This window comes from Pinus tabuliformis, chromosome J (assembly GCF_031772625.1).
Source record: "Pinus tabuliformis cultivar Carrire ecotype Pingquan chromosome J, CPIR1, whole genome shotgun sequence".
Classification (NCBI taxonomy): domain Eukaryota; kingdom Viridiplantae; phylum Streptophyta; class Pinopsida; order Pinales; family Pinaceae; genus Pinus; species Pinus tabuliformis.
Window position 1 is genome coordinate 632,311,920 of NC_142295.1, and position 288,358 is coordinate 632,600,277.

Consider the following 288,358-nt stretch of genomic DNA (forward strand, 5'->3'; position numbering starts at 1 on the left):
GGAACCTGATTCATTGGAGAAGGCATTCAGGTTAGCGAGAAAAGTGGAAAGCAAAATTATGGCAACAAGGAAGTCTACCACTCACAATTATAAATACGGAAGTGTTGCTGCTCCTAGCCTTCTATAACCTACAAGGTTAACACCACAACAGTTGGAGGAAAAAATAGCAAAAGGACTTTGTTACAATTGTGATAGAAAATACACTAAAGGTCATAAGTGTGTTGAGAATAAATTATTTTACATAGATTGTGAAGAGGAGGAAGAAAAGGATCAAGAAATGTCAAAAGAAGAGGATATGCACCAAGAACCAACCCCAGATAAATAAGAAATGAATCCGATCATATCTTGTAACACATTGACAAGAATTACCACTCCTCAAACTCTCAAGATAGAAGGACATATCAAGAAGAAAAAGGTAATAGTGTTGATTTATTCGGGTAGTGCCCATACTTTTATTCATTGTAAGATAGCCAAGGAATTGAATTGCTTCCTATATCCAACACTAGAGTGACAAGTGATAGCGGAAAATGGAGGAACCATAAATTTCTCTAGAAAGTGCCATAATATCAAGCTATCCATGGGAGAATATGTATTGAATAGTCCAATGCTTTCCATTCCAATGAGTGGTGCTGATTTTGTACTAGGAGTCTAATGGTTACAATATTTGGGTATGATAACTTTTAATTTTCAAGAACTTTTCTTGATTTTTTTTTAAGAAGGAAAGGAAGTTGAATTAAGGGGTATCGCAAGGAAACCAGGAAAGATAATCACCCCTAATGGCATGAAAATGCTTCTAAAGAAAGAACAACAAGGTGTAATTTCACAATTATGTTCACTAGAGGCTCAAACAATGAAATCATCTATTTCTACAGATCTCCAAAAAGTCTTGGACAATCATTCTAAGGTTCAAGTAGTGGAATATCACATCTAGCATCAACAACAAGTTCTCCAACTCTTAAAGGATAACCTCACTTTGGCATAGAATCGAATGAAATAACAGGCATATCAACATCGCAACGAAAGAAGTTTTGATGTATGCGACTGGGTATTTTTACAACTACAACCATACAAACAAATGTCCCTCAAGCAAGTTAAGAAGGATAACAAATTATCACCAAAGTATTATGGTCCTTACAAGGTGTTGCAAAATATTGGTACTATGGCATACAAATTGGAGCTTCCTGCATCTTCTCAAGTGCACTCAATTCTCCATGTTTCATGCTTAAAGAAGGTTATAGGTGACAAGCTCCTAGTTCAAACAATAGTGTCAAAACATGATGAGGAGGAAAAATCATATTGGGCCTTGAAGCAGTCATGGAAACGAGAATCTGACAACTACGAAATCGATCAATTTTAGAGTATCTCATCAAGTGGAAGAAATTACCCATTGAAGATTGCACATGGGAGGATGAGGATTTTATATAGAATCATCCAGAACTACTCAAGCGTTGAGGACAACACTTTTTTGAAGGATAGGGTCATGTTAGGTCCCTATACTAATAGTGTAGCCCCTTACTGTTATTAGTGCAACCCCCTTATTGTATTGTTGTGCCATGTAGTCCCCATATTGTTATTATTGTGCCCCATAGAAGCCCACTATTGTTATTGTTGTGCCCTTACAATATTATTGTTATGCAGGCTCTGATTATATTGTGACCGCTTAGACTCATATATATAGAAAGGAGGTTTTGTCATTTGTATCATGGAATAATTGTTCATTTATGTAATGTAAAGGAGGTTTCCCCCTCGAAGAAGCTAATTTTGAAGTCGTTGATCTATTTTTTCTTCTATTCTGTGAGCTGGTTGCATAACATGTTTCTTCTTTGCAAATTGATGTAGATGAATGACAAATAATTTCTTTTCGAAAATAAAAACCAGATAAATGGCTTGATAATATTAAAGAGGTTGAAATATTCGAGAATATAACTTCAACATTATTCAATGGTACATACAAAGGTAAAAATGTTGTTATGAGAAAGTTGAGAGGATGTGAGAAAGGTACTTTCATAGATATTTCATTCAAGTGCCCAAAAGCTGAAAAATGAAATATTTGAGACCATACTGGTTTGATATTTCTAAATGAACTTTGTATTAGACATGGTTTTTGAGAAAGTTAGTTCTACATTAATGAATTAATGTGAATTTTACTTCAAATAAACACCGCCATAAGACATTTTATGCAAGAAACCTGGCCACATTTTACTTTTGATTTTGAGATAACAAGTCTCAAGGGACAAATGGATGTACAAAGTCAGTAATACAATCATGGATTAGTTCAAGATGGAAGGACATGGACACAATTCTTGGCTTCTCTTCTTCCGAATCACCAATTATTTTTGTGTCCTCGATTATAAACAAATATGGAAGATAGATGCCTAAAGGGATGGGTTTGATACAACTCTATAGGTATGGTGTATGGTTTCATGAAAGTAAATGCACAATAATCATTTAAAACAAAAATTATAGTCACACTTTAAACAAATAAAAAAATTATCAACATGATGTCATGATTGACCAGGTTAGTAAAAGCCCAAAAATACAATATATATTACAAAACAAAGCAAAAATAGGGGATGGCAGAGGAAATCGAAAAGAAGCACTTCTTAAAGGAATTCAAGAAAAGCCTATTTACCAAAAGCAACTTCTTTTTTTTCTCTTTTCTGAAGGTGCAATTCAAGATCACCGAAAGCAGAATTTTTTTTGCTCTTTTCTAAAAGTGTAATTTGAGATCCAAAATATGGTAAAAATAATGAAGGAGAAAAAAATAACACATGTATAGGATATTCAAAAGGATAATTTAGTTTTAATGCTAAGAAGAATAGTACCAGAGGTTAATATACCATAGTCAAATGATGATAACAATGTTTGATATATCCTCGATAATTTCAATTAAGATTTTTCTATCAACATTAGTTAGAACAAATGATAGTAACCTACTTACAATAGGTATGTCCTAGTTTCCAGTTAGCAAGACCTTGGTCTATATATATATATATATATATATATATATATATATATGCTTATTTTAAGCAATGACTTAACAAATCGTAGTCCAAAAACCAAAATCTATGGATTTGTTCCTAATTTATTTCAACCTAAAGCATAAATTAATCTACAAGTGCAAAACGGCCTTTAATAACTAAGATTGCATTCTAACTCTTATAAAAATCTCAACATAAAGACGACATTTGGAAACGTAGTATAAAAGAGAAATCCAAAGAATGATGAGAATGATACACAAAATTACCACGCAAAATTGTTTTCTACTTTTTTGATCATTAATGGAAATTTTGTTGTAGTTTTGAATGACTTCCCTTTTTTATGAGCTTGCGTGCTCGAATACTCAAAGTTTTAAGCGAAGATAACAACATATCATTGCAAATATATTGAGAAAATTAGCCATTGTTTTAATGGTGGGGTTCCTTGCATGGGCATACAAGTCCATCCAGCTGCCCCCTTATACTATTTGTTGATCTCCTAATGGCCCTCTAGTTACTTCTCCTCGTATTCACCTTCAAGATGGAAGATATTTGGTCTACAAGTAAAGTGGAGTACCCAGAGATTGAGAAAACTATAAGATCATTATGACACATGGATTTACATTGTCCATAAATGATACCTATAAAGCCTCTAAGGTAAGTGCAGAATGACATTCTTTCACCATGCCAATTAAATGGTTGATGGTTGTAATCTTGTGATAATGGCATTTTTTAAGCCATTAAGAATTTTGCAAGAAATTGTGAAAGAGCTAGGAGTCTACATTGTAACCTTTAACAAGCCTAGGTATGGAGAATGTGATCCTCATCCTAAGAAATTTGTATGAAGTGTGGCTTTAGATATGGTAGAGCTTGTAGACCAATTTGATCTTGGTCTCAAATTTTATGTGATGGGATTGTCCCTTGCAGGACACACGATATGGGGATACTCACAGATATACCAAACAAGTTCTTACCATTTTTTGTCCCAACTTTGCATCTATTGGCTATGATATTATTTGATATAATACTAAATATGGTGCATAGAGAACCTTGCAGTTTCTACGGCTATAGTTAAGAAACACAACAATTGTGTTAGATACTTTTCTAAGTAATGTAGGAATTTATAGGGTAAGTTACTCAGACAGAACACCAAAGGACACCGCTCACAAACAGATCACAGATCAATACACCATTATTCTTGACGCGGTTAAAACCATCAAAGACGGAAACAATCCATGGCCTGAGCCAACGCGGCCACTTCAGGCAATTTATTAATAAAAGAATGAAAATTTACATAAGCTTCTCTCATGAATGGTCACACCACAAATGACCCTCCATGCTATTTAAAAGAGATCATGGACCAATCGGGTGTTAAGCCATGGATCAAGTATCAGTAATACTGAGGAGATAATGAACCATTGGATCACTTAATGTCTAGAACATATCATGACCATCGGATTGTAAGTTACAGAAGTACATAGTAAAGAAACACACTTTACCTAACTCTACACTAGACCAAGTTATACTTAACTATTTCCTATGTGTCGAAATATCCTAACATCCCCCCTTAAGAACAACTTGGGATAGGATTGAAGGATGTACAAATATGACACAATAGGAGAAGGAAGGAGGCATTAGAGCCTATCCCCCCTTAGTGACAACTTCCTGAACTCCAACCATAAATTGAAGTTTAGTAAACTTTGCCTATGTGAGAGCCTTTGTAAAGATGTCTGCAACTTGATCATCAGTTGAAAAACATTGCACTTCAAGAACATGGTCATGAATGATCTTTCTGATGAAGTGCATGTGTAGTTCAATGTGTTTGTTGCGCTAATGTTGGACTGGATCTTTGCATAGTTGAATGGCACTTTGATTATCACACCAAAGTGTAGTCGGATGCTGCTGATGAAAGCCAAACTCTAATAGGATCTGACGAAGCCAAAGGGCTTCCTTACTAGCTTCTACGGCACCACGATACTCTGCTTCTACTGAAGAAATAGAAATGGCACTTTGTTTCTTGCAAGCCCATGTAATAGCTCAAGAACCAAGAGTGAAGACATAACCGATAGTAGACTTCTGATCATCAGGGTCACCAGCCCAATCAGAATCAGTGAAACCAACCAATATAGGATATGCTTCTGCACTGTAATGAATCCCAAACTAAACTGTACCTCAAACATAATGAAGTATTCTTTTAGCTGCTTTCCAATGACTTTCGTGTGGGTTTTGCATAAACCGAGCAATAAGGCCAACAACAAAGGAAAGGTCAAGACAAGTATGGGTCAGATATAAAAAATTTCCTACAAGCTGACGGTATAAGGTAGCATGAACTTCAGGGGAAGTACAAGTGACTGAAAGTTTGGCTCCGGAGTGAAAGGGAGAAGGGGCTGGAGTACAGTCTTCCATGTGAAAGTGGCATAGAAGATCACATGCATACTTGGACTGGGAAAGGGAAATACCTTCCTTGGATTGCAAGACTTGAAGACCAAGAAAACAATGCAAGTGTCCTAAGTCTGTCATTTCAATTTTCTTTTTAAGGTTGGACTTCACATGGTTTATAAGGTTGGGATCACTACAAATAAGGATAATATCATCAACTTAAAGAACAAGAATGATAAGAGACTTACCCACTTTCTTGGTGTAGACAGTATTGTCAGAACGACACCTAGAAAAGCCAATATCTAAAAGAAAGCTATCCATTTTGGCATACCAAGGCCGAGGGACTTGCTTGAGACCATAAACGGATTTCTTAAGCCGACATATAAGGCTGGAGTCTATTTGTACAAAGCCAGGAGGTTGTTCCATATAAATTTCTTCATGCAAGTCCCCATGCAAAAAGGTAGATTTAACATCCATCTAATGGACTTCCCATTTGAAAGAGGCATCAAGGGAAAGAACGAGGCAAATAGAGTTCGGGAGAAGGTTTCAATATAGTCAATTCCTTCAACTTGTGAAAAACCTTTAGCAACAAGATGAGCTTTATGTTTATCAACGTTTCCATCTGGTCCAAACTTGATTCTGTAAACCCATTTGCATCTAACAAGTTTTCGTCCCTTTGGAAGATGAACAAGATCCCATGTATCATTTGCCAATAATGAACGATATTCTTCATTCATACATGTGTCCCAATCTGGATGGCCTGAAGCTTCTGCAAAGGTGTCAGGATCATAATTTGCTGAAGCTTGAGCCAGTAAAGAAGAGACTCTATCAAACTGAGAACGTGTACGTCGCTGATTTGGAGGATCACCTGCAAGAGAACCTGCTGCATCCCGAGTAGCACAGACCCATTTTGGAAGTTGAGGAGCTGAAGGAGGATCCTGAAAAGGTGGTGGAGGATTGTCATCCTTGCTATCATCATCTGAAGAAGAAATATTTTCAGAAGTAGAAGGGATAGAGAAAGGTGGCACATCTGCCGAACTAGGCTCATAGGCCGATATATTTTCATCAAACTTTACATCTCTTCTAATGATAACATTTTTGGACTTAAGTGGAATAAGTCTATATCCTTTGACATATTCAAAATATCCAACAAAAATACATTTTTCACTCTTAGGTTCTAAAGCTTTATGTTTCTCATATGGAATATGGGCCCATGCTTCACTTCCAAAAACACGAAAGTGACTTACATCTGGTTTAATTGAGCTCCATGCTTCTTCTGGAGTGATATTCTTTAACCTTAGTAGGAATGCGATTTAATATGTAATTTGCACAGTTAATTGCTTTTGCCCAAAAATTAAGACTAAGTCCTTTAGATTGAAGCATACAATTAGCCATTTCCTTTAAGGTGTGATTCTTCCTTTCAACTACACCATTTTGTTATGGAGTATATGGAACAATATGTTGCATTTGAATTCCATGCTCAGTGCAAAAGTTGATAATTTGTTGTTAACATATTCTCCGCCATTATGAGATCTTAGCTTAAGAATTTGATGTCTAGATTGTTTCTCAACAAAGGCCTTAAAGGCCAAGAACATGTTAAATACTTCACTCTTGAGTTTTAAGAAGTATACCCAAGTGCGTTTGGAGAAATCATCAATGAAAGTTAAGAAATACTTGTAGCCAGAAAATGAAATAACTGGAAGTGGACCACATAAATCACTATGCACAAGCTGTAAAGGGGTTAAGGCATGCCAAGAGGCACGTTTTTCAAAACTATCCCGGTGATGTTTATCGAGTACACATCCGGAACAAACACCATCTCTGCAAGACACCATAGGAAAACCTGTCACCATATTTTCTTTACATAGATTTTGAAGGGAGCGATAGTTTAAGTGACTAAATCGCTCATGCCAAAGTTTGATCACTTCATCATTATGAGAACAAATACCGAGGGAAGTGTTGATGACCCAAAGTTGTTAAACTTATACAACCTTGTAGAATCATCAGCAATTCCAGTAGCTAAAATCTGTCTAGGATCTCTTAGGTCCTTAATTACAACATCGTGAGGTGAAAATTCAACGATTTTACCTTCACATGAATGAGTTATCTGATATACAGATAGAAGGTTGCGGGATAAGGTTGGAACACATAGTACATCATTAAATTGACTATTGTCTAGATGAATAGTTCCAGTCCCTACAACACTGAGAGATCTATCATCACCAACATATATACATTTTTGGTGTTACAATCATTTAAACAAGAAAACATGGCTTTGTTTTTTTCCATGTGATAAGAAGCTCCATAATCAATGAGCCACTCATGAGAATGAGAAGAAGAAGATACATTTAATGCATAACCAGACCGAGATGCTTGAAAAACAATGCATAAAGTGTTATTATTGAAGATGAAGTTGAAGTTGAAGAGTGCTCCAAATGGATGTTATGCTTCTTCATTGATACTTCCAAGGCTTCCATCTTCTTAAAGCATTTGGATTCGAAGTGGCCATCTCGATTACAAAAGTTGCAATGTCTATCAGTCTTCTTCCCTTTGCTTTTATTTGCCTTATCATTTTGTTGAATTGATTTTTCATTTTGAGACTGAAATTGCTTAGGACCCTTGTTTGGTTTATGACCATTCTTTTTAGGATACTGTTTCTTGGGATTCTTTGAATTTGGTTGATGCTAGGCGGCTAAGGCTTTCTTAGAAGAGTTTCCAAGATTAAGAAGACCAAGATGTAAGAGTTTTTCTTGTTCTCTTATTAAAGAATCACAAAAGGCATCAAAAGAGGGGGACTTGTAGTCTTGTCCTTGAGAAATAAAGGCTTCTCTAGTAGAATGGAAGGTGGAAACAAACACAGAGTAGGCTGGTCCCAATTTAGTAAGAATGGAATAGATAAGGTTACCATCTTCTTTCTTAACCTTAGCACCTTCCAAGAGAAGTCTAAGGGTCTTGAACTTGGACAAAAACACTTCAATGGAAGAAAAATTATTTAGGTCCAATGTAAGCGACTCATTTTCGAGTTGATGGCCTCTAATTTAATTTTTAATTCCAAAAACTTTAGTGAGTTGTTTCATTGCTCCATTAGGGGTATCAAGTTCTGCGATATGGAATCTAAGTTTTGGAGAAATAGACATCCTTATCAACCCACGTGCTTGATCTTGCTTATTTTCCTATTCTGCCTTATCTTCATCTTTAGGTTTAGTTTCTTAGCCTGAGGCTATTCTGTAAAGACCTTTACTTCTAAGTAAATCCACAATGTAGGACCACCATTGGAAGTAGTTGGTGTTGTCAAGAATAACTTGACATGGACTTTCCATCTTAATAAAAACTAAAGCAGTAGATGTTGAAACTAAGTGTTCCAATGGAAAGATCTCGAAAAATTAAGTTGATTAAAAAAAAGGCTCTGAAAACGGCTTCCGGATGAAAAAGTTATGGCTTTTTGAAAAAAAATTGTTGAAGATGCCGACAAAGTGCGTGAATGTGCAGAAGTGAATGATAATGATATACTTAAAAAAAATCTCCCCCTTTCCAAACTTAATATAATTAGCTCACTTTAAAAAAGATTTTATGTGACCCACTTTTATAAATAAGTGAAAGTCACTTTTATAATGGTACTTTATGAGCTATTAACAAAATTGTAACTTAAATAAAGGATAAAGAGACTTTAGAGTTATAAGTGACTCACTCTTTATAATGGGCGAGAACACTTTTACATAAGTTACATGTGGTTTTTGAAAAAGTAACTCAAAGAAAAGAAAGAATTCAACCCAAGACCTCTATTCTTATAAAGTAACTTTGACCAAGTGAGCTAGTTTAAAAAGTTAGTAATTTTTGGAAAAGATGAAGGGTTTTTTTTTTAATCACCGAAGCTTTGGGGTGCGTGCTTACTTGAAAAAACTATTTTTGCCTACAAAACGAAAACCACACAACACAACACGGACATGCAAAAAAAAACAGAGAGCTAAGTAAACCGAAATAAACAGAGAGATGAATAACTAAAACTACAAATAAAACTGTATACCTCCATATCTTAAAAATGACGTAGCTAGGGCTACCAAAAGCCTTTTCGCGTGAAACGAAAGGGGTTCCTCACTGGAACAGATGCTCCTAACACAATAGAGCAGTCCTCTCGGCTCAAAAGCAGTAAAAAATAGTAGATCTAGGAAACGATAGTCGGATGCAGTTGTATCGGCTTCAGATTTGGATCACCAACAGATGCAGCCCTCAAATAGCTCTAATACCATGTAGGAATTTACAGGGTAAGTTCCTCAAACAAAACACCAAAAAACACTGCTCACAAATAGATCACAGATCAATATACCAGTATTCTTGACGTGGTTAAAACCCTCAAAGAGTGAAACTGTCCACAACCTGAGCCAACGCGGCCACTTCAGGCAATTTATTAATAAAAGAATGAAAATTTACATAAGCTTCTCTCATGAACGGTCACACCACAAATGACCCTCCATGCTCTTTAAATAGAGATCATGGACCAATCGGGTGTTAAGCCACAAATCAAGTGTCGGTAATACCAAGGAGAGAATGAACCGTCAGATCACTTAATGTCTAGAACATATCGTGACCGTCAGATTGTAAGTTACAAAAGTACATAGTAAAGAAACACACTTTACCTAACTCTACACTAGACCAAGTTATACTTAACTATTTCATATGTGTCGGAATATCCTAACATTTTGGAATTCTTCCCTTCTAATAACATTGAAATATGAATGATGGTAACACAGGTTAGTAGGTGTTGCACTCTTAGCACCTATAATAAACTACAGGTGACTTGGTTTCCTAGCTAATTTATCTAAAGAAGCTTATTATCAACAATCTCAACAGGATCAATGGGCACTTCATGTTGTTCATTATACCCCTTGGCTGACTTATTGGTGGAATACTAAAAAATGGTTTCCTTCTTCGAGTGTTATTCAAGGGATATGGAAACCTCTGAATTGGCATGATCGGGAGCTAATGTGCACCCTAAACAACTATTCACCACATGACCATAAGCAAAATAACTTCACACACATGAACTTGTAGGCAATTGACATATGTACGAACATGTTTACAATGTTTTCAATAAATTCATATATGAGGATAAATTCAATTTTTTATCAGCATTGAGAACATCCTTGCATTCCATTCATTACAGAATTTAGTTAGATTGACATAAATTCAAAATCCAACTTTAAATAAGCAGGGGCTTCGTGTATGAAAAATTGATCTAAGCCTCTCACAATACACAATTGTGTTTATCGAATAGGCTTACCCAATGAATCAAACAAGGAACTGAGAAAAACCCTCAGTGAACTGATTACCCAATAAATCAAACAGGGAACTGAGAAAAAACATAGCAAGGAAATGAGAAAAAATAAATACAAGCACGAAACTGAGAAAAAACATAGCAGGGAATTGAGAAAAAACTAATACAAGCAAGGAATTGAGAAAAAACAAATACAAGCAAGGAACTAAGAAAAAAACAAATACAAGCAGGGAAAATACACAGGTTCACTCCTAACCCAACACATTAGGAAAGGTGTCGACCACCCGACGCGTAAGGAAATAGTTGATTGTGCATCATGGAATTCGTAGCGTGTTGGTTGTGCACCATGAAATTCACAAAGTGTTGGTTGTGTACCATGAAATTCACAGAGTGTTGGTTGTGCACCATGAAATTCATAGAGTTAAATTCGCACCATGATTTTGCCGCTATATTCACCTGCGAAATGGAGCCTTCACATTCAAACTAGGGTTGCTTACGGGAAAATTTGTGGAGGCCCCAATGGAGGAAGGCTTACAACCCGAGACCACAGGGACACATGTCAACCCAAATACAAAAACGCAGACGAATGTGGACCTGAGCAGTTTCAAAAGGGAATGCCTATCGACGTAATTATGTTGTTTGGTTCATTTTACTATGAATACATCTCATCTCTAAAACTCAGTTCTTGGTATTAAAAGCATTATTCTATTTTGTGCATAATACAATTTATGAATAAATTAGCTACTCGACAAAGCATAATTAGATTAAAGTAAAAAAGTATAAATATATTTATTCATTTAAATTTAAGTTAATATTTTTTTCTTCTTCAAGGAAAAAGTCATAATTTTATTTATAAAACAAAATTACATTTCGCATACGCTCAAGAGCATTCAATCATACCAGTGCAAAAACTCGTGCCCATACAACCAAATATTAGAAATAAAAACGATACAAAATTACAACTTGAAACTAAGTGTAAAGTCACTTAACTACCATTTTTTTCCTTATTTCTTTTCTACTTTCCGCTAACCTCCTTGATTTGTTACGGTTGTTAATTAATTCTCTTTTGCATTCATCGGGGTATCCTTGTTTGAGTATGATCTCTCAGATACATGGAATTGTTTAAAACCTCCCACCTCCTTTCCAGGGGGTCTTCTCGTTGAACTGCATTGGGACTGAAATTTCTGTGGTTTCAAGAGCTCTCGAATTTTGTACCATTGTTCCTCCTTATTGACCATCTCCGTCTACTAATATGTCTTGTACACTTTGATTTGTTGCATCAATGGGAGTACTTGTTTCCTCTTCACCTTCTTATTCTGAAAGTGACTGCTCTAGAAATTGCCACCCCTTAGACTTTTTGATTTTTTTCCCTTTTCATATCTCTCTTTGCTTGAGGACACGTATGTTGTAAGTGTTCGATTTTAAAACATATACGACATTTAAAAGCCATATTTTCAAAATCTAAGAACTGGGTCCAACACAAACAATTATGAATCAGGTGAATTAATTTAATTATTTTTATTAATATATATGAGAATAATTTTTTATTATTATTTTATAATTATTAATATTTATTTATTAAAATTTTAAATTAATTAAATTTATTTTTTCTCGGTAAAAGCTAATTCTATTAAGAAAGTGAAAATTATGTACAGAGAGGTTACATTTCGAGAGGAGGTCTCAGCCACTCCTCAGCTAGAAAATCATGGATTTTACAATATAGCCCTTCAGTCAGAATCACATTGAGGTCCTGCAGACGAGATGTAGCATACTTATGGATTTCTAGACCTACATTGACAACCAGTACCAAAAAATCTCCAATATTGACAAAATCAAATGACAGAGTATACCAGTCATTAACTTTTAACTTCCTTCCCAAGACCTTAAGAGCAAAAAAACAAAAGATAAGAGCAGGATGGCCACCCAGCTAGAAATTACTGTGCTGAACCGGCATGATTCGGGGACGGTGGCGCTTCCTCCCTTTCCGGACTGGGTGATGCTATCCAGGTAACATAGCCATCTTCATCCAGCACTGGCTCGCCATTGGGATGAGTTACCAGGTGCAGGACTCCAGAGTATCTGTGAGAGGGACCGCAAGGTGGAACATCTACCTGAGCTGGGGTTGAATTCGGAATCTGATCCTGAGCCAGGGCACTTTCCTGAGCTAGATTCTAGGCTGAGTTTGTTCAGGAGCCGGAAGGTCTTCTTGCTGACGGTCCGCACGATAAACACCCCCGGACAGATCCCCAAGCAGGATACTGTCATCTTAAGAAGGTTCATTATCAGAGGGAACAGAGCTGGAGGGATTAACTTCCTCTTTTGCAACAGAAACAGTGAAATTGATAGTAATAAAAGGCCTGTTGACCTCACTCTGGAAAGAAAAACTGGAAGTTTGAAACGAGCTATTCGGACGAGCCCTCTCAGGTGCCAACGATAGAGGAGATGGCGGAATTGAAGAAATAGGATTAACAATCGGGGGTGAAGGATGAGCTCGACCTCCCCTATTACCATAATTGCTGCCCCGCCGAGGAATGCCACGCCTACGCATTTTGATAGCGGGCGCAAAGAGCTGATGAAGGCAAATGGAGTGCCAATGACCCAGAACAGAGAGAACTCTGTAAACCTCCTGAAATATCCCACGCCAAACACACATAATAATGCTCCAAGAAGGGAGCGACTTGGTTTTAAATAGCACTGAAACATTAATGCCATGACCCGGTTGCAGTACCCAGAACCCAAGCGCCGTCATGGTTGCCATGCTTGAGATGAAATCAAACCAGCTTCGAGACAGCTCCAAAGTAAATGCTACCACCTTGAGCCTATAAATCCCATCTACCTCCAGTACCATACAGTACGCCCCGATGCCAGCAATGAAGCCAGCTGTCGGATCAGTGTGGCTTGACATTGTTACCTGGAGGGAGCACCCGCATCCGGGTGGGTTCTCTTGATCTGAGCTTTGTCACTAATGACAATCTCCTGAATTTTGACTAACTGATCCTCTGAATCAAGATTAGAGATAGGACCTTCAAAGTGACCATTTTTGGCTTCCACTCCAAGGTTGGCAAGAAGGTCAGCAAGCTTATTGCCTTCCCTCCTGATGTGTTTGCAAGAAATTGCTTGATGCTGAACCAGCCAATTGTAGATTAGCTCTAACCTTTGAGCCATTCGCCAACTTTTGCTTACTTTGTGAGCGGGAGAACCGTGCAGCATTTTAATGAGCATTCTGATTATGATTTGTGAATCCCCTTCAACAATGAGAGGAAAGAAACCATTTCTTTGAGCTAGTTTAAGACCTCTCCATAAACCCTCCAATTCTGCGGAGTTGTTTGTGTCCCATCCGATCGATCCCATGAAGATGCATTGAGGATTGCCATTGTGATCCCTGAAGACTCCTCCATATCCTGCCTTTCCTGGATTTCCTTTAGAGGCTCCATCAAAGTTGAGCTGGAACATATTGATGGGAGGCGGAATCCAGGTATTTAGCTCTGGTCCCTGCATTATGTGGTTCTTTGTCCCTGCGACCATTTGATTTATCTGAATCCCCCAGTTGTCCCATATTGTTTTTTCCTGAGGTGTAGTGGGGAAGTCTTCTGCGTGCCATTCTCTAGTTGAAAGAGTTTCCACTAGATTCTGATGAAGTTTGGTCCATATTTGCTCTAGAGACAAAGAGTGATTTTTGAAGATTCTTCTGTTACGCTCTTTCCATATATTCCACATTAATAGTCCTGGTATTAGATGCCAGAGAGCATTAAGGAAGTTGCTTTGAAAAGGCGGTTGATCCCATTTACACATAGTCGCTTTAATGTCTCCCTGTACTCTGCCCTCTTTTTGACAACGAAAAACTGCCTTCTCCCAGAGTTTTCTACCGATGTGGCAGGTCTGCATCAAATGTATGGCAGTTTCCTCCTCCTCCATACACATTAGGCATATAGATGGTCCTGAGAAGCCTCGTCTTCTAAGATTATCCCAGGTCAGGATTCGATTATGACAAAGAAGCCATAAGAATGTAGAGACTTTCGGCCAGTTAGATGAGCGCCAAATTACCTCCCAAAGTTTATCTTTGTTGAGCCGATCTTGGATGATGATTTTATATGCTTCCTTTGTGGTGAAGATTCCTTTCTCTTCATATCCCCACCTGAGGATATCCATACCTTCTGAGGTAGTGACTTGCCTTTTTTGAAGTTCTGTATTAAGGTAATGCTTCGTTTGCTCAGAGCAATTAGATAAAAATTGAGTTGCATCTTGCCATTGCCTATGCTCTTGAGTGGTACCTGTTTTCCAGAACTGTCTGACTGTGTCATGTTGATTCATTTCTCGTTCTGGAATATGATGATCTTGCAAAATGTCTCTTAGCCTTGGTAATTGTTGCCATGAATCCTCCCAGAATCTCGCAGTGGATCCGTTTTTGATTTCCCAAAAACTGTGTTCTTGTATGAGGCTCCTTTGTTGCATGGCTGAATTCCACAATACCGAACCCGTGCTTAGCTCAGTCATTCTTATTCTTTCTTCCATAGGACAGTTGCTTGTGTATTTGGCTGTCCAAAGAGAGGCCCATGGAGTGCTGGGATAAGCAAGCCATCTCCACCAGATCTTTGCTCCCATTGCTCTGTTGCTGTGCTCAGGGTCCCTTAACCCAATACCTCCTGCTATTTTGGGAAGACAAACTTTATCCCATTTCACTAAAGCCCATTTTCTGTTTTGCCCCGAACTTCCCCATAGAAAATTGCGCTGCAAAGTCTTGATTTCTTTAAGAACCCATTTTGGGGCGGCTAGGATGGAGAAAAGATAGAGGGGCATGGATTGAAGGACCGCTTTAATAAGGACAATTCTGCTGGCCATATTCAGAGCTCGATTAGTCCAAAGGGTAAGCCGAGCCTCAAGTTTTTCCAAGAGTTGCTTCCAGGAGGAGTGCTTAAGGGCAGAGGCCATTAAAGGGGCACCTAGATATTTGGAGGGCAGAGAGGCAGTAGTGAATCCCAAGATTCGTTCAATAGATCTCTGTGTGGGCACAGGGGTATTAAAGAAAAAGATTTGGGATTTAACTCGATTTATGAGGGCTCCTGAAGCATCAGAAAAGGTTGTCAGGATAGATTTGAGGATACGAGCTTCTTGCACTGAAGGATGTCCATAAAGCATATTATCATCTACAAATTGCTGATGGGAATAGACAGGGGAGTTATTGAAAGAAAGACCTCTTAATTGCTGGGTAAGTCTAGCTGAGGTGATGTATCTACCTAAACCCTCTGCCATGATGACAAAAATGAAAGGAGATAAGGGGTCACCTTGTCTTATGCCTCTGGAGGGCCGGTAAGTAGCTGAAGGAATGCCATTAATTAAGACAGAGAAGAATACTGAAGATAGAAGGTTGAAAATCCATCTTACCCATGAGTGTGCAAAACCAAAAGCTAAAAGGATTTTTTGAATATAAGCCCAACTAAGACTATCGAATGCTTTGGATAAGTCTAGTTTGAGCAACATACCTGGTTTCTTGGTTTGCTTTAAGGAGTGAATTATCTCATGCGTTAGAATAATTCCATCTGTTATTTGACGACCTTCAACATAACCCGATTGCTCGGGCGATATAATCAGAGGGAGCAGCGGCTTTAATCTTGTCGCTATGACTTTAGAAATTATTTTGTATATGATATTACACAGCGCAATCGGTCTATATTTGTCTGGGGTGTTGGAATCTTCTCCTTTTGGAATTAAGGCTATGAAGGTAGCATTTAATCCAGGATACATCCATCTGAGTGCTCTAGATTCCTCTACTACCTGCCAGACTTCCTCCTTAATCAAGTCCCAGAACTTGTGAAAAAAATTTGATGTAAAACCATCCGGTCCTGGCGCTTTGCCTTCCTTCAGATTCCGCATAGCTTCTTCAACTTCTTCTAAATTAATGGGTTTGAGGAGAAGACTGTTGTGTTCCTCTGTTATTATCCTTGGTATATTCTTGATTATCTTATTGATGGCCGGCATTCTATTAAAATCGGGTTCCTGATGCGCCTTCTTAAAGTAATTCAGGAATTCCGCTTCAATGCCTTCATGCGTTTCAACTTTATTCCCCTGTTCATTTTTGATATGAGAGATGTGATTGATCATTCTGCGTTGAACCGTAGTTTTATGAAAGAATTTAGTGTTCTTTTCTCCATTTTTTAGCCATCTGATCCTTGATTTCTGTCTCCATAATATTTCCTCCTGTTTAGCCCTTTCTATGATTTTGGTTTCTAAAACTTGCTCCTGCTTGGTTAATTCCTCCGTGCGCCCGTCAGAGATGATGATTTGCTGGATTTTCTTCATTTCTGTATTGAGAGAAGCTTGTTCTGTGAAGATGTTGCCAAATGTATTGTGATTCCATCTTTTAATTACCCCTTTAAGGTGTTTAAGCTTTTGTTGAAATCTCGCCATCCTGGTGCCTTCAGATGGATTGAAGTGGACCCAAGTGGATCTTACTAGCCTCTCAAAGTCCGGGTGAGTAAACCAGAATTCTTCAAAACGAAAGGGACGTTTGATGTTGTTACCTGGCCTATTCCATTGCAGTTCGATGGGCCAATGATCTGATCCTGAGACAGGAAGTATGGATGCTGTGAATTCCCCTCCAAGGTGAACTGCATTATCTGAGATGAGGAACCGGTCAAGGCGCGATGCAATCTGCTGCTCTCCCTCTCTTTTATTACTCCATGTGAAAAGACCATTGCCTGTAGGGACATCCACTAGCCAGTTATTTTGAATGAAGGATTTTAGTAGATTACCCTCATTATTTGCTTTGTTTCTGCCTCCACGTTTTTCTTCTATGCTCGCTATCATGTTGTAGTCACCTCCCGCAATCCAAAGTGGATGAGGTCTGTCTGAGCTGAGATTTGATAGTGTGTTCAGGATCTGAGCTTTTTTAGCTGTATCATGAGGAAAATAAACATTTGTTATTAGCCCATGGGTATTAGAGCCTAAGAGGTGAAAGTTTGCCTGAATGAAGCTTTTGTTAGCTTTAATATTATTTAGCTGTATGACTCGCGCATCCCAGAGGATTGCAAGTCCTCCCGAAGCTCCCTGAGCATCAACAGCTATTACATGTCCTCCTGGCCATGCTTTCACTGCTATTTTTTCCAAAAAATTTGAGCCACATTTCGTTTCCTGTAAGAAAAGAATGCTTGGTTTTTCTTGCATCAACATATTTTTTAATAATCTTCCTTTCCTGGGGCTATTGAGCCCTCTGATATTCCATGATATTAACTTCATTGAGAAATTTGGGGGTGAGGATTAAAATACCTGGTCAGTTTGGCATACCTCCCTGACTCCACTAAAATCTCTCCAATCTTGATAGTTCTTTCCAAAGTGGATTTCCTACCTCTTTTCTTATTGTCCTTTGTGATAAATTTTCCATCCCATGGACTTCCTATTTGGACACCTAGCGAATATTTCTTCTGTGCTTTGTGCAACACTTCAACTAGGTTATCCACTTGCGTTTCTGATATCTTTTCAAAGTTCCTTGTCTTGCATGCCTGTTCCAAGCCCAGAATATCCAGCTCCCCTATGTCTAAGGGTTCCGGATCTTCTTCCATAATTTGAGGTGCTTGTGAGAGATCCTCTCGCTCCTGTGAAGATTTCTCATGTGGCTGCGAGTATTCCACGTCCATACCTTGAGTGTGCCATGGCAGGGTTTTTGCTGGGGTAATCAAGTTGTCTTGCTTTTGGATTTTCTTTCCTCCTTGTCTCGATGTCTCGCCTGGCTGTTCTTGATGGATCTCTTTGTCTTTCGCCTTTTCCTTCTCCTGTTCTTGCTCGTCCTCCTTATCCAGTACTTCGAATCTGTTGCTAGTTGTGGGTTTGGCTTTGTTGACTGGATTTGCTTTGGTGTTGCCTGTTGCTTTCTTGTTTCCTCTTCTGCGATTTGTAACCTTGGTGTATCCATCTGTAGTTTGATTATCAGAGCTGTCCCGGGGAAGAGGTGCCTTGTTTTGAGGACAATCTCTATAAAGATGCCCTATCTCATGGCATTTCCTGCATCTGAAGGGCACATATTCATAATCTATAACTTGTGTCCATTCAGAGTCCTCATGAAAGAAGCTTACCGTGTCTGGCAGTGGTTGCTTGAGATCCATATAGACACAGATCCGAGCGTAGGATGTGTAACTACATCGCTTTGTTTCTTCTGCGATCTTGACAAACTCGCCAATAGCATTCCCTATTTCTTGCAGAGACTTTTCCTCCCAGTATTCCCACGGTAGTGAATAAAGCCTTATCCACACTGGCGCATAGGTCAGATCCTCCTTGTCTGGGTTAAATCTTTCAACCCAGCCTTTCAGGTATAATCCCGCTGAATTAAAGAAATACGGACCCTGATCCAGAATCCTGTTGCGGTCCTCCAGGCAGTTGAAAACTACAGTGAAGAAACCCTTAGCTCCTAGATGGAGCGAGAGGTGCCCTTTAGGATGCCATTTGGTGTTGATCCAGCTTCTCAGCGCTCTCTCCGTTGGCCAGATTCCAATGAATTTGCCGATTAGCGCATGATCTCTCATGTACTGTATTCTGGCGTTGATGCGTTCACTTGGAAAGTCCACTCTTGGTTTATGGACTGCCACAGGTTTGCAGGTTGATGAACTTGCCTTGCTTCTTGCATCTGCTTCTATATCCTTGCCATTCTTCTGTCCGTTGTCGGTGGCATTGCCTCTGCTGCCCTGTTCCTTCTCTCTGTCGGCCGTAGACCGTTCTCTGTTTTCCGTATCGGGGGGAGGCCCCTGGCCCTCCCCCTGCGAGGCTTCCATTCTCCTTGTACCTTATGAACGTTTCTATATGCTCGTCGGCGCTGCAGTCTCTGCCCTCTGTACGCAGAATGACAGTCCTGCCGAGATCAGGTTTGCAGGAACCCTAGGTCAGGTTGCAGCATCGCCCGATCCGCTCCCCCTTGCCCATTTCCGTTCTGCTAATATAATTAAATTATTTTTATTAATAAATAATAATTTTTTATTTCAAATTTATGTGATTTATTTTGTTTTCGAAAATTTTCATCCGAATTAATCATTTTAGTTTTCTACTAATAATTAATTCGGAAAAAATATATTTTAAAATAACCTAATTATTTATAAAATATTAATATTTTATAATTTGGTTAGCATCTAAATTATTTATAAAAATTGAAAAAAAGATGGATTTAAAATTACAATTTTGAAATTTTTTTTTTTAAATAACCTAATTATATTTATAAAATATTAATATTTTATAATTTGGTTAGCATCTAAACTATTTATAAAAATTAAAAAAAATATTGATTTAAAATTACAATTTTGATAAGTATTGGCGATAAAAAACAAAACATAAAAAGATCAAATATATGATATATTTTATCTTTCTAATTAATTTATTTCTCAAGTAATAAAAATACATAACAAATTATTTAATTTCAACTTTGTCAATCATATTTTGTTTTGTTTTACATTTTTATGTTTAATTAGTAGTTTTTAATAATGTCTATATGTATTTTTTTTAATAATGTTTATATCTTTTAATTAAATTCTATATTAATTCAAGTTTTCTCTAAATTTTAAATTCATTTTTTTTCTTCTATTTTCCCGTTTATTAATTTTTTTATAATAATATTAATTAATTAATTAATTTTTATTTTAGATATTTTATTGGAATTTTGTGTTAAACATTTTTTAAGTCAGTGTTAATTGTTGTAGTTCAATTGTTCTAGGTTTTTGGACGGTTTCTAGCATATTTTTTTGTCAAATTTATCGAATATCAAGCAAGAGATTTCTTGGAACCACAAGTTTGAGTTGTAAACTCTCTATGATTTGAGTGTTAGAGGGGTCTTTTAGGGTGCAAATCCATATATGCACTCAAAAACCCATTTTAAACAACAAAAATTAAGATCTGAGCAAAGAAAATTTTGCTCAATTTTGGATAAACACTCCAAAATATAGCATGTTTAGACAACATTGTTTTAATTTCTATATGTAATTCACATTCGCAATTCCTTCCTATACGATTTGAATCAATAATGTAATGAAAACTAAATTCCGCACAAGCCACACCATAAATTTCCTCATCCTAATAATACTTTTTCTACTTGAGAGTCTTATAATTTTTTTTTTAAATGTTAATTAACTTCATTATTCATTAAATTCATGTGTGTGTGTGTTAAGTTTTGGGAAACATGAGATGACTTCATGCTTAGCCTTTGGCTTGAGAAACCATGACCTAGGGGCATCTAAGCCATCAAAATCACCCTGGGATCGCACCCAACATGGTCCACACCGACCCTTAACATGACTGGATTTTGCCTATGATTTTGACCCAGTGACCTTCATATCATAGAGTACCTTGACAATAAACCCCATCAACATCTATTCTACACCCGGTGGGTTAATTCCTAATGATAATATTATTTTCCCCTTATTTTAATATTCCTTTCTGCTAATGAAAGTTAATTATAAAATTCCTTTTCGTCTATGGAAGTTAATTATACTATCTCTATATATATATATATATATATATAACTTTTTTTTTTTAAATACAAGTTTAATGTAATGTAATATTATTTTTGTAAAACATCTGGATCTGTTTGTCCCATCAATGAATGAGCCCAATTCAATTTGCATCAAACATCACCAATGATTGCCATGACACCCACATCCATTTGGCATCTCGACATCATTGCTTAATGCCACATGCACTGTCCTTAGGTCTTTATAATCTATCCTCCTCAATTATTTCTCACCTACATGATGAATTCTCTCCTCTCAACCACCATGTCACAGTTAATGCTCTTCATCATGTCGCTTATTTGTCGCGTCCTTCCCTCCTTTCTCTCCATTCTTCACCCTACTCAATATTGTAATCAACTTGTCCTAGCTCCCATAAACAACGTTTTCCTTGCTCCCTCGACAAGCTTCTCTGATCTTTGATCAAGCTCCATGGCTAGAGAAAGAGGATGCAGTCAACGTGGTAGCAGAGGGTGAGGGTGAGGGCGAGTGTGTCCACCTAGTAATCCTGGGCTGGGAGATCATCTAGAACTTTACGACCATGTAACCCCATAACACATCAAACACACAATTGCAACCATGGAAAGAGTGGAATGTTATAGGATTGGAGACGAGCTTTAGGCAGTCATAAATTTACTAGCCCTCCATCTCTAGAATCAAGAATGTGGGAGAAATGGGGCCGTGAGGAAAATTGCAGAGTCGAATGCCTACATCTATCATATGCGCACTTCGCTTTGCCACCTTTCTAGGAATCTTGGTATAAACTTCCCTTTGGAGCTTGCTTCATCCAATTCCTCCAACGCATCCAAAACCCAAACTGACTAGCGACCCTCTCGCTATTTAGGCTCCTCGTCTCCCTCTATCATCCTAGCTAGAGACAAACATGACCCTCCAATTCATGGGTCCTTTGGTTCCCCCATTCAAGAGTCCATTGTTAGGGATAGCAACTAGCTGCCACTTCACTCCACCGTTGCATAGTCCGTTGGTAAGTTGCCCACTCCTGAGTGCCCTACCCCCTTTCGATGCTACAATGAGGAGGAAATTCTAGAAGTGAGCCCCTCCGACACTAGGAACAATGATGAAGCAGGGCCTAGCACCGAGAAGACAGTTCCTTCAAGCTCATGAAATAAAAGTCTTGCATGAAAAGGTTCCTTTCTTTGTTTCACTTGCCTCTATCTTCTTTTGTACCACTTGCATGGACGAACAAAAATGCAGTCACCTATACAAAAGAATTTTGCAGCATTTCTATGTTTTGTTCCTCCTGGACAATGAACAGTTCTCAAACTTTTACATTATCAAAAAACCATCTTGTTTCCCCTTTATGGGGCAGATGGTCTCCTCTAAGCTCTTCTCAGTGGGGCCTCTGTGCCAAGACTTTGGATGCATTTTTGCTTGTATCCTATGTACAATATTTTTGTTAATATAAGTAGTTCCTTTGCCCACAAAAAATATTAAAAAAAAAAGTTGTATTTTTTTTTTCAATGATTTTTTTATTACCATAATTTAGTTGTCAAATTAACAATGCCGATATTTTTTTTTATACAACGATTTTTTTATTATCATAATTTAGCTGTCAAATTAACAATGCGGACAATCATCATTGACTATTATTTAGGAATGCAAGCTCACTCATCATTGTTATTCAAAAAAAACTACACCACTTAGAATTATAAGAAGACTTACATTTACTCCTATTAAATACTTCTAGATCTTACGTGTTAACCTATTTTCCCATATCCGATGAAAACAAACTCTTAACAAAAAAACAAAATTAAAACATAATCTCAAACCAATAATTTTTTATAATAAAAACATACAGTACAAGCTTTATAAATCGCTCCAATAACCAAAATATTTTTTCCCATTCAAAAATTTTATCATATCAAAAAAATTGCGGTTCTTGGCCCACTTTACATTTGTATGTCATGTTACTTATCCAATATGACAAATCTAAATGTTCCCACTTTGGCACATTGTGCATATGGGAGGTACGGAAGTCCGTTGCACAAATTCCAGCGGTTAACAAAGGTGATGCCCGTGGTAATTGTAATAAAACAAACATGGTCTTTGTTTCGATGTTTCAGTAATTAGTTGAGCGCCAGTCAATCATGTGAGAAAATGCACCGTAAAAATGGAAAATCTATAGAGATCGGGTAAACATATCACTGCAAATCCACGGCGTAAACCGGGAGCCCAAGCCATCGAAGGAAAGGAAGGCTGCAGGTAGGGAGCGCACATTTAAATTACAATGGCGAACCTGGCTTGTTTATCCTCGTGTCCTTGCAATCTCACAGCTCTGTCGGCACCTCTTTCTGCCAAATTCAAATTTGGCGGGTTTGGGTGCGCGGGTGATTTGAAGATTTGTTGGGATTTAAAAAATCAACAGGCTAGGCCTTTGAGAAAATTTCATCTGGCAAGGAGCTCTGCTAATGGAGGCAGCAATATCTTTGACGTAGGTTCCAGGTGTGAATTTTATCATTACTTGCTTTAGTATCAGTCATTGAATTTGTAGAAATGGCAATCGAAATCGCTAGTTTATGTAGCAGCCTCGCAATTTTCGGATTTGTAGATGGTACATGTCAGTAAGTTACCACTTCTATCCTTTTTGTGTGGACCGCTACTTTACTTTGGTTGCTTAAACCCTGACTGACAATACGTTAGGGTATGTAGTTGTGAGAATATTAAGATAAGACCATGACTGGAATGAATAGTTAAGTTCCGTTGAAGGTTACGCCGTGTTGTGGTGTTCCCGGAGATGGGGCTATGAATGATATAGGTGGGTATTACTCCGAGGAAATATTGTGCGATTTCGCAAGGTTCTGATCTGATGTGCTGTGCCCGCCCATATGGAAGTGAACTTGCGGTGTGCTACCCATATGTATACTTGCTCAATAAGGGGTTCAAAAGGGAAGGTGATAGGAATACTTTCGAGTAGGCTATTTGGACTATTTGATCCGTCCAAGCTGATGGAACACTTTCGAGTGACGAGGGTAGGCTGTTGGGACTTGAAATGTTACAAAGTCTTTTAACAAAGTGCAAGCACCCCTAGGGGAACTTTAGGAAGATTGCCCAATCTCACCACATTAATTCTTCATCTTGCTTTAGTACGGTTCTTTTTCTGCACAAAGGGGAAAACATTAAAAAAAAGGTACTTTTCGATATTTCTTTGAGATAAACTGGGTGAAAGATTAGACCAATGTGCATCATTGATGAAGAGGCTTGAACAAGATGAAAGGTGGAATTTGATGAAGAGGGCTTGAAAAAGATGAAAGAAGGTGGAATTTTGTGTTAATCACATGCTTTAACCAACCACATAAATTAAAAAGAGGGTCCTGCTAAAGGCACACCTTTCAACAATTATAAACCGGCAGTGGATAACATGCAACCATGAACAAGATAAGATAGCAACAACCCTTCAACCTTCATAAATGACAGCAGCAATATCTATTTATTAAAAATGATAATAACAAGAAACAAAGAGTATTACACCTTAACCTTATCTCTTCTTATTGGAGTATAATTTCCCTTCTTTATTACAACAATTTTGCAAGAGTAACTTCAGCCATTAAATTCATTCAGGGGAATACCAAAAGAAGATAATAAACCTCAACCTGAAATACCTCTGACTTCTTCGTTTCAGCTAGATATTCAGCTAAACCCTTTAGCCATAGTAATCGGATTTTGCCTTAGGGCACCTTGCATCCACATCCGAATCCTTGGAATCTCGAAGTCACAAATTTGTATTGGATTCTTGCTATTTTTGTTTTTTGGATTGGACCTGTTTCCAATATAAGTGGATCCATATTCTAGTGACAGAATCATGGTGGACAGATCTACCCCTAGCTGCATGTTTGAACATTTTTTACCATCATCATCTCCAGGAATAGTGGGCTCACAATTTACATAATATTTATTTGCCCACTTCGTCAAGATTTGTTTCCAAGTGCCTTGGTTGAGCACTATAAACTTATAAAGTTAGCATTAAATTAGTTTTGATCATCGTGTTTATATCAATATTGTATTTTAGTGGTTTTGTACAATGAGTTTTATTCAATGTAGTCTATATTCTAGAGAATTGTTGCTCCTATTTGAAAGGTTAAGTTTGGGTCTTGTTGCCACCTAATCCACACTCGGGCTAACATGGAGAAACTCTTTAATCCACTTGGTGTGGCCTCGGGGCAAGTCTCGAGTTGAGTAGCTATCACTTAAATTCTCAACTCCTCTGTCTAGGCTAACTCCTAGCGAAGCCAAGGGGGTAATCCTTATGAAAAAAGAAAACTAAGACTCAATTAAACTAAACTCCTAGCGAAGCCAAGGGGGTAATCCTTATGAAAAAAGAAAACTAAGGCTCAATTAAACTAAGTTAAACGAGAAGTATTTCTAGGAGTTAATTGAGCTACTGAAAGTACATTCAACCATCAAAATTACAACATATCACTTTAAAGCATGTAAATAAAATTCACAAGTAAATGAAATAATCATAAACGTGTAAATAACCATCCACAAGCAAGAGATATGACAATATGAATGAAATGCTTGTAAGCAAATTATGGAGCATATAAAGACCAATGCTAAGTAAAGAGAACTTGGGAAAGTAAATACCTATACTTGGAAATGAAATGCCCAAAGAGATTGCTTGTTTGTCAAAAGTAAATATAGCAAATGAAATATCAATCCATTGTTAAAATTGTGATGTTCTATGTTGTAACAATTATTTATTCCAAAACTTTTTTTTTTGCTGCAATATTAGTTAAGCAATTGTAGATAGAACATAAACCAAATGCACAATTGAAGACAACCAAGAACAAGATAAGACACAATAAATTTAGGTCCAATGACCAGGGCAAAAGCCACAAGGGGAAAACCCAACCAAATTCTTCTTCTATTAGATATTAATTGTTCATCAAAGATACAAAGTACAAGGAGAGATCAAGAGAATGAGTAAGTTCACCCAAATCTGAACAAGCTGTAGCATGAAGATCATTGGTAGCAACAACTAATGCAAACACTAAATCAAACTTCAAAATCTGCTCTTACTCTTCAAGTCTTTCTCACGCACAATCTTTTTCAAGTCTCTCCAACTCTTTCTCTCAAGTTTGAATCCTTCTTTCACAATGCACAAGTAGTGATAATGAGATGATATGAGATACATATATATTTGGAACAACAAATTTTGGTCATAAAGAAGGAGCAATACGCATGCCTTGAGGAGTTACATATGCCATTTAGGGAGGTGCACATGCCTTTGTAACTCATGCCATTAAGGAGGTACACATGCCTTTGTAACTCATGCCATTAAGGAGGTGTAAGAGGAATCTTTATGACATGCTTTTATTGTAATAAGAATATGCCATGTTTTAATGAATGCACAAGAGAGAGAGACTAACATTTGCATTAATGAAAGCGTAAGAGAATCTTTTATGATAAGACTTTAATGAGAGTGAAACGTATCCATTAAGAGAGAGAGAGAGTTACGATGTGCTATGTGAGACATAGAGGTACGAAGTGATTAAGTGATGAAGATAAGGTGACTTGAAGTTCCTTTTAATAATAATAATGTCATAGTATCATAAGGATAATATTAAAGGTAATGATAATATTGATGATTATGTCAAAAATTGAACTATTAAGATATATTAATGATAAGTTGAGTGATTTTCCAACATCTATACTTGATTACCAATTGATGCAAGGTGATTTACTATTTTTGGAAACTCATGCTTGAGATGTTAGACACAAATTTCTAATTTTAGAAAGTCACTTTAGAATTGTCAGAAATGAAATTTTATTTAAGGAAATTCATCTATGAGCTGCCAATTTTCAACACTCCCTCTCAGTTAGGGAGGAATTTCTTTCTGAAACAAAGATCTTTGCTTTCTCTGCTTATCTTTGATCATCTTTGCTCTGGAACAATGATGTCACAATCTAATGAAGAAGAATCATCACAGGGGAGATTCATCTATCACCCTATATCCACTGATCTTTCCATCTTGACACAGGCTTGGGGGGATTACCACTTGTCAACACATGACAAGAATTGCGCACAACCAAGTCTCACCTCTGCTTGGGGGGATTACCACTTGTCAACACAGGACAAGGATTGCGCACAACCAAGTCTCACCTCTGCTTGCGGGGATTACTACTTGTCAATTGTTAATTTATGGTATGTTCTATGCTTAGAGCAGTTTACTTCAATTCTTCTTATTAGCCATTGTTTAGCAATCACATAAACATAAAGTAAAGTGCAGATAGAACATTAATAGATCGACAGAAAACAAGCCAAGACAAGAGATACTAGATGTGGCAGCTAGCCAGGGACAAACCCCAATGTGGTGAAACCCTTTGATCAATTCATCTTTAATCTTCAATAGTTCAACATAGAGAAATAGTACAAATTCATAAATCTGTAACTTTATGACAGCAACAGTAAACCCTAACCAACAAAGTCAAATCTGGTCAAACAAGGTGAAATTGACCTTCAATATGTTTGGTCAATTTCCGGTCATCTAGCCCTCCAACAGCAAGAAGCAGCAGCCCTCAAACAACCCCAAAACACAGTGAAACAACAGTCAACTGTAATTAGTCTGCTGCCCTAAACTAAGGCAGTCAACCTTGGTTAAACCAGAGGTAGAATGCCTCGGTTTTTGTGCCAGAATTTGCGGCCTGCCTAGGAGAGGCAGCCACACCAAAACTGCAGCCCTGAATTGCCCACGCTAGTTAAAGAGATGACTTGCAGCTTCTGCATCCTCCAAACTGCGTCTTTCTACGTCCTCCTTCTTTGCCTTTTAGCGTCCTCCTTCTTCCCACGTGTGAGCTTCTCTTCCTTGTGTAAACCCAATGCTAAGGAGAGAGAAGAATGACTGAGATGAGATGATGAATAATGATTCAACCTCACTTGTATTTTTATGATATGCTGGGCATGTGTGCCGCACATTTAGCCGTTGGCCGACCTTGACAATTTGTCAAGTAAATACAAATAAATTCATATCTCCATAAATACATGTCGGAATTGGTTGATCGTCAGATCAATCCTACACCTATCGATGAGAGGAACCAAGGAAAAATATCAGCTACCATAAATAAGATGACCCACATGGAGTTTGGCCCTAGTTGCCAATTTTAACACTCCCTCTCAACTAGGGAGAACTCCATCTGCTAATCCGTCTGACCGTTGGTACTATCTCAACCATCAAATGCACTGCCCTGCACTGCTCGGCTCTGCTGAACTATGAAGAAGAAGAAATGATTGAGGATGTATCATACCATCCTCCACTGACCCGAAGTCAGTCTCAGAGAGTGTGTCATACCACTCTCACTGATCCTAGATCAGTATCATTGATCCCAGATCAATGGAGGTCATCCTAGCATAGGGAGTACGGTAGATACAACAATGCGTCCATCGATAGTACTACTAATGGTCCCTAACCCCATTTCCCTACTCATTGATCAGATGAGAGGTACTTCCCATGAGTCCCAGACTGCATGGGTAGGATGCCTCGACAGGAGAACTAATCATCTTGTCCCAAAGTCACCACGGGGTATCACAAGGGAAGGTTGAACCTTTCACCCTGTACATAGCGCACCACTAGGGGAGGGTGAGTCGCTCTGTGGTCGCATGTCGCTCCAAGAAGTACCCCAAGCCCCCTGGAGCTCCCAGGGTTCAATTTATGCATCTTACACGACCCTCATAAGATGGTCTCTCAACGACACCAAGTTGTTCTTGGAAAGTGAAGAATTTGACCTTTCCCAAGGGCTTCGTCAAAATGTCGGCGACTTGCTCATCTGTACCGATATGTTGGAGCCTTATTGCTTCCCTCTACACCATATCCCGGATATAGTGGTGCCTGATATCGATATGCTTGGAGTGAATCATGAAATATGGGATTCTCTGATAAACGAATATTGCTCTAGTTGTCACAGAGGATCACGGTAGTATCCAATGTAAATCCAAATAGCTCACTGAAGAGCTTCCGCAACCAGATCACCTCACAAGAGGCCATACTCGCAACAATGTACTCTGCCTCAGCGGTGCTCAAAGCCACCGACTTCTGCTTCCTGCTCATCCAGGATATCGAGGCAGATCCTAAAGAGAAACAACACCTAGAAGTGCTCTTTCGGTCCACCACACTGCTTGCCTAATCAACATCGGTATATCCATGTAGTCTCACATCTCCAACAGTGTATCTCAAACCATGAGTGATTGTGCCATGAAGGTATCTCAACAGATTCTTGGCACCAATCCAATGTGTGTGGTGAGGCTCAACCATATGTTGACTCAATGTGTTGACTGCAAAACATATATTCGGACGAGTTCACCAAGAACATCAATGCTCCGATGAGTTGACGATACTCGGTAGCATTTTGTAGAACAGGTCTGGCAGCACTACCGCTTAACTTCTTGAAGTCAAGCTCCATCAAGGTAGTCACGGGCTTGCAGTCCACCATACCAAATCTCTCCAATATCTTCACCACATATTTTCCTTGAGAAAGGATAATCGCCCCTGTCTTCTGCCAGACTTCTAGTCCTAGGAAATAGTGCATCAGTTCTAGGTCCTTCATCTCAAACTCAAAAGCCAACTCCCTCTTACATTTGTGAATGAGAGGGTCTGCACCTGTGTTGGAGCGCCGAAAATCGGGTCTCTAACAAGGGGGATACCCACCCGGTTCGGACCTTGAAAGCAGCTTCTTTTCCGTTTGGGATAGTGGGTCCGACTGGGGATAATGGGACCAGTTTCCCAATTTGTTTGTGATGATGCTAAGGGATGATGTTTTCCTTTCTAAAAAAGTTTCTAAATAAAATGCTTTTAATCTAAATCTAATCTAACACATGCAATTTTATTCTAATAAACGGAAACATCTAATTCTAAAAACTATCCCGGGATTAACTCTTCACTTATGCGATCTAAAATAGTTTCCAACAACAATTGGTAATAAAGATTATTCAATTGCTACGAGAAAAGAATCCATTAAAAGTAAATTGTTTCGTATAAGAAATTAGCCGAAACAATTATGATAAACATATCGCATAATAAGTTATTCATACACTCAGCATAAAAAGAATAGTTACCACCGTACAAAAGTGCCAAATGATAACTTAAACATTCAAGCTTTCATATATAAACAACTGAAAATAACATATCACTTGACGCATAAGCAGAAATCATTAAGAGATAAAAGTACCATTGATAATAAGTCCTACTTATGAGCTTCAGCAATATAGATTTATCTTCTCATAATTCAATATCTGCTAAGGGTACAAAAGTGCATTTCAGTAGCAGACATTAAACGCAAATATAAATAAATCTCGTTCCATTCATTTATCAAAACCTCCTCGGAGGGTGCAGAAGTGCATGTTCTGAAGAACTGTTTTTGACAAATTTCTGGACCTCTTTCTAAATGCATGAGAGGGGTTTAAATACTACTAAGGACTAAAAATAGTTATTACAAAAATATAGGAGGAGGTTTAAATGCCCATCCTCATCTAAAGCAAAAATAAAATGAACTTAAAATTGAACCTGTATCTAAAAATTAACTATGCATCTGTTCTCTTAAGTCGCAAGCATCTAGCATCGGCTTCGGGAGTGTCGGTTGGCCGACCTTTGATTTTAATTGTCCTGCGAAGACGGAATTAGCGAGCGCTGGTGCTATCTTCTTGGCGGAATTTGTAAGGCACTTTAGAGTCATACACTGACTGTGCGGTTTCACCAAATATTGCCAGTAAGTGTCCCAATTTAACTTAGTTAACTTTTTGATTGACTCTGCCTTTTCTTCAGCTTTCTGTCTCCAACTCGTTTGTAGTTGCTGCGTTTTTGGGAGAAATCCTAGAGTGGTTTCCAATATCAGGTTGGCTCTATGCAGATTTTCATTGACACAGTCAATGACATTGCTTGCTGCTTCTTCCATTGCCTGTTCTGCTTTCTTGATCTGTGCATCCCATTTATTAAACAACATTTCTTGCATCCCATTTATTAAACAACATTTCTTTGTGGGATTCATTGATCTTGGGCAACCTTGCTTTCTTGCCTTCCTCTGATTCCTGCCAATTCAAATAGTCAGAAACTTTCTTATCAATTAAATCATAATCAAGTCGCAAATCTACGACTTGACTTGTGATTTTGTCACTCATTTCGCAGTGAGAGTTCCATTGCGATATTCTTTGGCAAAGCGTTTCCTGCTGTTGCAAGAGTTGATCATTTAAGGCAAGGGCTTCTGTGACAAATTCTGCGACTTTAGGATCATCTTTGTGCATTTCTAACGTGGCCTGTAATTGCTGTTCTTTTTCGGCCAGACTGCTTTGATAACCCAGCTGCATTTGCTGGAAGTCCTACTGTAACTTCACCAATTTTTCTTCTGCTTCCCTGCTAACACTGGCCTGTTGTAATTGTTGCTGCAATTTTTTTTTTTTATCCTCTTTATCTTTAAGCAATAGCTGAACTTCGGATGCTTTGTCAATAGTAGCAGAAGCATAAGCTCCTGCGATTTGGGATAATTTAGTCAGGTTCTCTGTCGGATCAGTGGTAGGGTCTCGCCAAAGGACATCTAGCTGCTCTGCTTTAGGTGAGAGCATGCTGTCTAGTTTTCGTTTCTTTCTCTGTCTCCTGACCACAACTTTGTGCTGCGGGTTGTAAAACACATCTAGAGGAGGGATTTCCTCTATCTTTAGCATGATTTCAGATGATGGAGCTATGGGAATGTGCTCAGTTTCTGGAGCATTGACAACTATTTCAATCACCATTTCTGTGATTGTCTGTGCTAGATTCCTTGGTGTCTCCACGTTTTGCTCCTCGGTGTTGATCAATTCATTAAAGGTTTCCCACTCTTTTTCCAGCTCTGTTCTTAATGGCTTTGTTGGTTGGATGAAGGGAACGGGAATTTCCACCTGTGTTGGTGACAACACTTGCTGCTCAAGATTCTCCTTGGATTGGGTAGTTTCTCTGACTGATCCTTCACTCTTGTTGTGATCGCTCTCTGACCGTCTAGACCTTTTTGGCTATCCTCTTTTAGACTTGTCTTGCCCCGAGCTTCCACTTATACTGATGCTGGGAGTGGGTTCTCTTGTTGGTTCTATGTGTAATTTGTCCAACGGGAGATTTGCCAATCTTTGTTCTCTGTAGAGTTTAAACTCTTGGAATTCCGCTGCGCCAAACTAGATTTGGGTCAGGTGTAAGATGTCTCTGAGTGTGCTCTTCTGCTGGAAAACGTCGTCGAAGAGATCATCTTCCTTAGTGAATATCTTTATTTTAACAGCCGTGGTAAATTTTTTTGTCACATCAAAGGGATCAAATTGTCTCCGTAGGAATTTAAACAATCGTAGACTCAACATGTTGTCTACTTCCTTGAAAGTGTGACCTAGATCAAATAATGCAAAAGCCCCACAGGCCACAGGGAATTGCGGCCAGATTGCCTTTTTCTTGTCCTTAAGTTCTCTGCTCATTCCTCCAACCCCGCAGGTTTGGTAGGCTATTTCCCGGGCCATCAACTTGTCAGGAACATACAAGGGAAGTACATGAGGAGAGACAATGCTTCCAAATACTCTGATATAAGTGAAAAATTCTTCTTCGAACCATCTTCCGACAGGGAGAATATCAATTTCGGCTTTAGGAGAAAATCTTGGGGCATCTTTATTATACAACATCTTGTGAATGGGTAACATAAATCCATGGCAGATTTTATAAAAATATGCGGTGAACTTAGAATCCCACAGTTCCTTATGATAGACTTGAATGGGTAAGGGATTCTGTACCGTCCATTTCCAACTCATGAGAGGACATTTAGAAACAAAACAGATAGCATCCATGACATAGGCATCTAGAAAGAAAGGAGGATAAATCCTCTGAGAAGGAGTCCTTTTAGACCGATAATTCCAAATAGCAGAGGCTAAGTTATCAGACAATATTTGGGCCTAGTTCATTATATTGGCGTTGGCGGCCACATCCAGTAGGGGTAGCCACTCGGATGAAAACTTATTGATATCAGGTTTTCCGAATAGCCTACATAACATTGCAGCAGCGAAACAATATGGAGAAGAGAGGGAACCAGTGCTGTACATACCATATTTGTCCTTTTTTAACGGCTCTTCCTTCGCTGACCAGCTTTTGGTGCGAATTTCTCCACAAACTGCTTGTTATAGCTAGCCTGCAGCTCTGGTAAATGATACATGCGTCTTAAATTCTATGGGGTAAATGACCCAATAACCTCCTGGTTTCGTGTCCTGAATTGCCTGTCCGTTATATCAGCATCGTCTATCACCCATTTGACCATATCTGTATAGGGAAGTATTTTTGGCCTTGCTGCGATACGGTGCAAGAATGAGCATGCAAGCTCTGTAAGTGATGCTTCGGATGACCTGCGTGCATCTGTCGTAGCTGTAACTTCCATGACTCTCGGGTTTTCTTCCTCCAGTAGACTATACATGCCTTCCCAAGTAGATATGCCTGCTTCTCTAGTACAGGTGGTGTCCGTGAATAATGGAGTCATCTCTGTTTTTTCAGATACCAGAGCTTTTCCTTTCTTTCCCATCACGTTCTGCGCACTGCTCTGTGTATTGTTCTGCGTACCGCTCCTGTAAGTTCACAAGTAGAGAACTAAGACACAATGAGAAAGATAACGAATGATGGTAAGTAATAAGGTGACGAGAAAGCTCTTAATTTCAAAATCACATCAAATATATCACCTTATGTGAAATAACCTTTCGCTCAGATCTAAATCATTTCTCATAAATAACCATCAATAAACCACTAAGTTGACATTAATGCCCATAACTCGGTATCGGATGACGAGAAATATTTCATCGAACGGTGAGCCCTTTTGATCTGTGATAAAGCGATTTTGCGATTTGCTTCGCAATATCGCAGATCGCAATATCGCTAATCCTTTTCATTAACAATCATTTGCTTCATTATGCGACTGCGAGATGCGATTTGCGAGATGCTTTATCGCATTTCACAATATCGGGACGTTTTGTTTTATTTGAGGTGGCGCTGCGATATATGGGATCTGCGATATGCGATGAATCTGTGTGGCTCGCGATCTCGCATCATCTCATTTTCGCAATTCTGACAATTTCTTTATATATGATACCCTCCATTACTTTTTGCGATGCGATGTTCATCATTAAGAGAATGATTTTATTTGAGACTTTTCATAATACTTAAGATTTTGCGTTTGCAGATGTTTTTCCTAAGTTTATGATAGTGTGTTTTATTAAAAGGGAATTCTAAGTGCTAGTTTTTTATTTTTTAGAAGGGTCCCCATTTATTTAGTGTTATTACTAATACTAAATAAAAAGGGGGGTTGTTGCTGGCCACAACAACCTGTCAGAAAGAGGTCGTCAACGTACAACACTAGTATGAGAGGTTTGTCATCTTCAACCTTAAAGTAAAGGTTAGGGTCGGCTTCACTCCTAGTGAATCCCAGCTTCATCAAGTAGCTATCGATCCTCTCATACCACGCTCGGGGTGCTTGCTTCAGTCCATGGAGGGCTTTCTTTAACCTGCACACGTGAGATTCCCGATCATGAATCTCAAATCCTTCGGGTTGTTCCACATAGACTTCCTCTTTGATTGAACCATGCAAGAACGCGGTCTTGACATCCATTTGATGTAGGTTCCATCCTTGCGAAGCAGCAAGGGCTATGATCGAGCGGATGGTGGTATATCGGGCAACAGGTGCAAATATCTCATCATAGTCTATACCTTCCTTCTAAGAGAAGCCACGAGCGACAAAACGAGCCTTATGCTTTTCAACACTTCCATAAGCTCCATGCTTTATCTTGTAAAGCCATTTTGAAGTGACAACTGCTTTGTCCCAGGGTCTGGGGACCACATCCTAGACATCGTTTTTCATGATGGACTCATATTCCTCAGTCATAGCATCCTTTCATACTTGATGCTTGACAACTTTTGCAAATGATGAATGCTCATTTTGGATGATCGTGCTCATGATGGTCAAGTATCCCTGATACCTGGCCAGCTTCTTACTTTCTCGGAAAGTCCCTCTGGGTGCAATGTGTCCTTCGGCATCATCGAGTGTCCCCCTAAGCCATGAAGGCTTTTTCCTGGAAGAGGAAGGCTCTTGCGGAGGGGGATCAATAGGATCCATAGGTTCGTCCACATCGGGCATCGTCTCATCTTCCTTTTCCTCCGATTTCTGGGTGTCAACTTCTTTAGATTCCCTTAGAGTAGGAAGATTGTCAACTTTGCTAAGAGCCATATCTTCTTCAAAGGTGACATCATGGCTAATCTCGACTTCCCTTTGACCAGCCACATGGATTCTATAGCCCTTAGTATTTTTGTTATAACCCACGAAGATTCCTTTCTTTCCAGATGCACCCAATTTATTCCTTTTCTCTTTCGGCACATGAAAATATACAGGACTTCTAAAAATTCTAAAATGAGATACGTCAGGGTTCTTACCAGTGAACATCTCTTTGGGAGTCTTGGAACCCAATGCTTGATGAGGGCATCGGTTTTGAACATATACGGCGGTATTCGCAACTTCGGCCCATAGAAACTTCGGAAGCCTTTGATCATGGAGCATAGCACAAATAACTTCCACAATTGTACGATTCTTCCTTTCCGCCACACCATTTTGCTCAGGAGTATCTGGTGTCGTAGTCTCCCTCTTAATGCCAACCTCTTTGCAAAAGTCATGGAACTCATTGGATTCATACTCAGTCCCATTATCAGTCCTTAATATTATGATCTTCTTTTCGGTTTGGTTCTCGATCAAGGCTTTGAAGTGACGAAACCAGGAGAACACTTCATCCTTCTTTTTCAAGAAGTATATCCAAGTCTTGCGAGAATAATCATTAGTAAAAGTAAGGTAATATAAATATCCTCGCAAAGAGTTCATAGGCATCATACTAGATATGTCTGAGTGAACCAACTGCAATATATCAGAGGTCTTGCTATGGCTTGAGGGGAATGGTTCCCTTTTGAGCTTTCCTTCGGCACATCCCGGACATACACCTTCTTGTTCTACTTTGAACTTGGGCATCCCTGTCACCATTTGTCTCACATCGGGTAGAGCTTTATAATGAAGGTGAGCAAACCTCCGATGTCATAGTTCGGACTAAAGAGATGTGTCACAAGGCATGACACCCAACGAACTTCCTTCGACCTGATATAATGAATCAACTCGAAACCCAAGAGTGAAAGCATCTTTAAAATTCTTTTTCTATACATGTACCTTGCCATCGATGAAGGCCACCTTGTAGCCTTTGTCTTCCATTGCCGAAATGGACACTGGGTTCTTTTTGAGATCAGGTACATATAGGAATTCTTGCAAATGAATTGTATTACCCTGATTCAATTGAAGAGTGACATTCCCTATGCCTTTCACGGGATATTTTGAGTTGTCCCCAAGAACAATTTCCAGGTTGGTCTCCTTCTCTATCAAATTAGAGAGAGCTTCTTTGTAACCAGTGAAGTGCCTTGAGGCACCACTATCAATAAGCCAATTTCCCAGCGAGTCCGGGGGAGCAGTAGTAGAGAGGGCCACTGGTAGATAATATTCATCTTGCTTATTGTTAACAACGTTAGATTCATACCTAGAGTTTCTTGCTTTCTTGGAGGGTTGACCACTTCCTTGATTTCCGACATTCCTCTTTCCTTTGCCATTGAACCTGCCATTCCTTTGATTGCCTCGGGAGTGATTTTGATCATCGTCATGATGTGAGTCCTTTTTATCAGGGCACTCCCTTGCATAGTGGTCCATTTTGTTGCAATTGTAACATCTTCCTTTTCTTCCAACCTTCGGTCCGACCTTTCCTTTATTCCTGAATTGTTTCTCCTTTTAGCATGAAAGGAGAAAGCAGAGGGATTGCCTCGTGCAGGCATTTCCTGCTCTTACATCCTTGTCTCTTCTTGAATGCATCTTGCCATCAATTCCTCAAATCCAGGAATTACATTATTGTTGAGAAGAGTGGTTTAGAATATATACCGTTCAGATGGGAGCCCTCCGAGAGTTGTGATGGTCAGTTCCCTGTCAGGAATGGCTTCCCCAATTGATAGGAGATCATTCTTGATCTCAGTGATCCTTAAGAAGTATGCTTGCATACTCTCATCTTTGCCCTTCTTAATTTCCTTCAGCTTATTCTTAAGGAACAAAACTTGATTTACATCATTAACTTTAAATAAACTTACCAGTCTATCGTAGATTTCCTTGGAGGTGGTTAGCTCGGAAACATAGGCCTCCAAGCGCTTGTCGATAGAGTCTTGGATGATCTTCTTTGCTTTGAGTTCTCCCTTGGTCCATTTGTTCCTAGCAGCAGTGGATGCATTTGATGGAGGCTCAACGATTTTGCCTCTCACATGGTCCAACACTTCTTGCTCTTCTAATGTCAGATCGAGAGACATCTTCCATCCGTGATAGTCAGACTTCTCACGAAGCTTGTCTTCAGCGGGGAAGTGTGATGAGGACCCCATGAAGTCTTTGAGATTGCTTCAATAGCCTTCGGTGATTGCTCTTGCTTGGGCTTTGTCTTCACCTCAGCTCTGATACCATGTTAATTTATGGTATGTTCTATGCTTAGAGCAGTTTACTTCAATTCTTCTTATTAGCCACTGTTTAGCAATCACATAAACATAAAGTAAAGTGCAGATAGAACATTAATAGATCGACAGAAAACAAGCCAAGACAAGAGACACTAGATGTGGCGGCTAGCCAGGGACAAACCCTAATGCGAGGAAACCCTTTGATCAATTCTTCTTTAATCTTCAATAGTTCAGTAGAGAGAAATAGTACAAATTCATAAATCTGTGATTTTATGACAGCAGCAGTAAATCCTAACCAGTAAAGTCAAAGCTGGTCAAACAAGGTGAAATTGACCTTCAATATGTTTGGTCAATTTCCCGATCATTTAGTCCTCCAAAAGCAAGAAGAAGCATCCCTCAAACAACCCCAAAACACAGTCAAACAACACTCAACTGTAATCAGCCTGCTGCCCTAACCTAGGGTAGTCAACCTTGGTCAAACCGGAGGCCAAAATGCCTCGGTTTTTGTGCTAGAATTTTCGGCTTGCCTAGGAGAGGCAGCCACACCAAAACCACAGACCTGAATTGCCCACGCTGGTCAAAGAGATGACCTGCAGCTTCTGTGTCCTCCAAACTGAGTCTTTCTGCGTCCTCTTTCTTTGCCTTTCAGCGTCCTCCTTCTTCCCACGTGTGAGCTTCTCTTCCTTGTGTAAACCCAATGCTAAGGATGGAGAAAAATGAGTGAGATGAGATGATGAATAATGACTCAACCTCACTTGTATTTATATGATATGCTAGGCATGTGTGCCACACATTTAGCTGCTGGCCGACTTTGACAATTTGTCAAGTAAATATAAATAAATTCATATCTCCATAAATACATGTCGGAATCGGATGATCGTTGGATCAATCCTACACCTATCGACGAGAGGAATCAAGGAAAAATATCAGCTACCATAAATAAGATGACCCACATGGAGTTTGGCCCTAGTTGCCAATTTTAACATCAACGCATGACAAGGATCACGCTCAAGCAAGCTTTACCATAAAAGTCAATTGGTAGAACACCTGCATCCACAGACTTTGGGGGGATTGCCACTTGTCAACACATGAAAAGTATCGCGCACAACCAAAGCTCATCTTTGCTAGGGGGATTACCACTTGTCAATGCAAGTCATGGATCGCGCACAACCTATAGTCAAGAGTTCCCTCAACCCCAGGAGCTCTCCTAGCTCGATTCCCAACTTGGGAGCTCAAACAAGAGGGAAGATCATAGCTCAGTGTTCTCGATCATGCATGACCGCCGACACTAAGAAGGGTCACATTCGTTAGTCCAAGCTCTCTCTGAATACCAAGAACTTCCCTTTCGACAAAGGCTTGGTAAGTATGTTAGCTATTTGATCATAAGTTGCAATATGGTGGAGTCTTATTGCTCCTCTATACACCATATCTCGGATATAGTGATATTTGTTCTCAATGTGCTTGGGCTTGTCATGGAACACGGGATTTTTTGCAAGACGAATCCCACTCTTATTGTCACAGTATATTACTGTCGTATCTAGCACATGCTCAAATAGCTCTCCAAAGAGCTTCCTTAGCCATACTGCCTCACAACTAGCCATGCTAGCAACAATATACTTGGCTTCAACCGTGCTAAGGGCTACAAACTTCTGTTTTCTGCTCATCCAAGATATCATCGCAGATCCCAAGTTAAAGAAGCATCCAAATGTGCTCTTTCTGTTAGCATAGTTACCGACCCAATCAACATCAGAGTACCCATGTAGTCTCACATCTCCAGTAGTATATCTCAATCCAAGATTGATGGTCCCATGCAGGTATCTCAACACATGCTTTGCAACAATACAATGTGGATGTGATGGCTTAATCATATATTGGCTGGGAGTATTAACCATAAAACATATGTCTGATCTAGTGTTCACTAAGAACATTAATGCCCCAATCAGTTGTCGATACTCAGAAGGATTAGCCAAATCAGGTCCTGTAGCTTCACCACATAACTTTTTGAAATTCATTTCCATTGGTGTGTTCATGGACTTACATTTTGTCATACCAAATCTTTCTAGAAGCTTGACAACATATTTTCCTTGAGAAAGGAAAATCTCACCAGGTCTCTGCCATACCTCTAGGCCCAAAAAGTAGTGCATCAAATGAAGATCTTTCATTTCAAATTTAGAAGCTAACTCCCTCTTACACTGGAGGATAAGAGGTTCTCCACCAGTCAAGAATAAGTCATCAACATATAATACCAAAATCAAAGGCATACCTTGGACCATCTTGAAGTAGAGATTTGGATCAACATTGCTTCTGGTAAAACCAAACTTCATCAAGAAGCTATCAATGCAGACATACCAAGCTCTTGGGGTTTGCTTCAATCCATAGAGAGCTTTCTTTAGTCTACACATGAGTTTTCCTGTCATGCACTTCAAAGCCTTGTGGTTGCTCCACAAATACTTCTTCCTTGAGGAAGCCATGCAAAAAAGCAATTTTCACATCCATTTGGTGAAGAGTCCATCCCTGGCTAGAAGCTAGAGCCATAATGGATCAGATGGTAGTATATCAAGCAATAGGTGCAAAAGTCTTATCATAGTCTTCTCCCTCTTTTCGAGAGAAGCCTCTAGCCACAAATCTAGCTTTTTATTTTTCAATACTACACCATGTTCGATTTTATACAACTATTTGGAAGTCACAACAGACTTACCTTTGGCTCTTGGAACTACTTCCCATACATCATTGTGTATGATGGACTCATATTCTTCAGCAATTGCATCTTTCCATACTTGATCCTTATTTAAAAGTGCATGGTTTAGCCTGAATAATGTTGCTCATGGCTACAATGTATCCCTGGAACTGACAAGGTTTCTTGCTTTCTTTGAAGGTTCCTTTGGGGACAACATGTCTATCAACATCTTGTAGAGTGTCACGAAGCCATAATGGCCTCTTTCTAGCAGGAGGATGACTTGGAGGAGGATCCAAGGGGTCCATGGGCTCCATGGGTTCATCAACAAGATCAGGCTTAGGCTCAAGATCTTCTTGAGTATATAAGGCATCATCCGGACTTTCAACATTAGCAGGGGGAGGAGTGTCTCTTGCCTTTTCAAGAGATGCATCTTCATCAAATGTTACATCCCTGCTAAACTTTATAGTTCTTTGACCTGACACTTATATTTTGTAAGCTTTAGAATTTTCACAATAACCAACAAACATACCTTTCTTACCTGAAACTTCTAGCTTGGTTCTCTTTTCCTTTGGCACATGAAAGTAGACAGGGCAACCAAAGATCCTCAAGTGCCCAACTTCAGGCTTTTCACTAGTGAAAAATTCTTTAGGAGCCTTGTTGTTTAAGGCTCGGTGTGGAGATCTATTTTGGACATAAACAACAGTGTTAGCAGCTTCTTTCCAAAGAAACTTTGATAGCTTATGATCATGCAACACAACTTTAAGTGCTTCCATGATGGTCTTGTTCTTTCTTTCGGACACACTATTTTGTTATGGGTTATATGGTACGGTGGTCTCTTTTTTGATTCCAACTTCTTTGCAAAAGTCAATGAAATCATTTGAAGTGAACTCTCTTCCGTTGTCATATCTGAAGACTTTGATCTGCTTTCCATTTTGTTTTTCTACCAGAGTTGACTGGTTTTGCATTTGCTTGAAGGGAATGGTCCCTTTACATGCTTACCACTTGCACACTCTTGGCAAACTCCACCATGGTCCAATCTAATCTCCGACATTTCGGAAACCATCTTTCTCACATGGGGCAATGCTTTTTAGTGTAGATGAGCGAACCTTCGGTGCAAAAGTTTACATTGATGATTGCTGTCATGAATCAACGCATGCATTGGTCTTCCATTGAATTCATAGAGACTTTCAAACCTCGATCCCATAGTGAAGACATCTCTCATGCTAGATCTCATTGGCCAAGTGAGAACTTTTCCATTTATGAAAGCAATTTTCATTCCTTTATCTTCTAAAAAAGATATAGATACAAGATTCTTTTTTAGACCAGGTACATACAAAACTTCTTGAAGAGAAATAGTTTTACCTTCATCTAGATGAAAAGAAACATAATTAGATCCCTTTATAGGATATGTAGAGTTATCTCCAAGTATGTTTTTCAGATCCGTCTCCCTCTCAACCTGATTTGAGAGAACTTTTTTATACGCAGTAAAGTGCCTTGAAGCACCATTATAAATAAGCCAGCTATCACAAGAATTTGCAGGAGTGGAACTGGAAAGAGCAGAAACAAGAAAGTACTCTAATTGTGTCTCATCTGCACTATTATCATACCTTAGGTTCCTTGAAGTCTTGGAAGAACAATGACTTTCTTTACGAACAACATGAGCTTCTCTTCTTCTTCTATAATCAGATCTGAAGTTGTTGCTCTTCTGTTTTCAGGAGACTCACGGGCATAGTGGCCATGGTTATGGCAGTTGTAGCATTGAACTTTTGATAAGTCCTTGTTCCATTTATAGGAAATGTTGGATCTGGGAGCAGGCTTTCTTGAAAAATGATGACCTCTTCTTCCTTTTTGCTTCGTGCCTTGGACAACAAAGGCAGTAGGTTCTCCCTCTTCATGTTTGGGAATTCTTCATCTGGAAATTATTCTGGCCTCTTCTTGACTGCACTTTTGCAGGAGCTCATTAAATGTGGGAACCAAATAGGAGAAAGGCTTCCAAGCGTAATCAACACCAACTCTTTATCAAATACAATTTCATCAATAGTTGACAGTTGATCCTTTGATTTTTGATATCCTCATGCAGTTTGCTTGAATGGTCTCTCCTCGGTTCATCTTAATGTCCTTGAGTTTATTCTTCAAAGCAAAGATTTGACTTAAGTTGTTTACTTGATACATTCCGATCAACTTGTCATACATTTCTTTCGATTTCTTCAAGTTGGAGACATAGGTGATAAGATGGTCTCCATGAGAATAAAGGATATTTTTTTTTAGTCTTGATTTCTTCTTTCTTGTACCTATCCTTGATAGCAACATTTGAATTTTTTGGTGGTTTTGCTACCTCACCTACAACATATTCCAGTACATCATGTTCCTCAACAGTGATATCCAAACTTGCCTTCCATGGATCAAAATTTGAAGCATCATTCAACTTCTCTTCATTCTTAAAGAAAGAAGAAGACATCTTGATCTAGTCAAACATATTTCAGCAGCAAGTGATATTTCAATAGTAAATAGAAGGAGCAACAAGTGATATTTCAGCAGAAAATAGAAGGATGACAACTCTTATCTTCTTGGGCTTGTCTTCACCCAATGCTTTGATACCATGTTAAAATTGTGATGTTCTATGTTGTAACAATTACTTATTCCAAAACTTCTTTTTTGGCTGCAATATTAGTTAAGTAATTGTAGTTAGAACATAAACCAAATGTACAATTGAAGACAACCAAGAACAAGATAAGACACAGAGAATTTAGGTCCAATGACCAGGGCAAAACCCACTAGGGGAAAACCCAACCAGATTTTTTTTCTATTAGATATCAGTTGTTCAACACAGATACAAAGTACAATGAGAGATCAAGAGAATGAGTAAGTTCACCCAAATCTGAACAAGTTGCAGCGTGAAAATCACTGGTAGCAGCAACTGATGCAAACACTGAATCAACCTTCAAGTTCTGCGTTTACTCTCCAAGTCTCTCTCTCTCACAATCTTCTTCAAATCTCTCCATATCTCTCTCAAGTTTGAATCCTTCTTTCACAAGAGATGATATGAGATACATATATAGGAGGAGCAACAAATTCTGGTCATAAAGGAGCAATACACATGCTTTGAAGAGTTACATATGCCATTTAGGGAGGTACACATGCCTTTGTAACTCATGCCATTAAGGAGGTACGCATGCCTTTGTAACTCATGCCATTAAGGAGGTGTAAGAGGAATATTTTATGACATGCTTTTATTGTGAGTAAGAGGAATATGCCATGTCTTAATGAGTGCGTAAGAGAGAGAGTAACATTTGCATTAATGAAAGCGTAAGAGAATCTTTTATGACAAGACTTTAATGAGAGTGAAACATATCCATTGAGAGAGAGAGAGAGAGTTACGATGTGCTATGTGAGACATAGAGGTACAAAGTGATTAAGTGATGAAGGTAAGGTGACTTGAAGTTCCTTTTAATAATAATAATGTCATAGTATCATAAGGATAATAATAAAGGTAATGATAATATTGATGATTAAGTCAAAAATTGAACTATTAAGATTGATTAATGATAAGTGATTTTCCAACATCTATACTTGATTACCAATTGATGCAAGGTGATTTACTATTTTTGGAAAGTCATGCTTGAGATGCTAGACATGACTTTCTAATTTTCTAAAGTCACTTTAGAATTGTCAGAAATGAAATTTATCCCTGAGTTGCCAATTTTCAACATCCATTGTTGTAAAAGTAAATGTTGTGTAGAATGTTCTTGGTAAATTTTATTAAATTAGATTTCACTTGGATTTAGTTAAATTAGTTGAGTGTGAAAAGACGGATATGTGGTGATCCGTATGAGTGCACAATTTAGATGTGCGATGTAATATCCTCAAAAGATTAATTGTTTGAGAGACGAAGTGGCCTATCGATCCCCGTTGGCTATAGTCGTTGAGAAAGGGGAAAACCCCAAAATATTCAATGTTTGGGCAACAGAGGGTAAGTTTTGGCGTAGCTGGGGCAAAAAGCCCAAAGATAGGGTTTGGTTTAAACTTCACTCAATTAATTAAGGAGAAAGATCCCCTCAAGGGAATCTATAAATACAAGAGGGTTAGATTCAATTAATGCATCATTGGATTGGATCATTTATCTCTGTTTTTCTTTGACCCTGAGGCTCTGAAGGTTTTAAGACCCCTTTTTCCCTACTAATTTCGGTGGTGAAAGATTCCACCCTAGTCAATTCTATTTTTTTCTTTCTTTCTTTGTTCTGACACAAGGAATTCTCTAAGGAGAAACAAATCAAATCAAGTTTCCCGAAGCTGGACGAAATCTTTGAGGTTAATTCATGATCGGTTTGAAGTCCTGAGGCAATAAGATAAACCTAAGTCTAGACGAGTATTCTGATGCTAAATTTATGAACAGATCATAGTCCTAAGACAATGAACTACTCTTGGAACAAGGTCAACTTTCCTAAGGTCTAATTCCTTGTAAATCACCCTATGGCAGGAGTAGTTATTGGAAGCAAGATGAAGCCCTCCTGAAGCTTAAATGTCACCTTTTTTAGGCAGTTAACCCTTATCCTGAAGCGTGCCAAGTCCCTTATAGCACAGGCCAAAGATTGAGGCATTATGAAACCATCTGAGGCAGACAAATCTGAACTTCTTGAGGCCAATTGACGAGGTTCTTGAGGCAAGCGAGGTATTTCTGTAACCACAGATCGGAGGCTTGAAGAAGCCACCCAAGTTTCTCTAAGGAAATGCACTGAGTCGGACTTGGTGCGAAGTTACACTTGAATCTGAGGATAATAGAAACCTCCTTATATTGAAACAATCTAATGATAATAGAAACCTCACAACAGACAAAGAAGTTTCTTGAAGCTTGTTTGACTGGTGCAAGTCAACAGGTCTTGAAACTCGACATTTAGTCCTCCTATAGCAGATTCAGATTTGGGGTTAGTTTAGTTTGTCTCTAATCATGATTTACTAGAACACTAGTTGTGTATAAGACAGATCAGGTTATTGGTTTATAAGGGCATAAATATTCATTGGTATTTTCTGTGGAACTTGGAACTCATCATTGAATGATTGAATTTTACTATATGAACAGTGATAGTGATATGGTTGTTGATAACTGAATAATGATAATTAGTGTGAATCATAAAATTCTATGTTATTGAATGAGCTGTTGTTTTCATTGAATGAGCAAAATAATTTTTTTGAAAGCCCTAGATGCTTGAAAACCCTAGGCCGAAATCACCCTAGGATACTACAGTGGTATCAAAGCTGGCTCTCCGTCCAGCTTGAAGGGTGTTTGAAGATGGAACAACTGGAAGCATTTTTTGGCAAAGAGTATGCACAGTCTCAGAGGAAGCTGGAAGAGTAGCAAACATAAACTATGAAAAAATTGCAATAGTGGAACAGAGTGGCTCTTACAAAATTAGAGGAGTTGGAAAATGAAGAGGATCAATCTCTTGAACCTAATGATAAGGGCACAACATGAAGTAGTTATAAGGAATTGGAATGACTTTTGGGTTGGCTGCAAGAAAAACAAATCAAGTGATACTAATAATGAGCCCAAGGCAGAAAAACAAAGTACAGAAGAAGCTGAAGCAAGGATAAAGGCATACTCAAAAAAGTGGTCATGGCGATACGTGAAGCAGACAAGTGCTTGTGAAAATCTAGTAAAACAAAAAAGAAGAAGCATGATGATGGTTTTCAAACGTCTGCTTCAGATCATTTAGCAGTTACAAACACTAAATATGGAAAAGATACAAGACAACAAGTATGGACTGGTCAATCTCACTGCGTAAGCTGTGGTTCAATGGAAGAAGAAAAGATCGACACCGTTAAGCAAGAAGAAGAAGATCAAGGTGTTATCATCTCTTTAGGGCAACAAGAGAAGGAGCCAGGGTCTGAATTACTTCCCCCAAGGGTTTGCCTTTGCAACTATAAAGGTTGTGGAAAGAATTTTATACATGATTTGTGGAAGCATTCACATGTGCACGAGGAGGAACTACATGTTTGTCATTATGAAGGATGTGGTAGGAAATTTCTGGATAGCTCCAAGTTGAAGAGACATTTTCCAATCCATACGAGAGAAAAACATATTACATGTCCAAATGAAGTTTGCGGTAAGGCTTTTTCGTTGGATTTTAACTTGCGTGCACATATGCAAACACATTCACCAGAGAATTATCTTATTTGTCCATTCGAAGAATGTGGAAAAAGGTATGCATGTGAATACAAGTTAAAAGCTCACATTAGGTCCACACATGAGAGGAATTTGGCTAATGTGATGAAGCTACCCCTTAGACAAAAAGGGAGTTTCGTCGTCCAAAAGTTCCAACTTCACTATATGGCTCTGTTCCTTCAGATCGTCCATTTTTGTGTCCTTACATGGGTTGCGAGTATAAATTAAATATTCACCTCAGAAAACAACATGTGAGTTACACTGCCAAAGAAAATGGAAAAAATGGGAGTGATAGCAAAGGTGAAATGGATCAAGGAAGCAACCAAGGTGAAAATGGCATGAATGTTGGCATCATGATAGGTTCCAGGATATTTCGGGTTAGTTCAAAGACATTCTTTCAACAAATTTTCACAGTAAGTTTTTGCGTGCAGTTGTGGTTGTTTTAAATGCGAAAACAAGATCTAGAAAATTTGTGGAAGATAGTGAAGAGACAGGAGAAGACTAGGAAGATACAGGTTTGAGATCATATGGGCCCAGTGGGGAAATTATGGGTCGACAATTTGCAGAAGCTATCCAGGAGAGCTCACACACACAAAGAAACATAAAAATGTTACAACAGTTTGAACAAGTCGTCACAATCTAATGAGTTGGGATAAAAAGAGAATACAAAGCATGACAAATTTGATGATGTATGTGATGATAATGAAAGAAAGGGAAGAAGAATACAGGGTAGAGGAATAAATATTTTCAATCATGATATGTTTAGCACTTATACATCTTTCTTGTCAAAACAAGGGAAGATAAACATAGCTTGCATGTTATTTTCATATATGATTGGAAAAGGCCACTGTTGACCACTTCGTGTCAACTACCCTTTAGTAGTACACTTTTTCGCAAAAGGGATTCCATCATGTTCGAGCATTCAGATCATGCTGAATTCATCATCATCAGTTGTCAGTTTGTCAAAGTTGTAAACCCATTCTGCAAAATGTTAATGTAAATGATCATAGTAAGACCATGTATGTATGTAACAACCTAGGTAAGCTTTTTATTTCAGCGACCAATTTCATCCTAGGTTTTTTTTCATCTCATTGATTCATTGATGTTTCTAAACACAGATGGTTGGTAGAGTTTTTCCCTCCAGACTCACCCCAAAGCTAGGGTGGAATTTATCGTTAAGGTCTTAGGTGAGTCCTGGTGTTTTAATTGAGTCTTTTGTAAAAGTGATTTGGGAATAATTTAAGCTAATTGGCTAAATTATTTTATTACATATCATTTGGTTTACTAGATCATATTGAGTCGTAGAATTGGGTAATAAATTGAGGGTCTATAATGAACGAGTGTTCCCCTTTTGAGGGTTGAAATGTTATTATCTTATGTAGACAAATATTTTAGTGCGTGGTCCCTCATACTTAGACACCATGGCAAAAATATTAGAGGGTAGAAAAATTATTAATCCTCTCAAGTGTCAATTAATTAAATTTTCTGGCAAAAAAAATAATTAAATTATGAAGCCAAAACTTTAATTAATTTGAGTCAAAATTAAGATCCTAGAGAAATTAAATTCTCCAAGTGGAAAAAATCGTGGGTCTTAAAGAAATTAATTTTAGGAGGTCCTCCACCAAGGGAATATTGGAAATTTCAAGAAAAATTGGACCCTTCGGCTTTGGTGGTTAAGTCAAAGTCAATTTTTTAAGGAAATTAACTCAAAATAATTATTTTTGAGCTAATTAAAAATGGTTTTTATGAGAAATTCGAAAATTTCTTAAAAATAAAGATTTTCGATGGTGGAGATTAAAAGATGATAAAAAATCTATCAACAGTCAAGATTATTTTGACAGGGATCAAGCCAACTAGCCGTTATTATCCACTTGGAGGATTTATCTATAAATTAGGAGTCATTTGCTTCTCAAGTTACAGAATTTTTTTGAGAAAGCTTTGAGTCAAGCTCTGCTACTGTAATATTTTTCTGGAATTAATAGAAAAGACTTTGGGATTTATTCATGGTAGTGTTCCTCTTTGGTCTACTGGTAATATTTTTCTGAATAATGTGCTTAAATGTTCCATTGAATTAAATTTTATAAGTTTTTCGTTTCATTAGCCAACAATTGGATTATCTATTTGCACAAGTATTTTGCATTAGGTATTGGGTTTAGAAAAACGTTCTAACTTGATTGATCTAGCAGGTATCTCTAGATCTTGAAGGTGTTAACGTGTATTCGGCCCCTTTTGAAGCTAAAAATTTAATCTTAAGTGTGCAAAGATTTAATCAGATTCAGATCTTAGGCAGGAAGGAAAGTCTTTGGTTGGACCAACCAACTCCCAAGTCCAGAGACCTAAGAGCCCACTGTGTTAAATTTTCAAGATCTATCTAATGATTGGTTTTGCAAAGATCTTGACCATGGCTCAAAATTAAAAAACTCTTATTTTACTCATTTATCTCCAATTTAATTGTGCAAATAAAGATAGATCTGCTAATTAGAGCTTGAAATTTATTGTGAATATTGTAAAATATATTTTGTAAATAATTTTATCTTCTAACCCTTGTTTGTAGTTGGGGTTTTGGGATCTATTTTAAATTTTTGTACATATTGGGTTTTCGGGCTTTTTAAATTTTATTTGTGCAGGTGGATTTCAAAGCTAGATCTGAAGAATTGCTAAGGGTTTCAATCCTTGAAATTTAAGAGGGTTTCTAGAGATGGATCTAGGCCTAGGAAGGCAATATCCACCCTCTAATATTTTTTCTCCAATCCCAAGGATAAGTTCTTCATTTTCAAGAAAATTCCAGTGACGATTTGGGCACATTTTGGAGATCGTAAATCTGAAATTAATTTTTGCAGAGATAACTTTTTTGGGGTTTCATTGACCCCCTAGACCCAGCGTTGAGCCCAAGAGGGCCTTTCTAGGCTTGCCGCTGCCCTCTTTCCCCTGAGGCAGCCCTTTTCCTCCCCTCCAAGCCCTAGCCGTGGGATTTTTCCTCTCTCTTTTCCCTGGGGCACCTTCCTTCTGCCCTCCGCAGCCTCCAAATCCTTACGGCCTGCCTCCTCTAAATCTACTGTGATCCCTGTAGCTATCTCCTTCCCTCTGCTGGCCTTTTCCTTCCCTTTGTCATTGGCCGTGAGGCCTTTTCCTGCCTGCTGTGAGCCCTAAACTCCTGGCAGCGTCATCCCTAAACGCTGTCCCTAATTCGCCCTTGTAACCCCTGCGGCACCCTTTTTCCCTCTTTCCAGCCTAACGCTGTCCCTAATCTGGGCTGCATTGCCCTCCTTTCCCCTTCATCTTCACTCCTGTGGCCTCTAAGGCCTCCTAATCTTCAACGCTGCTTCAAGACCTCATAGCGTTGCCTCTTCCAATCACCTTTCAGTCAATGGTGTGATTTTGAAAATTTTCTGAGGCTGATCATTGATTTATGCAGAGAACTTGAGGTATGTTTGTATTGCAGGAGGATCATCTTCAAAAGAATTTTGTTGACAGATCTGATAAGTGTCTTCATGCCCTTGAGGCTCTCTGGTGTGCATTTTCTAAACCCTTACCTTCTTATTTCAGTCAACTAATATTGCACAACAGTGGTTGAATACAGTGGCATTAAACTTATCTAGTATATCAGAGAATTATTAAACTCCTTGAGGTATTATTTGTCTTGCTCATAAGTCCTTTAATGACTGGCATAAGCGTTTTAGAAATCTGAAGCTCATCACTGGCACAAGCATACTTTCTCTGTTCTCCCTCTAATCCAAACAGAGACAAAGAAATAAGCAAATCTGAAATATTTTGACTATTTAACATAAGAAATTGCTTACTGCTGTACTAAAATTATTTACTGCTCTTCTGTTATTGAAGCATAAGTAATTCTCTGCTGTCCTGAAGATACTCATTTGTGTCATTTGAAATTCTGAATACATTGCTTGAAAGTGCTCTCATTTACTCATAAGGTTATAGGCAGTGGATAAGAGGTATTTTGTTGAGCATTTCATTGGATAGCCTTGGTATTACTCTCGTCTCATTAAAAGATAGCCTCACATTGGCATTGAAAATCTTAAAGGTGTTGCTGATCTAACCATATGATTATCACTTTGACATAATCTTGGCAAGTTCGTTAACAACACTATTTCTTCTCTTTTAAAATATACAAGTGGGTATTGACATAAAGCATATCAGAATTCTTGTTTTTAGTAGCTTGTCACCAAGGAATTATCAAATTGCTTACAGTTTATAGTTCAGCTTGAAAGATCTCTTAAGAAATTGGCCATCTAGGTGTTCCTAATTTTGCACTAAGGCTGAAAGCCTTTTTGTTTTATTGGCATTAAAAGTGTTAAGTAACTGAGGGACTTCTTGATTTAAACGAATATATCTTTTTTTTGGCATCTTTTCATTGGTATATCTTGAAGGTTCCTAGCTGTATAAGAGCATTTATACGCTTGCTGAGCAATCACTGTTTGCATTAGATAAGAGATATATTGTTGGACAAGTTTGGTATAATTCTAACACATTATTGAAAGATAACTTTATATTGGCACTTAAGGAGATTTGAAGGTCGTCTTGATTATGTTAGACATCTCCTAAGTTGAACGATCATTGGCATTTTCTTACTTGACTAAGAAGCATTGGTTGCATTTTCTATTATCATTGTTATCTTGAGCACCTTGGCAAAGCATTTGTCTTGTTTGGCATGTCTTGAAAAGTTAAGGGCATTGAATAATCTTGTTACATTGCATAAAAAATCATTGGCTAATTGTTTGAAAGGATAAGTGCTCTAGTTGTCATTTGACTTGTGGTTCATGTATTAAGTGGATATCTATTTTCTGAATTCTAAGTTAGTGCAGAGCATTCATCTCATAGCAATTTTATCTTGTGGTTATCCTCCTATTCTTATAATTGAGATTGTCTCTTGAATATCATTAATAAGTACTTGTTGATATAACTCAAGATTAACCATAAATAAAGTACTTGAAACATTAACAATCTCAACTTAAAGATCATTCTCTAATTTCACCTTGCATATCATTTTAAGCTAGTCTTGCATCTTAAAACTTACCTCCAAGCATAAGCTTGGTTGATAGATTTCTAGGACAACCCTTCTCATCTAGCTTGAGGGGCCTAGACAACTCTTCAGTAGTTAACATGGTGACCTTGCAGTCGTCAGAGCCACAGTCTCTGCAGCATTGGAGGCATCGGGTGATAGGAGCCTAACAGAAGGTATCGTTAATCAAGCCCTTGCTTGCTTCTTGTTGGCCTCCTTCCCACAACCTACCTTGGAGCCCAACTTCAAAATAGTTAAGGGAAGGTCATACTTAGATTAGGCATTTAATTAAAATTAACCAAGATCTTTGCATTTCACATAGGTCTTAGGAATTGCATTTCATATAGGATAGTAACACATTAAAGCAACATTTGTCCATCCGATACTTGGTCTCAAATTTATAAAGCAAGAGTGTTGACTCCATAAGGCACTAGTCTCAAATATATAAATTCAATCTAATCTTTAAAATCTTGCTAGATCTAAACAAGTGCTTGGCCACTCAATTGTGTCTCTCAGACTATTTGGTTTCCAACTTGTCCTTCATCATCTCATTTCCATAGGGTCTACCCCCGATAACTTGCTGTTGGGAGACAGCTAGAACGAAGCGGTTGGGGATCAGGGTGATAACCCCCGATCTGAGTCATTGTCGCGGTGCCTGTACAATTTGAGCGACAACAAGACTTACACGCATAACACATTTGTGTGGATGCCTAATTTTTCATGTATAAATCTGGTATGCTGTGAAGATAGTCAACTTCAACAGGCGTTGTTATCAACCATAGCTGAAGCTATTAATCATGAGATAATTTAGGATGTTTACTTGCAAGATACTCATGCTTTGTACCATCACTTTGCTTGTGATCTAATCCTTTCTGAATCTGCAACCACATTGGAAATGCAAGGGTTGGATATACATTCAAAATTGAAGGCCCTTTTACCTCTTCTTGGGCTCCTATTGTTACATCCTATCCTTGATTCTCAACTGCCACGATTTGTTTCTTCATAGTATGAAGGAAATTGGATTCATGGACATGGAGATCTCAAGGTTAGTGTTGCAAATGGAAAACGTTTGGTAGACCAATTCGTGGATTTTCTAGATAATCTAGAGCCTACAAAACTTCACTAGAAATGGGTTGAGCTTAGGTTGCTTCTAAATGAACTAGTTCGCATTGAGAAGATTGGGAATCGACATGTTTCTGTAGTTGATGCATTGCAAGCTTTTACCCTGGTTAATCCTCAGTAGTTTGGATAGACCTTTACAAAATTTGTTCCTACTAGATTACTTTTTTTTTAAACATAGTCGAGTATTAGTTTTTCTATTCAAAAAAAGAGGTAGGAGCAAGCTCCCATTACATAGATTTTGGAACCAGCCAAGCTGAGAGGGAAGGCAAAGAGAGCACAATTCTAATCAACAGAGATGCTGAGTTCATAAGTTCCTAATTTACCAACTACAAACTGCTTGTAAATTCTTACACACTAAAGCAAAAAAGCTTGACATTTACATTTCATAAAAACCGCTGATGCATATGCTGATCCAAATTAAAATTGCTGAAAGTTCCTATTTTTGATTAACAAAAGGTTCTTGTTTTGAATAAAATTCTGCTGCTTTGATACCCATATTTCTCTCTAGTCTAGTTGGTGAGAATCCCTTTCAGGAAGATGATGGATTCCTCCAAATGTGTGCACTGATTGCTGAGAGCTTCGATTTCTGAGTTTTGATGGGCGAGTCTTCCCATAAGAAAGGCATCTTCTGACTTTGCCTGATACCGAATATCTTTGACAGTTTCTCTCAGCTGGTCGATCATGAACTTATTAGCTCTGCACTAGACGCACTTGTCATTCTTGGAAGCTTTTTCCAGAGGATCCATGTTCCCTTTGTTGTTGAAGATGAGCTTTGCACTGGTTTGATTATAGTTGTTAAAGGAGGAGCTCCTCGATAAGGGAAGGAGCGAAGCTATATGGAAAGGCAGAGGAGATGAATATTGAAAGGATGTACTACAATGAGGAGGATGTGAAAACTGAGGAGAGCAACCGTGAATCAACAGAGAGGCATGCTTAAACGCAGAGCCCGAGTGGCAGAGAGGGACATAGGCGCTCGAAATAGGGGAGGCCAACCTTAGAAGATAGGAAAGTTTAAAAACACAGGAAGCTCAACCGAGGAGAGGATAGGCTGAATGAAAGATCAGGGAGGCAACGATACTGAGAGATGGAGTGTGACGGAGAGGAGTGAGGGGAGCATCGAAGATGAGAGGATATAAATAGACGAGATAGCAGGGAGGGATCATCAAGTTAGATAAGGTCGAAGGGGAGTCACGAGAGTCATGAGGGAGTCTGTTAGCCTTGGAAGTCGGACTTGGCGAGAGGTTGAGAACGAGAAAGATTTGTGAAGGATTATATATCAGGTTTGATAAGATAGGAGCAGATTTTGAAGAGGGCCAACCCATATTACAAAAAGACTTTGATTGGATTGGCAGGAAGGAGGAGAGATTAAGGTATTGGAAGATGAAAGGAGTCATTTGCAATGCATGCTTCTCCAGGAGGCCGTGCCACAACCCTATTTGCATGGATATCTGTTGTTTTATTATTATCCCTTAATATGTGCATGAAAGTGACCTGTCCCATGTTGATTAGGTGTTGACTGATCCTTTTTGTTATTTGGCTCAATGCTGCATTCTTCGAATTGATCTTCTTGACCATGGCTTGAATGAGGATAATTGAATCTCCCAAGATAATCAGATTCAAAATATTTCTTTGTTTTAATATTTTTTCTCTCAAGAGGAGTCCATAAGCCTCAACCTTGTTGTTTGAGGTTGTGCCTAATCCCCATTCAAAGGCAATGGAATTATGCATGCCTTGTTCAATTAGAATGCCTCCTGCATCTGCTTTCCTCGGATTTGACTTTGATGCTCCATCAAAGAAAAGACACGGTCTATTGAGAGCTTTCATCCATAGGATGAATTCTTTCTCTTTTAGTTTGATTTTCCAATTCATATGCACCTCTTTCTTTTTAGGAATGGTTGGAAACTTAGGCCTGCTATTTGCATAGGTGATCCAAGTTCGTTCCTCCTGCTGAAGCTTGTTGAAGTCTATTGTTTTCGTTCCTTTAGTAAACAGGAATTCAGAAGTTAATCCCCATGCTTTGGAGAGCACTTTGCTTATTTCTGGAGTGTGGTTGTGGAAAATTTGTGGGGTTGTGGAGAGCACTTTGCCTATTTCTTCTTCCGTTACTTGCTTCGTCCCACTGTTGCTGTTGCTGCCAGTGATGGTGGTCTTCACCAAATCTCGCCTCATCTCTTCCTACTGCAGATCAACCCACATACGATCCCAGTCTGGCAACTTTTCTCTGCCCAGAATACTCTGGACGAAGACTTGCCACTCTTTGGAAACGCTGTTTAGAGCAAACTGCACCAACTCAGTAGGCTGAGGCGCTGACCCTACTGCAGACAGCTGATCTCGAATATCTTGAAGCCTAGTAAGGAATGGGTCTATGTGCTCCCCTTTTTGCATCCTCGTGCATCTCAACTTCTCAAGATACATCTTCTGTTGCTCGGAAGATCCCTCGTATAGCGTAGTAAGTGCTTCGCACATCTGTCGGGCAGTATCTTTGCCAACTATGTGAGACACCACATGATCTCAAACCCCATCGAGAATCAACCTCTTTACCTTTGCCGTCTCCTTCTTGTAGGTCTTAAGCGGATCTGCATCTGCATCTGCGGGTATAGCTGCCATGCCATTGATATAAGCTTTGAGATCGTACTCATCTAGAAGACAGGAAATTCTTGCCTTCCAGATCACGTAGTTGGAGGCTCCGTCCAACCGATCCTGATCTCTCAGCCTTGCTGATGCCATCTCTGCAAAAATGTCGAATTCCTCCTCTTCTCCTCTGCGCAACTGCTGACTGGCTCTACGCACTCCCTGCTGGAGTGGGAAAATCTGCTCACAACTACTGCTGCTTTGCTAGGAAAATTCAAACTTCTGGGCTAGAAGTCCCCTGAGGAAAGAATTCCCTTAGTGTGTGCTCTTCCTTCCTCCTGACGCTATTTTGCACTAGCAAACTGCTGCAAAATAACTGCGTCCCAACTGAAGATCTGCTCTGCAAGGAAAATATTGCGTCTCCCTCTACCTCTGGTAACCTTTGATCTGGAAAATCTATTCTCTGTCGACTCTCAGAGAAATAATTTTTTCTCAGAAACTGACCCTTCTGGCCCAAGGACTGCGCTGCCTTTGAGGGTTTCGAATTGTTGCCTATGCAAAGTTTTGAAATTCTTCTTTCCTTTCTGCTACTGAGCGCTCCGGCTTCTATCTGTGCTCTGATACCATGTGACAATTCAGAAACCCCGAATCCTACTACAACAACTGATTAAGTTTCTTCTATTTGTTAAATTAACTGAACAAATTATTTGCAGTTTCCTACGACAAATATCGAAACTAATACACTGCAGCCTTCACAAAATAAATACTGCGGAAGAAAAATAATGCTGGAAGAATAGATGCACATACACACAAATAACACTGTGATTTTTGGACCAATGTCCCCGGAAAAATCCAACTTAGTAAAACTGGTGCAGCAGCTGAGGGTTTTATAATTTATTATTATGCAGTAGTAAATTTGAGTACAAGTCTATGGAAGCTCAAATCTAGCTTTCCAGGAGATCTAGCGAGAAAAACATCACTCCCACCGGTGATTTGGCACTGACCTTGGCTCAAGATGAGCTGTCTCTTGCTGCCCCCGTGCTGCCTTTGCATCAGCCTATGCAGATTTGCGTAACCCAGCTTGGACCAACGTCTCTCTTGCTAACTGATCAACTGCTATCTGGAAAATCAATCCTCCTGGCTTCTAGGCTCCCACTCCGGCTTCTGGCACTAAATTTCGACTTCTCCTTAGCAAAATACAAATCTCCCTCTGAAGCTCTGCTTTGCCTCTCTGTGGCACTCATTGACTCTCTACTATGCACTCACCGGACTGGAGAAACTTCCTTCTGGCCTTACTATCCCTGCCGCTCTGTTAAATTGGCAACTAGGGCCAAACTCCATGTGGGTCGGTTTATTTATGGCAGCTGATATTTTTATTGGATCCCTCTCGTCGAGAGGTGTAGGATTGATCCAAAGATCATCCGATTCCGATAAATATTTATGGAGATATGAATTTATTTTGTTTATGTAATTATTATCAAGCCGACCAGCACTTATGTAGGCTCTAGAAGCCCAACCGACGTGTCTATTCAACCTCTACATTTTTAGTATAAATTGGTGAGGATTCGAAGTCATTTTGGACATGTATTCTTGAGGTGATCTCCTCTCCACGTCTGGGTTTTTGGAAGGAGAGAACCAAAAGATACACTTGCCCAAGGTTGATGCCCTAACCGCAGGAAGCCGCAGGCATATGAGGATGAGCAACAGACAGAGTTGGATACGAGGCACGCGGGCCCTAATCTATAATGAATCCGACAGCACATCTCTTATATGCACAACGATGAATGTTGAACGTTGGCAATGGAAGCAACTACGCACAACAAATGAACTCTATACGTTGTCATCTTCTGTATGCTCAGCAATTACTAATACACAGTTCTTGTAAATACGTATACAATGTTGTTCTTGAACCATATGCAGGAAAGAAGTAGTCAAACCACATGCCGCAGTCATATACGCAGTCAAGGAGGCATCATACACAGCACTAGGGAAGGTCTAATACGCAGTCCTAAGAAGAGCCCTATACCCTGTCCTAAAGGAGATCTAGCCGCTGTGAAGAGAAGCTCTAATCCGCATCAAAGGGAAGGCTCCATACGCAGTTAAGGTAGGCTCTATATGTTGTTAAGAAGAGCTCTAATCTACACTCAAAGGGAGACCCTAATCTGCCGTCCAAGAGGCCCTTGTACACAGTCGTAAAGGAGCCCTAATTCACTGTCAAGAGAGTGCTAAATCCGCAGTGATAAAGAAGTCTAAAGCCGGAATCTATGAAGGCCTAATTCGCAGCTAAGGAAGCAGTATAAGCAGCAGATCTGAGGAGCCATAATACACAGTCATCGACTGACCCTAAGCCGCAGCAAAAGGAGCCCTAAACGCAACAAGAGCAGTTCTGTTCGTGTACGCTATCCACACAGTGATAGCCGCAGTCAAGTGGAAAAGATATAGCCACAGTCAAGTGGAAAAGATAAAGCCGCAGGCATTGGAACGCATTCATGTATGTTGTCCACACAGTCATGGAAACCTATACATGATGAGGATTCTACGCACAGCTACATGAAGATATGTAGACCATATACAAAGTCATAAATACCTTTCTGTGCAGATAAAGGAACTCCACACGGATTCATGGAAACTCATGCATACAAACGCTATCATGAGAACTACGCTGTCACAATGGAAAGATTTATGTAGCTAGAACACATCTTACGTTCTGGGCAATGAAATTGTCAATGTATTAATGGAAGCCTGTTGACAGTGTGATATGGACTTATATGTATGAGCAGCATGATGCATATGGGTAGTATGAGCAGCAATATATATACGTTGGGGTGATTCAAGTTACATGATGTATATATATATATGGACAGTGATATACGATATATGAAGAATCATAAATTTTGACCTATGCTCATATACGCAGGCAAATCTGCAGCACAACATATATACATGGCAAGGTATATATATGCAGATTATGGCAATAAATATCCATTCAGGCAGAAGGGCGTATTATCATAAGGACGCAGCTATGATTTAATGTGCATGGATAGCACAATGATACATGGACCATGGGCAGCATCTTGATGAGTGCAATCATAAGAATGGGCAGCATGAAGCAGGATGATTATCATGATTAGTGCAACGTGGTGCAGCACACTGTAAGGTACAACAAATGAACGAGATGCAGAATGATGATAGGTGAAGGAGTCACCTTGAGAATCAGTTGAAGTAGAACGTCTTCAACTGATCTCATCATTATTCAAAATGATCTATGCTAGATCTAGATAAGTCAAAGTGTTGACTTCTGTTGTAAATACTCTCTCTCTCTCTCTCTCTCTCTCTTTCTCTGCTGAACTTTGAAGATAAAAGAAGATTTGATCAAAGGGTTTCCCCACACATTGTGGGGTTTGTCCCTGGCTTGCGCCACATCTTGTGTCCTCTTGTCTTGGCTTGTCTTCTGCGTTTTATATTTATGTTCTATTTGCAGTTTATCGTAATGCTGATGTGATTACTAACTGTGAAAATTTAAATAAATTGCTCTAGCATAGAACATACCTAATCTTAACATGGTATCAGAGCTGAGGTGAAGACAATGCCCAAGCAAGAGTGAAAGAGCAATCACCGAAGACAGTTGGGACAAGACAGAAGGATCAATGGGTTCCTCATAATTCACCTAGGGTGAAGTCAAAGCAGAGAATGTTATCAGAATGGCGCAGTGGAAGATTATGATGGTCCATCTTAAGATCACTTCATTGGGAAGTTCGGATCTAAGGGTGGAAGGAAAGGCGGATGCCTTGTTGAAATAAGTTCGGCCGTTATGCGAAGGAGTGTTCGAATGGCAGAGACACATCTCTTGATGAAGATAACAATCATTCTTGGGACATCTTCCATGATCAAAAGAATGACTGGTAATGCAGGTCATCAAGGAAATGGTCGACTCTTCTAGGAAAGCAAGGAACCCCAAAATCTCTTTTATGTACCTGATCGAACCTGATGTCCATCTCGGAAATGGGAGTCAAAGGTTACAGGGTGGCACTTATCGATGAAAGGTATGTGTTTGAAAATAGATCTTTTAAAGATGTTTTGAGTTCAGGGTTGTATCAAGTTGCAGGAAGTCCACCAGTGACCATGTCCATTGACTCAGCACTGGAGGTCTGTGAGTCAGATGGTGACTAGGATGCCTGGAAAAAAAAGAAAAAAAAGAAAAAAAAAAGAAAAAAAGAAAAAAAGAAAAAAGAAGAAGCATGAAGGTACATGTCTGAAATGTACCGAAGGAAAATATTATAAGGGGATCATTCCCCTCATGCAGCAGGTCCACAGGCTTGGAACAACCCGAGGAATTTGAGACTCATGTATACAGATGGAAGAAAGCCCTCTATGGCTTGAAGAAAAACACCTCGGGCGTAGTATGAGAGGATTGATAGCTGTCTAATGCAGCTGAGATTCACTAGGAGTGAAACCGATCCAAACCATTACTCGAAGGTTGTGGATGATAAACCTCTCGTACCGGCACCTATGTCTAACAGGTGCAGACCCTCTCATTTATAGGAGACAGAGGGAGTTGGATTCTGAATGTAGGAAGATAAGCTGCAAGCTTGTGACTGCCTCAAGGATCTTAACTTTCAGAAGTTATATGGTAATGATGTCGGACCAGATTTGGGAAATGCCTCTGAGTTTCATAAACTCATTCGCGTGGATGTTCTTGAAGAACCTTCGTCTGGACATCTGTGTTGCAATTAGCATGGTGAGCTCATATTTTGTTGAGCCTCACTAGATTGGTGCCAAGAATCTTCTAAGATATCTTCAGGGCACAATCTCTCATGAATTGAGATACACTGCCTGAAATATGAAACCACATGATTATTCGAATGATGAGTGGGCAGGCAGTATGGAGGATCACTAGAGCACTTCTCAGTGCTGTTTCTCTTTGAAATCTACCTCGATATCCTGGATGAGCAGGAAGCAGAAGTCGGTGACTCTGAGCACCACCAAGGCAGAATACATTGCTGATAGTATGGCCTTCTGTGAGGCAGTCTGGTTGCTGAAGCTCTTCAGTGAGCTGTTTGTACACATGATGAATACCATTGTGATTCTCTGTGACAACCAGAGATGGGATTCAATTATTGAGGAATCCCATATTTGACAATGCTCCAGCAGATAGACATCAAATACTGCCTTATCTGGGATATGGTAAGTCGATGATCAAGGAGGCTCCATCAAACTGAGATGATGTACAGGACAGAGCCCCGAGGAAAGATCAAATTTGTGATTTTCCTGAACGACTTGGAGTCATCGAGAGACCTTTGAAGAAGGGTCCTGCATGTTGCATACATTGAGCTCTGGGAGCTCTGGGGGGCTTGCGGTTCTATTGGAGCAACATACGACCACAGGGTGACTCACCCTCCCCTGGTGGTGCGCGCTGGAACAAGATGATTCGCTCTCTTGTGGGACAAGATGATTCACTCTCTTGTGTAGCAGGATGATTAGTTCTCCTGTGAGGCTTGGATTGATGTGTTCTCCATGGCGATTGTAGCAGGATTGATGTGTTCTCCTGTGAGGCCTGGATTGATGTGTTCTCCATGGCAATTGTAGCAGGATTGATGTGTTCTCCTGTGAGGCCTGGATTGATGTGTTCTCCATGGCAGCCTAGATTGATGTGTTCTCCATGGCGATTGTAGCAGGATTGATGTGTTCTCCTGTGAGGACAGGATTGATTAAGTTCTCCTGTCGAGGCATCCTACCCATGCAGTCTGGGACTCATGGGAAGTACCTCTCATCTGATCAATGAGCAGGGAAATGAAGTTAGGGACCATAGTAGTACCAATGGACGCATCGTTGTATCTACCGTACTCCCTACGCTAGGATGTCCTCCATTGATCTGGGATCAATGATACTGGTCTGGGACCAGTGGTAGGAGTTGTACATACTATGACGCTGACTTCGGGTCGGCTGAGACTGGTCTAGGACCAGTGGTACATACTCCGAGACTGACTTCGTGTCAGTGCAGGACTGGTCTGGGACCAGTGAGAGTCGTACATACTATGACGCTGACTTCGGGTCGGTTGAGACTGGTCTGGGACCAGTAGTACACTCTCTGAGCTTGCGATACTGGTCTGGGACCAGTGGTAGGAGTGGTACCTACTATGACGCTGACTTTGGGTCAGTTGAGACTGGTCTGGGACCAGTGGTACGCACTCTGAGTCTCACTTCGGGTCAGTAGAGAATGGTATGAGACATTCTCGATCAATTCTTCTTCTTCATAGTTCAGCAGAGCTGAGCAGAGCAGAGCAGAGCCAGCAGAGTTGAGCAGAGCAGAGCTAGCAGAGCCAGCAGAGCTGAGCAGAGCAGAGCAGAGCCAACAGAGCTGAGCAGAGCAGAGCTAGCAGAGTCAGCAGAGCTGAGCAGAGCAGAGCTAGCAGAGCCAGCAGAGCTGAGCTGAGCAGAGCTAGCAGAGCTGAGCAGAGCAAAGCAAAGCCAACAGAGCTGAGCAGAGTAGAGCAAAGCCAACAGAGCTGAGCAAAGATGGGCAGAGCAGTGCAGGGCACTGATGGCTGAGATAGTACAGTCAGACTTATGGATCAATGGATGGAGTTCTCCCTAGTTGAGAGGGAGTGTTAAATTGGCAACTAGGGCCAAACTCCATGTGGGTCGGTTTATTTATGACATTTGATATTTTTATTGGATCCCTCTCGTCGAGAGGTGTAGGATTGATCCAAAGATCATCCGATTCAGATAAGTATTTATGGAGATATGAATTTATTTTGTTTATGTAATTATTATCAAGCCGACCAGCACTTATGTAGGCTATAGAAGCCTAACTGACGTGTCTATTCAACCTCTACATTTTTAGTATAAATTGGTGAGGATTCGAAGTCATTTTGGACATGTATTCTTGAGGTGATCTCCTCTCCACGTCTGGGTTTTTGGAAGGAGAGAACCAAATGATACACTTGCCCAAGGTTGATGCCCTAACCGCAGGAAGCCGCAGGCATATGAGGATGAGCAGCAGATAGAGTTGGATACGAGGCATGCAGGCCCTAATCTATAATGAATCCGACAGCACATCTCTTATACGCACAGCGATGAATGTTGAACGTTGGCAATGGAAGCAACTACGCACAACAAATGAACTCTATACGTTGTCATCTTCTGTATGCTCAGCAATTACTAATACATAGTTCTTGTAAATACGTATACGATGTTGTTCTTGAACCATATGCAGGAAAGAAGTAGTCAAACCACATGCCGCAGTCATATACGCAGTCAAGGAGGCATCATACACAGCACTAGGGAAGGTCTAATACGCAGTCCTAAGAAGAGCCCTATACCCTGTCCTAAAGGAGATCTAGCCGCTGTGAAGAGAAGCTCTAATCCGCATCAAAGGGAAGGCTCCATACGCAGTTAAGGTAGGCTCTATATGTTGTTAAGAAGAGCTCTAATCTACACTCAAAGGGAGGCCCTAATCTGCCGTCCAAGAGGCCCTTATACACAGTCATAAAGGAGCCCTAATTCACTGTCAAGAGAGCGCTAAATCCGCAGTGATAAAGAAGCCTAAAGCCGGAATCTATGAAGGCCTAATTCGCAGCTAAGGAAGCAGTATAAGCAGCAGATCTGAGGAGCCATAATACACAGTCATCGACTGACCCTAAGCCACAGCAAAAGGAGCCCTAAACGCAACAAGAGCAGTTCTGTTCGTGTACGCTATCCACACAGTGATAGCCGCAGTCAAGTGGAAAAGATATAGCCACAGTCAAGTGGAAAAGATAAAGCCGCAGGCATTGGAACGCATTCATGTATGTTGTCCACACAGTCATGGAAACCTATACATGATGAAGATTCTACGCACAGCTACATGAAGATATGTAGACCATATACAAAGTCATAAAGACCTTTCTGTGCAGATAAAGGAACTCCACACGGATTCATGGAAACTCATGCATACAAACGCTATCATGAGAACTACGCTGTCACAATGGAAAGATTTATGTAGCTAGAACGCATCTTACGTTTTGGGCAATGAAATTGTCAATGTATTAATGGAAGCCTGTTGACAGTGTGATATGGACTTATATGTATGAGCAGCATGATGCATATGGGTAGTATGAGCAGCAATATATTTACGTTGGGGTGATTCAAGTTACATGATGCATATATATATATATATGGACAATGATATACGGTATATGAAGAATCATAAATTCTGACCTATGCTCATATACGCAGGCAAATCTGCAGTACAACATATATACATGGCAAGGTATATATATGCAGATTATGGCAATAAATATCCATGCAGGCAGAAGGGCGTATTATCATAAGGACGCAACTATGATTTAATGTGCATGGATAGCACAATGATACATGGACCATGGGCAACATCTTGATGAGTGCAATCATAAGAATGGGCAGCATGAAGCAGGATGATTATCATGATTAGTGCAGCGTGGTGCAGCACACTGTAAGGTACAACAAATGAACGAGATGCAGAATGATGATAGGTGAAGGAGTCACCTTGAGAATCAGTTGAAGCAGAACGTCTTCAACTGATCTCATCATTATTCAAAATGATCTATGCTAGATCTAGATAAGTCAAAGTGTTGACTTCTGTTGTAAATACTCTCTCTCTCTCTCTCTCTCTCTTTCTCTGCTGAACTTTGAAGATAAAAGAAGATTTGATCAAAGGGTTTCCCCACACATTGTGGGGTTTGTCCCTGGCTCGCGCCACATCTTGTGTCCTCTTGTCTTGGCTTGTCTTTTGCGTTTTATATTTATGTTCTATCTGCAGTTATCGTAATGCTGATGTGATTGCTAACTGTGAAAATTTAAATAAATTGCTCTAGCATAGAACATACCTAATCTTAACACGCTCTCTCACTATTTTGATTTCACTGAATCACATCCGGCAACACACAACTGCTACTCTGGAAATTGATTTCCCAGCAAAATCGAATTGCACAAGTGTATCCTCTAACCCCCATCGAATTTCTTCTTATAATCTCTTGTTGAGACATCAACGACCAAGATTAAATCATAATCGATGGTTAAGATTAACTAGAACTCGATCCATGTCTTCTTCTAGAAGATTCTCACCATGACTTAATTAATACCCTTTAATTAATCAATTTTCCTAAGTTTAGACTTATGAACCATTAAAAAAAGATTAATTATTTTAATTAGGTCGTCTCTAGGTGGAATTTCCAGAAACGATTTCTGGGTTTTGGAGAATACATGTATTCTCGCCTCTCAACAAAATTTCGTGGCTAGAACACATCCGATGCTACAAAAACTAACAAAGAACACATCAGGATGCTGTTTTATGGGGCCTGTCATGATATCTTGGATGAGTAGGAAGCAAAAGTCTGTTGCCCTTAGTACAACCAAAGCTGAGGATATTGCTGTTAGCATGGCTAGCTGTGAGGCAGTATGGTTGAGGAAGCTCTTTGGAGAGTTGTTTGAGCAGGTATTGGATACAACTATGATATATTGCGACAACAAGAGCGGGATTCGACTCTCAGAGAATCCGTGTTCCACGACAGGTCCAAGCATATTGAGATCAAATATCACTATATCCAGGATATGGTAGGGAGAGGAGCTGTTAGACTCCAACACATCTCGACAGATGAGCAGATAATCAACATTCTTACCAAGCCTTTGCTGAAAGGAAAGTTTTTGGTCTTCAGAGAACAACTTGGACTCGTGGATGTTACCCTTCCGGGAAGGGGTCATGATTGATCACGAACACTAAGCTCTGGGAGCTTCTGGGGGCACGAGGTACTCCTTTGGAGCTATAGGGTTGGAGGATCCTTGTCTTTTGATAAGTTGATCTCCCCTAGTGAAGTTCGGGACTTGATGGAGTAAATACCTTAGCATGCATCATACCCACAAGTTGGGTTTGTTGGGATTGCCACTCATTTGGCCAATGAGTGAACAAACATAGGTTTGGAGGGTCTTTACCCATGGCAGACACATTTGGTAAATCGATCTCCCTAAGTTCGGGATGCATGGTGTTCAACCACTTGATCACTAAGGATCAAGTTGGGTGACATAGGGTTTGGAGGATGTTTGTCACTTGTGACAAATCGATATCCCATATTGTTGAAGATATAGGGTTTGAAGGATCTTTACCCTAGTGGTAAATTGATTTCCCCTTTTATCTGGATGGATTGTTCGATCAACTAATCAGACATAGGGTTTGGAGGATCTTTACCCAGTGGTAAATAGATTCGTCTATTGTCTTTGGATATAGGGTTTAGAGGATCTTTACCCTAGTGGTAAATTGATCTCCCCTATGATGATTCTTATTCTTTAGATCGAGACATCATTGTTTAGTAGATGAGCAAAGATGAACAGAGATAAGCAGAGACAAGATATGATATGATATGATGATGATGAGACATGTACATCCGAGACAAGACTTATGATGCAGTCGGAAATTGTTAAAATTGGCAACTAGGGCCAAACCCCATGTGGGTCTTCTTATTTATGGCAGCTGATATTTTTCTTGGATTCCTCTCGTCGAGAGGTGTAGGATTGATCTAAAGATCATCCGATTCCAACATGTATTCATGGAGATATGAATTTATTTATGTTATTTGACAATTTGTCAAGGTCGGCCAGCAACCAAATTACCCCAACTTATCCTCAACGTTTTATTATAAATAGAAGAGGTCTTCAAGTCATTTTGCACACTCACTTCTCCAAAGATCTCTCTCCACTCGTTTGGGTTTGGTGGCTAGAGAGATCAAGTGGGAGAAGCCCTAGACGTAGTGAAGAAAGGGTCTTCTAAGAGAGCCCTAGACGCAGAACTAAAGAGCCCTAGCCGCAGTCTTATGAGGAGATCTTTTTGCAGGTAAGAAGAGGTCAATATGCTGTCAAGAGGGGAGTTATATTCACAGCTCAAGGAAGAAGTCTAGCCACTAATCTGCTGTCAAGGAAGGACTAATGCTGCCCTAGCCGCAGTCCTAAAGGAGGTGATCTTAGCCGCAATTGAAGAGGCCCTAACCAGCAGCATGTGAAGGCCTAAATCCGCAGTTAGAGGAGCCCTTATCACAGCATGAAAGGGACCCTTAGACCCAGAAAGAAAAGTGAACCTAGCCGCAACAAAAAGGAAGTATCTCATTAGCGTGAAGGGTCACATTGCTGTAGGTGACAGCGTGGACTGTTTTGGGCATGATCAAGCTGTTCTTGAACTCGGTATGCTGGGCAGGAGAATCCGCACAAAGGAGGAGCTAGGGGCTGCTGTGTAAGGACTGTTTGGATCATTGTTTGAAGGGACCTAAGCTTCAGTCCACTGCTGGGCTAGGCCGCAGGCCATAGCCAGCAGTTGGAGGTCTTTAAGTGCTGTGTTCAGAAAGATAGCAGCCTTATAAGGCAGCGTGTGGTTGGATGGATTGTATGAAAGCCAGCCGCAGTTAATAGGTGGACTGTGGGGTGTGTTTAGGGTGCTGTAGCACACTGAGCTTAGGGTGCCCTAACAAGTGACCAGGTCTGCCATGAAATGCATGTCCTCGCTGCATATGAAAGGTGCCAGATTAGCAGCCTTTTATGTTCAGTGAAGCAGTGAAGGAAGGAGAATCTTATTGAAGGAAAGCCTCATTATTTTTGGGTAATTGGTTGACCTGTTCTAAGCCTATCATCTGCTGCATATCTTCAGTCCTTGGTATCGGATCTGCAACCTCATTGTGTCATCGTTACGGAGAAGATCTTTGATCTCCTATTTAGCAAGTCAAGTATTGACTTCAAATCATTGTACTATATCTCTCTCTCTCTCTGCTGAACTATTGAATAATATAAGAAGAATTGATCAAGGGTTTCCCCACATTGGGGTTTGTCTCTGGCTGGTGCCACATCTTGTGTCCTCTTGTCTTCTACTGTTTATGTATATGTTCTATTTGCACTTTACTATCATGTTGATGTGATTGCTAATCTGAATATTGTCATTGAGCTAATATGAAAAATTGAATTAAATTGCTCTAAGCATAGAACATACCTAAAATTAACACAAATTCCTCCCTAGCTGAGAGGGAGTGTTGAAAATTGGCAGTTAAGGGAGCAATTTTCCCATTTGGGAAGCCCAACAACCCCTCAAGAGACCCCACTTGCCCTTGGAAAAATTAAATTTGCACATGGAAAAAATATTATTTTGTTGCTGGACCAAGTCTTCACAAGAATTACATGTCGGCCTAAAGCAGAAATTCGACCTCCTAAACCACATATAAATACACCTAGGGTGACATCACTTGGAGGCATCACATCACACATTCATCCTTCTTCATTTGGTTTGATCTAGTCTGAAATTGCAGGGTCTGAGTTCACAAGTGTGAAGGAGAGAGAAGACATTTTTGTGACAATGTTGACTTTTCTGTTTTAGCATCTTTGACTAGCGTTGACTGTGGGTGATTTGACTTGGTTTTTGGGTTTGTTCTTGGAGGCCGAATTCTAGAGAGAGAAGACTAAAATTTTCTGGGTACTTTGACCATCGTTGACTGCAGATCTGAAGCTATGGTTTCTGTAGGGTTGACTTTTGACTTTGACCAATTTGTGGGTAGAATTTTTTGACTGTTTTGACGGAGTTTGATTGAGCAAAAGAGGCCGCATTTTTTGACTTGTTGACAGAACTTTTTGGAGTAGATTTGACCGTTGACTGACTGTTTAGGGCTGAATTGACTGCTGTTGACTTTGAAAGGGCTGGAAAATTGCAGAATTGTTGTTTGACGAGATTTGACTATATTGCTCATCTTTGATTGGATATTGGATTATTGATTGGGATAGTCAAGGCCTTGACCTTTGACTGGTTATTGGATGTACTTGGACTATGTATTTCTGCTGAACATTTGATGAACATCTAATGGAAGAAGAATCTGCTTAGGGTTTTCCTCTGGTCTTTGACTAAAAATCTCCGTGCCTCTATTGATCTTGGCTGTCTTCTATTGTGCATATTGTTTACTGTTATATCTACAATTGCTCACTATTATTGGGTGATTGAAATTAATTGGAAAAAGTGACTGCTACTGAAAGAAGAATTTGTTAAAGTGGTTGTTACAGCATAGAACATTGAAAAATTAACAAATATTTGATGATGCTATTTGCTAGCAATTGTAATCATTACATCTTCAACAAACTCGGTAGTTTTGTCTCATTCCCCAGTTGGCAATATGTGTATGGAAGCTAAATGTTTGATATGCTTTAATTCGACTTTTTTCTTTGCAATATAAAATCAAATTTTTATTCATTAAAAAAAGGGTTAGGGTTTTGATTACTCGATTCTTAATTTCTGATTGGGTGTCACATCCATATTAGATTCTCTTGCCAAATCTGATTTCACTCAAACTTTTCCTTTTAGCTCTTCTTCACATTTCTTTGGCAAATGGACTTCTCTATCGTTATAGGCTCCCACTCTAGACAAATCCTAATAAGGGCACTCCATGAAGGTTATTTAGGGTTTGAAAATCCACACAGTGCCACGTGGAGGCTCTTCTAGTGAGGGTGCACTTCCCGTGACTCTTCCAAAACCCTAGAGAACCTCTTCTATCTTCAACATAAGCTCTCAGCATCAAATGACCTTTTTCTCCTTTAAAATGAACCTATTATTGTCTAATTTTCAATTTGGTCAAGCCTGACGTCATAAAAAATAATTGCTGTTCTTCATGAAATATTTTTCTTTAAGTTGAGATGCTTCTCATTAGGGATAAACTCATCAATAATAAAAGAAATGCCCTGGTTCTTAGTTTCAAGTGTACATAGCCTCCCCTATGCTTGGGAATTTCTCCTTAGGGGTCATGTATTACCCTTTCTTGTTTTTGATATGCCATTGAACCTTAGCCTAGCAATACAATAATGATGGTGCTTAGGCATATTGTCAAGTCATCACAAATGAAGATTACCATAAATTTCAACACGCCCTTTTAATCTAAGCTCTGGGTAATGAAGAAAGGTGATAAAGTACAAAAGGAGGCATAGCCTACTCAGTAGAGAGATAATGGTAGCTATAATAAGACAGTTGGGTTTGTGATGATGCAACTCAATACAAATGTGGAAGGGTTATGAATACCCAACCATTATCAACATAGAACTACTCTACTCTTGAGGAAATGCCACCACTGAACTGCTCATCATCTAGGTGAATATGATCTTGTTCTATCCCTTTGATAAAAAAATGCTATAAAAAAGTATAAGTAGAAGAGAGAGGGTGTTATAAAAGTGAGTGGGCATACCCAGTTCAATCAAGAGTTAATTGTACATGGAAGAAGAGAGAGTAGGTGTGAGATGACCCATCTCAATATAGAAGTGGACCCAATAATCTTCTGGAAGAATGCTACCACCAAATTATTCATCATCTGGGAGACTGCAATATTGAATTGCCCACCTGAAGAAGTGCTGGAATAACATGCTGTATATGAATCAGTTGTGAGTTGCTCATCCCTTGAAGGAAAGCGATTGTTGAACTACACACCCATTGAAAGCATGCTACTATGGAATTGCTCATCTACTCGAAAACACTGTCACTGACTTGTTCATCCATTGGATGAGGGTTAGAAGACATCTCCCAGCCATACTGTACATCTGTCAGGAGAATAGTGCCACTGATTTGTCCATTTGAAGAAGCGTTGAAAGGAACATTGTGTAACAGAGGAGAATGAAAGTACCCAACTCTAATAAGATTAGCTGTAGCTGAAATGAGAGTAGGAAGACTTAAATTTACATGTATACAGGAGATTGAACGCAAATGGGAAAGCTCAAAGTGGGTGTGTAAATCCCTAACACAAATACACTTGAGAGAGAACAATTGAGGAGAAAGCTCAAATATATTCCGAGGCTTGAACACAACTGAGAAAACTCTAATACAACAGGGGTGTGGTTGTGTAAGTACTTGGCATACATGTACTTAAGGGAGCACAACTTTGAAGGAAGCTCAAATGCAATATGAGAGTCTGTCTACAAATACCCAGCTCATCACAAAGAGTGGCCATGGCCAAAATCTACAATATAGGCCATTGGAATACAAGTGAAAGTTGGTTTGTGGGTAACCAAGTCAAAAACATGGTTAGCCAAAAAGACGTGAGAGGTTTAATGAATACTCATTTCATTATAGGGTTGATCCTACGCACAACATCCCCATTGAAGATGGACTTCTAGCCAAGGAGAGAAAGCATTAGATCATACTTTCCCCCCTTAATGCTGAATGTGGGCCATTGGAAAATACATCATCCTCAAAACACCATAATAACAATAACAACACAGTTCCACAACTTGGTCAAGAGTGTTTCCAGCTGAAGTTTAAAAGAAAAGGCCACTGAAATACGTCGGTCAATTGGAGGAACACTAAGGAGCATAATTTGTTACTGAGAGTGAAATTGCCATTGAAAGTACATCCATGAGAAACGAAGAGCATGTTTGGGAAAGACAATCCATGTGAAACACTGAATTATTTGGCATATTGTATGTCCAATAAGGTCAAAAGTGTGGAAGACAAAGGCCCACACCATTCTTAGAAGCTGAAGAGAGTCATCAATAAAATAGAGTTAGACAAACTCTGTAGACTTGTGTGTGGAAACTGCAGTAAAGGCGCTAAGAGGGGTCTCCCTTTGCAAGCAAGTGGCCATAGGCTTGTTAGAGTCATTATGAATCACTGCCAGAAGTTGAAGAGCAGACCTTGCATCACCAACCTCAGCATACAATAGAAAGGTACCAACTCTTAGGTGGAGTAAATACCAAGAATATTATCTTCTGAATCTAGTACAACCTGATCTGCAAAGGACATTGCCATATATGTGTCAAGAAACAATGCATCCTCTCCAGCAAAAGGAAGTCTCCATGAAGACCTCAAGAAAACATGCTGAAGGGACGAAGAAGAGTCTTAAACCCTAGATCCACAGCCCTTAGGGAAAATGTCACCAGTGAATAGTCTCGTAGATCAATTGAATCACCCAGAAAATTCTACCACCAAGAAATCCTTAGGATTAAATATGAGAAATGGGCTGCACAAGAGGCCGTAAAAAACATTTGAACTCCTGGTTCTGCAATGATAATGGCTCCACCAAAAGCCTTAAGAAAAATTCCTGAAATATAGGAGAAAACCACACAATACCAGTGCTGTTCCAAAAAGCAGCAGGGAAATTTAGCTGGAACAAACAGAGATGGGGCGGACTGCCTTAGAAGAGCTCTGACATGCAAAAGGAATCCCTCAAATTCATTAGAAAAATATAAAACTATCAATATGACGAGGGCCTGGGTAACGGAGAGGGTTACTATTGTCCTAAAACAGGGCAGAAAAAACCCTAGTTTCAGACCTGGATTAGCCCTCAAAACTGCAGTATTGAGCTGAACAAAGAAGAATCAAGGAGGGTGTCACTCTAAAAAGGGGCACAAACCTACAAAAGATCCCTTAAATCCTCTGAAAAGACCAAAAGCTGTCAAATGAGGTTGCCAGTGATGAAGAGGGTAAAAAAACCCTAGGAATCTGCCTCTATCCCAAAAGAGTGCTGGACAAAACATAGTTTCAAACTTTCAAGTTACTTTCAACCCTGAAATAGTCCTAAAACAGCACTGTATAAAAAATGAAGAGTCCACAAGAGTCTGGTACCATGTTTGGATGACAAAGAGATTGTGGATTTACAGTGAACACTTCAGCAATCTCTCATCCTAGTGTAAACCTTGAATAAAAATATCACGTAAAGAGAATTGAGTCTATGAACATGAGAACAAGAGATATGGTACCCTTCGGCAAAATAATTAATCAGAAATGAATCCAAGATAATGATGCAGAAGACTTATAAGGTGTATATTTAAATATACACAAATTTTGAGGAAGGGCACCTTCCCCCACAAGGGGGTTATGGGCCCCCACATAAATGCCTAGGTTGGCCTTAGCCACCTAGAATAATATAAAATAATATTGACTAGGTTGTTTATTAAACCATAACCTTGTAATACAATAACGAGGGTGACCGGCCATAATGACAAGAAACTATAAGTGAAGATTATTGCCATTTCATCATGATATAATCTCCTTCCCAACTCCCTGTCCCCACAGTCTGAGATTTTGAGGTTGTCCAGACTTCCTTCGTAAAGTGACACTTCAAAAAGAGATGCAGCAGAGTCTTAGAGCTTTCCTTGCAAGAAAACAAATACCAGGTCTCCACCAAGACCTCTTTCGGAGGTTATCCCAAGTAAGGATTTTATTATTTAGTACCAGCCAGAGGAGTTTTCTTGTTTTGAGGGGTAGTTGGAGTTTCCAAGTAAGGTTCCACTTCCTTGTTTCCTGAGACCGGCTTTCTAGGTTGTAGCCCAGATTTACCTTGTAGGTTCTACCCTCTTTGTTTGCTGCCCAAACCAAGCAGTTCTGCTGCTCTCTCAGCCTAACAGAGGCTGCTTTAGAAGGTCCAGTGAATTCTTCCTTTCAGCCGCTGTTTCATGTCTAAGCCCTATCTCAGGTGCCTGCTATTGCTGGTGTGCTGTTCATATCAGGATCTCTGACTTTTAAGGGGAGGTAATGCGGAAAGCATGAAAGGCCATGCAATATATTCATGTTTAATGCTTCTTGAGAGAGTCTTTTGTGAATACAAATTAATGCTTCTTGAGAGCGTTTGGTGAATACAAGACATCTTTACTTGTTGGATGACAGAGTGAAAGGGAGTGTGGTAGATCTGTGCCTATGAAATATAACACAATTTTGTTCTGTTTACATGCCAATCGAGTCACCAGTATATTAAAACATGACAAATATACCTTAGAAATTCAAAACATGGATTGTATAGTGCTCATAGCTTTGAGACCTTGAGAGAATGATTGAGGAAATGAGTTTAATTGTTTATTTATAAGAGCATGGGAACACTAAGAAACATATGTAACTACATTGGAACAGTGAAAAGCATCCCTGAAGTGCACTAATAAGGTTTGGCAGCTAGCCAGTGATACATGCATTGTGCAAGCATACTTGTAAGTTGTACCCAATGGAATTTTATCAGGGTAATGGAGACAGACACACTCTTTTCCTTTCTGAAAGGCCACCATTGTAGCTTGTTCTCTGGATCAAGCTTTGGAATTTCCTTTTTGTATTGCCAAGTTCTATTCAAAAGCCTTATCATTCTAAACTGGTAATTTTGTTTTGTAACTTATGAAATTTGTTCCCATATTTAGGTCCTAGAGTTTGGTTGTGGATTTGGGTTCAAAGAAATTTCAAAGCCACCTTAGAGATAAAATCAGCTGAACTGCAAACATTTCATTTAACAAGTATTTGCCTATTTTCAGCAAGTCACTTCCATATTTTTTATCGACGCCTTATGGTAACATGAACATTGATTGGTCTCCTTAGCAATATGAGCAATGATTGATCTCCTTACTTTACAGGTTGCAGACATCTAGTGCAAGTCTCCTTGAGCTGACAACAAGTGAGTCTCTAAGGTGGCGTCGTGTCCTATTAAAAGTGAGTGGTGAAGCTCTTGCTGGGGACTCCGAACAGAATGTTGATCCAAAGGTGAGTTTAGTCTTTTTTCTTTTTGTGGACAAACATGTATGTGCAGATTTATCTCTTGTTTTGACATTTTGTTTTAAAAGTGTTGCACATATCTTCAGGTTTGCAATACCAGTATCAACTAAAAGCACTGAGTTATATAATTTGATTTTTGGATGTTGAGAAAGCCTCAGGGCTCAAGGCTATTAAATAGATGTATACATAAGATCAAACCCTTTTGTTAGTGGTTGAACTGTAGCTGAGCTATGGATGGACATATTGTGCTCAAAATTGAAAATCCTGTTAGGAGTTTGGCAATATCTAAATGAAATGCTCAGTATTGGTTGTTGATTGCCTACAATGAAGGGCTGTGCAATTTTTGCTTTTGTAATTTGACACATCCTTGGGGCTCAAGGTATTAAGAGCTTATGCCCAACAATCAACCCCTTGATAGTTGGTATTTCTACAGCTAAGGTCCTCACCTGCAGCTCCTGATCTCAGAACTTGTTTATGTATTATGCATCATCCCTTGCTTTCGAATATGCTCAGTTGGTCTGTTGAGAGTCCAATCCACAAAAGTTGCGAGTTTGGAACTTTGGAATGACAGTGAGACAGATTTAGTCAAGAAATAATATTATGCATGCACATGGCTTAAATATAAAGGGATGGAAATAAACAATTACATCATTCAAAATATGCCGGAATTATAATAATATCTCTTACTCAATTCATAAGGGATAGAGGTGACACACTATGGAATAAGAACGGCACAACTTATGATGATATCTCAAATCAAGAAAGGGGTCTCATTTGTACACATGAAGATCATCTATGTGATGGTTGGAAAACAACCATTTGGTCAACAATATGGCAAAATCCACTTGTGCTTTTTTTTCCTTAATTTCGGGAAATATCTTTATATTCCATATGAGGAATATACATGTTTTGGTCCTCGAGGGACTCTCAAACAACAAGGCTTGAAGCCATTACAAGGATATACATATGATGAGCTCAACATGCGGGAATTGAACCTGATATGGCCAAATACACCTGCTTACAAGAGTATGCCATTTGCTTACAGCCTGTCTGGCTAGGGAAAGATAACAGATTACCTCGTTCCTGTGCGAAACTTTTTAGCTACAGGTATATGAGCTCTCAGGTGACAGCAAAAGACAAGTTTCAAAGCTGGTAACAAGGCAGAGGGACCTTTTGTGGCATGATAGTAGTTATAACAACCCTCTTCATTCTTGTACACACAGGTCCTGTAGCAATTTTTATCAACATTCACATGTGCTTGAAGATGGTTTTGATGTACAGCTGCTCAATTACACATTCAGCCCAGCATTGGCAGAGATACCAGCCTACAATCATTTGAGCTTGATTGTCTCTTTGTTTTGTATGTTGGCCAAACACAGAGGAAAGGGACATTGCATCTATGAAGTGTTGAGGTGGATGCACTGGCTCATTGACTTCACTTAACAGCTGCATTATCCACATGCTACGGCAGTGTAGGAAAAGAATAAACTCACTTGAGCAGTAGTGTAGCAGGAATAAATTCTGTTGAGCTATTGGTTTGGTTTTATGATTGTTGTTGTTTTGCTGAGTGTCAAGGTTATATGTACATGACAATATTCTGAGGTTCTCATGGACTCCCAAGAAGAGGACATGTAACCCTACTGAATTGCTTCGCTAGCCCTTGTATTTTTGAGCTGTGACAGCTGGGGTACTTGTTTTCATGGACATCAACGGAAGATTTGATGGCAGATTTTGTTGATCATGCATAATCCCTTTGTTGAAGCCCCTTAGGATTTGGACATGGAACTTGCTTCATTCAGACATTTGGGCATTTTCACATTTCTAGAGGCAGTCTCATAGATCTCGAGGTAGTTCATGTGCATCAAGGCCCATGTCACATCCTCTGAGGCACAATTGGACTATTCTCAGTTGCATGGGTCCCTTCTTGACATGCCCCATTGACGATCTTAGAGAACTGACCTATTCTGTCATCTCTTGGGCTATTGTACACTTGATTTGAGAGCCAACCCTCTCATTCAGACATCATACTAGACATTGGGATTTTGTGATCCATTTTTTGACTTGGAGGGTAACTTCTATGCTTCATGGAGTTGTCTATGCTTGAGATATGGACATGGCCATGCCTTGGAGACATATTTTGACCTTGAACATTGACTTGTGAAGTTGTTTTGGTCTATCCAACCTATTTGGAGGGTTTTATGTCATGGTTTTGAGGACGTTTTTACCAAGGATACCCATATATTCACCTTGGAGGAAGCTTAAAGTGTCAACTTACACGTTTTGAGGAGTTAGTAGAGCATCTACATATTTTGTAGGGCCTTTTGAGGTCAACATTACATCTTGTTGCCACTGCATTCCTCATTTAGTGGGGAAGTCCCTCTCTTGGGGCGATACTTTATCTTGATCAATGTACACGTGGCTTGACCACTTTATCTTTTCTTGTTGTTCTAGAGTAATTTGTTGTAGGAGAATTATATTTTTACTTACCTTAGGTTAGATTTGAGGAATCACATGAGATAATATTATTTTATTGTATAGGGATTTGAGCATCACTCTATATAAAGAGACGCACTTCCTCATTATCACCCATGGTTGGATTCTTTCTTGTAACATATGGTGGTGTAAAGGGTTATTTCTTTGTGGATGATTGTTGCCAATTCTTGAAGCTTCTCCATTGTGGTTATTATTTGGTGGATAAGGATTAATGGTGAAATGCTCATGTCTTGTACAAGCCTTCAAGATTGATCCATTTGTGGGGTAAGTCTACCATTTGGAAGGAAGATGTTCTAGGGTTTTTTCTCCCTTCTTCCTTTGTTGATTTTGCAATTATATGGTGCCTTGCTATGTTTTTCCTTTGGTTCCCTAGCAAGAAGCATTAAGTAAATTCATTATGCCTATTGATCTTTTTGGTGAAAGTTCTTCATTCAAGGTTCCCTTCTTGTAGACCTTGATTATTGCTGATCTTGATTGGGTGAGGAATTACTCTTCCCCTTTGTTCTAATATGAAAGCCCTAATCCTTGAGAGAAATAATCCATTTCTTTTGAGGGTTACTTCTTCACCTTGACTCCATTACCCTAGTTGGATTTGGGACTGATCTCTATAACCTTCCATCACTTACTCTAAAACCCCAAAACCCCCAAAACCCCCAAACTTCATTTTACTAAGGCGACTCTCAACTTCAACTTGTGTCTCATTGCTTGGTCTTAGTAATCCTACTAGAGATACCCTCCATTTAGAGGAAGGAGAGTCAACCTACAATGCAGAGGATAATTTGCTGGGGTGATAGTGGCGACCATGCTAATAATTTTCCTTGAGTTGTACCTTGTGAATTAGGGCTTTTATCATTGAGTACAATTTGAGTGGTAACACCTTCCACACTATGATAGTGATCTTTTTTGGATTTATTGTACTTTGTTGCTTTGTGATTAGATACAACTTGTGCTACTCTTTGTACCTTCAGTCACTAGTGGTTCATCATGCTTCAGTGGACCCATATTCTATACTTTTTTGAGAGGCCACCTTCAAAAAACTATGGAACTATGTTGGTGTTGGATATATGGCATTTAACATGGGTTATATATTTGCTATGTGGCACACCTTCAATATTAAAGAGGGGAATTGTGGCTTAATGCATTCTCACCAAGGACTTTGTTCGGGTTTAGGGGGGATGTTGTGAATATGGCCAACCCTTTTTTGAGTTGGGTATATCCCATTTACTACTGTATGTTGCTATGACCAATCTATTGAGCTAGGTATTCATAAACCCACTCTTATTTGAATTTCAACCTGGACAAACCTTGTATTGAGTTGGGTATCTATAAACACAATTGCATTTAACTCAAGGGGTGGTGAAGAGAATCATGTAATCTTCACATGTAGAGAATATTGATGCTCTTGTAGAGAATGGTTTAATCTTCACATGTGGCCATTGTTACCCACCACCCATGGGTAGTATATATAGGAGAAATTTTTTCTCCTAGATGGTCCTCAGCCAGCAGCGAGCAACCCCTTACAACCACCAGATAGCTTGATGTGCCATTATCTCCACCACCTGACCCAGCCATGTGGTCTCTCGCCCACTTGTTATGATTGTATGTTTGAAGGTGGTCCTCCTGACCCTGGAGGTATGGCTTTTCATTGGTGTAGTTGAGTAATTTTCCTTACTTGTCATGGGCACTTTTGGGCATAGATTGGTGGGGGGCTTCGGCGGAAATAGTGGGCTAGGGCTGTACTCTTGTCTCCACTGCCCGATTTCGTGGTTAGCCTTATATCCTAGTCTCGTGGGATCTCCTTTATTGGCCATTAGCTTTAGAGCAATGTTTTTAAAACCGGAACCGGTGACCGGACCGGTCCACCTAATGAACCGGTTTACCGACCGGAATCGGTCTAACCGGGACTGGTTTGGTCTAAACGAACCGGTTTTAAAAAAATACATTAAATAATTAATTTTTAATGAAACAAAACTATTTTTAAGATGTAAAACCATGATTCCAAGCCAATAGAGACAAAATATGCAAAGTTTGCTCATTTATATACCATGCAAGGTGAATATATCAAAATGGCACCGAGCAATACATATCATCGACAAAATAGCAAAATACATAAGAAATGAGGCTCTAAATGGCCTATAAAGTCCAAAAACAATGCTGCAAGCTATGAGGCCATTGGCCTACTACAAGTCTACAGTGTACACATGATCAATCATCAAGTCCATCACCACTACTAGACACAGGATCATCATCAGGAGCTACATAGACATCATCTGGTTCAGAGTCTGAGGATGCCTCAGCCTGATCTGCAACATCAGTATCAATGCCACCAATGACAATAGAAGTGGACCTAATGGAAGCACGAGTTTGTCGACCTGCATGACTAGTGCCTTCCATTGGTTCCTTGCCTTTCCTTGATGCCGCTACTGATCCTGGTTCTGATGCTGCCACATAATCTGCCTCATCCCCCGCTAAAGCCATGTCGATATCAAAATCAGCCTCAAACACAGGATCTTCAGTCTCCTCCACCCATTCTGATGTTGGATCAATATCGTCCAACACAATGGGATCTAGATCAGGTGATTTGCTCATCATTTGGTTCCTCCTCAGTCGAAGGTTGTATTGCACAAAAACAAGATCATTTAACCGTTTTTGTTCTAAACGGTTTCTCTTCTTCGTGTGTATGCGCTCAAAAACAGACCAATTGCGCTCACAACCTGAAGCACTGCAAGTTTGATTGAGGACTCTAATTGCAAACCTTTGCAATTGAGGACACTGGCCACCAAATGACTCCCACCAATGTGCTGCAAAGAAAAAGACAATAATTAGTAACTTAGTTTATAATTTGAATTGTAAAGAACGTAAACAATTTTAACTTGAAATGAAAAACAAAATGGAAATTGGAATTGCTTACCTGGTTGGTCCACATCTCTTGCCATCTTTGCCAAGTTTTTGCCAAAAGTACCACTTGCCATATTGAAAATAGTAAGCTGTCTATGTATTTCCAACTGGTCTACATGGTTAGGGACCATGCGCTCCAAGCAATCAATCAATCCATCTCTGACCTCCCCATCATGCTGATCTCCTAGCCGATTTTTATAGTGATACCTTGGGTTCAAAAAATACCCGGTTGCATGTATAGGACGATGGAGTTGATTGTTCCATCTGTTATCAATGATCTCCCATATACGGCCGTATTTAGCTAACTTGTCCTTGTAAGCTGCCCGTATCTGCTCCTTTGCCTGATCCATAGCTTCATAAATGTAGCCCATGGCCAATCTTTCCCCATCCACCAACCTTAGCACCTTAACAAGGGGCTCGGTAATTTTCACAAGCTCTACAGACCTTTTCCAAAAATAAGTGTCTAACACTTTCTTTTTGGTGTCTTTTCCATATGGTCTACGAGCCCACCGAGATTCAGACCATTCTTCAGAGGAAAACATTTTCTGCAAGTTTTTATGTTGACCATTGAGACATTGCAACGTGAGGAAGTGAGTTGCAATTCTCGTAATTGCAGGCCTAACAAGCTCTTTGCCTCCAGTGTGTTTCCTCATTAGGTTCAATACCCATGAGTGGTTGTAAATGTATTTTGTAATGCACTTGGCATGCTCTACAGTGTTTTTTACCCACTCCACTTTGCTTATATCCTCAAGCATGAGGTCTATGCAATGTGCAGCACATGGAGTCCAAAATATGGTCTTATATTTGGCCTCAAGCATCTTTCCAGCAAGAACATAGTTTGAGGCATTATCAGTGATGACCTGCACAACATGCTGCTCCCCAACTTCCTGAATAACGTTATCCAAAAGCTCAAATAGAAGGATTGCATCCTTTACCTTATCAGATGCATCAACTGATTTCAAAAACATGGTTCCTTGAGGGCAAGAAACAAGGAAATTAATGATAGTGCGGTTCTTTCCATCGGTCCATCCATCTGACATAATGGAACAACCTGTTTTGAGCCATGACTCTTTAAACTCAACCAAATACTCATCAATGGAAGATATCTCTTTTTGCAAAAGAGCTCCCCTCAAGTCATGCATACTAGGGCCTTTGAAGCCCTTTCCTGCAGCTATAACAGAGTCCCACATAGCTTGGTAATAAGGTGAGCGAGCAGCATTAAATGGGATATCTTAATCATACCACCATTTAGCAATGTATTGGTGAAAAGTTTCTTTGCATTGTTTTTTCCAATGTTGATCCAAAGTGGGTTGAGAACTTGGCTGGGAGGAAGTGGGATTAGATTTAGAAGAGGCAATGTTGGCAGAAGATGAGAAATAACTTTGGATGTTTGCTCTCTTTGTTCCTTTTGATGGTTGGTCAAGTCCAACAGAAGGATGAACATAGTGAAAGGGGTCATTGGTGGAAGGGATAGAAGTGGAGTCTTGAATCTCATAATCATCATACCCACTCTCTTTCATGGCTTCTATTAATTCCCTCTTCCTTGCAATTTCATCTTGGATGGCCTTCTCCCTAGCCTTATCCTCATAAAATTTTTCAAGCTTGGCAATGTATTCTGCCCTAATAGGACCTAACAGTGCATTTGGTGCATCACATGGCTTTACTTGGCCTCTTACCCCAGCCAAGTGTTGTTTCAACCTAAGAATACCCCCACCTCCAATAGATTTATGGCATAATTTGCATATCATTTTTCCATCAATTACATCACAATGAGCCCATGCACTGTCCTTTCCTTTTGGAGCCATGTTTGCTTGAAATAATAACAATTTGCAAAGAAATCTGCCATTTAAAAAAAAATTGCAGCTAAGCAAAATGGAAAACCAAAGATAAATGTAGGAAAACAAATGCACATGCAAGGCTCAAGCTACAAAATTTGATAGCATAGAGCTAGAGAGTTTATAGCATACATGATAGATCATAGAAGTGAGAAGTTTATAAGTATAACACATTAAAAAAAAATTCATGGACAACAGACTCAAATGAGGAATTATCAAGTGCAAATCCTTACCTGGAAATGCAAACTAGCTCCCTTAGCCTCCTCTTGAAGATGGCAACTCCACTGACAGCTACACACTATCTCCAAAATAGCTCCAACTCCAACTCCAAGATGACTACTTTAGCAAAAACTCCACACTCTCCAAGCTCACAAACAAACTCACAAACACTCACAAACACTCCAAATCAGTTGTGTGAGACAAATGAGAGTGAGAGGGGTCTCTTATAGCTTGGAGAGGGTGTTTTTGGAGGGAAAATACCTTTACCTCCCCCCCAAAACCCCTAAACCACAAAACAACAACGCTTTTTTTCATGAATCGGTGGGCTTGCCATAAACCGGTCGGTTTAGGACGGAACCGACCGGTTTTCACCGGTTAGGGCCAAAAATCGGGCAAATGAGGGATCTGACCGGTTTTTTAGGCCGGTTCGGACCGTCCAGCTAGCTAACCGGCCGGTTTGACCGGTTACCGGTTTTTCTGAGCGGTTTTTAAAACTATGCTTTAGAGTTGACACTACATGGGAAATCCCAATTTTGGTTGCATGATCCCGCTTCTTGACACCATGTACGTCACCCCCTTCCACTCATTTTAGCCCCATTCATCTCTTTTCCCATTCGGGTCCACATGTGTCCACTGGGTCCACATAGGGTTAGCCTTGCCCCCCCTTGTCCACACGTTGGGTCGGGGTTGGAACAATGCCTCAGAGGTTGATGCAGGTAAAAAGAAAAAGTATAATTTGGCCACTCTCAATAGGAAATGTACCACAAAATGCAAAAGTTGGTTAGGACATACAAATTTAGCACATGGGAAAAAGCCAAACATGAGCTCTACCCCCTATCCATGGCCATCACCTTGGTTCCTATGGGCCCTAGATGAGCCCCCTCCATCCTTAAGGAACTCATGATTGTCCCAACCCCTGGTGGGTGATGAACTGCCCCACCTTAAGGGGGTATCCATTGCTATATACTACACATCATGCTCTCATCCCCTGGAGCTTCGAGCAGTTATGATGAAAAATCAATGAAAGACAAAAGGCATATGAAGTAGGGTGGAAAAACAAAGGTCGGGGTAGCTCATGTACCACGATTTTCTCTCTCCTACACTCATATACCCAGGTGTGGGTTTCCCTTATTATAGCTACCCTTGTACCATGGCATGTGGTTTGGATGATTCCCCTGATCCCCACTCTGTTCCATCACTATATCATTTGCCACCTACTAGCTGATGGATGTACCATGGACTTGTCACCCCCTTTAAAGGTTGAAACCACCTAATAGGATTTGTTGTCGCACAGATTGTCCAGGCAGTGCGACAACGCTTAGACCGGGCGCTGTCACCCTGATCCCCGATCCCTGCGTTTAAGCCGTCTCCCTAAAGCAGGCTAAGGGGGGTAGACCCTATGGGAAAAAGGAAGACCAACTGGGAACCAGCTGGCTTGGGAGACGCAGTAGGGGGAAACAAGCACTTGATCGACGTTAGAATTTGATTAGATCTTTAAATGCTTAAGACCAGTGCCTTATGGAGTCAATGAAGACCAAGTAATTAATTAGCTGCTGCTGCTTATGAAGTAATTTAACGATTGCTCGAAAGTATTTACAAAATATCAAACATATCACGAGCATTATATAATCCAAACAATGATTAATTTCACTAGATGCAAAAATATTCAATAGATGCGCAATGCCTTAGCAATTAAACTTCAAAAGATCAAAATTCATTACTCAACCATGAAATTCAAATGCTAACCAGTTTCAAATAGCTAATCTCTAGATATAAACATTTAAGTGCATTTAACTGTACCACAACAGAAAAAAGACTTTAAAAGGAATTTCCAATTAGTCCTTTTTTTTTTTTAAATTTTATATTTATATGAAACTAAACTAAACTAAACTTAAAGATTAAAAGCTAAGCTAAAAGATATCAAAAAAAAAAACTAACACTTAATCTATATTCAAAAATAAAAATCTATAACAATCAAATCCTAGCTAAATAAAACTCTAAATCTAAATAAAAAAAATAAAAAATGTAACCTAGCCTAAAACCAAAATATTAATCTAAACTAAATTCTTTCTTAAAAAAAAAAAAACCTAAAAGAGACTTTTTTTTTCTTACTTTTATGATTTTTTATTTTTATGATTTATTAATTTCAAATGTAACAAATATAGTAAAATCGAAATGTATAAAAACTAAACTACCTACAACCTAAACTATAATAACATACAAAACTAAATTAAAAAAAATCTAACTTACAAAACCCCAAACGAATATATACATATAAAAAAGAACTATCTAATAAAGAAAAAATGCCAAAAACATAAAAAGTTAGTCCTTAGGCTTTTATTTAGAATTTTGTTCTATAGTTTAGATTTTTAGACTTTAGTTTTGTTTTATTTTAAACTTAGAATTTTTATAAAAATTAATTTTTTTTGAAAAAGATTAACTAAAAAATTGAAAATTCATTTTTGTGGTATTTATGTTCCACTTCTCTATAGTTAAATACGCTTAAATGTTTATTTAAAGATTAACTATTGAAAAGTGGTGAATCTTTTTGTGAACTGGTCAGCATTTAAATTTTATGGTCATTTAAAGCATTTGATTTTTTGAAGTTTAATTGCTGGAACATTGTTAAAGCATTGTGCATTTATTGAATATCTTGCATTGCTTGGGTTATTTGATGGTAAATGATTGTTAATCTTGGAATTACAAATTTCATATTTTTTGCAGCAGTTGATAAACAATTATTTAATCATTAACTCCATAAGGCACTGGTACTAAGCATAACAAGATCTAGTCAAGTTTTAAAATCAATCAAGTGCTTGTTTCCGCTGTGTCTCCCAGCCCAGTTGGTCCTCCTTTATCCCATAGGGTCTACCCCCCTTAGCCTAGGGAGACGGCTTAAACGGAGAGATCGGGGATCAGGGTGACAGCCCCTGGTTTGAGCGTTGTCGCGCTACCCAAACAATCTGTGCGACAACAGGATCATTGATTAACCCCCTTATTGAACTTGGAGACACTTGTACATGCCAAAGCCCACTATGGAAGGGCATGCCACCATGAAGTGCCCCATTGATTCCATGACATGTATGTTGGAAACACTGAGAGGGGGGGTGAATCAGTATTTCTTTTTCAATTATTGTTTTACCAGTAAAAACATTTATATTCAGAACACAAGATGAACAACAAGTATCAATGCTTTTATTAATATAATCTTTGCAATTAAGTAGATACAGTATATAAGTGGTTGCAATCAGTAGCCAAGCACCAACTTGGACTTTTGTGAGGCTCCAACCTCCAGAGCTCCAACTCTGTTTTGCCAAGGCAACAATCTTGGACTTAGGAGCACCAACTCCCAAGGACTTCAATCCTTTCCAATTCCTAAGGCACCAGTCCCAAAGACACCTATCCTTCCTATTTCTGAGGCATCAACCCCAAGGACTCCAATCCTTTTTACTTCTGAGGCACTAGCTCCAAGTACTCCAATCCGTCTTACTTCTGAGGCACCAGCCCCAAGGATTCCAATCTTTCTTGCTTTTGAGGCACCAACCCCAAGGGTTTCGACCCAATCTTGTCAAGGCACATTTGATAGTAATGTTCTGCTCTCAGAACTCTTCATTACTGAGTTCTATCTGTATATAGCTTCACTATAGTCTCCATGCTACAACATCAATGACAACCAAACTTCTTATGAAGGAGTCTGTACAACTCTTCATACTGTCCACACAGAGTCTCCAATAGCCTTTGTGCTCTTTGATAATGTCTTCACACAGCTTTAGTCAGTCTAATGTTAGCTGCACTAAGCTCTGCATAAAGAACATCTTTCTGTTCAAGCATATGTTCTAATGTCACAGTGAATGCTTCAACATGACTGCTTCTTTGCTGGCTACTTCTCCCCTTCGACTATCTCTTGTCCTGTTGGTCCTTCGGCCCTTTTTCTGTTCTGCTGGATCCTCTCACCGCCTCTATTTCCTTCAACTGTATCAACAACGTTCAACTGCGTTTAACCCACCTCTGTTCTCTGTTTTTCCTGTTTTATACATTCCTCATGCCTCTGTCTCTCGGTTTCCTCTTTTCGCTGGCTCTTTGGCTCCCTCAACATTCGCTTCATCTCCCTCTGCGCTAGCTTACCCTTCGGCTTCCTGGCTTCTCGGTCGCTGTAGCTTCCTTTATCTCTTCGTGCTCATAGGACACGTTCATTCATGAGAGAGGACCAAACACACAGAGCAAAACTGCTGCCTGTTCAAACTGTAACAGAGCCCTGTTTTTTCAATGATAATAGGCATACATAGAGACAATTTTGTTTAACGGACATGCCACGTCCCAATCGTAATTGCAATCGGCTTGATTCAGCCTACTGAACTATCATTCAGGCCTCCTGAACTATCAGGAGCGTTATTATAGGATTTTGGCCTAAAAACCCCGCGCAATACAAATGTTTAAATACATAGGAAATATATGAAAAACAGGCGAAAACGTTTAAAGGGCGGACTTCAAGAATTATTACACCCGCATCTATATTGCATCGGACCTGCAGTGAAATCGCAATTGACAGTCGCAGCATGTCGCACCATCCCTTTTGTAACTTGCAATGGTCACTTCCAACATGGCGGACGCGATATAACATTAATTCAATTGTATTGTTGCATTGGGTCCGCAACGTTCATCGCAATCGACGCTTTCCCTTGGCGGAGTTTCGATGCGATATCGCTAATCACTATTGGCGATTGCAATGGGCCGCTTAACACTTTATAACTCCTGCTCCCAAAGTGCCGATGCAATATACGTCGGCAATTGCAAATCGCAAAGGTTCAGGTCTAGACCTTAACGTAGATCACTCCCTTATTGCGATGCGATAATATGCGCCGGACCCCATAGGACTCAACACTCCTGTGCATAAAATTTCAAGTCTGCTTTCCCGAATCCGCTAAGTGTTTTAGCGTGATTTCTCTGTGTAAAAGGCATTTAGCGATAAACAAGTAAATACACAAGGGTGATGCTATATGGGTTCTACAGACCCGACAGCATTAAAACTTCCGCCTCCAATAGTGTATTTACAATACACCCAAGTCTTCAACCTCTAATTGTGTAAATGCATATATATGTGAGTCTTGGCCTCCGATAGTGTATTCTTTGGTATTCTTGCTCCGATAGCTCTGTCTGCTTCCTTCGATGGCTCCGATAGCTCTGATTGCTTCCTCCAATGGCTCTGTCTGCGCTTTGCTCTGTTTGCTCCTCTGATGGCTCTGTCTGCTCCTCTTGGCTCGTTCGATAGCTCTGTTTGCTCCTCTGATGGCTCTATTCTTCTTTGGCATATATATATGGCACCTCCTGTAGCTCTGTTTTGGCATATATATATATGGCTCCTCCTATAGCTCCTCTTGGTTCTTCTTGGGCATATATTACATGCAATGCTCTTCTGATATGGCTCCTCTGGCTTGGCAATGTCTTTCAAAGAGACCTCCTCTGTTTGCTCTGATATTCTGCAATATGCCTCTCTTGCTAACTCCTCCGTTAACAGACTCTTGCTTATGGCTTGGCTATCCTGATGGCCTTGCTCCTGTCTCTTCATGGATCTGCTCTGCTTCCCCTTCGCTTCATATCGTCATCTAGTATCTAGAATATTGCCATATTGACATCAATGACAACTTGGGTCAACAAGGTAAGCTCTTTTACTTGATTATTCTAATGATTTGTTGTATAAGAGGGCAAGGGGACGCATTGGATCTTATGCAGGATTGCATGTGGGTTTCCATTTGGGGCTTGGTCTTCCTATACGAGGTCCTAGCCCTTTAGAGGGTCACATTGGCACTTGTAAGGTGAGCGTTGAGAGCCATGAGCCTCCACCATAACAGAAAGTACTTCATGGATTCCCAACATCGCTCATTGATTGCTCGTGTTCCACCTTTTTGGATGAGGATGATGCACTTGGTTCACCATGTCCAATTGACTTCACACTTGCACCACACACTTGGCAGATGTTCTAGGCTCTAGATGAGGATGTGTCTCATTGCAAGAGAGAAAGGGAGGGTTTTATGTCATCATCCTATCCCTTACAAATGGTTTACAGGCATTTTTGATCCACTTGGAGACCCATGAGGATGTCTGACGTAGGAAAACCTTGCTTTTACCCACAGTATGCATATTGAAATGCATAAAACATTTTGCCCCAGGAATTAATATGACCTACCTGTTCATATCTTCATTTGAGAATGGTTAAGGCCCCTTTTATTAAAACTCTGCGGAATAATTTATGATGAACCCCAGTCTAGCCCTTCATTCATTCCTTTAATCATCGGTACTTAATCACCTTCATAAACCTTCATTAAACTTTATGTCCGCACATATAAACCAAATCCGACACTTCTACTTTGGTTATATCTGGACTTTCCACATAAAACCATCTATCGACAGTTCATTTCTATTATGAATCTTTTATAATAGAAATCACAATAAACATACGTAACCCATACCTTTCCGCCTTTTCTCTGCCTTTGCACGTTTCTTGAGGCATGCCTTATCGCTATTGCAATCGCAATTCTTTGCGGTCACACTAACACATGACTTCCTCCACCACATCCGAAATGCGATAACACATCGGATTCCAAACTACAATAAGCTGTGTCCGTTACCTTCTCGGGTCCGCTCTCATCGCATGTCGCAAAGCTTTTTGGTTCGCTTACATCGCACTTCACAATGTCGCACATCACAATTGCTTAGGTCCCGATACATTACCATGGAATAGTTGCGATGCGATCAAATCTTCGATCGCATCGGATATCGCATATCGCACTTGCCTGTGGTTGAAAGTTCGTCCCTCATAATTGAAACATTGTGATGCAAGATTCAACAACCGTCCTCCATCGTTGATCTGAGCACCCGATCCAACGGTTAACAATAAGATCGCTTATTGCAATTGCAAACACTTAAGGTTGGGGTTTACCCACTGCTATAATATGTTGTGATGCGATATTACTTACTCCATTTGTTGCGACTTAATCCTCGCAATTGATTTGTGAGATCCAACGGCTACTGTGCGTTAATGCTTCACTTCTCCGCTCTTCTCTTCACTTGGGTTTTACGCCATTCTTTAATTCGACTGTGGTTTCAGATTACTTCAATGGTTCCTGTCTTTCTACTGTTCCGCTGCGCGACTCCTCCTGAGCTTAATTTTGTGAGTTCTTTAATCACAATCGCTCCAGAACATTACTTTCGTCCTTCAGTCGGATCAATGATCTATTACGATCCTCTGTGTCGTTCTTATCCTCTCTGTGTTCTGTTTGAACTCTACTTGCATACATATATTATGCAGAATCCTCTGACTAACTCATAATTCATCATTCAATACTCGAAACACACACTTACATAGTTTTGGAATTCAATCTCTTTATATATATACAAACATTTACTCAGTCTCACTATCTTTGGCCTGATCTTCTAATGTTAGTGGCCTCTATTACAATCTGTCCGTAGGCTTACAATCATACTCCAATTATTTAACCTATCCAACCTCTCTTCCTTGTCTATGCCTTTTTGGCTTGCATTTATACAAAAGGATTCTAAAACCAATTCTTGGTTTAGATCCATAAACCTCTCAACAAAATCCTAAAATCTCTTCCTTATCCCTAAAGATTCTCTCAAATTCACAAAATCATGAACTAACTCCTAATTTGAGTTTTACAATCAATTCTCAAGTCTCTCAGTTCTCTCAACTATCCTAAATCTCTCATATTCTCCTACATTCGAGAATATTTACAAATATGTCTCACAATATTCAATTAAATCCTATTCTAGCTTCTCTCATTAAAATCACTCAAAACTTCCAATAATTACATTAATTCAATACTTAGGAAACCAACTTCCTTGAAACGCAAGACCCCCTAGGTTTACTAAAATACAATAATAATGTTGAGCTGAATGCTCCTGCATCAAACTCCCCATGTAAGAAAATTTATGACCACTTAAGTCTGGATAATTGAGTCCTCCTGGATCCCAAACTTTATTTTGTAATCTGTCTTTGCTTGTTAATTGTTCTATTGCTGCTTTTGTCTGCTGCTGTTCTCCAGGTCTCCATACCTTATGTTGTAATGCTCCACTTGCCATGCTTTCATAGTCTACTGCTGTCTTCCTCTTGTTGTCACTCCTTTCCTTTCTTGCGGTTGTCTTCTTCTGAGACACTTTCATCATTAACCTTCTTATCAGTTCAATCTCTCTGTCCAGTATATCCTCTGTCTGCTGATTGTCTTCAACTCTTGATTGCTGAACTCTCATTCTTGTTGCCGCCCTTACATCCTTACTCTCTTGTTCACTATTGTCTTGCACCTTTTCAGCTGCTGCCATATTGTCTTTTAGCACAATTTTCTGCTTCTGTTTCTCGTACCTGTCAACTTCTTCTTGTCTTTCATTTATGACAACTTCTTTGTCATCCTTCATCAACAATTTATCCTAAACATTTATTCTCTGCTCTTCCAACTTCCTCCTTTGAAAGTCTAACTCTCTATATAATTCAATGATTTTACTTGGAGTAAACTTTGGAAATTTTACACAATCTCCCATTTCTTCATTTGCTATTGACCCATCATCACATGGTCCTTCTTCCTCTGCTAAATCTTTCTTAACATCCTTCAGTAGATGTTCTTCCTCTTCTTCTTTCATTTGGCTGTCCACCTGTGCCAAATATGTTCTAGTTTCTGCAACAAAATCTGCACTCATAAGACAATTATCAAAATAAAAAATATAAGGCCTTTGTACCTCTTCTTCTTCTTCTGGCAACCTTTCAGTATGTTGCTCTGATCTCTCCTTTAACTCCTCTGTCAGCACATCAGTATGCTGATTCAAACTCAAAGAACTCTTGAGACTGTCAGCAAGTCTCGTTCCAACACCATCTGTTTTAATGATGCCTCTCTGCGCTTGTTCACTGTAGCGAACTGTTTCTTTTCCAGTCTCCTTGTCATATTCTGCTTCAAAACTTTCATTTTCTGGAAGGTATTCTTTCATGTTTTTGATAGCTTTAAAAGACTGCCTATTTTCTTCCAAACCTGCAACCATACACAAATTATCAGTTTTAAAATCACAAGTCCTTACGGTCTCATTTGATGCTTCAGTCATCAAGTCTTCTGGCTGCTCTGAATCATTCATATGATCCAACTCCTCTGGCTCTTCATCACTTTCAAAAAGTAATGGTCCACGTTCTGGTTCACATATCAAAACTTCAACATCTTCTTCAGCATCTCCCTTTTGCTGTAGCTCAACTCTTTCGAGTTTCTTTGTCTCCAATTTGGCATCTAAAATCTGTTCAAGTTCCCTCAACTCCTTTATTAACTGCATATTCACCTGCTGATTCCTCTTCTCTTGTAGCCTCTGCCACTTCACTTTCTTTCTCATGACATAACCATATTTCTGGTCCGTTTCATTTCCCTGCAACATCTCCATTAATACTTCAAGCTGAACTGCTATCTCAGCCATTTCTCTATCATATTCTTCATCACTCATTCTCATGCCATTTGCCTTGGCATCCTTCTCCTTTTGTCCTTTGCTATGATCTCTTTCAGAACCTCTGTTATGACTGTCACTAGTCATCATCCTCTCCATCTCTATGAGTTCCTCACTCACTTCACTATGAGTTGCACTAAAGCCTCTACAACAGCAAGTCCTCCCTGCTGCCACTTACCTCACCAAGCTCTCCTCTGTACTTGGTCTTTTGGCAAGCACTTGGTTCTCTATCTCTGGAACCTCCTTTGAGCACTTCTCTTTGCTCCTTCTGGGCTTCAACTCATCTGCACTTTCTAAGAACACAACTGTCCTCTTTATCCAATCTCTGTTGGAATTCCTCAAGGTTCTGCCACATTCTGCTTTCACTTAGAAACTCTTACCAGCTTCTTTTATCTCTTAGCAATTCTACCCACATCCTCTGTGGAATTGCCTTCAAGATCTCTGTCTGATCTTGTCTCTCCATTCACCTGCACTTTGAATGGACTGTTCTTTTCACTAGCCTTCAGAGGTAGCTTCAAACTCTGTTACTGCAAGAACTCGCAAACATCCCTCTTACCGTTTAACTACGGTAATCCTACTCTAAATTTTCACTTATTCAATATTTGCTAATCATTAGACAAATTTGCATACCTTCACCTGTCTTCAGGATCTCACCATTTCTGCAAATCTGTTTCAGCAAATCTTCATGCTTCCACTGCGCAAACTTTCAACATTCAGCTACTGTCAATCAGATTTAGAATCTGGTTCTTTCTTTCAATCTTCTGGCTTTATCTTGGCAAAGCTTAACTGTCGGCAACAATTTCTCCTTCACTGAGTTTTCTTCCACTCAGAAATCCTTACCAGTTTCCTTCATTACTGCTTCTTAAGGCTTGATCTTCTTTTGCTGAGATACTTCATTAGCTGCAACTATCAATCTTCAATCTATTTCTTTATCCAACAAAACTCAAATCAGAGTTAAATAAAACAATACCTGCATGATTCACAAGCAGTCTCTATCCATTCTTCACATTCGAGTGAATTTCCATTTTTCAAAACATCGCTGTGGATTTTTTATGCTTCTGCAATCTCTTCTTAATTCTTACTCACCTGCCTCTAAGAACTTAACTGTTCTTCTCCAATTTCAATTTCAAACATTTCACAATTCCAATTATACGGATTCATTGGCTATAAATCACTTGCTCTACTTTTCTCAAAATCTGAACATTCTATCAAAATGCAGAAATTACAAGATTAGTATTCCTCTTACCAATCTCCCAGCTTTACCTTAGTCGAAATCACCAACTGTCAGCAATACTCTGTCCCTTCTTTTGCACACAGAATCTTCTTCTGCTCTGATACCAAATGACGCAGGAAAACCCTGCTTTTACCCACAATATGCATATTGAAATGCATAAACCATTTTGCCTCAGGAATTAATAGGACCTACCAGTTCATATCTTCATTTGATAATGGTTAAGGACCCTTTTATTAAAACTCTGCGGAATAATTTATGATGAACCACAGTCTAGCCCTTCATTCATTCCTTTCATCATCGGGACTTAATCACCTTCATAAACCTTCATTAAACTTTATGTCCACACATATAAACCAAATCCCACACTTGTACTTTGGTTATATCTGGACTTTCCACATAAAACCATCTATCGACACTTCATTTCTATTATGAATCTTTTATAATAGAAATCACAGTAAACATACGTAACCCATACCTTTCCGCCTTTTCTTTGCCTTTGCATGTTTCTCGATGCATGCCTTATTGCTATCGCAATCACAATTCTTCGCAGTCACACTAACACATGACTTACTCCATCGCATCCGATATACGATAACACATCGGATTCCAAACTACAATAAACTGTGTCCATTACCTTCTTGGGCCCGCTCTCATCGCATGCCGCAAATCTTCTCGGTCCGCTTAGGGCTCGATACATTACCATGGAATAGTTGCGATGCGATCAAATCTTCAATCGCATCGGATATTGCATATCGCACTTGCCTGTGGCCGAAAGTTCGCCCCTCATAATTGAAACATTGCGATGCGAGATTCAACAACCGTCCTCCACCGTTGATTTGAGCACCTGATCCAACGGTTAATAATAAGATCGCATATCGCAATTGCAAACACTTAAGGCCGGGGTTTACCCACTGCTATAATATGTTGAGATGCGATATTACTTACTCCAATTGTTGCGACTTAATCTTGGCCATTGATTCGTGAGATCCAACGACTACTGTGCATTAATGCTTCACTACTCCTCTCTTCTCTTCACTTGGGTTTTACGCCATTCTTAAATTCGACTGTGGTTTCAGATTTACTTCAATGGTTCTCGTCTTTCTACTGTTCCGCTGCGCGACTCCTCTTGAGCTTAATTCTGTGAGTTCTTTAATCACGATCGCTCTAGAACATTACTTTCGTCCTTCAATCGGATCAATGATCCATTACGATCCTCTGTGTCGTTCTTATCCTCTCTGTGCTCTGTCTGAACTCTACCTGCATACATATATTATGCAGAATCCTTTCACTCATAATTCATCATTCAATACTTGAACACACACTTACACAGTTTTGGAATTCAATCTCTGTATATATATACAAACATTTACTCAGTCTCACTATCTTTGGCCTGATCTTCTAATGTCAGTGGCCTCTATTACATTCTGCCCGTAGGCTTACAGTCACACTCCAATTATCTAACCTATCCAACCTCTCTCCCTTGTCTATGCTTTTTTGGCTTGCATTTATACAGAAGGATTCTAAAATCAATTCCTGGTTTAGATCCATAAATCTCTCAACAAAATCCTAAAATCTCTTCCTTATCCCTAAGGATTCTCTCAAATCCACAAAATCATGAACTAACTCCTAATATGAGTTTTACAATCAATTCTCAAGTCCCTCAGTTCTCTCAACTATCCTAAATCTCTCATATTCTCCTACATTCGAGAATATTTACAAATATGTCTCACAATATTCAATTAAATTCTATTCTAGCTTCTCTCGTTAAAATCACTCAAAACTTCCAATAATTACATTAATTCAATACTTAGGAAACCAACTTCCTTGAAACGCAAGACCCCCTAGGTTTACTAAAATACAATGACAATGTTGAGCTGAATGCTCCTGCATCAATGACCTTGTGCCCCTACACCCACTTGGGAGCACCACAGTGACTTGCTTGGAAAACAAGGGTCCAACCCCTTGTCGACTATGTTTGGAGTCCAATTTCTCACCATGGCACACTCTGGACTTCATTAGGCCTCCTCAAAGGCCCAACGACTCATTTTATTAATCATTTTCCCTCTGGAGAGTCTTATTTTTATGTTATTGAGCTATTTTGGTGGGCTTGTCGCCAAGGGATGTTATTATTGCACATTATTTTATTATTTGGGGCTTAATTAGGCCAATTAGGCAAATCGAACTCATTAGAGATGGTATAAATAGATGAGAGGTGATTCATTTCTCTTAATAACTACTTGGAGAACTTCACATTCCCTTTTTGAGGGCGAGTTTGGTTTCATGGATGAATTTTGATGTATGGATTCTATCTTATTGATCTTGGAGCTTCATTATTGGTGTAATTTGATGATTGGATATACACATTTGTACATATAAGTAATTTTTTTCATGTTTACTCTTGCTATTTACTTTGTCACATGAATGTTTTTGGGATTTTCGCTATGTAGGTCTGAAATTTATTGCTACTCTATGTGAAAACGTGGAAATTTTGATCCTTTGTAGCGTTGCATCATTGCATGTGCCATGTATGAATGCGTGAATGTTCCGAGAGGTTATCTTTGTTGAAAATACCTTGATAAGTCATCAATTATTGCATATCGAAGTTTAAAGACCTTAAGTAGCTGCTCTCATGCCCTCATGCCATGTGAAGTTGGTTGAAGGCCTCCTTGATTGGGTAAATCCTTTCCAAACAATAAATTCTCTTTGACTCCATCCCTCCCAAAGGATAAGGCACTAATCTTTCCGTAGGTGATCACTTTTAAAGAATATTTCTTTCACCTCTCCCCTTTTTAGGCCTAACCTCCATAGGTCACCTAGGGCATCATTTTTCTCCCATTGTATGTAATGTTCCTAAACAGGAATGTAAGTGATATACAAAGCATGCAAACAATCCAACAATCAGAAAAACGAAATATACATTAAGCACCCATGGAAACACTGGAAATAGAGAACTACTGAGCCATTTTATTACTTCTTCAGGAGCAAATACAATAGTAAAATAGAATGGTGTACCTAGGCTTGTCTCAATGTACAAGCATGACAAAACCCAGGTGAGAAAACGTTGAACTGAAGGCTGTTACAACCGCTGCACGAAACTGAACTGCGTTGCCCTTGAAAACTGCTTTGCGTGCTGACTTTGAAGGGCTGGAATCATTGCTTCTTGTGCTCATAAAATTATGAGATTTCAGCTCCTTGCTCCTTGTCCTAAACCTAGAAAAGCCCATGAAGGAATTGGCCAAATGTTGACGTCGGAATTTTGGCCCAAATTCTCCTTAGCTGCTCTAGCTGCTGGCTGAGTTGGGACCCCTGTTTGATCCCTTAGATCTGCCCATAAAATTCTGTAAATTTACGAGTGTGATCCTTGCCCAAAACCTAAAAAAACCTACAAAGGGTTTCCCTTGGTTCCAACCTTCAAAAATTGACCTTTCACAACTTGTCCCTCCTCCAATTTTGAATTCTGTTGCTGTGACTGATCCTGTCAATCTTTGCTCTCCCAACTCCAACAATCCTCTTCAAATGGCCCTCCAAGTGATATCCTACTTCTCTTGGCCAACTCCATCTCTACAATTCCTTCCTCCAACTCCCACGTGAGCCTAGTGATGGCTCTCTGCGCAGGCCCATGTGATTGTAAATTGGATTGTTGAGATGCTGGCTTTGCTGGCTTCAAATTCGCAAGAAAGGCCGGCCCTTTACTGCTCTCCCAACAAATGCTTGATCACTTATAGCTCCAAACCCCTCCAACTAGCTAGAAATACACACTCCCTGTTGTGGTTGAATGGTAGTGCTGTAACACACTCTCGAAACTTCTGAAATACTTATGGAACTGCCTCTCTAGGGTGGGCACGGATGGTCCCCCGAAGTAGATGTTGAATCTCCCGTTTGAGAGATTCGTGGCTAAATAGCCGGTTGACTCAGCTAAACAACAGAGTGAATAGTCAAGTAATTTTGATTGCGAGGTGTAAGAATGAATCCAAAATGAGAGTTGCTCCCTCCTTATAACTCCTTGGGCCTCCCTAGCTTCATGTGGGCCCCTCCATCCACCTATTTGACTTTCCCTCCAAGCTATTTGAATGGACCAATTTGAACTCCCATGTGGGTGGTCCCCACATTCCACTAGCAACCAAATAAAGTCTAATTGCCTCTTAAGTCCCTAAGTCGAAAATGATGGGTTCTCTTCCTTAGCCAAAATTGTGTAGCAGCACCCTGTTACAAATGTGTTTGAGAAGGGACATGACATTGTAGCCATAAAAAAACTTTGATCTCTTATCCATAACTGTGCTAGGGTTTTCTTTAAAGGCCCTCCAAATTTCAAGAAATTCTGACAATGGGATCTTGAGATATATCAAGCCCTAGCTCAAGGATCATTTCTTGCCCTATTATTCCCTTGGCTAGTGTCCTCATTGGGATCATTGCTTTCAATTCTAAAAGAAAATTTGTCCTTTGATCCTCTTCTCTCCCATAATTAGGTCAAGCCCTACCTTGGTTGATGAACTCCATATCCTTGACCTAATTTTGGGTCCACTTGGCCTTTTGTGGTCTCGCAATCTTACAACTCTAATTTCACAAAGATCACTTAAAGGCCAATTTTCCATAAGGAATTTTAGGCCTAGGAATCATCTTTACATTATATATTCCCAAACCCTAGCCTCGAAAACCCTCTTAGCCCTTCCTAGAGAGCATATCACCTTGCTTCCCAAGGAAGAAAGCCATATAATTGAGTCTCTCTTGTGAATAGGCCTTAGGAAGCACTCCTTATCCTCTCATTGATTCATTCATCTAGTGATTTCCCTTATACCGGGTCTCCTCCCATCAGTGAAAGTCTGTAAAGAGAAGGGAGTCTTAGTTGAGGTGACAATGGGCTATCACTCCATTGTTTCCCTTGACCTAGTAGTTGCTCCATAGGATCCCATGCTAGGAACCCGGCTAGTTTGAGCAGTAACAACCATGATTATCTTGTAGTGTATCATTAATTCATATTGTTAGGCTTCAATTATGGCTAAGACCCTCATTTATTGTAATACTATCCCTCTTGGTGAGTGCAACTTGTTATGTCCTAGGCTCTCACTTGGTGTAAAAGTCCCCTAAGCACATGTTGTGAAACCCTAAGTGCAAATTAGGCAAACTACTCACCATCACCTCGGTAGTCTTGCCTTTCTCAGTTTAGTCTATATGTGGTTCTAGTCTAGTGAAGGAGGGCAAAGGAGCTTCATTAAATATCTGATCTAGGGTTTCAAATTAACAAATTAAATTCAGACGTAAACTAGATCTAATTAGCCTTGTCTGGAATTATAAATCAGAATTAAAATAAGGCTAAAATTAGAAAATAAAACTAGTTTTTTGCACTAGAAATCATATATTTGCTTTTAGAAGAACTCAAATTTAAGATGATTGTTTGAGGTTCAAATGACTTGAACTGTTTTTCGGGTTTTACTGCTGTAAATTTCAGATTGCTTCGAACAGAAAATGAAATGATTTTTTTTGTAGTTTTTTGGTTGGTTGGGACGGAAAATAGGTGCTTTAATCCGTTTGGGATTATGGGGTCAAGTCAGCCTTATTAAAGGGATGTTCTTATAAAAAGATTAGGGGGTGTTGACAACCAAGGAATGTAAAAACAGCAGCCCTAATTTGGTAGCTAAAGACAGATTTGAAGGAGTAAAGGGTCTATGAAAGATCTACTTCCAATACTAGGGTCTATGTTGCATGGGTTCTCGAACCCGGGGGTGGGGTTCTCGAACCCGTCTCGGGTTCTCGTCCCCAAGTACCGGATTCGGGTTCGGGTGCTTCTGAGAAGAACCCATAAGAACCGGGTTCTTCTATGAAGAACCGGGTTCTTCTATGAAGAACCGGGTTCTTCTATGAAGAACTGGGTTCTTCATTAAAAAAAATTAGGTTCTTTTGTCTTGACGGGTACAGAGAACCCTAATGATGGGTACTTGGAATCCCAAAATCAAGTTCTTTTGGGTTCATTTTAGTTTTTATATTTTATTTTTTAATTAATTTAATGGGCTTCCCCTAATATTCTAGGTAGCTAGTTCTTCATCTTGCAAGAGGAATTGGAATACTTATGCCTTTATCCATTTAGTAAAGAGAAATATATTAGGCTCAAAGAAGGCAGAGAACTTATTGTACATTCATAGCACACTTCGTCTCATATCTCGAAAAGACCCTAGATACGAGAGTCCTTTCAAGAGATGGGACCAATACACAAACGATGCTATGTGTGTGGATGAGGAGATACAACCAGATGGCCTTATTGAGCTACCCCCAATTGCTATGGATGAGAAAAAGCCTCAAGATGAGAGTGATCCCTACCTGGAGAGCATACTAACTAAAGATCTGAGTGATGTTGATGACATCGCTTGACGAAGCCATTGTTCACTATTAGATACTTTTATTTTAGTATTTTAAAATTTCTCAGTTCATGTTAAGTTGAATGTAGTATGATGATGGACATATATCATGATTCTTATTAATATGTAAGCTCCAATTTGCACTTGATATCTAACTAGAAATTTTGAAATTTCATTGTGAATGTTGAATGTTCAATGATGTGCTTGTTTAAATATTTAAAGTTTAAATCATAAATATTTTAGTTTTCTTGTTTAAAGTTGAAAAATATACAAATTCATATATATTATAATTTATAAAATATAATATTTATATATTATATATATATATATACCCCCGACGAACCCACGCACCCTATTTCAAAAAATGACGTACCCGTCCCCGCCCCCACACCTGTACCCGTCCCCGAACCCACGTTTCCTGGCAACATAGACTAGGGTGGTTCTTGCCTAAAAAAATCAACTAATTCAATAACTCTATTACTATCAAAACCATGAAGTCATATTTTTAAAACAAATAACAAAAGAAAGTTAAGGAGTAGGGTCTGTCACACATATCTTCTTTCAATCTAAGTTGCACGAAACGGGGAAACGCGGAAGCGAAACGAAATGGGGAAGCGAAACGAAACGCGACCTCCCCAAATTTTGGAAACGGGGAAACGCGAATATATATATATATATATATATATATATATATATATATATATATTAAAAACATTTAAAGATTATTAATATATATATGTGCAATCATAAAGCATTAATGATACATTTACTTAAACATTTTATCATTAAGATTAAATTTACATCACATTTACTCATGAGTCATCACATAATGAAAATAAAAATATAGGAACTGGAAAATCCAAAATCAGCCTTTATTTATATTAGTATATGAGGCTGCAAGTACAATAAAGACTATAAGGCTGCAAGAACTATAGAGACAAGTCACAAAAGACTAATCCTCATCATAACAATCCTCATCAAAAATAGAAGCAACAGAATGCTCAACAGTGGATGGTGGTGCTGAAGAAGATGATGCACCAATTCCACTTCCAGAATCGTCCTCAATATTCAGGGCAGCAAGAGAGAGATCCAAATCAGGATTTTCTGCATCCACATCCCATTCTTTAGAAGGACCACTGTTGTATTCTGGACCCCTACGAGATGCAAGGTGAAGGTTGGAGTGCACATAAACAAGATCCTCTGCTTTCTGTGAGCCCAACCTATTGCGCTTCACAGAATGAATAAAACCATAAGTGCTCCAATTCCTTTCTGCTGATGAAGAGCTTGCCACTTGTGAAAGAATACGAATGGCAAGGCTTTGCAAATGTACACCATTTGCTCCATGAAAAATCCACCACCTAACTGGATTCATGGTGCTTCTCTCCTCCAAAGCTGATATATCTGCATAATCATCTATTCCTGCAGCAAAACTGGCAAATTCCTCCTTTACCTCCCTATGTAGATGAGAAGGAAACATTCTCATTAGTGCTTTTTTCACCCCAGTAGCCACCTCTCTATCCTTATGGGGTGCCTTCCTCTTCCCATTGCTTTTAGCAATAAGCTCCTCATCATAAAATTTGGGGTTCAAAGCATGTGCTAAAGTGTGCAATGGTGTATTGAAATTGTTCCACCTGTCAACAATGATTTTCTTGATCAAACCAGCAAAATGATCATCAACAAACAGAAGTTGTGGAGACTCCTGCGAAATGATTTCCATAGTTTTCTCAACCATGGAATCCATGCCATCATATACCTCTCCCAAGAAAGGTTGGTCAGTGTCAGCACTCCGGAGAAGCTCAAATGCAGGGGTTGTGAACTTTAGCAAGAAATCTACCTTGCTCCACCAATCCTCATCAAGGCACAATCTACGCACCATAGATCCCCGCTCTGAATCTGCTTGTCTCCACTCAATCCAAAGTTGACTCACCACCATAGAAACTAATGCATGCTTAACCTCAACAAGGCGGCGCAACATCACGAAGTGTGAGGCATATCTTGTCTCAGCAACTTTTAACAACTCCAATTTGGAGTACTCTCGAAATATGGCCTGAGATTGGTGGTGGTTGGTGATGAATTTGATAATCTCCCTTGCTTCCCCTGTGACTTCCTTTATCCAGGAAACTTTGTTGTCGATCTCCTCTAAGATCAGATTCAGATTATGGACAATGCATGGTGTCCAAAAGATGTGGTCATACCTCCCCTCAATAATTAAACCTGCAGCTTTGCAAACTGGTGCATTATTCGTGATAACTTGCACCACCCTGTTAGGCCCTATTTGTTCAATAGCTTTTATAATAACATCAGCAATGAACTGTGCATCTTTCACCTCTCCTGAGCAGTCTTCTGCCTTGATAAACATTGCTCCTTTGGGGGAAGTGGCAATGATATTTATCAATGGTCTGCACCTCATATCTGTCCAACCATCTGAGACTATGGTAACCCCAGAGCTACTCCAGGAAGAACGAATTGGAGCTAAAACGTCCTCCACAAGTTCCTTCTCATTTTTGAGAAGCTGGGTTCTGACTTTCTCATAGTTGGGCCCCTTGTACCCTTGAGGAGCTTTGTTAACTGCCCTTATCATATCTTGCCAGTAAGGAGAGCGAACAACATTGAATGGGATACCACATGCATAAATGCACCTGGCCACTCTGGAATCAGCTTCTTCTCTTGCTTGCACATTCACCAATCTAGCAATTCTGCTATCCTGAACTGATTGGGATGCCCCTGAGCCTCTAGTATGTTTGGGTGCTGCTTGTTCATGTTCTTGAGTGTGACCAGCTCTCCTCTTTCTTGCTTCAACTACAATCCTTGGCTCAATGTTAGATGTAGCCTGAGTATGCTCATCATGCCTTCTCTTAGTACCATCCGCCTCATCTTGCTCTCTTTGATATGCCCTCCTTACCAACGGATCTGATGTTTTTGTGCAACCCAGAATCCCCTGTCCTCCTCCATGCAACAGATGCGCCTTCACTCTTGGGTAGGAGCCCTTGTACGTATTATTGCAAAGAGTGCATCGCCATTCCCATGAGCCACCACCTCCACATTTTTGAAGCTTCGTCACATGCCTCCAAAGAGGATAATATACAGCCCTTGGGTTGGCCCTAGGGTTTGAAGTTGCAGCTGCACTTTGGCTGGAAGCCATTGCTGCAAAAATAAATTAAAAAAACAAATCTGTAAATAATAAAAACGTTTTTCATATTTTTGGCTGTATAAACCCTAGAAAAATTAAAGAAATAGTAAGAAAAAAACTAAGAAATGAATGTGGCTTACCCAAATTAATTTTCTGTGGCTGAATCTACCCTAAAATGCCAGAAAAGAGGAGAAATATGGCTGTAGCTGAGCCAAATCTGCTGCAAAAATAAATTTAAAAAACAAATCTATAAATAAAAAACGTTTTTCAGCAATTTAGCTGCATAAACCCTAGAAAAATTGAAGAAATAGTAAGAAAAAACTAACAAAATGAATGTGGCTTACCCAAATTAATTTTCTGTGGTTGAAACTACCCGGAAATGCCAGAAAAGAGAAGAGAAATATGGCTGTAGCTGAGCCAAATCTGCTGCTACAGAAATCTCCTGCTGAAATCTCCTTCTCTTGCTGCTGAAATCTCTTTCTCCCGCTGCTGAAATCTACTTTGCTCACTGCTCAAAACACCAGCTACTGAAACAACTGCCAATCTCCAAGAGAAACTCCTTGCTGAATAGTGTGATGAGAGAATGAGAGACACTGCTCTTTTATAACTTTAGAAATGGTTTCTAGAACAGCTTAGAAACCCTAAAAAAATTTAAAAACTAATTAGAATTTTTTTTTTTTTTTTTAAAAACAAGTCATTTTTTTGGGGAAACGGGGCCCGTACGGCCTGGAAACGCGTTTCCGGCCGTACGGGCACGTTTCCATTTCGGGAAACGTGCCCGTACGGCCGGAAACACGTTTCCAGGCCGTACGGTACGCCGAAACGCGTTTCGTTTCGTTTCCTGGGCTGAAACGCCCTCTATCCCCGCGTTTCCTGCAACTTAACTTTCAATGTAGCAAACTTGCTCTTCTATGGCCCTTTGAGTTAACTTTGGCATGCACAAATCTGCAACATTATCTTTCACTAATGCACCGAGGATAATTTTACCTCACATTTAATAGAGACACATAACCATTTTCACAAAGCTTAAACAAGAGATAAGATCAGTTTTCTTCCATGGCTTGAGGGCACTTACAACAATAATTACATATGGAGGAACCTCTTATTTATGGAGTTCTAGCTCAACAACTCTATCAATACGATAGCAATAGATCAATACTTAACTCTAGATTTGTGCTAAAAAACTAATATTCTCCAACCAACTTGAGAGGACAAGTCAACAACATTATTTTATGGTTGGTTAATGCTACATGTACAATCTCAATACATTAGATGGTCCAAGAAAGTGGACACCCTCCTCAAAAATAATACAATAGATGTGGTCAAACCATGACAAATACCCTCCTCAAGAAGGTCAACCCAACAAGATGCAACAATATGCCAAAATAGCTCAAACCAACTCCACATGTCAATCCAAGCCAAGAAAGGAGGGATGTCCCATCAAAATTCTCCAACTTCTCCTCGAAAGATGCTGAGTGGAATGAGTCACATGTGGCTTAGGTGCATATCTCTTGGTCAATGGTCCAAAAAGAAGCATTTTGACCCCACAAAAGATAAGAGAATTTTGGCACGTGTGGCTGATGGCTCCCTCACAATGCCCATTGCAAAAATGCAACACCCAAGGAAACGATGCCTCCTCAAAGTGATGAGTCATGCCTCCAAATACACATCATTAAATGGTGAAGCATATGTGATATCTTTTAAATGCTCAATGGCTAACCACGGTGTGGACATCTATAACCTCTATTACATGTGAAAACCTCTAAGACAAAATGCATTTCGTAGGATTCTAAGTTAGGTGTAGGTAATGTAGTGAATGTGGTGCTATGGAAATGGTGTTTCTTGAGTTGAGCTAGGGGATATATTTGTTATTCCGTGTGTTAGAGGGAGTGCTTATCATTGAGTTACCATTCCTTGAGCCCCTTTTTCTTACTATCCATTTTTCATTTTTTTTCCTTCTATTTCCTTAGTCCTCTTTCTTTTGATTTCCTTTTTCAGCACAAGACTTGGGGAAATTGGGCTTTATTGCAAGGTGGCATGGCTCATGCATATATTTTAACTTTGTCTTCTTCAACCTCAAGCATTTTATCTCATTTGACTTTATTTAGGCCTTTTCATTCATGGAATTTTTCTTATTTATTTTGGACGTAGTTAGATGACATATGAAAAGTCAATCATGATAGGGAAATGCACGAAAAATGGCAAGGGGATGATCGGGTGTAACTCTGTAAGAAATAGCTAAGGGAAAATGACACACACACCTAGGTCACTAGTAGCGCAACTTGACCCAAAGGTGAGATACTTGTCTCAAGGGAAATTACGAATCCACCATGGGACAAGTAAGTAAAAGACAAGAATTTAGAGTATTATGAGTTATTATTAGATTACACCAATGATCGCATGGTCATGAGCTATATAGATATCAATATCATCATACGTGAGCAAGAGCACAAGATTTCTTTCTGCATAGTTGTTAGCAAAAGGACCTATTCTACAGGTTGCAAGTGGTCCAACAAGAAATTATGAGGATTTATATCTAAACCTTAAGAGTGACACACATTCATATATCTGTTCACAAATCTGCATAAGTACTAGAACAAAATTGGAAACTGAAGACAGAAAATATGAACCAATATAATGTATGCAATACCCCAATATACCCAAGAGAAGACTTTATTAATGTGTCACCCAGTGAGAAGTTCCATTTGAATGTGGTGCAAAGGACCTACTCCTTCGTAGGGTTCATAGGCAATATTGACTGCAACGTATGATTCCCTCTCTGCAAGGGGAAAACACTCCAGAAAATTAAAAAAACAGAGAAATGGTAGAGAACTTTTGGTGGAGAAGACTCGGTGTAGGATTATAAGTTTGGAGATGAAAATGGATCATGAGAAATGAAGAGAAAACCTCTCTATTTATAATAAAATGCTGGTTAAACTTGATGGGGTCAAATATATTTAAATATTTGTTGGATCAAATCAAGACCTAACTAATTTGGTATTTTATTATTATTTGTGGGAGGAAAAAGGTCAAAAATAATGGTTAATGACCTTTATTTGGGTAACTAACTAAAAAATGATGATTTATTGAGTTAATTAATGAAAAGAATCCACAAATAAATGTTTTTTTAGATTATTTCCTTTTGACTAGGTAAAATAGGTTGGAAATAATTCATAAATAATGATTTAATAAATTATTTCCATGAGAATGTTTAAAAGATCAAGAAATAATTAGTAAATGTGTGATTTAGTAAATTATTTCTATGGAAATGAATAATGCGAGCGAAAACATATTAAATGATTTTCACCTAAGTGATTAAAATTATGATAATAACATAAAATTAATGAATTTATGTGTTATTCTCTTGTAAATAGATTAATTAATGGAAATAACCTATGAAAAGTAGTTCTTTAGGCCATTTACTTAGATGAAAGTGGGTTAATATGTAAAACCCATAATAACATGGCGTATTTAGAATCTTAGATCCACCTAATGATTTTGGCTAGGTGATCAAGGTGATTTTACCAAACATTTCCATTCCACATAGCTTGCAACTCAACTTTGTATTATTATCACCATCATGTGGCTCACCATACTCCCACATTTGGTCCAATCACTTTGCCATTTTGTAGAGCTCTGATTAAATTTTAAAATTTGGACCTGCGACACAAAACAAATGGGGCAATTCAAAAGCCAGATCCACAAAAAACTCAAAGAATGCTACAATTAAAATATCATAGCTGTGTAAGTATTAAATTTCTCATTAAAAAGGGCAAGAAGAGGCATCTCTAATGGACATTGCAAGGCCTATACTAAATCTTGAAAAAAGGAAAGAAAATGAAGGCATAATTAGTTTTACAGACTTGGGAATATGGATATAGTAGATCGGAGTAATCTCCACTCCACAAATGCTTAGTTAATGACAATGAAAACTATAGATTTCCCCTTGTTTGCTTGATGGAAAATAGTCACACTAGCCTCATAGTTGAATCCCCCTTGGCAAAATTTGTAAAATAAGGATGAAAACCCGAACTGCACTTTATCTCGTTCTTTTAAGTAGTAGGGCGATAAATTCATATAGTCTCATGATAAATACGAAATTATCAGGATAAATTGAAACAAGGCAAATTAGTTTGACAATATTATCGACAAGTTATATTTCAACTATATTATCACGATATGTAGCTCCCTTTGATGATCCCATTTCTAGTAGTCGTGATGAGTTTGATGAGTGATCATGTTGATCAATGATTTGTAGTAGGCTGGTGGCCAAGTAGCTTGTAGTATAATTTTTGGATTCTAGAGGCCATTTAGAGTGTCATTGATTATGTATCTTGTAACAAGAAGTAGCCCCTATCTTTTACCAAGGTAAGAGCAAGAAATTAAACAAAGATTTGCAAACTCATTACTATAATCTAAAAATAAATAGCTAAAGACTGTTATCGCTCAAACTTGTAGGTGTCCTAGGAGGGAATCCTAAAGAGACAAACTACTAGGTCAAGGGCAACAATGGAGCAATAGCCCACTGTCACCTCAATTAAAGCTCCTTGCTTTTTTACAGACTTTCATCGATGGGAGGAGACCCATTGGTAAAGGGAATCACTAGAAGGATGAATCAACGAAGATAAAAAGGGTGATCCATAAGGCCTATTCGTAAGAGACTCAATTGTATGGTTTTCTTGCTTGAGAAGCAAGGTGTAGGGCTCTCTAGGAAGGGCCAAGGGGATTTCAGGGACTAGGGTTTGCGGATAAGACTTGTAAAAGAAGGGACCTAGTCCAAGAAATCCCTGTAAAACTTGGATTCCTAGTGGTATTTGTGAAATTATCTTCAAAAAGTAGCTCCCTTTGATGATCCCATTTCTAGTAGTCGTGATGAGTTTGATGAGTGATCATGTTGATCAATGATTTGTAGTAGGCTGGTGGCCAAGTAGCTTGTAGTATAATTTTTGGATTCTAGAGGCCATTTATAGTGTCATTGATTATGTATCTTGTAACAAGAAGTAGCCCCTATCTTTTACCAAGGTAAGAGCAAGAAATTAAACAAAGATTTGCAAACTCATTACTATAATCTAAAAATAAATAGCTAAAGACTGTTACTGCTCAAACTTGTAGGGGTCCTAGGAGGGAATCCTAAAGAGACAAACTACTAGGTCCAGGGCAACAATGGAGCAATAGCCCACTGTCACCTCAATTAAAGCTCCTTGCTTTTTTACAGACTTTCATCGATGGGAGGAGACCCATTGGTAAAGGGAATCACTAGAAGGATGAATCAACGAAGATAAAAAGGGTGATCCATAAGGCCTATTCGTAAGAGACTCAATTGTATGGTTTGCTTGCTTGAGAAGCAAGGTGTAGGGCTCTCTAGGAAGGGCCAAGGGGATTTCAGGGACTAGGGTTTGCGGATAAGACTTGTAAAAGAAGGGACCTAGTCCAAGAAATCCCTGTAAAACTTGGATTCCTAGTGGTATTTGTGAAATTATCTTCAAAAAGTTGCGGGACCACACGGGACCAAGTAGGCCCAAACTTAGGTCAAGTAAGAGTAATTGGTCACTCAAGGAGGGGCTTGACCTAATTGTGGAAGAGAAGAGGATCAATGGACAAATATTCTTGGAACATAATGCAATGATCTAGATGAGGTCACTAACCTAGGGAAACCTAGAACAAGAAACGGTCCTTGAGCTAGGGCTTGCTATATCTTGAGATCCCACAGTCAGATTGCTTCAAATTTGGAGTGCCTCTAGAGAAAACTCTAGCATAGTTGTGGACCAAAAATTGAGGTGTGTAAATTGGACCTAGGTGACCTATGTAGGTTAGGCCTAGAAAGAAAGAGAGAAAGGTGTGACAAATATGCTTTTAGGTGATCACCTATGGAGGATCAATGCCTAGTACTTTGGGAGAAATGGAGTCAAGGGTGTTTCAATGCTTGGAATGAGTTCACTTAGTCAAGGAGGCCTCTAGAACAATTTCTCATGGCAATTAGGGCATGAGAAAACTGCTTCAAGGTCTTTATACCTTGATATTCAATATATGATGACTTGTCAAGATAAAATTTCAAAGAAATATCTCTAGGAACATTCACTTATTCAAACATGGCCCATGAGATGATGCAACACTAATAAAAGACAAATTCCCACACTTTTACACAAGAAAAGCAGCAAAATTTGAGCCTAGTATAGCGAAAATCCCAACATCATTCATGTGACATAAGAAAATGGCAAAATAACATTGAAAGAGCACTTACATGTGAGAAAAAGTATATCCAATCATCATTATATGGCAATAAAGAAGCTCCGAGACAAGAATGAAGATATCCAAACATCAAAATTCATCCACCCAACCAATTTCGTCTTCCAAAAAGAATAGCGAAAATCTCACAAGAGAGAATAATCCAATCCAAGTGATGAACACAATTGAACTCTCATCTTTTGTATTTATACACTCCTAATGAGTTCGTTTTAGATATTTGAGCCTACATTAGCCCCAAACTAAAAATGATGTGCAAATAACTAACTTTTGGTGACAAGCCCACCAAACTAGCTCATAAACAAAATAACAAGTCTCTCAAGAGGTCGAATGATCAATAATGCATGTCGCTGGGCTCTCTAAGAAGCTTGATGAAGTCCATAAGTGCCATAATGATGAATAGGACTTCAAAAGTAATAGACAAGGGGTTGGCCCCTTGTTCTCCACATAATAAACCTGTGGTGCTCCCAATGGTGTGAGGGCACACAAGTGACCTCATGGGTCTCCAAGTAAGTTGAAGATGCTTGTAGACCATTTGTAAGGGCTCAGATGATGGTGTAAGTGATGCCACATCAACATACAAGTCCTGGGTCATCTGCCAAGTGCATGGTACAACTGTGGGGTTGGTTGGGCAAAGGTGAACCAGGTGCATCTTCCTCGTCCAATAGGTGAATCTCGAGCAATATTTGAACATCTCTGGGGATCCATGGAGTGTTGTCTACTGCTGTGGAGGCCCATGGCTCTCAACACACACCCTACATGTGCCAATGTAGCCCTCTGGAGGGTTAGGACCCCGTATAGGGAGACCAAACCCAAAATGGAGACCACCTGCAATCCTGCATAAGATCCAATGCATCCCCTAGCCTTCTAGTACAACAAGTCATAAAAGGAAATCGAGTAAAAGAGCTTACAAACCATGGACAACAAGTGAGAACTTCATAATGGCATGCCCTTCCATAGTGGGCTTTGGCATGTGCTAATGTCTCTAAACTCCAAATGGGGTTAACCAAGTATCCTATTAGGTGGTTTCTACTTTTAAAGGGGATAGGATGTCCAAGGTACATCCTTTAAAAGGTGGTGGCATGTGATAAAGAGATGAATGGAGTAGGGGATGAAAAGGGGTAGCCCTGGGCCACAGGGGAGCCCACACTTGGGTATATAATGTATAGGAGGGAGAAATCGTGGTACATAAGGTGCCACGACCTTGATTTTTCGACGCTTCTTTATATGCCTTTTGCTTTTTATGATTTTTCTTTAATTGACTGCTTGGGGCTCAAGGGATAAGAGCATGATGTGAGATATAATAGTGGATACCCCCTTTAAGGTAGGGCGATTCATTTCCCACTAGGGGTTGGGACAATCATGGGTTCCTGAATGATAAAGGAAGCTCATCTAGGCGCTGTAAGAACCAGGGTGATGGTCATGATGATGGGGTAGAGCTCATGTATTGGCTTTTGCCCACGTGCTAAATGTGTTTGTCTATACCATCTTTTGCATTTTGTGGTACATCTTCCTGTTGAATGTGGCCAATTATGCTTTTACTTTTCTTTTTAGCTGCATCATCCTCCGAGTCATCATTCCAAGCCCGACCCAAGGTGTGGGCAAGGGGAAGGGGATGGCTAACCCTATGTGGACCCAGTGGAGGAATGTGGATGTAGGTGGGAGAAATGATGAATGGGGTTATAATGAGTGGAAGGGGAGTGATATATGTGGATGAGGGAGTAGGACCACACAACCAAAATCAGGGTTTCCCTTGTAGTACTATCCCTAAAGCCCAAAGGTCAGTAAAAGAGAAGACTAGGGTCCAAGGTTAACATCAAAATAGGTCTAGGGGACATAAGCATAGACCTAGCCCACTCTTTCCACTGAATCCCCACATTAATCCATGCCCAGAATTATCCGTGATAAGCAAACTACAATACTCAATTACGAAATGACAAAGCATACCTTTAGGTTTGGGAGGCCCACCTTCAAACATACGATCATGACAGATGGGCGAGGGACCACATAGCTGGCTCAGGTGGTAGAGAAATGGCACAACAAGCTATTTGGTGGCTGCAAGGGGCTGCCGGTTGAGGACCATCTTGGAGAAATATTTTCTCCTAGGGATATCACCCACAAAATGGTGGGTAACATCTGGGTCCAATTGGGACGTGATCTCTCAGAGAAGTGGATGAAGCTACTTGAACGAGAGGTCACGAGAACTCCAACAATCTCTTGGTTACCGTAGACTTGTTTCCTGCACATATAATATATGAAAAACACGGGGCAACATGTTTTCGCGGCGTCTCATGATTGCACATGCTGGGATTAGACCCATAAAATCGACTCATAAAAATAAGCTTTCAAATGCAGTCTTTTAATTCTAGATGCGACTAATATATCATGAGAAATATCTTATGACATTAGTTTTAATGCAAAAATCAGCATACAAAGCATTCTACCCTAACATGCATATAATAATGCGAATGCTAAGTGTAATCATTAAGCCAGTGCAACCAACATATCATCATATCAATATACATATGCTTGCCATTATGACTACTCACGTGGCAAATCCCATAGCAAATGCAGATACATTTGTATCTAGGATGAAGCGGGTGGGAGGTGGGAAAATAGGATCTCCATTCGAGGTAAAAGGAAGCCCTAGGAGAAGGAGAATAAGCCAATCTAGAGGTGTAGGGATCTCCCTTTAAGTACGCAATGGTGGAATGAAGGATCACTCTCAACAACTCCCTATCACAATCATTGTTTTTAATATCATGCATTATAGATGCCACAAGGTCGTGATGAGAGGGGAACGAAAGGTGAGGGAAGGAAGGGGTGAAATAAATAGGTTGCTCGAGGTGATGGTTACATTGGAGAGGGGAGGTCATGGAGTGATCAAAACCTTGAGAGTATGTCCAAGGAGATAACGAGTAGTCAATAAGGGGCTTGTCCTCAACACTATACTCAGAAGTGGGAAAGGGCTCATGGTCACTTGGGATCATATGACAAGGGGTGAGGGAATCACTCGAGGAAGACTCAAGATGATGAACAAGAGGAAAAGGCAAGGGGCGGAGGTGAAGTGTCATATTTAGCGGGGCCTTTCTTCTTCAAGTGATTTGAATATAGAATCATAAGGAGGATAGGTAGGAGCCTTATCGATTTCCTCATTATTAGCATCAAAGATTGGGTCTTCCCTAAAAGGAGAATTGATTACTTCCAACTGCCCCTCTTCATGCAAGGAAAAATAATAATTCTCCTTCCCAAGGGTATCGATTGATATGTCATCATAAATAATGTCTGAGAGAAAGGGGAGACCACTCTCAACCTCATTTTCGTTGTCAGTGTCATAAATGGGAGCACAATAAAATTGAGGACCAATGATTTCCCATTTCTCCTTTTCAATATGGGAGTAATCCCCAATGTTGTCTTCCAGGGGCAAATGGGATCACCTTCCTCAAGGTTCTCAAAAGGAGAGTCATTAGGAGTAATATCCTCGAGAAAGGTAAGGTTGGTCTCAATTTCATCCTTCCCAACACGTGTTCTCAAAATCATCCTTTTTGTCATGTGGACCCGAGGAGGACTCATCTTCTTGCTCATTACTTAGATTCTCAATCTCTTGACGATGGTCAATGAAGGCTTCTTTTTGGATGTTTGACGTGGGGCATACTTGAAAATGTTCAAGAAAGCCATCAACAAACTTCTCAATAGCTGAATTGCTCTTAGGTTCATTATCATGCAGCCATGAAATATGACCACTGAGAGATCCCATGAACAACAACACAAGGACATCTTGGTGAACAACCTCCTCTCTTGAAGCATGTGCATTAAATATTTTTATGTGGTCAAGTGCAGAGAGTGGATCACCATCAAACACGGACACCCCATGTACCATCCTTCCCGTGACATGATTAGGGTGCCCAGGGATGCTAGTAATGTCCAAAGCGAGAAAATTATCAAAGAAAGACAACCTATTTGAGATATACATGAAAAATATGTCACCAAGGTGAATTCAAAGATGGTTAGAAAAATGCTTGCTTCACCGTACAAGCATCGACCTTAACGTTCAATGAAGAACTAGGGCTTCGTTCTTCCAATGGAGTTGCCAAATGATATATCATATCAATAATGTCGTATGGGGAACAAAACACATGTTTCCCCGACAATTGCGTCGTATGGGGAACAAAACACATGTTTCGCGTCCCCGACAATTGCGCCAAAATGTTACCGCTCAAATTTGCAGGGGTCCTAGGAGGGAATCCTAAAGGGACAACTACTAGGTTAAGGGCAACAATGGAGCAATAGCCCACTGTCACCTTAGCTAAAGCTCCCTGCTTTTTTACGGACTTTCGACGATGGTAGGAGAACCAATGGTAAAGGGATTTACTATAAGGATGAATCAATGAAGAGAAAAGGAGTGATCCCTAAGGCCTATTCGTAAGAAAGACTCAATTTTATGGTTTGCTTGCTTGAGAAGCAAGGTGTAGGGCTCTTTAGGAAGGGCCAAGGGGATTTCAAGGGCTAGGGTTTGCGGATAAGACTTGTAAATGGAGGGACCTAGTCCAAGAAATCCTTGTGAAAATTTGGATTCCAAGTGGTCTTTGCGAAATTATCTTCAAAAAGTTGCGGGACCACACGGGACCAAGTGGGCCCAAAGTTAGGTCAAGTAAGAGGAATTGGTCACTCTAGGAGGGGCTTGACCTAATTGTGGAAGAGAAGAGGATGAATGGACAAATCTTCTTGGAATAGAATGCAATGATCCAGATGAGGTCACTAGCCTAGGGAAACCTAGAGCAAGAAACAGTCCTCGAGCTAGGGCTTGCTATATATCGAGATCCCATTGTCGGGTTTGCTTCAAATTTGGAGGGCCTCTAGAGCAAACTCCAATACAGTTGTGGACGAAAAATTGAGGTGATCTATGTAGGCTAGGCCTAGAGAGAAAGAGAGAAAGGTGAGACAACTATGCTTTTAGGTGATCACCTATGGAGGATCAGTTCCTAGTCCTTTGGGAGAAATGGAGTCAAGGATGTTTTAATGCTTGGAATGAGTTCACTTAGTCAAGTAGGCCTCTAGAAAAATTTCGCATGGCAATTAGGGCATGAGAAAATTGCTTCAAGGTCTTTATAGTTTGATATGCAATATATGATGACTTGTCAAGATAAATTTTCAAAGAAATATCTCTAGGAACATTCACTTATTCAAACATCGTCCATGCCATGATGCAACGCTAATAAAAGACAAATTCCCACTCTTTTACACAAGAAAAGCAACAAAATTTCAGCCTAGTATAGCGAAAATCCCAACATCATTCATGTGACATAAGAAAATGACAAAATAGCATTGAAAGAGCACTTACATGTGAGAACAAGTATATCCAATCATCATTATATGGCAATATAGAAGTTCCAAGACAAGAATGAAGATATCCAAACATGAAAATTTAACCATCCAACCAATTTCGTCCTCCAAAAAGAATAGTGAAAATCTCACAAGAGAGAATGATCCAATCCAAGTGATGATGAGAAATGAACTCTCATCATTTGTATTTATACACTCGTAATGAGTTAGATTTAGCTATTTGAGCCTACATTAGCCCCTAAAATAAAAATAATGTGCAATTAACTAACTTTTGGTGACAAGCCCACCAAACTAGCTCACAGACAAAATAACAAGCTTCTCAAGACGTTGAATGATCAATACTGCATGTCGTTGGGCTTTCGAAGAAGCCTAATGAAGTCCATAAGTGCCATAATGATGAATAGGACTTCCAAAAGTAATGGACAAGGGGTTGGCTCCTTTTTCTCCACAAAATAAATTTGTGGTGCTCCCAATGGGTGTGAGGGTACACAAGTGACCTCATGGGTCTCCAAGTAAGTTGAAGATTCTTGTAGACCATCTGTAAGGGCTCAGATGATGGTGTAAGTGATGCCACATTAGCATACAAGTTTTCGGTCATCTGCTAAGTGCATGGGACAACTGTGGGGTTGGCTGGGAAAAGGTGAACTAGGTGCATATTCCTCGTCCAATAGGTGAATCTTGAGCAATCTCTGAACATCTTCGAGGATCCATGGAGTGTTGTCTACTGTTGTGGAAGCCCATGGCTCTCAATACACACCCTATATATGACAATGTAGCCCTCTGGAGGGTTAGGACCCCATATAGGGAAACGAAACCCAAAATGGAGACCACCTGCAATCTTGCAAAAGATCCAAGGCGTCCCCTAGCCTACCAGTATAAGTCATAAAAGGAAATCGAGTAAAAGAGCTTACAAACCATGGACAACAGGTGGGCACTTCATAATGGTATGCCCTTCCATAGTGGGCTTTGGCATGTGCTAATGATTCGAAGCTCCAAATGGGGCTAACCAAGTATCCTATTAGGTGGTTTCTACTTTTAAAGGGATAGTATGTCCAAGGTACATCTGTTAAGGGTGGTGGCATGTGATAAAGAGATGAATGGAGAAGGGGATGAAAAGGGGCAACCCTGGGACACATGCTGGGATACAAGGGTAGCTAATAAAAGGGGAGCCCACACTTGGGTATATAATGTATAGGAGGGAGCAATCGTGGTACATAAGGTCCCCTGACCTTGATTTTTCCACCCTTCTTTATATGCCTTTTGCATTTTATGATTGCTTGGGGCTCAAGGGATAAGAGCATGATGTGTGAGATATAATAGTGGATACCCCCTTTAAGGTGGGGCGATTCATTGCCCACCAGGGGTTGGGACAATCATGGGCTCCTGAATGATAAAGGAGGCTCATCTACAACCTGTAGGAACCAGGGTGATGGCCATGATGATGGGGTAGGGATCATTTATTGGCTTTTTCCGACGTGCTAAATGTGTTTGCCTCTGCCATCTTTTGCATTTTGTGGTACATTTTCCTGTTGAATGTGGCCAATTATGGTTTTACTTTTCTTTTCAGCTGCATCAACCTCTGGGGCATCATCCCTGACCCAAGGTGTGGGCAAGGGGAAGGGGAAGGCTAACCCTATGCTCAAGTGGAATGAATTTGGTCTGACGATGCCTCTGATAATGTAAGGTCCCAGCCACAAACTGCCAAATTTCTTGTGATTTCGTGGTTTCTCATTCCTGCGATCCCAAAGTAATACCATATCTCCAACTTGCAAAGATCTAGCTCAAGAAGATTTATTAAAATTTTTCTTAACATTAGATTTATTTTTGCAGATATTATCAAAATCTTTTCTTCGAGTTTCATTTAACTCCACAATTTGATCAATTCTATTTTGGACAACATCTTTATCAGTGGAAAAATGTTGAGGGAGTTGATAAGCTGGTAATTTAAGGTGCATAGGTAGAGTTACCTCCAAACCATAAACCAATTCAAAGGGACTTTTACCAGTAGCTTTTTTCTTTGTAATCCTATCTGCCCATAATGCATACTTGATTTTGCTATCCTAGGACCGTTTATTATCTCCTACTATCTTCTTATAATGGTCATAAGATTTTTACTACTTGATTCTGCAGGGCCATTATCTTGAGGATAGTAGTTAGATGAATGAGATAAAATAATGCCATACTTAAAGCAAAAATGTGAAAACTTTGTAGAACTGAAAGCTTTGGCATTATCGGTGGTGATCTTCGCTGGGACGCCAAATCTAGTAATGATCTGATTTTCAATAAAGTCCATAATTACCTTTTCAGTGGCATTCTGTTAAAATTGGCAACTCGGGCCAAATTCGACTTTGGACAGCGCCTTTGAGGACGATGATTGCAGCATTAAATTCCTCTTTTCGAGAGGACCAAAATCGATCTAAAGATCGTCAAATTTGGATAAGTAAAAGTGCGTTTTTGAATTTATTCTCTTACACAAATATTATCAAGGTCGGCCTTATCTCTATGTCGGCTCAATAGATCCAATAGATGCGTCCCTTAATCCTCCACTAAATTGTATAAATAGGGGTGCTTCCACCGTCATATAGTCATGATCCTAAGAGAGCAACTCACATCTATGTTTGGCGTAGATTGGGAGCATCCTAGACAAAGAGGAGTGGACGAGTTCTTTTTGAATACCGAATTAACCTCACAACTGGGTTCAGTAGAAGAGGATGATTTGCGGATTGGCTGGCCATGCTTTGGGTCTAGTTTTTGAAGAATTTTTTGTGAGATAAGCCAGTTGTTTTGTATTGAACATCGAACCTTCCACCATTGTTTGGAGGAGGGTCGTGAGTCTGCACAGGGGGCTGGAAGTAGCTCTTCTTGCTAGCGAAATAAACAGGAGCATCACTAAAGTAGCCACAAATGCTAGAAGTATTCATGAGCCGTAGATCAGGGTTGATGATGTCTGGTGATTAGCCCTAACCAAGTCGAGACCATAAGCTGACCTGGACAGTGAAGCATGTAGGTATGTTTTGGATCAGTTTGGACAAAGGTCATATTAGAACAATAATTTTTCCATCCTCTTCTTCAGTTAAGAGATTGAAGTCTAGTAAGAAGGATGCTTGCATATTCTGGATTGAAGTCTGGTAAGTGGCTGCATCATTCAGGAAAGCAAACTTGACTGGGTTATCTCCTTGTCGTCTAGATAATGGTTTTACTCAACATAATGTCAGGTCAATATGACTTTAAGTGTACTCTCTATTTCTCTGTTGAACATTTGATAATAATAATAAGAAGAATTGTTCAAGGGTTTCCCCATCTTGGAGTTTTTCCCTGGCTTGCGCCACATTCTTGTGTTCTTCTAATTTGGCTTGTCTTCAACTTTTATTATTTATGTTCTTTCATTAGTTACAATGATGATTAATGAGATTGCTAATGGATTAATGGGAAAATGATGTAACTAACCTAAGCAAAGAACATGTTAACTCAAAATTAACATGGTATCAGAGCATAGGTGAGGACAAGCCCAAGCTTAAGAAATTGTGATCACTAAGGTGCATCTAAGGAATTTCAATTAGAAGTCACCTTCCGACCTTTGTGGAAGGACAAGGCCTAGTTCAAGAATGACAAATCTGTGACATTGTCTTATGGCCTTCTACAAGACCTAATCAGTGAACATGGGCACCAATTCAAGAGAAACTCAATCATTACGAACAAAGGTTGGAAATCATCAAGGTATGTTTCAATATTTATAAGTTGTAGATATTTTCAAGAGGAATATTTAACTGTCCTGTCCAATCAAGCTTCAGACTGTATCATCATCTTGAACATATAGAAGGAGTTGTTTTCTTTAAGATCCTTGCCTTGACTCTGAGGTATCATAGTGACATAAAATGATTTATATAAGAAATCCCAATCTCGTGGCTTGGTGGAGTTAAGGCAACTCAGAATTTACTATGATTTGAGTTCATCAACGCTGTGACTAACTTGATTCCTATTCTCTAAAAAGCAGTTAGAAGTATCGCTGGAATTATTGCGGTCGGGAGCAATCGCTCCCCTATGCTCTGGGAGCAATTTTTAAGAGGGGGAGCAGTCGGGGAGCGATCGCTCCTGACTGCTCCCCCTCATAAAAAGCGCTCTCATCCGATGCTAGAAAAGGAGGCCTCATGGCCGAGAGAGAGGGGTGACGATGGAGAGGGAAATGAAAGGGAGGGAAAGGGGAGGGGGAAAAGGATAAAAAGACCCTCTCCCCTCCCATTATTCATAATTTCACCCATTGGAGAGAGCAAGAGGAGTAAGAGAGAGTTTGGAGCTTGGAGAGAGCAAGAGAGAGGAGCTTGAGGAGCTTGTAAGGGAGATTGGAGCTTGGGATTGAAGGCCAAAGAGGTAGGATCTACACTCTAATTTAACATTTTTTTATGTACATTACTAAATATATATATATTTTTTTTCTCTATTTCCCATTCCCATTCTTCCATTTTTTTTAGACTCAAACTTCAAAGTTCAAACATCATGGCTATATGGCTTGGCATTTTCTTCTTCTTAGTTCCTTTTTTGGTTATTATGGTGTTGGAGAGTAGAAGAAGGAGGGTTGATCATGATGAAGAAGAGGATGAATAAGTGGGTTATAGTGGATTTGATGAAAACCCTAGAGAGGAGTACCTTGGTGAGGAGGAATAGAGTGAACATGATGAGGCCCCAAAAACAAAACAAGGCCAAACCCCATTGTGGAAAGATGTTTCTAGGCCTGAAGGAGGGAAAGGGGGTGGAACCACTAAATTTGCATGCCCCCATTGCAACAAAACTTACACAGGTTCATACACCTGTGCCAGAAGGCACCTCTGTGGGAAAAGGCCATGGGATGAAGTCAGATCACTTTATGATTGCTCCGTGCAAGTGTGTCAGCAACAGATAGAGCCAAATACACAAGGGAAGAGGAGGAAGCTCAATACAAATCTAAAAAATCAAAGGGTTTCTTTGATCATAGCTCACAATCACATCAACATGCACAAAGAACTCCTTCAAGATCCTCCCATGGCAGTGGATATGGAGGCACGAGAACAAACATCTCTTTAAGGCGTAGAACCATATCAAATTTCCTTGACGAAGGGTGTAGGAATGATGTGGATTCAAAAATTTACTGGTTTCTCTATGCATGTGGGATACCATTCAATGTTCTTCGCTCACCTTATTGGCATGAAATGGTTTTTGCCATAACTGATGCCCCTAAAGGGTACAAGAGCCCTGGGTATGACAAGGCTAGAACTGTTGGACTTGATCATGAAAAAGCAAAAATATCACATTTTTTGAGTAGAATGACAAATTCTTGGACTGAGCATGGGGTGTCCATTGTATCTGATGGATGGACAAATGTAAAAGGAAAGCCATTGATAAGTGTTCTTGTTGTGTCTGTTAGTGGTGCCATCTTTCTTTCAGCATATGATTACTCAGATAAGTTCAAGACCGACATCAACATTGTAGAACCATTAGTTGAAACAATTGAACGTATTGGGCCATACAATGTCATCCAAGTCATCACTGATAATGCTGCTAATTGTAAGGCAACGAGAGCAATTATTGAGGATAAATACCCCAACATATTTTGGTCTGGGTGTTTGGTTCACACAATGAACCTTTTGATGCATGATATTATTAAGAAGAAAAAACCAACAATACAAATGGATTGGTGATTTGTACAAGAGAGGCAAACAAATGATAAGATTTATTACAAATCATAGCAATACCCATGGGCTTTTCCGCAGTCACTCAAGATTGGAGCTGTTGAAGATTGCGAAGACTAGATTTGCTAGCTATTACCTCACCTTCAGGCGCCTTTTGAAGGTAAGAGAGTCATTGGCTAGCATGGTATCAAGTCCACACCGATAGGTATTAAAGGACAGGGCTACAAACGTAGCGAACAAGCAAGGTTTTGAATAGGTGGAGCAGACTGCTCTTGATGGTCTGTTTTGGGCACGTGTGGGGCAAGTATTGGAATTCTCCAAGCCCATTTATAACATGATTTGTTTTGTAGATACAGATAAACCAATGATTGGGGAGGTGTATGAGCAGATGGATACCATGTTGGGGCAAATAAAAGATATTGTTCAGAAAGATGATCCCAACTTGTATACAATGATTCACAATTGTGTGTGTACACGGTGGAATAAACTTAATGTTCCACTACATGTCTTGGCGTATATCCTTATGCCAAAATACTACTCTCCATCTTGGTTGGGCCAACCTTCACCTAGGGGTGGGGTTAGGGTAAAACCCCATACAGATCTAGAGGTATCTACAGGATATATGCAAGAATTAGACAAGTTGGTACCTGACAAGGAGGAGTGTGCTAATTTGCATTTTGAATTAGGCAGATACTTCAGTTGAACTGGTTTGTTTGCTTCTTTGCATGCAATGGAAGATAGAGATAGATTTGATGCTCTCACATGGTGGGAAGCATATGGCGACATGGGACTTTTGACAAAATTGGCAAAAAAAGTTCTCTCACAGGTTGTAAATACTTCTTTTGCAGACAGGTGTTGGAGCACCTACTGCTTCATACATAACGTGAGAAGAAACAAACTTAATGAAAAACGGGCATAAAACTTGGTTTATGTGCACTACAACTTGAGGTTGAGTCATTATTGTGATCGGGCTTATGAGGATCCAACATATAAAATTTGGGACAACCACCCAAAGGACGATAATTTGGAGGATGTCACCTTACATCTTGAAGAACTGGAAGCAGAACTTCTGAGAGATGATGATGAAGCAATAACAACCATGCCACCCCCACCATCTAGTATCAGTGCCACTGCTCGAGTTCCAAGTATTGTTCCTTTGCTACCGCCTTCTCCATCTACATCCTCACGTGGAGGGCATGTGCTTTCTGGTTCTGGTCGTGCGACTGTGCGGGAGGAGACCCCTAGAAGACCACCACGACCTGCTAAAAAATTAGACATTTCTCGTGGCAAGAAGAAGCTGTAGATAATAGATTTACCTGTCTTTTCTAGTTTCTAGTAGTTTTAATAACTGTTGACTCTTTCATATTTATTATGATATTTTTTGTAAACAATTATCAATATATGACAATTTAAGTTTGAATTTGGCAATTATAACTCATTGGTAATGAATTATGAATATGATGCTTCGTGAAAGTTGAAAGTTGTTTCATTTCATGTTAGATATTCTTTGTTGTAATGTTTACACTTAGCTTACAAGTACAAGTTTGGTGATCAATTATGATAAATGTTATATATTGAATTTTGAAAGCTTGAAACTTTAAGATTGATGAATCATGAGACTCAATATGTTGTATGTTTCTAACTTGTGGATGTGGTTGATGAAGATTATAACTTCTAGATGATTGTTGTTATATGGTTCAATCTATGTTTTTTATGCTTTTTATATCTAATTCATCATTCTACATGTTTTTGTTGACATATATGCATCAAAATATAAAAAAATATATTATATAAAAAATCGTTGCTGGAATCGCTCCCAAACTGGGAGCTTCTGAAAATGTCGCTCTCGCTCCCACTCCCAAGTAACCTTGCTTGGTCTATATCTCTATTGAAGCCAAATTCAGAATGTATATATGAGAGGACAAGTATTCTATTTGTTGTCAATAAATGATTTCCTTTTTAACAAAGCATGTTATCTATAATTCGTTCTTGAAGAAGGGTTTGTTTGATGACGCACTTGAACCTCTGTCTAAGGGCATCAAGTCTGAGCAGAAGGGTTTTGGTCCCTCTTTTGAAACCAAAGTCTATTGTGAAAAATCTATTATCAACAATAAGGATTGAGATTCATGTTTTGGAAACCTTATCCAAGGCTATCCTCATATGCACCGGTGGAACAATTGGAAATACATGATCGTGAAAATTTGATCTAAGGTTTTCCAAGCGTTTCTTTTTGAATTCCGATTGAATATCTTCAAGCTGTAAGCATTATTCGTTCTATACATACATATTTCTGTGGAAATCAATCGCAGAAATGGGCTTTCGCTTTCAGGAAACCTGTAACAGATTTGTAGTAGCTTGGTTCTTTGACTATCTCTGGAGCCTTGGATCTGACTTAATATCTACGCCATTATATATTCTCCAGAGCATCGCATCTACTACCTCTATTTGAAGTGGCATCACCACATTATACAAGATCACATTATGAAATGACATCTCTGTAACGGTCATCACATAATCCTCACTCTTCCTCACTCTCATCTATGGCTTCAGGTCTCTCCAATGATCAGGTCTACTCATTCTAATGCCATGAGAATCAATGTAATGATAATGGCATCATATCTCTGGTAGTTTGTATTAGCATTTGCTCTTGCCCTATATCCTCTCTTCTATATATATGGCATATCCAACTCAGCATCATTTACTGCATTATTGTTTCAGTCCAGAAGCCATGTTGTAGCTCCTGTAAATTATCGACTGTGTTATAGTGTTGTTGAGAACAAGACAATCAGATCGTTCATCAAAATACAACTCTTTTGATAAATGCAGAACACCTGGAGCCCCTACTTTAAAGATCAACTAAGAGAAGAAGTGCATGGCACTATGGAACAGTCTCTTTTGGAGAAACACTCATCAGCACGAAATCAAACATGTCCTGGAGAAGGTACATGACAGATTCTGTCTTGTCAAGAACGATAAAGAGAAGATCCTATAAGGAATAGTCTTATAGATATAGTCACCTGAATGCAAAGGAACCTTCCCCATCATGGATCAGTTGCCTCATAGAAGTCTCATCTCTCGTATGATTTGCACATGATTAAAGGCTAGATGATCATCCAAAATCAAAGCTTCAGAGGGAGCTATAAAATCCCAGGATTAATAGCAGATTGTAGATGGTTACATTATAGGCAGGGTTACCTTCTTTATATTCAGGGGGAGCTATGATGTTTGGATTCAACTATTGATGTTGATAATCGTCCTCTCCTCTATCAATTGATAGTATGACCAGGAGTTCATTGCAGAGAGAGGCTAGATCGATAGTATAAGTATTGTCCACCTTTATTTCTTAAAGACTGAAATCTGTTACTCTGAAGATCTATTGAAGAAGAGTGTATAAGGCAACTAGCATGGCCATTTGAGGAAACTCTCTAGCAGTCATTTATACACATGATCACCATTGTTGTATATTGCAGAAGAGGATTCAGAAAATCCTATATTTCACATACCACTTTATATGGCACAGCTAATGACATACCCGTTTTATGGCATGTTTAAGTGGACTGATCTCATGATAAGCAGGTTGTCTGATAGACACTGCACACCCTAGAAAGGCATGTTTAGGCTGTGGTCTCTCTGAGTAAGAGGAAGTAAGATCAGTCAAATATTCTCTTTTTCAATATATGCAAGAAGCAGAGGATTGCTGAGAGCTGCTAAAGACCTCTGCTAGTAGATCTGTCGCGTGGAGCTATTGAGGCTTCTATTGACGATTCGGTCAGCAATATCATTAATATTCAGATAGCAGCCTAGCTTTATCCCCCATATGAAGGGATCTTTTGTTAAGATGGAACATTGAGCTCTGGGAGCTCTCAAATGCTTGGGGTACTCATTTGAGCTATGAGCAACCATAGGGTGAGTGGTTCACCTTCCGCTATTGGTGCGCTGCGTACAGGGTGAGTGGTTCACCTTCTCCTATGGCATATGAGCAGGAGGAGTGGTTGTCCTTCTCCTGGGGATACCCCAGTGAGAGATGCATATAGGCAATTGTTGACATGTTAGTGGTATGTGGTTCATCCTTTCCCCACATGTAGGATGCTCATTCCCTACGATTGTTGGTTGACATGTCAGTGGGACGTGGTTCATCCTTTCCCCACATGTAGGATCCTTCCTACGATTGATTGTTGTGACTTGTGTTTGTAGGATGTGGTTTATCCTTTCCCTACATGTGATTGTAACTTGTGTTTGTAGGATGTGGTTCATCCTTTCCCTACTCTCGGTGATTTGCATACGTAGGATGTGGTTCATCCTTTCCCTACATATGTTTGTGATGTATGATTGTAGGATGTGGTTTATCCTTTCCCTACATGTGATTGTGATGTGTGATTGTAGGATGTGGTTCATCCTTTCCCTACGTGTGGTTGTGAGCAGGATGTGATACATTCTTTCCCTGCTATTGATTCAGTATCATCCTACCCATGTAGTCTGGGACACATGGGAAGTACCTCTCATCTGGCCAATGAGTTGGGAAAAGTGGTTAGGGACCATAACACTACTGATGGACGCATCAGGTACTGCCGTACTCCCCATGACTAGGATGCATGGTGTTTCTCAACTTGATTTGGGATAAAGTCTGATTGAGGTTTTACCTCTAAACTGACTTCTGTCAGTGGAGAGTGATAAGGCCCTTGTGAATCACTCTCGATCAATTCTTCTTCATTATTACATCACTGTTCCGCAAAGCAAAAATGAGGTACAGAGATGGTTCATGACGACAAGTTGGCATGATGATCAATGATGATGGACGAAGTGGCAAATGGAATTCTCCCTAGTTGAGAGGGAGTGCTAAAATTGGCAACTAGGGCCAAATTCTACTTTGTACAACTCCTTTGAGGAAGATGATTGCGACACTAAATTCCTCTTTTCGAGAGGACCAAAATCGATCTAAAGATCGTCAAATTTGGATAAGTAAAAGTACGTTTTTGAATCTATTCTCTTACACAAACATTATCAAGGTCGACCTTATCTCTGTTGATTTGGGGTAGCATCGTATGTGCTCTAGGCCTCAAATTTTGCAGGGAGGCTTGGGCACATGTATTCCAAAGAACCTAGCAAGCGTTTTGGGAATTCCACCCGAAACAATTTTATTAAAATAATTAATATTTTTTAATGGGCCCCTAAGTCTAAACTTAGGAAATTAAAAATATTAATGTGTATTAATTTAATTGTGAGTGTAACTTCTAGAAGAAGACGAGGATCAAGCTAAAATGATCTTAGCCATTGATTAGCTTTTAATATGGGCCGTTGAATGTCAACAAGAAGATTATTTAAGGAAGCTTGAGGGTCATTTGGAAAACACACCGAGAGATCAAGAGATCAAATTTCTGAAGTGAGAAGTTCTCAGGAGGAAATTATGATCGAGTAGATTTCTTGCAGTTGAGTGGCAGAGATAACATTCAGAGAGAGAGATTTTCTCACTTGGAGAATCATCAATAGGGAGAGGCAGAGAGTGATCCAACAACTTTCACACAGAGGCTGATGCAGGGCCACGCAGAGGATGAGAGAGAGTCCGAAATTTTGCAGCAAAGTCAGTTTCAGAAGCCAAGAGCTGGGGTGTGAGACCGGGAGTCTGAGAGTAGTGGCTCCGGGTAGCAAATCGATCAATTGGCTGGGTGACGCAGTGTCTAGAGGGGTTGACACAGGGACTGCGTGAGGACTATGCAGGGCCTGCCAAAGGCACCTCATCAAGTGACCCGATCAACCAGGATTTCTCTCAGTGATTGTGTGAGGTACTCACAAACCTTTCTGCCAGTATTTCTCTCTCTGTAACTGAATAACCCTTGAGGTATTCAGAGATGTATTATGAATTTGCTACTGCTTAATAATAATAAACCCTCAAATCTGCTGCATCGGTTTTCCCGCATTGGGTTTTTTCAGGGACATTTGTCCAAAAATAACGGTGTTATTGTGTTGTATTTCCTTTCTTGCTCAGTGTCTTGTTTCCGTATATAAATTAATTAAGTGAAGGTTACAGTGTATGTATTTCAGTATTTGCCGTAGGAAACTGCAAATAACTTGTTCATGTAAATCTAACAAGTAGGAGAAATATCATCAGTTGCTGTAGTAGGGATTTCGGTTTAGGAATTTTCACAATCTCTATGTTGGCTCAATAGATCCAATAGACGCATCCCTTGATCCTCCACCGAATTGTATAAATAGGGGTGCTTCCACCCTCATATATTCATGATCCTAAGAGAGCAACTCGCATCTCTGTTTGGTCGTAGATTGGGAGCATCCTAGACAAAGAGGAGAGGACGAGTTCTTTTTGAATACCAAATTAACCTCACAACTGGGCCGAGTAGAAGAGGATGATTTGCAAATTGTCTAGGCATGTTTTGGGTCTAGTTTTTGAAGTAGTTTTTGTGAGATAAGGTCATTGTCCTGTACTGAAGGTCGAACCCTTCACCACTGTTTGGAGAAGGGCCGTGAGGCTGCACAAGGGGATGGGAGTAGCTCTTCTTGCTAGCGAAATAAAGAGGAGCATCACTAAGGTAGTTGCAAATGCTAGAAGTATTCTTGAGCTGTAGAGCAGGGTTGATGATGTCTGGTGATTAGCCCTAACCAGGCCGGGACCATAAGCTGACTTCGATAGTGAAGCATGTAGGTATGTTTTGGATTAGTTTGGACAAATGTCATATTTGGACAGTGTTTTTGCCATCCTCTTCTTTAGTTAAGAGATTGAAGTCTGGTAAGGAAGCTGCATACATATTCAAGATTGAAGTCTGGTAAGTGGCTGCATCATTTAGGAAAGCAGACTTGACTGGGTTATCTCCTTCTCATCTGGATAATGGTTTTACTCAACATATTGTCAAGTCAATATGACTTTAAGTGTATTCTCTCTCTATTTCTCTGCTGAACATTTGATAATAATAATAAGAATAATTGATGAAGGGTTTTCCCCATCTTGAAGTTTTTCGTTGGCTTGAACCACATTATTGTGTTCTTCTGACTTGGCTTGTCTTCAAATTTTATTATTATGTTCCTTCATTAGTTACAATCATGATTAATTAGATTGCTAATGGATTAATGGGAAAATGATGTAACTAACCTAAGCAAAGAACATGTTAACTCAAAATTAACACATTCTTAGCAGGAATGACTTCTACCCATTTAGTGAAATAATCTGTAGCAGTTAAAATCCATGAGTAGCCATTGCTAGAATTTTCATGGAATTTCCCAATAAAATCTAGACATCACTATTGAAAAGGTGCCTCAACAACCACAGGTTGCAACGGCAGGGCAACTAGCTTCTGTTTCCTAGTGAATAGTTGACAGGTTTGGTAACTTCTAACAAACTTATGCACATCAAAAAAGATTGAAGGCCAGTGATAACCAACTCTAAGAATTTTGTGGGCGTTAGTTTTTGCAGCATAATGGCCGCCACAAAATCTCGAATGAAACTCAGAAAGTAGCTTTTTAGGCTCAATTTCATCAACACACCTAAGTACTATACCATCAAGATTCCTCCATCCGATGACATCCTTCACGAGGCAATACTTAGTATCTTTCAATCTAAGAGCCCTTCTTTTATGAGCAACTAAATGGTCGGGACATGTAAGATTTAAGAAATAATAAATGATGTCCTTGTACTAATCATGTTTTCCTAATCTTTGCATCTCAGGCGAAGATGAGTCATTTAGACAAATCAAACCAAGAGCTGTTTCATTACCTTCAGTTAACATCTCAGCCAATCCTTGACCCTTGACCAACTTAGTGGGTCTAATCTCCAAGTCATACTCTTGGATCTTAGTAACCCTCCTAACATGAGTCCCTAATCAATAAGTCTGAATGAATATATCTTTAATAGCAGAATGTGGGACAAAGACAATGATCTTGGAATAACCCACATAATTCCTAAAGTGCTTAAGGGACTTGACCAAGGCATATGCTTGCTTTAGCTTTTCAGACTCAATTTCATCAACACACCTAAGTACTATACCATCAGGATTCCTCCATCCGAGGCCATCCTTCACGAGGCAATACTTAGTATCTTTCAATCTAAGAGCCCTTCTTTTATGAGCAACTAAATGGTCAGGACATGTAAGATTTAACAAATAATAAATGATGCCCTTGTACTAATCATGTTTTCCTAATCTTTGCAACTCAGGTGAAGATGAGTCATTTAGACAAATCAAACCAAGAGCTTTTTCATTACCTTCAGTTAACATCTCAGCCAATCCTTGACCTTTGACCAACTTAGTGGGTCTAATCTCCAAGTCATACTCTTGGATCTTAGTAACCCACCTAACATGAGTCCCTAATCAATAAGTCTGAATTAATATATCTTTAATAGAAGAATGTGGGACAAAGACAATGATCTTGGAATAACCCACATAATTCCTAAAGTGCTTAAGAGACTTGACCAAGGCATATGCGTGCTTTTACATGGTAGTATAATTTAACTCAGAATTTTGAAGCGCTCTGCTCATGAAGCAATAGGTTGCTCGTGACCTTCCTTATTCTTTTGTAACAAGACACCAACAATCGTATCCTCTGAAGCAAAAGAAAAATTCATGAAATCTCTTGAATAATCAGGTTTGGCTAGAACAAGAACTTTTGCAATAACACCCTTGATCTCTTGAAAAGCCTTTTTACCATCTTCTTTCCATAAAAATTTAGCATCTTTCTTTAGGGTCTATCTTGATCCCATCTTTGGAGATGATGTGACCAAACAACTTCCCTTCAATTACTCCAAATATAGATATAGCAGGATTCAAGTGTTGAGAAATCTAGGGCATCAATATTAAGTGATTTCTCTTCTTTAGATAACTGCTTGTGAATGATTTTCACTTCTTGATTAGGATCTTCTTTTACTTAGATTATTATAGTGTTCTTATTCATCAAACAACTACCAAAGCATAAACCATAAAAAGACAAGAGACACAGAATATAGGCTATCAGCTAGGGCCAAAACTGTTAATCAAAGTTATCATTGATTTCAATATGGCATTGTCGAGATGGCAAACATTCTTGTGATACATGAGATGTTGCCCTTTCCTTATGCAATCCCTAGCTCTAGATGACACCCTAGTTGTTGCATGAATAAAATGTTGCCTCGCAAACCCTAGCATGAAACCCCTAATTATTGAAATGCTTTAGAAACCGTAGCTTTTGATGAAACCCTAACCCTAATCCTAAAAAAACATTTGCCCTAATCTTTTGATGAAATCCTAACCTTGGTCATCATTCCCTACAAAAATCTTAAATCCCTAAAATCCCAAATCCCTAAAAGATATTCATGAAAAATTATTGTCTTAAAAAGGGGCCACATATTTCACCATTCCCTAATAACTCTCTATTATAACTAAAGTCTAAGTAACCCTTGTATGATATCTACATATTACATATTACATGGACGCTAAACGTATGAGGATTGGACGCTGCAATTTTTATAAAAATATTTGATGTTGGACTTTGGTCGGCCATTCTGCTGGCATGTCGACTCTCCAAAACGTAACATTTCAAGATCCAACGAATTAATATTTATGGGGAATAACGCCTCAACATTTTACAAGTGTATACAGTTCAAAATCCGATGAACACGGAAATCTAAAGATTATACATTTGCAGACCTGTGGAAGAAAACACGACTTGGAGAAACTTAAAAGTTTGGTTCTTCTACAATCGGTGGCAGCTTATTTGTTTCAAACAATATTTTGCGTTTTGCATTTTACACTACACTTGATAACTTGTGGAGTAAACGCTTGCTTCAATTTTGCTCTTTACATTGGACTTGACCACCTGGAAAAAGAATGCTTGCTTGGGTTCATCGATATACACAGTCTCAGACCACATGAACATAACTATTGAACCAGTGAAGCTCTCCCTCGACACAAACCGGTGATCCTCCACACAATCATGTGATCGTTTAGATTTATCATTTCTGACTATTTGAAACAATGATGTCATACCTATAAATACAATCCTGTGGTTTTATAAAACACAGAACTGTTCTACCTCAAGCTTGGGCTATCTTCCTACAAATTATCCAGAGAACTGTGACACAGTGAACACCGAAACATTAATTGAGATCATCACTCGATGCAGCCTCATATCTTTAGCCTCCGGACTAACTGTGGAAGTATTATTCACCTCGGATTGAGCATCATTGACCTTGGACCGTGGAAGCATTGGGAGCAACATTAACTCTCAGATCTATAGTGATCAGTGTTAAATAAAGGACAGTCAAACCAACAGTGGAGGCCTAAGGATAGTCCAACATCTTGAAGTAACAATAAGCAGTCACTGGTGGAGGCCTAAAACATTGGACAGTCAAACTTAGGTTGATGAAACTAATTGGACATAAGAAGAGTTGACCAATGCAAAATTCTATTGAAGGATCTCAAGTAAGTACATGTCTCATTTTTATCAATATTCATTAAAGTTAGTGAAGTGTTTTGGAGCACCTATTTAGGAGCTCGTGGAGACATCTCTTGTAGGGCAACATTGTGAAGACTCCCTTCATAAGTTCTTGAAGAAGCCTTTGAAGAGGCTTAGAGCAGGTGTAGAACTTGGGCTTCCTATTATAGACACCTTGTTGAGAAGCCTTGACTGACCTTGGAGTTAATCTTGAAGACCGTGATGCATTATTAAAAGTCATCATGAGGTGACCTTGGAGATCTAGTTTGGGTACGATGAAGAACAATGGAGATACCTTCATATGAAGAACAAGATTGTCATTAATGATGTGACGTGGAGACTAAGTGAAGGCGTAGCTAAAGATTGATAGGGCTCGTTGAAGAAGACATTGGGAGTCATGAAATATAACCAAATACATCTTGACGAAGTAAAGTGAGGGTTGGGGCCTCGAAAAGATAAGGTTGGTGCCTTGGAGGATAGGGTTGGAGCCTTAGAGGATCAAATTCCTCAAGAAACTAGGTCAGAGCCTGAACCAAATATAGGGTTGGAGCCCTTGAGGTTGGTGCCTCAAAATTGACAAGGTTGGAGCCTTGGAAGTCCAAGTCGGTGCTTGGCAAAATACAGGTTGGAGCCTGGGAGATTGAAGATTGGAGTCTTCATCTAGGGTTGGAGCCCTATACTATTATTGTACTTGATTTATTGTAAAGAAGAAATTAATAAAATCTCTTATAATATTATTGTTCATATTGTGTTCTAAATATAAGTGATCTAACTGGTAAAAATAACAATTGAAAAGAAACACTGATTCACCCTCTCCTCAGTGTTTCCAACAAAAACCTCTCCCACTTGAGAGGAAAACCAAAAAAAATTCTTCTTCTTATAGAGACTCCAATTGATGAATACCAAGACCAAGACCCTTGACCTTTTCGCCACTCCCAGACCAAGACACAATATCCTTCCTTTTCTTCCTTCTTCTTGACCAAGTCAATACTAGTCAAAACTTCTTCTCTCACTGCACTTTTCAACTACCCTGAAGATTTCGGCCTTCCTCCACAGGTCTGCTATTTCGACTACCTGAAATCACTGCATAGACACGTGTGGGCTGAAATATGGCCTTCCTTGTAGTCTCTCTCCTTCGCTTGTCTTGAGGATGGTTCCTTATTGTTTCAGATAGCAAGAGTGATGGTGTGAAGACCCTTTTCTCTTCCTTTATCACAACATATGTACCTACTGCAAAAACCCTAGTTTTTTCCACACGTGTGAAGGTGTTTGCCCAAGAAACAGTCCCAAAAGAGCTAAGTCTTCATCTTCCTTACCTCGCTGATTAGTAGGCTGCCTTCCTTGAGAACTCCACACTCTTTTCTGTACTTTTTTTCTTCACCGAAATTATGTCACTGAAATAAGGTCGAGCTGCCCTATTTATAGTTGTTGCTCAGGATAATAAGACGACTTGACAGTGAGCTAGGCCGGCGTGTCTTTTGGAGAGGTTACATTACTCTGTTTAAGGCCGAATTGCTAGGAGATGCTTGTTCTTGTCTTGGAGGGTCTTTTGACTCTTTTAATGACTTATACAAATATGTAACGTGCCCAAGAAGGGTCCTTCATACATGACATTGACTCAATTTGACTTTATGACTAATCCTAAGGGCTCCCAATGGGAGTCATTACTAAAAATAAAATTCGTTGCTCATGAAACCCATGAGACAAGCATTACATTAATAATTTTATTTTTCTTCTTTATATCAATTACATAAAGTCAATTACACATGTTATTATGAAGACCGAACCTAGTTACAACTTTCAACACTCCCTCTTAACTAGGGAGGTATTCATAATGGTACTTGGTCATTCTCAATCTGAAGAATTTATTGGGAATCACGATTGCAGTTAGAACAAAACCCGCAGGTGTTAGTCAACGATCGCATCGCCAGAGATAAGGATCCACGAGAGGCGGTTAGTCCATGTCGTGAAACACACGGGGAGCGTTGGTTTATCCAATGTCCAACAATCTACCCCCAACACGAGCCAGGTGTATTTCGAACTTGTGACCTACGCTCTGGTACCACTTGTTTGGAATCATGATTGCCGTTAGACCAAAACCTGCAGGTTTTAGTCAACGATCGCATCGCCAGAGATATGGATCAACGAGAGGCGATTAGTCCATGTCACGAAACACACAGACAGCGTTGGTTTATCCAATGTCAAACATAATTCTCATAAGAAGAGTCGGATTGGTAATCTACTAATCCATTTGTATAACATCATATCAACCAACATTGTGACATAACAAGGTCTTGACTAACAACTCTATCTCTCCACAAGATCTGAGCTCAATGTCGGCGAGACCAATGATGTATAGACACCCTCATCATTGTCTCTCTCGGAACATACCCCACCCGAGTTCTTAGGGTGTGTTCCACTAGGACTATTCTTATCTTGGATTCCTGGTCCTCAAAGAATATCGGTCCTCTATGACTACTCTTATCTTGGATGCCCTAACTCATCCTCAAAGGGTATCGAATGTCAGATGTTTACTCAATCTTCCATTCTGTCTTCCCAAATGAAGACAATAATGATGTGTCTATCTCTCTCTCTTAATTAGGGAGGACATATCTATTCCAATAAAGGAATGTACATTCCTACGGAAGGAATGTACCTAAGCTCCATCCTGGCTTAGGAATTTTGGTTCCAAATTTCTTCCAATTAAGAAATTTGTTTCCAGGCTCCCTCTTAATTAGGGACCTACAACAACTCCTTAGGTGGAGATGATGGGACAACTAGCTGCTTGAAGAACTCCTCCTCACGATGTCATGAACTTATTTCTTTATTCATGAGTCTTCATGTTTTGGAACTTCTTTATAGGGCATAGACGATCCATCACTTTCATTTACGAGTTAGTCATGTCATCATCGGAAAGTGATCCTTCAGTCCATATCTAGCCTTCCTTCATGCCATGCTGCCTTCTTCATGCCATGTTTCCTTAAGGATTTTTCATCCTACTACATGTGCATCGATGGTGGAAGATAGCTCTTCCCTCAACAGCCCTGCATAAGCCCATCCAGATATTTGTTAAAAAATAAAAAATAGACACTTAAATCAAAATTACCTTTGTGATGGTCTTTCATCATTACATCTTCTTGTTTGCATCAACATTTTCATCATGACATCTTCTAGTTTGCATCAACATCATGCATACATATCGACACATCTCCCAAAGATATATATTGTTAAGGGTCTCTTTCTTTTTCAGACTCCATCAGGGTCTTCATATCTTTCATGGATATATCCTAGTCAAATCTTCGTGGTCTTTGGATGTTGATTGCCTTTTTCCATGGTTGCATATCCCATGATCTCTTCCTTCCTTTCTTCACACATTTCATTCTCAAAAACTTCTAGTCAAAGTTCCTCAATTATAGTCAACCACCTCATATAACATATGAGGACATATTATGTTGATTTCATCTAGTAAATGTGTGACCTATGCATTTCTGCATTCCTTCGAAGGAGGAAATCCTTTCTTTTGATTATGCTCTCAAAATAGAGCATTGATCCATGTTTACCTGCAACCATATGACATGACTACAATATTGAATGTAAGCATACATACCTCATTTTTCTTTATGTCATCCAGACTTCCTTCAACAACTTCCTTGATTGAAGAGAGATTCAATCCCTTGATCTGCTTCACCTTTTATGTCATCATACCATCATCCCATGAATTCCACAAGTTTGGAATTATTGATGAAACACTTGCTTCCCCTCTTGGTCATTGAACCTTTCGATGAAGATTCCATTAGAGAATCTTGAGGATCTGGAGTATCCCCATCCAATAGATGTTTCCATTTGACAGATGTATGATGAGTCGTGTACTAGATGACCATTTTCTTTCTTTTCCATAAGTGCCACCTATGTTACAAATGAGGTTTCCAAGAGCTATATCCTTCCATAGTTGATTGCCATAGATTTCAATTTTAACCATCTTTCATGATGTCACGAGCTCTTGCTTTAAATGCTTCTATGATGCCATGATGCATCCCATCATTTTTCTTAGTGAATCATGATAGCCATATTTTACAACAGAAGACTTAAGATCTTGAAAAGAACTTAGTTGAAGAAGACTATCTCAATCATAGAACCAGACTTCCAAATTTTCCCTTTCTTTTTGTCATTGTAGCATAAGATTGATTCTGCTCACCTGCTCCCACATCAGATTTGGCCTTTAGCCTAAATTCTTCAATCTCGCATAGTGACCATAGATCCTGGAATGGAGTAGCTTCTTTCTTCCCATAAATACTTGCTGTAAAGTTACCCCACTCCTTGGTAGTGCATTTAGTACAACTGTAGTCATTTCACTATCGGACATGACTTCACCAGGATCTTGTAGTTGATCTCGGATTTCAAATATCCTCATAAAGTATGAGGATATTCCATCTTCTCTTGACATCTTTAGCTTGTAGATTTCTTGCCTTAATGAAATGACTTTTCCAACAGTGCTTATATAATGCAACTCTACTAGTTTGTCATAGGTTCTTTTTGAAGTTTTGAGTTAAGAAAGATATGGGATGAGGGGAATCCTTTGAGCCCTAACTTCCCCTTTCATATACTTTGCAAGAGCTTGAACATCTTCCTTTCCTGGTTTAGTGATAGATCCTTTGACATGTTCCATAACCTCATTTTCAGTGACATTCAGATCTGTGCTTTTATTCCATGCAAGATAGTTTGAAGACCCAACCAATTTGTTGCTTTCCTTCCAAAAAGACATTTTGACAGATTCAAATGTGGACATAAATATACTTACTTGATAAGATGCTCCTTCTCCTTGCTTCTTCCTTGATGTTGATGATGATATAGAGAATAGAAAACTTCTCCTTGATGAAGATAGTTTTCTTCAATAATGATCCTTGATCCCACAGAGAGGGAGATCCCTTAGGATCCTTTGATGGTGGAGTCTTTGTTGATGAAGATTGACGATGACTTCATGATGATGTCTTCAATGGTAGGGATCTTGCTTAAGAGCGAGACCGCCTTAGAATCTTGATGACAACGCCTTTTGATCTAGCTTCCTTTGGATGAATAGTCTTCAAGACACTTCAACTTCAAAATGATTGAGAGCGGATCCCAGGAATGCTTCTTTGATTGATGATGATATGATCTTGATCTTGAAGTGTTTTTCTTGGATGAATAAATTTCAAGTTTACCTTCATTCATAGATCTCTTCAACTTGAGTAGATGTAGGGTTTTGGCCTTCTTTTCTTGAAATATCATTGATTGAAATATATAGTGATATCAAGTATCAGTGTATTCAAAAGCTAGTACAAAATGGTGTGTCGCAGTTAAAATATATCTCCACTGATGAGCATGTAGTTGACATATTGACGAAATCTCATCCTAACAAGAAGCTTGTGTACTTGAGAGACAAGCTTGGCTTGGTTGATATATCCTCCCTAGTTGAGAGGGAGAGATAGGCATGTCATTCTTTATAAGTAGAACTTCGGCGTAAATCACATAAAGAGAGACATTTGTCGACGCGTTTCGAACCAACCAGTGTGGCTCATCGTGAGGACAAGTTGAAGAAACAGATCTAGCCTATGCATGTTAAATAGTCTGAGCAGAGCCTCCAACGACTATCTTGATCAACAGCTAACTTTGACTTAGGGATAGTAGTTAAAAAGTCAAAATGATAATTTAACCGGAGTTAGTTAGATTATAGATGTTGATTACGTTAATTAATAAAATCGTGACTTGTATGGGAATTGGTTAGATTAAAGACCTGACTTTTATATATATATATATATATATATATATATATATAAGTTAGTTAGATTAAGGACCTGACTTATATATATATATATATATATATATTAAATATATAAAAATTAGTTGATGGTTTGATTTAAAAATAAAGCAAGGGGAATTAGTTATGATAAAGACCAATATAAAGTTAATATTAAAAAATAAATAAAAGTTAGTTGAAAGGTATAAATTAAGGGGAATTAGTTATAATAAAGACCTATATATATAAAAATATATATAAGAGTTAGGTTAGTTAGTTAAATTACTAAAAAAGAAGAAATAATATTATTTTATATGGTGATTACTTATTGGTAGGTTAAAATTTTATTTTCCATTGTATTTTTTTTTATTATTTATTTATCTATTTTATTTTTATTAATTTGCAACAAAAATTATTTAGATAAATGTATAAGTACTATAATTCAAGGTGATGGTTATAGTAATTATAAATTACTAATATGCTAAAAAAAATAAAAATAAAAATAAATAATAATAATAATACTAATATTTACGATCATATTTAAATTTTTTTTTTTTACAGAAAGAAGCAAATAGAAAGAGCGCTAGAAAAGAAGGAGAAGAACTAAAAAAAGCCTTAAAACAAGAAGGACAAACACTAACGACAGCAAAGAAGAAGAAAAAAGAGGGGAGGGGGGGAGGAAGAGAAAGACTAGGATGAAAGGGCGGGGATCCAACATCTACTGATCTTCCAGCCGTCATCCCTATTGAGATTGTTTGGCCTTCTTTCAATCTCAATAGCTTCCCTGAATTTACGATGATGGAAATGAGCAACTTTGGCGACAACCTTGGCCTCCTCTATACACACCTGATGCTTGGTCTTTTCTACATGCTCCGCCAAAGCTGAAGACTTGGATCTCCCATGTCTTAGGTCAGCTGCATGTTCGCTGATCCTATGATGGATGGAGCGCCCTGTTTCCCCAATATAGGGGGTCCCACAAGAAGAAGGGATCAAGTAGACACCCTTCATGTCCTTGGGGTTAATGGGATCTTTCACCGATTGGAGGGAATTGCGAATGGTGTTGAGGGGCCTAAAGGTTGAGGTAATCTCATACCTCTTAAGGATCCGAGCAATCTTGTCCGTGGTTCCTTGGACATAGGGAAGATGGACACCTAGACGACGCTCTTTAGGCTCTTTCTTAATTAACATATTTTTAGAGGCTTTACGGAAAGCCTTCTGACCTAGGCACCTACTATATCCATTCTCCACAAAGACATCAAGGAGATGGGATCTCTCCTTATCAAAGCTCTCACTATCAGAAATCCTAAGGGCACGAGTAGCGAGGGTGTTGAGAACACCCATCTTCTGAGCAGGGAAATGATGGGAATCCGCATGAAGATACTGCTTAGTATGCGTTTTCTTTCGGAACACAGAGTGGGAGAGATAGCCATCCTTATTCTTGGATATAAGAATATCCAGGAAAGGGAGGCTACCATTGACCTCTTTTTCCATGGTGAACTTAATGGCAGAGGACTGGCTATTGAGGTGATTAAAGAAAAGTTCCAGCTCCTCTGGGCCATGGGGCCAGATGACATTAGTGTCATCTACATACCTTTTCCAAAGCTTTGGAAGGAGACGAGCCAAGGCTAAAGCTTTGGCTTCAAAATCTTCCATAAAAAGATTTGCAACAACAGGGGAAAGAGGGGAACCCATGGCAACACCACAAGTCTGCTCAAAAAACTCACCCTCAAAACAGAAGAAAGTGGAAGTGAGACAGATCTCCACCAGATGAGCGGTATTGGGATCTGTTAGGCGAAAGATCACTTCCAAGGCCTCCTTTATAGGGATGCAAGTATAAAGGGAGACCACATCAAAGCTGACGAGAATGTCATCAGGGCTAAGCTTAATATCCTTAAGCTCATTAACGAAGGATGCAGAGTCTTTCACGAAGGACTCAGTGCGGCCAACCAGGGGCTTAAGTTTGAGGGCAAGGAACTTAGCCAGAAGATAGGTCGGACCACCAATGGTGTTGACGATAGGTCTCAGAGGAGCCCCTTCCTTGTGAATCTTCGGCAGCCCATAGATCCTAGGAGCAATGGGATTGCTTTCAATGAGCTTGTGGCACAGGGAACTCACCGAGTTATTCGATTTGATGGCGAGAGCCACTGTCCTAGAAATCTTCTTCAGAGGGTTCTTGGACAGTTTTTTATAACTGCCACTATTGTGAAGATGATCTAACATCTTCCTACAGTAATCAACCTTGTTAAGGATGACCGTAGCTCCTCCTTTGTCCGCTTTCAGAACTACAATATCTTCGTTCTGATTTAGGGATTTTAGGGCAGAGAATTCCTCATTGCTGAGGTTCTTCTGCGGGGGCTTAACCTTTCTAAGGACGACAGCACAATCCTGCCTAATGGTGTCCTTGATCTTATCTGGAAGATCTCTAATCCCGTACTCCACGCCGCAAATAATGTCATCCACCGGGATATTTCTAGGGGAAAGGGCAAAGTTTAAACCCTTGCTTAAAAGGCTAAAGACATAAGGGGAGAACGAGAAGCTAGAAATGTTAATAACTTTATTATTCCCGGAAGAAGGGGGAAGAATAACAGGATCCCCACCAAAAACCTTATGTTTATGGTTATCAGAAACATAACTGTTAATGTTAGGAGAATCTTTGCCATCTTGGGATAAATTATTATTATTAGTATCATAAAGGTTGGTATTATTATTATTATCAGAACATAAATTATCTACAATGCTATTCTTATTATATAAATTCCTATCATTATTATTATTATTATTATAAGGATGATTATTATTATTAATATCATTAATGTGATTATTAAAACTAATGTAATTATCATTATTCACAGCGGAACAATCATTATCGATATCCTTATTATCATTCTCATGGGTACTATTATTATTAATAATATTATAACTCCTATTAATATAATTAAGCTTATGTGAATTATTATTCATAATACCTTCTAAACTGTTCTTATAACGACTATCGAAACAATTCATATAACGACTATTATAAAACATCAACGAGTTCTGATCGTTAACGTTAAACCCTCCATTGCTAACCGACTGCCATTGGCACGCGGATCGATCCGGCTCAAATGAAACCGAGATCGAACCACCTACCTGGTCTGCAACAGCACAGCTCCGGTCCTGAATCAGATAATCATCATTAAGATCAACCGCGCCATTCTTCAGGTCGATCGAGCCAAGCAGATCACGCGGATGAGAAACCAAACTGTCTCCCTGGTCAGCAGCATCCATACACTGGTTGATCGAGCAGCAGCGTATAGGATGAATCGGGGACAAACGCGCTGAGGGAGTGACAGAACCATCACTTCGGTCCGAAGCCTCACTACTGCGTCCGAGCTCGATTGGGGAGCCTGACGGAGCCGCGAACTCAGGAACCCGAGCGCAGATTGACTTGATTGCTGTCATCGAAACCTGAGCATTCGAACGAGGAAGCTCAAACACGTCAGATCTCTGGATGACAGGCTGATCAGCAGGAGAAACATCATAAACTTCTGCACAAACCGGAGATGGGGCAGGCCCCTGACCGCGAACAAAAGGAGAAAATAACGAGCAACCTATAGCCTGCTGCCTGGGAAGAGGTGCAGGTCCAATCGAGCACTCCCCAGAGATTTAAAAATATGTTAATTAAGAAAGAGCCTAAAGAGCGCCGTCTAGGTGTCCATCTTCCCTATGTCCAAGGAACCACGGACAAGATTGCTCGGATCCTTAAGAGGTATGAGATTCCCTCAACCTTTAGGCCCCTCAACACCATTCGCAATTCTCTCCGATCGGTAAAAGATCCCATTAACCCCAAGGACATGAAGGGTGTCTACTTGATCCCTTCTTCTTGTGGGACCCCCTATATTGGGGAAACAGGGCGCTCCATCCATCAGAGGATCAGTGAACATGCAGTTGACCTAAGACATGGGAGATCCAAGTCTTCAGCTTTGGCGGAGCATGTAGAAAAGACCAAGCATCAGGTGTGTATAGAGGAGGCCAAGGTTGTCGCCAAAGTTGCTCATTTCCATCATCGTAAATTCAGGGAAGCTATTGAGATTGAAAGAAGGCCAAACAATCTCAATAGGGATGACGGCTGGAAGATCAGTAGATGTTGGATCCACGCCCTTTCATCCTAGTCTTTCTCTTCCCCCCCCCCCTTTTCTTCTTCTTTGCTGTCGTTAGTGTTTGTCCTTCTTGTTTTAAGGCTTTTTTTGGTTCTTCTCCTTCTTTTCTAGCGCTCTTTCTATTTGCTTCTTTCTGCATTTTTTTTTTTTAAATATGATCGTAAGTATTAGTATTATTATTATTATTTTTTTTTTAGCATATTAGTAATTTATAATTACTATAACCATCAACTTGAATTATATTACTTATACATTTATCTAAATAATTTCTGTTGAAAATTAATAAAAATAAAATAGATAAATAAATAAATAAATAATAATAAAAAATACAATGGAAAATAAAATTTTAACCTACCAATAAGTAATCACCATATAAAATAATATTATTTCTTCTTTTTTAGTAATTTAACTAACTAACCTAACTCTTATATATATATATATATATTGGTCTTTATTATAACTAATTCCCCTTAATTTATACCTTTCAACTAACTTTTATTTATTTTTTAATATTAACTTTATATTGGTCTTTATCATAACTAATTCGCCTTGCTTTATTTTTAAATCAAACCATCAACTAATTTTTATATATTTAATATATATCTATATATATATATATATATATATATAAGTCAGGTCCTTAATCTAACTAACTTTTATATTTATATATTTAATACACACACACACACATATATATATAAGTGGTCTTTAATCTAACTAATTCCCATACAAGTCACGATTTTATTAATTAACGTAATCAACATCTATAATCTAACTAACTCCGGTTAAATTATCATTTTGACTTTTTAACTACTATCCCTAAGTCAAAGTTAGCTGTTGATCAAGATAGCTGTTGGAGGCTCTGCTCAGACTATTTAACATGCATAGGCTAGATCTGTTTCTTCAACTTGTCCTGACGATGAGCCACACTGGTTGGTTCGAAACGCGTCGACAAATGTCTCTCTTTATGTGATTTACGCCGAAGTTCTACTTATAAATATTATGGATCACAGAAGCCTCAATTCAACACGTCATTCTTGTCTTCACTTGGGAAGACAAAATGGAGGATTGGGTAACCATTTGGCATTCGATACTCTTCGAAGATGTGGTAGGGCATCCAAGATAAATCATAAGAGTGTAATATCCCAAATTTTGATTTTTCATTTGAGGAGATTAATGAAGTTTATTGGGGAGGTGCTAGGCATGGCACAATTTTGTAGTTCGAGTTTTGGATATGATTTCAGCTTGAGGAGCTTGGGTAAAAAGGCGAGATTGCAGCTCATTTGCAGGTGGGGACCACAAGAGAGACAAAAAGGGAACGCGCACTTGTGGAACAAAAGAGAGAAAATGAAAGGGGATGAACTATTGGAAAGTGGGGGCCACCAAGGGAGATAGAGGCCAACAATTATAAATAGAGCAAGGAGGCTCTCATTTGGGACATCTTTGGTCATTTTGCAATTTCAACATTAGTTCTCTTGAGCTTGCTTAGCCAAGACAACCGTGTTGTTCAACACAAGGAATTTCTGAGCAAGAATTTGTTAATTTTAGGATAACAATGGTATGTTCTATGCTTAGAGCAATTTTACTTCAATTTCTTTATTAGCCCAATATCAATATCTAGTTTAGCAATCACATCAACATGATAGTAAAATGCAGATAGAACATAAACAATAACAGTAGAAGACTAGCCAAGACAAGAGGACACAAGATATGGCACCAGCCAGGGACAAACCCCAATGTGGGGAAACCCTTGATCAATTCTTCTTATAATTCTTCAAAAGTTCAGCAGAGAGAGAGAGTACAATGTATAATATTCACTTGCCCAATTACAGTGAAAATCTGATCAGTCAAATAGCAGAAACAAAAAGCCCTAACCAGAAAGTCAACGTTGGTCAACAAGGAATAATTCTTCCTCAATTCAGCTCGGTCAAACCCAATCAACTTCGGCCTTCAACAACAAGTCTAATCAGCTCAAAAATAGTCCGAAAAAGTCCAGTCGACAAAGGTCAACACTGCAGCCAGCCCTAGCACAGTCAACGTTGGTTAAACAAAGGTTAGATTGCCTCAGATTTCGTGCCCAAAACTGCGGCCTGCTCAAACATAAATCCTCCACCCAAAACCGCGCTTCAAAATGGGTCAATGCTTGGTCAACGTAGTAAAAAACAACCTCTGCAATTTCGGTCAACTCTGGTCAACGTTTGGAATGGAAAACCCTTCCTTTTCTTCGCACGTGCGGGGAGCAACCTCTGAATTTCGTACCCAATCAATGAAGGAGAGAGAATATGTTAGTGAGTGAAGTGTCCAAATGAGGAGGCATCATGTATTTATAGCCAAAGGTTGAGGATGAATAGACGTGATTGTTGGGCTTCTGAGCGTACATGAGTTTGTTGGCCGACCTTGACAATTTGTCCATAATCAAAATAAATTCATAATTTCACTTGTACATGTCAGAATGGGATGATCTTTAGATCAATCCTACACCTCTCGGAGAGAGGAATCCAAGAAAAATATGAGCTGCCTCATATGAGTTGTCCAATGTGAAGTTTGGCCCTAGTTTCCAAATTTAACACTCCCTCTCAACTAGGGAGAACTTCACCTGCCAAACTGTCTGACAATTTGTACCATCACTGTCTTTGCTCTGCTGAACTATGAAGAAAGAAGAAATGATCGAGAATGTATCATACCATTCTCCACTGACCCGAAGTCAGTCTCCAATAATAGAGTGTGTCATACCACTCTTAACCGACCCGAAGTCAGTTTCCATTGATCCCAGATCAATATCAACATCCTAGCATAGGGAGTATGGTAGTACACGATGCGTCCATCGGTAGTACTATGGTCCCTATCCTCTTTTCACTACTCATTGGCCAGGTGAGAGGTACTTCCCATGAGTCCTATACTACATGGGTAGGATGTGCTGGTAGGAGAAGGTGAACCACTCATCCTGCTCATATGCCATAGGAGAAGGTGAACCACTCAACATATTCATATGTCACTATGGGGTATCACAGGGGAAGGTGAACCACTCACCTTGTACATTGTGCACCATTAGGGGAAGGTGAACTACTCACCCTATGGTCGCTCATCGCTCCAAGAAGTACCCCAAGCCCCCCGGAGCTCCCAGAGCTAAACATCCAACTCATACGGGACCCTCATAAGAGGGTCTCTCCATGACTCCAAGTCGTTGACGAAAGGTTAAGAATTTGACCTTACCTAGGGGCTTCATAAGAATATCGACGACCTGATCATCAATCCCAATGTGTTGCAACCTTATTGCTCCCCGTTGTACCATATCCTGGATAAAGTGGTAACTGATATCAATATGCTTGGAGCGGTCATGAAACATGGGATTATCCTAAAGACGAATACCACTCTGGTTGTCGCAGAAGATCACGGTGGTATCCAACACATGTCCAAACAACTCACTAAATAGCTTCCTCAACCAAATAACTTCACAGGAAGCGAAACTAGCAGCAATGTATTCAGCTTCAGTGGTGCTCAAGGCAACCAACTTTGTCTTCCTGCTCATCCATGATATCAAAGCATAACCTAGAGAGAAGCAACAACCAAATGTGCTTTTACGATCCACCACACTGCCAACCCAGTGTGCATCAGAGTAACCATGGAGCCTCACATTCTCGACAGTGTATTTCAATCCATACGTGATTGTTCCTTGAAGATATCTCAAGAAATTCTTGGCAGCAATCCAATGTATGTGATGAGGTTCGATCATAAATTGGATCAATGTATTCACTGCAAAACATATGTTCGGACGGGAGTTCACCAAGAACATCAGGGACCCCACGAGTTGATGATACTTTGAAGGATTTCCCAAATCGGGCCCAACAATACTTCCACATAACTTCTTGAAGTTAAGTTCCATCGGAGTAGTCATGGACTTGCAGTCCACCATCCCAAATCTTTCAAGTATCTTCACAATATACTTTCCTTGAGAAAGGAAAATCTCGCCTGGTTTTTCTCAGACCTCCAACCCTATGAAGTAGTGCATCAGTCCTACGTCCTTCATCTCGAATTTGGAAGCCAACTCCCTCTTACATTGATGAATAAGAGGGTCTGCACTTGGAAGCCAACTCCCTCTTACATTGATGAATAAGAGGGTCTGCACTTGTCAGAAAGAGATCATCCACATAGAGTACCAAGATGAGAGGTCTATCATTCTCAACCTTAAAGTAAGGGTTTAGATCAACTTCACTTCTTGTAAATCCCAACTTCATTAGATAGCTATCGATCCTCTCATTCCAAGCCTGAGGTGCTTCCTTCAACCCATAGAGGGTTTCTTCAATTTGCATACATGTGTTTCACGATCTTGAACTTCGAACCCCTCAGGTTGTTCTACATAGACTTCCTCCTTAAGTGAACCATGCAAGAAGGAAGTCTTGACATCCATTTGGTGTAGATTCCATCCTTGCAAGGCAGCAAGGGAAATGATCAAACAAATGGTGGTATAGCGGGCAACCGGTGCAAATATCTCATCCTAATCTACGCCTTCCTTTTGAGAGAAGCCTCAAGAAACGAATCTGGCCTTGAACTTTTCAGCACTTCCATTAGCTCCATGCTTGATCTTGTAGAGCCATTTCGAGGTGACAACGGATTTGTCCTTGGGTCTTGGGACCACATCCCAGACATCATTCTTCATAATCGACTCATACTCTTCGTTTATTGCATCCTTCCAAACTTGGTGTTTGGTAGCTTCTTCGAATGTGCAAGGCTTAGATTGAACAATGGTGCTCATTGCAGTTAAGTAGCCTTGGTACCTATTCGGCTTCTTGCTTTCACGAAATGTCCCCCTAGGTGCAACATGTCTCACGGCATCTTCGAGAGTCTCCCTAAGCCATGAGCGTCTCCTTTTTGAGGAGGGCTCATGAGGGGGTGGATCAATGGGATCCATTGGTCCTTCAGCATCAGGCATCGACTCATCTTGTGTTTCTCCCTGCTTACCAGAATCTGCCTTTTTGTCCTTCCTTGGAAGAGGAAGGTTACTAATCTTCCCAAGGGAAACATCATCACCGAAAGTGACATCATGACTTATCTCCACTTCTCTTTGACCAGGCACATAGATTCTATATGCCTTAGAAGTTTCACTGTGGCCCACAAATGTTGCTTTCTTCCCAGAAGCATCCAATTTGCTTCTCTTTTCTTTCGGCACATGAAAATATACGGGGCTACCAAAAATTCTAAAGTGAGAAACATCTGGTTTCTTACTGGTGAAAACTTCTTTGGGAGTTTTGGAGTCCAATGCTTGATGAGGGCATCTATTTTGAACATACACGACGGTGTTTGCAGCTTCGGCCCATAAGAACTTTGGAAGGCTTTGATCATGAAGCATGGCACGAGTGGCTTCTATGATAGAACAGTTCTTCCTTGCAGCGACACCATTTTGCCCAAGAGTATATGCGGTAGTAGTCTCCCTCTTAATGCCAGCTTCTCTACAATAATCTTTGAACTCATTTGATTCGTATTCGGTTCCATTATCCGTCCTCAATATTTTGATCTTCTTCCCAGTTTGATTTTCGACCAAAGCTTTGAAGGAACAAAGCCATGGGAATACTTCATCCTTTTTCTTCAAGAAATATATCCAAGTCTTGCGAGAAAAATCGTCCATAAAGATGGCATAATATAAATATCCTCCCAATGAGTTGACGGGCATTGCACCAGATAGATCAGAGTGAATCAATTGCAATATGTCAGTAGTCTTGCTATCACTTGAGGGGAATGGTCCCATTGTATGCTTTCCTTCGCACACCCCTGACAAATACCTTCATGTTCTACTTTAAATTCAGGCATACCTGTCACCATCTTCCTCGCATCGGGTAGAACCTTATAATATAGATGAGCAAACCTTCGGTGCCGTAATTCGGATTGAAGTGATGTTGCAAGGCATAGCTCCCAATGGGCTTCCTCCAACTTGATATAGGCTATCAACCCTAAAGCCAAGTGTAAATACATCTTTGAAATTTTTACACACGTACCTTTCCAACGATGAATGCCACCTCGAATCCTTTGTCCTCCATCGTTGAGATGGATATCGAGTTCTTCTTTAGATCAAGTACATATAGTACTTCTTGTAGATGAAAGGTGTTACCCTGATTCAATTGAAGAGTAACAATGCCAACTCCCTTCATGGGATAGGTGGCATTGTCTCGAAGGATAATTTCCAAATTTTTATCCTTTTCAATCAGATTTGAAAGAGCTTCCTTATACCCAATGAAGTGCCTTGAGGCACCACTATCAATCAACCAATTTCCCAAAGTGTTCGGATGAGATGCAACAGAAAGGGCAAATATAAGATAAAATTCTTTTTATTTGCTATCAACAACATTAGATTCATCATACCTGGTGTTTCTTGCCCTTTTGGGAGGGCGACCATTTCCTTGATGAGAAGCAGGAGCATTCCTTTTTCCTTGGTTGTTGAATTTTCCATTCCTTTGATTGTTGTTGCCCCTGAAATTGTTGTTGTTGTGGTTGTCATCATCATGAGGTGTATCGCTTCTATTAGGACACTCCCTAGCATAGTGACCAAACTTTTTGCAAATGAAGCATCTTCCCTTCCTTCCATTTTTGAAACCAGACCTTCCTTGACATTGCTTCTTTGAACCTGCATTGTTTTTCTTTTTAGCATGAGTGGAGAATGTAGTAGGATCATTCCTATTTGAAGGCATATCTAGTTCCATCATCCTTGTTTCTTCTTGAGAGCATCTAGTTAGCAATTCTTCAAAACTTGGAATCTTGTCGTTGTTAAGAATAGTAGTGATGAACATGTGCCATTCATGAGGGAGTCCTCCAAGGGCAAAATGGGTAAGCTTCCTATCAGCAATAACTTCTCCAATAGGAAAAAGATCATTTTTGATCTTAGTAATCCTCATGAAGTAGGATTGGATATCTTCATTTCTTCCTTTCTTTATATCCTTCAGCTTGTTCTTGGGGAAAAGAATTTGATTTGCATTGCTAGATTTGAACATGCCAACCAACTTGTCATATATTTCTTTTGAAGTGTTCAAATTGGAAATGTAAGCAACTAAATGCTTATGAATAGAATCCTTGATGATCTTCTTGGCTTTGACTTCACCCTTCTTGTACTTGGTCTTAGTAGTGGTCAGTGCATTAGAAGGAGGTTCTGAAACCTTTCCCTGCACATAATCCATCACATCATGCTCTTCCAATGTCAAATTAAGAGACATCTTCCATGCATGATAATCAGACTTATCATGAAGCTTATCATTAGACTTGAAGCAGGATGTGGAAGCCATTGAATCTTGACTTTGATCAGTGATTGCTCCTCTTAGTGATTTCCCTTCTCACTCTTGCTTGGGCTTTGTCTTCACCTCAGCTTTGATACCATGTTAATTTTAGGATAACAATGGTATGTTCTATGCTTAGAGCAATTTTACTTCAATTTCTTTACTAGCCCAATATCAATATCCAATTTAGCAATCACATCAAAATGATAGACAAACCCCAATGTGGGGAACCCTTGATCAATTCTTCTTATAATTCTTCAAAAGTTCAACAGAGAGAGAGTACAATGTATAATATTCACTTGCCCAATTATAGTGAAAATCTGATCAGTCAAATAGCAGAAACAGAAAGCCCTAACCAGAAAGTCAACGTTGGTCAACAGGGCAGAATTCTTCCTCAATTCAGCTCGGTCAAACCTAGTCAACTTCGGCCTCCAACAACAAGTCTAATCAGCCCAAAAATAGTCCGAAAAAGTCCAGCCCTAGCACAATCAACGCTGCAACCAACCCTAGCACAATCAACGCTGGTCAAATAGAGGTCAGATTGCCTTGGATTTCGTGCCTAGAATTGCGGCATGCTCAAACAGAAATTCTCCACCCAAAACTGCACTTCAAAATAGGTCAACGCTTGGTCAACGCATTAAAAAACAACCTCTGCAATTTCGGTCAACTCTGGTCAACAGTTGGAACAGAAAACCCTTCCTTTTCTTCGTATGTGTGGGGAGCAGCGTCTGAATTTCGTACCCAATCAGTGAAGGAGAGAGAAGATGTGAGTGAGTGAAGTGTCCAAATGAGGAGGAGGCATCATGTATTTATAGGCAAACGTTGAGGATGAATAGACGTGACTGTTGGGCTTCTGAGCCTACATGAGTTTGCTGGCCGACCTTGACAATTTGTCCATAATCAAAATAAATTCATAATTTCACTTGTACATGTCAGAATGGGATGATCTTTAGATCAATCCTACACCTCTCGGAGAGAGGAATCCAAGAAAAATATGAGCTGCCTCATATGAGCTGTCCAATGTGAAGTTTGGCCCTAGTTGCCAAATTTAATAGAATTCCACCTCTACCTTTGGTGAATTTCGAGTGTCACCCGAGGGGAGTAAAAAGGAGTCCATCTCAGGGCTTCTCTAGGAGCTACATTGTAGACCATTTCCAGCTGGAGCGTGCTTCTCTCAAGGCACAAAAGCAAATTCGAAGGGGCTGAGAGAAGCTAGCAAACAATGGAGTTTTGGTTGGAGAATTTGTAGGGATTTATCCATAGGGAGGATGAGTATCCTCGGTGAATTGCAGGGCCGAGAGTGCTGCATTTTGGAGGGACGAATTTATCTATTGAAGGGGTTTGTGGACAACTACTGTACAAACATTTTGACAGGGAGATTTGCGGAGTTCGGGCTAAGGCGAAATAAAGAGGCTTGGAGGAGTGATTTGCAGGGGTCAGAGGAGATTTTTCTAGTAATTGATAGGCCTTCTACAACTGAATTCTTTCTACAGGGCATTTTTCCAGCTATTTAGAAACATACACATTTTTTGGGGTCACCGGGGCACGTTGGATTTAGCCCAAACCCTTTCTGGGCTTTTGTGGGTTTATTGAGAGGAGTCTTCGACTAATTTTATAGATTATTTCGGGCAATATTCAGGCCTGAAATCCTCATTCTTATAGCAGGGCGAATTGCTAGTTAGCTGGAGAATCTACATCACTTGGCAAGCTCATTTTTGGCTTGGAGTTGGGCCAAACCCTTTCTGGGTATTTCGGGGTTTTGGAGGGGAGTTCGTGGCTGCAATTTCAGGGTGATTTGAACATTTTTTAGGGTAGAATCTTCAGTCTCATTCCAACAGCAGTAATAGTAATTTTCTGGGTAGTGCGTAGTACCAGTTTGGGCCAGTATCTCCTCCAGATCAGAGTTGTACTTCATGGGGTTTGCATAGCTTGCATAGCAAGCCTAGGTTCTAAAACTTCAACTCATTTTATGTACTCTTTTATCATAAAATTAATAAGATAGCTCAAATTGTTGCTGGACATTTTGGTGTTTTAATTATTGTGTATGAGTTCCAGTTTATTTACTGTTCCTAGTCCATTGCTTGGTATTAGCTATTAAATTCCAATTAGGAATATTACAAAGTAGTCGTGGATCGATATTTTTTGAGGACTAGCTATCCAAGACAAGAATAGTCCAAAGAAGGTCATACTCGGTGAACACTTGAGTGGAGTATGTACCTTGAGAGACAAGGATGATGGTGTCTATAGATCATTTGTCTCGCCAACATTGTGCTTTGATCTTGTGGAGAGATAGCGCTGTTAGTCAAGGCCTTGCTATGTGACAATGCTGGTTGATATGATGCTAGATAGACGAGTTACCAATCCGACTCTTCTTGTGAGATCTCTTCAGATTGAGAATGTCCATGTACCTCTTATGAATACCTCCCTAGTTAAGAGGGAGTGTTGAAAACTGTGTAACTAGGTTTGGTCTTTATAAGTATGATATGTATTTTGATTCTTGTAAATTATGAAATAAAAGAAAATTATTATTATTGTTTTTGGAGCATGGGTTTCATGCTTAAACTCTTTTATTTTATAAGTCAAGCACCCATTGAGTGCTTCTAGGGTTTGTCCTAGGTAAAGAAGTCAAAAGAGTCATTGTCATAAGTTGAAGACCCTACTAGGCACATTGTAACTTGTAAAGAAAAATATTTTTGTCTTTAAAAGTGTCAAAATAGCCTCCAAGTCCAAGTCGGCCTAAAGGAAGAGCCATGTCCACCCTTGAAGAAGCCTATATATAGAAGAGGACTCGTCCTCCTTGAAGACACTCACTCATATCTCATTCTAGCGAAGGAAGAAGAAGGAAGAGGCAACAAAGGAGAAGAAGGACGAAGAAGTTTTTGTGTTTGGGCTATCTTTCTCTCTCACACATGCTAGAGAAGACTAGGGTTTCTCGCTGACCTAGGGCATCCTTCCACAAGTTCGATCTTGGAGGAAAGGAGGCAAGGAGGTCAAGCGAAGGCTACCAAGGGTCTCTCTCAAGCTCCAGAGGTCAGGGAAAGGTAAGCGAAGGTCAGAGGAGGGCTCTACAAGAAGATCGAAGTTCCCATGTGTGGCAACAACAATTACTGGGGGCCGAAATTTCAGATCTGCAGTAGGAGGCCGAAAATCTTGCAGCAGAAGGTCGAGAAGGTGCTACTGGAAGAGATTTGACTGGGTTTGACTAGATCAAAGTTGGCACATCACTCAAAGAGGTTGGTCTTGGTCTTGGTCTTGGAAGATATTGATCTTAGTCTTAAGGTCTTGGAATTCGTCAATTGAAGAATCTATAAGGAAGAGAAGAGATTTAAGGGTTTTCCTCTCAAGAGGAGAGGTTTTTCCCTAACTTGTAGCCTATATACTGTGTCATTGTGCTTTTTGTTTTGGTAGCTATTTGATGCTTCACACATATAATAATAAGGAACAAAGTTAATAAGTAAAAGGGAACCACAAAAAATTATTAAGTAAAGAGAATTAATCATAATCATTGCCCTATTAAATTCTCAACATGACCATGGTTATTATTTTGCCTTTATTAACTTTATTACACAATTTTTTGACCAGGGTTGTTACAAAACCCTCCCCCTTGGGGGAACAACATCCTCGGTGTTCAATGACACCTACAACTAGCAAGACTGCTGAAAAAACAAACATACTGCCCATGGAGCTTTATAACTTAGTTTGTTGCAATATTTACAATGATCATCTTGTTGAGAAGCAAACCAACATGAGAAACATAACCACATGACAACCATAACGACATGACACCCATACCGATATTGGAGCATTATAATACATCTCATGGCGGTATTTATATCCATATACATATACAAATATACCAAACATCACACCAAAACATATGCCAAAACATTCGCTCAACTAGAGAATAGAGAAGGATACATAACCTGCATCTGAATCTCCATCTCCCATGTAGCTTCATCAGTCCCAAAGTGCTTCCACTGCACTTTAACCTGCTCGATTGCTTAGTTCTGGAGCATGAGCATATTTCTCTGCAAAATGCATTGAGGTTCTGATTGGAATTCTCCTTCTGGTTCCACCTGCAATACAAACCAATCAATCACATGATCAACATCTTTAACATACTTCTTAAGCAATGACACATGGAAAACATCATGGACTTTCACTGTCGGAGGTAGTGCAAGTTGATAGGCTACTGGTCCAATCCTTTCAAGAATATTGAAAGGTCCACAATATTGAGGTGCCAACTTAGCACATGATCCAATCCTCAAGGAGCTCTTCTTGGGCTTGATGCGCAAGTACACTTGTTCCCCAACCTGAAACTCCTTAAATATCCTGTTCTGATTTGCATAACTTTTATGTCTATCTTGTGTTGCCTTCAAATTCTTCTTGATTACCTGCATTTCCTGTTCCATCTCTGCCAACATGTCTAGTCCAATCAACACCTTGTTCACTGGATCACTCCAACTGATGGGAGTATTACAACTCCATCCATACAATGCCTCAAACAGTCTCATCCTCAAAGATTCCTGGTACCCATTGTTGTAAGCGGAGTCAACCAGTTGAAGATACTCTTCCCACTTTCGTTGCTGATGCATCACATACATCCTCAACATATCCTACAATATCTTGTTGACCCTCTCTTTCTATCCATCTGTCTGCGGATGATAAGCTGTACCCAAACCTGCAAATAACTCTTTCCAGAATCTAGAAGTGAACTTGGCATCCCTGTCTGACACAATTTTCTTCGATACACCATGCAACCTCACTACATCTCTGATGAAGACTTGTGCTACATCATTAGCTAAATATGTAGACTTCACTGGAATGAAGTGCGCTGCCTTTGTCAACCTATCAACCACAACCATAATAGAATAATGCTGTCTAGATGTCCTCCACAAACCTGTAATGAAATCCATGGAAATGACCTCCCATTTCCACTATGGAATCGAAATCGACTATAGTAATCCACTTGGATGCTTACACTCTGCGTTCACTTGCTGACAATCCAAACATCTAGCCACAAACTCTGCCACTTCACTCTTTAGATTCGGCCAATAATAAAACTTCTTCACTTTTGTCAACGTCTTCTGATATCTCAGATGACCTGAATATGGCCTAGCATGAAATTCCCTCAAGATAAGCTTCTTGAGCTCATTGTTATCTGGCACATATATCCTGTCCCTAAATCTGACTAAGCTGTCTGCTGTGAGACGATAGTCCCCATCCTGATCACCTATAACCTACTGTAATCTGTGCATAGGCTCCCTATAACTGTCATCTTGCTGTCCTGCCTGCAAGATCCAATCTTGTAAATCTTTCCAATAAGAACTCATAACTGCTATGTGATTTCCCTGTATCCGCCTGCTAAGAGCAATCTACAATCCATGTTCTCCTTACCTTTAATGTACCTGATCTCAAAGTCGAACTCATTGATCGTGGCCAACCATCTAGCTTGTCTGGCATTCGTATTCGGTTGGTCAAGTAGATACCACAATCCACTGTGATCACTCACAATACAAACTTTATGCCAACTATCAAAGAGAGAAAATCATCTTGATATATTTCAATGATTTTACCAATTAAACCCTTGAAGGCATAGTCCATATCCCTTTGAAAGGTAGCTGCAACGTTAGTTAATCCAAAAGGCATTCTAATGTATTCGAATGTACCCCATGGTGTGGTGAAAGTAGTTTTGTGCCGATCCTCTTTTGTAACCCATACTTGATTATATCCAAAAAAACCATCTACCAATGACATCATTCCTGAACCCGTTACTCTTTGCAACATAGTCTCTGTTGATCTAGATTGACTTTGATGTCAATATGAAAATATTCTGGGATACTAAATATTAATGTGAAGCCAAGGAGAAGTAGATCCGTGAAGTAACAGGAGCAAGAAGCCAAGAAGGAAAGCCATTGGAAAGACATTGGAAGCCATTGGAAGTCAAGAACAGGAGCAGTCAAAGAAGAGCTATCAGAAGCAGGTTATCAGAAGTCACAGGAAGAACAACGATATCAGAGGAGCAAAGAGGAACACATCAGTGGAGAAAGAGCTAAAGGGAAGAAGAGCCATAACGGAGGAGTTAACAGTGTTATCAGAGGAACTATATCGGCGGCTTTTTTATGTGTTACCACTCGAATTCCTCGATTGCGATAATAATGTGGACCCATTTCACCATTATAACATAACTCTATATGATATCGCATCTTTTGAATCGCAAGTTTCTAAGGGATGTCACAATGGCAGACTGTCGATTGCGATAGAGTTATGGACCTGACGGATCGCTGATTGCGATAGAATTGTGGACTTGACGGAGTTATCAAAAACAATTTAATATCATATCGCATCTGCTCTGTCGGTAGTAGGGGAATCGACTATATCGGAAAACAGAGCATGAGCACGACTTGTAAAACCTCCGATTTTCATGAAGTTGCGATTGCGATTAAGGTGATGACATGGATGTGGGACCTCCATGTAGGTATAGCCTCTCCTATGTGATTTCTGTAGATAATAAGTCTATTGGATGAATATTAAAAAAAAAGGACTCTCTGATATAATTTTAACATGTGACCTCATAAGTCGGCCTCCCCTGCAATAAACATGTCTTTCGGGTATTGATGAGACTTGTATATATACAAGTTAAACAGTTCACCTCAAGTATTGATCTCGGGCATCCATCACAGAGAAGAAGGACAGTTCACAACTCGTGAATGTGAAGTAACAGAAGAAAGAAAAGTCGAAGTTTGAGCGTGCGAAAGAGGAAGCCGAAGGTCTAGCGGAAGAGGAAGGAAGCCAAAGGTCGGGCATTCTGTTGACTGGCTTATTCATTGAAAGATCAGACCTAGAGTGAATCCGTAGAAGCGTAGCCTGCGATCTATTAAAAAGACTGCATAGACACGGTTTTTTATTTGAATACACAACCTGTAGCTGCAACAGTCACTCCTCTGAAGGAATTACTCCTGAAGTAGTTACCGCGATAGTAAGAACAGAGGGTTGAAACAGAGAGCTGTTTTGAAAAGACATTGAGGCCTAGCGCAAATATCTTGTTGATAAGCATCAACAGATCTTGAAGATCATGATGCATTGTTGAAATCATCATGAGGTAAACTTTGTAGACTCTGTTGGGCAATATGAAGAATTGTGAAGACTCCTTCATATGAAGACATGTTGTCATTGATGAAGTAGCATGGAGACTATAGTGAAGCTGTAGATTGACAAGAACTCAGTGAAGAAGATTTTGGGAGCCGTGAATTACTATAAAACATATCTAGACAAAGTATAGCAGTGGGTTGGAGCCTAGAGGGTTGGTGCGCCGAGGTTGGAGCCTCGAACAAACAAGGTAGGTGCCTTGAAGGATAGGGTTGGAGCCCTCGAGGATCGGTGGCCTCAAGAGACCAGGTCAGAGCCTATTCCAGAGAAGGGTTGGTGCCCTAGGGGTTGGAGCCTCTAAACGCAAGGTCGGTGCCTTGAGAAGAAAGGGTCGGTGCCCTAGAGGTTGGAGCCTCACAAAGGACCAAGTTGGTGCTTGGCAACAGGTTGGAGCCTGGGAATTGAAGATCAGTGTCTTCATCAAGGGTTGGAGCCCTATATATTGTACTTGATTCGTTATAAAGATTATATTAGTAAAAACATTTATTCCTATTGCTTATTTTGTGTTCTAAATATAATTGGTTTAATTGGTAAAAGTAACAATTGAAAAGGAATACTGATTCACCCCCCTCTCAGTATTTCAAACAGCCTCCATGTTTGGCATGTTGATTTGGGGTAGCATCGCATGTGCTCTAGCCATGAGAATTGGTGGAAAGGCTAAAGCACATGAGATCTCCAAGACCCAGAAATGGTTTGGGGAAATTCTACCCAGTGAAGGAGATATTAAAATAATTAATATTTTTAATGGGTTCCTAAGTCTAAACTTAGGAAAATAAAAATATTAATGGGTATTAATATAATACTGGGTTAGAAGGTTCTAAATGACATGGATTAAGCCAAATCTAATTTTATCCGTTGATTAGAGATGTAATCTTGGCCGTTGAAGACTCAAAAGAAACGTATAAGAGGAGGCTTGAGGGTCAGTTGGAGAAGACACCAGAGTGATCAGTCATTCGATTTTCTAGAGTGGGGTTTGCTAAGAGAAATCAAATCAGTGATCAGAGTAGTAGTGAGGGGCAGTGAGTATGAGGCAGAGATGTAAAGATAGTGCCAGAAGACCAGCGCAGAGGCAGACATAGAGCCAGAGGGAGCCACATAGAGGCCAGAAGGGCCCGCGTCATCCATGCAGAGGCTGCAGGAGTGACGTAGAGAGCCAGAGAGGCTGAGTAGAGCCTAAGAGGGCTGACACAGAGGCCAGGAGGGCTGACGCAGTGCTTCATATTGTGCTGGAGAGGGTTTTGTGGGGCAGACTTTCAGTATCTGCTTCTGAAGAGAGGTATTACTGCCAGATTTTTTTTATCGCTGTCGGGTGAGCCAGTTTGGCACCCAGTGTACTCAGAAAAGCTGCTTAATAATAAATACCCTCAGAACTGTTGCACCGGTTTTCCCAAGTTGGGTTTTTTCCGGGGATGATTGTCCAAAAATAACGATGTCCCTTGTTTGTTTGTCTATTGTATTCAACTGTTGATCTGTAGATGGTTGAGACTGTATTGTGTTTATTTGAGTGTTTATATGGTTAAATAACTTGTTAGTAATTAAACAAGTAGGCGAAATAAACCAGAGAATACAAATAAAATTTCTAACAGGTAATACTTAGAAATTTCAACATGGCAAAGGGTAATTATCCCTTTTACATGCTAGATTAAGGTTTCTAAAATCGACACAAAGTCTGATCGTCTCATTCTTTTTCCTAACAATCACCAAGTTAGGACACCATGTTGAATGCCTAGTTTGAGCAATAATACCAGCTGCAAGCGTCTTTGAAAGTTCCTTTTGGACTAAAGGAGCCAACTTAGGATTTATCTGCCTAAGTTTTGGATTTAGCATCTTCATCTTTTTAAGGGGATAGTGTGTTCCATGACATCTTCCCTATAACATTTTAACTCATCATAAGAAAATGCTAAAACATCCTTATATTCATGAAGTAAATTGATCAATTTCATTCTTTCTTCATCACTAGTACCTTTACCAATTTTCACAATTTTACGGTCACTAGAGGTATCATTGTTTACTTCAATGAACTTCCCTGGATGCATCTTATATTCATCTTTTTTCTTTGTAGCATCATCTCGATCAAAGTGTTGCTCTAAAGCTACAACATTCCTGGGAGTAGAATTTGTTATATCTGCATGGTTATCAGATCCATCCTCCTTTGCAAACTAATCTGAAAATTCTCAAATTCATCCAAATTATTAAGAAAGCGAATCACATGTTTCTCATCATCAAAAACCTGCCAGTGGTCCATATTATCAGGTATAGAAGGTCTAAAAATAATTTGCATTTTAACCTTCTCCTTTAATAATTCATCAGACAACTATAGAGTAGATGCCGCTACAAGAAGTTCATCTGCCAAGTTATTCTTTTCTGTTGGGATAGCTTCGAGGTCAAGAGCATCAAAATATTCCATAGTATCCCATACAACATTTCGATAGTTCTTTAATCTTTTATTTTTACATGTAAACTTGTTTTTAATCTGCTTGATAATAAAATCAGAGTCTCCCTTGATACTAAGCAAATTAATCTTCAAACCCTTTGCCAATTCAAGACCCAACAATAAAAATTCATACTCGACAACATTGTTGGTTGCTTCAAATTCTAATCTATAGGCAAATTTGAAAATGTGACCAAGGGGAGACTTTAACGCTATTCCGACACCTTTACCATGCCTAGAAGATGCACCATCAAAATTCATAACGCATACTTTATCCTTTAAATCACCCAACTTTTCATCAACCTTGACATCTAAAGGAATTATGGAGTTAGATAGAATGGCATAATTCCCAAGGTTAGGTTGTTCCTTTATTATCTCATTATGAGGGCTCTTGGGATCTTCAACACGAAATCTTCTTTCAGGATCTCGGTTAAGTCTAAGAAATCCGAAACCTATAGGAGAAGGAATCGTAGCATATGACCAATTCATTTGAATACTTCCTCCTAGATCAGAGGCCCACTTCCTAGACAATAACATTCCCCAAGCATCTGGTACATCAACTACAACTATGTCCATTACAATCATTATGTCAGGGTAAACTGATAAATGAACTTGTAAATCCTTGATTAACCCATGAACTTCAATCTTCTTAGAATCCATGGCACATATGTTGTAGTAAGGCCTAGAAATTCTCAAATTGAGCTGCTCCATGACCCTCTTGGTCATAACATAGGCCGAGGCACCAGAATCCAACATGCAGTTATACAATCTATAACCATTAACCAACAAAGTAATAAAAAATGCTGATGCTCTTTGTTATCTGAATCCATACTTTGCAAATATATGGGGGCATCCTGATAGACAGTTTCAGGAGCCTTTTCTTGAGAAACATTAACACGAGGAGCTTCAATGACATTTAATAACTTAGCCTTTTGGGAGGGAATCTTCAATATCTCGGTGACAAGAACCCAAATTTTTGCATTATTTAACCAACTTCCCAAATCAATATCCAATCCAGAGCTTGAACTAGGGTTAAAACTTCGCGGGGTAATTTGATTATCGCTTTGATCCTTATTCCTTCTTTGATAAGTTAACCCTTTATCTTTCGCAATCTCCAAGACTTTCTCTGGAGAAGGATTTTCACCAAATAATTCAGCCATCAAATCCTTTTCGTGACCAAAGTTATTGATACTATAGGAGGATGTAAAAGGCCTGACATCATGACTATTTTCTTTAACTTCCATCCAATCCTCCATAGATAAATGATACTCCTTGCCAACAACATTTATTTGATTACTTGCCCCAAGCATCCCACTATCCATGATCCTCTTTATAGTGGGGCAAGTAGCCTCTTCATGAAGAGCATCACAGGCCCTACAATAAGGCGGAGCTTCATCCACAAGATTGGCAGATTCAAGTGGATTTGGTGGTCTCTGCTCATTAGATGGGCCTTTCTTTTGCCAAGCATTATTATTTTGATTATTATTATTTCTAGGTTGAAAATTCTGTGCTTGAGATTCCTTAGCATGATTAGATATTAACTTTACTCTGTGTTGCACGGGTACCCGCACCTGGGGGTGGGGTTCTCGAACCCGTCCCGGGTTCCCGCACCCAAGTACCGGATTCGGGTATAGGTTCTTCCCAGACGAACCCAAAAGAACCGGGTTCTTCAAAAAAAAATTTGGGTTCTTTTCCTTTAATGGGTTCTTGGGTTCTTCGGGTGCTTGGGTTCTTGGGTTCTTCGGGTTCTTCGGGTTCTTCATAAAAAAATATATTAAAAATATAATTAATAATATATAGTTGGATTGAGGTTAAGAACAAAGTGCATACATTTGTTGTAGGAGATAGATCACACCCACAGACAGAGGAGATCTATGCAGAATTGCAATGACTGACAGGGTTGATGAAGGAAGCAGGGGATGTACCTGATGTGCACTTTATGCTGCATGATAAGAAACAGGAGTAGGTGGTAGTGATCATCACATGATGTGCAATAGAAGTGGTGGGAATTGCATTGTTTTACAAGAGGAAGAAGCTTATATTTTGTTTGTGCTTTTCAGCAAGTTGTAAAGACCACTGAAGTCTCATCAAAAGCGCAAGAAGTGCATATGTCGTAATTGCCACTATTCTGCCAAGTTCATAAATGAGGTCACCATGCAGGAAACCATCCTAAGTGATTTAATCCACTTCATTATTTCCTCAACTCTGTTTTTTTGGGATTTATTTTGAGGCTTAAGTAAAATAAGTTAGCTGGAAGTGCTATATTATTTTGTTGGTGTCTCTACAAAGGGAGTGGAGGTTTGAAGACTGTTTACTGTTTTCATGTATCATGCCAAAGGCTATATCTCCCTAGGGCATTTATCAAGGACAAGAGCCCATACAACAAGTTTGAAGTAGCATGGGTATTTTCAAAATTTTTAGGTTGAAGTTACATCAAGATATTCAAGTGAACAAAAGATGTGAGTGGACTGTCGACCTCCTTGGATATATGATTCTAGAGAGCTTGTCTGGGTAGAATAGGGATCGGGCTTCAGTTAGAGACCCTTTTTTTTTTCCTTGGAGCTTCAGGTAATGACTTATAAATAGCAGTAAAGGAATTTTCAGAGACACTCTTGTTCTATTTTTGCTCATGATGAGAAGTGTTGAAATTCAAATCTCACATAAATACATATAAGATGTAGATGTATGCACACAAATCGATGCATACACATAGACAGACATTAATGGACATAGAGAGAATAGACATTGATGGACATAGAGAGATGCACACAAGAATTATAGTTTATAGCTGTAATGTATTATTCCATATGTTGGCTTGACAAAAGACGCTTGCTAGCAAGCTATATAATTGACTTTGTACTGATTTCATGTGTTTCATTTTTGGATGAAAATATGGTGCAGCTCTAAATTGAATAAGTTAATTGCATCAAGCAACAGATGTTATGCTTGTCTGTATAAAACAATAGTTAATATCTTCACTCTTTTTTATGGTAGCTAATATTGGGGACTTGTGTTTGAGGGTCAAATAGGTAACATAACAATTGAGAAAGGTCTGAAATTCTGTTGGATTTGGAAAATAAAATGAAAGATAAGCATATGAAGAGGAATTGGAAGCATGGAAAAGGATGGACATTATAGCAGTGTGATCAGACAAACAATGATGCCTGCAATGTTAATATGGCAATATAGAGTTAGGGAACAAGTTTGACCTGCAAAACTGTATTTGATAGGATGCTTGCGTGGTATGCAGTTTCGTGGAACTCAATGACAACAAGATATGCTGAACACAACTGTTCCATGGATGCTTTCCAATTTGTGGCAGAATGCTTTGGTTTGGCATAAATCCAAGCCAGGTGATCTTCACTATTATTCTGAAGGCATGTGCCAGACTGCCATCAGATGAAAATGGTAAGCTGGTCCATTTATGCATTATCAGAATGGGTTTGGAAAAAATATACAAATTCAAATTTCATATATATTATTAATTATATTTTTTCAACTTTAATATATTTCATATATATTATTAATTATATATATATATATGAAATATTAATTAATAATATGCATGTTTAAATGATTATCATTAAAGTTTTCTTGTTTAAAATTTAAAGTTGAAAAAATATACAAATTCAAATTTCATATATATTATTAATTATAAATTTATAAATTATAATTTATAAAATATAATTATTAAAATTTAATATTATTATATTACCCGATGAACCCACACACCCTGTTTCCAAAAATGTCGTCCCCGTCCCCGTCCCCGCACCCACGTTTCCTGGCAACATAGACTTTACTTGATTAATCTCCACACTTTCAAGTTTCTGTAGTAATTTCTGCATAGGGTCATTATCAGTTTCTTTAATCTCTTTTCCCTTAGATTCTTTCAATTTGGTTGAATCCCCATCAAAACTTGGAATTTCAGACTTCCTAGATGCTTTCTTATCCTTTTCAGGCTCCTTAGCTAAAGCCTGGGAAGCCTTATAATCATTGGTTTTAGCACGTCTCAATTCATAAGAAGTATCAACATTAAAGGCATCAATATAGAAATCCAAAAGAGACTTGTCAGGAGGTTTATAATCTTGAGGCCATTATTTAATGATACCATTAAACCTCTTATTAAATTCTTCTACTATTTCATTTCCTTTTTTCTTTATGACACTGATAGCTTTAACCATATGCCTTTCTTCTTTCTTATCTCCATACTTGTCCTTAAAGGCATTAATAATCAATTGCAATGAATCAAAAGAATGATTAGGTTTCTCAGTGAACCATTCCAAAGCATCTTCTTCCAAAGAGAGCACAAAAAGCTTCATCTTTACATCCTCATGATTAACGCTAGCACCACCCCATTTATTCATGAAATGCCTAAAATTATTAAGATGAGATTTAACAGTTATCGCATTATTGCCTTGGAAAGAAGGCAATTTATCCAAACCTTTATTAGGAAGGTCATGTGGATAACCTTGAATGTTAGCGAAATTACAAGGAAGATACAAGTCATCCATGATGTCTTGCTGAACAGGATCAAGAAAAAGCGAATGGATATCAGAGAGAGCTTCCTGCCCGAGATTAACAAGAAGTGTACGAGAAGAGAGCTTGTGTAATCGGACTCTGAGAACCTTTTCAGGATCCGGAGTAGGATTAACCAAGCTACTTGGGTTCCTCCTAGTACAAGCCCCTGTAGAAGATGAAGGAAGTGGAGTTGCCAGTCGAACAAGAATTTAAACTTTGATACCCAAGATGGTAGAAAATAAGTTAGTAAAGGGCACCAAGGACAAGGAACTTATCCAGGTGAAGGATATCAGAAAATGAAAGATGAGAGATGAGAAGATGAATATCAATGTTGCAAATCCAAGGTCCAATAAATTGGTCCTTGACAACGACGCCAAAAAATGTTGGCACTCAAATTTTACAGGCACCATGACAATGACTCAGGTCAAGGGTTGTCACCCTGATCCCCAACCTCTCCGTTTTAGTTGTCTCCCAACAACAGGCTATGGGGGGTAGACCCTACGGAAATGAAATGATGAAGGACAAGTTGGGAACCAACTAGTTCGGGAGACACAGTTGAGTGGCCTAGCACTTGGTTAAATTTAGCAAGATTTTAAGGATTAGATTGAATTTATATATTTGAGACCAGTGCCTTATGGAGTCAACACTCTTGCTTTATAAAATTGAGACCAAATACTGGATGGGCAACTGCTGCTTTAATGCACTACTGTCCTATATGAGATGCAGTTCCTAAGACCCATGTAAAATGCAAAGATCTTGTTTAAATTTAATTTAATGCCTACTCTAAGTTCGACCTTCCATTAACTGTTCTGAAGCTGGGCTCCAAGGTAGGTTGTGGGAAGGAGGCCAATAGGAAGCAAGCAAGGGCTTGATTAATGATACCTTCTGCTAGGCTCCTATCACCCGATGCCTCCGGCGCTGCAGAGACTGTGGCTCTAACCACTGCAAGGTCATCGTGTTAACCACCAAAGAGTTGCCTGGGCCCATAAAGCTAGATGAGAAGGGTTGTCCTAGAAATCTATCAACTGAGCTTATGCTTGGGGGTAAGTTTTTAGATGCAAGACTAGCTTAACATGATATGCAAGGTGAAATTAGAGAATGATTCTTAAGATGAGATCGTAAATATTTCAAGCACTTTAATTATGGTTAATCTTGAGTTATATCGACAAGTACTTATTAACGATATTCAAGAGACGATCTCAACCATAAGAATAAATGCTAAAGGTGCCAACAAGAGATATCCACAAAGAACAATGAGGATGAAACCTACTCAATTAATTTCTTAGAAAAATCACCAACCAATGAACCAAGACAATTGATAGAATGCTAGAGATAAATCTAATGCTCTTCTAATGACTTATCCAACTTTAAACAAGAATCATAAAACCATGAACAATTATAGTGCTTGTTTACTTAGATATTTAGCCAATGAGATAAATGCAAATATCCTTAACCAATATTAATCTCCAAGCTAAACCTTTGATGCCAAATGTTGATCCACAATATGCTTTAATCAAATGGTAAGAGAGAGAAATAGAGCACTTGTCTGCCTTCAACAATTACCCAATCATTGAAATGATATGCAAATGACAATTATCCAAAGCAACAATAAGATTTGTTGATGCTCTTAGTCTACTTCAGTACAAGCTACCAATGTTCAATTAGATATTTCAAAGGTATGATTAATGCTGCAAGTAAAGAGCACAAAATTGCTTATTCACTCAAGATGATGACCCAATCAGATATTAGATTTAGCGCCTAAATGCCAATGTAAAGTTATCTTTCAATGAGACAAGAGAGTTATACCAAGGCTATCAAACAAAATGCTCAACAAAATACCTATTATCCAAGATGCAATTAAATATACCAATCTTCAGATCTTATATATCACAGTGATTTTCAATTACTTGAAAGTCAGTCAAGGATATCTTTGAAAACAAGATACTCAAGATGTCAAAATCATTCAATGGAATTAGAGCTTAATGTTTTCAGCGCTTGAGCTTATAGTGCAAATTTAATAACTTTGAGAGAGTATGAATAAGCTCATAAGAAACAAGCGAGTGTAGTATCCTTATCCAATTTGATCAAATAGCCTTTCAAACAAATGGGGTAGATCTTTCCCAAAGCCTTACGCTATCTATGCTCCAATGTATGACAACAATGATTTAACTCTTATATGCAAGGTATGGGTGCAATTATGAGGCAACAAAGATACTAATGCTAACAGTGATTTTGAAACAAAAAAATGCAACAAGATTTTAAGCCATGCAATGAACTTCTACTTCAAGAACACTAACAATAAACTTCATAGACAAAGGGAAAGTACCAAATCTTAAGAAACCTTGCTGTCAAGAAATATTAGCCCACTGTCAAAAATTAGTCACTCAGAAGATTGTTAAAGACTGGAGGAAACAATTAGATTTTTTGAGAGTTATTGTGTGACAAACTTTAATTGTTTTAGGCCTTTGATTATCAAATTCTTTTATGTGATCAATTTATGCCTCAGAACTAACTGTTAGATACTTACAACAAAGAGGCTCTAAGGCCTGCGTTAGGATATCTAACCTTGCAGATGGGTCAACGGTGGAGAAAGACCTCTCCTAAGACCTCAAACCTTTGAATGCCTGGTCTCTCTACTGAACGCTAAGCCTGCAAGTGAATGTGTAAGCCACAAAATAATTTTTGCAAACAAATTTATGATAAAACCCTTAATTATTACTTGCTTCAAAGTTCAGGTGTGAAAGTTTTCATCCCTCTTGAAACTTACAGCCAAGGCAATTCAAGGCCTTCTTGGTTTGTGGCAGGTTAAGTTGATGAGGACAAGGGTTGGAAATGGAGGAATATGGGTGCCGTGTTGAAGAGAGTGTAACTAGGTTCGGTCTTCATAGTGACATGATCTTTGTATTTGATGTAGTAAAAGGAAATAAATTATTTAAGACTTCTTCTTGATGTCTTTAGGATTTATTTAAATGACAAAGAGTCATGTCATGTGTATAGAAACTCTTCATGAGTTCATGTAAATATGTACAAGTCTTCAAAGTTGTGTAACAACCCTCCACGACCAAGATCAATGCCTCAAAGCAAGCCTATCAAATTCTGCAAGCAAAACGATAAGGAGATGGCCATGTCAGCTCCAAATAAATGAATTAAATAAATACATGTCATGTTGGCTTGAAGCAATAGTCACGTCGGTTCATGGATCACGTCGGCTCATATATGGAAGCCTCACCACTATAAATACCCATGAAGGGTCAGCACAATTACACCAAGAGATAGAATTTGTATGCCTCTGAAATCTCGCATGAAAGAGCCGCAGTTAAGGAGCAGGTGATTGGGTGAAGAGGCCGCAGACTAGGAGGAACATAACTTGCATTTTATCTCTGTGTTTTCGGGTGTCTAAGGAGCAGCAGATCTGCATTTCTCTGTGGATAGATCTAGGGTTCAACTGCCTCCTCAGATGGGTATAAGGAGCAGCAGAACCTAGATCATCTTCCTCTCGGCATACCTGTGATGTCCTCGGATGGATAAGAGTAGATCAGGCAGCGTGTGATCTGGGCACTCAAGTGAAGTGATGATTCTCGGCATGAGGACACAGTCACTATGAATAGAATACCCTCGGCCTTCACACATACTATGATATACCTGTAGCAGCCTCGACACAATGTATTGCAGTAGTTAGGGTTACATAAAGATGATATATACTATCTCGATGAGTTTCTATGATGGCAGAAACCCTCGGCAGACCTATGAGAAGAGACATACAGTCTCATTGGTTACCACAACATTCAGATTGAATATGATGTAGTCTTGACGTGCTACAAAGAGCAGTAATCACAGCAGCTATAGATATTGATCTAATAGATCAGTGATCTTAGTTTCGGTGTAATGAAAAGGAGCAACCTCGTCATGATGAGAAAGGAGCAGTGTCAAGGTCTTGGTGTCTCAACATGATATCATAACCTCGATGAAGGCTATAGCAGTAAAGAAGACCTTAATGAAGCAATCATGGTGCGACAGTGACCTAGCTGGAGGAGCAACAAGATGATGATCTCAGCAGTGCTCGAGGAAGAGGATTGATGGCTTGGTCTTAGAGAGGAAAAATTGAGTCAAGGGTCATGGTCTTGGTATTCGTCAGTGGAATTTCTATAAGAAGAATTTTGCATGGGTTTTCCTCTCGAAGAGGGTGAGGTTTTGGCCTTGGCAGAAAGCCAAAACATCTGTGTTCTTGTCTCTTTTTGTTTTTGATAGTAGTTTGATGAAGCTAACATATACATGTTAATAATGAAGTAAACATCAAGCTAAGATAAATTGTCTAAACACTTCACAAATTGTTATCATGTAACAAAGAATCAATGTAACTATGCCTGCCCTAGATTCTTCAACATGGTATCAGAGGAATTGGTTCAGCAGTCAAGGAAAGGGGCAGAAAAGAGACATTTAGAGGTCAAGGCATCAAATTAGCTGAAGGATCTACAATCAAAGAACAAAACCTAGATCTAAGAGGCAGCCTACATCATCAAGTCTACAACAAAGGGTTTGAAAGACAAACAATCAGAGGATGAAATAGTCAGATCTGAAGATGCATAGCAATAGCCTTAGTGTCTCCCACAATTCACATCATGGCATGATCTCAACATTACAGTGATTGATCCTTTCAATAAAGATCAATTCGGATTCCCACTCAAAAAAGCAGATCATCTACAACATGATTTGGATAGACAGTACTCGATGAAGAATGAAGGTGTTTGTTGATAACACTAATTGATGGGTCTCTATATCATGGCAAGCAATCCCAAGACAATGCTGCATAGATTCCTTATGTAGCCCAAATACATAATCAAGATAGCTCGAAGGCAAAGGAGGCAATTTGCATGTCTACTCCAATCACTGCCGACTTGATCAAGGTGAAGATTTCATCTTCACAATCAAGTAAGTACTTTTTTCATTTTATAATCAAATTTGGTTTATGACTTCATGATTGCAAGAAGACCTATATATATTGATTGGCATCAAGGGTTTTGCATGGAATAAGAAGGACTGCCATTATCCTTAGACAAGTCAGTACATCAAGGTCTCCTTTGAAGTCATGAGAACTCTTAAGGTTCTATAAAGTAAGAAAGGAGACATAAGAAGGATACCTGAAATGCTAGAGGACATACTCTCTGAAATGCAATGCAGAAGGTGCCAAAGAATGAAGAAATATCTTCATGAGATCTCAATTGAGAGATCTGGGAAAATGATGAATAGATAATCATCATTGATAAGCAAGGTGACAATTGTCTATGAACAAGAAGGTCACCTCAATCAACAGTTTGTGATCTCTATGCCAGATAGAGAAAGGTAAGTTGAAAGGACTCAACTATGTGCAAAGGAAAGGTTAACAAAACAGAACAACACTATGAAAAGATTATGAAAAAGGGTTCATATCATCTGAAGGATAGAGGAAGCTAAAGGAAAGAGGGAGTAATAGATCTCCAGTATAAATAAAATGGCATCCCTCTCAAATGGGTCCTATCAAAAGTCCTTGCAGATATGACCATGGTAAGAAGATGCATCGTGGCATCATGGAATCAAGAGCTCGTATAGGAAGAACATAGCTCTTGGGAATTTCCTTGGACATTAAAAGGAAAAAGGAAGAAGTCATCCAGGTTAGAGGAAACATTTGCCAAATGGAGACATACTAGATCCTGAAGGATCTCTGATAGAAACCTTAGTGGAGGATCTCCTAGTCCGGGAAGGCAACAAATGTTTCATCAGGATTTCCAACTTATGAAAATCATGAGACAAAGGACTAATGACATGATGAAGCAGATCAAGGGATTGAAGATCTGTTCAATCAAGAAAGCTGCTGAAAGTAGCCTAAAGGGAAAATGAGGTATGTATGCTTATATTTGTATTTGATATCATAATGTCATGATATATGGTTGCAGGTAAAATGGATTGGGCATGATCAAAAGGGAAAGGATCTCTTCCTCTGAAAGGATGCAAAAAGACAGAAGTCAAACTAGATGAAATCAACATAATATGTCCTCATAATTTAGTATGAGGTAGTTGAAGACCATTGAAGAACTTTGAGAGCTCCTGGGAATGAAGGATGTGAGGATGAAAGAGATCGTGAATTATGCAATCATGATGGAGGCAATCAACATCTAGAGGATCAGGAAGTCTTGACCAAGAAATCTCTCGGAATAATGTGAAGACTCTCATGGAAGTCTGAAAGACGAAGACCCTTGACAACGGATAACATTGGGAGATGTATCAACATATATCCAGGATGATTGATACCTACAAGAAGATGCCACCAAAAAAAAAGGCCATCACCAAAAGGTAATATGTGATTTGTTTTTGGTGTCTGACCTATTGGAAAAGTCTGGGTATGTGTGTAGGATCAAGGGAAGGAGAGTTGTGAAGGATGTCACAACTATGTACCTTGTGATTCAGAGCAATCGCTATTGAAGGAAAGTAAAGACAGATGAGCTTATGAAGGAAGCTCCAGATGTAAAGCCAAGGAGGATACTTCTGGAAAAGAAGGAATGACATGATAGAGGAAAGTGATGGATGGTTGAACCCTACATTTGAAGAAATTGATGACATCGAAGTCTTGAATCATCAATCAACTAGAAGACCCTATAAAGCATTGATGATAGAGTCCCTGGGTACGAGGGAGCTCTGGGAAGTTCCTATGAGCAAAGGAACTCGAGCAAGTTTCTGAGTAAAGAGAAACTTGGAACTCTTCCTTGGTTAAGAGGGAGAGTTAGACACGACATTCTTGTCGTCAATTCGGAAGAAAGAATGGAGGATTGTGTAATCATCTGGCATCCGACACTCTTTGAGGATGTGGTAGGGCATCCAAGACAAGAGTGGACAAGAGGACCGATATTCTTGAAGGCTGGGAACCCAAGATGAGAATAGTCCTAGTAGGGCATGCTCGGAGAAGACCCGGGTGGGTATGACCTTAAGAGAGACAATGATGAAGTGTGTCTATCAGTCATTGGTCTCGCCAACATTGTGTGCTTTGATCTAAGTGAGAGATAGAGATGTTAGTTAAGGCCTTGGTAAATGGAAACAATGTTGGTGGAAATGATGCTATAACAAATGGATTGCAAATCCGATTCTTCTTATGAGAAATTCTTCAGATTGAGAATGACCAAGTACCATTATGAATACCTCCCTAGTTAAGAGGGAGTGTTGAAGAAAGTGTAACTAGGTTCGGTCTTCATAGTGACATGATCTTTGTATTTGATGTAATAAAAGGAAATAAATTATTTTTGTAATCTTGCTACATGGGTTTCATGAGCAAGAAATGTCTCTAGGTAAAAGACTTCTTCTTGATGTCTTTAGGATTTATTTAAATGTCAAAGAGTCATGTCATGTGTATAGAAACTCTTCATGAGTTCATGTAAATATGTACAAGTCTTCAAAGTTGTGTAACAACCCTCCAAGACCAAGATCAATGCCTCAAAGCAAGCCTATCAAAGTCTGCAAGCAAAACGATAAGGAGATGGTCATGTCGGCTCCAAATAAATGAATTAAATAAATACATGTCATGTCGGCTTGAAGCAATAGTCATGTCGGTTCATGGATCACGTCGGCTCATATATGGAAGCCTCACCACTATAAATACCCATGAAGGGTCAGCACAATTACACAAAGAGATAGAATTTGTATACCTTTGAAATCTCGCATGAAAGAGTCGCAGTTAAGGAGCAAGTGATTGGGTGAAGAGGCTGTAGACTAGGAGGAACATAACTTGCATTTTATCTCTGTGTTTTCAGGTGTCTAAGGAGCAACGGATCCACATTTCTCTGTGGATAGATCTAGGGTTTAGCTGCCTCCTTGGATGGGTATAAGGAGCAACAAAACCTAGATCATCTTCCTCTCAGCATACCTATGATGTCCTCAAATGGATAAGAGCAGATCAGGCAACATGTGATCTGGGCACTCAAGTGAAGTGGTGATTCTTGGCATGAGGACGCAGTCACTATGAATAGAATATCCTCGGCCTTCATACATACTATGATATACATGTGGTAGCCTCGACAAAATGTATTGCTGTAGTTAGGGTTACATAAAGATGATATATACTATCTCGATGAGTTTTTATGACGACAGAAACCCTTGACAAACCCATGAGAAGAGACATATAGTCTCATTGGTTACCACAACATTCAGATTGAATATGATGTAGTCTTGACGTGCTACGAAGAGAAGTAATCACAACAGATATAGATATTGATCTAATAGATCAGTGATCTCAATTTCGGTGTAATGAAAAGGAGCAACCTTGTCACGATGAGAAAGGAGTAGTGTCAAGGTCCTAGTGTCTCAAAATGATATCATAACCTTGATGAAGGCTACAACAATAAAGAAGATCTTAATGAAGCAATCATGGTGCAACAGTGACCTAGCTAGAGGAGCAGCAAGATGATGATCTCAGCAGTGCTCGAGGAAGAGGATTGATGGCTTGGTATTGGAGAGGAAAAATTGAGTCAGGGGTCATGGTCTTGGTATTTGTCAATGTAATCTCTATAAGAAGAATTTTGCATGGGTTTTCCTCTCCAAGAGGGAGAGTTTTTGGCCCTGGCAGAAAGCCAAAACATTTGTGTTCTTGTCTCTTTTTGTTTTTGATAGCAGTTTGATGAAGCTAACATATACATGTTAATAATGAAGTAAACATCAAGCTAAGATAAATTGTCTAAACACTTCACAAATTGTTAACATGTAATGAAGAATCAATGTAACTATGCCTGCCCTAGATTCTTCAACATGTCGTAGGGCTAAAAAGCGGCAATGTTGGAGGAATAGGAGGCAACAAAGTCTACAACAAAGAGAAGAGGGTCAGGAGATGGGAGAAAGAAAGTCAGAGGGAGGAAATAGGGACTGCGTTAGGAGGATGAGGGCCTTAGAGTTCACGACATGGAATAAAAGGGTTGCCGCAGGCTGAAAACAACCTTAAGGAGATGTAGATGGGGGAATGAGGCCCTAAGGAGGCTACAACAGGCTTGGAAGAGGGCTGTCGTGAAGGTTTGGAAGGAAATAGGAAGCAACACATGGCAGAAAAAGGAGGACGGCTAGGGTATAAGGCTACTCTAGGCCAAAAACCAAAAATTCCACAAAATCCTTAACCAAAATTTTGAATTTGCTTCAGATTTAAAGTTTATGTTTAAATGGTCACAAAATCTTCTTGAATCTTGACGCCTTTTTCCAGATCTTGAGCTTTAAGCTTGGGGGGTGCAAATAGAGGGTGGATCTTGCCTTCCTAGGCCTAGATCCACCTCTAGAAATCTTCTTAAATTTTTTTCCAAGCACTGAAAACCCTTGAAACCCTTGAATAATTTTCAGATCTGGCTTGAAGCTCACCTGCAAGATAAAATTTTAAAAGCCCAAAACCCTAATATATACGAAAAATAAAAATAAACCCCAAATCCCCAAAATATCCCAATCGCAAAAAAGGGTTAGAAGCTAAAATTATTTACAAAATTTATTTTACAAAATTCACAATAAGTTTCAAGCTCTAATTAGCAGATCTATTGTTATTTGCACAATTAAATTGGAGATAAATAAAAAAATAAGAGTTTTTAATTTTGAGCCATGATCAAGACCTTTGCAAAAAACAATCATTAGATAGATCTTGAAAATTTAACACAATGGGCTCTTAGGTCTCTAGACTTGGGAGTTGGCTGGTCCAACAGAAGACTCCCCTCACGCCCAATATCTAAATCTTGATTAGATCTTTGCATTCTTAAGATTAAGTTTTTAGCTTCAGAAGGGGATAGATACACGTAAAAACCCTTAGTATCTAGAGATACTTGCTAAATCAATCATGTTAGAACGCTTTTCTAAAACCCAATACCTAATGCAAGATACCTGTGCAAAAAGATAATCCAACTGTTGGCTAATGAAATGAAAAACTTATAAAATTTACCAGTAGACGAAAGAGGAACACCACTATGAATAAAACCAAAAGTCTTTCTATTAATTCCATAAAAATATTATAGTGGCAGAGCTTTCTAAATTTTTTTGTGTCTTGAGAAGTGAATGACTCATAATTTATAGATAATTCCTTCAAGTGGAAAATAACGACTAGTTGGCTTGATCCCTGTCAAACTAATCTCGGCCGTTAATGAATATTTGATCATCTTTTAATTTTCACTGTAAAAAATCTTTATTTTTGAAGAATTTTCAAATTTCTCATTAATCCATTTTTTATTAGCTCAAAATTAATTATTTTGAGCTAATTTCTTCAAAAAATTGACTTTGACTTAACCACCAAGGCCCAAGGGTCCAATTTTTCTTGAAATTTCCAATATTCCTTTGGTGGGGGACCTCCAAAAATTAATTTCTTTGATACCCACGAATTTTTCCATTTGGAGAATTTAATTTCTCTAGGATTTTAATTTTGACTCTAATTAATTAAATTTTTGGCTTAGGATTTTAATTTATTTTTGCCAGAAAATTTAATTAATTGACACTTAATGGGATTAATAATTTTTTTTACCCTCTAATATTTTAGCGATGGTGTTCAAGTATGAGGGACCATGCACTGAAATATTTTTTACATAAGATAATTATATTTCAACCCTCAAAGGGGGAACACCTGTTCGTTATAAACCCTCAATTTAATATTTAATTCTATGACTCAATATGATCTAGTAGACCAAGCGATTTGTAATAAAATAATTTAGCCAATTAGCTTAAATTATTCCCAAATCACTTTTACAAAAGACTTGACTAAACTAAGAACTCGACGATAAATTGCACCCTAGCTCTGGGGTGAGGCTGGAGGGAAAAACTCTGCCGATCATCCATGTTTAGAAACACAATTGAATCAGTGAGACGTAAAACCTCCTAGGATGAAATTGGTCGCCAAAATAAAAGGCTTACTTAGGTTGTTACATACATATATGGTCTTTCTAGGATCATTTACATTACAAACTTGCAGAATGGGTTTACAACTCTGATACACTGATGACTGATGATGATCAATTCACGGTAATCTGAATACGCGAGCATGATGGAATCCCTTTGTGAAAAAGTGTACCACTATAGGGTAGTTGACACGGAGTGGTCAACAGGTGTATCGAAATTAAAACCCTCGAACCCTCTTTTAGAGGTCCGCCCACACCCAAACCACACAAAATAAGCCGTAAGATCCCTCCTAGCATTACGACTGCCCGCCAGACCTGTAATACATAAAATGGACTTCAAACAGTCCCCCAGTCATTTGACGTAGTTGCCACATCTTTGCGGCCTCCTCACAGTCACAAAAGAACCCAAACCACAACCCTTTGTTACAAAACCTCGAATTGTCTCATTCCATTTGAAAGCATTTTTGTGTTTGTGTTTGTCTTTCCCTGTTTGTGTGAATCGGTTTTGGTTGCCATAAGCGCTAGCAAATGCCGAAACTTATCTGGTTCTCTTCACTTCATGGCTATGCCTTACTGCTAGGAATTATCGTGGTTCCTTACTTCATTCTTACGCCCTTGTTTAACTGCTGCAGTTGCAACAATTAGTTGCTTAGGTCAAATTGCGATTTCTTCTTAGTATTTGACGGAAACGTTTACCAATTGTAAATTTCCAATGTATAAATTGATTTTGATATATATATATATATTTTTTTTTTTTTACTTGTCTAAAGTTAGAGTTTTATTGGTTAATGAAAATATAACATACACGTTATAGAGGTTTCTGCGTGCTAAATTTTCTTTTGTTTGGCATATAAGTTTTTTTTAACATATATAAAATATGTATTTCATAACATTGAATATATCTCAAAATCAACTACTTCTCACAATGGACACACACAAAATAATTTTTTCCCATTACTGATATGTTTTGTGGTCGGAATGGACAACTAGGTATTCCATCAGATTTTTTTTTTGATAGACGCGATCCATTCCTAGAGTTCATATTTATTAGAGTTAACCTAACGGGCTTCCTAAGTTCCTATGCGATGAAAAGGATGAAATGCACTACGAAAATTAACATGTGTACTTGTTTCAGATTAAGTCTATCTCAGCTTCCTCTGAAGCATACTATTTGATTATTAGTTGAATTATCATTTACAAGTAAAAGAGAGTGAGAGTCATCCTCAACCAACGCCAATTTTATTTAATGCATAGCCTTGCTTCCTTAGTTAAGCAATTATGAAAATCTTTTATTCAACTATAAAAATAATATTCCAAGCGTAAGGTGATGCAGGAGCATTCACCCAAGAGAAAATCATTGTAAATAAATAGACATAGGGGGGTTATGTATTTTTAGGAAATAGTTTTCCTAAGTCTCAAGTTGATGCAATATTTAGGCCTTCAAGTGTGGTTTAATTAGATAATGGAGAAAATTGTAAGTGCTCTTGAATAAATGAGAACATGAGTGGGTAGTAATGCCAAAAGAGTCCAAAGTCAACTATAACTCTTAAACAGTTGCATGATTCGAGGACAAGAGAGAGTTTTTAGGAATTAATTGAAGTGAACATAGTGGACAGAGGATTTAGGAGTCGGTTCAGTAGATATAGGAGTCGAACCAGGACAGTTCAACAGAACTCCTGGCATATATGTAAGCCTACGGGCAGAGTCAGAAAGGGGAGGTCACTAATATTGAAGAACAGGCCCATGAGAGATAGAGAGTCTCGACATGTATAAATTGTTCATATTTATATAAACAGGAGTCTATTCCGGACTGTGTGAATGCGTGAAATTATCTTGAATGATTGAATTACATATAAATGGTGAATTCGTAGGTTTTGTAACTTTGATTGCAGGCAGAATTCTAGTGAAGAGCACGCAGAGAGAGGAGATCGATTCAAAAGAATCGTAATGGACCATCGAGTCCAATTGAAGCAGTAGAGTGGAGCTCTGGGGAGACAGCAAGCTGAGAGTTCAAAGACTTAAGCTCAGATTAGAGTGGCGCAGCAGAAACAGTGAAGGATCAAAACCTTCAGAAGAACCGAACCACAAAGAGGAAATTGAAGAAAATGCGGAAAGGCCAAGTAAAAAGAGTTGAGCGGAGAAGTAAAGGATGGTTGCTCAGCAGTCGTTGGATCGTTAAGATCAACGGTTAGGATTTTATCGCATCGACGGAGCCCTTAGGGTGTTATCGGGCCCGACCATCATTGCAGAGCGATGGATCTTGGACTGTTGGATCAAGAGTCCAGATCGACGGCCCAGATGCGATCGGCGATCGCATATCGGAGAGGCAAGGGACGAGCGATAATGGAATAGCAAGGGCCGATACGCCGATAGCGATCATGCGCTGATCGACGATTGGAGTTGTCGGTAGTCGGAGGTCGGCATCGGATCAATGCTGAGGAAAGCGAAAGAGCGGACCCGATAATCCTTATAGATGCGGGTGTATGTTTTTGAAGTCCGACATATAGGTTTGGAGCGGGATTTACATGGTTTTCCCGTGTATCTCGTATTATGTGTTGCTAAAGGTTTAAGGCTTGAACGCTTAATTTAAAGCTTCTGATAGTGTAAAAGGGCTCCGAAGTTGAATTGTTCATGATTTTAAGGCTTAAAGGCCTATATTAATGCTTCCGATAAGGCTTGTGGGCCTCGGCGCAACATTTACATGGTTTTCCCGTGTATCTCGTATTATGTGTTGCCGAAGGTTTAAGGCTTGAATGCTTAATTTAAAGCTTCTGATAGTGTAAAAGGGCTCCGATAGTTGAATTGTTCATGATTTTAAGGCTTAAAGGCCTATATTAATGCTTCCGATAAGGCTTGTGGGCCATAACCCACATGCCTCAGGATCGATTTTTTTTAAGGAAAAGGGATTTTGATTAACCCCCAAAGTCTCTTTTCATCATAAGGCCTCTTGGTCTTGATTTTTAAAATTATAGCATTGTATCTCATTAATTTAGAAAGCATTAGGGGTGATTCATTTTGTCCATATTATTAGTATGGTCAAATATTAAAATTCGACGCAACATAGAAAAGACTTGCCCATAAAATGGCGTGGGGGCATACTTTTATTTATTGAGCGATTCATCGTCAATTCCATTCGATGTGAGCCATTTATATAAGTGGAATCCTCTACATACTATATAAATATTTATACGAGTGGGATACTCAATACCTTGTATAACTATATTACTGTTTGTAAAGTCGAGTTTATAATTATATCGTGAATAAAAAATATTTGTAAACTGTACTTTATATAATATATAAAAAGTTTTTGTATTTAATAACTGTGAAGACTGAATCTGTCTGTTAGTCATGAATATTCAAAATTACTTGAAAATTTAGATAGCTCTATGATTTCACAAATAGGTTATTTATTTCAACCCGTCTAAACTATCATTATTAAATATCTTGGAGTACATGTCAACGTTAAAATAAAATTGTCTCATGGTATTCAATTACATAACCTTTTGCTATTAAACCACCTTTTTAATTTGTTTTTTTTAATAGAATGCTTTATAGTGGTACAATTTACTATAATGAATATAACCTCTAATCTCAAATGTTTATACATGTCTTAATACAAATAATTTACTTAACTACCTTTGCCTTTATTGAATCCTAGAATCTCCCATTCAAAGTTTTGTTCATACTAGTCATACTAACTAGAACTAATTGTGGAACTTTATTTAATAAATAATATAATTTGAAAAATATTGTAGTATTTTATTTTATTTTATTTTGGTAATGAATTGCTAATAAACTACTCATAAAACATTACAAAACTCTTTAGAAAATTAGGATACAAATGCAAATTATGTTTTAGCAAAATAGTTGAGCTATGCTGCCATTCAACATCCCGACCAGATAATTGAGATGGTCCCAAAAAGTTGAACTAGGACTTTTAAATAATGAGTTGTTAGCGAGATCTTCTTTAAAGAGGTTACGGGTTCATTTCAAGATATGGTACTATAATATATAATGAAAATTTTTACTGTAATTGTGGAACGGAGTGGGCCTGTACAATGCCTACCATTCCTAACACCAACTTGGTCTAGTGCACATGAAATGGGCTTGGAAGGAAATTTAAAAAAAAGAAGGTGCGCATAAGCATTATAATGGCTAGTAATTATCCATAAAATAGGCTTACAAAGACAAACAAAAGAAATGAACCAACGCTTATTTAATACATTAGAATTTGTGCTACGTGACTAATAACATTAACGATGAATTATGAAGACTTATGTAGTACCATTAAAATAGATTGTCCTACATTTAGGACAAGGAGGTAGCGATACCACCCTCCTTGACTTCAATATCAGTAACACCTGCCTGCAGGTAATAATAGCAAAACAAATATATACCAACATGTGAGCTTAAATTTATGAAATTGTATTTACTAAATTGTACCCCAAATGGCAGATACTAATAATCTTTTTGTGTGACTAGGAAAAAGGGTTGCAATGGTAAAGACATATCAACGACGACGCCATCGAGTAGCATCACCACCGCCATCGCCACCACTGATACTATCATCAACACCAACCGCTTCAGCGCCTGAGCTAACCATTATAATGTGCTCGTTGGAAGCCATCTTGGAAACATTAAAAGGGCCGCTGATAGCCAGTACCAAGGAAGAGTGACCTCACCTTGAGGAAAGAAACCCAGAGGAGTCCAAAGATTTAGATTATAGACAACCACGGGAGGACATTTATAGGAAGTTACAAAAGATTAAGCTTCCGAAATTTTCAAGAGGGCGAGCTGGGGAACGTGCTGAATCATGGCTTGAAGGAATGACAAGGTGTTTTGCACTGAGAGAATATTCTTCTACCCTTAAGACAAAGATCACCTTATTTCAGCTAAGGGAAAGTGCTTTGATTTGGTGGGGAAATCTAGAAAAGCAATTGTATCTCACATCGGACAATGTTCCTTGGGAATTGTTCGAGGAAAGGTTTTGCGCAAAAGACTTGCAACCCTACTTTCAAGAGCAGCAAGCCGAAGTCTTTCACACATTAATCCAAGATAACAAAACAGTGTAAGCATATGAAATATGTGTGAAAATTTCTGAATCTACACATCAGAAATCCTACTGCAATCTCTGGTTTATCATCTCCTACTTGTTATTACATTCAACAAGTTATTTAATTTATAAACAATGATGAAAAACATTACTGCAGACTACACTGACATACAGATCATAAATTGAAAATATATGAGACAAACACACAAGGGACACCGCTATTTTTGGATAACACATCCCCGGAAAAACCCAATGTAGGAAAAATGGTGCAGCAGATAGAGGTTTTGTATTATTAAGCAAGCAGAATTTGATTACAACAGGTTGCCTCTCACACCGGCTAACCTTTCAGAGAAATATCGACAACAAGAAATACATACGAGGGTTTACCTCGTTCTCCAAGTCACAACTGATCCATTGAGTGGCCTGACTTCGGCAAACACTGCGAAATCCCAGCGCAATCACTGCTTGGGCTAGCGTCTTGCCTCTAGGAGACTGCGTCACCCCTTCTGCTGGATTGATTTGCTAGAGGAATACTGCTGTTCAACACTCCTGGCTTAGAACCTCGCTTCTCTGGCAAAATCTCGAACTTTTGACGAATATCTTGCACTGCCACTACAAGAGACCCTCTTGGCCTGCGTCAGCACTGTGTGAGCCCCTTCCTGGGTTGCGTAGGCCTCTGCGCTGCCTCTCTGATGCTATTGTTGCCTCTCTGCCTAGTACTCTTTGGCTCAAAACTCCTTTCCAATCCAAATCTAAGCTTTTGCCCCTCACTGCAACATAGATCACTAGTTCGATTTTCTCAGCAAACCACGCCCCAGAAAAATCGAATTGATTGATCAATATGGTGTATCTCCAACTAACCCTTAAGCCTCCTCTTATACTTTTCCTGTTGATGAATCAACGACCGAGATTAAGTCCCTAATAAATGGCTAAGATTAAAAGAGACTTGATCCTTGTCTCTTTGAAGCTTCTCACCCATATTTTTATTAATACCCATTAATATTTTTATTTTCCTAAGTTTAGACTTAGGAACCCCATTAAAAATATTAATTATTTTAATAACTCACAATCCGAGTGGAATTTCTCCAAACGATTTCCGAGTCTTGGAGATCTTATGTATTCTAGCCCCTCCACAAAATTTCAGAGCTAGAGCACATCCGATGCTACCCCAAAATCAACAATACAGTTTATGGAACTCGTAAAATATGTTCCCTATCTGGATATTGATGAATGACAAGTTGAGCTTTTTGTGTCTGGATTAAACCCTCAAATCAGAGCCATGGTTAGAATGTGGAGGCCATCATCAGTAGTAGAGCCAGTTGAATGTGCCCGTTATGCAGAGGAGCATTTAGGAATCAAAAGAGATATCAAGCTGACAGGACCCCCACAACCAGGATTTCTAGGGAAGACTCCCCAAAACTTCTTTAGGGGGAGTAGTTTGAGACCACCTCCTTATGGCAATAGATTTACTCCAAGAGGAGTAGGAGCAAGGACTCCCATGGAAGCTAATGCTATATCTGTAGAATCATCAAGATCTAATGCAAGTCAGTGGAACTCTAGAGGAACTACTAGTAGAGGAAGAAGCGTGAGAGGAAGTAGCACAAGAGGATGAAACTCCTTTTCAAGAAACTCATAGTGTGACATAAGGGGATCACCCCAAGTTAGTTGTTGGGGATGTGGAGGACCTCATTTTGAGCGTGATTGTCTAGAGGCTTCGTCAAGTGTAATGCAGCGAGAAGGAAAAGAGCCATCATCAAATACCAAAGGCAATCATAGAATCCCTGCAGTAGTAAAAAACAACCAGGTAGAACATTAGTCCATTGTAGTGGAGTCCTCAAGTACTACTAACGACATAAAACTCAGAATCTTATTTGATACTAGTGCTATTGATAGTTTCATTTTGTCATGTGCATGAAATAAATGTGGGTTGGCAGCTCGCAAGCAAAACGATTTCAGTCTGGTAGAAATGGCTTTAGGAGAACTTCAGTCCGTAGATTTAAGTGTTGAGGAATGCAAAGTTGATGTAGCGCTCTATTCGACTAAGTTAAAAGTATATCTTACAGTCCTAGGAACTTATGACCTCGTCATAGGGATGGATTGGTTAGAAGCTTATCAAGCTTGCGTAGACTGTTATGGAAAAAGAATTCTTTGCCTAAATGACGAAGGAGAGACGATTCAAATCTAGGGTATTAAGAAGAAGGTATCTTTATGCTTCATCTCAACAATGCAAATAAAGCATTGCTTAAGAAAAGGTTATCAATTATATGCACTTAAGGAAGTAAGCAAGGAAAAATGACCATCCTTAGAGTAATATTCAGTGTTATCTGAATTTCTGGATGTTTTTCCAAAGGAACTACTAGGATTACCTCCTGAAAGGGAGCTTGATCTCACAATAGCATTAAAACTTGGTACATAACCAATCTCTAAAACACCCTACAGAATGACGACTCCGAAACTTCAAGAGTTACAAATTCAGTTGAAGGAATTATTGGATATAGGATACATCTGACCTAGTATTTCACCTTGGGGTGAACCTTTAATTTTTGTCATGAAGAAGGATAGTTCCTTACGATTATGCATAGACTGTTGAGACTTAAATTGAGTTACAGTAAAGAATAGGTATCCTATCCCTTGAATTGATGACCTCTTCGACCAAATGAAAGGAGCTTTTGTTTTTTCAAAAATTGATCTACGGTCAGGTTATCATCAATTAAAAATTAAGGAAAACAATATCTCTAAGATTGCATTCTGATCACATTTTGGGCATTGCGAGTTCACAGTGGTACCATTTGGGTTGACCAATGCACCAACAATATTCATGAATATTATGAATAGTGTTTTTCGCAAGTATCTTGACCATTTTGTACAAGTCTTCTTAGATGATATTCTCATCTACTCCAAAAATGAGAAGGAGCATGAAGAACACTTGTGGATAGTATTATCTTGCCTCAGGGAGCACCAGTTATATGGAAAATTATCCAAGTGTTCCTTCTTTTAGAAGAAGATTCATTACCTAGGTCATATTATATCTTGTGAAAGAATCTCAGTAGATCCTGAAAAGGTAAATGAAATCATGGAGTGGTCGATACTGAAGAATGCGCATGAAGTGCGAAGTTTATGGGTTTAGTCGGATACTATCGAAGGTTTATGGAAAGGTTCTAAAAAATTGCAAAGCCTATCACAACCCTCCAGCGTAAAGGAGTTAGGTACGAGTGGACCGAGGAATGTCACATTGCATTCTCTGAGCTTAAAAGATTATTGACCATTGAACCTGTCTTGCGAGTACCTAAAATGGATAAAGAATTTACTGTATGTATTGATGCATCCAAGAAAGGATTAGGTGTAGTATTAATGCAAGACAAAGGAGTAATAGCTTATGCCTCAAGGAAGTTAAAGCCTCGTGAAGAACTCTACGCCACACATGATTTAGAGTTAGCTGCTGTAGTGCTAGCTTTTAAGATATGGAGACACTACCTTGTAGTGAGAAGCTTTGTGCTCAAAAGCGACCACCAAAGTTTACAATATTTGTTTACCGAAAGGGACTTGAATGCTAGGGAAAGGAAATGGAGTGAATTTCAAGCGAGTGTGACTTTGGGATTTCTTACATTAAAGGAAAGGAAAATGTAGTGGCAGATGCCCTAAGTAGAAGGCTGATAATTTTTTCCCTTGTACCCATCAAGGCTGACTTGAGAGACGAGTACTAGAGCATCTCTTGGAAGATAATTGGTATTTAAAGGTAAGATCTGGGCTTGATGCTAAAGGCCCAAAAGATCCTAAGTTTGAAGGATATGAACTAGAAGATGATGGATTGCTACGATTTCATGACAGAATGTATGTCCTTGATATTGGGGATATCCAAAACACCATCCTTAAGGAAGCCCACAGAGCACTGTATTGTGCGTATTCTGGTGTAAAGAAAATGTAATTTGATACAAAGAAACTCTTCTTTTGGGTAGGCATGAAGCGCGATATTGTCCAATTCACTGCAAAATGTCTTGAATGTCAACAAGTGAAGGCTGACCATCGTCACCCAATAGGTCTCCTGCAACTTCACGATTTTCCTATAACTAAATGGGAGCTAATCTCTATAGACTTTATCATCGAGCTACCTCTTACCCCACAAAGACATTGCCATTTTGGTTGTGGTGGATAAACTAATGAAAAACGCTCATTTTATTCCCATAAGAGATACTTATGAGGTTGCTGACGTAGCTCGAGTATTTATAAATGAAATCATTAGATTTCATGGAGTTCCTAAGAAGATCATATAAGATAGAGATACATGATTCACTTCAAGGTTCTGGACTTGTATGCAGTCAGCCTTAGGAACTCAATTAAATTTAAGTACAACTTATCATCCAGAGACTGATGGACAAACAAAAAGGGTGAACCAAGTAATAGAAGATATGTTGAGGATGTATGTTATGGATTAGCAAACGCACTAGGAAAAGTACTTGCCCTTGGTTGAATTTGCATACAACAATAGTTACCACAGTTCAATCAGAATGCCTCCATTTGAAGCATTGTATGGCAGGCCTTGCAGAACATCGTTAAGTTGAGACAGGTTAGAGGACTGAGTGATAATAGGGCTAGAATTAATTCAAGTGATGGAAGAACAAGTAAAACAAATTAGACAACGGTTAAAGGAGGCACAAGATGGACAAAAAAGTTATGCTGATACTCAGAAGACAGATATGAATTATGAAGTAGGGGATCAGGTTTTCATCTGTATTAGACCAAACAAAAGCACCATTCGGTTTGGAAAAGGAACAAAGTTGTTGCCCCGGTTTATTGGGCCATTTAAAGTTATGGAAAAAGTTGGACCTGTCGCCCATCGTCTTGCACTGCCACCCCACTTGCATAAAGTTCATAATTTTTTTCATGTATCTGTACTAAAACCTTATATAACTGAAAAATCGATAACCTTCAATGGAAGGAACTGCAGGTATTGGACGAGGGAACCATTTCGGTCGAACCATTACATATACTAGAACGTAGGGTTCGACATCTTAGGAACTGCTTGGTAGACCAAGTTAAGGTCCAATGGAACAAGTATAGTCTTGGATTGACTACCTGGGAAGACACTGAGGCCATACAATTTTTTGAATTTGAAGCACTTAAAACCTTATTTGTATATCTTTACTTAATTATGGCGAGATACTTGAGAGTCGAGACTATCATTTTGAATTGTTCTATAACTATGAAGGATTACATGTCAGAATAATTTCAAATTATTCGCTTAACATTGTTGGTACATGGATACCAATATGGAATATGTTATTTGTTTGACATTGCCGGTACATGGATACCAATATGAAGTCTATTATTTGCTTAGCATTGCTAGTACATGATTTTTTTTTTTCCGTGGAAAAGTCGTAATTTCTTTATTGATAAGAAACTACATTTTGCAGATGCGTTGCATATACAATATTTAGGCCTGTGCTTGTCAAAAACCAAAACTGGTCAACCTTTGTTCTGCCTCATGTGTGAGGCATTACAAAAAAAGTCTGAAATATTATGTTGCTCTTTGCAGAAAGCCCTTTACTGTTCTTGAAAATAAGATGAAGCTAACAGTGAATAATTACATATCCAAAAGTGCAAAAAACAAAACTGTTGGAGATTGTTCAGATTCCAGGTTCTATAAACGACCTGTGATAGTACTGGTAGGTGTTGCCGTCTCTTTCCTCCAAGATCAACCAAGAAGTGTCGTCCCTGTGCGCAGCTTCCTTGGATAAGATGTCAGCAGTTGTGTTGCGTTCCTTGTATATGTGGTGGCATGAGAAGAAATCAAAATATGTTATGAGTCTGTGAGTTTCATCCAAGATATGTTTTAAAGAGTATGCATTGCATTGAGATTTTTTGTTAATCCAGTTGCATATGATTTGAGAGTCTCCGAAAAGTTATAAATGAAGGCAGTTTTTGGATAATGCAAATGTTATGAGGTTTTTGGCCGCAAGGACCTCTGCAAAATTGTTAGTCCCTCTTCCCATCCCCATTTGTATTTTATAAACATGAGATACAGATAGATGGAGGATTGACCCCCCTCCATATCTAGCCTCCTGAGTTGATCCATCAAAGTATGCCCATGGATGAGCTGTGTTGATAACTTTTAGTGATAAGTTCCTATGGGTTGGCTGAGAGTCCTCTTCGGGGATGGAGCTGTAGTCGGCCAGAAGTCTGGCTGTTATGGAGGGCCAATGGGGGATCTTTGTAGGAAGATGGCTTGGTTCCTGGCAATCCAGATGGACCAAATTATAAGGAGTGGGATGTTCTTTTCTCTGACAGAGTTAGATAAACACCAGTGGTTCCATACTTCAGAGAAATGTGTGCCCTGCCATTTCTTAGTGGAAGAGATTGAACTAAGGAAGCCATTCCATAGTTCTTGTGTGCAAGGATAGTTGAGAAAGAGGTGGTCGGTATCTTCATTATCACCTTTGCAGAGATGACACCAGAAAGGCCCTGAGAAGGATCTTTTCATTAGATTGGCCCCTGTCGGGACTTTGTTACGGAGGATAGACCACATGAGCAATGTAGATCGTGGGGGGCGCCTTCAACTTCCACAACTGTTTCCACCACTGTTCCAATTCCTGTGGCTTGTGCCACTCCATCAACACTTGGTAGCCTGTCTTGGGGGAGTAAGTACCATGCTTAGCGCATGCCCAGATAAGCTCGTCCTCCCCCTCGGTTATTCTAATGTGTGCCTTTGTCAATGCTTTTGTGTAATTACGCCACTCCTGCTGCCAACATCAGGGGATATTCAGTTTAGTGGTTGTTCTCTAGGCTTGCTATAAGATGGTTGTGTGTGCCTCATCTGCAATCTGATTGATGTACTTTGTGCGATTGGCCTAGAAATGACCTCTCAGGCCCTCAGTGAGCCTGTGAGTGTTGCTGCAGCCCACCCAGGGGTCTGTGTCAATCTGTACCTTAGCCCAAATCTAATTCTCCAAGTCAGGCCATTTCGAATGAGCTCCTTAGTGTTGTTGACTGCCTTCCAGATAATGGAGATATTAATCATCCTCTTATCTTGCCTGATCCAAGCTTGCACACTTGAGGGATGGATGTATTTAGACACAACTACCTTCGTCCAGAGACTATTGTTGTTAAGCAGTTGCCATCCTAACTTGGCTGCCAAGGCTTGTGAGAAAGTATCCAGCCTCTTAATACCCCATCCTCCCCAACTCTTTGGTAGAGCCAATGTGAAGATTCTCCTTGATTGATTCCCTTTCCACAAAAACCGGCAGCATATGTTTTGGAGGTGAGCTAGGATACCTCAAGGAATCCAAGCCAACGTCATCCAATAGACTGGTGTAGCTTCTAAGACAGCCTTGATAAGGATCAACCTCCCCACTCTGGAGAGATATTTGTGATACCAGATGTTGAGCCTCCTCTCCACTTTTGAAATGAGCCACGTCCAGTCTGTGATCTTGTAGCCAAGGGGTTTTAGCCTGTACCCGAGATACCTCAACCCTTCTTCAAGTGCCACTTCTGCAAAGGTAAATCTTCTGAGAGCAAACTGGAGCTCGTGCTGAGAGCATTCGGTGGCAGTAATTGTGGATTTTGCCTCATTTAAGACCATGCCCGTGGCTTTTAAGAAAATGCCGAGGGAACGGTGAAAAGAGGTGGTGTCCCCAATTCCCCCATTTAGAAGAACCAGTGCATTGTCCACAAACAGCAAGTGTGTAAGGGTAAAATCTTTGGTAATTTTTAATCCCCTTATTCGCCCTTGTCTGCAATCTTCTCTAATAGTTCTGCTGAGGCCCTCCATAATTAGAAGGAATAGTAGTGGGGAGAGTGAGCATCCTTGCCTCAGTCCTCTTTCTGCATGGAAAAATGGGAAGGCTGAGCCGTTGATGAGCACACTGACGGATACATTCGTGATACAACACATGATCCATTTGATAAAGGAGTAGGGGAATCCTAGATGGGTTAACAGAATACGAATGTAGAGCCAATTTACCCTATCAAATGCTTTAGACAGGTCGATTTTCAGTATCATGCCTTTGAGTCTTTTGGTTTGAACTGAGTGGAGGAGTTCTTGTGCAGTGCCTACAGCCTTGTGGATTTGTCTGTTCTGAAGGAAAGCAAACTGTTCCGGGGAGATATGAGCAGATAGAATGGGCTTGAGGTGGTTAGCAATGATTTTAGCAATGATCTTGTAAATGCAATTGCATAAGGAGATGGGTCTGAAATCGTCGTAGGACAAGGGATTATCAGATTTGGGGATGAGGGCTATGAACGTAAAGTTGAAACTTTCCCACATTCTTCCCCTCATTCGACATTCTTCTATCAGTCTCAGGAGGTTGGATCCCAGAATATCAAAAAAAGCTGTGTAAAAATCGACTGTCCATCCATCCAGTCCTAGGCTCTTATCTTTTTTTAACAATTTGAGGGTTGCTTCCAACTCTCCCAGGGTCACCTCCTTAATCAGGTCCTACTCTGCTTCCTCATCCACGAATCTAGGGAAAGTCCGAGCAATGCGCATGACCTCCGCCAGGGTGGCGATTGGGGGCTCCTTGTAAATTCCTTTGAAATGTGCACTTGTTAGACTTGCCAGTTCCCGGAAGGTTTTAACCGAGGTTCCATTCTCCTTCTTGAGCTCCCATATGGTATTAATCGCCTTTCTCCCGTTTGCATGTCTGTGAAAAAACTTAGTATTCTCATCTCCTTCTTTGAGCCATATAGCTCGACTACGAAGCCTCCAACTCTCCTCTCTGTCTTTCAGTATTTGTGTCCTTTTCTGGAGGAGGGTAGCCATCTTGTCCTTTTGTTCTTGGGACCTTAAAATACCTTCCGAATCCTCCTCCATTTTAGCGATTCCTTCTTCTGCTAATTTGAGCTGATACTCCTCTTGTTCTCTTTTCCTTCTCGCCCACTCCTTTGAAAGTGTTTTCAGGGCATTCATGTTTCGTGCAAACCCTTCTGCAATGAGGCCTTCCAAGCCCACTGGGTGAGCCTTCCAATAGTCACTAACTACCTTCATATACCCAGCGTCCTTTAACCATGTGGCATTGAACTTAAAGGGAGCCTTAAGTTTGTTATAAGCAGTTTGTAGTTCCAAATAGATAGGCCTATGATCAGAGAGCCCTCCCAAACCAACCCACTGTCTAACATGATAGCCTCTGTTAACTAGAGCTTCTCGAATGAGAAAGCGATCCAATCTTCTGGCCAAGCTAGCCACACCAGTTCTATTGTTCCTCCAAGTGGGCTGGATTTTTGCAGTGGGAATGTCAATAAGGTTATGGGAGTCCAATAAATTCACAAAAAATACCAACAGAGTGTCCATTTGTGCTTGATGTCCCCAGGACTCCGCGTAACCCATCGAGAAATTTAGATCACCTCTAAGGATGATATTGTCTCCTTGTAGGGTGGAGGAGGTAAGTAGATTCCTCCAGAAGACATCCCGGTCTCGGCAAGGCCCATATATATTGAAAACCCTGAAGCTGGTTTCGAGGGTCGACGAGTAGATGTCAACTCCCAAATATCCTACCCCTCCCCAGACATTTAACAGCTATATGGAGCGGGTGCAGATGCCTAAGGATATCCCCTCAGATCTGCCTGTCACATCAAGGGAGTGGAAGGACTAGTTTGGGAGCCAGGATTCCAGGAGAGGTGTGATGGAACTTGCTGGTCCAAGTGTTTCTTGAAGAATGATAATGTCCGCAAGTTCAGTAGAAAACAATTGTCTTAGGGCTAGTTTTTTCCCAGGGCTAGCCAGCCCCTGACAGTTAAAGGAGAGAATCTTCATGGGGGGGGGCGTCCTCTGCTCTAAAGACCCCAAGGGATTTTTGTCTGTCTACTTGAGGCAATCTCTTCCCCGACCTGATGAATAGCCCTGGTGAGCCGGGAAGGTCGACCTCGGGGAAGCTTTGGGAGAAGGGGGAAGGGAATGACCCCAAAGCCGACCGCATCCTTACCATGTGAGCGGAACTTTGAGCGCGTTGGATAGCGGTGGTCCGTGCAGGGGGTGGGCACCTGAGGGGAAGGAGAGAGGGCCTCCGGGAGGGTAGGTTGGGGAAAAGGGGCGGCGGAGGGAGGGGCCACAATGGGGCATTGCAGATTGGGGAGGGGATGCTGTAAATGAATGGGGGTGGAGAGGGAGGTCAAAGGAGGGGAGAGGGAACATAGCGAACTACCCACAGGGTGGGGAGAAATAACATGAGTATGCAATGTAGATACATTAAGATTATCACAAGCAGAGATACCAGAAGGGGAGTTAGAAGGAGTCGTACCCGCGGTAAAAGCCTCCCCTGAAGCCGCCCGAGCTCTCGTCAACGGCAGAGAGGGTGGCCTGAGTGGAGCTTTTCCCTGCTTCTTTCTGGGACTCGGGTCCGCTTCTTCAATTCCCTCGACTGCATCGTGAGCCGGCTGCTCCACTGTCGTCTGAGCTTGCTGAGTAGGCTCCATAGGGGTCTCAATGTATTGAGCATTTTCCCATGTCCTCTGTCCCCATTTTGTGATCAGGGGGCAGTCCCTGTACACATGTCCGACCTTATGGTAGCGTCGGCACCTATAAGGCACACCTTCATAGTCCAAGATTTGTTTTCTGGTAAAGTTCCTCCACTGGATGGTGATAAATTCTTGCAGAGCCCCCCACGTGTCCATGTGTACTAGAATTCTGGCATATGCCATCTTCCCCGTAGCAAGGTAGGATTTATCCGAGCCCATATACGAATCGAGCGAATTCCCAATTCGCTTAAAAATCTCTTCCGATCAGAAATGTGGGGGAAGCCCTGGCAGCGTGACCCAGATTGGTCCTACCCCCAGCTGTTTAGATTCAGGATCGAAAAGAGGCGACCATCGCTTCAGGTGAACCGATGCATGGTCGAAATGCCAATATGAAGATAGTAGCCAGTTTGTATGGTTCGGGCGAGCAAACCTGAAGGCGAACCAATGCCACACAAATGTCTGTACAGTGGGTAGATCTGCTAGTTGATGGCCCCATAGCTCAGACACCCAAGCCTTTAGTCTTTCTGCTGAGTAGTTCCGTCCTCGGATCCTTCCGACCAGGACCCTATCTGCGATATCCATGGATTCCGCCAACTGTATGTCTTCCTCCAACCTCAGGAAGATGTCGTCTATCTTCGATCTGAAACACCTAGCCTTCTTCCGGGGTCTCGCTTCCTCCGATGGAGGCACCCTTGTGTCCGAGTTACGTCCAGGATCAGAGTGATCCTTAGGGCCGGGGGGAGGGGAAGATGGAGGGGTGCCAGAGAGATCCGGGGGACTGTTGGGATTTTCCGAGGGGAGTTCAAGACTGTGGGATGAGGACGGAGTTGCTGAAATCGAAGGAGCTGACGAACAGTGCAAAAAGGAAGATGGTCCGCTTGAGAGGGGGATGTAAGGAGGGTCAGCCCATGATTCCTGGAGTTTAGGGTTTAGACAACCCGTAACAAACCCTAACGAGGACGGGGAAGCCGACGGTGTAGAAAAGACGGCCAGGTTGGGGGGACGTACGGCAGGATGACCGGGCGGCTAAACGGCCCTGAGATCGGAGGTAGGTCAACAATGGCCTCATTCAGCTCACAACTAAATGGAATACGGCCTACCCTTGCATTATTCGGCGATGACCAGACAGATCCTTTCGGCAACGGGTCCTCCGAATAGTCGACAATATTGAGGTCCATTGCTGGCGGGGGTCTCTAGCGCCAACTGCCTGTAATCGACAAGGTTGGAAGGGTGAAAGCGAGGGGAAAGGCAGCCCTAAACGGAGGATGCGATGTTATGGTAAACCACCGCTGTAAAACGCGGTAAAACCGCAGCAGGCCAGAGAGTGCAGGGTTAAGGTAGGGATGGTTGTAACCTTGGAACCGAGCTACGTGGAACCCCCCATGTCTGCCAACTGCTGCGCATGTCTGGTCAGCCGTACTCACCATCATGCTGCAGAGCCATCTTGAACTCAAGGGATTATCCTACCATGGATCTAACATGAGCGGAGAGGGACCAAATTTCTTCACGTATTGCTAGTACATGGTACTTATATGAATTATGAATTATGTTATAAATGTGATTTCTCTAATTTTTATTTTGATGAGATGGAAATAAAAAAATGACTATACTTGACTACTTAATATGAAAGCGAACTTACAGATGCATTGGCTAAACATAGCCAAATATGTTATATTAACTCAAAGATCAGTACATATTTGGAATGCGTAGAAACTGTCATTTAAATACAATTTGCTTGAATATATTGATGCATATGTTATAATGTGTGGACAAGTGTTTACATTGCAGATAGTGTCGTTACCAACCGGCCACGTGATGAAAAAAATCCAAGAACAATTTAGACTCAATAAGATTCCATAATAGGGTTTTGACCCTGGTCTTACTAAGAGGGGTGGAGGTGTTGCCCACCGTTTATCCTCCAAAACCTAGAGTCATGGGAGCACTGTGTGAGTCATGTTCCCCTAGATGTGTGATGATGACTGCTAGATGCCTATTGGGAAATTAGGTCGATATAGTCGACACTGTCACCCTTGAGGTTTATAAATGGTTAGATCAGTGTAGCTGATGCCATGGCATGTTCTAGTAGAGGTCGGATAAGATGGGAGCGGAAGAGATTAGGAAGGATAAGATGTTTTTAGAATAGCTTGGGAACCTAGCTGGGACAAAGCATGACTACTAAAGTTGTAAACCTATAAATGTTCAAAACACAAATTTTTAAAGTGTCCTCACATTAAACGAAAATTTAATCACATGAAGTAATCCTTACACAAATTATATCAATCGTTAAAATAATTACTAATATACTATATGAACACTAGCTTTGAGATGAAGTTTTCCGAAGGAGGGGTGTATGTAATGACCCATCTTGGATTATGGATAGAATATGATTATTAGCATGCATACGAAACATGCATATGATAACTCAATATGCGTGCATCGCATGCACTGCACTAGTATACATGCTAACTAATTATGAAAAGTCCAATGAACGAATTATTGAGATACTGAGTAAATACCTAACTCGTCGGAATATAATGTGTATATTGAGGTGGGTTACTTGCTATGTAAACCACCATGATCATATATAGTTAATATGTTATTCAAAATAAAAGTAAATACATAGTATTATACAAAAGAAAAGGTAACTATAATATTATTAATTGTATTAAGTAAATAAGAACTATAACATAATGTTATATTAATTATTAAGTATAATAAAGAAATTATATATTTTATATTAATTATAATATAAAGAAATTTAAGGAAATAAAATATTAACTAAAAGAAATATAATGTTATACATATGTTTTGTCAACTAAAGGAAACAAATAAAATGTCATAAGTACGCATGACATCAAAATTAAAATAAATCTATTCACAAGGACATGATCGAATCAATAAATTCATATGTTATTGTTAATTTTAGGTATGTTCTATGCTTAGAGCAATTTATTTCAATTTTCACAGTTAGCTCAATATCTTTTCCAAATTAGCGATCACATCATCATTAAAATAAATTGCAGATAGAACATAAACATAAATCGCAGAAGACAAGCCAAGACAAGAGGACACAAGATGTGGCCCTAGCCAGGGACAAACCCCAATGTGGGGAAACCCTTGATCATTTCTTCTTATATGTTCTTCAATGGTTCAGCAGAGAGAGAGAGAGAGAGAGAGAGAGAGAGTACATTTACAATAGAAGTCAACACTTTGACTTATCTAAATAAGAGCATAGATCATCTCTAAGAAGATGATACATGAGGTAGCTGAACTCATTTGAAGACATGTTGCTTCAACTGATTCTCCAAGGTGATTCCATCACCATGCTGCACCTATCATTGTGCTGCACCTCATTATCATGCTGCACCGCACTGTGTTGCACCATGCTGCACCCATCATCACTATGCTGCGTCTCATCATGCTTCACTAATCATGACTGTACCCATCACTATACTGCTGCACTATACTGAGCACTATGCTACACCCAAATGCATGCGGCAATACCTCATCATCTTGTTGCTGCAATACCTCATCATCCTGCTGCTGCAATACATTCTTGCTGCTACTAAATTACCATTATTACCATGCTGTCCCATTGCTGCACCATACTGCACCAAGTTGCATTTGCTGTCCCATTGCTGTACCATTGCAACACCATGTAGCATTGCTGTCCCATTGCCGCACCATGTAGCATTTGCTGTCCCATTGCTACACCATGTAGCCTTTGCTGTCCCATTGCTGCACCATTGCTGCACTATACATCTTGCACCATTGTTGCACTATACATCTTGTTGTCATATACTATGCTGTCTATAATATTACAACATTCATCATAAGACTTGGATCTATCATTCATGACTGTGATTCAATCCAAACAGCAGATAGAGCATCCTTATTTAGAACAACTTTAAGGATAGCTGAAGGTGTGGCTTCTTTATCTCAGCGTTTACGTGTGAGAGCATTCCTTCCATGATAGCGATGGTATTCCTTTCATGACTGCGTATAGGATAAGGGCTTTTCCTTTCATGACATCAAGGGAATTCCATGTGTAGAGCACTTCTTCTAGGACAATGTTTAGGTGCCATCTCCATTAGGCAGTGTAGTAAATAAGTTTAGGGCATCTTTTCTCCTTAGGTCTATGGCTAGGGTTTCTGCATTCATTTCCATGACTGCATATTTAGGGCATCTCCATAACTGTGGTTAGGGTCAGCCTTGGGACAATGTATTAGGTGAGGGTTGTCTTCCTTGACAGCGTAGAGGTTAGGGCTGTTTTCTTCACAATATGACAACGTCCTAGATCGAGGTCATGTGTAGAGATGCTAGGGCATCATCTAGGACTACTTTTAGGGCATCCTCTAGGACAACGTTTATCTCTTAGAGATTCTTCTTTCCACTAAAACCCAAAACAAGTGGAGAAGAAGAAATCTCAAGACAGGTGTGTGTACAAATGACTTGCAAAGCACTTGTATTTATACAAAATGTGGAGTACAAGTGGGCGCAGTTTAGTTGCTGGCCGACCTTGACGAATTGTCCCATAACACAAATAAATTCATATCTTCATGAATACTTATCGAAATCGGATGATCTTTAGATCAATCCTACACCTCCCAATGAGAGGGACCCAAGAAAAATATCAGCTGCCATAAATAAGATGACCCACATGGAGTTTGGCCCTAGTTGCCAATTTTAACAGTTATTGACCGCCCTTAAAAAGAGAAAAAATGACCATTTTGGATTCCACATGTCGGAGAGCAGGGAATACAAATCAAGTAAAATGCTGGGAGATGGTGGTTTTGGGAAATATAAGGAGAATGGATGCGACATAGAAGGGAATCTTTATTTTTCCTTTGGAGTGAAGTGTAGGGAGGAGGAAATACAGAGAGAGTCACGAATAGAGAAGGAATTTTAAGGAATTGTTCTTGGAGTTTTGGGCATGGAGGCCAGAAGACGAGTCTTTTGGATCTGGGAAAAGATAGGCTGATCCCAGATTGATCCGAATTGGATCATTATATTGTTTGTCATCTATCTCGATGCATTTGGAGTGGAAAAAGTGGAGGAATTAGCTCACGAGACAGTTTTTATCGGCGGGACCCAGTTTGGCGAAACAAGGTCTGAAACCTTCCAGGAGAGTTTTGAGGCATTAAACGACGTTTTTTGGGGGTAAACTTTGCCACTTTGGCGACACCATTTCATGTTATTCTACACACAAATCCTTTTCCAATGACGCAAGAAGTGTGCCAATCGGAGTCCGTATGCAAAAGTTATGCCACTCAAAAGTTGAACTTCTTGTTTTCACACTTATAGTTCAGGAGGATGCCGCATCAGCCCCCATTATTCATGGAAAAGGGGCTAGCCACGTGTTTGTGATGTAAAAGACTCTAGAGAGTCTATTTTGTAACTCTAGTTAAGAGTTGATGAAGTCAAACTTAACCACTAGCTGGCTATCGGGCTGTGTTATAACCAGGCCACTAGGAGGAAGAGGCATTCCATTATTTCGAGAGCATTTTGTTCCATAACTGAGCAAAGATAGCTAAGAGAGATAGGAGGTAGAGCACACAGAGAGGATCTGTGCATTGTAGCAGCCCACGGGCCACAGGCATTACTTCTTTGTACTTGCAGCGATATTTCTAGACAGAGAAAGAGAGCAAAGCAACCTCACCTTCCAGCTGGGTTTTCTCTTGAAAGGGTTTCCTATAGAGCATATCTTGTGTTTTATGTGTGTGTGAGCTTATTTTGTTGTTCTCTACTTTTCTGCATAATTTCCATTCGCATGCATGCACTAATTACAGTAAAATCTACAGATCTAAAAATTAAATAAAACTGTAATAGTGTAAAATTTGAGTATTTTAATATATTATTATCAGATCTGTTGTGACGAACTATCCAGTGGAATATCCATGGCTATAGTTTACTAATCATTTAGTATCAAAGCAGGTTTCTTTGGGTATTTTGTGGATATTGCAGGGATCTAGATCAACGGGGCCGAAAATTGTAAAACCCTAATCATGGCCGACGAATTTGTAAACGAACCTCGTGATCCTGCAGAGGTGAGGTTTTCGTGGCTCGAACAAGAAGTCGCGGATATAAACCGCAATGCAAACCTCCTCATGGTGACCCTAAGCAATAAGCTGGGGATATTTGGAGAAGATGGGGGTTCCAATGCAGAGGACAAATCAGAAGGGGGATAGGGAGATCGGGAAGACAAAAAGAACCAACCAGAGAAAGATCCGAAAAGATCAACTCAGTTCGAGTGCCGTGAATCAATCCCTTTTTAAAATGGAAGCAAAAGTTGATATCAAGCCGTACCACGGCGAGATCGACACTTTGAAGCTGAACCACTAGTTGCAACAACTGGAAGTTTATTTCAGTGTCCATCAGATTGAGGAAGGGCAAAATATCTCATTTGCGTGACTGAAATTAGAGGGCCATGCAATGACTTGGTGGGAGAGCCACACGGAAACCCTAAGGTTGGAGGGAGAACGTCTAATGACTAAGTGGGAGGATTTCAAAACCCTCATTAATTCACAGTTTAATCCCATAGGGTATGTGGAGGACTACTGGATCCGGTGGCATTACTTTAGGGAAAAGTCGGGCCAAAGCGTGCTGGGGTACACCACGAAATTCAAGAAGATGGCTATAATGTTGGGTATCTCTCCAAAGAACCCAGATGTACTCCTAAAAATTTGGGAGATTTGCACCGCCATCTGTTTGAGCAAGTGATATTGTTCAAGTCCAAATCGGTGGACGAGGCTTGTGTATAGGCATAGTACCCGGAGAACATAGGCCTGAAAAGTGTGCAATCAAGTTGATCGAAGCAGAAGGAGGAACATGAAACTTTTAATGAGGGGAAGAAGAAGCAAAAGGGGGGAAAAGATAAAAAGACGACAACCACAACACACCAGTGCAAAGATCCTAGCAACCACTGCAACCACTGCAACATTTATGGCCATACAGAGGAGAAGTGTTGGAAGTTGCATCTAGAGCTAAACCTGAAGAACAAGAAGAAAGATAATAAGAAGAATAATCTCATGGACACTGATTCGAGCAACCAAGTTGAAAGCAACTCGGATGTGGATGAAAAGATTCTTTGTACATTAGTGCAAAAGGAGGTGAATCTGAGTAGCCTTCAACAACAAGAAGAGAAAGAAATGACCAAACTCTTCCATATAAAGATACAGGTCAAGAAGACTAAGATTGATGCTCTGTTTGACTCAGGATTATAGGCGAATCTCATTGCAGTAGAGCTGGTCAAGAAGTTGGGACTGGCCCATATCCATTGGGATGGGTAAATAAGGATGCAAAGCTGAAGGTAACAAAACAGTGCAAAATTAGATTTGCTATCAGTGCTGATTTTATTGATGAAGTAGATTTGGATGTGGTTCCCCTTGATGTATGTGGAGTTGTGTTTGGGAGTCCATACATGTACATGCGTGATGCAATATTCATGAGGAGAGCTAACTAGTACCGACTCATCAAGGATGGAAAATCGTTCATCATCAACGTGCACAAAGGCAAGTCGAAAATTTCACTGGTAAGTGCCAACCAAGCCAAGAAATTGATCAGTTCTAGCAAGAAGTATGTTTTATTGTTTTTAAGAGAAAGTCAGTCTGAAGAGGAGTCAATAAGAGGCAAGGCATCCCTGAAGGGGTGTACTAAGAAACATAAACAACAATTGGAGGAGTTGTTACAAGCATACAGGGATGTGTTCCAAGAGCCTAAAGGGTTACCACCTAAGAGAGAAGTGGAGCATGAGATCCAGCTATTGCCAGACTCCCCATTGCCAAATATTGGGCTGTACAGGCAGTCTGTTATAGAAGCAAGTGAGGTGAAGAAACAGTTGCAGCAGTTGCTGGAACAAGGTGTCATTCGACCGAGTACATCACCATGTGGGTCACCCATCATCATTGTGCCAAAGAAGGATGGGACTTGGCGGATGTGTATAGATTACAGGGCGTTGAATAAAATCATGCTCAAGAACAGATACCCCCTGCCTAGGATAGACAATCTTCTAGATCAGTTGCAGCAAGCAAAGTACTTCACCAAGCTGGACTTGAAGTCTGGATATCACCAGGTTTGAGTCAAAGAAGAAGATACATGGAAGACCGCCTTCAAAACTAGGTAAGGTTTGTATGAGTGGTTAGTTATGCCATTTGGCTTATGTAATGCACCAGCTACATTTAGGAAATTAATGAATGATGGACTGCGCCCTTTTATAGATTCATTTGTTATTGTCTATTTGGATGATATACTGGTATATAGTGTTATCTGGGAGGAGCATACGTCACATTTGATGTAGGTGTTGGAAACATTGAAGAAGCACCCGCTGTTAGCAAATCTTAAGAAGTACGAGTTTGCGCAACAGTCTTTGGTGTATCTGGGGTATGTGATTGGTGGAAGAGAGTTGAAGATAGATCCTTCCAAGATGGAGGCCATCATGAACTGGCTAGTGCCTACTAATGTTTCTGAGGTCAGGAGTTTCATTGAGGCAGCACAGTACGTGAGGAAATTCATAGCCTCGTTTTCAGTGGTAGCAACACCGCTCCATGACATAACTACAAGTGGCAAGAGTTTTCATTGGGGAAAAGGTCAGCATAGGGCTTTCGAGGAGTTAAAGAAGAAGATCGGTCAAGCACCAATTCTGGCATTATCAAACTCGCTGCAGCCTTTTGAAGTGGAGACAAATGTAAGTGGGTATGCTATGGGAGCTGTCTTGATGCAAGGAGGAAGGCCCGTTTGCTACCATTTTGAAGTATTTCATGGGGCAGTTCTTAACTACCCTACCTACGATAAGGAGCTCTATGCCATGGTGCAAGCTGTGAAGAAGTGGAAGCACTATCTGATGGGAAAGGAGACAATAATCCACACAGATCACCAACCGTTACAATACTTGCAGGCCCAGAGTAAGCTACAACAGACCAGGCATTACAAGTGGATGGGGTTTTTACAATAGTTTCATTTGGTGATCAAGTATAAGAAGGGCAACACAAACAAGTTGGCCGATATGCTTTCAAGGCCACCCACATCAAAGATTACAACTTTGGGGACTCTTATGCACATGGAGCCATTCACCCATGATGCATACAAAGAGGCATATTCAGAAGATGAGGACTTCAAGGAGGTGTATCAACAGTTGCAGAGTCAGATTCATGTGCACAATGGCGATAGCACGATTGACTACCATCTCCAGGATGGGTTACTCTATAGGTTGGATAAGCTATGTGTTCCTAAAGGTGAGCGTTTGCAGCTGATTAGAGAGGCTCACACCTCCAAGGTTGCATGGCACTTTGGTGTAGGGAAGACTGTGGCTAACTTACAGAGGTATGTGTATTGGCCTAAGATGCAAGAGCAAGTAGCTAGGTTCATAAGAGGATGCATGCTTTGTTGTACCAACAAGCCTAGCAACAGGAAATAGGGTCTATATCATCCCTTACCTGTACCTACTTGTCCTTGGGAAAGCATTTCCATGGACTTTGTGGGAGGTTTACCGACAACCAGGAAGGGACATGACTACCTGTTCATGGTAGTTGATAGGTTCAGCAAGATGTGTGTTCTGATGCCCTGTAAAAAGACCATCAACAAACAAGAAGCAACAAACTTGTTCTTTGGACAGGTCTGGGTGCACTTTGGGATACCAAGGAGCATCATTTCAGACAGGGACACAAGATTTCTCAGTGCATTCTGGACTACATTGTGGGAGAAGATGGACACAAAGTTGAATAGATCTACAACATTCCATCCACAGACAGATGGGCAGACAAAAGTAGTCAACATGACTTTGGTGCAGCTTCTGAGGGGATAAAACCATAAGCATCTGCGGACTTAGAATGAAAATCTGGTATATATACAACATTCTTATAACAGAGCAATCCACACTTCTACAGGAAAGTCCCCATTTGAGACTTGTTTTGGATATTTTCCACCTTCACCTTTGGATATTGCATATGGGCAACAAGGAGGAGTGAAGGAAGATCTTATAGGAGATGATTTGAGGGCTGAAAATTTTATAGAGAAGATCAGGAAAATCCATCTACAGGTATAGGAAATACTACAAAAGTCGCAAGAGAAATATAAGGCCAAACATGATCAACACAGAACAAAGAAATCATTCAAGGTGGGAGACAAAGTATGGCTACAATTGAACAAGGAGAGGCTACAGGGGCCTGGTAAGAAAATCAAGGCTCTAAGGTATGGTCCCTTTGAGATACTGGAAAAGGTGGGTGATAATGCTTATCGACTCAGCTTACCACCAAATATGCGCATTTACTCAGTCGTGAATGTAGATAATTTGAAACTCTATGAGCCTTCCATGCTAGACTAGGATGAGGAACATGTCCTACCTTCTGTGGAGGATTTGGCACTAGACACTCAAGCAGAGTTGGCAGAAGATACCGTTTTGCAGAAGAGGTCCAGAACTACAAGACAGGGGCAACATGACCTCTAGCAGATTGGGTTGAAGGGACAACTTCCAGGCAAAGCTAAATGGTACACTAGAGAGGTGGAGTAAAAATTTCCTCACCTCATTCAGTAAAAGCTTTTGGGGACCAAAAGCGTCCCAAAATGGGGAGGTGTGATCCGAATTGGATCATTATATTGTTTGTCATCCATCTCGATGCATTTGGAGTGGAAAAAGTGGAAGAATCAAGGTTACTTGGGAGCGAGAGCGACATTTTCAGAAGCTCCCGGTTTGGAAGCGATTTCGGGAGCGATTTTATATATATATATATATATATTTTGATGCATATATGTCAATAAAATCATGTAGAATGATGAATTAGATATAAAAAGCATAAAAAACATAGATTGAACAATATAACAACAATCATCTAGATGTTATAATCTTCATCAACCACGTCCACAAGTTAGAAACATACAAGATATTGAGTCTCATGATTCATCAATCTTAAAGTTTCAAGCTTTCAAAATTCAATATATAACATTTATCATAATTGATCACCAAAGTTGTACTTGTAAGCTAAGTGTAACCATTACAACAAAGAATATCTAACATGAAATGAAACAACTTTCAACTTTCACAAAGCATCATATTCATAATTCATTACCAATGAGTTATAATTGCCAACTTCAAACTTCAAACTTAAATTGTCATATATTGATAATTGTTTACAAAAAATATCATAATAAATATGAAAGAGTCAACAATTATTAAAACTACTAGAAACTAGAAAAGACAAGTAAATCTATTATCTACAGCTTCCTCTTACCACAAGAAATGTCTAATTTCTGAGCAGGTCGTGGTGGTCTTCTAGGAGTCGCCCACACAGTCGCACGACTAGAACCAAAAGGCACATGCCCTCCACGTGAGGATGTAGATGGAGGCGGCGACAACCAAGGAACAATACTTGGAGCTCAAGCATTGGCACTACTACTTGATGGTGGAGTGGCATGGTTGTTGTTGCTTCATCATCATCATCTCTCATAAGTTCTGTTTCCAATTCTTCAAGATGTAAGGTGCCATCCTCCAAATTATCGTCCTCTGGGTGGTTGTCCCAAATTTTATATGTTGGATCCTCATAAGTCCGGTCACAATAATGACTCAACAACCTCAAGTTGTAGTGCACATAAACCAAGCTTTCTGCCTGGTTTTCATTGAGTCTGTTTCTTCTCACATTATGTATGAAGCTGTAGGTGCTCCAACACCTCTCTGCAAAAGAAGTATTTACAACTTGTGAGAGTACTTTTGTTGCCAATTTTGGCAAAAGTCCCATGCCGCCATATGCTTCCCACCATGTGAGAGCATCAAATTTGTCTCTATCTTGCATTGCAGGCAAAGAACCAAACAAACCAGTGCAACTGAAGTATCTGCCTAATTCAAGACGTAGATTAGCACATTCCTCCTTGTCAGGTACGAACTTGTCTAATGCTTGCACATATCCTGTAGATACCTCTGGATCTGTATGGGGTTTGACCGTAACCCCACCCCCAGGTGCAGGTTGGCCCAACCAAGATGGAGAGTAGTATTTTGGCATAAGGATATACGCCAAGACATGTAGTGGAACATTAAGTTTATTCCACTGTATACACATACAATTGTGAATCAATGTATACAATTTGGGATCATCTTTCTGAACAATATCTTTTATTTGCCGCAACATGGTATCCATCTGCTCATACACCTCCCCAATCACTGGTTTATCTGTATTTGCAAAACGAATCATGTTATAAATGGGCTTGGTGAATTCCAATACTTGCCTCACACGTGCCCAAAACGGACCATCAAGAGCGGTTTGCTCCACTTGTTCAATACCTTGCTTGTCAGTTGCATTTGTAGCCCTGTCCTTTAATACTTGCCAGTGTGGACGTGATACCATGCTAGCCAATGACTCTCTTACGTTCAAATGGTGCCTGAAGGTGAGGTAATAGCTAGCAAATCTAGTCTTCGCAATCTTCAATAGCTCCAATCTTGAGTGATTGCGGAAAAGCCCATGGGTATTGCTATGATTTGTAATAAATTTTATCATTTGTTTGCCTCTCTTGTACAAATCACCAATCCATCTGTATTGTTGGTTTTTGTTCTTAATAATATCTTGCATCAAAAGGTTCATTGTGTGAACCAAACACCCAGACCAAAATATGTTGGGGTATTTATCCTCAATAATTGCTCTCGCTGCCTTACAATTAACAACATTATTAGTGATGACTTGGATGACATTGTATGGCCCAATATGTTCAATTGTTTCAATTAGTGGTTCTGCAATGTTGATGTCGGTCTTGAACTTCTCTGAGTAATCATATGCTGAAAGAAAGCCGACACCACTAACAGACACAACAAGAACACTTATCAATGGCTTGCCTTTTACATTTGTCCATCCATCAAATATAATGGACACCTCATGCTCAGTCCAAGAATTTGTCGTTCTACTCAAAGAATGTGATATTTTTGCCTTTTCATGATCAAGTCCCACGGTTCTAGCCTTGTCATACCAAGGGCTCTTGTATCATTTGGGGGCATCATTTATGGCAGAAACCATTTCATGCCAATAAGGTGAGCAAAGAACATTGAATGGTATCCCACATGCATAAATATACTGGTAAATTTTTGAATCCACATCATTCCTACACCCTTCGTCAAGGAAATCTGATATGGTTCTACACCTTAAAGAGATGTTTGTTCCTGTTCCTCCATATCCACTTCCATGAGAGGATGTTGAAGGAGTTCTTTGTGCATGTTGATGTGATTGTGAGCTATGTTCGAAGAAACCCTTTGATATTTTAGATTTATATTTGGCTTCCTCCTCTTCCCTTACGTATTTGGCTCTATCTGTTGCTGACACACTTGCACAAGTTTTGATTCTTATTGGTTTATCTTCATCCCAAGGTCTTTTCCCACAGAGGTGCCTTCTGGCACAGGTGTATGAACTTGTGTAAGTTTTGTTGCAATGGGGGAATGCAAATTTAGTGGTTCCACCCCCTTTCCTTCCTTCAGGCCTAGAAACATAGTTCCACAATGGGGTTTGGCCTTGTTTAGGTTTTGGAGCCTCACCAAGGTACTCCTCTCCAGGGTTTTCATTAAATCCACTATAACCCACTTCTTCATCCTCATCTTCATCATGATTGACCCTCCTTCTACTTTCCAACACCATAATAACCAAAAAAGGAACCAAGAAGAAGAAAATGGCAAGCGATATAACCATGATGTTTGAACTTTGTAGTTTTGAGTTTGCAAAAAAATGGAGGGATGGGAATGAGTAATAGAGAATTTATTTATTTATTTATTTAGCAATGAACATTAAGAAAAAATGCTAGATTAGAGCGTAGATCCTACCTCTTTGGCCTTCAATCCCAAGCTCCAATCTCCCTTGCAAGCTCCTCCAAGCTCATCTCTCTTGCTCTCTCCAAGCTCCAAACTCTCTCTTGCTCCTCTTGCTCTCGAATGGATGAAATTGTAAATAATGGGAGGGGAGAGTGTCTTTTTATCCTTTTACCCCTCCCCTTTCCCTCCCTTTCCTCTCCCTCTTCGCCACCGATCGTCGCCCCTCTCTCTTAACGTGCGACCTCTTTTTTCGACACTGGACGGGAGTGTTTTTTAAGAGGGGGAGCGGTCAGGAGCTATCGCTCCCCGACCACTCCCCCTCTTACAAATTGCTCCCGGAGTGTACGAGAGTGGTCAAGGAGTGATCACTGCCCTAATCGCTCCCTAAAAACCACAGAGCGTTTTTTAAAGGGAGCGCACTCTTGACTAGCTCCCGAGCGGAGCGTGAATTGGGAGTGGGTTCGTGAGTGGGGGTTGGGGGGCACTCCCCCGCAACCCTAGGAGGAATTAGCTCACGGGACCGTTTTTATCGGCGGGACCTAGTTTGGCAAAATGGGATCTGGAACCTTCCGGGAGTGTTTTGAGGCATCAAACGACGTTTTTGGGGGTAAAACTTTGCCGCTTTAGCGTGCACCATTTCATGCTATTCTACACACAGACCTTTCCAACGGTGCAAGAAGCGCATCAATCAGAGTTCGTATGCAAAAGTTATGCCACTTAGAAGTTGACCTTCCTGTTTTCACACCTATAGTTCAGGAGGATGTCGTGTTAGCCCCCATTATTCATGGAAAATGGGCTAGCCATGTGTTTGTTTTGTAAAAGACTCTAGAAGAGTCTATTTTGTAACTCTAGTTAAGAGTTGATGTAGTCAAACTTAACCACTAGTAGGCTATTGCACTGTGTTATAACCAAGCCACTAGGAGGAAGAGGCATTCCATTCTTTTGAGAGCATTTTTTTCCATAGCTGAGCAAAGATAGCCAGGAGAGATAGGAGGTAGAGCACATAGTGAGGATCTGTGCACTGTAGCAACCCACAGGCCACAGGCATTACTTCTTTGTACTTGCAGCGATATTTCCAAACAGAGAAAGAGAGCGAAGCGATCTCACCTTCCAGTTGGGGTTTCTCCCGAAAGGGTTTCCTAGAGAGCATATCTTGTGCCTTGTGTGTGTGTGAGCTTATTTTGTCATTCTCTACTTTTCTGTGTAATTTCCATTCGCATGCTTGCACTAATTATAGTAAAATCTATAGATCTAGAAATTAAATAAAACTATAATAGTGTAAAATTTGAGTATTTTAATATATTATTATCAGATCTGTTGTGACGAATGGTCCAGTGGAATATCCACAATAATTTACAGATCACCATAGGTTGGGAGGAAACAGTTGGTTTGGTAGCAGGAGCGGGAGCAATTTTAGACCAAAAATGCCTTCACACAAGAGATTCAGGTAAGTATTGCAAATGATTTGTTAAAATTTAAGATTCTTTGGTCAATTCATAAATTTACGGCAGAAAATTTCATTTTTGGTCAAAATGCAAATTAGGGCTTGGTTTAAATTGTTAAATTTGAGTTCTCTGTTTAAATTCTAGAAGTAGGGCTTTTACAAGGATGGAAATGGTCTTTCGGCTTGGAGAGATTGCATGGGTAGCAGAGTGCCTCATTACCACGCAGGAAACTATAGGTAACACCACCCAACATCACCTAGACATACTGTTTTTGATAAGCACTAAAAGGTTTTTGGGGAGTTTCCTCCAGGGCGACAACCGGATAGAGTTCATGTGTACCATTGAGTTGGAAGAGGGAGCAAAATCGGCCATCACGACTCCTTATAGGCATCCCAAGAGATTCAATGACTAAATCGAAAAAGCCATAGAGTTATTAGACATTGGTCGCATTAGGCCCAACTTGAGCCCTTTCGCTTCCTCAGTAGTATTAGTCAAGAAGAAAGATGGCACGATGCAGATGTGCATTGACCACAGGGCCTTAAATAAGAAAACTATAAAAAACAGTTATCCTATCCCTCAAATTGATGAATTGTTAGATGAGTTTCATGCGGCAATGTTATTCTCCAAGATAGACCTTCGATCAAAAGCTACCATCAGATTAAGGTTTGGGAGCAAGATGTGCCTAAGACAATATTTAGATGCCATTTCAGACACTATGAGTTCTTAGTCATGTCGTTTGGGTTGAGTAATGCGCCAACTACATTCCAGTCATGCATGAATCATATTATCAACAAGCAACTGTGTAAACACTTGCTGGTATTCTTTGATGACATATTGATTTACAACCAGACTTGAGATGAACACTTGAGACTGTTATGTAAAAAATTAGTTAGATTAGGTTTATTATTTAATTTTCAGTTAAATTAGGCGAAAGGGCACGATCATAAGATCATGCCCTTTCCCAAAGGGTGTCCATGGCAGTATATAAGCCAGGAACCCCATTTGTAATCACCATCATCTATCTATTTCTCTTTTTAATACAATATTTATACACATAATTCTGCGTATCAGAAGTTTTCTGCTTCATTGGTATCAGAGCGAGTCGCTCCTGGGCTCACTACAGCACAGCTAACGGTTCTCTGACTACTCGCAACACCATTGTTGCTACCGTCTATTGCATTAGTCCTTCGTTCCTTCTGCCCTCGAAGTCATCATCTCTGCAACCATCCGCCCAAGTTCCGCTCCTCTCGTCGGTCCGCTGGCCCTGTTTGTTCCTCACACTTTTTTCTTCGTCAACCGTCCATCATCAGTGTCAACCCTCACGCTGACTTACGTTGTTCTCCCGCTCGCTTGTTCTGCACTAGTTTCCACGCATTGTCACCTGTTCACACCACCGTTGACCCGTAGCCATCCGTGGAAAACTGCGTTAAGACCTGAACGACGTTGAAAATCTGTCTGTGGAGAACTGCGTTGAGACCTAAACTACGTTGAACATCTGGCTTTGCTACTTAAACTGCGTTAAAGATCTGCTTGGTGAGAACTGCGTTATTTTTTTAAAACAGTCAAGGGTTCCGTCAGCCATCGTGTTTTGAACAGTCAACCTGAGCGTGACTTTACGGTTGGACGTGACTGTCCATTCGGTCATTAAAATAATTATAGAGTAATACGTGACTGTCCATATAAAACACATATATAATATATATGATATATATAAGTTATATATAATATATATTATAAATTATATAACATATAACTTTTATTTAGTTGTAAGTTTTATTTATATATATATCTATATATATATATATATATAAAGTTAATTTAATTAATTAAAATTATTTTAATTAATTAAAAAGTTATATATATAGATATATATAATTTAATTAATTTAATTAATAAATTTATTTTAATTAATTAAAAGTTATATATATAAGTTAATTTAATTAATTAAAAGTTATATGTATAAAATTTATTTTAGCTAAAAAAAAAGAAGAGAGGAAAAATAATTTAGCTGGCAAATAAATATACGCCCCCGCAAACCCGCTCAATGTCAACAATGACAATGGCGGATTTCCAAAAAAAATTGTTGGATGTGGAGCATAAGATAAATAACAACCACGACGAGGTCAATAAAAGATTAAATGAATTCCAGATCAAGCTTGGGGAGCAAGCTGATGAAATAAAAAATCTTCACGATACGACAAATCGAATAGAAATAAAGATGGAAAATTACCATGTTCAGACAGAAGCAGGAATCAGAGAGGTCTTAACAATGCTGAAAATTCTGTGTAAAAGGTCGAATTGTACACCCGAACAACTACTAAAAGAAGGTGAAGAGAATCAAGAACACATCTCGTCAGATTCAACAAAGTCAACAAACTCTCATGAAAAAGTTGAATCCCCAAGGAAATCAGCGACACCCCACCAAGAAGCGAGTAACACAGCCTTTACAAACAAGCAACTCTGGGATAACTTTACCAATCAACACCCTTTTTTCGCTCAACCATTAGCAACATACCAACGAAGGGCAAAAGTCGAGATGCCTAAATTCAATGGAAACGAAGAAAACAATGTTGCTTGGATAAATAAAGCAGAAGAATACTTTGAGATATATGACATCAATGACGATGATGAAAAGCTCAGGCATACATCCATGAAAATGGAAGGAGAAGCATATAATTGGTATATGTGGTGGAAAAAAACAACACACGTCATTAGCTGGAGAAAATTTAAAGATGCATTCTTTAAAAGATTCCAAGGTGTAAGAGAAGAAGAGTTCTTTTCAAAACTCATCAAGTTACGACAAAAAGGAAGTGTGGACGAATACACTTAAGAATGGGAGACCTTAGTAACACGAGTACCTGGGTTATCAGAATCTCGTCTAATTCAGTCATACATCTCGGGACTCAAAACCCATTTACAAGTAGAACTTGAGATGCATGACATTACATCTATAGAAGTAGCAAGATGAAAAGCAAAAACAGGCGAAAAGAAATCCGAACTAATATTTTGGTCAAAAGCGGAAAAAACTTATGCAAGGCGAAGGATACCCCAGTGTGTGGACTCAAATAATACAAGATATGTTCCACCACATCGTCGTGAAGATGAAAAATCTAATGTGGAAATACAAAGGATAAAAGAGGGTAAATGTAAACGCTGTGGTGAGAAATGGGACCCCAAACATAGATGTGCTAAAGGAAAAGAACCAAAGAACCTATATAATTGTGAAGCAACCAATGATTCAAACAGTGAAGATTATGACATAGAAGACACAGAAGACGCCCCAAATTCTCACCAGAATTAGATGACGGAAGTATTCTGCAAGTGTCATTATCAGCTATGACAGGTATATCACAACCTCATACTTTAAAGTTAAAAGGACACATAAAGAAGAACAACGTAGTGGTTCTCATCGACTCGGGTAGCACACACAATTTTTTAGATGCAACCGTGGCAAGGAGACTCAATATTTTTTCATTTCCCTTACCAAACATGAAATTGATGGTAGCTAATGGTAAGAAGATTGAAAAGGTAGGGAAATGCCATAAGGTCAATTTGCAGATTCAAGACTTTAATCTAGAGTCTCCATTCTTCACGGTACCGTTAGGAGGAGTAGATGTAGTCTTAGGTATCCAATGGCTACGAACTTCAGGTACTGATGCCGCCAACCATCAAGTACAATTTATAAAATTCAAATGGGGAGGTTAGAAGTACAAACTACACGGATTCCAAGCACCCGAAAATCAAGTTGTATCATCATCTCAGATGATGAAGCTGAGTCGAAGAAGAGCACCTGCTTATGCAGTACAATGTCACCAGTTAGAAATGTTATCTGCAAATATGACCAGAGAAGAGGCACCAGAGATACAAGATTTGATTCGGAAGCATGAAAAAGTAATTCAAGACCTACCTATGAAGATGCCGCCTAATAAGGGAATTGAGCATACAATAGATGTCAAGGCAAGATCAGACCCCATCAACATCAAGCCGTACCAATATCCACATCATCAAAAAACGGAAATTACAAGATTAATCCAAGACCTTTTAAAATGTGGGACCTTGGTCATCTTGGAATATCTAATCAAGAGGAAGGACTTACCCGAAGAAGATGCTTTCTGGGAGAATGAATCATTCTTCAACAACATCCGTTGTTACTTATGCTTTGAGGACAAAGCATTCTTTCGAGAGGAAGGCAATGTTATGTAAAAAATTAGTTAGATTAGGTTTATTATTTAATTTTCAGTTAAATTAGGCGAAAGGGCACGATCATAAGATCATGCCCTTTCCCAAAGGGTGTCCATGGCAGTATATAAGCCAGGAACCCCATTTGTAATCACCATCATCTATCTATTTCTCTTTTTAATACAATATTTATACACATAATTTTGCGTATCAGAAGTTTTCTGCTTCAGAGACACTTGGAGGAGATTTTGGGGATCATGCAGGAACAATCCTTGTATGCCAATGCTTTAAAGTGTGAGTTTAGGTTGACGACGACCTTGTATTTGGGGCATATGATTAGTGTGCTAGCGGTAGGGGTGCACCAGGAAAACATCCAAGCCATTCTGGATTCGCCTACTCTTAGGAATCATACAAAGTTGTGGGGATTCTATGGATAATGCAACTACTACAGGCACTTTGTAAAGGGGTTTTCACAGTTGGGTGCACCATTAATAGGACTTACAAAGAAAGGGGCATTTTGATGGTCGGAAGCAGCACATAAAGCATTGTACAAATTAAAGAAAACAATGAGTACATGTCCAGTATTAACTCTTCTATATTTTTGCAACCCTTCGTGCTGGAATGTGATGCATTAGGGGTAGGCATAGGTGCAGTCTTAATGTAGAACAAGCCCCCCATAGCATTTGAAAGCAAGAAACTTAGGGATGCCAAGAGAATTTATTCTATATTAGTGCATTATCTTGCAAGAAAAAAAGAATGCGACACATAAATGACATTTTAGAAGGAAAACCCAGTCTATATTTATTGTCATACATGATTACATTATTCAAAATAAATAAATTATCCTTTATAGATGAGGCTGTACATCCAAGATTCCAAAATCAACCTTTATGCATCAGGCATTACATCCAAAATCAGCCTTTATACGTGGCTATATGTGCTGAAAATGAACTAAATAACTAGTGAAATGAGGTCTCAACATGCTCTAATTTATGGCCAATATATATTTACTGTCATACATGATTCAATGTTTTATAACTCCGACTCGGACTCCGACTTGGTCGAGGGTCGACTCCGACTCCGACTCGGTATCGACTCGATCGACTCGATTTCAATGACTTGATCGTTGTAAAAAATACATTAAATATTTATTTTTTTTATTATAAAAGAACATAATTTTAAAGATTTTCATTCATGTTTCCAAACACACAACATTATAATATAGATAGAAGACAACATATGATCAAAGTAGGTTCATGAATATATCCATTATATCAAAATGGCACCCAGTGCACTGTCCAATACATACATGATCATGATATAGAGATCAAAACAAAAACACATAACCAAGGAGGCTAGAAATGGCCTCTACAACAAAAGTAAACTGTGACCAGTACTACTGGCTAGTGGCTACTGCTAGAGGAGCCGAGATCATCTTGATCAATCTCTAGATCAGATTCAGACAGGGGGCCCCATGGCTCCTTCTCATCATCATCTCCAACTGCAACTGTAGAAGTGGTAGCACTAGCAGGCTGTGCAACAGCTGCAAGTTGAGATAGACGAGATATGCGCTTCTGTCGTGGCTGAGCAGAGGAAGCACCTGCAACTGGAGGACTTGTTGGCTCTGAGGCTGAGGCTGGTACAAGTGGATCAGGATTTGCATTCAACTGAACATGTTGTTCGAGTGATGCTATCGTCTGCAATTCATAATCAATATCTTTATCAGAAGCAAACTCTGCTGGATGACTCTCCACTACCCAATCTGATGTTGGATCAATGTCTTCCAACACAATGGGATCTGAATCAGGCCTTTTGTTCAGCAATTGGTTGCATCTGAGCCTGAGGTTGCATTGGACATAGACTAGATCATTTAACCGTTTTTGATCCAAACGGTTTCTCTTCTTTGTGTGAATCCTCTCAAAGACAGACCAATTGCGCTCACACCCAGTAGCACTGCAAGTTTGACTCAAAATACGAATTGCAAACTTCTGCAATTCAGGAGAACGGCTACCAAAAGCTTCCCACCATTGTGCTGCAAAAAACATAGGTGTGTAATGAGTTGGGTCAACAAAATTACAAATTATATCCAACTTTCAAATTATAAATGATTTAACAAAATAAGTATTAAGAATTTGAAAATTGAAATTTTTGTTTACCTTGCTCATCTGCTTCCCTTGCAATCTTTGCTAGGTTCTTCCCAAAGGTACCTGAGGCATTGCTGAAGGTTGTGACCTATCGGTGTATCTCCAGTTGATCACACTCCAATGCAATCATGCGATCAATGCAGTCAATCAATCCATCTCTAACCTCCCCCCTCAAAGCTCCTGTTTCCTTAGCTTTATAATGATACTGTGGGTTCAAAAAATACCCAGCTGCATGTATAGGGCGATGGAGTTGATTGTTCCATCTTTCATCAATGATTGCCCAAATGGGCCCATACTTAGCCACTCTATCCTTGTATGCCCTCTTTATTTGCTCCTTTGCTTGATCCATAGCCTCATAAATGAAGCCCATAGCCAATCTTTCTCCATCCAACGACCGCAACACCTTAACCAGTGGCTCAGCAAGCTTCACAATCTCTACTGCCTTTCTCCAAAATATTTCTTCATTAACTTTCTTTTTCAATTCTTTGCCTTCTAGTTTGTGAGACCACTGGCTTTGATTCCATTCTTCACTGGAAAAAATCTTTTGCAAGTTTCTATGTTGTGAAAGCATAGATTGCAATGTCAAAAAATGAGTAGCAAATCTAGTGATGGCAGGCCTAATAATATCCCTGCCCCCTGTGTGTTTCCTCATCAGGCTCAAAATCCATGAATGATTGTAGATAAATTTTGTTATGCTTTTGGCATGATCTACAATGTTTTTGACCCAATCTAATTTGCCAATATCCTCAAGCATGAGGTCTATGCAATGTGCAACACATGGGGTCCAAAAGATGGTTCTGTGTTTTTCCTCTAATAGTTTACCAACAAGAACATAGTTAGAGGCATTATTTGTGATGACTTGAACAACATTAGCCACCCCCACCTCCTCAACAGTCTCATCCAATAACTGAAACAAGAATTTTCCATCTTTTACCTTATCAGATGCATCAACTGATTTTAGAAACATGGTTCCCTATGGGCAGAAGATAAGAAATTTTATGATGGTACGGTTTCTTTGATTAGTCCATCCATCTGACATGATGGTACATCCTGTTCTTTCCCATGAGTCCTTGAAATCTTTCAAATACTCATTAATGGAGGCAATTTCTTTCTGCAAACGATACCCCCTTAGCTCATGCATAGTAGGGCCTTTGAAGCCTTTTCCAGCAGCATGTATGGCATCAAACATAGGCTCATAATATGGTGAATGGGAAGCATTGAAGGGGATATCAGCATCATACCACCATCTACATATGTAATCACAAGCAGTCTCCCTCAATTCTTTCTTCCAATGGTCATCTAAAGTGGGCTGCATATGACTTTTACTAGCTTGAGGACCATGTGCATCTGATGGAGAGGAGGGAGTGAAACAACTTTTGATATTCATATCACCTTTTTTCATTTTACCCTTTCCCTTTTCTTGAATAGACTCAAAAGAGGGAGGAACATATCGGAAGGGGTTGGATGCATCAGTACAAGGGATAGAGGAAGAACCCTCAAAATCAAAATGGGGGTTGGTAGCCAACATTTTTTGTATATTCCTCTTCCTCCCAATTTCAGCCTCTTTTTGCCTAGCCTCATCTTCATTAAACATTTCAAAGCTGGCTAACAAATCCTTCCTAATCTCCCCAATTTTTGGTGAGGTACATGGAGTAATTTGGCCTCTAATCCTTGCCAAGTGTTGTTTCAACCTATTAATGCCCCTAGGACCATCCTTAACTTTCCTATGGAAAAATTTGCAATGCATTTGACTATCAACCATTTCAACATATGCCCAAGCAACTCTTTCACTCTAGGTGCCATTTTTTGACTTGGAAATGAAAGCAAAAAATCTGAAAATGAAAACAAAAAAAAAACATTGATTCAATGTTTATTTCTTTCACAAAAAACACTCTTTTCAACTTCTAGATTTGCACATAAAATTTAATAAGCAAAAACAAATTCTTACAATTGAAAAAATATACCTCCAGGCACAAACTGCCTCCTCAAGGTTGCTCCAAGAAACCAACTCCTCAATGTTGCTCCAAATTGCTGCCCAAGAAGCTCCTCACTCCAGCTACAATGCTTGCTCAAGACTCTTCACTGCTGCTCCAAAAACAAACTCAACAACTCCTCACAAACTCTCACTGAAATTCTCACTCAAATGCATGAGATGGCTGTGAGGAAATGAGAGGGGTTGGGTGGGTTAAATAGGGTTTAGGAGAGGGGAATGGACCCCAAAGACAAAATAAACAAAAAACAAACTGGTTTGGAGTCCCCCAAAAGAAACATTAAAAAAAACGCTGTTTTTACGGGTTATTGGGCCGCTGTACACAACCTGGCTGAGTTAATATGGACTCGGCCGAGCCAGCCAAGTTAATACCGAGCCAGTCGAGTTGTTAGGCAAACTAGCCGGCTGAATCGTTTCCTAGGCCGGGTCACAGCTGAAGGGTTTGGCTCGGACCAACTCGGTCGAGTCGGTTCTGAGTCGACTGTGTTTGAAAACAATGAGCTAGAGGCAGCGCAGTGATTTGTAGTGATCACGCAGAGAGGGGCATAGAGAGTTTTGGTTGGAGGATCTTCTCCGGAGCCAAGAATACTCAGCAGAAAGGCAGAGGGACACACAAAGTTGGCAGCGCAGAGGCCAAAGAGGTTGGCGCAGAGCCATGAAGATCCACGCAGGCCCCACGCAGAGCAGCGCAAAAGCCTTCACGTAAAAGTCCGAATTTGCGGAGGAGGCTGACGTTTCTGAGTCGAGAGGGTTGGAATCAACTCTTGAGAGAAAATCGATTCCCAATAGAGGTGATGCAATGCCTAGAGGTCGACGTAGGCCCACGCAGGGGCAGTGCAGAAGTAGCCAGAGAACTCGTTGGTTCAGCTGTCGGATCAGCCGGGACCATTGTTTTAAAAAACAGGCGAGTCGACTCCAACTTGGCCGAGTCAGACTGAGTCAATGCCTAGCGGGGTCGGCTCGGTGGCCGAAACAGAACGATTGGCTGGGTTGTTACCGAGCTAGTCATTGACTCGGTCGATTCGGTCGACTGAGTAACAATTCGCCCGACTCGGTAATGACTCGCCCGACTCCGACTCGGCCTGCTCGGCTCTTTGACAAAAATCCTGAAGCACAGTTGTCAAAAGTTGTTCCGCCTCCTACATATCAATGGTTGGGTTGTTGTTTATTGCATATTTATAGCCTTAAAGTAATCTATCACTGTGAGAAAGTTTTGAAAATTATAAGGCCGAAGTATGGTTATCCTAGTGGCATGAATTAGAAAACTGAAACAATGCATTGAGCCATACAATGATTTTAAAAAGGCAAACTTTCTAGAAACGGACTAATAAATACATATTTACCTCTGATTGTTCTAGAGCTTGACCATAATTAATCAAGGGTTTTGAGACTTCATTAAGGGCAGAGAATTGGTATTATTGTTGTTGTAGTCTAGTGATTGTCCTTAGGTTGAGGCAGAAAAGAATCCTGGCATTGGTGGCTAAGTATGAACTTTGTATTGGATAGTGCACTGGGTGCCATTTTGATATAATGGATATATTCATGAGCCTACTTTGATCATATGTTGTCTTCTCTCTATATTCTAAAGCTTTTTGTTTGGAAACATGAATGACAATCTTTAAAATTATGTTTTTTATAAAAAATAAATATTTAATGTATTTTTTAAAACGACCGAGTCATTGAAATCAAGTCGGTTGAGTCGATACCGAGTCGGAGTCGACCCTCAGTCATTTCCGAACCGGAGTCAGAGTTTTAAAACATTGCTCTAGCTTCAACAATTCGATTTAACTGATCAACTCTCTATGTGTTTTCCAAATGACCATCAAGCCTCCTTAAATAATCTTCTCGCTGACATTCAATGGCCCAGATTAGAAGCTAATCAATGGCTAAGATCATTTCTGCTTGATCCTCATCTTCTTCTAGAAGTTACACCCACAGTTAGATTAATACCCATTAATTATTTTAATTTCCTAAGTTTAAACTTAGGGACCCATTAAATGTCCTCGAAAAAACCCAATGCGGGAAAACCAGTGCAGCAGTTGAGGGTTTTATTATTATGCAGTAGTAATTCTGAATACAATCTCTGGATGCCTTCCTGACAATCCAATTATAGAAAATATCACTGACAGAGAGATTTGTGAGATTACCTCACACTATCACTGGAAGTCTTGGCTGATCCAACCCTTGAATGAACAGTGCCTAGCTGCATTTGTGCAGCCTCTGCATCAGCCCAACGTCACTCTTCCTGTCTGATCGATTTGCCTTTGAGATTCTAACTTCTGCTCTCTCGGACTCACACCCGGGATTCCAGCTATAGAAATCGAACCCTCCAGCAATTTCAGACTCCCTCAAGGCTTCTGCGCTGCCTTCGCATCAACCTACGCTGCCTCTGCGTCAACCTTTTTGGCTGTACGTTGCCTTTATTGGATCTCTCTCTCTCTCTCTTCTTTGCTGAGTATTCTCCAATCGAGAAAGATTTCCCTTCAGATACTATCTCTGCCCCTCTTTGCAAAAGATCACTATCAAAAATCTCTCTGGCAGCTGCTCTGCTTCAGAAAATCAAACTTCTGATCTTCTCACGGTGTATTCTCCAAGTGCCCATCAAGCCTTATCTTATAATCCTCTCGTTGATCAATTAACGACCCAGATTGGATTCTAATCAATGGCTAGGATCATATTGACTTGATCTCTGCCTTCTTCTAGAAGCTTCACCCACAGTTTAGATTAATACCCATTAATTATTTTAATTTCCTAAGTTTAAACTTAGGGACCCATTAAAAATAATTAATTATTTTAATAAAACTGTATCCAGGTGGAATTTCCCAAAATGCTTTTAGGGTTCTTTGAAATACATGTGCCCAAGTCTCCCTGTAAAATTTGAGACTTAGAGCACATCTGATGCTACTAGAAATCAACAGAGACTTTGTTGCAGATAAATACTGTCAGATGCACATAAATCCATACTTCAATAGTACATAATGCAAATAGTAATATGAGTAACAATCTTGAGAAGAGATTCTCCCTCTGACTAGGAATCTACTTCATTCATCTTCATTCATGTCACCAACTTGTCTCTATTAGTGTCATGCAACAACATATCTGTTAGATCATAAGCATATATCTATCATGGCTATTAGCATCATGACATCAATCTTTCATCAAAGGCTAGACTTGAAATATTAGGGCAGTAGACAGATGTGACATCATATCTCAAAGATTATGAACACAATAACACTTTTATCAAGTCACTTAATCAAGTTAGGGCATTCGATTTTACCATATGCCATCAAGACATGACCACAAGTAGTAAGAGATTTAGAACATCAATCTCATATTTCTACCTCTAACATCAAGGTTACCATGCTTATCATGATCAATAGGATCAAGTTAGGTCATTCAACAAAACTTTACCAAAAACAACAAGAGTGTCAATCTTTCTTTCCATCATGCTTATCACAAGCATTATCCATAAGAATTAATGAGCTAACCTTCTTGTTGGAAATAACACTGAGAGGGGGGGGGGGGTGAATCAGTATTATCAGATCAATAAAACTTTTTCATTTCCATACTTAGGTACATATACGCTACTTCATCCAAGGGAACCCGCGTGTATACGCAGCTGTGTCTAAAGCAACTAGCGTATATCCAAAATACTTATGATTCAGTTAATCATTAAATGTTGATCTTTAGTTAGTGCATCAGATCTTCATTAACCATATGAACAGTAAGCAGGTGCAGTAAAAACAGAACAGATCATCAAACACAAGAAGCACACATGAACACCATGATATAAGGTGGAAACCCAATGTGGGTGAAAACCACCTGCTGCAATTCGTTTCTATCTTCCTTTATTAAGAAACTTCTTTTACAATGTACTGGTGCAGTCCTTTACCAGCACGCAGGCTACAACCTGCAGAAGGCTACAACCTTCTCTCGTTCTCCAGAATCTCCTGGAAGGGAGCTCCAACCCCCTTTGCTCTTGTACTAGCTGAGAAACTAGTACGTAGGCGCCGGCCTACAATCTTCTCTCCTCCAGGTACCACGTTTCATACATTTTTAGACTGGATACTCCTGAAGCACAACACTATAATCTGAAGGCCACGTTTCATCCAATTTTCATACTGGACCCATAACTATCATTGAAGCTCATAACAATCACTATTAGCATTATCAATTTCTGAATCACTGAAACACTAAAACCCTGTCAGTCACCACAACACAGAGCAGACACAGAACTCTGCAAAATCATTCAGACCCAATTGCAACTTCAAATATCAAACTTCAAAATGTATACGCTACTACGCTGAATCAAACCCGCGTACATACGTGCTTTTGCCAAAGACAACCCGCGTACAGATCTAAAAATAATTTCTCATAACTTGCAGCTGTACCAGACATCAGTCATACTCATAACACTTATAGAACAATACATGCGTCAGTATGTAGATCTAGAATAAGCATCATAAAGATAGTTCATTTCAAACCATTTGATCCCGATCTCTCCTTAGATCTTGTTCTCCATCAACCGGTGAGATCCCTCCTTAGCTCAGATCAAGCAATGCATCATCAACCCATAACCTACATCCTGGATCTCATACTTCTTCAGATATTCAAGACTTTTCGGATACTCTTGCCTAATGATCTTCTTCTCCTTTTATAGTCTTAGGCCTTACTCAATACCACGGTCCAAAACCATAATAAATCAATACCAAGAGCCCAATACTTGGGATCAACACACTTGTCGAGATACCATGGTCCAAAACCATAGGTTCAAATACCGAGGACTAACTACCACGGACCAAAAGTAAGCTTTCCCACATGTACGCACTTTTCCTTGCGTGAAAGTGCGTGTATACGCATACGCTCCTTTTTCTCCGCTTACCCGCGTGTATACGCGCTTTCATCAAGTATAACCCGCGTATACCTTTCTTTTGACCTACTGCACTAGATCTGCCATCTGATTAAGTTGCCATCACCTGTATCATGCCTCTGAGTGAGTTGCCATCAAGGACAACACCTGTATCATAATGCCAACAATCTCCCCCTTTGGACTTGATGGCAACCACTACACCAAGTCACTCTCCCCCTTTGACATCAAGGGCAAAGGGGGGACCAAGATATTCTCTTCTTGATCTCCATCTGCTGTCCATACTCCCCCTGAGTACCTGCTGGAATCTTTGATTGAGCTCCCCCTTTGTACATGCCAAGATGTACCAATCCGTCCATGCTCCCCCTGAGCACATGCAAGGTCTGCAAAAGCATAACATGACTCTATACATACATCAATCTCCCAATCAAGTGGGAATACACCATTTTTGACTCATCCACCTAACCAAGTGGGGATATACCAAATGTTTATACATGACTTATTACATCATCCATCCCATGCATAGTGGGGTAATAAAATACATCATATGACTCACAAAGACCAAGGACTTAAACAAGACCATGATAGTTATCAGCAGCTATCATACACCATATGATAAGCATCTAACATCCAGACCTGTAACCTGCAATCCATTCTTTTGGTCAAGCAAGATATGTCAATAAGCATTATCACCAAGGACTTCTAACCATAATGCCAACAATGCATTATTTGAAGTATATGCTCCCCCTGAACCTGTGCCATGCCATCATCAACAGTGACTGAACCATATCAGACTTCTGTACTGCTGCTTTTCTTCAGAACATCATATACGCGACTGTGCAGCATATAACTCGCGTATATACGCGACTTGTCTTCATGAACCCCGCGTATGAGATTTGGAACACTGATGTTCCACACTTCCAGCTTCCTCTGAATCGGTCATGTCTGTATACTCTGCTATGCCATATCTTTCTGGCTGTACTTCCCTTTTCTTCCATATTTTCAACTGTGATGATGTTTTCTTCTTTTGGTTTGGTGTCCACAATCTTCTCCTGCATTCTTTCGCTATGTGTCCCAGCTTGTTGCATACATAACATCTTACATGTTTTATATTCCTTCTGTAGCAATCAGCAGCTTTGTGACCAAACATATTGCAAGCAAAACAATATCCCTTAAAGTACCTGGAACGTGATGATCTTTCTGTTTGACGGTCTTGGACCATTCTACTTCTGCATCTGGCTGCAACATGTCCAAGATTATGACATACATAACACTCAATATTGTTCATCGGAGGAGTACAAGATTTCCTTTGAAGAATTTCTTTCCTTGGCTGTTGATCCTTGTTGATTATTTTAGATTTTTCATTAGAGTTCCTTGCCTTTCCTTGTGAGCTAGATTCATCTTCAACAGATTCATAAAAACCAAGGCCAGTTTTGATAGCAGGAGATCGTTGACTACTAAGAATATCATCCAAAATCTTAGTACTATCTTGAAATTGCAATAGTTTATCCTTTTCTTCTAATTCACCTTTCAAGATATTTACCTCAACTTGATGTTGTCCTTCCTTTTCCAGACATTGCTTCTCAAAGTTTCCTCAGACTTTCTTCCTTCTTCCACTTGTTGCCTTAGTTTGAAAATCTCATTTTCTTGTTCTTCATTCAGCACCGACAGCATTTGTCGTATTCTGGAGGCACATTCCAACTGAGCCTTTAAGCTGATAATTTCTTCTTTGAGGGCACTCTCTCGTTTGCTAGGTAGATCTTGTTAATCTATGATTTTATCTGATGCTTCATTTGCTTGTCCATCTTCAGTCTGAGGTGATTCAGGATCTGAATGCTTGCTTCCACTCAATAGCAGGCTGTCATTGTTCCTTTGAGCTGTCTTCTTCTTTTGACGCGCTTTCTTTCCCATTGTTCTACGGATCTCCTTCAAGCGATCAAGCTTCTACCGAAGGACCTGCTCCGATACCAATTGTTGGAGATAATATTGAGAAGGGGGGGTGAATCAGTATTATCAGATCAATAAAACTTTTTCATTTCCATACTTAGGTACATATACGCTACTTCATCCAAGGGAACCCGCGTGTATACGCAGCTGTGTCTAAAGCAACTAGCGTATATCCAAAATAATTATGATTCAATTAATCATTAAATGTTGATCTTTAGTTAGTGCATCAGATATTCATTAACCATATGAACAGTAAGTTGGTGCAGTGAAAACAGAACAGATCATCAAACACAAGAAGCACACATGAACACCATGATATAAGGTGGAAACTCAATGTGGGTGAAAACCACCTGCTGCAATTCGTTTCTATTTTCCTTTATTAAGAAACTTATTTTACAATGTACTAGTGCAGTCCTTTACCAGCACGCAGGCTACAACCTGCAGAAGGCTACAACCTTCTCTCGTTCTCCAGACTCTCCTGGAAGGGAGCTCCAACCCCCTTTGCTCTTGTACTAGCTGAGAAACTAGTACGTAGGCGCCGGCCTACAATCTTCTCTCCTCCAGGTACCACGTTTCATACATTTTCAGACTGGATACTCCTAAAGCACAACACTATAATCTGAAGGCCACGTTTCATCCAATTTTCATACTGGACCCATAACTATCATTGAAGCTCATAACAATCACTACTAGCATTATCAATTTTGAATAACTGAAACACTGAAACCCTGTCAGTCACCAGAACACAGAGCAGACACAGAACTCTGCAAAATCATTCAGACCCAACTGCAACTTCAAATATCAAACTTCAAAATGTATACGCTACTACGCTGAATCAAACCCGCGTACATACGCGCTTTTGCCAAAGACAACCCACGTACAGATCTAAAAATAATTTTTCATAACTTGCAGCTGTACCAGACATCAGTCATACTCATAACACTTATAGAACAATACATGCGTCAGTATGTAGATCTAGAATAAGCATCATAAAGATAGTTCATTTCAAACCATTTAATCCCGATCTCTCCTTAGATCTTGTTCTCCATCAACCGGTGAGATCCCTCCTTAGCTCGGATCAAGCAATGCATCATCAACCCATAACCTACATCCTGGATCTCATACTTCTTCAGATATTCAAGACTTTTCGGATACTCTTGCCTAATGATCTTCTTCTCCTTTTATAGTCTTAGGCCTTACTCAATACCACGGTCCAAAACCATAATAAATTAATACCAAGAGCCCAATACTTGGGATCAGCACACTTGTCGAGATACCATGGTCCAAAACCATAGGTTCAAATACCGAGGACTAACTACCACGGACCAAAAGTAAGCTTTCCCACATGTACGCACTTTTCCTTGCATGAAAGTGTGTGTATACGCATACGCTCCTTTTTCTCCGCTTACCCGCGTGTATACGCGCTTTCATCAAGTATAACCTGCATATACCTTTCTTTTGACCTACTGCACTAGATCTGCCATCTGATTAAGTTTCCATCACCTGTATCATGCCTCTGAGTGAGTTGCCATCAAGGACAACACCTGTATCATAATGCCAACACTTCTATGTGAAATCCATCATGACTTATGCACATCAAGTATCAAGAGTATCATCTACTAGAGTCAAGGTGCTAGCCTTCATTATAGGATCAAGATATCCAACAGATAGATGTTAGCCAAACATCAAGTATATCAATGTATCAACATTAGATAGCCTCATAGAATTCAAGAAGATCAAAAGTTCAACACCAGGTGCATCATTTCATCATAGGAAACATAGATCCAAGTCACTTTCATATGCATGTATGAGCCATTAAAGAAAGATACATTCTCATCATTACTTAGGGCTTACCTAGCCATCAATGTTTGTTAGGGTCCCACCCTAACCCCCTTATTTATGTCATGGGATCACGTCATAGTCAAGAGTCAATAAAGCCCATATTAATATTTGTAAGTGGTTAACCCGCAATTAATGACGGGACCATAGTTAGTTGCAAATGGGCCGTAGTATTAGATAGATGGTATTAATAAAACCCACGGTAATGGCCCGTGGTATTGCATGTATGAGTCATATATAAAGGATAGAGACTCCCTGCGAGGAGCATTGTGTCTTGTTTTGTAATCGAGCTCTGCTCTATTGGAGGTTGCCCCCTCGAAGAGGCATGTGAACCTCTCTGAATAATAAAATCATTGCTATTCTGTGTTCTGGGTATCTTTTCTTCGCATATTCTGTATTTGGGTATTATTTTGCAGGTTAAGAGCATAACAAGTGGTATCAGAGCACTTTCCAGGGCTCGGTGGGATCTCCAATTTTTAGTAAAATTTTTTTTGGCTAGAGACGTGTTCCGGCGTCTTTAAACCACGGGATTTGTCGTTAAGCGCATAAACCTGCGGATTTGGGGAGGCATGCATGCAGGAAATACAAGAGGTGGTCACGTCTGTTGGACTCCCTTGTAACCCCTGTGGGTACCCCTTCGAGTAGTAGCGCATTAGACAGAACCGCGCACGGACTGTCTTCCACGTACCCTCTGGGTATATAGGAAGCCCCCTAGGCTCCCTTGAAACCTCGCCATAGATAAACCTTCAGCCGTCTTGTGGCTACAGTACACCGAGAACAGCACTCGGAGAGATTACTCGCCCGTACGATAGGGTAGTCGGGTTGTACGGCTAAGGGTACGGTCGATCCTCCTTAGTTAGAGCCCTGAAACATTGGGCCGAGTACTACTGTCAGACCCTTATGTATATTGCGATCTGTAGCACCTGACACTCCTCTAGACCATAGTTCCCTTTTCTATCGGGGGATCACACATCATCTATTCCAGATCCGCGTGTGCAAAGACGTGCCGCAGCAGCAGACATCAGTCCCGCAGCTCCATCAGATCCGCAACAACAGTTGTTCCACCATTCAGATCTCTCAGATCCACCAGATCGGAGTTGTTGTGAAGGGTTCCTATACCGGGGTCTACTTTTCGCAGGACTTCTGGCAGATCTTCCGAGGCGCTTGTTGGTGATCTAGCCCATCAGCATCAGGACGACGAGCTGAGCAAGGTGGTACCATTCAATTTATTAGTAAAAAAAAATTTAATTTTAGGCGATCCCAAATTTTTCATCAAGTTGGTGTATGGTAGAAACTAGAGCTCAAGCGATGGCCAATGAAAGACTGGACAAACTTGAAGCAAATATGAGCTCCCTCCAACGTGAGATTAGCGGACTAAGTCTCCAGGTACAGGAAGCACTCTCGAAGGGCAAGGAACCAGCCCACGAGGAGGCGTATAATGGCCATGAATACCATGAGGGTGAGTCGAGCCACTCTCCTCACGTCTGGCACACCCATCCACCACCTAGTCAGCGACCTCCCAAGTTGGATATGCATAAATTTGACGGTTCTCACACGTCAGCATGGCTAGCACAAATTGAGCAGTATTTCAAATTGAATCATATCCTAGATGATTGGACTAAGCTTATGGTGGGGACCATGTACTTGGACAATGAACGATGGCAATGGGGGGAATGGCATCAGCATTGCAATGGACCTTTTCAGAATTGGGACCAATTTACCAAAGCTCTTCGAAATCGCTTTGAACAGGAAGACTCTTTTTTGGGGCGTCTCACTAAGCTCCGACAGACGGGTACACTGGATGAATATATTACCGCTTTTGAAGCCTTAGCCTTCCGCACTAAGGGTCTCACAGATGAGTTCTACACGGAATGTTTTATCAGCGGTCTTAAAGAAGCCATCAAAGCTCAAGTTCTACTCCACCACCCTCCCACGTGGACAGAGGCTTGCCAGGTAGCTCGTAAGGTGGAACGTGCATTAGCAGCCCAATACAGCCACCCCAATTTCCCCGCTAAAGGTTGTCCCCCACAGGCTCCCAACACGACTCAGACACTTAAGATTCAAAAGGTGTCACCTGCGGAAATGGCCGAAAGAAGGAAGCAAGGACTATGTTACTACTGTGATGAAAAATATTCCCCGCGTCATAAATGCAAGGAGCCCAAGTTTTTTCAAATAGATGCCACTGACTACAGCTCCACCGAGGAAGATCCACCACTTGAGGAACCGGAGGAGATCGAAGAAGACAACCAAAAGGATATTATATCTGACGAACCAGTTATTTCGCTAAATGCGTTGGCAGGAATTTCTTCCCCTCAAACTCTCAAAATCAGGGGTTTTCTTAAACATCGCCCAATGGTAGTCTTGATTGATAGTGGAAGTACCCATAATTTCATCCATCAAAAAATCGCAGAAGCAGTGCATTGTTTTGTATGGGCAGTCTCTAACTTCCAAGTCCGAATTGCAGATGGGGGCACAATGAAATGTGAAGGCCGCCGTGAAAATGTCAAACTTCAAATGGGGGATTATCAGTTGAAAACCCACATGTTTGCCATACACATGGGGGGTTGCGACATTGTCCTAGGCGCTGAATGGCTCCGCACTCTTGGGCCAATCACAATGGATTTCCAGGAGTTATATATGAGTTTTAAGCAGAACAACTCCACACATACCCTCCGTGGACTCCAGGCGGGAGCCCCTCAATCATCAGCTCGCATAGGATGGAAAAATTGTTAAAAAAGGGCCATCATGGAGTGGTCGCTCAATTTAATGCCATCCAGGTAGTCGAAACCTTATCTCTGCCAATTCATCCTGAGATGCAACAGATTTTAAATAACCATAGGACGGTCTTTGACAAGCCTCATGAGCTTCCACCCTCGCGAGGGGAACATGATCATAGCATCACCTTGGTTCCAGGGGCCCAACCCCCAAATGTGCGGCCATACAGATATCCGTTCACCCAAAAGAATGAAATAGAAAAAATCATCAAGGAATTGTTGGAAGCAGGTGTCATTCGTCCCAGCATTAGTCCTTATTCATCCCCAGTGGTCATGGTCCTCAAGAAAGATGGGGAGTGGCGGATGTGTCCCGACTTCAGAGCCCTCAATAAGTTGACAGTCAAAGATAAATTTCCCATCCCGGTGGTTGACGATTTGCTGGACGAACTCAATGGGGCTCAATTCTTCACTAAGTTGGATCTTCACTTAGGCTACCACCAAATTCGCATGAAGGAAGTCGACATTCCCAAGACGGCTTTCAGAACTCATGAAGGCCATTATGAGTTCCTGGTCATGCCATTTGGTCTCTGTAATGCCCCCTCTACTTTTCAGAGCCTTATGAATCACATTCTCAAACCATATCTCAGAAAATTTGTCCTTGTCTTCTTCGATGACATCCTCATCTATAGTGGCACTTGGGCGGCACATCTTCAACTTGTAGATCTACTCTTGCAACTGCTCCGCAAGCATAAATTATTTGTCAAGATGTCTAAGTGTTCGTTTGGCATGGAAGAAGTTGAGTATTTGGGCCACATTGTGGGGCATGAAGGTGTCAAGGTGGACCCCAAAAAGATCCAGGCAATGCAAGAATGGCCTCAACCTAAGACCTTGAAGAGCTTGAGAGGATTTTTGGGTCTCACAGGCTATTATCGTAAATTTGTCCGCAACTATGGCCGCATAGCGAAGCCCCTCACTCAACTCCTCAAGAAAAATTCCTTCTTCTGGAACGGGGAAGCACAACAGGCATTTACTGCTCTCAAAAACGCCATGTGTTCCACTCCAGTCTTAGCACTACCTGACTTCACCAAATCCTTTGTCATTGAATGTGATGCTTCGGGTACAGGTATTGGGGCGGTCTTAATGCAGGAAGGGCGACCATTGGCCTTCACAAGCCAACAACTCAGTGGGAGGAATCTGGGCCAATCTACCTACGAGAAGGAAATGATGGCCATCTTACATGCAATCGAGACCTGGCAACCTTACTTATTGGGGCGACGTTTCCAAATCCGCACAGATCATCACAGTCTTAAATATTTTTTGGAGCAACACCTATCCTCCCCACAACAAAATAAATGGTTAGCCAAAGTGCTGGGATATGATTATGAGATCATTTACAAGAAAGGGAAAGACAACAGTGTAGCAGATGCATTATCTCACCAATTTGAGGAGGAAAGTACTTTGCTCGCAATTTCCCTCCCCATTCCAGATTGGATTGAAGAGGCTCGCAGGGAATGGTTTTCACACCCTGGGCTCTCCCAACTCATTTCTCAATTGCAGGTCGATCCTAATTCTAGCAAGGGCTACTCATGGCAGAATGATATTCTTCGCTACAAGGACAGAGTTGTAATATCACCAACATCCACCCTCAAAAGTCGCATTTTGGCAGAATTGCACTCATCTGCCATTGCAGGACATTCAGGCTTTCAGAAGACGTATGCTCGCACCAGAAGATCATTTTTTTGGATAGGCATGAAACATGACATCCTTACTTTCGTAGCAGAATGTGATGTCTGTCAACACCACAAAGGGGAAACCGTCAACACACCAGGCTCATTACAACCATTGCCCATTCCGGCATCAATTTGGACGGAGGTTTCTATGGATTTCATTACAGGTCTTCCAAAGTCAGGGAACAAGTCAGTCATCATGGTGGTTGTGGACCGACTGTCGAAGTATGCTCATTTCTGCGCCCTACCCCACCCGTTTACATCAACTTTGGTTGCTCAATATTTCATGGATCAGATCTTCAAATTGCATGGCATGCCCACTTCTATTGTGTCCGACCGCGACCCGATCTTCACCAGTAATTTTTGGCAGGAACTCTTCAGAATACAAGGCACTCAACTCAAACTCAGTACTTCATATCATCCGCAAATAGATGGTCAAACCGAAGCCGTCAACAAATGTCTAGAAACCTACCTTAGGTGTTTCACTTCAGAAAAGCAACACCTTTGGGTACAGTGGTTACCTCTGGCTGAATGGTGGTATAACACCAACTATCATGCCACCACCAAAATGACTCCCTATGAAGCAGTCTATGGTCAACTTCTGCCTTCCCCTACTTCTTATCTCAAGGGGTGCTCCAAAGTACAAGCAATGGATCAACTCCTACAACACCGCGCAACCATGCTCGCCCATCTTAGAGAGAATCTTCATCAAGCTCAGAACCGCATGAAGCAACAGGCCGACCAACATCGCTCAGAGCGCCAATTTCAAGAAGGGGATCAGGTCTTTTTGAGGCTGCAACCATATAAGCAAACATCACTCAAAGACAAGGGTTGTCAAAAGCTCTCTCCAAAATTCTACGGACCATTCCAAGTACTTCAACGCATTGGAGAAGTGGCTTACAAGTTGGCTTTGCCACCTACGGCAAAAATCCATCCAGTTTTCCATGTATCGTGCCTCAAGAAAGTGATTGGGAACAATTGCCGAGTCCAAACCAGTCTACCTGAATTGGACGAAGAAGGGTCAATCTGGCTTCAACCCGAACAGGTTCTAGATACACGAGACAAGCACTTGCGCGACCGCATGATTAAGGAAGTCCTCGTCAAATGGAAAGACACCTCTCCGGAAGATGCAACTTGGGAACCAACCACTATTCTTCAGCAGTTTCCGTAGCTTCAGCCTTGAGGACAAGGCTAGTCTTAAGGGGGAGTGCATGTTAGGGTCCCACCCTAACCCCCTTATTTATGTCATGGGATCACGCCATAGTCAAGAGTCAATAAAGCCCATATTAATATTTGTAAGTGGTTAACCCGCAATTAATGACGGGACCACAGTTAGTTGCAAATGGGCCGTAGTATTAGATAGATGGTATTAATAAAACCCACGGTATTGGCTCGTGGTATTGCATGTATGAGTCATATATAAAGGATAGAGACTCCCTGCGAGGAGCATTGTGTCTTGTTTTGTAATCGAGCTCTGCTCTATTGGAGGTTGCCCCCTCGAAGAGGCATGTGAACATTGCTCTCTGAATAATAAAATCATTGCTATTCTGTGTTCTGGGTATCTTTTCTTCGCATATTCTGTATTTGGGTATTATTTTGCAGGTTAAGAGCATAACAATGTTACTGCTGAAATACAACATACCGTGCATACCTTGTGGTATTACCTGTGCACCTTTTCATTATACATAGGTAGCTTGTAGCACTTTGTCATGTATAGTGTCTCTCAACCATTTCCAGCTCTAGCCATTTTTCCTGCATTTCAAATGATCCTCAAGAAGGATTCACTCATCACATCTCATCAAGGAAGTTAGAAACATCCATATATGCAGGAAGTGTAAACAATAAACATAATAATTAGATCCATAAGACTAAACAAAATTAAGAGGCATCATAAGTCAAGAAATACTTATCTTCAATGAGAGGTGATCCTCTCCCTCTTGAACCAGCGATCACCAACCAACCAATCAACCAACCAGGGCTACTAGGGATTATCCCATCTAGGGCTTCATCAAATCTTTCACAAGTGCTTGAGCCTCCTCATATTGACCATGCTTTTCCATAAACAAGGGTTTTCTTTCCAACCCTAACCTCATAGAATCCATCAAACCCTAATAGTAAAGTTGGCTAAAGTTTTCTTCAAACCCTAGAATTCTTTTAGTTCTCCACCATCCTCTTTTTGCTTCTATCAATGTTGTCATCATCGGGGTGATCTCCATGGCTTTCCTTCAACCTGCCTTTGATACCATGTTAATTTTTCATAGGGCTACATTGTTCTTTGCTTTGATAATTGCATTTCTTTATTAACACATAAAGTTCACCCCATATCATCATTACATTATTTAGATCTACAATATTATTTATCAGCATATGCAATTATGTAGAAAGAACAACATCATCATCATCAATGCAGCGGAACATAAAGGAACAATAGAAGAGAAGCACGCACACATAGATACACTAGGATTGGTCGGAGACTAGGGCTAGACCCACTACGGGGAAAACCCTTGGAAATTCTTCTTCTTCTTAGATCATCATCAAATGAGTCAGCAAAAAAGAGTACAATGATCCATATCTTTATGCAACAAAATAACTAGAACATCCATAATATGACCTTAAACATGCTTATACTCAAAGACCCTGATTCTGAGGACTGTAATGCACTGTCACTGACTGTAGTCAATTGCTGAATATGGTTGTCACTGAGCGGAATCTTCAGAATACTGATACTTCATCTTTTGGTCCCAGACGCATGTAGAGATATTGTGAGCGAGCAACTAAGACAAATCTGGACACTCTCTGGGGAACTGGATGAGTGTGTCTGGGACAGATCTGGATGCTCCCATGAGAACTGTATGTAGGCGTCCGGGGTCCAATTGCACTACAGAAACCCTAGCCTCCTAGCTGCTCCCTTAGACATTGTGTGCGAGCACCCGAGACTTCTTGGACACTCTTAGGACCATACTGTGCTAGTGTCCAAGGATGAATATCCTTAGTTATGAGCGTGTGTCCGAGGCTCAGAAACCCTAGACACATGCGAGCTTCGACCCTGTAGTTTCAGACCCTTTGCGCGAGCTTTCCTCCGTCAGACCTGTGCGAACCAAACAATAGAAGAGAGAAGAGAGTGCTTGATGATTGTGTCCAAATGAGCTTGAGGTCTCTTCTATTTATAGGCTTTCATGAGGGTCCACTTGATGTTGAGGCCGACCTGTCCAATTGTACATGTGCTTAGGGCCGACCTAAACCAATATACATGAGTAAATAAATAAATTCAAAAACCAACTTCTGCTTGTCCAAATAAGGTGATCTTTAGGTTGATTTTGGTCCTCTCGAAAAGAGGAATCTATTGCAATTATTATCTTCATCATATGAGCTGTCCAAAGTGGAATTTCACCGCAGTTGCATAATTTTAACATAAATTACAATTGGTATTAATCAATTGAATCTTGTGTTTAGTATTGTAACCGTTAAATCATTGGATACAATACTATACTTAAATTGTATCTCTTGCTGATGGATGGCCAGTTATAATTAATGGTCAGTTATAATTATTGTGGATTTAGAGATTGTAATGCTTGTTCATTAGTACTGTTATTGTTGATTTCATTGTTGAATAAGGGAAGAAAATTCTGCTGAAACCCTAAGGGAAAAATTATCCTAGGGCATTACAAATGACAAGTACAATTACATATCTTAATAATCCTCATCCTCATTAACAAAAATAGTACAAGGTGCTTTTTAAGCAAAACTAGAGCGTGGGCTGATTAGAGATAAATTTTTGGTGGTAGATTAAATCTATTTTGGCCATAGAAGGGCCCCACCCTTATTGGGTGCTTGAGTGAGCCTGCAGAAACAAAAAGGTCGTGGAAACAGGGCAGATTTGGGCTGAAAATCGGCAGTGTTTCCAAATCAGGAATGCCATCCAAGCATTTTGGCGTTTCTGGTATGGGTACGCCAGCTTGGGGACTGTTTCCTGCAGCATGGAATGGAACTATAATCAAATCTATGTATTGCAATATTAGAACACCAATGTTTCCTTTCGTAATATTTTTATCAGAGAGGTAGGTTGCCTCAATTGTTAGATCAGAAAATGCCACCCAAGCGTTTTGGTTGTTTCGGTGTTTCGGGTATGGGTACACCAGCTTGGGGGCTGTTTCCTGCAACATGGAATGAAACTGTAATCACATCTATGTATTGTGATATTAGAACAGTAACACCAATGTTTCCTTTTTTAATTTTGTTATCAGAGAGGTAGGTTGCCTTGATTGATAGAGTTTTAAGACTGTTTCACTACATTTCACTCTTTATACAGGTGTGGCTCAGCTCAAGTGTTTTGAGAATCTGCTACTTACACAGTGGCTGTCAGCAATCTGACAGGAAATTAAATTGGATGTCATTGCATTCTCAGCCCCATATGAGAATAAACTAATTCTTTAAATGGTGACTGACACTTGAGCTTGGGATTACGGCACCCTTGATCTGCTCTACATTTGTGCTTTATGGGCTAGAGAGTACACATAAGCTCATGTGCTGAATTGAAGTTTTGAATGCATTATTCATCCAGTTTTTTCTATTTTGACCATTGATATATTCACTGATCCTGCTTTTGTCAGTAATGGAGACTGTTATCATGTCATTCTTTATTTCTTTCTGTTTTATTTCAGCCATAAATTTTATTGCTGAACTTTGTTCTAGAATGATGGGAAAGGGTGGTCATGCAGGCCTATTTTCTGAATAGAAATATTTCACCTAAGCATTGGATCTTATTTTTCAGATTACAATGTCCATTGCTAGGGAGGTTGCCTCTATTGCACATCTTGGTGTTGAGGTATACATTTGTATGCCTTGTTTATTTTCGTCATTACATTCATCTTTGGTACCCATCTTAACCTTTAGGCCTTATGCAAATTATGGGGGTTCAGCAAGTAATCTGCTGCATTTATTATATTTTAGTAAAGGTTTTTGCTTTCCATGGAGTGGATATTTCTGGCAATATTTATTTCAGGTAGCAATAGTGGTCGGAGGGGGTAACTTTTTCCGTGGATCCACCTGGGCTGGATGTGGTGGACTTGACCGCTCTTCTGCTGATCACATTGGGTATGTGGAATTCCTACTCTCCTTTGGCTGATATCTATTTATAAAGCAAATAGCAAAGCGATTGTACTCTAATGTCACATATCTATGTCATTCATGAAGAAACTACTGTTTTGTTTGGTACTTTATTGCTTTAAAACTGTTTCTATTATGTGAGAGAAATGGAGCTTTATTTAGAAAACGGTTCTCTCTGAGTCTTATCTCAATAGAAAATTTATGGAGCAAAAGTTTTGAAGATCCATATTAAATGCTTACATTCTTATGAGATAAAAACTTTATATCTATTTTATTATTATTATTATTATTTTTTCCATGGAAAACATCCTTGGGGAAACCCTGTGTGTGCTTCCTTGCATTGTTGCTTGCATGTACTTCTGGCTAGAGGGACTCTGCTAGACTTGAACCCATGACCTCTTAGTGATCTCTGCCTTGAACTGGTCACTCTAAACCGAGCTAATCCACTGGCCTTAAAGTGTGTGTGTATTTTTCCCCAAGGAAAACCTCACAGGATTTTCCCCTTAGAATATTTGAATATTTGGATGGAGGGCAGCTTAGCCACCGGTAATAATAGCATCTGGTTACCCAATGGAACTCAGCTGAACTCAAACCTTAGCCAAATCAGAACTGGAGACCTCATGGTGAACTCCATCTTGAAACAGTCCATTTGAATAGGTTGAGCTAACTCACTAGCTAAGTCACAAGAGTCAAGACATAGGACAAGGAAAAATGAGTGTTTGACATGAGACACGATGACCCAGAAAACTGGACACAGAGCACATGGTTTATATATATATATATATATTATTGAAAAGATTACAGATCACACATACAGAAATGAAATTAGATATAACGATTCAAATTTTGTGAGAAACTAGAACATTTGCATGTACAAATTCAATCATACAACTAGCTACTACTTACTAGTACTACATCAATGATGATCAAATCAGTGTTGTTAAAAGCGCGATAAAATCGCGCTTTTTTCAAAAAATCGCGATTTTTTCACCTTAACGCATAAATCGCGCTTTTTATCCCAAAAAATCGGCGGATTTTTTTATAGCGTTTTTTTCGAAAAAAGCGCGATTTTTATGGAAAAAATCGGCGAGGCGCGGGGCAGCGGGTTATAATAGCCAAAATGCGATTTTTTTTTATGTCATTTTTGACTTGGGCGCGCGTTGGAGGAGGAGAAGTGTTGGGAGAGAGGAGCTGAAGGGTTTGGAAGCAAATCCAAGTGCTTGTTGGAGAATTTCAAGAGGAGATCACAAATTTCTCCATAAAAACGGTATGTAGATTATTTTTTTTTTGATTTCCTTGTTTAAAAACTTTGTTTTTCATTGTTTTTGGTTGGCAAATTTCATATGGGCAGTGGGCACCATTTTCCTTTTGTTTTTAAAGAATTTATTGTATTTTTTCATTGATTTGGGATGGGTAACTTGGTATGAGTATGGGAACCAATTTTATTTTATTTTTCATTTTTTTTAAACATTGTTTATGTTTTTTCATTGTTTTTTGGCATTGCCATTTGGTTGGGTAACTTGGGTTTGGAACTTTGGATTTTGGAAATTTGTATTTTGTAATTTTGTAAATGCTAAATTGTAATTTGTATTATGTAATCCTAAATTCCTATTTCCTAATCCTTATTTTTCCATAGGTTTGCAAATTCAAAATTCAAAAACAAACATGCCAAGGAAATTGGATCCTTTCTGGGAATATGGTGAACCTAAAGCTCTGAATGATAGACAAAACTTGAATTGCAAGTTGTGTGGAAAGGAGATAAGCGGGGGGGTGTACAGGTTGAAGTACCACCTTGCACAAATCCCTGGACGTGATGTGGGGCCCTGTATAAATACAAATCCTGAACTTATCCAAAGAGCCATGAGAGCATTGGGAGAATTAGAGCACACTAGAGAGGCCAAAGAAGAACTCAAAAGGCAACTAAGAAGGTCAGCTGAAGGAGGTGGACCAAGTGGCACTGGTTCTACTGCAGCGTCAGTCAATCCGGTAGCTGCATCATCATTTTTTGTTCCTCGAACCACACTTGGTTCACAACCAACTATCGGTTCAATGCTAAAAAGAACTGAAAAAGAACAAGCTGATAGGTTGATGGCAAAATTTCTCCTCTGGAGTGATATTCCTTTCAGCATTGTAAGGAATAATCCATTTTTCCAACCTGCTGTTGATGCTATTGCCAGTGTTGGCCCGGGGTACAAAATCCCTTCTTATCATGATTTCAGAGGCCAGATTCTTCAAGAGGAAAAGCGTGACTTCACCCAAAGATTGGAGGATTTTAGGGCATCATGGGCACAAACAGGATGCACTGTTATGTCAGATGGTTGGACTGACCAAAAAGGGAGAACCCTTATAAACTTCTTGGTTAGTTGTCCCAAGGGGACTATGTTTATCAAATCTATTGATGCAACTCATCAAATCAAAGATGCAAGAACTTTATGTGATTTGCTGGATGTGTTTATTTTGGAGGTGGGTGCAGAAAATGTTGTCCAAGTCATAACGGACAATGCTGCAAATTATGTTGCTGCTGGTAGAATGCTTATGGACAGGGATCCTACTTTATTTTGGACACCTTGTGCTGTCCATTGTATTGATTTGATGTTAGAGGACATAGGGAAAATTCCCTTTGTCAAAGATATTGTTGACTCATCAAAAAGCATCACAAAATTTATATATAATCATACATCTGTTCTTAGCTTGATGAGAAGATTCACCAACAACAAAGAGTTGGTGCGCCCCGCCATTACACGGTTTGCGACGAGTTTCATATCTCTTCAATCCCTTTTGAATTCTATGTGGGATTTGAAGAGAATGTTTCTTTCAGAGGAGTGGCGTGCTTCGTCAATGAGCCGCAAACCAGAAGGAGAGGCGGTATGCAGACTAGTTTCATACCAGGAAGACTTCTGGGCGGGAGTGCAGGAGGTGTGCGCCGTTACTGAACCTTTGGTAAAGGTTCTTCGGTTGGTTGATGGTGAGAAGCCCGCAATGGGCTATTTGTATGAAGCCATGGACAGGGCCAAAGAAGCCATTCGGTCCTACTATGATGATAAGGGAGATGATGGGTTTCAGAAACAACTCCTTCTATGGGAAGTGATTGATGAGCGATGGAACAACACACTCCATCGTCCCATTCATGCTGCTGGGCTTTTCCTGAACCCTGCATTTTCTTATGCATGTGGGTTTGATTTTGATGCTGAGGTCGTGGAAGGATTATTAACCTGTGTCCAGAAGATGGTGAGATCTCCAGAACAACGTATAGAGATCTCTAGACAAATTGAGACATATAAGATGTCAGGTGGCACATTTGGCTTTGAGATGGCTGTCACTGATAGGACGATTAAAATGCCAGGTATTTTTTAGTTTGTACTTTGTAACTTTGTTTCAAATTTCATTGTCTCTTCAAATTCCATTTTTTTCTTATGTTTATTTAAAATTTTATTTGTAATTTTGTTGTAGACGCATGGTGGAAGATGTATGGTGGCAGAGTACCCCTTTTGCAAAAGCTTGCCGTACGCATCCTCAGCCAAACATGCAGCTCCTCAGGATGTGAGCGCAATTGGAGTGTATTTGAAAAAATACACAACAAGAAGCGCAATAGGTTAACACTTAAACATTTAAAATATTGCAAATTTCCAAATAAATTTTTGAATTCATTAAAGTTTTAAACAATATTTTTTTTATAATATTAATTATTAATTATTATTTCATGAACTTTGTACAGGTTGGAGTCCCATAGACTTAATGACATGGTCTATGTCTACTACAATCTTCGATTGTGGGTGAGGCAACTAGAGAGGACACCTGATATGGAAGCCATCTCATTGGATGGGATTGACACCACTGCTGAATGGAGGGTTGAGACCGAGAGGCCTCTCATGGATCCCACTGATGATTGGTTAGTGCAGGATGAGGGGGAGGAGGAGGAGGAGGAGGAGCAGGAGCAGGAGCAGGTGGAGGAGGAGGAGCAGGAGGAGGAGGTGACACCGCCTACCCGGGCTACCACTACCACCAGTAGAGGACGTGGTCTCCTTCTACCTCAGCCTCCTGTAGCTGCTACTACTAGTTCTTCAGCTTCTAGAGCACATCAGACTCCACTGCCATTTCCACCAGCACAGGCACCAGCTTCTACATCTAGAGGGAAAGAGAAAGCTGTGCCATTTTCTCGCAAGAGGGGCAGAGGAAATCAATAGGATTAGACTTTCATTTTATTGTATATGACATTATGACATGATGAGATACATTATCATATTTTTTGTTGATATTTTGAGGCTGAGTTGGGACTCAGGACTTACTATTCAGGACATGATTCAATGTTATGTGTGATTTTAGCGCTAGAAATGATATTAAACATCTTATATATTAGTTTTTTTATCATATTTATGTGTCAATGTATTTATTTTATGTTGTAGATGGTTTAGATATTAAAAAAATTGAAAAAAAATGAAAAAAAAATGAATATTTTTGTGCCAAACGCTTTTTTCCCGCTTTTGCCGATTTTTTCCGCTTTATTCCCGACGCCGATTTAATCCCGCTCGCGCTTTTAACAACATTGGATCAAATGACAAACACACAAGAAATATGAACCATAAACTACAGTTTTCACATTAAGTCATCAAAATCAAAATGTACTATAGAGATATTGAGTCACTGCTATAGGTGGGAATGCCAATGGCAAATACACAACAGGGTAGATACTAGAACTGAAGATGGAAGAATCTGAAAGCTTGTGACTGTCAGTGGCCCTACATGTCAAAATCATCAAAATCAACATCACTGCCAGTGCTCTGTCCTCCATCCTCCTCTTCTATATCGAATCCAATTTGTGCACCTGCTGGTGTGGAGGATGACCCCTCAAGAGGATCACCATCATCACAAGTGACTACTTCTAGCACTAGATCATTAAGATCCAAGTTAGGTAATGCCAACTCACCATTATTGTTCAAATCCATATCATCAGGAAGCACATCCCACATCTTTGTCTTTCCTTGAACCACTCCTCCCTTTGCCTATAGTAAGATGGAGGTTGGTGTGCACATACGTCATTGTCGCTGCCCTAGACTGATTAAGCCTGCTCTTCTTCAAACTGTACAAATTCCCATATGTGCTCCAATTTGTCTCACAACACAAGGGTGAGGTAACCTAAGAGAGGAGTCTCATGCCTAATCGCTGTAGGAAAAACAATCATTCTGGTTAATGAATCCACTTGCCAAGCACTTGAAATCCTTTCAAACCTGCAATAAATGTGCAAGAGAAAAGTGTGAAAAATTCAGGGGCAAATCACTTTTTTAGTGACCCACTGCCCCCTTTTTGCATGACACATGTTCTAAAATCAGGAAACAATTAGGGCATGTGTCTGGCACGAATCCTAACGTATCCACATCTGACACCAAGGATACAGACGTGGAGGCCCTTAAGGGAGTTACCTGTTAGTCTACTAGGGTGTGTATATATATATATATATATATATATAAGTTGCACAAAACGTCGAAACTTTTTGGAGTTTTTGAAATGGGTACATTTAGAAACGTCACCTCCCAAAAGTGGAAACATTGGGCGAAACGTCATATATGTGTGTTTGTATATATATATAAGTGAATAACTTATTATCTTGCAAGAGAAAAGGGAATAAGATCCATGGATGACAATTTAGAAGCAAAACCAACTCTATGTTAACTCCCACAGATGATTACATGATGGCCAAGTTTCGGTTGAGTTTTGAAGTTTCAGGTACGGGTATGGCCCGAAACGCCAGGTTCCTAGAAGTTTCGTGCAACATACATACATACATATATATATATATATATATATATATATATATAAGTTTCGTGCAACATATATATATATATATATATATATATATATATATATCGGTTGAGTTTTGAAGTTTCAAGTACGGGTACGGCCCGAAACGCCAGGTTCCTAGAAGTTTCGTGCAACATATATATATATATATTCACAATTTTGAAGTTCTACTTCTGCAACGCTAATTAACATTGAACTTCAATTATTATCTGTAGAGTATGATTTCTTGATTTCCATAAACACTGTTCCACGAAATTTTGATATTTTAGTATATGCTTGATGGTTTAATATTTTCTCAATCTTATATGGAGATAAAAGTTAGCTGGATGATACTAATAACATGTCAAGTCTTTCAAGATTTGTAGTATAAAAATTTGGCATATGAATCTTTTGCATAGATGAACTCTCCTAAGAGATGCAGGAAGAAGTTTCATGGAATTCTCAAACAGATGTTCTAAACATGAGGGCCTAGGTGGGTGCCAGGAACCCTCCAGCATTAATTTCACCAATCAATATATAAATATCCAAAATGGAATAGGGGAACAAGGCCATGATAAGACGCTGATGAAAACGTGACTAAACTGAGAAGGGGGTGAATCAGTTTAGTCCATTCATGGACATTAAAATTCTTTTCATTAAACTCATTAACTGAAACATTACATGAGCAACTTAACAAATAATGACTAGCAAATTGAACATGTGAACAACAAGTAATAAGAAAACCAAAACATCACATCAACACATAATAACAACACATATTGACACTAGATATAAGTGGAAACCCATAAATGGAGAAAACCACGATTTTATTATTTCTGTGATGCATAGGCAAACTCCTATTCCTTATTACATCTGATTTTCTATAGGCTTCAACCTACAGGAGGCTGCTACCTCAATTTTTCTGCATGCTACAACATGCAAGGAAGCTCCAACTCTCATACATTTTCTACAAGCTACAATCCACAAGAGGCTCCTACCTCAACCAACTCCAATTGGATATTTATCAAGCCACAACTTGAAAGGAGACTGCAATCCCTTGATACAAACAAGAAACAACAATGTGCTGGTTTCCCTGGTCATAAAATTCTGCATATTTCCATCTTCATTTCTGCTTCTTCTTCCCTTCAAATCTGCTTCACATAAGCTTCATATGGGCCAGGTAACTAATGCATAACACCTCAATCAACTTTTACACCTTCTCCAACTCTCTAACACAAAAACTTGCTCTCCAACTTTGCACATTTATAAATTAACATTGATCACTGTTCATGTTCCATTCACATGAATATGAAATGACAAAACTTGTCTCTTTGCATTCCAAAGGTGTCCCTTCAATTCCAAAACTGCTTAAACTCTTGAATATTAAAATACATAAAATGAATTTCATCATATCCAAATGTCAAGCATTCATACTCTTCATGTCAATAAAATAAGTAAATAGCATGCAATAATACAATCTTGCATTCATATTCAAATAGCCCTGCATCACAATATTTCTCCATGTCTTTGCCTTTTCCTTGCATCTTGCCTTGTATCATGTCTTTGTCCTGCCGTTGCTGTCACGGAGTCTTTCTTTTGCCTTGCATCACAACAATTTCTTCAACATAGCAATCTCTGCAACATTCTTTCCTGCACATATTTTCCTTTGCCATGCCCTTGCTTCACAACACTGCCCATGTCTTTGCTCCTTTGTTCAACTGTCAATAAGTAACATATCTCTGTCAACATCACCTTCTTACACACATATGGTGACCACACTGCTTGCTACTCCTTTACCTTGCTGTGCTGCTCCTTGCCTTGCTGCTACTTTGTTTCTGCTTTGCCATCAATGACAAGAATGCCATCAGTTGCCACATTGGAGAATGACTTTAAGAGACTTGAATAGGGTTATATTTTCTCCATCAGCTAAATTCAACCAAGCAAGATTCACCAACATGATTCAACAATAAAGATTCATGCGGACACTATGAATCTTACAAGCATTATACATGACTGAACAATATGGAAAGATAAAGTAGAATAGGTGAACAAGGCCATGATTAAATTACAGTCTAGAATGAGTACAAAATCTTTGAATCGAGTTGTATTTCATACTAGCTATATTCAACTGATCGTACTCACCAACCTGATTCGAGTTGGTCTTATTTAATTAGCCCTTACCCCTGAACTACAGTGGTGTTCATAATAGACTGCATAATCAATATGGAAAGATCAGAAGTAGAGTAGGGGAACATCATTATAAAATTTCAGTGGAGGATGATTTCAAGAGATTTGAATTGTGTTGTATTCGGTACTAGCTATATTCAGCTGATCAATACTCACCAACCTGACCCAAAATGACTTGATTTAGTCAACCCTTACTCCTGAGCTACAGTGGGAGAGTGCAAAATCAAACATCCCATATCCATAGAACTAGAAGGCCTGAAATAATTCATTTCTGATGAAGGTTCAGGTTTACAACATCTCTTTTGTCAAGATCATTCTGTGGATATCCTAATCTATATAAAGAGAAGAAATGCTTTTAGATGATTCTTTTCTCCTCAGGCATGGTTCATGTAAAAGTCCTCCTTTGCATGTTGGTGTGGTAGTTGCAAGTAATGAAGGTCTAGAATCTGGGAAGAGACTAATTGAATGGCTATGTGCAGGATGCTGGCAACTGTTATGAATGCTATATTTTTACAAGCAACCATGGAAAGCATTGGTATTGCAACTCGTGTTCAAACTGCATTTCGGATGTCAGAAGTTGCTGAACCTTATATACGCAGAAGAGCAATCAGGCATTTAGAGAAAGGGAGAGTCGTGATCTTTGCTGCTGGAACGGGTAACCCTTTTTTCACAACAGACACAGCTGCAGCTCTTCGTTGTGCAGAGAGTAAGTCTCTGCTTATTTTATTGGAAAACCCTGTAATGATTACAATGTATTTTGACTGTTTTTCATGCCTCTGATTCTTGAATTTGGGGTTTATCCAGTAAATGCTGAGGTTCTATTAAAAGCGACAAATGTTGACGGAGTTTATGACAATGATCCAAGGCTCCATTCAGATGCTCGTCTTCTCGACTTTGTTACTTATCGTGATGTCACTTCTAGAGATCTCTCTGTAATGGATCTAACAGCAATAACACTCTGTCAGGAAAATAAAATACCTGGTATGTCTAGCATCACATTATCTGAAGTGATGGAATCCTTATAATTGGTATGTGATATTATCCATTTGTGTGCAGTTATGGTTTTCAATTTGAACAAGCCTGGAAATATATCTAGGGCTCTTCGTGGTGAGCGTGTTGGCACATTGATTGATCACGCCGAGAATTTATTCAGTAAGCAAACTTAATGCACCAAAGTATAATTTGAATCAACTCTATGTGTCGATCTTGTTAGAATATTGAATGGTGGATATACTCAATTTGATGCAATGGTATTTAACAGGTGCCTGTAAGAGGCAGGAGTGCTGACAACATGTATATATATATATAGTGCTTTAGCATTTCACCTAAGCTGTGGAGAAGCCACGCCAGTAATTACGCATTAGACGTAGCTACCATTTTTGTTTGGCTTGTTTCTAAGCCAAGGCTTTACATACGGTTTTCTATTCATTTCAACTACCTAGTTGAGACTATTTATTTGATTCCTTCATGGTCCATTAATAAGAGGACGGAATTTTTTTAGTAAAATTTTGTAAGATGGACATACTTAGTCCATATTAAGAATGTTATGGTGGTGATTTTAACCAAAGAGTTTTCTTTGTGGTAGTTTGTCTCGGGAAAAAGGTTTTTTTAAGTAAAATTTGTAAGATGGACATACTCAGTCCATATTAAGAATGTTATGGTATATTAAGAATGTTATGGTTGTGATTTTAATTAAAGAGTTTTCTTTGTGGTAGTTTGTTTCAGGAAAAAGGGTTTTTTTGGCGTATCAAAACAAATTAGGGAGAATAACTTGAATGTCAAATTCTCAGGGAATTAATGAGTTATCAATTTTACTTCCTATTTTCAGTTGGTTTAGTTGGTTTGTTGGTTTATTGTAAAATCTTATATTAAGATTTTGTTAGGAAGTGAAAGGAAGTGATTAGTTTATTATAATTTTTACCTGCTATAGCAGTGTTTTATGTTTAGAATCATTTAATTAGAATTTCAAAGGATTTAAAGGAGGGAAGAATAGTGTAATAATGTTGTAACCGAAAGCAATACTTTTTTCAAGAAAACATTCGTTACATCAAATATATTTGGAGGGGTTATGGTTGCTAATGGTAGGAAAATACTCATCATGGTCCTATTCATATGGTTTCACACCCACATCACTTTTGATGGTTGTTGGTAGAAAATTATAATAAAATGCCATGCTAAGCTTTTGAATGCATTGATGGGAGAGCCCATGGGCTATTGGATCATCTTGAAATCAATGATGGATTTATGGAGGAAATGGTGTTAAACTATCCAAAATCTTACTTGTCATTGAGTTTGAGAAAATCAATGACAAATGGAAGAATTCAAGAAAGTTTTTTAGTAAAAAATTACACACGACACACACGACACGTTTTGAACCATCCAATGTGGTTCATCATTAGGACTAAGATGGAGAGTGTAATCATGAAAATAAATAATGTAGAGATGAAGAAAAAATTGATTTCCAATGGGTCAATAATGATAAAAAATGAAAAATATATTAACTTAAAAAAACTATAAAGATAAATAATAAATAAGTAATTATAAATAAAAAAAATAAAAAAAAAATAAAAAAAAATATAAATAATAAATAAAAAATAAAAAATAATAAATAAAAAATAATATAAATAAAGAATAATAAAAACAACATGACTTAGTATAGTATTAATTAAGACAAAAATCTTTTACATATATATATATAAAACTACACTAAAAAATAATTAAAAATTAAAATATAAAAGTATATAAAATTAAAATATAAAAATATAATTACAAAATCTATACAGTTACACATAATATGAATTATATAATCATATCGCATAAACTAACATTTCTTTAAAAAGACTAAAATAAGAATAAAAAACTAGATATATGTATAAAAGACAAACTATATCAAATAGATATAAAAATTAATAAAAGATAAATGGGAGGATAAAAATATAAAATAAAGCTATTAAAAATTAAGAATAATGAATATTCATAATGAAATATAAACATAATAAATATACTTGTAAGAAAAAGTAAAAAGGAAAAAAAACTATTAACAATAATGGTTATTTATCTTATGAATAAAGCAAGTACAAATAATAATAAGACAAATAGGGATTTTTAAGAAAAAGAACAAAAACATAAACTATAAAAGGAATAAAAAAGGATAGGAGCGAGGAGAAAAAACAACCAAAAATGAAGAATCCTAAGAAGAAAGGGTAGAGATCTAATAACTACTAATTTTCAAGCTATTGTCCCTATTCAAAATACTTGGCTTTCTCTCAATCTCGATGGTCTCCCTAAACTTCTAGTGATGGAAATGATCAATCTTTACAATGAATTGGGCTTTTTCAATACATATGTGGTGTTTTGTCTTATCAACATGTTGTGCCAACATTGGTGAGTGAGTCCTATCATGTTTAATGTCGACTGCATGCTCATGAATCCTTTGATTTATGGAATGACCAATTTCTCCAATGTATAGGGTCCCATAGGGACATGGGATGACATAAACACCTTTCATATCTTTAGGTTCCACAAGGTATTTGATGGATCTATAAGAGCTTCAAATGGTGTTAAGGGGCTTAAAGATGGAAGGAACCTTGTGATTCTTAAAGATTTGAGCAATATTGTCTGTGGTCCCTTGGATGAAGGGAGGATGCACCTTGGAAATCAAATCTATTGGATCTTTCCTTACCTTAGGCCCATTAGTTGCTTTTAGGAAGTGTTGAGACCTTGGTGTTTATTATAGCCATTATTTTCAAAAACATTAAGGAGATGGGTTTTCTCACTATCAAGGTGACTTTCATCAGAGACTCTTAAAGCACGAGTAACCAATGTGTTGAGAACTCCCAACTTTTGAGCAGGATAATGATGGGACTTGGCATGAAGATATTGTTCAGTGTGAGTTTTCTTACGAAAGACTTGGTGAGAGAAAGAACCATCATCCTTCTTGGAGATAAGAACATCAAGGAAAGATATACTACCATTGACTTTTTGTTCCACAGTAAACTTGATGGAGGAAGATTGATTGTTTAGATGTTGAAAGAACTCACCTTCAAAGCTAAAAAAGGTTGAGCTAAGGCAAATTTCAACCAACTTGGTTGTATTTGGCTCCATAATGTGATGGATCACTTCTATAGCCTCATTGACAGAGGTATTAGTGTAAAGGGAGATTGCACGAAAACTAACAATAATATCCCTTGGATCAAGTTTGAAACCTTTTAACTCGTTGACAAAAGGGGACGTCTTTAACAAAGGGCTTTGTAAGGCCAATAAGAGGCTTGAGCTTTTGAGCTAAATGCTTCGCTAGAGGATAAGTTGGCCCACCTACTATATTGACAATGGGTTTAAGGGGGGTCCCTTATGGATCTTGGGAAGCCCATAGATCATTGGATTCAAAAGGTTATTCTCAATGAACTTATAACTAATTGAGCTAATGATGCCACTGAATTTTATAGCTAGAACCACAACTTTCAAGACTTTCTTTAGGATATTTTTATTCAACTTCATACAGCTCTCGCTGTGTTAGGTCCCTATACTACTAGTGTAAGCCCTTATTGTTATTAGTGCAACCCCCTTATTGTATTATTGTGCCCGTATAGTCCCCATGTTATTATTATGCCCCATAGAAGCCCACTATTGTTATTATTGTGCCCCTACAACATTATTGTTATGTAGGCTCTAATTGTATTGAGACCCCTTAGTCTCCTATATATAGAAAGGAGGTCTTGTAATTTGTATCATCCAAGAATTGTTCATTTGTGTAATGTAAAGGAGGTTTCCTCCTCGAAGACATTGTTTTTTAAGTTGTTGATCTATCTTTTCTATCTTTTTGTGAGCTGGTTTCATAACATTTGGTATTAGAGCTTTGGATTCTAGGGTTTCGCTGCTCCAAAAAGGGCATTGTGGCATTTTCGCTATAACTTTTTCTCTACGACGTTTCAGAAGCTAAAAAAACCCATTTGAGTCAAAATCGTTTTGAACCTCATGGCTGAATTTCAGATCTTGTCTCGCTATATTTTCGAAGATATGATTTCAGGAAGTTAAGGTTTTTGAAAGCTCCAAAATTCCATCTCAAACAGGTCATCGTGGAATTTTCGCTATAAATTTTTTTTCTACGAAGGTTCAGACTTTGAAATTAAAACCCATTTGAGCTGAAATGTTGGTGAAACTCGAGCTCGAATTTCAGATCTTGTTTCACTATATTTTCGGAAATACGATCTAAGACATTTAGGGTTTTTGCAGACTCCCGAATTACATTCCAAACATGTGACCTTTGGAAAATCGTCATAAATTTCTCTCTGAGCATCAGATTGAAATTTCGTAAGAAGCTACAGAAAGAGGACGGACTGTACTTTTATGTGTATTTTTTTCCGGTCCGAAGGTTGAAACAGTGACATGTGACAAGTCATACAAGTTCGCTCTCCTGAACCAGTATATAATCAAGTCATTGTAGGAGATTTGGCATAACTCTTTATTAAAGAATCCAATATTGATCAGACTAGTGGCATTGGAAAGAGGACGCAGAGGGCTACCGCAAGTCACAATTTCAAACCTTGGAGATCTGAAATTGCAGAGATACAACAGAGTCAAGATCGAGATCCTAAAAACAAGAAAAATAATGACTCGAATCAAGAAAATAGAAACACCTAGTAAGAAAAATTGGATAGATGATTTGAAAAATGCCATCGAAGCTAAGATAAATAGTTTTATATGTGCCATGGAAGCAGATTTGAAGAAAGGCATGGAAGATTTGAAGAAAGACATGGAAGGTTTGAAGGAAGGTGGGACACAGATGCTACAAGAAAGGCCTCCTATTGATGAAAAGGTAGGAGAATATACACTAGGAACCAACCCCAGAGGAAAAAGAAATGAATCCGACCATATCTTGTAATGCATTGGTCGGAATTGCGACTCTTCAAACTCTCAAGATAGAAGGACATATCAAGAAGAAAAATGATAACCTCACTTTCGTGCAAAATCAAATGAAACAACAGGCAGACCAACATCGGAGTGAAAGAACTTTTGATATGCGACTGGGTATTTCTACAAATACAACCATACAAACAAATGTCCCTCAAGCAAGCTAAGAATGATAATGAATTATCACCAAAGTACTATGGTCCTTACAAGGTGTTGCAAAAGATTGGTACTATGGCATACAAATTGGAGCTTCCTACATCTTCTCGAGTGCACCCAATTTTCCATGTTTTATGCTTAAAGAAGGTTATAGGTGAGAAGATCCCAGTTCAAACAATATCTCGCCAGAACTTGACGAGGAAGGAAAAATTATATTGTTATCGGAAGCAGTCACAAAAACAAGAAATCGATAGCTACGAAATCAATCAATTTTAGAGTATCTCATCAAGTGGAAGAACTTACCTGTTGAAGATTCCACATGGGAGGATGAGAATTTTCTATAGAAGCATCCCGAACTACTCAAGTGTTGAGGAAACACTTTTTGAAGGAGGGGCATGTTAGGTCCCTATACTACTAGTGTAACTCCTTATTGTTATTAGTGCAACCCCTTTATTGTATTATTTGCCCATATAGTCCCCATGTTGTTATTATTATGCCCCATAGAAGCCCACTATTGTTATTATTGTGCCCCTACAATATTATTGTTATGTAGGCTTTGATTGTTTTGGGACCCCTTAGATTCCTATATATAGAAAAGAGGTCTTGTCATTTGTATCATCCAAGAATTGTTCATTTGTGTAATGTAAATGAGGTTGCCTCCTCGAAGACGCTGCTTTTTAAGTCGTTGATCTATTTTTTTTTTTTTTATTTTTTGTGAGCTGGTTTTATAACACGCTATTACAGAGGTGATCCAACATCTTTTTTAGGGTAACCAAGGGGAGATATTTTTCAATCTCTACACCTATTTAGTGAATATAAACAATAAGATAATTAAATACATAAATTAAAAAAAACAACATATTTAATCATAAATAAATAGAAAAAAAATCATATCTATATTCACTGATACTATTATAGTCTCGTGAATCTTTACATATATACAACTATATATCGAAACATTTTCCTTTTTTTCTAGAATCATTGTGAAATGATTCTAGCTTTTGTATTCAAATTCACATTAATGTTCAAATTAGACAAAAAGAATTATTGAAAACATGTTGAAATATCATATTGTTCAAAAATATATCAATAAATGTGTTTATTTATTCAAAAATCTAATAAGAAAAAGAGAATCTAAATGTGTTGGTAAAATTTATAAATCAATGCTTGGTCATTAAATTCACGATTGAATTCAACATTATAATTGAGATTAGTTTAAGTTCCACAATGCTTTAGTAACACAATTACCAATCAAATAGGAACTGAATCAAGTTTTCACTTTTTTAGAGGTAGCAAAAATTCATCCGATTTTGACAAGTGTTGATTCAAAATACACTTATTTTTTATGGATCATATTTTTGGTACTTTAATTTTTTTTTGCACTTTTTTTTTTTAAAATGTTAGTGACTTTCATGCTAATTTTGAAAAAGTGTTTATGCAAAATCAACCATTTTTTTTGGGCTTATTTTTGACACTTTAAATTTTCACTTTTTTAGAGGTAGCAAAAATTCTTCTGATTTTGATAAGTGTTTATTCAAATTACACTTATTTTTTATGGATCATATTTTTGATACTTTAAATTTTTTTGCATTTTTTTTTTAAATGTTAATGGCTTTCATGCTAATTTTGAAAAGTGTTTATGCAACATCAACCATTTTTTTTGGGCTTATTTTTGACACTTTAGATTTTCTGATATATTAAGTATGGATAATTATTTTTAAATGTTGTGGATTTTGAAAAACTTCATTTTTTTTTAATTTTATTTTTGACACTTTAAATTTTTGTGTTAAGTATGCATTTTTTTAAAAATATTAGTTACCTAACTATTTAAATTAAAAATTAATATATATATATATATATATATATATATATATACAAAAAAAAATAAAAAAAAATAAAAGCATTAAAAAAAACAAAAAAATAAGAAAATTATATATATATCATAGTAAAAATAATAAATAAAATTGCCCTGCTACACTTGCCTCGTGGGGCCGTTGGGAGGCGGAATCAACACGCCACGTTTATCTAGCGACCAAGAGGCCACGGGCCAAGGTGCCTGCTCTGGGTTGCAGCGCCTTGACAACTGGGCAAGGGTGGCAGGCCAATTTCGGGAATTGACCTGCCACCCCCACCCAACAACCAAAACCTGGTTCGCGGCTTGGTAGACTAATATATATATAATTTTTCTTTTATTTTTTAAATTTTTTTACAATTTTTTGGTCTTTTTAATATATATATATATATGTGTGTGTGTGTGTGTGTGTGTTTGAATTTTGATTGTGTTATAGGTTTTTTTTTTTTAATATATATATATATATATATTATTTTTTTTTTTAAATTTTGAATTTTTTTTGTCGTTTTCTTTTTTCAATGCTTTTTTTGGGTTATGATTTTTTTTTTTTTTTTTTTAATTTTGTTTTGTTTTGATTTTTGATTTTATTGATTGATTTATTTATTTTTTGCTGTAGGAGTTTTTGATATTTGATTAGCAACTCGACCCCAATTTATGTCAATTTGGTAGTTGATTTTTTAGTTTTCGTTACAATGAATCAAGTTCGCTTTCACTGTGTTAATTTGATGGCTGATTTTTAAGTTTCAATTGCAATGGGTCAAACACGCTCCCACTATGTGTCAATTTGGTGAGTTGATTTTTAAGTTTTTGTTACAATGTGCCAAGTTTTCTTAAGCTAAGATTTTAAAAGAACCATATTGTTAGCATTTGGTATAATGACTTTTTGATTTACGTATTTATTTTAAATATTTAATTTAGTCATGATATTTGATCTCAAAATATGTTGAAAATCTAAGGTTTGTTATAATCATGATATTTGTTTTTAATTCCATTGTTGAAAAATGTTGAAACTTCAAGTTTTTTTGGAGTTTGATATTTTATCTTTAACGCCATGGTTGAAAAATGCCAAAATTATAACTTTTTTACAGTCATAATGTCATGGTTGAAAATTGTTGGAAATTTTAGGATTTTTGGAGTTGGGATATTTTATCTTCAACATATTGTTGAAAATTATTGGAATTTTAATGATTTTTGGAGTCATGGTATTTAATTTTTAATGTTATTGCTAAAAAATGTTGGAATTTTAGCGAAAAAAGTTGATGCCAACATCAACACTTTTTGAGTTCAAGGTATTTTTTGCCCAAAAAGAATTTGTTTCTACTGTCGTTTTAAAAAAATGTTGAAAATTTTACTGTATATAAATGTCGTTCCAACATACACACTTTTCATTTTATGATATTTTTCACGCTTTTTGGGGTTTTTTTTTTGCTAGAGTTCTTGTTTTGAGGTTAGAGTACCTGTTTGATTGGTAACTTTGTTTAGGTTTAGTGAATTTTGAGAAAGGCTACAACATATAATACATGAGAAAGGCTACAACATATAATACATGAGAAAGGTTGTAACATATTATCTATACATGAGACTAGAATGAAAAACCAAAACATTATTTAGATTCTTCTTTTCATATTACATCCAAATTGAGTGGACATAAGAGAAAAGCAAAGTACATTGATTTTTTTCATATTAATTTCAAAGTGACTATATATTAATTTAATTGATTGATTATATTTTAAAATAAAAACAAGGTCCACAGGGCCTTGGATAAACGGTGTGCGCTATTAAGACACTCCTAGATGTTAATTCATTGGTTCAATTCCCTGCCCTATTTCAGTGTTATTCTTGGACATGACCATGATGTAGCCTCACCACTGCTGAACTTATAAAAAAAATGGTCAAAATATATTTTTAAATAACATTTTACTTATTTATTTATTTCTATAAAAAAGTTTAATTATGCACTTCATTATAAGTTTTTCAAGTATTTAACAAAGAAAACACTGCAATTCCATATGATTTCATCAATATTTGTATATTTGGTTCATGTGCTTTTGCGTCCCTCTTCTTCAAGATATACAGACTCTGTTATTGCATGACTCTGTTATTGGATTTAGGATGTTCAATTTCAATATCTTAATTGACATAGCGCCCTTTAAAGCTTCATCTATTTAAATAAAATCTAAATCCTAAATATATAAACATACTCTGTAAATATAAAAATTCATTATATATATCTCCAAACATATATATATATATATATATATATATATATATATATATATGATGCACCATACATTACATAAAATAAAATAAAATAAATCATCCAAAAAACAACCAAAATTTAATTAGCCACATCATCCAAAGAAAAGCTATGGATATTTTGCATTATATATATGTAAAAAAACAGTGATTAGTAATTGTATCAAAGAATGCACAAAATTTAAAACAAAACAAAAAAATCACCAATAACAAAGCAAAATATAATTAGTCACATCATTTAGAGAAGTACAAATATTTTTCATTCAAAATTTAAAACAAAACAAAAAAATCACCAAATAGAACAAAACAAAATTTAATTAGCCACATCATCCAGAGAAAAACTACAAATTTTTTGAATTATACATGTATAAAAAAACAAAGGTTAGTAATTTTATTGAAGAATTCACAGACTACAATATTTATCCCCTTTGTTTCTTAACTCAGGAAATGAGAAATGGTAATTTGGATTGTTCTTGAATGCACTATTAAAACAATATCATATTATAATATTCAGAGGTGAAGAAATTCAAGCAACAAACATACCTCCCTTTTGAGGAAACCAATTGGTCCCAATTTATTCTTTGAATTTGTGAAATCGTTGTTGCAGACTGCAAATTTTATAAACATCAAAAAACAACACATAAATACTTAGAAAAAATATCATGTTCATTGGCAGAAATAATTGAAATTTTAGAAATATATAAAAACAATATCATTGCAATTATAAAAATAATAAATTTAGCATAAATATAACAAATTCAATTACAACTTTTATTGAATTTATGATGTTCAATTTCAATATCTTAATTGACAAAGCGCCATTTAAAGTTTCATTTATTTAAATAAAATCTAAATCCTAAATATATAAGCATACTCTTGTAAATAAAAAAAATAGTTTATATATCTCCAAACATAAAGATATATATATATATATATATATATATATATATATATATATGATGCACCATAAATAAAATAAAATTAAATAAATCACCCAAAAAAAACCAGGATTTAATTAGCGATATCATCCAAAGAAAAAACTATGGATATTTTGCATTATATATATGTAAAAAAATAGTTATTAGTAATTTTATTGAAGAATTCACAAAATTTAAAACAAAACAAAAAAATCACCAATAACAAAACAAAATATAATTAGTCACATCATCTAGAGAAGTACAAATATTTTTCATTCAAAATTTAAAACAAAACAAAAAAATCATCCACTAGAACAAAACAAAATTTAATTAGCCACATCATCGAGAGAAAAAGCTACGGATATTTTGCATTATATATGTATAAAAAACAATGGTTAGTAATTTTATTGAAGAATTCATAGAGTACAATATTTATCCCCTTTGTTTCTTAACCCCAGAAATGAGAAGTGGTAATTTGGATTGTTCTTGAATGCACCATTACAACAATATCATATTATAATATTTAGAGGTGAAGAAATTCAAGCAACAAACATACCTCCCTTTTAAGGAAACCAATTTGTCCCAATTTATTCTTCGAATTTGTGAAATAGCTATTGTAGATTGCGAATTTTATAGACATTAAAAAACAACACATAAATACCTAGAAAAAATATCATATTCATTGACATGAATAAATGAAATTTTAGAAATATATAAAAACAATATCATTGCAACTATAAAAAGAATAAAATTAGTATAAATATAACAAATTCAATTACAACACAATCTGTAGCATAAACACACAATATAAAAATACCAATTAGAAATTACTAGATTCATTATTCAAATCTCTAATATCTTTTATTCACACATTAGACAAACCAAGTTGAGATTGAGAAAAAATGTTGTAATCACATGGTTTAAATAGATGTGAAAGTATGTAAAACTATGAGATGAAATTAATGAAGACAGTTGCACAAGGCTCAAAGATCGTGACGTTGTAGCTGTTAAAACCTTTACAATGGCAAGTGGCACTGGTAATGTGGCACCTACATTTAAAAGAATCTGTCCTCTTAACTGGAGAGACTTTTATGGAATCCCCCTAATGAAATGATACAATCTATATGGTATCATGGATCACCTGGTTTAATTTTCCCCTTTAAATAAGCTATATATTCCATATGAATACCATGTTTCAATAGCATGATTTCTCATAAAGTTAGAGTTAGCATGGTTTCTCATAAAACTAGAGCTCAAAAACCACTAATAACTTAACGAAGTCAAGTTTACCTTAACAGAGTATTTTACCTCAATTTTAATATTATTTGAATTAATAATTTATTTATTTTATTTTTAATTTCCAATGTAATTCGACAGAGTCAAAAGGTTTACATTACATTATAACATCTCTACCATATCAAACTAAGGAGCGCCTCTCGATACCAGTGTTATTAAAAAAATATTTTTGTTTTTTAATTTTTAATATTACAACATTTTAGTTTTTATTTTTTTCATATTATAACAATTTTCTTTTAAAACGTAATTCAAGCAAATATATATATAATTTTAACCTTTAAAATCTAAAACATCATTTTTCGACTTCACTATTAGATTTAAACCAAATCCTTTCCCCCAAAAATTGAATGCATGATAATACAAAAAAAAACCAATTAATTTAAACATTTAATAATAATAAAATGATTAATTGATCCCTTCTCCATAAATGAATACAACATAATCTTTCTTCCAGACCGGGGATCATGAGGGATTTAGTTGGAAAACATGGATATTAGGATTAACTTTAAAAAATAATATTGACGGGTTAAATTTTTTTTTACCCTTCTTTTGAAAAGCCAAAATTTAATTGAGCCTTCTTAATTGATGGGTAATTTTAAAATTATGATTTTTCTAAGGCCAATTTTTGCAAACACTTCTGGGACGGCTAGAAGCCTTGTGCCGGGTGCAAATTTGAATGCTTCTTAGGACCATGTGATATATATCTTGGATGCTAAACACTTGAATTGAGGACGCTTCTAGAACATACTTCATGGAGGTTAGTGATGGACCCATGCACACATGTTTTATGAGAAGCATTGGAACCTTATGAGCACATTGGTACACATGAGAGTACTAGCATTGGGCACATGTGACGGCATGTGGGACACAATTATAGGAGGAATGCCTTGCATGAGGACACTTGGACAATGGACAACCATGGAAGAGGGAGTGTTGGACTAAATCTCATATACTATATCATGTTGGAGGAGGGGCATTATGCTAAAGATCATAACTTGGAGGGTATTTCATTTTTGGGCTTGTACAAATCCTAGTTGTACACATGTATATCCTTGTATTATAAAGTGCTCCATGTGGTGTTTTCTTATTGGTTACTTGGATGGACACATTCTTATTTTATGTTAGCCTCCCTCCCCTACTTGTATATATAATGGAGGATAAATATCTTGTACTAATTCATTATTATTATACTCGTTTGTACTTGTTGTGGAGATGCTAGGGTTCATGAAGAAATCTTAGGAGAAGAGAAAGGGGGAGAAAGACATATTGGATGTTCTTGGAGAGATTGGTCTTGTGCGATGCTAGGGTTTGTGATATATATGTAACCGCAAAGAAAGACATGATGTTGTGGTTGATGATTGTTCTTATGGATTTTGTTTTAGCATAGGGCTTCTACCATAGTAGAAGACATGGTGAGTGGAGCTAACACCTTGAATGAATTTGGAGCCTTGTTCTTTTAGGATGTAAGGCTAGGAAAATATCATGGACTTCTTGTATTCTTGCTGATTCATGGAGGTTTTGGAGCTTGTAATGATGCAAGAGTGGAATTTCTGGGGTTTGAAGAGTTAAACCCTAATATGGATGTGTAGATTGGAGGATAGCATTAAAGTTGTCTTGCCATGCTAAACATTGCTAGGGTTTGTAAATCGTAAGAAAGAAAATTGTGTGATACAAGCTTGTTGTCAAAAACATTCAATGTTGATTCTTTCTTGTTGGCTATCTTCCATCATGGCTATGGTTTTCATGGTTTCCCTAGCTAGGATTTTGGAGGGCCTTATGATAAAGCTTCTTATGCACATATAAGAAGTTTCTAGATATCCTATACTTGTGTGATTTCAAATTTATTTTGGTTATCCTACATTTGCATATATTTTTGATTTGACATAAATTAACTCAAAAATAGTTAAGTGTTTTGAAAAACATTTTGAAGATAATAAGGAATATTTGTTGTTGTAAACCTATTGTAATAAAGTGAGTTTCACACCTAGATTATGTTGAGAAATCAATGCTAGTAGAATTAGGGTTAGATTTCTCTTTCTTGATAATTACTTGTGAATTATGTTGGCTTCTTTTACTTATTTGTTAGATTATCTTTCATCAAGAAATTACCAAATTATGTGTGCATGAAGATCATAAAAACACAAGATACAAGATGTAGGCACTATGCCAAGGAAAAACCCCTATCTAGGCCAATAAAAAATATCTTCCTTCAATAGTTTTTTCTAAGACTCTTCAAGCAAGACATAGAGCTCCTCCACACCAAGTCAACCTTTCCTTCTTTGATCCAACCTTTGACCTAGCAGCAACACTTTGACCCCAACAAATTCAACTTGGAATCTATAGGAAACAACTGGTAGCAACACTAGCTTCAATTTTGACAAAGAGACCTCGATCTCCTAAAGTATCCCACACGAGAGAGGGAGAGACATCCCAAAAATTTATTTTTGTCCTTTCCTTCCTTCTTGACCAAACTCACATTCCATTTATCCTCCAACTTCACACTTTTCCCATCTCTTTCTTGGATATTGAACTTGTGAGAGAGTGTGTGTCCAAATGAATTCAATCTGCTCCAATATATAGGCTTTTGGTGAGGTTGAATTGCCCAGTTGAGGCCAACTTGATCTCCTTGAGGCCAACTTGGTGTGGAGGTTACATAATTCATCTTTGACTAAAAAATAATTCTTTTTACATCATTCAAAAGCCCAAGAAGGGTCTCATAAAATATACAATGACTCTAATGACTCAATATTAATCCTAGGAGTCCACAATGGGGACTTTGACTAATAAAATGATGACCCAAGCATGAAACCCATGCTTTAATAAGTCATTGTAACAATAATAAAAATTCTTTTGATAAATACATTTTATGAAGACTGAACCTAGTTACATTTTTCAACACTCCCTCTTAACTAGGGAGGTATTCATAGCAAGTACAAGGAAGATATCAAACTATATGAACTATGAGGAGTTTAGGCACCATAATTCCATGGACTAGATTCCTGACCAGGGAAATCTATCCAAGGTATCTCAACAATTTAGGCACCGCAATGCCACAAACGAGATTCCTTACCAGGGCAATCTATCTTAGTGGGACTAAGATGGACTTGTTGGGACAGGGTCCCCTAGGGTCAATTTTGGGGCAAAAGCTCAAGTTTTGTTGTAAAGAATGTAAAGTCTCCGCAAGTTGTGGTCGCGGAGCGCATAGATAGTAAAGTGTCATAAAGGGTTTTACCCTTATTTTATGTAAGTTGTGTCGGGTTTATAGATCTACACATGGTCCACGGACCATGGGATTGTATAAGTGGGAGCCACCTATAGTATGAAAGAAAAAGTAGACATATGGTGGGAAGATTTGAAGAATGTTAGAGGTATACTTAAGAGAGGCTGGAATGGAGTGAATTTGAAAGGCTTTTCAGAAAAAATATTTTTTAGACATGTACTATGATACCAAGACAAAGGAATTTAAGGCATAACAAAGATGATGAAGATGAATGTAATGAGTCAGTAGGCAGAAAGCGAAGAAGTCTTAGAGTAGAAGAGAGGCTCTGCAGCTGTGTGCGCAGAGGCCTAGAGTAGAGTCCGTAACTAAGTGCGCGGACCCCTGTAGATGAGTGTGCAGGAAAGTCTTGAGTATGTAAGAAAAACTGAAGTATTAATAAAGAGATTATTCCAGAAATTCCAGTGCTTGTCTATTTAATTATGTTATGAATGAATGTGCTATTATGAATGATGGGTTTATGAATTAATACTGTATTGATGCGCGATTGTACATGGTTTATATTATCATATGAACGCAAGTAATAGTAACTGTTTGCGCTAAGAATATCTTGTTGCATGTTAAAGTTATCAAACACTTAAACTGATCTGGGTGAATACAGGATTAAGGGTAATCACATAGGCGCGTAAGTGGTTGATTTGCCTGTTTAAGGTCCACGAAAGACAGTCGTGAATTTTCGCCGAGGTATAAAATCTGATTAAAGGGAATTTATATCGATAATCCCTAAGGGCTTATCGATCTGCGCGAAGGCAGGTTTAGGGCATAAAATGACATTACACTAATCTATGGGTGCAGAAACTTGGTTCCAGAATCCCCCATACTGCTTCAGGTGAGACTTCAGTCCGTGCTTTGCGTGTTGATGCTGAAGGGGCCAGTAATGTAGGGATTTGTTTGGAAAAACTAACTCTGAACTTGGGTCAGGACCCACTAAGACAACAAATGGTTTCATTTCTAGGACAAGGATCTGCATAAGGATATGTGTGATGTTGCATCACTGGAATCCAACAAAGAAGGAAATTGAGGAGTGTTTGGATAAAAGATCCACGAATTCGCAGCGCAAGAAAACAGAAATCCGCGTCTGACAAAATAACAGTGGTTAGATTGGTATCTGTACACAAAGATACACAACATTTTCTTATGTTCCTTCCTGATCGAGCTATACGAGTGGATTGCTAAATTGGCAGATGACCAGGGAAGGTGGAGGTTTGACGGTCCAATAGTGTGGACCCTAGAGATAGTGCGGAGATTGGAAGCCTATGAAGATAAGATCGCGCGTGTTGTCGATCACTGGCTTGATTGCGTCATAGGAGGATTTGTGAGAGAATTCACAGTTGATACCTCAGTCAGCTACAACGAAGCAGAGCGACGATTCTTTAAGGGACCGCGAGGTAAGTATTTAAGGTCTTTGAATACTTGGATTAAAATGATCTTGTGCGAAAAGCGAGTTATGCCATTACCTTGATGTTTGGAGGTACGCGAAGTCGAAAGTTAATCAGGGATAGAGGGAGAAAAAGCCCTGAATATAGCCCGCTGATTGAGCCTCCTCGTAGTGAAAATGAAGGAGCAACATAGGCTTCACCACAGAGCGTTGTCCAATTAATAAGGAAAGGGTTTTCGTGAATACCTCATCCATCCACACCACCTCCACCTTCACCTCCAAAACATACACCTTCGCCCACACCGTCACCACCTCTGCCACTGTTCAATATGTCGAATACTATGAAGTTGCCCATTTTCAAGGGCTTGGGAAATGAGGACCCAAACCAATTTTGGTTCGTCGCAAAGGCCGTGTGGACAACCCAGAATATTAGAGATAACCAAATGAAGAAAGCAACGTTGGTTACTACTCTACAAGATCGCGCACTAACATGGTACATTAAGTATTGTACCGATAACTCGACGGCTCCGTTAGCAGACATTCAGACTACGCTGAATAAGGAATTCAGTAGGCCCAAATGTGAATTGCAATCAGTCGTTGGATTCAAGGAAATCATGATGAGGCCGGTGAAACACCCTGGGAGATGGATCAAAGATTGAAATGCTAGATCCGTGAAGCTAACATGAATATTATAGTTGGGCATCACCATGAATGGTTCGTGGCTTCACTCTTGCCTCACTTAAGGGTTGCCTTATCACAACAAAATATTGGGACCTAGGTGGAATCCCTGGAAATTGAAATGAGACTACATGAGACGTCGATTCAAGACGCTTCTCTGGAGTGCAGCAGATTCACGCGGAGTTACAGAATATTTTCCTAGAGTTTCAAAGTCTAAAGAAGGATAGAGCGACTCAACCAGAGGTGCGCGAAGAAGTTTGGTGCCTGAAGTGTAAGAGCCAGGGGCATGATAAATATCACTGCCCTATCTTCGCGAATTAAGTTGCAGGAGGAGGGCCGATGCCTCTAAGGCCATAAGCTTAAGCAGGAACAAGTACAGGGCCCACGCTGTGGTGTGCTATCTGTCAGATAGCTGGAAAACATGTAACAGACAATTGCCACTTGCTGCAGAAATTTGTGCAGACACCGCAACAATTCTTCTGCAACTTCTTCAAATCAGTGGGCCATGATGAGCATAAATTCTATAGTTATGAGTTGATGATGAAAGAAAGCCTACGTATCGAATGCAGACAGAAGCTCGGCCTCTGGATCAAGGTGCTGGGGGAGTGCGCGGGGGATGTCAGGGACGCGAATGAGGCTGAGGATGAAGAGGACCTGTGAGAGGTTGGGGACAAGTTATTTGTTACAATTGTGGAGTGCCAGGACACTACACAAGAAAGTGTACGAGAACGACGCGCCTGTCATGCTGATACTGTGCTTAGTTTGACCACGTGATAGAAGACTACCCTGTATTAATAGCTATGATGCAGGAGAAAAGGGTGCATCCTTAGCAGCATACCTAGAACTTGTAGATGATGAGGGCTGAGCCCCATGAAGAAGACCCTAATGCGAATATCATGTTGCGAAGTGGAATGACGACTACCGAGGATAAAGGAAAGGAACCTGAAGAAGGTGAGTGGGTCCGCAAGTCTCCAGAAAAAGAGGTTGGGTTTGATTTGGAGCATGCGAAAGAAACATTCATGGAAGTGAAGAAAAGCTTTGCTGAGGTCTCTACCTCAGGAAGTTATGGTCAACTGTCTGAAGAAATTGAACCCTCCATGCTTACCACATTCTTGGAGACATGTATGAAGCTGCTTCACGATAGCAAGGCTGTGAAAGGATTACAAGAGTTGATAAATAAATGTTCCGGTAAAGAAAATGCTCTTGAAGGACCTCACGCAGTTAGAAAAATTGGTAAGCATAAGGGAGGAACAGGGCATGAGATGAGGCTCACTGCGCAAATAGGGGAGTATGAAATGGATCAAGCTATTCTGATTTTGGGGTTAGATGCGAATGTATTCCCTAAAAATACATGGGAAAGGATGGGGAGACCCATGTTGCAGTGGTCTCTGATTCAATTGAGGATGAAAAATCAACAAAAGATTATCCCCATGCAAAGGTTGTAGGGTGACGGTAGATATTGACGGCGCGAGTGCGTTGGCTGGTTTTGAAGTGATAGAGATTGTCGATGACAACAATCCTTACCCCGCGCTCCTTGGGATTGATTGGGATATTGACATGAATTGGGTGATCAATTTGAAGAAGCAGACAATGTCATTTGAAAGGAAATCGCTCCACGTGGTAGTACCTTTGGACCCTGCAAAAGGACCGTGCTATACTAAGCAAGTCTGCGATTATGAAAGTGACGATGATTTGGACAAGATCTACAAAATAACAGCACGAAACCAAGATTGGGTGAATTCGGTAGTAGATGGACGCATTGCAGGAGACCGTGAAAGTTCTTGTACATCTGATTTAGATGAGGAATTGAAACACTGGTAGAATAGGTTGCATGAAGTATCTACGTTGCGCTGTAACATGATGACTAAATCGCTGCGTTGTGTATCATCGGAGGTAAGGAGTTTTCGTTATTATGATGGTCTAACTAACGTAGATAAATTCTTGGGTGTATTTGAAAGGGAAGTGCCTGAGAGGCATCGCTTCCAAGCACTAAATTTGGCACTGCGCGCTACACCCAGAAGGTGGTGGGGTCTGCATAAAAACAATTTTGATGGATGACGCAAATACAAAAAAATGATGAGATTTCAGTTGGTCACCCAAAATTTCGACTAATAGAGAAATATGATGGGAGGAGTGATCCATGCGATCACATAGAAAAAATGGATTGACGTTTATGGAGCGGAGCCACAACCAGAGTGGGTACACTTATTATGTCATACTTTGGATGTAATACCAATTAATTGGTACCTAGAAACAGAGCTCCGCCATGGCATTGAAGAGTGGGACGTTTTGAGACAGGGATTTTTGATGACTTTCAGCTTTGAATATGGATTCGAATGCATCGATGAAGCATTGTAGGAGGTCAAGGCAACAATCTTCAGAATACTGCAGGATCCCTTGGATTTGATTCAACTAGATTGGACCACCTAGTTGCGCCATGCGCTGGAGTGCTACAATGTGACTGCTGAAGATGAAGACGAGGATCCAAGGAACATTAACATCTCAGAGGCAGAGGGCCACCGCGAAGTTGAGGGACCACAAATAGAGAATCCAGATATCACCACGCCGCTAAAGAATAGACAGGTGAATATTGGCACAAAAGTAGAGCCGAAGTTTGCAAAGATTGGGGACTATTGGGATGATGCCACAGTGGACAGGGTCGCTGAGTTGCTCCGCGAATATCAAGATTTGTTTCCCACAAAGTTTTCAGAGTTAAAAGGCGTCATAGGCAATTTTGGAGTGATGAAAATAACTTTGAAACCAGATGCAAAGCCTGTTAAGCAGAGGCCCTATCGCCTTAATCCCAAGTATAAGGAAAAGGTCCTCTTGGAGTTGGACAAGATGCTTGCAGTGGGTATTATTGGACCAGTGGTGGAATCTGATTGGGTGAGCCCAATTGTAGTTCAAGAAAAGAAGAAGAAGGATGAGATAAGGATTTGCGTAGATCTCAAGAAGATTAACGATGCTTGCATTCGTGATCCTTTTCCAACTTCGTTCACAGATGAAGTACTGGATAATGTTGGTGGGCAGGAGGCCTATTCATTCACTGATGGGTTCTCTGGATACCATCAGATAAGTATCGCTCCAGAAGATAGGAGTAAGAATACCTTCATGATTGATTGGGGATGCTTTCAGTATACGGTAATTCCTTTTAGGCTCAAGAATGCGTCGACGATATTCTTGCGCGTAGTCATCACGACGTTCAAAGAATTCATTCACAAATTTTTAGAGGTATACTTTGATGATTGGACAATGTTTGGATTGGTAAAACGACATGTAGATAGTTTGCGCTTGATGTTGGATACATGTCGGAGGTATCAAATCGCGCTAAACTTGAAGACGTGCTTATTTTGCGTCCTTTTCGGAATCTTGCTGGGTCATGTGGTATGCAGGAAAGGCTTAATGGTGACCCTGCTAAGATCATGATTATCATTAACTTGGAGGCGCCAAGGAGTGTTAAACAACTGTGCGCAACAATGGGTTATACTGGATACTATTGAAATTTCATCAAGAGCTATGCCCAGATTACCACACCGATGGAAAAGCTTTTGCAGAAGCATGCTACATTCTGTTGGGATGAAGAATGTCAGCGGAGTCTGGATGTACTGAAGGAAAAAATGGTCACCGCGCCGATCCTAGTCTTCCGAATTGGATGATCTAGGTGGATATTGGTGGCCACCTGCCAATTCCACTTGGACCCCCACCATTGTTTCTTTTCGTTTTTCAGTTTCCTTAATTGTAGCACAATTTACTATTTTTAGCAGTTTTTCGGGTCCTAAACTTTCGGAGCTGTTTTGAGGCCCTAAACGATTTTTTTTTGGCAATCTACCATCAACGATTTTTTGTTTAAAATTGTCTTTTTTGTCGTAGTCCTTGAAGATATATTTCCAATGGGTTATCATGCGTGTCAAACAGAGATAATATGACCAAGTCGCGACCTGGGAAGTTGGTTGTCCAACTCACCCCAACGGGGCCCATAAACTCTTCGTGTTACATCTCCTCGGGTTAGGGTTTTGGTTGTTTAGGGTTTGATCTTATTGTTCAATAATAAAAAGGCCCTTGAGCCTCATTGTAACGTAGTTTAGAGGCATGTAACCGCCACATCTCTTCTCAGAGATAAGCTATGATGCCCGAGCTAGTCTTATTTCCATTTTGTTTGTAAGCATATTTCAGTGTTTGATATTAATGAAATGAAGTGTTATTTCTACTGCATCTTTGTATTTATGGTTATATCTATAATTTGTTGCGTTCCTGTTTAAATCCGGATCATTGGAAGAAGGAGTTTCATGTGCATGTGGATGCTTCATGTATTGCGTTGGGAGCAGTGCTGACACACGCGGGTGAAGGAGAAAGAATTGGATCACCCGATAGCATTTGCAAGCAGGAAGTTGTCTAAGGCCGAAAATAGTTATTCGAAGATAGAGCGCGAAGGGTTGGCTATGGTGTATGCACTCCAGAAGTTCAGACATTACCTGTTGGGCGAACACTTTAAGATGTAAACAAACCATTTTGCATTAAAGTACCTAGTCAACAAGCCTGTGTTGGGGGGGAATATGCAGATGGTTGCTGTTGTTTCAGGAGTATGATTTCAAAGTAATTGTGAAGTCAGGGCGATTGAATGAAGGGCCAGATCATTTATCGCATATTGAAACAGGAGAGGAGCCTACCAATTTGGAGGAGGGGCTGCCTGACGCGTAGCTCTTTGCAGTGTGCGTAGCAGATAATCACTTTGCTGACATTATCCACTTCCTGACTACAGGAACGACTCCAAAAGGATACACTAGTCAACAGAAGAAGGAATTGGTGGTGCGCGCGGTAGATTTTTTTGTTATTACAGGTCACTTGTATAAGATGGTATCAGACGAGATACTGCGATGCTATTTGCCTAATTTTGAACAAAGCAGTGTCCTAACTGAATCTCATGGAGGAGCTGCGGGAGCCCATTATGCAGGGAAAGCAACATCGCATAAGATTTTACGCACTGGGTTGTGGTGGCCAACATTGCATAAGGATTCCAAAGCATATTGTAGGGCGTACGATGCATGTCAGAGAAAGGGCAGACCATTGCGGAGGGGTGAGCTACCTTTGAATCTGTAGGTATCATTGCAGCCCTTTGAGAAATGGGCAATTGATTTTTTAGCACCGATTCAGCCTCCGGGAAAGAAGAAGGGTGGACGATATATCATCAACGCGAACAAGTATTTGACCAGATGGGAAGAGGCACAAATCGTGAAGGACTATACAGTGGAAATACGAGTGAAGTTCTTATTTGAATATGTGTTAAGCAAGTTTGGTTGCCCAAAGATTTTGATGAGTGATCGCGGTACGTATTTCCTCAACGAAACGATCAACACGCTGACAGAAGAATTCCAAGTTTATCACCAGAAGAGTATGCCATATCAACCTCAGGCAAATGGGACGGTTGAAGCGTTTAATAAGATATTGGAGAATGCATTGACAAAGGTTTGCAATGTGCAGAATGATTGGGATGTGTGCATACCAGCTGTGTTGTGGGCTTACATAAATACCTGTAAAAAGCTTAATGGTCAGACACATTTTAGGTTGGTCTATGGCGTAGAGGCTATGATGCCTATGGAGTATATCGTGCCTAGTCTACGCATAGCGACATTCATAGGGATGGCGGACCGCAGAGCCTTAGAAGAAAGGCTCGCGCAACTGACAGAGCTCGATGAAGATAGGTTTTTGGCTGGATTCCATCACCAGGTTTAGAAGGAACGCGCAAAGGCATGGCACTTTCGACACATCAAACTATGCACCTTCAAGGTAAATGATTTAGTTTTATCATATGATAGTAAGTTTGATAAGTTTCCAGGAAAACTTCAGATGCATTGGCTGGGGCCATACGTTATTAAAGAGATTACCGATAGTTGAGCAGTTCATCTTGTGAAATTGAATGGAGATCCATTTCTGGGAAATGTAAATGGAAGTCGATTGAAGGCATACACCAGGGATCCGGTCCAATGACTACATGATGGTAGCATAGTCTTAGTGCTCCAGGCATCTGCAAGGAGGTGCAAGACTATAAACTGCATTGCTTGGGTTGTAGAGCTGTGCGATAAGGGGTCTGTGCGAAACAGGAGGGTGTCACAGTACCAAAAGAAGTGCGAAGGGAGCTACACTATAGGAGGGGAGACCGCACAGTGTAGTTAGAAAGTGACTGTTACCGTCACTGTTCATGATTTGACTGCCAGAAGATGGTTAAGAGGAGCGGGCGACCGACATTTAAGGCATTTAAGGCTGAATTTAAGAGTGAAATATTTGGAAATTTGTCGCCAATCTAGCATTTATGGACAAATTTTGGGGGGAATGATCGAATTTGAATTCAAATCCGCCTATAAAATACGCGTGGCCATCCAACGAGAAACACTTTGCATTCTGAGAATTTCTGTGTTGTGTTGTCTGTTGTGCATGAACCGTGAGTTCTTTGAGGATTTGCTCGCAAGCCCTATGTTTGATCAGTATCCCGAGTCAGACAGAAAGCTTATCCGCGACATCATGTTAGGACCAGGTCCCGCAGAAATTGTAAGCACTGGAGGGACTATTGCCTCTGAGGGAGCTGCTCTAGAGGTTGTGAGTATGGAGGTTCCAACAGTAGTGCCTTTGGCACCGAGCTTGCCTAGGCCGAAGCCTATGCCAACGAGAGAGGTCCCCAAGCCGAAGAAGCATAAGAAAAAGAAGCCGATGTTGGTGCATGAGTCACCGCAGAAGCATGCTGCTACATAGGCTTAGAGAAAAGAAAAGCTGAGTGTGAAGGAGAAGGGGAAAGTGGTGGATCTGGAAGTTGAGAAGGGTGGAAAAGATATCAACATTGAGGGGATGGACCCTATTTCTAAGCCCCTGGAGTATATCCCTCCATGCAAGGGCAAGGCGAAGGTCCCGAAGGACCCAGATTCTAGACAATTCTCCCTCAACACACCCTGTTTCTGGAGAACATCACCTTTGAAGGTCCGCCCTTGGCGCGGGTTCCGCACTTGAAGCTTGAAGACTGGAATTTGGTGGACCACGAGCGGTTCCCACACTTTGCTACCGACACCTTCATGTAGAGGGTTTTCTATAAGGAGTCTGGTGTCACTGCGTTGGAGTCGGTGGAATGGATTCGCAGAGTCAATAAGTCAGGGTTGCTGAACTTGTTGTGGGTGCCCCACTACCATTGATCAAATATCAACCTAATTTTCATTAAGCAGCTACTGTGCTTGGTGCATGACGGGTGCTTGTGGTTGAATGAGCCAATCCCTATCACTAATATGCTGATCCATCGGATCACATTATTACCCCATTCAGGATTGAATTCGGCCAAGGTGTTTGGCAGAAAGACAAGCGAGCATGACCTCGTTGAGAAGATGAAGGAAAAGTTTAAATTTGTCAAAACGCCACACGGGTATTCGATTACCAACATTACTGACCCTGTGGTCAAGATTTCCACAGAGATTCTGGCTGGAAAAGTTATGCGAAAGTGCCGCGTGGACGAGGTGCTGGAACCAGTGGTTTCGCTAGCAGATCAGTGCGCGGAGGGAGTATAGTTCAACTGGGTGTGCTACCCGTGTAGCAAGTTCCTCACGAACTGCAGAGAGGCACAGAACAATAGTAAGACCTTTCACTATTCATTGTTGTTGCTCTCAATTGTGCTAGTCACGTGGGATTTTCCGGAGGATAGCCAGTTTCCTCCTGTGGAGAAGGATTTACCGGAAGCGGCGAAGTTTTCATCTCTCTGTGCCACCAAAGATGCTACGTGGGTCAGAGAGAGAAAAGTCTTTTGGGTACTAATGGAGGCGAGCATTCACATGGACATCAACCAGAAGCCACAGTTGTCACAAACCGTGTTTGAGAAACTCTTGGGGTATGCAAAGTTCAAAGCGGACTTCCACCATGTTTACATGCAGGCGCGAAAGGACCCTCGTAAAAAATGGTTCGACTTACCCTACCTATCTACAGATGACGATATTGTAGAGGTCATCAAGTGTTGGCCAACAGAGTGGCATTCTGCATCTGATGTGGTCACTGGAATATGAGTGGGACTAAGATGGACTAAATATTTTAGCCTCTCTAGGTATCATTAGGATTACTTGCTAACCATCAACCTAGGGATCTAGGTGCGTTTCCAAGGTCACAGATCCATGACCAACGCTACCCTCCCTACTTCGGGAACTAGATATAAACACATAGTTCCGACCAGATGTCCTCTCAAGCAATGTGTCTCACACACAAGGAATCAACAAATATCTTTCAAACTTTTATCATCATCAACAAGATCAACAAAATCAACTAAAACAAACATGCTTCTAATATATTTAAACTTCTTATTAAGAAGAGATTTTTTTAGTATATCATATACCTGATCGTCTATTGGGACATACTGTAGCTTAACAAACCCATCCTGCACCAAGTTCCTAATGTAGTGGAACTTATTGTTGATATGATTCGTCCTAGCATGAAACACAGGATCTCTAGACATCTTGATACAACTTTGATTATCACAATTTATCACAGTAGGATCCAAAGGCTTCTCTAACAAATCTGTTAGAAGCTTCCTCAACCATACAACCTCCTTTCCTACTTCGCATGCAGGAACACACTCTGCTTCAACACTACTCAAAGCAATGAGATATTTCTTTCTACTCATCCACGAGATCATGGCAGATCCAAAACTAAAGCATCCATCATTGAATGTTTCTTCCACCGGTGTCACTGCCACCCCAATTAGAATCTGTGAAGCCAATCAACTTGACTTCCTTGCTATTTTACTTTAAGCAATGATGTATCGTGCCACAAAGATATCTCAATATATGCTTGGTATCTATCCAATGATCATGACGAGGCTCCAACTGAAACTATTTAAGAATGTTCACAACAAAGCATATATCCGGCCTAGTGTTTACTAGATACATTAGAGAACCCACCAATTGACGATATGAGGTGGGATCCACAAGACTTGAGTCAGAGCTCCTCAACTTCTTGAGATTGGTGATCATAGGAGTATTCATGGGCTTGGAATCCATTATACCAAATTTCTGCAGCAACTTGTTGATATACTTTCCTTGGCCCAAATATATCTCCACAAGATTTTTCCATACTTCTAGACCTAGGTAATAGTGCATTAGTCCTAGATCCTTCATCTCAAATTCATCTGCCAGCATCTTATTGCATTCTTGTATTCTAATCTCCACACTTGTAATGAATAAAATCATCCACATATAATAGAATAATGACTGGCTCATTATTCACAACCTTGATGTAGAGATTTGGATCCGCGGAACTCTTCACGATCCCAATTATTAGAAGGTATGCATCCATTCTTGCATACCATGCCCTAGGAGCTTGCTTCAAACCATATAGGGCATTCTTGAGTCTACATACATGAGTATCTTTTCCATTTTCTTCAAATCCTTTAGGTTTCTCAATGTGTACTTCCTCATTGATGGTCCCATTCAGAAATGTTGTCTTCACGTCCATTTGATGAATATTCCATCCCATTTTAGCAACCAGTGAAACCAAAGATTTAATGGTAGTATACCTTGCAGTGGGTGCAAAGGTTTCTTCATAATCTATGCCTTCCTTTCGAGAGAAACCTCTTGCAACAAATATATATTTGTATTTATCTATACTTCCGTCAACATCGTGTTTTATCTTGTAGATCTATTTGAGGTGACAACCGATTTGTCACTAGGTCTAGGAACGATTTCCAAAACCCCATTCTTCATGATGGATTTCTATTCTTCATGCATAGCTTTCTTTCATACTTCTTGATGAGCAGCTTCTTCAAATATAGATGGTTCAAATTCAAATACTCTTGTCATATATGCAACATATCCAGAATATCTCTTCTTCCTTTTCGTTTCACAACTCCATGTCCTTCAACATCTTCAATAGTAGCTTTTAACCAATTTGGCCTCTTCCTTGCATTTTGTATGATCAAAGGTTGAATAGGCTCACTTGGTCCTTCTTCTTCTTCGTGAATTGTAGAAGGATTGTTGGGTTGTACTTGTTCTTCTTCAAATATAGGTAGATCTTCATCATCAGAATCAATAGGAATATCCTTGGATATTTTGTAGGACTGATTTTCATCAAATATAACGCCCTTGCTTACTTCAATGTGTCTTCCTTCCTTGATGTAGATTCTATATGCATTTGAGGAGAGACTCCAAGACTCCTTTGGAATGTGGATCTAAGTAAGACTCCGAAATATTCAGAGATGGTCCACACTTGGCTTCTTCCCTGTGAATGCTTCCTCGGGTGTCATATTTTCAAGAATTCTATGAGGACTTCTATTTTGAATATATACGACTGTCATTGCTGCTTATCCCCATATAAATTTGGTAAGTCTCGATAAAGGAGCATTGTTTGTACACCTTATTTAATTGTCCTATTCTTTCTTTCGACCACTCCATTTTGTTTGGGATAGTAGGGAACAATAAGCTCCCTCTTAATTCCTGCTTCTTTAGAATATGCAATCAATTATTTAGAAGTGTATTCCCCACCATTTTCTGATCTCAAAGTCTTTATTTTCCTTTTGGTTAGGGTTTCCTCTTCACATCTAAACTCCTTGAATCTCTCAAATAATTCATCCTTTTTCTTGAGAAGGTAGAGCCATGTATTTCTAGAATGATAATCAATAAATGTTACATAGTAAAGATGACCTCCAAGTGATTTTTCATACATGGGCCCACACACATCAAAATGTATGAGGTATAATATTTCTTTAGACCTTGTTTCACTATTTGAAAATGATTTTGTTGTATGTTTTCCCAAAGAGAAGCCCTTGCAAACTCCTTCACGATCTTCTTTGATATCAGGGATGCCATGAACTAGATGTTTAAGAGTGGGAATGATATTGTAGTGGCGATGACCATATCTTCTATGCCATAGCTCAGTGGGATTTATTTCCATATGAACTAGGGCTTGAGGAGGTGGTGTAATGGCTCTATACAAGCTTCCTTCACAAACTCGAATAACCCTAGTTTTATCAATACTTGAATCTTTTCCCAAAACCATGACCTTTCTATCAAAAAAAGCAACTCTATCCCATTTATATTCCAAGAAAGATATTGAAAGCAAATTATTTTTCAAGCCTGGAACATATAATATGTTGTTGAGATGTAGCTTTTATCCATTCTCTAGCTTCAAAGATGTTGATCCTAGGCCTCTAACATCATAGCATTTGTTCTCTCCCAATTCCACTGCATGAGAAGATGGTTCCTTTAATAGAGTTTGAAGTTTTTTACTTTCCCGTGTCATATGCCTTGATGCTCCACTATCAATGATCCATGCATTATCATCATTAAGTGATCCTGTAAGTGTAGCTAAGAACCCTTGAATTTTGACCTTATTGAATAAGTAATAGAAAATCTTCTTGATCCATCTTCCTGTAGTATTGAATCCCATTCTTATCATAGAGGGAGTAATCATTTCCTTCAAGCCAACGAAGTGATATTCAATCTTCTTCGACCTTAGCTCTGAAAACATGTTGAGAAATAAATGTTAGTAGAATTAGGGTTAGATTTCTCTTTCTTGATAATTACTTGTGAATTATGTTGGATTCTTTTACTTATTTGTTATATTATCTTTCATCAAGTAATCACAAAATCATGTGTGCATGAAGATCATAAAAACACAAGACACAAGATGTAGGCACTCTACCAGGGAAAAACCCCTATCTAGGGAAAAACCCTGTCAAAAATCTCTTGCTTCAATAGTTTTTCCTGAGACTCTTCAACATAAACACAGGCCTCCTCCACACCAAGTCAACCTTTCCTTTTTCGATCTAACCTTCGGCCTAGGAACAACACTTTGACCCCAACAAATTCAACTTGGAAGGTTTAGGCAACAACTGGAAACAACAACAACTTTGATTTTGATCAAAGGACTTCAATCTCCTAAAGTAGCCCACACGAGAGAGAGAGAGACATCCCCAAAATTTTATTTTGTCCTTCCCTTCCTTCTTGACCAAACTCACATTCCTTTTAGCCTCCTTCAACTTCACACTTTTCCCAACTCTTTCTTTGATATCAAACTTTGAGAGAGAGTGTGTCCAAATGAATTCGATTTGCTCCAATATATAGGCTTTTGGTGAGGTAAAATTTCTCAGTTGAGTCCGAATTGATCTCCTCGAGGCTTAATTGGTGTTGAGGTTACACAATTAATCATTGAATCAAAAATAGTTCTTTTTACATTGTTCAAAAGCCCAAGAAGGCTCTCATAAAATATACAATGACTCTAATGACTCAATATTAATCCTAGGAGTCCACAATTGAGACTTTGACTAATAAAATGACGACCCGAGCATTAAACCCATGTTTTAGTAAGTCATTGTGACAATAATAAAAATTCTTTTGATAAATACATTTTATGAAGACCAAACCTAGTTATATTTTTCAATAGTTTATACTTGGAAAAGTGTGCTCGAAGCATTATATGTTCAATGTCCTCTTGGGTTGCAACGGATGAAATATTGCCCATATTTTCTATTGGAAACTAGTATTTTAAATCAGCCCTAGGGTTGAAGTTTATGGGGACTAGAACTAGGAAATCTCCTTGTCAGGTGATTGTTGTTGTTTTTTTCATTAAAATTTCTACCACATGCATACACACGATTGATTATTTTTTATTTTCTAAGATGATATGCATCCCTAGGAAGAGTGTTAGGCACTTCCTTTTGTTCTGAGGATAATATGAATGGTAAATAAGATTCTAGTGAGGTTTGAGGCCTTGCTAAAAAGCTCTAAATATTTATAATATTAGACAATAGTGTTCATGAAGAGCCATGTGTCACATTGAGGTATTTTCCTCTCAACCACTCTAGTTAAATGCCCTTGACTCAATAATACAGACACATGACAACTTATATTCATTATATCTATCTATCTATATATATATATATATATATATATATATATATACAATTTTTTTCCCTTGGAAAAAACCTTAATTTCCATTCATAAGCTATAAATTACATTATGTATATGCTATAGATGCATTGTTGTAAAAGTGAAAAGACTCCTAATTTTGAGTTTCAAAAGACTTTCCTATATCATCAAATATATGTTCTGCCTATAGTCAGGAATCTTCTTCATTCAAGTGCATACATCAAGAAGAGTAGTTTTGATAGACCTTCTGATAAAAAAAAGGGGCCTATTCATTCATACACTAGATAGTGTCAAATAGAAAAAAGTATGGTTATCACGTGGAATATAGAAGCCCCCTTTCCGTAAAGGGCACAATTTGAAGTGAGATTTCTTTGATATTCTCGTGTTACTAGAACGTAAACACTACCAATTACATTTTCAGTAGATGATGACCATGTACCCATGAAATTAGAGAAACTTATAGGTATTTAAGACATGTTTTAAATACTAAGTCTAATCTAATTATAATTAACATATAGTATGTGATTATTTTAATCTAATGATAATATATTTTTGTAGGAAATGATGTATTCTATAGGAGCATGTATGAACTAACCTTGGAACTCTTTGGGCCCACCATTCACACAAATTGGAAATCACAAAGTTCCAAATTAAAGGATGAACTTGTGAACAAGATGGTTGGAATGTTCAGTGAGGGTACCTTCAACAAGATTGGAGTTACCTCAAAGGCAGACTTACATTTAAAATATACATGGGACTAGTATAGGGTTCATTTGCAAAAGAACCCTAAGTATGAGAACCCTCCGATGATTCTAGAGAGGGAGTGGAAATCCCTCATGGAAGATGCAAAGGAGAAGGGGCTTCAAAAATAAGGGAAGGCACCACCCAGACCAGGAAGGTATGAGGCACTTTTAATAATGTAATTATGATGCTTTATCATCATTGCGACATCTAATTAAGTTTTTAAATATTTTCAATAATATAGTCTCCTAGATACATTCAAATCCACAAAGGTGAGAATAGATAAACATGGGAAACATCATCTTGGCCCAGGTGGTTACTCAAAACTCATCGTAAAAATTGTGAGTATATAAAAGAAATTAATCTGCATCCAAATTATGAATTCATAACAATTTTAATTTAATATCACAGAAGAAGAAAAATTCATGTTCTCATGCAAAATTGCAGGAGTCACAATGCAAAGATCATGCCATGGAGGAAGACTTCAATCTTGCTTACAAAAATGACTTTCAAGCCGTGGTTGAATGTAGGACAAGCTTAACGTATTCCCAGTCTTTCGACACACAACGTGACACTCAAGTAAATAAAAACAAAAAAGAGCATTTATAGATTATTACTTGTACAATCTATTCGTTATCATTTTTGGCCATAAAATATTGTGCTTGATTGTAAAAAGAAGGCAAGCAGTGTAGATATAATAAACGAGCCTAGTGACAGTGGATTGCCTCTTGAAACTGATGTTCAACTCAGTGCTGGAGGTATTTCATGTGTTATAAGAAAACTGTAGTATGGATTACAATTACAAATATTCAAATGAAAATTGTGTATTAATTATAACCTTTCTTGCTTCTACTCCATTGAAAAATGTGCAACTAGGTTCAATATTCATAAATATGAAATGTACTTTTGATTCTTGTATATTGTAAAATGAAATAAAAAATATTATTTTTATTTTGAGCATGGGTTTCATGCTCAAGGTCCTTTATTTTAGAGGTGAAGCACCCATTAAGTGCTTCTAGGGTTTGCCATAGGGTCAAGAATTCAAAAGAGTCATTGTCATATGAAGAAGACCCCATCAGGCACATTGTAACTTGTAAAAATAATTATTTTTATATTTTAAAGTGTCAAGATACCCTCCAAGACCAATTAGGCATGGAAGCTAATAAGTCGACCTAAACTAGGGTATTTTGTCCACCTTGGAAGCCTATATATAGGAGGGAACTCGACCTCCTTAGAACATCGTTCATCCTCTCATCATTAAAGTGAAGGAGAAGAAGAAGAAGGCCAATAAAGAAGGGAGAAGGATGAAGACAAGTGTTTGGGTTACTTTTCTATCTCTTTTCATGCATGCGAAGGAAAGGAGGTTGGGGTTTTGCTGTTGCAAGATCAAACTTATAGAAATTGTAGAAAGAAGGTAGAAGGAAGGTCCATTAGGTCATCCTCAAACCCTAGAAGGAAGATAAACTCAAGAAAAGGTCAAGAGAAGCCTTAGAAGCCCTCAATTAGCTCACCCATGTGGATGCATTAGTTGTTGCAGGGTTAAAAAATTTCAGACCTATAGCAGAGGCTGAAATTTTGTAACCGGGGCTCGAAGTTGTGCTGCTGGAAGAGATTTGACTGGGTTTGACTTGGACAAAGGAAGCACATCATCAAGAAGGTCAGAATTGGTCTTGGAAGGGTATTTGTCTTGGTGGAGAGGTCTTAGAATTCATCAATTGAAGAATCTATAAGAATATAAGAGATTTGTGGGTTTTCCTCTCAAGTGGAGAGGTTTTGGCCCTGGCTTGGAGCTAATATCCCGTGTTCTAGTGTACTGTTGATCTTCTTATTTTTGGTAGTTGTTTTATGATAAGAATAACATTATAACAAGAGAAGAAGTTATTAAATAAGAAAAAGTAAAAAGGTATCACAATCAATTATCAAGTAGAAGAGAAATCATACTAACGATAACCCTTTATATTTATCAACATGGTATCAAAACTAAGGTTGGCTAAGGCTGTAACACCCTCCTCCCACATTTACCCAATCTAATTGGTCCACTGGGGTAAACATGTGACAAAGTGTTACTATGATATGATTCAAATCCCCAAGTATAGTTAAGGAAGTGGAATCGACAAGACAAGACCAATCTAACCTTCCTCAGGAGCTATAAAACCTTTAGGAGACAACCAACCCTTCCAAGTGCCCAACCAATGAGACAAAGTGATGTTTTGCTGATATAGGCCCCTAGTTTCTCCCATGACAAGCCATGCATGGGACTGAGACCCTCTAGTCGCTCCCACAAGAAGGCATGCATGCGGCTATATTCTAATCACTACCTCACCATATTCCAAGCATGAATGTGGGATCTCATGAAACAATTGAAACAAAACCAAACTAGGGTTTCCAAAGGCCAAACCACCTCAACCCTTAACTAGTGATTCCACCTCACGATTGAACATCACTAACTGTCACTAGATCGATCTCTACCCAAGTTGTCAAGGGCTCCAGAGTGTTTTTTCTGTTGGGTGTGGAGCCTGATTATCTTCTTTATTTAGAGGTATCGCCACATTGGACCCCAGTTCGTAATGTGGTGGCAACGCTGCCCGTAAAATATACGTTGCAGGGGGGGTCCAGGGGGGGCGATGATTTGGGCCATTCATTAGGCAGAGATCTGACGGTAGAAGTTATGTTTAATTTAGGGTTTTTTTCCCTAGAAGGCAACCCCTCACTATATATGAGGGAATTGTATTGCGCCTATGTAGATCTGTATTCTGAGCGACAAGAGAGAGGAGATTGAGTGAGAGAGAAGAGGGAATTACAATGGATCTGCTGTAGGTTGTATCTCTTCAATTTTCTGGATAATATAAAAGGAAGGACTAGTTGTTTCTTCGTGGACATAGCCCAAATTGGATGAACCACGTATATCTGTGTCTCTCTTGTTTTATGCATTTTTTGTGTTTATATTTTTGTAATATTTTATGTGTTCCATTTCTCTGTAATATATAATTTTCTAACAACTGGTATCAGGGCATAAGGTTTATTTGGCTGATAAACTCATAGGAGAGAAGGGTTCCTGGTTTGAGTGGGAGCAATGGCAAAATATGGTAGGTTTAGGGTCAAAAAATTTAAGGGCCAAAACTACTAGATGTGGAAGATGCAAATGGAAGATTATCTGTATCAGAGAGATCTGTACCAACCATTGAGCAGAAAGGAAAAGAAACTGACAAGTATGACAGAGACAGAATGGGATATTCTCGACAAAAAGGCATTTGGAACAATATAGCTCTGCCTAGTGGCGTTGATAGCGTTTAATATTTCAAAGGAAGTGACAACAGAGGGTTTAATGTCGACATTGGCCAAACTATATGAAAAACCCTCGACCTCAAATAAGGTATTTCTTATGAAGTGTTTATTTAATATGAAAATGTCAGAAGGTGGATTTGTTGCTAATTATTTAAATGAATTTAATACAGTTACCAGTCAGTTAAGTTATATAGGGATAACTTTTGATCATGAAGTTAGGGCTCTGTTATTTCTGTGCTCATTGCCAGAAAGTTGGAATGGTTTAGTTATGGCCATTAGTAACTCTGTCTCTGGATCTAGTACTTTAAAGTTTGATGATGTTGTCGGTGAAATCCTTAGCGAGGAAATGCGACGGAAAAGCTCCGGTGAGGCATTAGGTAATGGTTTGACTGTAGAGACTAGGGGAAGAAAAATGGAAAGAGGAAAGAGCCCAGAATATCTCAGTAAGTCGAAAGGTAGATCCAAGTCTAGATCGGGGATAGTGTGCTAGAAATGCGGGAAGAAAGGACACCTGAAGAAAGACTGCAAGTCTTAGAAGGGAAAAGAAGGAGACACGCAACAAGAAAACAATCATGAAGTGAATGTGACAGGTGATGTGTTGCAATATGCTTTGATTCTTTCTTTAGAAAATATTATTGATGCCTGGGTGGTAGATTCAGGGCCTCATTCCATGCCACACCTGATAGGAAACATTTTTATGATTATGTTCAAGAAGATTTTGGATAGGTTCAATTGGGTGATGATAAACCCTGTAAAATCATTGGAATGGGTACAATTTTCATAAAACAACAGAATGGAAATCAATGGCTATTGAAGTAGGTAAGGCATGTTCCAGATCTCAAGAAAAATCTTATTTCAACCGGGTAGTTGGGAGGTGAAGGCTGTGTGACTAGTTTTACAGATAAAACCTGGAAGGTCACTAAAGGATCCCTGGTAAAAGCAAAAGGAGAAAAGGTTGGTACATTGTATTTATGCAATGGTATTTATAATTTTGTTAATGCTTTAACCTCTATAGGAGAAGATACAGAATTTTGGCATCATAGGCTTTGGCACATGAGTGAGAAGGGGATGCAGATTATTCACTCAAGAAATTTGTTGCCAGGTTTGAAGCATGTTGATTTAAAGTTCTGTGAGAATTGTGTTTATGGAAAACATAAGAGAGTCAGATTCCTCAGAGTTGGGAAAGAAAAGAAGAGCGAAAAATCAGAGCTTGTGCATATAGATGTATGGGGACCTGCTCAGGTATCATCTCTTGGTGGCTCTCGTTATTATGTTACTTTTATTCATGATGCAAATAGGAAAACCTGGATTTATTGTATTCAAAATAAATCTGATGTATTTGATACTTTCAAGAAATGGAAAGCTTTGGTTGAAAATGAGACAGGAAAAAGGTTGAAGTGTCTCAGATCAGACAATGGACGTGAATATTGCAACAAAGATTTGATAGGTACTGTTTAGAGAATGGAATTCGCAGAGAGAAGACAGTTCCAGGAACACCGCAAGAAAATGGTGTGTCAGAAAGGATGAACAAGACAATAATGGAGTGTGCAAGGTGCATGAGATTGCATGCAAGATTTACTTTACAATTTTGGGTAGATGCTGTAGATACTGCTGTTTATCTAATAAACAGAGGGCCTTCAAGTTCCTTGGATGGTGGTATTCCAGAGGAGGCATGGATAGGTAAAATGGTAAACTACTCATTTTTAAAAACTTTTGGTTGTGAAGCCTTTGTCCACATTAATAAAGAAAATATAACAAAGCTTGAGGCAAAATCAAAGAAATGTAATTTTATTGGATATGGTGTTAATGATTTTGGTTATCGCTTTAATGATTATGAAAAACACAAAATCATTAGGAGCAGAGATGCCATATTCAATGAAAAGGTTTTGTATAAGGATCAGATGCAGGACAAGAAACAAGAAAAATAAAACAGATAATATGCAGTGCTTGATGAGATCACAGAAAAAGTGATGGTGCCTGAAAATCATAATGATCAACAGCCAGAACAACAACCACAACAGAAACAAGCACCTCAAACAAATGAAAGTGGGGTTAGAAGATCTACCAGGATAAGTAGACCCCCTGAACGATACTATCCTTCATTATATTATGTACTGTTGACTGATTCTGGTGAACCAGAATGTTATGAAGAAGTAGTGCAGGTAGAAACCAGGAAGAAGTGGGAGCAAGCCATGAAAGAAGAGATGGACTCCTTAGCACATAACCAAACTTGGGACTTAGTCAGGTTGCCTGCAGGTAAAACAACATTGCAGAATAAATGATTTTACAAGTTGAAGGAAGAAGATGGAGGTAGAAAAAGGTCTAGACTTGTGGTGAAAGGGTTTGTAAAAAAAAGGGTATAGGCTTTGATGAGATATTTTTTCCTGTTGTTAAAATGACTTCAATCAGAACTATTTTATGTCTAGCAGCAGCTGAAGATTTGCATCTTGAGCAGTTAGATGTAAAGACAACCTTTCTCCATGGGGTTTTGGAGGAAGAGATATATATGCAGCAACCACAAGGATATGAGGTAAAAGGGAAGGAGAAACTAGTGTGCAGGTTGAAGAAGAGCTTGTATGGCTTAAAACAGGTTCCAAGGCAGTCTAAAATTTGAAAGGTTTATGTCTGAACAAGGTTATACTAGATGGCACTATGATCATTGTGTTTATCTCAAAAGGCAAAATGATGGAAGCTATATTATATTGTTATTGTATGTAGATGACATGCTTGTTGCAGGTTCTAACATGCAGGAAATAAATGTGCTCAAAAGAAAATTGGCGACCTCATTTGCAATGAAGGATTTGGGTGCTGCAAAACAAATCCTTGGTATGAGAATAACTAGAGACCGAAAGAACCGCAAATTAACTTTGTCTCAAAGTGAGTACATAGAAAAGGTGTTGAAAATATTTAATATGCAGAATGAAAAACCGGTTAGTATACCTTTGGCTAGCCATTTCAAATTAAGTAAGGAGGAGTGTCCCAAGACTCAGGAAGAAATTGCTCATATGTCTAAAGTTTCATATGCATCGGTAGTTGGAAGCTTAATGTATGCAATGGTTTGCACAAGGCCTGATATTTCACATGCAGTGGGAGTTGTAAGCAGGTACATGAAAAATCTAGGAAAAGAAAATTGGATGATGGTGAAGTGGATTCTTAGGTATTTGAGAGGTACCATAAATCAAGCATTATGCTTTGGTGGTTCAAACATTGCTCTACAGGGATATGTTGATGCAAATATGACGGGTGATAGAGATAACAGGAGGAGCACAACAGGGTATGTGTTTATTGTAGGTGGAACAACTGTCCGTTGGGTCTCAAAACTGCAAAGTGTTGTTGCAATATCAACAATGGAAGTAGAGTATGTTGCTGCTACAGAGGCTAGTAAAGAAATGATTTGGTTACAAAGGTTTCTGGATGAATTGGGTAAGAAGCAGGAGTTGGGCAGGTTATACAGTGACAACCAGAGTGCCATACATCTTGCAAAGAACTTTGCATTTCATTCCAAGACTAAACATATACAACTCAAGTACCATTTCATACAGTCAGCATTGGAAGATGGACAGTTGAAGTTGGAAAAGATACACACTAGCCAGAATCCTACAGATATGTTAACAAAAGTTGTAACTAGGGAGAAATTGGGAATCTGCTCACTTTCAATTGGTCTTCAAGTATGATAAAGAAGATGAGAAACAACCAAGTCCAAAGTGGAGTCATTGTCCAACAAATGAAGCAGTGGTGGAGTTTCTATAATTAGTCTCCAAGTGGGAGATTGTTGGGTGTGGAGCCTGATTATCTTCTTTATTTAGAGGTATCGCCACATTTAACTCCAGTTTGTAATGTGGTAGCAACGTCGCCCGTAAAATATATGCTGTAGGGGGGGTCCAGGGGGGGCGGCTACGACCTTTGGGAGCCCCCCCTTGGCGGGGGGATCAGGGGCAGCGCCCCCAAAGTTAAAAATATATGTAAAATTTCCTTGTAAAATTTTATAATTTTGTAGTCAATCTGGGTCGTTCATTAGGCGGAGATCTGACATTAGACGTTATGCCTAATTTAGGGTTTTTTTTTCCCCTAGAAGGCAACCCCTCACTATATATGAGGGAATTGTATTGAATCTATGTAGATCTATATTCTGAGCGACAAGAGAGAAGAGATTGAGCGAGAGAGAAGAGGGAATTACGGTGGATCTAATATAGGTTGTATCTCTCCAGTTTGCTGGATAATATAAAAGGAAGGATTGGCTATTTCTCCATGGACGTAGCCCAAATTGGGTGAACCACATATATCTGTGTCTCTCTTGTTTTATGTGTTTTCTGTGTTTATATTTCTGCAATATTTTATGTGTTCCGTTGCTCTGTAATATATAATTTGATAACATGTTCCGACTGAGGATTCGAGGACTAGTAACTCAACCCACAGCTTATGCCGAGCTCCAGATCATTTATCCAACCAAGGCTTCCAAGATTAGTAACTCAACCCACCAAGGGATCCAAATCGTTTGTCCAACCAAGGCTTCCAGGACTATTAACTCAACCCAAGCTGTTATAGGGCTTCCAAAGTGTTTGTCCAAACAAGGCTCCAAGAACTAGTAACTCAACCCACAACCATAAGAAACATGAGAGCCAAGTAGAAAATAAAAGGAAACAAACCCACAACACCACGATTATCTAGGAAATGGAAAGGCTAGGAAAAACCACTGTCAATCTAGGAAATCCTCCATGCCAATGACATATCATAACCTAGAAACCATATGCATGTGCCATGCATGCCAAAACTAGCAAGGAAATGATACATGCAACCTGATACCTGTAAGAAAAACCCACTATAGTTGCTGATCCCAATGTACTCTTGTGCTTTCCTGCTTTTCCTTTGCCTCCTTGCTCCAAATCCCAAGTATGCCAAACTCCTCCTAGAGTGCTCCAAGAAAACTCTAAGTGTCTAACAGTATGAGAGAGAGAATAGAAGAGGAGCTCCAAGCTAAAATTGACAAAAAACTGAATTGACAAAAAGCCATGAACTGATCTTTAGAAGCCTTTTTATCAACAAGGACTCTATTTTTTCATTTTCCATTATTTTCCTTCATTTTCCTCCTCATATACAACCTGCGACCTTTCACCTTTCGTTTCTCCTATTTTCCATTATTTTCATAAATAAAATTCCAATAAATGCCTCATGCCTTTCCAAAACCTTTTCTATTGCCTTTGCTAATTTCCATAGCCATTTATTAAGCATAAGTGACCCCCATTACTATGTTTTTTCCTAACATCTAGCTTGGAATACATGTCCCATGACCTTGGTTATTAATTTTCCTTTACTAAATTTATTACATGGATTTTTGACCAGGGTTGTTACATAACCCTCCCCCTTGGGGGGACATAGTCCTCAATGTTCAATGACACCTAGAACTAGAAATACCACTGAAAATAAAAACATACTGCCCACAGAGCTTTATAACTTATCTCGTTATAGTATTTACAATGAACAACTTGCTAGAAATCAAACCAACATGACAGGCATAACAACATAACAACATGAAAACCATACCACCTATTGGAGCTTTATAACAAAGCTCATGGCGATATTCACATCGATACACATATATACATATACCAAAACATCTACCAAAAGACATCTGATCAACCAGTGAATAGAGAAGGATACATAGCATGCATTTGATCAACCATTTCCCATGTAGCTTCATCGGGCCCAAAGTGATTCCATTGCACTTTAACCTCTGTGATTGCTCGGTTCCAGAGCATGAGCATCTTTCTATGAAAAACGAACTGAGGTTCCTGCTGGAATTATCCTTCTGTCTCCACCTGCAATACATACCAGTCAATCAGATGGTCAACATATTTAACATACTTCTTAAGCAATGACACATGGAAAACATCATGGACTTTCACTGTCAGAGGCAGTGCTAGTCGGTAGGCTACTGGTCCAATCCTCTCAAGAGTCTTGAAAGGTCCATAATATTGAGGTGCCAACTTGGCACATGATCCAATCCTCAAGGAGATCTTCTTGGTCTTGATGCACAAGTACAACTGATCCCCAACCTATACCTCCTTAAACATCTTATTCTGATATGTATAATTCTTTTCTATATCCCGCACTGCCTTTAAATTCTTCTTGATAACCTACATTTCTTGTTCCATCTATGGCAATATGTATAGTCCTATTAACACCCTGTTTACTAGATCATTGCAACTGATGGGAGTGTTACAACTCTACCCATAGAGTTCCTCAAATGGGTTCGTCCTAAAATATTCTTGATACCCATTGTTGTAAGCGAACTCAACTAATGGAAGATACTCTTCCCACTTTCACTGTTGATGCATGACGTACATTCTCAACATTTCCTCCAAAATCCTGTTGACCCTCTTTGTTTGTCCATATTCATGCGGATGATAAGTTATACTGAAGGTCAACTCTATACCCAAACCTGGAAACAACTTTTTCAAGAACCTAGAAGTGAACTTCGAATCCCTGTATGCCACAATCTTCTTCGGAACACCATGCAACCTCACTACATCTATGATGAAGACCTGTGCTACATCATTATCTTAATATGTAGACTTTACTGGAATGAAGTGCACTACCATTTTCAACATGTTAACCACAACCATAATAGAATCACGTTGTCTGGATTTCCTTGAAAACACTGTAATGAAATCCATGGAAATGACCTCCCATTTCCACTCTGGAATCAAAATCGGCTATAGTAGACCACTTGGATGCTTACACTCTGCTTTTACCTGTTGACAATCCAAGCACCTAGCCACAAAATCTGCCACTTCCTTCTTCAAATTCAACCAATAATAGAACTTCTTCACTGCTGTCAATGTATTATGATATCTTGGGTAACCTGAATACTATTTAACATGAAATTCCATCAATATAAGCTTCTTGAGATCTCTGTTGTCTGACACACATATCCTATCCATCAATCTGACCAAACCATCTACTGCGAGATGATAGTCCACATCCTGATCACCTGTACCTTGCTGTAATCTATGCATAAGCTCCCTATACCTGTCATCATGCTGTCCTTCCTACAAGATTCAATCCTATAAATCTGTCCCACAGGAGCTCATAGCTACTATATGAATTACTTGTACTCTCCTGCTAAGAGCATATGAAACCTTATTTTCTTTACCTTTAATGTACTTGATCTTGAAGTCGAACTCACTTATTGTGGAAAACCATCTAGCTTGTTTGGTATTTAGGTTCGGTTGGTCAAATAGATAACTCAATCTACTGTGATCACTCATCAATACAAACCTCTTTCCAAGAAGATAGTGTATCCACATATTCAATGCATGGACGATCACTGTTAACTCAATAACATGTGTCGGATAATTCTTCTCATGCTCATTTAGTTTCCTTGATTCATAGCACACTACCTATCCTTCCTGCATCAGGAATCCACCAAGTCCTATCTTGCAAGCATTTGTACACACCACAAACTCTTTTTCCAGATTTGCAATCTTTAAAACTGGAGCATTTGTCAACAACTGCTTCAACTGCTCAAAACTGGATCGAAATTCCTCTGTCCATTCAAATTTCTTACATTTCCTCTGCAATGATGTAATGAGATAAGTAATCTGAGAGAAGTTCCTAATGAACCTCCTATAATAACTTGCTAACCCTATGAATGATCTTACCTCATCCACATTTCTAGGAGCCGCCCATTCCATGATAGCTTTTATCTTTTTTGGATCCACTGCTATGCCTTCCTTGGAAACAACATGTCCCAAGTAATGTACCTATGTCTGAAAGAAATTGAATTTTCTAAGCTTGTCATACAACTGGTGCTCTCTTATAAATATCAACACTACTGCTAAATGTTCAACATGATCTTCCTCATTATTAGAATATACCAATATATCATCAATGAATACAGTAACAAACTTGTCCAGATAAGGACGCAAAACAATATTCATCAAGCACATAAAAATAGCTGGAGCATTAGTCAAACCAAATGGACCTACAACAAACTCATAGTTCCCATACATAGTCTTGTAAATGTCCTCTTCTTTAATGCATACCCGATGATATCTGGATCTCAAGTCAATCTTTGAGAACATTGCTGCTCCCTTCAACTGGTCAAATAAGTCATCCATCCTCGACATCAGATACCTGTTCTTGATGGTTACCTTGTTCAGCTGCCTGTAATCAATGCATAACCTGAGAGTACCATCCTTCTTCTTCATAAACAACACTGGTGCACCCCAAGGTGACACACTTGGCCTAATGTATCCTTTGTAAAGCATTTCCTTCAATTTAAACTTCAGCTCTACTAACTATGGTGTGCTCATTGTGTATGGTTCCTTTGATGTTAGTGCTACCCCTCGTACCAACTCAATAGAAAGTTCCACTTCCCTGTGAGGTGACAACTCTGAAATCCCTACCAAAAACACATCCTGAAACTGCTGTAAAACCAAATACCTCCTCAATACATCTTCATCCTCAAATTCCTTACCTTTGTCACTGGAAATGTGTACTACAAATAACACACACCCTTTCCTATCACTGTGTTTTTCCTACATAATTGTCACCATTCTAACTGATGTTTCCTTCTTCTCACCCTACAAAATTCTTTGTTCCCGATTGTCATCCAAGCACTCAATTTCCTTTTCATAAAAATCCACCTTGGTCCTATGAAGATAAGACCAGTCCATACCCAACAACATATTGTATGATCCCAACGGAATCACATTCAAATGCGCTGATGTAGACATACCATTCAACTCAAATGCACAAGCTCTTACCTAGTGATGAACTCTCTTCTTAGTACCTGTAGCCAACTGCACTAAGCAAGACTCTGCATGCACTTATTTATTCAAACCACACTTATCCACCAGGTCAAGATTAATATAGCTATAATCAGATCCAAGGTCAATCAAAATAGAAAAAATTCAATCAGAAAACTTACCGTCCATCTTGATAATAGACACATGTTGATATGCCTACCTGTCATCCAATGCTGCATAAATCCATGGAATACTCTGTATAACATCCCCCACCGTCTGTGTCTCCTGAGCACTATATATCTGCGGTCTACCACCCTGATGTCGTGTACAATCACTCCTGCGATTCTCTCCTCCACAAGTCCAACACTGCAAGGGATTCCTATCATCACCCTTGTTCTTCTCCTCAGTCTGAAATCCCTATCCTTTGTCAGATGCATTGAACTTCTTAGGCAGTGCTGCATTCTCTTTTTTACCTGTGTCTCGAGGTATTGTTCCCTTCTCATCCAATTTTCCTTTATTATTCTCATTACCTTTCCAAATCTTCTTAGACTCACATCTACACTTTGATTTCTCACAATAATGCTTTAGCTTCTTGATGGCTTCCTCCAATGATCTAGGCTCATCAAACTCAATCTTGTCCTTGAATGTTATCAGCAACCCACTAATGAATCTATGAATCTTCACCTTCTCCTCCTTAAGATAAGGCACATACCTCAATAATTCCAAGAATTTTCTAGTGTACTCCTCATTGGTCATGGATCCCATCTTCAGCTCATAGAATTATTTTTCCCTGTCATCATAGTATCTCTCTGATAGATAGTTCTTTCTGAAAAGTCTCTCGAACTCACTCCAAGTCAACTCCTCTTCATGAATACCTATGAAATTATGTAAATATTCCCATTAGATGAATGTTTCACCTTTAAAACTGAATGTAGCTATTATGGGCTTAATTTTCTCTGAGTAATAGCGCAATCTGAAGAACTTATTCATCCCAAGCAACCAAAATTCTGCATCCTGTGACCTATTCATTTACCCATTAAATGTAGGTGTTTTTTATTTCTTCAAATCATCCAGAAAATATCCCCTGTCACTTCTGTTGTAAGGATGATGACAATGATGACCATGATACCTGTGAGAACCAGAACTAGAGTAAAGCCCATGTCCATTGCCTTGTCTATCAAGTGTATATAGTAACTTGCCATATCTCATATTGTCATCTCTATCTGACTTGTGCCTACCATGTGACCTACCACCATATGCTCCATTAGTCCTGTCCTCCTATCCATGATTGATTCTAAGCGGCCCTTGTATCTGCAAGTATGACAAGCTCTGAATAATCACTACATTGACCTTTGATTGTTTCTCTTGTGCCCTAGCAAGTCTCTCTTGTGTTTGAATGATTCTTTCATTATCTTCTTTGCAACTCCTTTTTTTTCCTTCAAACTTCTCGAAGTCTCTTCTATGTCAAGAGAGTATCCCTCACCAGCCTTCTCATCTAATCTATAGGGAGAATCCCGTGAGATGTAGTATACCATCTTGCTATTCATCTTTGATCTTCTCTTCTTTCAAGGTATATCATGTCAGCTAAACCAAATTATAAACAAACCAACGTACCTCAGTGTAGTTCATGGGAGGATATCTTGTCTGCAAGATCAATGAGATTATCACAATACATGTATAAACATAATAATATCAGTACATAAACATCATTTGAACCATTATCCAGTTATCATGCATGACCATACCAACCACATACCATGACCTCATGCACGACAACTATAAACATGTCAATGTATGCATAATGACATATAGCCATTGGCATGCATAACAAGTGCATAATCGACACATACTCACGACAAATACATCCAACAACAACACCATCAACTTCTGCATGAAATCACAATGGAAACAATGACTAGTCCCATGCATTCATAACAAACACATAAAACACAAGCATAATGAACATATATGTAACTGATATGTACGCATGACAAAAAATTAATCCATAGAGAAAGGAGAACCAAACATCACCAAAGGAGAACGAAACCATGCTTTGATACCACTATGTAACACTCTCCTCCCACATTTACCAGGCTAATTGGTCCCCCGGGGTAAACATGTGACGAAGAGTTACTATGATATGATTCAACTCCACAAGTATAGTTAAGGAAGTGGAACTGATAAGACAAGACTAATCTGACCTTCCTCAGGAGCTACAAAACCTTGAGGGGACAACCAACCCTTCCAGGTACCCAATTCCTGAGAAAAATTAATGTTTTGCTAGTATAGACCCCCATCCAATCCTATGACAAGCCATGCATGCAACTGAGACCCTCCAGTCACTCCCACAACAAGGCATGCATGTGACTGTGGCCTTTTTTAGCAGTTTTGTGCCAATGACCCCATATTTTGTGCAACTTTTTCAGGGTCAGGACTCAGGCCAAAGTCCAGAAATTCATGAAACTTATGGAATCGATAAATAACATTGAAAAAAGGATACTAAAGGAAAAATTTGAACAAGAACTCAATATGACCCCTACTAGCCATGACAGGCATTTCGTCAAACATATCGTAAACATGAAATCTACAGGTCATAACAATATATTTGAACATAGGAGTCTCATACTTATATGAGAATTGTTAAGGAGGATTGATATCTCCTCCAATAGCTACATTTGATCCAGGTGGATATTGGTGTCCATTTGCCTATTCCGCTTGGACCCCCACCGTTGTTTCTTTTCAGTTTCCTTAATTGTAGCAAAACTTACTATTTTTGGTAGTTTTTTGGGTCCTAAATTTCTAGAGTTGTTTTCAGGGACTAAAAGACGTTTTTAGGGAAAACAGGGAGACTGAAAAAGTCCCAAACTAGTGCACTGGTTTTTTTCGGCCTTCTCTTTGAAATAAGGTGATATGATAGCCAAACAAAGATCGTATGCAAAAGTTACGACCCTGGGAAGTTGATGTACCAATTTACCCAAACAGAGCCCACAATTTTGGCGCTTCATCTCCTAGGGTTAGGTTTTTGGATGTTTATGGTTTTTCATTGTTTCTGAATAATAAATAGGCCTTTGAGCCTTATTGTAACACAGTTCAGAGGCATGCAACTACCACATCTCTTCATAGAGATAAGCTACCATCACCCGAGCTAGTTTTATTTCCATTCTATTTGTAAGCATATTTCAGTTTTTGATATTAATGAAATGAAGTGTTATTTCTGCTGCATATCAGTATTTATGGTTATATCAGTGATTTTTTGCATTCATATTTAAGTTTAGATCAGTGGTATCAGAGCATTATTATCTTCCTTCTTTTTCTTTGCATGTCCGCATCGAGGTCGGGATATAAAGCGTTAGGGATCAAAATGGTCGAACCTTTGCAAGACCAACCTCGCAAATCCTGACGAACTCCCATGACACAAGAGAATAAAGATGAGGGGGCAAGATATCCTTTCAAAATATTGCTCGAAGAAGCCCTCGAGTGACAGAGGAACGCGATGATGGACAACTTTTCCCAGATCCTTCAGTGGCTACCCAAAGGCGACACATCTTCTTCCAGCAGCTACTCTGGGAGAACCATGCCCTTTAAGGTGCAAGTTAACTTTCACATCCCCATATTTGAAGGTCAGATAAATGCAGATGCCGTAGATAAATGGTTAAATCTGCTAGAAGGATATTTTTTTGTTCATGATTCCAGCCGAGAAAATATCACTTTTTCACTTCTCAAATCCGCCCCCCATGTTAAGTACTGGTGGGAATCCTACTGTGAGAAGAAGGATGAAAATAAACCCTCACTATTTTCAGCTGCACCCACTTGGAATTCATTCTGAGACGCCATCAATGAGCAGTACTACCCTGTTGGGAGCTATGCAGATAAACACATAAAGTGGACCACGTTGCGGTAGGGAAGGGCCAAAGACGTGCCAAAGTTTACCAATGTCTTTCATACCCTTCGAACAAAGTTGGGTATCAAGGATATTGAGAAAAATTTGGTACTCAAGTACTGTAGTTACCTACATAGGTACATCTAGGATGAGATGGAGTTCCTGGACATCTCCTCGCTTGACACGATGTACTGATACTCTGTTAAGATTGAGAAAAAGTTTAAATAGAAGAAGCGAGACTTTGGATCTGCGAATTTGAAGCAAGGGAAATGTGCCCCCAAACCACAGAGCAAGGGAAAAAGCCAAGGTGGAGTGACCTAAGACAACCCGCCGAAGCCACAAGAAAAGAAAAACACCACGAAGACAAACAAGGACACAGGAAAATGGCGTGAGTTCCATAAGAGCTCCAGTCATAACACGAGTGAGGTCAGGCCAAGACGTCACTAGTGGCTGAGCTAAAGGCTTCCGAATCAGAGGCATGTTCTGACTTTGAGTCAGTACCCAACAAGGGGAATGAAAAGGGAATCAGATCATTGATGTGGATCCCAGTGCCACTGTGGCCATTGCTAAGATCCAGAAGAATGAGCCTAAAGATCCAAAGGAGGGGGAACGCATCTTCCACTCACAGATATGGTTGAAGTGTTCTCCATTGCAGATCATTATCGACAACGGGAGTCAAAACAAACTCATTTTAGCAGAGATCGTAAAGTATCTGGGCCTACTAACTATAGTACATCCACAATCGTACACCATCGGGTGGCTTCACCAAGGAAAATATCTTCGTGTTAGCCAACAGTGTCACCTTTCCTACAACGTCAAGCCCTTCACAGATGAGGTACTGTGTGATGTTTCCCATCGTGAAGTTTGTGATGTATTATTAGGAAAACCATATTTTTTGAAGTGACATGCTGAATATGAGTCTAGGCCTCGCTCTATGATTATTAATTTGGGCAATAAGTTGTACAAGATATCGGAGATAGCCCCGCCTACCACAATATCTTTGATCATTGCAAAGAAATGTAGTAAGATCATTTTAGAAACTAGGAAATTTGTTTTCCATATGATTTTCTATTGGGATAGGGTCCCCTATGGTCAAATTTGGGGCAAAAGCCCAATTTTTGGGGCAGAAAGTCCAAGTTTTTGTGATGTAAAGTGTAAAGTCTTTGCAAGTTATGGTCGTGGAGCGCATATATAGTGTCATAAAGGGATTTTCCCTTATTTTATGTAAGTTGTGTCAGCTTTAGTAGATAAGTGTATAAAAAGGAGAGTCTTAGAGAGTCTAAGGGATAATAAATAAGAGATGATGAATGTAATGGGTCATTAGAGTTGAAGAGTGAGGAGTCTTAGAGTAGAAGAAAGGCTATAGAGCTGTGTGCACAGAGGCCTGGAGTAGAGTCCGCAGCTATGTGCGTGGACCCCTACAACTAAGTTCGCAGGGTAGTCTTGAGCCTGTAAGAAAATCTGAAGTATCAATAAAGAGATTATTCTGGAAATATCTGTGTTTTGTCCATTTACTTCTCTTAAAAATGAAGTCATTTATGTTATGATGAATATTGGGTTTATGATTTAATACTGTATTGATGCGCGATTCTTCATGGTTTAAACTGTTATATGAATGCAAGTAATAATATCTATTTATGCGAAGAATATCTTATCACATGCTAAAGATATCAGACACTTAAGCCAATCTGGGTAATAACATATTTAGGAGTGATTACAGAGGCGTGTAAGTGGTTGATTCGCCTGTTTAGGGTCCGTGAAAGACAGTCGTAGACATTTGCAAAGGCCTAGAGGTTGGTAAGAGGGAGTTATGTCGATAAGCCTTAAGAGCTTATAGATCTGCGCGAAGGTAGGTTTAGGGCATAAATGGCATCACAATCATCTCTGGGTGTGGAAACTTGGTTCCAACATCCCCCCATATTGCTTTGGGTGAGACTTCAGTCTGCGCTTCGTGGGTTGATGCCAAAAGGGCCAGTAGTGTAGGGATTTGTTTGGAAAACTTAACTTTGAAACTGAGTTAGGACCCACTAAGCCAACAAATGGTTCCGTTGTCGGGACCAAGATATGCATAAAGAGATGTGTGAAGTTGCATCACTGGAATACAACTAAGAAAGAAATTGAATATTGGTTGGATATAAAAATCCATGAATTCGCAGTGCAAGAAAACATAAATCCGTGATTGATGGAAGAACATTGTTTGGATAGGTATCTATACACATAGATACATGAAATTTTCTTCATTTCCTTCCCGGTCGAATTATACGAGTGGGTCGCTAAATTAGCAGATGGCCAGGGAAGGTGGAGGATCAATGGTCCAATAGTGTGGACCCCAGAGTTAATGTGAATATTGGAAGCCTCTGAAGATAAGATCGTGCGTGTCGTTGATCACTGGCTTGATCATGTCCTCGGAGGATTTGTGACAGAATTCGCGGTCGATACATCGGTCAGCTACAACGAAGTAGAGCGATGATTCTTCAAGGGATCACGAGGTAAGTATTTAAGATCTTTGAATACTTGGATTAAAATGCTCTTGTGTGAAAATAAGGTTATGCAATTACCTTGATGTTTGGAGCTACGCGAAGTGGAAATTTATTCAGGGATAGAAGGGGAACATGACTTGAGTATAGCCTGCTGATTGAACCTCCTCTGAGTGACAACGAAGAATCAACATAGGCTTCACTGTAGAGCGCTATCCTGCTAATAAGGTGAGGGTTTCTGCGAATACCTCACCCACCCACACCACCTCCATCTTCACCTCCACCACATACACCTCACCGCCACCACCTCCACCACCGTGTAATATGGCGAATACAGTGAAGTTTCCCGTTTTCGAGGGCTTGGGTAATAAGGACTCGTAACAGTTTTGGTTTGTCGCAAAGGCTATGTGGCAAGCCCAAAAAATTACAGATGATCAAATGAAGAAAGAAACATTGGTTACTTCTTTGAAGAAACGTGCACTAACTTGGTACATTAAGTACTTCACTGATAACCTGACAGTTGCGTTGGCAGACATTCAGACTGCATTGAATAAGGAATTCAGGAGGCCCAAAGCTGAAGCGTAATCAATTGATGGATTCAAGGGGATCATGATGAAGCCTAGCGAGACACCCTGGGAGCTAGATCAAAGATTGAAGCACAAGATCCGTTAAGCTAACATGAGTCTTACAGATGGGTAACATCACAAATGGTTTGTGGCTTCGCTCTTACCTCATCTAAGGGTTGCTTTATCACAACAAAAGATTGGGACCCAGGAGGAGGCCCTGGAGATTGCGATGAGATTTCATGAGACACCAATTCAAGATCCTACTTTGGGAGTTTAGCAGATTCACACGAAGCTACAAAACCATTTCCTAGAATTCCAAAGTCTGAAGAAGGATAGAGCGGCTCGGCCAGAGGTGCATGAAGAAGTTTGGTGTTTGAAATGTACGAGTCAGGGGCATGATAAAGATCATTTCCTTGTCTTCGTGAATTATGTTGCAGGAGGAGGGCCGATGCCTCTGAGGTTGGAAGCTCAAGCAGTGCCAAGTACAGGGACTGTCCTGTGGTGTGCTATCTGTCAGGAAGCTGGAAAAAATACAACAAATAATTTCCACTTGCTGAAGAAATTTGTATAGACACCACAACAACTCTTCTGCAACTTCTGCAAATTAGTAGGTGATGAGGAGCACAATTATCGTAGTTACGAGTTAATGATGGAGAGAATTCTCGTGCATCGAATGCACACAAAAACTTGGCCTCTGGATCAGGGCGCTGGGGGAGCGCGAGGAGGATATCAGGGGCACAGACGAGGTCGAGGTAGAGGAGGACCTGCGAGAGGGCGGGGGCAAGTTATTTGCTACAATTGTGGGGGACCAGGACACTACGCATGAGAATATACGAACCCGATGTGCCTGTCATGCCAATACTGTACTCAGTTTAACCACGTGACAAAGACTGCCCTATATTAATAACTAAGATGCGTGAAAAGGGGACGCAGCCTCAGCAACCTACCCAAAACCTGCAGATGATGAGGGCTGAACCCCATGAAGAGGATCCTAATGTGAATATTGTGCTGCGTAGTGGAATGATGACTGGAAAAGATAAGGGAAAGCAGCTTGAAGAAAGTGAATGGGTCTGCAAAGCTCCAGAGAAGGAGGTCGACTTTGATCTAGAGCACGTGAAAGAAACCTTCATGGAAGCAAAGAAAAGCTTCGCTGAGGCTTCTACCTCAGGAAGTCAGGATAAGTAGTCTGAAGAAATGGACCCATCCATGCTTACTACATTTTGGAGACCTATATGAAGCTGCTACGCGATAGCAAGGCCATAAAAGGATTACAGGAGTTGATCAATAAATGTGCTGGCAATGCTCTTGAGGGATCACACGTGGTCAGAAAAATTGGTAAGCATAAGGAAAGAACAGAGTGTGAGATGAGGCTCACCGTGCAAATAGGAGAGTATGAAATGGACAAAGTTATTTTGGATCTTGGGTCAAATGCAAAGGTTTTGCTGAAACTAACATGGGAGAGAATGGGGAGACCTGCGTTGCAGTGGTATCCTATTCAATTGAGGATGGAAAATCATCAAAAGATTATCCCCATAGGAAGATTGCAGGGAGTGACAATCGATATTGAAGGCACGAGCGCATTGGTGGATTTCGAAGTGATAGAGATTATCGATGACAACAATCCCTACCCCACACTCCTTGGGATTGACTAGGCTATCGATATGAATGGGGTGATCAATTTGAAGAAGCGAACTATGTCATTTGAAAGAAAATGGCTTCGTGTAGTAGTACCTTTGGACCTTGCAGAAGGACCGCGCTATACTACACCGGTCCGCGATTATGAAAGTGACGGT

General features: G+C 39.3%; 2 protein-coding genes and 2 pseudogenes across 2 annotated transcripts; all 4 read left to right on the top strand.

Annotated features, from left to right (window-relative positions):
* Positions 1-3,371: 3,371 nt before the first annotated feature.
* Positions 3,372-10,406, top strand: LOC149228529 (uncharacterized; annotated as a pseudogene).
* A 12,685-nt stretch (positions 10,407-23,091) lies between these two features.
* Positions 23,092-237,979, top strand: LOC149228530 (Amino acid kinase family protein). Its single transcript, XM_089378255.1, has 8 exons — positions 23,092-23,570; positions 73,496-73,622; positions 227,969-228,022; positions 228,200-228,291; positions 236,745-236,971; positions 237,070-237,246; positions 237,322-237,417; positions 237,527-237,979. The coding sequence occupies exons 1-8, from the start codon at positions 23,356-23,358 to the stop codon at positions 237,550-237,552; spliced, it is 1,014 nt and encodes a 337-aa protein (XP_089234381.1). The 5' UTR covers positions 23,092-23,355; the 3' UTR covers positions 237,553-237,979.
* Positions 46,072-46,886, top strand: LOC149228531 (zinc finger transcription factor YY1 pseudogene; annotated as a pseudogene).
* Positions 230,596-232,995, top strand: LOC149228532 (uncharacterized). The gene is made up of 4 exons (XM_089376865.1): positions 230,596-231,646; positions 231,754-231,895; positions 232,019-232,274; positions 232,954-232,995. Exons 1-4 carry the CDS (start codon positions 230,611-230,613, stop codon positions 232,993-232,995), a joined length of 1,476 nt encoding a protein of 491 aa, XP_089232991.1. The 5' UTR covers positions 230,596-230,610.
* Positions 237,980-288,358: the final 50,379 nt, after the last annotated feature.

What these genes read in the sequence shown, in the direction of transcription:
- LOC149228530 (XM_089378255.1), top strand. Translation starts at nt 23,356, where the DNA reads ATGGCGAACCTGGCTTGTTTATCCTCGTGTCCTTGCAATCTCACAGCT. An exon ending in ATCTTTGACGTAGGTTCCAG is followed by an intron (nt 23,571 to 73,495) that starts GTGTGAATTTTA and finishes CTTACTTTACAG; the next exon opens with GTTGCAGACATCTAGTGCAA. An exon ending in TCACGCCGAGAATTTATTCA is followed by an intron (nt 237,418 to 237,526) that starts GTAAGCAAACTT and finishes GGTATTTAACAG; the next exon opens with GTGCCTGTAAGAGGCAGGAG.
- LOC149228532 (XM_089376865.1), top strand. Translation starts at nt 230,611, where the DNA reads ATGTCAGATGGTTGGACTGACCAAAAAGGGAGAACCCTTATAAACTTC. An exon ending in TAGGACGATTAAAATGCCAG is followed by an intron (nt 231,647 to 231,753) that starts GTATTTTTTAGT and finishes ATTTTGTTGTAG; the next exon opens with ACGCATGGTGGAAGATGTAT. An exon ending in AGGAGGAGCAGGAGGAGGAG is followed by an intron (nt 232,275 to 232,953) that starts GTGACACCGCCT and finishes TCACTGCTATAG; the next exon opens with GTGGGAATGCCAATGGCAAA.